Source organism: Stegostoma tigrinum, chromosome 8 (genome assembly GCF_030684315.1).
Source record: "Stegostoma tigrinum isolate sSteTig4 chromosome 8, sSteTig4.hap1, whole genome shotgun sequence".
Taxonomy (NCBI): Eukaryota; Metazoa; Chordata; class Chondrichthyes; order Orectolobiformes; family Stegostomatidae; genus Stegostoma; species Stegostoma tigrinum.
This window is the reverse complement of record NC_081361.1, coordinates 46,042,886-46,331,243: the sequence shown is the minus strand read 5'-3', so window position 1 is coordinate 46,331,243 and position 288,358 is coordinate 46,042,886. Positions and strand designations below refer to the sequence as shown.

Here is a 288,358-nt window from a genome sequence, read left to right as displayed (position 1 = left end):
TGCATGTGCTTTCATAGGTACTGGGATGATGTTGGTCATTTTGAAGCAGGTGGGGACTTAAGCTTGTAAGAGAGAGACATTGAAGATGTCTGTGAACACCTCCGCCCATTGGTCCGCACAGGATCTAAGTGCTCAGCTAAGGGCTCCATCCAGGCCGGTTACTCTCCTGGGGTTGACTCCCAGGAAGATCAATCTGACATCTGCAGCAGTGACAGTGGGCACTGTGTGCCCGGGGCTGTGGGGTCAGGTGACACCATGCCACTGGCACCCTGCTCGAACCGAGCATAGAAAGCATTGAGCGCATCAAGGATGCATGTTTTACAGGCTATACAGCCAGATCATACCATACAAAGTGCATCAGGGTAGCAGAAGAGAGTACAGAATAACATGTAACCGGTGCAGAAAAAGTGCAGAGAGAGAGATCAGAATTAGCATTTGAGTGACCCATTTAAAAGCCCCAGAAAGCAGGGAAGATGCCGCTCTTGAATCTGCTTGTTTATGTATTCAAGCTTTTATATCATTTGCCCAACAGAAGAGTGTGTGTATAACCAGGGTGAGAGCGGCTTTGATTATATTGGCTGCTTTCCCAAAGCAGTGGGAAGCTTTTATGGAGTCAATGGCTGGGAGACTGGTTTGCATGATGGATTGGGCTGTGTTCATGACTCTCTGTAGTTTCTTATGGTCTTGGCTACAGCAGCTGCCATACTATACAGTGGTGCATCCAGATAGGAAGCTTTCTTCGGTGCAACTATAAAATTGGTAAAAGTCCTTGTGGACATCCTGACTATCCTTAATCATCTGAGGAAATACAGTCGTTGTTGTGTTTTCTTGACCATCACGTTGACATAGGTGGACCAGGACAGATTGTTGGTGACTACCACTCCCAGGAAAGTGATGCTTTCGACCATCTGCACCTCAGTACCATTGATGCAGACAAAGGTGTGTCCTCCACTCCACTTCCTGAAGTCAATGGCCAGCTCCTTCATTTTGCTAGTGTTGATGGAGAGATTGTTGTCTTTACACCATACCGCCAAGCACTCAATCTCTTTCCTGTACTCTGTCTCGTTATTGATTAAGGTCCAACCATTGATGGTGGTGTTGTCAGCAAACTTGTAAATGGAGTTGGCACGGTATTTGGGCGCACAGTCACAAGAGTATAAGGAGTATAGTAGGGAGGGGAAGTATGCAGTTTTGTGGGGCACCATTGTTGAGCACTATGGAGGAGGAGTTGTTGTCACCTATTCTTAGTGGTTGCAGTCCATGGATAGGGAAGTCAAGGATGCAGTTACATAGTGAGGAGCTAAGACCTAGTTCTCAGAGTTTAGAGATGAGTTTGTTTAGAATTGTGCTGTTGAAGATGAAACTGTAGTCAATAATAGGGGTTTGTGTTATCCGGATGTTCCAGGGATGAATGTAGGGCCAGAGAGATGGCATCATCTGTGGGTCAGTTGCATCACTAGTCATTAAGGCATGCTGCATAGTTTTTCTTTGGCACCAGAATGATGGTGGTCTTCTTGAAGCAAGTGGGGACTTCAGATCAAAGTAAGGAGTGGTTAAAGATGGCTGCAAATACTCCCACTAGCTGGTCTGCATAGAATCTGAGTGCACAACAGGGGTCTCCATCCAGGAGAGTTGCTTTCGATGGGTTCACTCTCAAAAAGACCAATCTAATATCTGTGGCAGTGACTGTGAGTACATGTGCATCTGAAGTTGTTGGGATAGGTGGTCATCTTCTGTTCAAAGTGAGTGTAGAATGAATTGAGCTTGTTGGGTAGGGACGTACTGTTGCCCATGATTCTGCTTGATTCCAATTTGTAGCTCGTTATGTCGTGCAAGCTTAGTCACAAACAATAGATGCCCATGTGGTTCTTCTGGGTCTCAAGCTTAGTTATTGCCTCTTGGCGTCTCTGATGTCCTTTCAAAAGTCATACCTGGAATTCCTGTATAGAGCAGAGTTGCCTGGCATGTGCACCTCAGACCTGGACTTCAGAAGGGAGTGGGTCTCCTGGTTCACCCATGGATCCTGAAGAAGGGTCACTGAACCTGAAACAGTGACTTTGCTTTCACTCCACAGATGTTGCCAGACCTGCTGCCTTCCTCCAGCTATTTCTGTTTTAATTTCAGATTTCCAACAATATCGGTTCTTGTTTTTTTTTTACATTCCCAATCCTTATTTGAGACCACATGGGATTATTTGATTCCAATTGCCAACAGCTGACCATCCCCCAGTCCAAAAGCTGGAGACAGTTGGCACTGGTAGCATTCTGATTGGCTACTACCAGTTGGAACTGACTGACATTAGGTGGTTAGCTATTAACCACATCAAGCATGTAAGGTCAAATAAAGAAAAGGCACTGTACTGAAACCCTTAGGATTTTTATTTATTTATTTTTTTCCAATATGATTTTAAGCTTTATGTGATAGTGATAAAGTCACCCCATGAAAAGGGAAATGTGCCAGATATGCCCTGAGTGAATAAGGCCTGTACAGCAGGCATGAGATTATGGACCATTTTGAAAAACTTAAAGGAATGAAGGAAGCATTTAGTTCAGTTTCAAACTTTTATTCAGGAAATAACAAGCATTTGAATGAACATCTTAAAATGTGAACATATAAATTAAAGAATACATTATTGCAGACAAAAAAGAACATATGTTAGCTCCATACAAATAAATGCTTGTGCACTAAAATTTACTTCTAATTCACTGCATCACCAGGAACCATTGTTTCTTGTTGAGACCTTCTGTTCATGCTACAGGCACAGCTTTTTCTTTAACAAGACAGAGATTGCTGGAAAAGCTCAGTAGGTCTGGCAGCAGCTGTGGAGAGAAATCAGAGTTAACATGTCGGGTTGAGTGGCCCTTCCTCAGAACTAATGGTAGCTAGAAAAACTTCAGTTTATATGCAGAAGATAGGGTGGATGATGGGGATACAGCCCAAAGAGAGAGGAGAACGGTTGGACAGACCAAGGAGTGGATAACAATCCAACTAGGAGGGTGAATAACTCGTAACAAGGACTGCTAATGGCTAACAATGGTAGTGTGTAATAGCAGACAGTGACAACAAGGCGTGGTGTGTGGGATTTGGAGTAAGGACATGGGACAGTTCAAGCCCTAAAGTTGTTGAAATTGATACTGAGTCCAGAAGGCTGCAGGGTCCCCAACTGGAAAATGAGATGCTCTTCTTCCAGCTTGAACTGGACCACTGCACCAAGCCTGAGACAGCGATGTCGGCCAGGGAACAAGGTGGTGTGTTGAAGTGGCAGGCAACTGGAGACTCAGGTTCTTTTTGCAGACATAGGTGTGCTGTGAAGCAGTCACCCAATCAATGCTTCATTTCGCCAATGTAGAGGAGACAACATTGTGAGCAGCGAATGCAGTAGACTAGATTGAGTGAACTGCAGGTAAAGTGTTCCTTCACCTAGAAAGTGTGTTTGGGCCCTTGGATACTGAAAAGGGCGGGAGGAAATGGATAGGTGTTACACCTTCTGCAGTTGCAGGTTTTTCTTTGCGGCTTTTGTCATATTCTCGGCACACAATCCTGTGTGCTGAGATGATGGGTGAAACATGTTGGTAGATAAAGGGAAGTTTGGAATTGAGCAAGGTTTCACCGAATTTATCCAGCAAAGCAAAAACGCTGTTCCAGTCGAATTACAAAGCAATCTCAATTAAGCATTCAAAATTCAATAAAGCCATCACAAACCTAAATTAACCACTATCATTCTGAAGCAAAACAAAATGCTGTAGATGTTGAAAGTGAAAATAAAATCAGCAATTGCTAGGACAAATCAACAGGTCTGGTAGCATCTTTGCAGTGAGAAACACACAGATCTTTTCATGGATGCTGTCAAATTGGTTATGTGTCTCCAATCTCTTTCAATTTTTTTATATATTATAGCCCCACACTCCATTTTTCTCCACAAAGGAAATGAAAGTAAGTTTCCAGTCATGTCCGAGAATTGGCCTTATTCTGCTTGCTTGCATGCCAGTGAATGTGTTTGGCTTGGAAATTGGGATGGATTTTATCTTCTCCATAATTTTTATGCTTATTTCTGAGGAATTTTAAAGTAAAATCACCTCCTTAACTTTGATTACTTCAAGAGGTCTGCTTAGCTTATTTCCTTGTAGCTTTGATGCATGTTCAAATGCTTACCAAATTGTAAATAAATATATCAATTTTAAAATAAAACTCTGTTATACCAACTTTGAGTGGGAAGGAGAGGACTTTAATCATCCCTCTGGACTTGGTGGTGACAAACTTCTTTCACTATTTTATCTCAATATGAAACTGATAGATTGTCAAAGAACCCAGTGTTAGATTTGTATGAATCAGGAGCTGAAGTAGGCTATTCAACCTGCTTTGCAATTGTTACAATTGTGGCTGATCTGATTTTGACCTCAACAAGGTATGCTAAGGTAGTATCTGTAAACTGCTCTCAACTGTTGGCGTGCCAGAAATTTACTATTTAAAACCATCATTATAGTATAGTTAGAAGATAGACTTCAGGAAAAGATAAGAAGTCGGCTTTGCCAACCTATTCTATTTAGGTCTCCATTCAGAAAATTCTTGTTGCAAGTTCTTAGTTTCTCTTTCTGATTCAACATTCACCAAAAGGGTATGTAAGTGAAATAGAACCACTCTAAGTTGGTGAATCATTTCCTGGTGCATTCCAAAACAAAAATGGTTTTCAATAAATCTCCACCCTCTTTAGAGTACATTAGATGTGACAGTCCCAAAAAAGGAGACAAAGACAGCCAGCTCTCCCAAAATTTAAAATTAGTTGAACCAGGTAAGTGAAAGGGCATGAGTGATAAAGTGGATTTTGGATGCCATCATTGTTAAACCAATTCTCTGTACTGCAAAGGTGACCTTGATTACAACTAAAAACAAAGAGATAAATTAGGGTAACACAACCAATGTCTCTTTTGCATCAGTCCAGGCTCTGTAAAGATGTATACTGCATCCACTGTACCCGGTGTGGCTTCCTCTACATTGGGGAAACCAAGCGGAGGCTTGGAGACCGCTTTGCAGAACGCCTCCGCTCAGTTCGCAACAAACAACTGCAACTCCCAGTCGCAAACCATTTCAACTCCCCCTCCCATTCTTTAGATGACATGCCCATCATGGGCCTCCTGCAGTGCCACAATGATGCCACCCGAAGGTTGCAGGAACAGCAACTCATATTCCGCCTGGGAACCCTGCAGCCTAATGGTATCAATGTGGACTTCACCAGTTTCTAAATCTCCCCTTCCCCAACTGCATCCCTAAACCAGCCCAGTTCGTCCCCTCCCCCCACTGCACCACACAACCAGCCCAGCTCTTCCCCTCCACCCACTGCATCCCAAAACCAGTCCAACCTGTCTCTGCCTCCCGAACCTGTTCTCCCTCTCACCCATCCCTTCCTCCCACCCCAAGCCGCACCCCCATCTACCTACTAACCTCATCCCACCTCCTTGACCTGTTCGTCTTCCCTGGACTGACCTATCCCCTCCCTACCTCTCCACTTATACTCTCTCCACCTATCTTCTTTTCTCTCCATCTTCGGTCTGCCTCCCCCTCTCTCCCTATTTATTCCAGAACCCTCACCCCATCCCCCTCTCTGATGAAGGGTCTAGGCCCGAAACGTCAGCTTTTGTGCTCCTGAGATGCTGCTGGGCCTGCTGTGTTCATCCAGCCTCACATTTTATTATCTTGGATTCTCCAGCATCTGCAGTTCCCATTATCTCTGTAAAGAGGAATTGGCTTACTCACCTTCCAAGTCAGGCAATGTGCTGTGAGCTTGATGAAAGTTGTTTTTAGTGCTGCAAAGTCTCTTTTTTCGTATTTTCATTGACAACTGAAATAGGAAGAAGAACTCATTTAAAAGCCTGAGATTGCGGATGGATTTCTGCTCATTTGAAAAGCAAGTAGTATGATCGTTTTTGTATTAGTACTAGTTAATACAAATGAGTAGATTGTAATTGCAGATAAACAATTGTGAACTGTCAACATATGACGCAACTAGTTACAACAGTAACCCACTCATAAATCTCCTCATCCACACACACGTACAGACTACCACAAAAGTAAAAGATAGGTGTTATGGGCAGAGGAAAAGTCTGGGGAGGAATTTCAGTTGTTTACACAGCTTTTTGTTCAAGCAATAGGCAGGGCTTAGTTACAGATGAACTAGAGACAAGGGGTGTTTATTGTTGGAGCTTCAGACCAGCAACATGTTTCTGATTGGTCTATGGGCAAACAATTAGATATCCATGACAAAAAAAGCCTGCCAACAACGATGTGATTGGCTCCCACATAGTCAAATTGCTTGGCGTGTATACTAAGGGCAAGCGCCATCAATTCTCTAGAAAGAAAGGAACTGTTTTGCTTTTTTAAAAAGCTTATCAAACCTGAAGATACACTATTTATTTCTGCTCATCCGTTGTTGTAAGCTGTGACTTTTAATGAATAAGTCAGAGACCATTAAAAGTGTGAAGCAGTGACCGGTGCCTTCAGCAAAGAAGTGAAGCAAGATTCAGAAGCAGAGTCCTGAACAGCAATAGGATCATCTCAGCAAACCCTGTGGACAGGGACCATTGAAATGGCTCCCCAGACATGTCCTCCACCCATAACACCTATCTTTTAATTTTGTGGTAGTCTGTACGTGTGTGTGGATGAGGAGATTTATGAGTGGATTAGTGTTGTAACTAGTTGCGTCATATGTTGACAGTTCATAATTGTTTATCTGCAATTACAATCTACACATTTGTATTAACTAGTACTTACTAAATCTGGTCCATGCTTTCTGTTAATGTTGATCTAAAAGTCAGGTAAATTGGAGAATTCTGCGTACTTTTTAAATTCTTTAACTTCTGTAGCAGGAATTGTAGGTCTTGATTTCCAGCGTGCTACCCCATTGAGCAGTAATAGTTTCCTGAATGATAATTTGACTGAGATCTACATTGGATGCCATGTTGTAGTAATACATAATAACACTACTGTGTAATGAGTCTCGACATAATGATATCCTAGTGTCTTGCTCTGGATATATACCTGTGCTATATTTTATGCAAAACATCTGCAACAGTGCCAGTTACCTTCTAGTTTGTGCAACACTTGAACTATTGTAAGTTAAAATTTGAATAGAACAAATAATGACACTGGCAAGTGTATAAGATTATAGAATTCTTGAGCTAAATATATTGAAAAATGTTTCTAAATCATAACTTCAACTCAATTGTGCCCTTATTTTACAAATACTGAGCAAAACCTGAATCTCTCCAGTCAAATTCATGTATCACCTTTAAAACTGCAGGGCAAGGAACCTCTTTTGAACAGCTTCCTGTTTTATTTAAACTGAGATCAAAGATTTCCAAATCCAAATGTCTGAAGTATACCAAAAAAGCTGAACCTTCACAAAGCTCTAAGCCATGCCCCACAGTCTGTCTAATTTAACATCAAAAGGAAATGCTAGTCTCTTTCAAGCAGATCTTCTGTCTGTAATTCAACTAAACAAAACTAGAATTTTGCCATTAATTCTCTCATTTACCTCAAACAAGATTCTGAAGGTTACATTTTCCCTGAACAGTACAATATCATAGTGCCTGTTCACAATTAGAATACCAGTTAGGATCTTTGGGATATAATCTGTGGTGTGTTGGTTTACAGCAGGTTGCACAGTGAGCAACATAGTCAAGGTTCAGAGATAATGGGAACTGCATGTACTGGAGAATCTGAGATAACAAAGTGTGGAGCTGGATGAACACAACAGGCCAAGCAGCATCTTAGGAGCACAAAAGCTGATGTTTCGGTCCTAGACCCTTCATCAGGAAAGGGGGAGGTGGAGAGGGTTCTGAAATAAATAGGGAGAGAGAGGGAGGCGGATTGAAAATGGATAGAGGAGAACATGGGTGGAGAGGAGACAGACAAGGTAAAGGGGTGGGGATGGAGCCTGTAGAGGTGAGTGTAGGTGGAGAGGTAGGGAGGGAATAGGTCAGCCCAGGGAGGACGGACAAATCAAAGCGGCGGGATGCGGTTAGTAGGTAGGAAATGGGGGTGCGGCTTGAGGTGGCAGGAGGGGATAGGTGAGTGGAAGAACAGGTTAGGGAGGCAGGGACGAGCTGGGCTGGTTTTGGGATGCAGTGGTGGGGAGGGAGATTTTGAAACTTGTGAAATCCACATTGATACTATTGGGCTTCAGGGTTCCCAAGCGGAATAGGAGTTCCTGTTCCTGCTACCTTCGGGTGGCATCATTGTGGCACTGCAGGAGGCCCAGGGTGGACATGTCATCTAAGGAAGGGGAGGGGAAGTTCCACCTCCCTGTCTCTCCCTATTTATTTCAGAACCTCTCCCCCTCCCCCTTTTCTGATGAAGGGTCTAGGCCCGAAACGTTAGCTTTTGTGCTCCTAAGATGCTGCTTGGCCTGCTGTGTTCATCGAGCACTTTGTTATCATAGTTAAGGTACACCTTATTATATCCATCTACATGTGTTCAAAATCTGTGCTGATCAGATTGATTGCGCCCTGCCTGTTTGCTCCGTGAGACAATGTCACTCCTCATAGACAGAGTTCCCATAGTTTCAATGATCAGCTTCAAAATGCCCCTTTATGATTGTAGCAAACGTCCCAAAATTTCAAATGGTTGTGTCACATGATAGATTCTTCACACGGTTTCAAGACCTCCCGCCCACATATTTCTCTAACCACAATGAAATCATAAAGAGATTTTAAGTTCTCTTAATGAGATTCTTTCTGTGGGTGTCTCGAAAATCACAGGTGTTGTAACATGTTTCCTGATCCTTATAATTACAGGATCCTTGGTCATTCTAATGCCTGATTCCTCTTTAAGGCATTCCTTTTCTGTTTAAATCCTATTTGCAAAGTTAAATTGGCCATTCCCATTTTGACTCATTTAACCCATATGTTGCCAAAATGGTAAATTCAATGGGGCTAAATTTGACTTAATACATTACGTTTTCTGTACTTTCATGCGATAAAACAGATTTAACTATAGACGTACAGTGACAAAACCACCAGTTACATTATGGACTGCAATGGTTCAAGAAAGCTGTTCACCACCACCTTCTCAAGGGCAATTAGGGAGGGGCAATAAATGCTGGCCCAGCCGGTGACACCCACATCTCACAAGTGATGAAAATTTCAGTCCATATTACAATTGATAATTGCTAAAAATACAAATAGTTTTAAAAATAGAGGAAAGCAAGCATGAAACTTATTATTTTCTGGTAGCAGGAAAAATAACATCTTATTTTTCCCCATATCCAGTTTGGTAAATTTGCATTTCACTTGCTCATTTCTTTTTCACTTCCTTCCACATATACTTCACAGTCTAACAAAGCCAGCACCATTATCAACGCCGTAATTCTAGGACAATATAATCTGTAAATTGCCTGGCTCTTTCTTTCCCTCGTCTCAGGAGGCTGGGGCCAACAGCTAAAGCAACTCTTCTGAATGGTCATTCCGTTTACTTCACCATATGAAGTAGCTTTAGAAAGATGCTTGAGTAGAATATGAACAGCATCATGTTTTGGCTCAGGTAATGCCCTGATTAGTTCTGTCATACCATAATACTGTGCTTGAAGTGTGGATCATTGAATGTATTGAAAAAGTTATAAAAGAGTTGATAAATGAGGAAACATTCTGATAATTCTCTGCAAATACCTGGGAGTCACAGTGGTGGCATTGATAATTTTCCACTTATTGATATTCATGTCTAGTTGTTCATAGTTGTCTGCAAAATGAAGCTTTTGTATAACACCTAACCTGCCACTATATTGAACATTATTCTTCCTCTTTTTCTTCACATGTACAGCATATACATTTTTAGTTAGTTAGATAAGTTAGTCACTCCTCTGTCCATACAAATATATCACCCCCTAGACTATTAGCATATAAAGTAACCCAATTTTTTATGTTGCACCCAATAAAATGCCCTTTGGAAATCCAAATATATAGGTTCCCCTTTATCCACTCTGCTTGGTGCATCATCAAAGAACTCAAAGTCAATTTGTTAAAACAAAGTTACCTCGAACTGCTTGTTTAAAATATATTTGTTCATGTGATTCAGGAGTAACTAACCAGTTGAGCATTTTTATCCATTCCCGATTGCTGTAATGAAGCTGATGGTGAGTTGGCGTTTTGATCCAATGCAGGTCTTAGAGATACTGTAAGGAAGGGAGTGCCATGATTTTGATACAATGACAATGAAGGAAAGTATCAGAATAATGTGTTGGAGGGGAAGATTCCTGTATGCCTGTGAATCATTTGTCCTTGTCCTTCTAGTTGATAGCGGATGCAGGTTTGCTGTTGGAGGAGCTTTGAACAGTTTGCAATGCTCCTTATAGATAGTACACATGGATGCCACTCAGTGTAGGTGGTGAAGGGAATGAATGTTGAAAGTGGAGAATGAGGTGCCAATCAGCAGACAGTTTCATAATAGCATCAAGCTTTTTGAGTGTTGCTAGAGTTGCAATCACCCAGGCAACTGAAGAGTAATCTATCACACTCCTGGTTTTGCCTTGTAGATGGTGGACAAGCATCGGGAGGATAGGAGTTCAATTACCCATTGTAGAATTCCTAATTTATGACCTGCTGGAACAGCCACAATATTTAAGTCTGGTCGAGTTCATTTTCTGCTTAATGGTAATCCCCAAGATGTTCAGATCGGGGGCTTCAGTGATGGTAAATGGACTATGTTTTAAATGGTAAAAAATTGCAGTACAATGCTGTGCAGAGGGACTTGGGTGTCCTTGTGCATGAATCGCTAAAAATACGATTGCAAGTGCAGCAGGTAATTAAAAAGGCAAATGGAATTTTGTCTGTCATTGCTAGAGGGATGAAGTTTAAAAACAGGGAGGCTATGCTGCAGCTGTATAGGGTCCTGGTGAGGCCACACCTGGAGTACTGTGTGCAGTTTTGGTCTCCTTACTTGAGAAGAGATATACTAGCACTGGAGGGGGTACAGAGGAGATTCACTCGGTTGATTCCAGGGTTGAGAGGGTTGGATTATGAGGAGAGACTGAGTAGACTGGGATTATACTTGTTGGAATTCAGAAGAATGGGGGGACATCTTACAGAAACATATAAGCTTATGAAGGGAATAGATAAGGTGGAGGCAGGGAGGTTGTTTTCACTTGCAGGTGAAACTAGGACTAGAGGGCATCGCCTCAAAATAGAGGGAAGCAGGTGTAGGACTGAGGTCAGGAGGAATTTCTTTACCCAAAGGGTTGTGAATCTGTGGAATTCCCTGCCCAATGAAGCGGTTGAAGCTACCTCGCTGAATGTGTTTAAGGCAAGGCTAGATGAATTTTTGCACAGTAAAGGAATTAAGGGTTATGGTCAGTGGGTGTGTAAGTGGAGCTGCGTCTCAAAAAGATCAGCCATGATCTTATTAAATGGCAGGGCAGGCTCGAGGGGCCAGATGGTCTACTCCTGCTCCTTGTTCTTATGTTCTTATAACTCCATTGAGCTGAACAATTTTAATTTGAGTAGTTTCTAACCTATATTGATGAGGCATGTTTGCTTTGAAATTGTTACACATTTTCATGTGAATTCATTAATAGTTTGTTCATTTTTGTGGTTCACCCTCAATTTCACAATGCAACTATGACTGTAGTTGTGTTAATATTATATCTGGCGTTTCTAGGGAAAGGAAGCTGGTTCATCCATCAGGGCAGCATGGTGGGTCAATGGTTTGCACTGCTGCCTCACAGCACCAGGAACTTGGGCTCAATTCCACCTTTGGGCGGCTGTCTGTGTGACAGTGTGCACGTTTTTTCTGTGTCTGCATGGATTTCCTCCCACAATCCAAAGATATGCAGACTAGGTGGAATGCCCATTGTGTGTTCAGGGGTGTGTAGGTTAGTTGGGTCATAGGGGGAATGGGTCTGGGCAGCATACTCTGAGGGTCAGCGTGGACTTGTTGGGTTGAAGGGCCTGTTTCCACATTTAGGGATTCTATGAATACAGTGCAGCTAAAACAGCTGACTTCCCTCAATGTAATACACAATAAGTCAAGGCAATAATTTATATTTAGTGTCATCAAGTTATTGGCAAATCCTCCCAATAGGCAGCATCAATTGATTTTTCTCTCAGCAGGGACAAATTGATAGATTTGTTCTGGATGTCATTCTGCCTATTTTCTTTATTATAGCCATGTGTGATTCAGCAAAGTAGGGTCAGGTTTCAATACGGTCTGAAGCCCTTGACTGATGTCAAAGTCGAGTTGAAAAAGATGTGTTTCTGTAATAATGCTGACGTGCTGTTTCATTTTATCAATGATTTCCACCACAAAAGAAAATATTTATATATTTGGAACCCAAATAGGTGGATTGATCTCATCATTGGATAGGCAGGAGAAAGCAAAGTCAGGTGACTTTCCAGCCTTGGCTATTTAGAGTTCAATTACGGTGTGTGCAACTGTTAATTACACCACTGTTTGGAAGACCACATTGCATAAGGAGTACAGCAAATTTGAATTATACATTACAATTCAAATAGTAATGAAATAATCTGCTTTCAAGCATGACTTGGTACATAAATATGTTTGTAACGCCAGCAATGAACTGACTTGCAGTAAAACTCAATTCAAGAATGAAAGTACATATTGGAGTTATGTCATATTTCTAGTATGCAGGCAATATCTTTTTCAAGTCTGAACAAATCATGATATCAATCTCCTGTCAAAATTCTTTTAGAAAGTTTAAGGCATGGTTCTATTATTAAAGTTAATTACATATTGCTACATAATTAATGTGATTAATACAGTAATCCAGAAATAATTCCCTAGTTGGGTGGAGATTTGGTATGAACTCTGGTGTTTAGTTTCAATCTTGAGCCCAAGTTCCTGGTGCTGTGAGACAGCAGTGCAAACCATTGACCCACCATGCTGCCCTGATGGATAAACCAGCTTCCTTTCCCTAGAAACGCCAGATATAATATTAACACAACTACAGTCATAGTTGCATTGTGAAATTGAGGGTGAACCACAAAAATGAACAAACTATTAATGAATTCACATGAAAATGTGTAACAATTTCAAAGCAAACATGCCTCATCAATCTATGTTACCTCTAATGAGAGAACTGCAAGAACTGTTGATGTTGGAGTCAGAGATAACAGAGTGGAGCTGGAGGAACACAGCAGGCCAAGCAGCATCAGAAGAGCAGGAAAGCTGATGTTTTGGGCCGGGACCCTTCTTTCAGATTCCTGAAGAATGAGCTTGACCCAGAAGATCAGCTTTCCCGCGTCAGTGTTCCTCCAGCTCCACCCTGTGTCCCTCCTAATGAGTTATTCTTGAAGGGAAGAATTGTGTCTTTCAAATGTTGAATGATGCACCAGTAATGTTGCTGAGTTTGATTGAAACTCAAGAGACTTATAGGTCTATACCTAACATTGCTTTTCTTCTAACTTCAAACTCCACCTTAATTGGTCTTCTTTTAACTCACTCTTCATGTCAACTCCCTCTATCTCACACTCAACCTTCCAATCTCTTAAAAGGGCTACATCCACTGAAGACAATGTCATTCTTCTTTCATCCCTGGACTGCCGAGAAAACCCATTTCTCAGACCTCCCTCTCCCTAAGGTGACCAGGCCCTCCTCGCCCAATGCTCCTCACTTACCTGTGTCTTAGGTTTCAAATGTCCTTCATGCTGAGATTGGTTGCAGCACCATCAATGTCCATCAGCGTTGGCCATCAGCTCTTAGGAATCGGAGTTCCTGCTACTGAAGGGCAGAAGTCACATTCTTCAACAATTATGGCCATCTGCAGTGTGTTATAGCTATGTTTTACAGTCTTGCATGCTTTCTCTAAGTCTGCTGGTCAGCTAGCTTCCAATTTCCCTGCCAGGCATGGCAATGGAAGCTGTCCATATCATCTCTCCACCCACCCCATGCTCCTGGGGAGTTCTAAATTCCAGTCTTTACACATTCCTTCCCTGGATATTTGAAGAATGGAGGCAGAAAACAGTTGCTCTGAATCAATCTGTGCAGACTGGGACAGAGGGGAGGGATGGCTATTCTGATAGCTCAAGTTGGGGATGGTACAAATTTTATAATATTTTCAATTCCACAGTCCACTAACTCACAGCTCCAGTTTAAACAAAGGCAATTTGACAAAAAAGTTCCCAGGATAAAAGTTAGTTTAAAATCGTTTCAAACTACTTACAGAACACTCATCAGTCTTTGGAGTTGAAGACTGACATCATTAGGCACGTTTTCAGCTCATGGTGCAATTGTAGCATGCCTTAACCAGGAAGGTGCTGTGCTACAAGGTCTCTCCACTTTCAATTTACAGCCAACAGTCAAAATTCTTACAGCAACCAACAAACTCGACAAGTTGGCATTTCCCAGCACCATCAGCTGAGGATGTCATGTCTTCACATTGGCCACCAAACAAAGGCCAATTTATTTACACTGAGAAGGGCTGGTGATGACGAATGTGGGGTCATTAAAAAAAAATTACACTAATGTCATATTTTTAAGGCCATGTTGTATGATCTTGAATGAAGCATATGAAGCATGTCATCATGGAATGTGTTTAAAACATTAAAGGGTGCAAAAGAAAAATCAACAAAACATTCCTCCAAATTTAAAAGGGAGCATAGGATAGTTTAAGTTGTAGGAAAAATTAATGAACTATTAGAGATTTTAATAATGAAGAAGGATGATTTGGTTTCCTTTTTATTCCACTCTTGGTTGGTTGGTCATTACAAAAATTTTACATCTTTTTAGCAAACAGCTATAATCACTCATCAAGATGAAATGGTTGTTTACGTGGTCTTCTTCAGTGAAAGTAAAAAGGAATTTTATTACCTACCAACCTCAAAAACAAAATAAAATTATGACATCAAAAACACCCACAAAAACGGGTAATCGTTTTAAAGTGGAGAAACAGAAAGAATTAAGGGTCACAGTTTCAGAAGTCCTTACAATCTTTGAGGTGATATATTTTTAACCTGATACTACAGTTGTTTTGCAGTTCACTTGTTCACTCAGCTACGGTGAAGCATTGTTTCAGTAAATGGTTGTTTCCCCAGTTCCCTTTCTAATCATGTATTCTGAGAGACTGATTGAAACAGAGCAAGAAAGAGACTTCTGGTCCTTTTACAAATTCATTTTTCCTTATCTCTGCCCTGCAGTTCAAAAACAACTATTGAAATATATTTGAGATAACAAGGTGTAGAGCTGGATGAACACAGCAGGCCAAGCAGCATCAGAGGAGCAGGAAGGCTGATGTTTTGGGCATAGACTCGAAGGTTCTAGGCCTAAAACGTCAACTTTCCTGCTCCTATGATGCTACTTGGCCTGCTTTGTTCATCCAGCTCTACACCTTGTGATCTCAGACTCTCCAGCATCTGCAGTTCCTACTATCACCGAAATAGATTTGTATATTTGTGGATTCCAAAGTTTGGCACCATTTCCTTTCAAAGGTAAAAATCTTTAATGTCAAGTGTGTGCACTTAGTATGTAATTGTGCATTCATACAAAAGATGACAACTTCTTGGTGATGACTCAGTCATCTCTTTTAATGTTTTTTAGCTGAAATGGTAATTTTACTGCACTGGTTTCATTTATTCCACTTTGGGCTCCCAGACCTGCCTTAACCTGTGGTCAGATAATCACAGAAGCCATTTTGGGTTAGTATTTATCCTTTTAAAAATTTTAGTCAATGTAAAATCTCAGATGTAACAGTCAGACAATTTAAGTTCAAATTTATTCATCCATATTTATCACTATCATAACAAAAGTGATAAGTAATGTGCCAAATAGACAAGTGTTTCACTATGCTACAACTCTTTTATTTTATAATAGGTAAACGTAATTTTAATATCATTTAAAAACTTACCAAATGCCAGTGTTGAAAAATTAAGAGTTATTGAAATAAGTATAGGTTAAAATGAAGTAATGGCTAGAATAAAACAGTAATAGGATTGATCTTTGGTGATAGAGGACCATATTTTAAGCATAGGCTTTTAGCCCTGAATAGAGGCATCTTAATACAAAGAACTAAGAAAATTACAGCACAGGAACAGGCCCTTCGGCCCTCCAAGCCTGCGCCGATTGAGATCCTCTGTCTAAACCTGTCATCTATTTTCTAAGGGTCTGTGTCCATTTGCTCCCTGCCCATCCATGTACCTGTCCAAATATATCTTAAAAGACGCTAACATGCCCACGTCTACCACTTCCGCTGGCAACACGTTCCAAGCACCCACCACCCTCTGCATAAAGAACTTTCTACACATATCTCCCTCAAACTTTCCTCATGACCCCTAGTAATTGAGTCCTCCACTCTGGGAAAAAGCTTCTTGCTATCCATCCTGTCTATACCCCTCATGATTTTGTAGACCTCAATCAGGTCCACCCTCAATCTCCGTCTTTCTAATGAAAATAATCCTAATCTACTCAACCTCTCTTCATAGCTAGCACCCTCCATACCAGGTAACATCCTAGTGAACCTCTTCTGCACCCTCTCCAAAGCATCCACATCCTTTTGGTAATGTGGCGAACAGAACTGTGCACTGTACTCCAAATGTGGTCGAACCAAAGTCTTATACAACTGTATCATAGAGTTATCTTTTGTTTTATTCATTCACAGATCAAGGCATCACTGGGTATTTATTGCCCATCTCTAATTGCCCAGAGGGCAGTTAAGAGTCAACCACATTGGTGTGGGCCTGGAGGCACATGTAGGCCAGACCAGGTAAGGATGGCAGTTTCCTTCCCTAAAGGGCATTAGTGAACCAGAGGGGTTTTTCTTGAAAATCAACAATGGATTCATGGTCCTCATTAGATTCCTAATTCCAGATAGTTATTGAATTCAAATTCCACCATGTGCCATGGCAGGATTTCAACCCGGTCCCCAGAATGTAATCTGGTTGTCTGAATTAACAATCCAGCAATAATACCACTAGGCCATCGCCTCCGTCCTTTTGTGGTATAGAAGATAGCAGAAGGAATAATATTGTGAATCTCGCATTTTCCATCAAATCAATGATAATAATAGTCTAAGAGATTCTCCTTGACCCTTCATCCATATGGGTTGGCATTGGAAAATGACTATTTTACCTCATTGCCTTTCTTGCTTTCAGACCTGCTCAGGGTAAAGTGGGCACATTAATCACAATAGAAAAGGCTCAACCAAAACTGGGAAAGTTGAAAGATTATTGGAGCTGCAAGGACAAAAATACAAAAGGGAACATGAAGGATGGTAGTGGATTTGTAAGCCACAAGTGAAAATAGCAAATTACTCACGCTAACACATGATTGAACCTTGTTATGTCAGATTGAAAGCCGAATGGACAATAACTACACAAAATGGCTGCGACACTGTGAAAAGTGAATTGGGTAAGTGACTGATTCTTACTTCAGGAGAGCAGAAAAAAACATTTTGAATTTGTGGCCCCAGGGGCAATTGCAGTAATCATGCTTTTGTTGATTTGTAATGCCACTTACTGGTTTCAATTTGCAGGTCATTCCTTGTCCAAGACTGTAAATTTAAAGTTGTAACCATAAGCATTACATCATAAGAGAACAAAGTGTGGAGCTGGATGAACACAGCAGGCCAAGCAGCATCTCAGGAGCACAAAAGTTGACATTTCGGGCCTAGACCCTTCAGCCCGAAACGTCAGTTTTTGTGCTCCTGAGATGCTGCTTGGCCTGCTGTGTTCATCCAGCTCCACACTTTGCTAACTTGGATTCTCCAGCATCTGCAGTTCCCATTATCTCTGATCAGCATTACATCATATTCACTAATTGTCTTTTTATCATGAAAGCTAAATAAATGTCCTGGGAACAAGGAACTGAAAAATGGTATCTGAAGTTCCTACCTGTCAACAAATTCCACGGCAAGTCCTAGAAGACAACACTTTGCGGCTACCAGACTGGCACAATGAACTGTAAGTGTGCAAGACTGTGATGTGGAAGGGAGCTTTTTCTTTGCTGAAGAAATAGTGGCTTCATGATGCCTTACTGGCAGAACACTATGCCCAATGTACCATTAAAAATTTGTTTTTTCCACAGTACAATTAGATAAGGTCACAAAAATCACAACGACATCATTGGACAATAGTCAACACTTTGAAATCTCTATCCACTATGGAGGGGCTAGTTTGCCTTTCCTTTGAGGTATTTTCAGACTCAAAAACAACAGTTTGAAAGGGAGGCTTGCAGTGCCTGACATGGTACCTAGCTGTGCTTTAAACATGCTGGCAGAGCTAATGTAAGCTGGAAGGTTATGCCAGTGATGAAGACTTCCATCTCATACACCACAAGATTCCCTGAGAAAGGGTCCAATATCTTGTTTGCATAATTTGTTTCATTCATTCATTCATGGGATGTGGGCATTACTGGGTACGTCAGCATTTATCGCCAACCCCTATTTGCCCAGAGGGAAGTTTAGAATCATGTGGGTCTGGAATCACATGCAAGCCAGATCAGGTAAGAACATCAGGTTTCCTTAGCAAAAGCTAAGGTTTTTTCCTGATAATCAACAATGGTCATTGTTGGACTCTTAATTCCAAATATTTTGAAAAGAATTGAAGTCAAATGCCATCATTTGCAAAAGCCAGATTTGAACACAGGTCCCCAGGACATGGCCCAGGCCCTCTGGGTTAATAACTGAGTGATAGTTCCACTATACCACATGAATGGTAGAAGATGAGAAAACTCACCTTGGATTTCTGCAGACCAGAAACTGTGAAACTCACTTGCCATCACACTTTGACAGCGAATGAAAAAATTCAGCTCTAATACTTAATTACATTTTGCTGTTTAGTTTACATTCTGTTAGTATTCAAACATACAACAATTAAGAAACAGGGAAGGGTCCAGTAGTCCATTCAGCCAACAAGCATATCACAGGACACGCATTTCCTTACCTAAAGCCAAATTGTCTGGGACAGGAGAAAGTAAATATTAAAAACATCGTAATTAAGAAGCAAAGTCAAGGAAGTTCTCTCTGTGCTCTTTAGTTAATCAAATTTCAGTTCAGGAGACAAGTCTGGGCCTCATTATCACACAATATTTATCTTTAATATGAGGGGAACACCCCATTCCAGCCAGAAACAGGTTTTGTTTTCCCATAAAGGAATTTAAGCCAAAAATGATTGCTTCTGGAAGACAAGCTGTTAGTCCGAGCAAGCCATCTCTTTTGTAATTCCCATATGGCATATTCAGTTATTAAGCAAATATTTACTTCAATATATAAAATTCACTTCCTATCAAACATGGGCCATACATTTTTGTGCCTGGGTGCTCAAAAAACAGTGGAGGGTCAATATTTAGTGCACACACCCCATCAATTAGCTTAAGCAACCTAGTTCATTTTCACTTTCTGGCTTGTCTTGTTTTCAGGGGAAAAGATGTTTTCAGAGAGTTGTTCTTAGTCCCAAAATAAGACACCAAGTTCTGGTCATATCAGTTAGGAATACCAAACTAAACTTTATCAGTGTCCATAGAAACAATGCAGTACATATCGGCCATGAACAACAAGTGTGGGTATTGTGATAGGAAATTGACTCAAATCATTCCTTTTGTTGCAGACAGCATGCAAACTTCCAGCTGTATGTTGATTTATAAAATAGTGATCATTAAACACACTGGCTCAGTGGTTAGCACCACTGCCTCATGGCGTCAGGAACCAGAGTTTGATTCCACACTCAGGTGACTGTCTGTGTGGAGTTGTATTTTCTTCCTGTGTCCATGTGGGTTTCCAAAGATGTGCAGGCTATGTGGGAAATGAAAGGTTATATAGGGATGGGGTGCTCCTTGGAGGGAGTGTGCACTGAATAGGCCAAATGGCCTGCTTCCATGCTGAAGGCCTTCTTTGAATGCCAAATGCCTTAGCAGGATCCAAAGTTTGACTGAGGTTAGGGCCATTTAAAGTGACATTGTGCAATGAAAAATCAGCCTGCAACTCTTAAAGGGGAAGTGCATTCTCTTTATAGTATGTGCTAACGATTAGGAAAGAATTGTCGGACCTGCATGAAGAGAGAAGATAGAGCCACGGGATAGAGAACATATTGCAAGGCTCTCTAATGCAATAGGAGAGGCATTGCAAAAGGTGGAGAGGAAAAGAAAGTTCCTCTGTACACAGATGTTCAACAGGCTTCCACAAAATCTATGTAAAGGCAATGAGAAAAGTTAGATATTATTGTCAATGCCAATTGTAGACCTTAAACCAAGGATAAAGCACACAAACCTAAACAAGTGATTACAATCAGTAAATCAATCTTCAAGTGATGTTTCCTTAAAATTGAATCATTTAAATTGTAGGATTACATTTAACAAATACAGTATGATATGGGTAAGTGTGACATTTCCCACTTTCCTAGGAAAAACAGAATTGCAAAGTATGATTTAAATGGTGATAAATTAGGAAGTGTTGATGTACAAAGGAATCAGGATGCCTTGTACCTCTGTTCACTTCACTTGGCCCATTCGCTCCAGGAGATCAAAAAGAACATTCAAAAGATGCACAAGGTGCAAATTTGTTGGGCCAAGCAAGCCATAAAATTTCAAGTCTATTCTTGGCAGCATAAGGTGAGGAATTCTATAGAGTCCAGTAAACTGTGTATGTTCCTCTGTCCCACCATGGCTGACCTGTTTTCAGTGCTGTCAGGGAGTGTCTCCTGATTGAACTGGGCAATTATCAAAGTGTACTTGGCTGAGCACTTTAGGGTTGTACCTGATTGCTCATTGATAGTAAATTGGGTAGTTATAGACAAGGTTCCAGACAGACCCCATGTGAATACTTGGGCAGAAACACCCCCTCCTGGAGAGGTTAAGACAGCAGTAAGATCCCGACTCTCAAGAAAAGCTGCAGCCTCAGATGGGATCTTAGGAAAAGTTTACATATTTAGAGTCCCCAGCTAACTGTCAAACTTGATTATAATACAGATTGTCAGACCAACACCATTCCTCAAGGACATAGTCTGAGAATTGGGCCTAGACCATTCAAGGAAGATGTCAGGAAGCACTTCTACAGACAAAGGGTGGTACAGATTAGGAATACTCTTCCACAAATGGCAGGTAATGCTAGATAAGTCATTAATTTTGAATCTGAAATTGGTACCTTTATATTAAGCAAAGCTATTAAGTGAAATGGGCCAAAGGGAAATATCTGAAATTACTGTACAATTCACATCATGTTCTCATTGAATAGCAGAACAGTCTCGAGGGACTGAATAGCCTACTCCTGTTGCAATGTTCCCATGTTGAAGGATACCACAACTGTACACTAGTACAAAGGAAAAGGATAAATATCTGTGTGATATTCAAAGCAATCATAATCTTTGTGATAGCTGGTAAGATTCCGGTAAACATTTTGTTCAGACTGGTAGTCCTTTTGCAGAAAGCTGGAGAGTCAAAACGTTGTGCAGGGAAGGTAGACTTCTGACATGATCTTCACTCTTAGACAAATACAAGGCAAATGCTGTGAGAAATATATTGGATTCCACTACGCCTTTGTTGATGTGACAAAGGTCTTTGATACAGTAAATAGAAAGACCTTGTGTAAAATCTCAGCAGTTTAATGATGGAATGACAGCAGGGTCATTGACAGTTGTGAATACATGATCTCATTTGTCATTGCGAGTGGTGTGTAGCTAAAGTGCGTCATGCCCTCCATATTCTTCAGGATATTCTTTGTTGCCACGATTTCTGGGGCATTCAATGGAAGTTTTGCTGGAATATGCATCCAATGTAATCATTTTAGTATAAAACAACTGAAATGCTCCATTAATGTAATGATGAGGGAATTGAAGTTTGCCAATGACTGTGCTCCTCTGTCGTACTGTGACCCAAATGTTCAAAAGTTTATGGGGTATTTTTCAGAAGCAGTTGATGACTATGAACCAACTATCAGCTTGAAGAGGATAGAAATATTCCACCAACACCACTAAATTTAGAATATACCCCAATTACATGTTCTTCATGAGCTGCATTCTGAACATCAAATAGGAAGCGCCTACCACTGAAGGACTAGTTCAAAGAGCTGAAATGGGAAGAACTGAAGTGCTCAGACCCCAGTTCAGAAGAGGTGGATATGTGGTGGGCCTGACAATAAAGTCCCTAAGGAATTAACCACAATTTATAGTTGAAAGCTGCCTTCCTGGTCGAACACAATTAAAATTCCAGGAATCTTTAAAGGCAATGCTCAGGAAATGTATAATTTCCACCACAAGACTGGGAGAAAAAACAATAGTGTGACCTCCCTTAAAAGCCAGCTCAGAAGCAGAGGGAAAACGCAAGGGAAGGAAACTTTGAACCAGCAACCTATTTATAAATGCAATCTTTGCATTTTCTGTCCAATTTGCAACTGATTGGATGCAGATTGGCTTTAATAGACACCAACGTGCCCATTTGAACCAGACCAAACACGACAAATATATGTAGATATCTTTGCACCAAAGAATGACTTAAAAAGCAAGGATTTAGATGTTTCAGTAAGAACAGAGAAGATGGTAAAAGGGGCGAACGTGTGGCATTGTTGGTCAAGGACAGTATTACAGTTGCAGAAAGGATGTTTGGGGACTCGTCAACTGAGGTAGTATGGGCTGAGGTTAGAAATAGGAAAGGAGAGGTCACCCTGTTGGGAGTTTTCTATAGGCCTCCGAATAGTTCCAGGGATGTAGAGGAAAGGATAGCAAAGATGATTCTCGATAGGAGTGAGAGAGACAAGGTAGTTGTCATGGGGGACTTCAACTTTCTAATTATTGACTGAGAACACTACAGTTCGAGTACTATAGATGGGTCAGTTTTTGTCCAGTGTGTGCAGGAGGGCTTCCTGACACAGTATGTAGACAGGCCAACTAGGGGCGAAGCCACATTAGATTTGGTACTGGGTAATGAGCGTGGCCAGGTGTTAGATTTGGAAGTAGGTGAGCACTTTGGTGATAGCGATCACAATTCTGTTATGTTTACTTTAGTGATGGAAAGGGATAGGTGTATACCACTGGGCAAGAGTTATAGCTGGGGGAAAGGCAATTACGATGAGATTAGGCAAGATTTAGGGCGCATAGGATGGGGAAGGAAACTGCAGGGGATGGGCACATTAGAAATGTGGAGCTTATTCAAGGAAAAGCTCCTGTGTCCCCTAGATAAGTATGTACCTGTCAGGCAGGGAGGAAGCTGTAGAGTGCAGGAGCCATGGTTTACGAAGGAGGTGGAATCTCTGGTCAAGAGGAAGAAGAAGGCTTATGTTAGGATGAGATGTAAAGGCTCAGTTAGGGCACTTGAGAGCTACGAGTTAGCCAGGAAAGACCTAAAGAGAGCTCAGAAGAGCCAGGAGAAGACATGAGAAGTTGTTGGCAGATAGGATCAGGGTAAACCCTAAGGCTTTCTATAGGTATTTAAGGAATAAAAAAATGGCGAAAGTAAGATTAGGCCCAATCAAGGATAGTAGTGGTAAGTTTGGTGTGGAGTCAGATGAGATAGCGGAAGCGCTAAATGAATATTTTTCAACAGTATTCATTCTAGAAAATGACAATGTTGTCGAGGCGAATACTGAGATACAGGCTATTGGACTAGGTGGGATTGAGGTTCACAAGGAAGAGGTATTAGAAATCCTTCAGATGGTGAAGATAGATAAGTCCCCTGGGCCGGATGGGACTTATCCTCGGATCCTCTGGGAAGCCAGGGAGGAGATTGCCGAGCCTTTGGCATTGATCTTTAACTCGTCATTGTCTACAGGAATAGTGCCAGATGACTGGAGGATAGCAAATGTGGTTCCCCTGCTCAAGAAGGGGAGTAGAGACAATCCTGGTAATTATAGACCAGTGAGCCTTACCTCAGTTGTTGGTAAAGTGTTGGAAAAGGTCATAAGGGATAGGATTTATAATCATCTAGAAAAGAATAAATTGATTAGGGATAGTCAGCATGGTTTTGTGAAGGGAAGGTCGTGCCTCACAAACCTTATTGAGTTCTTTGAGAAGGTGACCAAACAGGTAGATGAGAGTAAACCGGTTGATGTGGTGTATATGGATTTCAGCAAGGCGTTCGATAAGGTTCCCCACAATAGGCTATTGTACAAAATGCGGAGGAATGGAATTGTGGGAGATATAGCAGTTTGGATCGGAAATTGGCTTGCTGAAAGAAGACAGTGGGTGGTAGTTGATGGGAAATGTTCATCCTGGAGACCAGTTACTAGTGGTGTACCGCAAGAGTCGGTGTTGGGTCCACTGCTGTTTGTCATTTTTATAAATGACCTGGACGAGGGTGTAGAAGGAAGGGTTAGTAAATTTGCAGGCGACACTAAGGTCGGTGGCGTTGTGAATAGTGACAAAGGATGCTGTAGGTTGTAGAGAGACATAGATAAGCTGCAGAGCTGGGCTGAGAGGTGGCAAATGGAGTTTAATGCAGACAAGTGCGAGGTGATGCACTTTGGTAGGAGTAACTGGAAGGCAAAGTACAGGGCTAATAGTAAGATTCTTAGCAGTGTAGATGAGCAGAGAGATCTCGGTGGCCATGTACACAGATCCTTGAAAGTTGCCACCCAGGTTGGCAGGGCTGTTAAGAAGGCATACAGTATTTTAGCTTTTATTAATAGAGGGATCGAGTTCCAGAACCAAGAGGTTATGGTGAAGCTGTACAAAACTCTGGTGTGGCCGCACTTGGAGTATTGTGTCCAGTTCTGGTCACCGCATTATAAGAAGGATGTGGAAGCTTTGGAAAGGGTGCAGAGGAGATTTACTAGGATGTTGCCTGGTATGGAGGGAAGGTCTTATGAGGAAAGGCTGAGGGACTTGAGGCTGTTTTCATTAGAGAAAAGAAGGTTGAGAGGTGACTTAATTGAGACATATAAAATAATCAGAGGGTTAGATAGGGTGGATAGGGAGAGCCTTTTTCCTAGAATGGTGACGGCGAGCACGAGGGAGCATAGCTTTAAATTGAGGGGTGAAAGATAAAGGAGAGATGTCAGAGGTAGTTTCTTTACTCAGAGAGTAGTAAGGGAATGGAACGCTTTGCCTGCAACGGTAGTAGATTCGCCAACTTTAGGTACATTTAAGTCGTCATTGGATAAGCATATGGACGTACATGGAATAGTGTAGGTTAGATGGGCTTGAGATCGGTATGACAGGTCGGCACAACATCGAGGGCTGAAGGGCCTGTACTGTTCTGTAATGTTCTTTGTAAATCTATGTAAAAAATTTAGGTGCTTGGCAGTCAAAGTGTGTGCAGTAGGTGGCCACATGAACTTGGGGGAGGGGAATGCCTGTTATCCTGGCTAAAAAGCAAGTCAAATTTTACAGCTGTAGGCATACAAACAGGTAAGGCCATGGCACTATAGAGTATGCGCAGTGATCAACAAAGACAATCAATTTAGATATTCATATTAACAGGGTGGGAACAAATAACAGCTTGTTCTGTTACTCATTCATTGTTCCTGCTTAAGTAAGTAACATGATAAATTCAGCTTATTGTTTGATATTCCTCATCACCACCCACCCATCCATCCTCATTAAATTTGAAACTCATAGCCAACCCACCTAACCAGGCTACACCCTTATTACAATAGTTCCAGATACTATCAAAAGAACACTTGCACTCAAGTGCTAAATTGTCAGTGACTCAGTATTTCATGCGATAGTGACATTTATCATTTTGTTTATTTGTGGTCAGATTTGAATATTAATTTCATGGACTATTAGCAAGCTGCAGGAAAAGAGAAATTTAATTGGAAACTTGGTAAGAAAGATAATGCTTTTAAAAAAGGCGGGTTTGCTTGCTGAGTCATGCTGCAAAACTAGTCAGAGATAAAACCAGAAATGTTGTATATCTTAAGTAAAAACAGAAAAGATTGGAAATGCACAGCAGAGGCATCATGCATTAATGATTTGGGAATGACCATGTATAATAACACTGATTTTTATTTAATTTGGAAAAGATAGTTTAGTGCCATTGAGACACGTTGTAGTGAAAACCTAAGCCTAATTTACCTTTCAGAAAATAGAGCAATGAAATTCATTTAAAGCTTGATGGTGAGGGTGTTCCTGCAGACATCACTTTTTAAAACACCATTAACAGTTCTAAATTTAGCTCCGATTGACTTCTGGACCAAAGTATTCTGCACCCTTGTGACAGGTGCAATATTGGTTTGCAAGTGTTGGATTGCAGACATATTATCTACTGTACTCTAACATCGTTTGCAATGTCAATAACGGGGATGGATATAGTAAAGAGACCTATGATTATCTTTTTATTCCTTTTAGATCTGTCGAGTTTAAGCCATTTGTCATCTGTTGCAAATAAACAGTTACAAACATAGGCTCAGAAAAGAGCAGGAATTGCATCTGCTAATATTTGTAGTACACATAGAATTGAAGTGGGTATGTACAGTCATGGCTTGTGTTGCCATTATTTAGAGCAGGAGCTTAAAAATTTGTAAATAAGCAATCTGTGATGCTACTTTTATACACAAATGTTTATGAGTTCAGTACTGCATAAACATGAGAATTTTCATTTAAAGGGTCACAATGATTCAAGGGATTTTACACTGCCCTTGTACTAACTGTAGTACATTGGGTCTCATGTCTGATTAGCCATCAGTAAAATAGGAAATAAGTAGATTCACTGTTTGTTTAATTTAAACCAAATTTAGCGAGGAAAAGAATATTTGTAAATCAGGCATACAGAACAACAAGACAAAGTTCTATTTCTGGTTCAATGTATGGCAGTTTTGCAACTCGATAAATCGAAGTTATTTGCAAGGGTTAAGCAATATATCAAAACTAGTTCTAAAAAAACCACAATATTGCTGTTAACTTTTTTAAACTTTGTAGTTACAGCAACGAAATAAACTGAGCTTTTGATGTTGTAACATCACAATTGAAGTTAAAAGTCTCAATTATATTGATTGGTTCTCATCCTGTTCCTCCACTTATTTCTGTAGTACCCCAATGATTTATCCTTGATTTTGTCTTATTTCTCATTGACATGCCACGCCTTAATGATACCATCTGAAGCATTCTTTTTCACATGTACACTGACAACACCTAGCTTTCCTGCGCCTCCAGTTTTTTCCATCCCTTCGCTATTGCTACATTATTAGACTGCTTATCGGATAACTAGCATCGGATGAGCATTCATTTTCTCCTAAGAAATATTCGGAAAACTGAAGCCATTGATTTTGTTCCCCGTTCTAAATTCTGTTTAGATTAGATTAGATTAGATTCCCTACAGTGCGGAAACAGGCCCTTCGGCCCAACAAGTCCACACCGCCCCTTGAAGTAATCCACCCAGACTCATCCCCCTTTAACCCACACACCCCTGAACACTACGGGCCATTTAGCATGGCCAATTCACCTAGCCTGCACGCCTTTGAACTGTGGGAGGAAACCGGAGCACCCAGAGGAAACCCACGCAGACACAGGGAGAATGTGCAAACTCCACGTGCACTCACTCCGTCCCTTCTCCTGGCAACTGTCTGGGATTGGTGTCAGATTTGATCCAGAAGGGAACTTCCAAACTCGTATTCCTGCTATCACTAAGACTGTGACAACTAATCCTGTAAAATTGTGCTGATTCACATTATCTCAGTTTACTTGCTGCTGAAAATCTTCTCCATGACATTGTAACCTCTAGGTTAATTTAATGCAGTCCTGGCTGATTTCCTGCATTCTATCACTTGTACTTCAGTTTATCCAAAATTCTGGAGACCATGTCTTAAGACAAAGAAGTCACAATCTCGTTTTACTCCTGTGCTCATGATTCAATATTGGATTCCAGTTAAGCAATGTCTTGATTTTGAAATTAGCGCAATTGTTTTCACATCTCTCCAAGGTCTTGCCCCTTCCCACCTCTTGTTTGCTCTGGTTACACATTGGTCAAAGATACCCGCAGTCCACTAACTCTGGCCCCTTGTGCCCTCTCAATTAGTCTCCTCCCTATGCATCTCTCCACCTCACCTCCCTCTTTTAAGGCACTTCTTAAAAGCTATCTCATTGACCTATCTAGGAGAGGTTTAGTATCCACCTAGTATATCTTTACATGGCTCAATGTCTTGTTGCATAATGCTTTTGTGAGGTTTTGAGATATTTCATTATTTTAAAGGTGCTCTATTAATAGAAGTTCTGGTTCCTGTCATTACTGGTTAGTTTTATGGTAGGATAAGGAAAGTAATTTTGATAACAGTGCAGGATGCCAGTATTACACTAGCTTCCTGCTGCTATCTGAACTAAACAAGGATCAAAGAACAAAGAACAAAGAAAATTACATCACAGGAACAGGCCCTTCGGCCCTCCAAGCCTGCGCCGATCAAGATCCTCTGTCTAACCTGTCATCTACTTTCTAACGGTCTGTGTCCATTTGCTCCCTGCCCATCCATGTACCTGTCCAAATATATCTTAAAAGATGCTAACATGTCTGTGTCTACCACCTCCGTTGGCAACACGTTCCAGGCACCCACCACCCTCTGTGTAAAGAACTTTCCACGCATATCTCCCTTAAAGTTTCCTCCTCTCACTTTGAACTCATGACCCCTAGTAATTGAGTCCCCCACTCTGGGAAAAAGCTTTTTGCTATTCACCCTGTCTATACCCCTCATGATTTTGTAGACCTCAATCAGGTCCCCCCTCAATCTCCATCTTTCTAATGAAAATAATCCTGATCTACTCAACCTCTCTTCATAGCTAGCACCCTCCATACCAGGCAACATCCTGGTGAACCTCCTCTGCACCCTCTCCAAAGCATCCACATCCTTTTTGTAATGTGGTGACCAGAACTGTACATAGTACTCCAAATGTGGACGAACCAAGGTCCTACACAACTGCAACTTGACCTGCCAACTCTTGTACTCAATATCCCATCCAATGAAAGAAAGCATGCCATATGCCTTCTTGACCACCCTGTTGACCTGCATTGTCACCTTCTGGGAACAATGGACCTGAACACCCAGATCTCTCTGAACATCAATTTTCCCTAGGACTTTTCCATTGACTGTATAGTTCGCCCTTGAATTTGATCATCCAAAATGCATCACCTCGCATTTGCCTGGATTGAACTCCATCTGCCATTTATCTGCCCAATTCGTCAGTCTATCTATATTCTGCTGTAACCTCTGACACTCCCCTTCACTATCTGCTACTCCACCAATCTGAGTGTCATCTGCTAACTTGCTGATCAGACCACCTACACCTTCTTCCAAATCATTTACGTATATCACAAACAACAGTGGTCCCAGCACAGATCCCAGCGGAACACCACTGGTCACAGGTCTCCAATTTGAGAAACTCCCTTCTACTACTATTCTCTGTCTCCTGTTGCCTAGCCAGTTTGTTATCCATCTAGCTAGCACACCCTGGACCCCATGTGACTTCACTTTCTCCATCAGCCTGCCATGGGGAACCTTATCAAACGCCTTACTGAAGTCCATGTATATGACATCTATAGGCTTTCCCCCATCAACCAACTTTGTCACATCCTCAAAGAATTCTATTAAGTTGGTAAGACATGACCTTCCCTGCACAAAACCATGATGCCTATCACTGATAAGCCCATTTTCTTCCAAATGGGAATAGATCCTATCCCTCAGTATCTTCTCCAGTAGCTTCTCTACCACTGACGTCAGGCTCACCGGTTGATAATTACCTGGATTATCCTTGCTGCCCTTTTTAAACAAGGGGGCAACATTAGCAAGTCTCCAGTCCTCCGGGACCTCGCCCGTGTCTAAGGATGCTGCAAAGATATCTGTTAAAGCCCTCGCTATTTCCTCTCTCGCTTCCCTCAGTACCGTGGGATAGATCCCATCTGGACCTGGGGACTTGTCCACCTTAATGTCTTCCAGGATACCCAACACTTCCTCCTTCCTTCTGTCAACTTGACCTAGAGTAAGCAAACATCTATCCCTAACCTCAACATCTGTCATGTCCCTCTCCTTGGTGAATACCAATGCAAAGTACTCGTTAAGAATGTCACCCATTTTCTCTGACTCAGTGCATAACTTTCCTTCTTTGTCCTTAAGTGGGACAATCCTTTCTCTAGTTACCCTCTCGCTCTTTATACATGAATAAAAGGCTTTGGGATTTTCCTTAACCATGTTTGCCAGCAATATCTCATGTCCTCTCTTTGCCCTCTTAATCTGTCATTTCAGATTCGCTCTACATTCCCGATATTCTTGCAAAGCTTCGTCTGTCTTCAGTCGCCTAGACCTCATGTGTGCTTCCTTTCTTCTCTTGGCTAGTCTCACAATTTCACCTGTCATCCATGGTTCCTTAATCTTGCCATTTCTATTCCTCATTTTCACAGGAACATGTCTCTCCTGCACGCTAATCAACCTCTCCTTAAAAACCTCCCACATATCAAATGTGGATTTACCTTCAAACAGTTTCTCCCAATCTACATTCCTCAGATCCTGCCGAATCTTGGTATAGTCGGCCTTCCCCCAGTTTAGTACTCTTCCTTTAGGGCCACTCCCATCCTTGTCCATGAGTATTGTAAAACCTATGGAATTGTGGTCGCTATTTCCAAAGTAGTCCCCTACTGTAATATCAACCACCTGGCCAGGTTCATTCCCCAACACCAGGTCCAGTATGGCCCCTTCCCGAGTTGGACTACATACGTACTCCTCTAGAAAACCCTCCTGGACACACCTTACAAATTCTGCTCCATCTTGACCCCTAACACTGAGTGAATCCCAGTCAAAGTTGGGAAAATTAAAATCTCCCATCACCACCACCCTGTTTCTCCTACACCTTTCCATTATCTGTTCACATATTTGTACCTCTATCTCACGCTCGCTGTTGAGAGGCCTGTAGTACAGCCCCAACATTGTTACTGTATCCTTCCTGTTTCTGAGTTCTACCCATATTGCCTCACTGCTTGAGTCCTCCATGGGGCCCTCCTTCAGTACGGCTGTGATATCGTCTTTGACCAGTAATGCAACTCCTCCACCCCTTTTACCTCCCTCTCTATCCCGCCTGAAGCATCGATATCCTGGGACAACTAATTGCCAATCATGGTAATCTCATTGAATTAACATTTCAGTTGAAGCCAAAGTATTTCTTCTATGAATGAGTAATGTATGGTCGTGTGTTTAATCCTTCCCCTTTGCCACATCTTGGACACTCAGCAGTATATCATGGTATTTGTTCTGTATTCACTTTGTGATATTATTTTATTTATTGAAAATCTCCAGGTTGGGCTTATTCTTTTAAAAGCTGAAAGTACTGCAATGTTTACACATCTTTAAAAAGGAATCTTGGAGAAGTGCACATTTTATTCCTGTTTTGTAACGCTTGAATAACAAAAATGGTTCATAGCCCCTCAGGAATTTGATTGGGTATGTGCAGGAATAATTGCACCATGCTCAGAAATCATTATGTTCCAGGAATCACAATATGGTTTTATTTCTTTTGAATATATATAAATCTACATTGCATTCTGCCTGTCTTAATCACAATTTTTCCAGGACTTGATGTACGTAAAGAAAGTGCACAAAATTCACCACGGTGCACATCATGCAGTATCACTTGAAAATATCTGCCCTGACTTTCTCTTTCATACAAAAAATCAACATGCCCTGGAACTTTGCTGCCATGTGCGATCATCTGAGCACATTTGTTACTCAGAACAAAAAAAATGATCTGTAAAGTTCTGGATAAATGCAATCCCATGGACTAGTTAAAACATATTCTTGCTGTTGTACTTCACTGTTAAATACTTTCTTTTAAAAAATCAGTGAAGTAAATGTTTGTGTTTATCAGGTTAGTTTGTAAACTTAGGATGTTACTTGAGAGACTTAAAGTCCAACTTTTGAATATGCTCTCACCGTTATAGTATAATAATTCTAGCCGTTACTTCAATTCATATTGGATGTGGAAAATATTGGATAGCTTGTTTGTATTAAGTGATATTTTGTTGACTTGTAACTTCTTATCCCTGTTTTGAAATCTCTCCATGACATCATCCTTCTGTATCTCAATAATTTCCTTCAACCCATCGACCCCCAAGAGGACTGATCCTACAAATTCCGGCCTTGAAGTACACATCCTACATTTTCATTTCTCCATCATTGATGGCTGTATATTCAACTGTGTCAGCCGTAAGCCCTTGGATTCTCTTCCTAATCCTCCCCATTTCTTCCAAAATCATAATAGCATGGTGCTAAAAATTCAAAATAGAAAATGGAAATGCTGGAAGAACTCAGCGGGGCTGGCAGCATCCATGAAGAAAGGGACAGTGATCATTTTAGGTCAAGATCCTCTCATCAAACTTTTTCTCGTTGGTTATTCTTAATACTTCATGTGTCTGAATATCTCAATACTTGGGATATTGTACTAACTTAAAAGTTACCTCATAACTGCAAATAGCTGTTTTAGTAATTGTAAAATCATTTCTCGATTGAACTGGGGTTCACATTGTATTGGTGCAAAAGTGAATTCAATTGTGGGTTTGCACCAGAAAGATGAGCATGAAAGACACCCATCTAATCCGCTTTCCAATGATTCCAATTCACATTATGTAACTGATTTTTAGTATCCTCAAAAACTAGGGATCAAAAATAAACATGGCTTTGACATGTCATTTACCTCCCACAAGTTCCCAATGCCAAAATTATTTTGATTTTTATGTTTTGCAAACCTCCATGAGTATAACTCAAATTTCCAGAACAAAGGTATGCTCATTTTCCATAAAATGTGGAGCAGATATTGCCCTTTGAAGCTGCACTTTAACGAAGAACAATCCAGCCCATCTCATGTTGTTCAAAGTAATTTGAAGTTAGTCACTGCCATGATCAGGCTTGTGGGGACCAGCAGCAGCATCAGCAGCTGGTTGTGTAACACTGGTCTGAGTAGTTCCTCCAGTGTCAATTATGGATTAGTTTAAAGATTTAGGATTTGGATTCCACCCCGCTCTAAATTAATCTTTTGAGATTTTGCCACCAAATGGTCGGAGGCCACGTTGGCTCATCAACATGGATCACTGTCCAAATGCTTCTGATTTCGGTAAGGACTCCACTTGAAACAAGAGTAAGAAGCAAGCAATTTGACAGCTTCCCTGCATATAAAGATGATAAGATATAGTTAGGCTTCAATCCATTGGGTCTGTCCCACCAACATGGTTTTGTTGGTTCAAAGCCAGCCAATGAAAAGTTTAGTGCTGTCTCAGTAACTCCATGTTTGTCTTAATAAAATTATCCTTCTCAGATATTCACTTGAAGAAAAAATGCTAAGCCTTGTGCAATTAGGATCTTATTGATAAATAAGCATGGTGGCTATTTACTGGACGCAATGCAGCCACACAAATAATATTTCAGTATATAAAACTTTAAGACAGCATAGCAATAGTACTAATGAAGGCTATATAAATCATTCTGAGTCAAATTAACATTTTTTTCTCACAGTCAGGTATGTTTTCTTGTTAAACATTGTACAAACATGTGCTTTAACAAGAGTTAGTGGTGTACTGCGTAAGATCAATGAACATGCATATGTGCAAGATTCAAACCTTTCCACAGTTGCAATACATTTTCATTTAAGAGGCTTTTTTGGCACTAGCCTTTGGTTCAGTGACTGTTTTTGTCCAGAATAGACTTTTTTTTCTCACTGAAATTGCAAAATATTGCTTTAGGTTCCCAGGAATTGTGCCACATATGAAAACCTGCCAAGTGTGGTTGAAACATGTTGGCAAGATTCCATTTTAGAAATCTTTGAAAACATCAGTTGAAAATAGTTTGTGACATGAATGTCACAAGACCAACAGTTATTGCACATCCCTTATAGAACCTGAGAAAGTAGCAGTGAACTGCCTTCTTGAGCCACTTGAGGGAACGTCCAGGATTTTGACCTAGTGACTGCAATTTAGTTCCAAGTCTGGATGGTGTGTAGCTTGCAAGAGATGGAATTCCATGTATCTGATGCCTTTGTCCTTCTAGTATTAGAGATCATAGGTTTGGAAGATACTATTGAAAAAACCATGATTAGTACATCTTATCAGTATTACAGACTTTTACCACTAGGTAACGATGACAGGAAAGTGGTGAAGGTGATGGATAGATTGATGGTTAAGTGGGCTGCTATGTTGAGCTTCGTGTTGTTGGAGCTGCAGTGAGAAGAAAGTAGAGTATATTCCTGGCATGTACTTTGTAAATGATAGACAATCTGTGGAGAGTCAGGTGTTGAGTTACTTGTCATACAATTTCCAGCCTGTGACCTGATGTTGTAGTCGTTATTTATATGGCTGATCCAGTTCAGTTTCTGATCACTGGTAATCCCCAGATGTTAAAGTTAGGGGGAGTTCAGCAATGGCAATATCATTGAATTTCAAAATGACAGATTCTCCCTATTGGTCACAGTCATTGCTTGGCAAGTTTATGGGGTGAATATTCCTTGTCTCTAATCAGAATGCATGTTGTCCAGACCTTGCTATGCGCTGTCATGGATTGCTTGGTATCAGAGGAGTTGCACCTGGTATTAAACATGTGGTATTATGGTATTAAACAATGTGGAATCACTATACTTGTGACTTTATGATGAAGAAGCAGTAGCATCCAGGATACTAACCAGAGGAAGTCCTGCAGAGGTGTCTTGGAGATGAAATATTTGGCCTCCAACACACAACTATCTCTTTTTTAAAGTATGATTTTAGTCAGTGCATGATTTGACTTTTGATTCTCACTGTCTTCAATTTTGCTGGGGTTCAAATGTTGACTTGACATCAATGACAGTCACTTCTACATCTCTTTTGGAGTTCAGTACTCCAGGTTTGGGCTAAGGCAATTATGAGCTGAGCATCAGTGAGCAGGTTATTGCTGTGTAAATATTGTCTGATAGCACTGTACACTGTTCACCACTGTGCTGCAGAAAGAATAAATAGATGGGATGGTGTTTGCATGGATTGAAGTTGCCCTGCTTTTTGTAGACATTAGATATGTGGGAAATGATTCCACCTTGTTGGGCAGATGTTATTGTTCTAGCTGTACTGGAACAGCTTTGTTAGAGGTAAGATGTGTTCTGGGTTTGAAGCATGAGTATAATTCCAGCATGCTGCCAGGGTTCATCGCCTTTCCAATATCCAATGTTTGTAGTCACTTCTTGACTTCAACTGGAGCCAATCAAATTGGCTAAAGATAGGTATCTGCTGGGCACCTCAAGAAGACGCAAGTATGGGTCATTGGCTCAGCACTCTCAAGGGAAATATTTGCAAATAATTAAGTTTGTCATTTGCACTCTGTGCTGGGCTACCCCTTATTGAGGGTGAGGATGTTTGTGATATCTTATGTGGGTTAGTGGCTTAATTTTTAACTACCATTCATGACTGGATTTGACAAGACTTCAGAACATTGATCTGATCCATTTCTGTCTATGCTTCAATGTTTAGCGTATGAGTAAGCCTGTTTTTACCTTCACCAGGTTGTTGTCTCATTTTTGGATGTGCCTGGTGCTGCTCCTGGCATGACCATCTGCTCTCAGTGTGATGGTAACATTGGGAATATAGTTTGCCATGAGTCTGCAGACTGTGATTGAATACAATTCTGTTGCAGCTCAAGTTCTGCAATCAAAACAGGAGTAGCAGGAGATTAATCAGCCCACCAAGCATGTTCTACATTAATCAGGAGAAATGACTGAGCTTTTACCGCCTACTGGTAGAGAATTCAAAAGGTTGACAACCTTCTGAGGAAAAAAGAATTCTTGTCATCTAGTTCCCAAGGAGATTCGCCCTTATTTCAAAATTTTGGATCCCCCCAATGCATGGAAATGTCTTAGCTATATCCACCCTGTCTGTCCCTTTCAGGATTTTGAAGGTTTCAATAAGATCACACCTCATTTTTCAAAACTCTAGAGAAAATAGTGTGGAGCTGGAGGAACACGGCAGACCAGGCAGTATCACAGGAGCAGGAAAGTTGACATTTCTTGTTGACAGGAAAGTTAATCCTTCTCCAGAAGGGTCCTGACCTGAAACATTAACTTTCCTGGTCCTCTGATCCTCATGCCCTGCTGTATTTCTCCAGCTCCATGCTGTGTTATTTCTGATTCCAGCATCTGCAGTTCTTGCTGTGTCTTGAGAAGATAGGCCCACTTTGCCCAATCTCTCTTTGTAGGGCAAACCTGCCATCCCAGAAAAACGTCTGGTGAATATTTGTTGTTTTTCATCAAAGCCAATGATATTCTTCTGAAAGTTAATGGACAAAAACTGCACACAGTACTCCAGATGTCCAGATATCTTCTAACCAAAGTTCAACACAGTTGAAACAAGAGTTCACTACTCCTGCACTCCAATCCTCTTGCAGTAAAGTATGATATACTATTAACCTTTCTAATTACTTGTTGCAACTGCATGATTGCATATAGTGATTTATTGATGAGGATATTCAAGCCATTTTGTACACCAAAACTTTCTAACCTCTTATTATTAAATACTTTAGAGACTATCCATTGCTTAATTACCATCATGCCTTTTAATGCATTGTCCCAATCCACTTCAGCAATTTGCTCCCCACACTTTCATGATCTCCTTTATTCTAATTTAACCCCCCAGCTTCAGATTAAACCACCTCATTTTTGAATATCATGTAAAATTTTGTTATATTCTGGTCACTCACCCCCAAAGGTCCTTTTGCTAGTAGTTTATTAATTAGCTTCATGGATGCTCAGTTTGAGCTGCTGCATCTGTTCTAAATGTATTCTATTTAGCATAGTGATAGTGTCAGACAAAATGATGAGAGTTTGAAAATGGTACCCTGCCCTTGCAAAGATCCTGGGGTACTCAAACGTCTCAATAGGATCATGCTCTGATACATCCGCTACAGATAACTGGGTGAGGATGAGAACAAGTAGGATTTTGCCTTCAGTTTGGTTCTCCCACCACATGCCCCAGTAGTAAGCCAGCAGATACCGACTCAGCCAGCCTGGTCAGCTATGGTGTTACTAAACCACCCCGTGTGATGGAAAGTGAAGTCCATCAACCTTCAGTGTTTCTTTTGAGTGAGGTTCACTGTGAACATATGACGATTCATCAGCGGAGGAAAGGTGGCCAGCGGTATTCAGCAGGACATTTCCTTGCTGGTGCTCGACCTGATGTCGTTAGATTGAGTGAACATTGAGAACCCTCAGAACTGCTCCCTCCTGATTGTACCACCACCTCTCGTGGATCTGTTCTGCCGGTGGGTCAGGACATACACAGGAATGTTCACTGGGGAGTCTGGGATATTGGCTGCATGATATAATTTGGTGAATATGGCTCCATCAGGCAGCTCTGTGGGACAGCTTTCTCAAGTTTGGTATTGTTACAGTATTTAAACACAACAAACTTGCTATTATATAATCATTATTCTTTGATACATATTCTTTCCTCAGATGTTGTGTCTTGGTGTTCAGTATAATTTGGTTTCTCCATTTAAAGAAATCATGGCTTTCAATTCTCTCTTTTACAGGAGTCCTTTCCAGTTTAAATGGACAATTAATCCACAATGCGAGCACTTAGTGCTGTACGACATGAAAGTTACTGCACAAATTCAACTGATTTTTGGTTGCTTCCAATCTTTCATTATGTCTGGCCGTTTGCTAATTTTGAAATATTTATATTCATCCAAATATTTCCAGATTTAATTGAAACTCAGATTTATGTGTCTAGCTGAAACAGTGGCAAATCCTGACAACCTAAAGGATTTCTACAGAAGCAGAGCATCTCCAACAACTGTTTCTTGCCTCAACCTTGTCATCACAGGTTGGATAAATAGGTTGGACCTCCAAGTATTTATCCCTTTTCCTTATCTCAATAATTTCAATGTTGCCCTTTCGGAAGATCCTCCAGAGGTGAGCTCAGCCTATGTAAACCAATGGCAGCTTGTTTGCCTCACCATCACTGCCCTTGACAATGGACTCTTTAAGCTGTCAAACTGCTGTCTAACATTCAGTCCTAGATGATCATGACTGAGTATAATTCAATTAGGAAGAGATCAACATCTTTGTGTTCATGCACTTGCACTGACTTCATCCTCCTCCTTAGACACGATACCACCATCAACCAGATTAAAAATAATCTTGACCTCCTTGTTAGTGTTGGATTGAATATTCTCTCCTTATTTAAAGTTAATGGCTTCTAGGTTTTAAAGATTGGCTACCTCCACTTCAACACCTTCAGCAGTGAACCTTCACTCATCCCTTGATCATCTCCAGGCTCAACTATTTCAACAGACTCCTTGACAGTATCTTAACCCCATCTTTCCTAAAATCCCACTTGCCCAAAAGCTATAATGTAGATGAGCTGCGCTTCATCAAGGGCTAGGCTATTAGGTGCTGCTGGAAATGGCGAAAGACAGACACTTATGCTGATTCCTCTGATCTCCTTTCCTGGATCTGGGCCTGGGCTGGACTGGGCAGTGGTTGGTTGCAGGGCTATCTGTCTGCACACCAACTAGCTGAGAAGGTCAAGGTCAATGAAGCCTTATTGAAGGAGACCAAATGGAATTTTCCTGGCAGCCTTGAGGTTCCCCAAAAGCAGCATGGACCAGTTAGTTGACTGGAGCAGCCTCCTGGCAACAAATGTTTTGGAGGGGTTTCATCACCTGTTTATGCACAATAGCAGCCAAAGCTAATCTACTGACAGTGCTGGCCTAGTGGAAATTTTTAGGATGAAGGTAGCTGTACAATAAAGTGGCCTGTCCATCACATACCTGTTGTAGTATCCTGCTGCTGCTTTCAAGTTGGGAGGACTCTGATTGGTCTCTCTGTGAAAGCCCACCACCATCCACTGTGCCTGAGGAATAAAACACACATTGCCTGAATACTTGCCACACAGGGGACAATCTGCAGAGTTCAGAAAAATGTTACCCTAATTTCACTCAACGATCACGATGATCTTTGTTAACATACAGTGTCCAATGTCATTCTTCTTTGTGGATCCTTCTGTGGTCTCACTCCCAACGCGTTCTGAAAGTTTTCACCAGCACGGCACCCAACCTAAACACAAATGGTCTGACTTGAATCTGAGCTGCAGCCTCCCCTCCATTTGCCTCACTTGATTCTTTAACCACCTGAATTATAATCTGGAAATCCTTCTCTGAATCTTACCTGCAGGATGTGAATTTCTTTCTCAGGAAAAGTTCAATCAGAGCCAGCAAATGTTTGGATCAGCTCCTACTGCCCAAACAATTTACTCTTGCTTTAAGTTCACAAGTTACATCAGATTGTACCAGAATAATAATTCTGTTTTCACGCCTTCTCTTTTCATCTAGAATAGATGTAGCTTATCGAGAGCCCATTAATGATCAATTGCAACACTTAAAACTGGATGAATACTACACTGGGTTAAGAATGGCTCAAAAATATTTCACTTACAATCCGTTGTAGAAGGGCACAAGTTCCAGAGTGTTGTACCATCTTTGAGCAGACAGATTTAATTACATATACAAAGTCTGCTCTGATATTCATCGGACCCTTCTTCCCTGGCCCAGTTATTAATTCGCATGACAAATATTAAATCTTAGGGAAAGAATCACTTCCAGTCCCATTTTTGGTCTAGAATTTAGTGCTATACTGCCTCATATGGTCACAGATTTTAGTTCAAAATCAGCTTGCGTGAAGCACCCTCTGCTTTGAAAGGTTGTGGTTTTGTGATTATGCGTGGAAATAACTGATGTTATATATTAACAAACTTAAACTACACTTTACTATTAGTCAGATGTTTAATAAGTATAAGGCAGAATGATAATGTTTAGAATACAGAGCGATAATTCCCATTTATATTTGGTGAAATAGTAAGTTAGCGTAAGAAAAGAATAAACAGGATGTGGTTTAAAAATGTCATAGTTCATTTTTTTAATTTTAACCTTTTAAGAATAGCACAAAAGAATGCTTAAAGTTTATGAATCACATATTCTTTTGGGCTTCCTGTTGCCCTTGTTTGGATTTTCACAAAAATTTGTTTTAAATGTGCAAGGAAGTACTTTGTGACCTGAAGCTACACCATAAGTCATTAGGTTATTCACAATATATGATTTGGCAAAGGTAGAATTCACTTGGAACACATCTACCTAAGAAGGATAATATCATCTGAAGGATCCATGCCCAGTCTCAAAACACTGTAAAGATGCCAAATACAAACACCTAGGATTTAACCAACACAACATACCTCAAAATATAACATATACTGTTCGCTGTGCCCTGAGCTTCCATCTCCTCTGCACCCCAAGGATAAAGACCTCAAATCACTGTGCAATTATAGGGTATCTGAAATTTATCTTGAATGTTACTTTTTTATCTTAGAGAAATCTTCAATATGACTGGTCATTGAAGTCATAGCCGTTTTGTGGATCTTGTTGTGTTTGCCTTAAAGTGAACTTCAAAAATAATTAATCAATTGAATACTTTTGTAATATCATATAGATTTTTTAAAAATGTATTCTCATAAGTTTTTTTTTAAATACGTCAGCTCCCGGCAAGGAGGTTGAAATTCAATTTTGATAGTGATGCAAAGTGGACAGGAGTAAATTGGATCCAAGCTGCACATCCTCCTTGTTTCCCTCCTCTCCATTAACTGCTCCAACAGTGGTAATGTGGCCACTCCAGTTAAGTTTCTGGTTAATAGTGATTCCCAAGCTGCTAATCCTGGAGGACCTTCGCGATGGCAATCCATTTTTGCATCCTTTTAAATCTGTACAACATTCTGAGATATTTACTCTTCTTCAATGTTTGTCTGTTTCCCATAACCAGTTTTAATCACTCCACATTGATGCCTATTAGTTACCTTGACTCTAGCTAGCAAATTTCCCCCCTAAGACTCTTCACCTCTCTACCTTTCTCCCCTCCCTTTTGATTACCCTTAAAATCAGCCTCTTTAATTCAATGATTGCTTTCTGTTCCTTATCTCATTTGGGTTCACTTTCTCAATTTTAAAGCTCCTTTGAAAAGCCTTGGGACATTTTACTGTGTAAATGAAAGTTGTTGTTGTCATGTCATTAAATGTCAGAGAGTGGTGACACGGTTCTTCGATGTTGAAGGTTGTCATTGTCTGTGTGGCTAGATGTTAGTTGCCATCTAACAACCTTAGCCTAGAAGATTCCTGAGCCTTGGTGCGTGATCCTTGTTTTAGTATGATTGTAAAACAAAGGGAGAAGAAGCGGATATTGAAAATGATCAACATCAGGGCAAACTTGACAGGAGACAGTAGCAAAGCTGTGACGTACTTCACGGTGGGAAAAGGTCCATTTTGTATGAGCTGGTAACCAGTAGCATACTGTTGCTAGATTGGGTCGTGTACCTGTGGGTTGGGAGGCAGGAAGTTAGAAGTTAGAATTTGGTGTTTATAAAATATTGGTGTTTGTAAAATGCTAGGGAGGTAAGCAGTATGTGGTCCCTTTAACAGTTGATGTGCTCCTTCTATGCATAGAGATTCAAAAACAACTTCTGGGGACAGCAAGTTGTGGGTTTTCAGGTATACAGACAGCATATCATTTGTATCATTTGTATCAAAAGGCTGTACAGCTAGCAGTCCAAGCAGCAGTTTTGTTTGTATACCAAGATAACAAGGCACTTAGATGCGCAAAAAAAATTAAATTTAACTCTAGTGGTTTTGATTTCACAGGACCAATCCTATTGTAAGAAATTGACATGCCAAAGGTATTAAAGAAGGGTAGTTGGGCAATGGCAGGAGACCGAACTGTTATCTGATAGAGATAATGGCTCTTAGCTCTTAGGGAAAGCACCATTTGGTATGATGGCACTCCTAGTTAAGATTCCTGACAGAAGAATTCACAGAGAAAGCATTCCTGACAGAAATTTTGACGGAGAAAGAACAGAGCATTTCGGAAGACATGTAACCTGTCTGTAATTTTGAGAGACTAATTTTTTAGATTTTATTTTATACAAGTGGGACTTGTATTTATTAGAATAGCATACTATTTGAATCTTGCTTTAATTAAAAATAGTTAGTAGTTAGAAGGCATTTAGTTTAGTTAAGTTGTTCACTGTTACAGTTAGATAATAAAATTGTTACTTGTTGATTGTACAGTGAGCATTTGGGATTTGTTTTATTTAACTGCTAGAAATTGCTGAAAGGCAGGACACACCACTTTTCACACTTCTTATACAAATTATAGGGCAAGATGCTCCTCTTTGAGTGTTTTAGTTTTAGTTTACAGAGTGGGGTGTGTCAATCTCCCCTTTATAACAATACTGGTAATGTTAAATTCTGGTTCAGGCACAATGCATTGCTCTATTCAATAAATTAAACATTTCTGGTAAATGCCTTCATTTTTCTAATTAAAAAGAAAATCATTTATCACAGAAACATGTTATTTGGCCCAAGTACAGGTGTTTGTGTTTCACTTGAGCTTCCACTTCTTACTACTAGTACAACCCTTTATTCCCTTTGTCTCTTGTTGTGTATCTAATTCCCTTCTTCAATATATCTATACTATTCCCCTTGACTTATCATTATGGTAATTAATTCCAAGTTATCACTGTTCTCTTGGGAAAGAGATTTCTTCTGAATTCTCTGTTGATGCTTTGGTGATGACCTGATGTTGATGACTGCAAGTTGTCTTTTCCCATAAGTGGAAATGGCCCGGGTCTACTAAATCAAAATCAATTCCAATTTTTTAAAAAATCATTAGAATGCCTCATTGGCTCCTCTTTAGAGAGGAAAGAGTACCAGTTGTTCATTTTCTCCAGATAGGCATCACCTTGAAATTTTGACAACATGTTTGTAAATACTTTTGTGCTTTCTCCATTATCTTTATGTCCTTATTGTGATGTGGTATAGAGAACTACACCTAGCTCTAGCGTTAACCTGCTCAAAATTCAATGCAAATTTACTATATCTTCTCTTCTAGGATGGTTATCTCTAGAAATAAATCATAATGCAAGTTTTATTTTCTTAATGTCTTATTAACTTATTTTCTTACTTTTAATCATGTGAGTCCTCACACTTCCAGACCCCTTTGCTCCTCAATTGATACCAGTCACCTTAAAGTCACGACTATGATTTTGAGGTGACTGATATCAGTTGAGGAGCAAAGGGATCTGGGCGTATGAGTACACACATTATTAAAAGTTGCATTCATGTCCTTATTTTCCAGCCGGTGTGACCTCTTCATTTATCTCACCATACTATAATATCTCACAATTATGTTTTGAAATTCATTTTCCTATAATATTCCTATTCTGCAGGTTTATGAATGACATGTAATTTGTTGAAGCCTTTCTCTATATTAAGCATACCACTTAATTTGGTGTCACCCACAAACTTCAAATTTGAGTTTTTGATTCCAAGGTCCAATTGATTAATGTAAGTGGTAAATGCTAGCAATCCCAGTACGAATTCTATAAAGATGCACTTCCCACTCTCTACCATTGTGAATGGCTAGACTTTTCTCCTACTCTCTGTTTTCCGTCTTGAAACCAGAAATATATTCATTCCACTAGAGGTCATATTCAACCCAAAGCATTTGCTCAGTTTTTCTCTCCATAGGTGTTTCCAGGCCTGTGGAGCATTTCAGCATTTTTTAAAATATTCATTTTGCTGCTTGTTCACTGACTCCATGTGCTACAAACTATATTCCAGTTCATTGAATCTGACTGAAGGCAGAGGCTGCTCCTGTGGATGTTGGAATCACTGTGTATGAGCAGTTCCCACACATTGCTTGCCCTACAATATCTAGTCAGTTTTATGTGTATATATATAGTAAAAATATATAAAATATATATGAGGAGTGACTTTATAGAGATTTATAAAATCACCAGAAGGTAAAGTAAGGTGAATGACATGGATCTTTTCCCTCGATTTGGGGATTTCAACACCAAGGGGCATATTTTTAAGGTGAGAGGGAAAAGAGCAGCAATTTTATTATATAGGGGGTGGTTCATGTGTGGACTCAACTTTCAGAGGAAATGGTGGAAGCAGGCACAGTTACAATGTTTAAAAGACATTTGGATAAGTACATGAATAGGAAATGTTTGGAGAAATGTAGGCCAAGTGCAGGCATGTTGGATTAGTTTAGTTTGGGATTATGGTCAGCATGGACTGGTTGAGCTGAAGGGTCTGTTTCCATGCTGTATGACTCTATGACTCTACAGGATACAATACAAATATATTTATTGTATAAAATTTGTAAAGGAAACAAAATTGAATAAGTAGTTTCCTGCAATTTTGTACAATGAACTCTCTCTGCCTGAGAGAGGCTTAGGAAAGATATGGATCAGGATAGATTAAATAAACTTCCTAAGCTAATCTCTTATAAGAAAATTTTACTGGAATTCAAACTTGTCGAAGGAATTATCATTCTGTCCTTGACCTACTGGCTGACCTAACAAGGGCTGAGCATAAGAGATAATGGGAACTGCAGATGCTGGAGAATCCAAGATAACAAAGTGTGTAGCTGGATGAACACAGCAGGCCAAGCAGCTTCTCAGGAGCACAAAAGCTGACGTTTCGGGCCCCGACCTTTCATCAGAGCCTCTGATGAAGGGTGTAGGCCCGAAACGTCAGCTTTTGTGCTCCTGAGATGCTGCTTGGCCTGTTGTGTTCATCCAGCTACACACTTTGTTATCAAGGGCTGAGTGTAAATTACGTATAATCCAAAACAAATATTCTTACCTTTTAAAGAATACAATAAAACTGAATACAATTGAATTTCTCTTGTCGTATTGGCTGATAGCTTAATGGAACTGAAATTTATGTTTCTGCAAAGTAAGAACTCAGCGAAGGCAGAATTGTTGATATTAAACGGGATCACAGAATTTTATAGCTTTCCATTTGTGGCCTAAAGATCATGCATATCTTATATAATACCTTAATATTGGTGAATGGTGTTTGTATTCATGATAACTAGAGATGGCTTTAATTATGTAAACAAGTGCACTGAGTATTTTAAAATCTCCCAGAGGGCAAAAATCTACCCTTTTTGACAGTTCTAGCAAAATCAAGTAAATATACATTCATAACTAGATTTTGCTTCCACCTCCACTTTAACTAAAACTATAAGTAGGAATTTGACCACTGTCATGGATTGTAATTGTGCCAACAGTCTCTAAATGTTTAAGGAAGAAATATTTTACTGCTCGGAAGTTTGCAGAGATCTATAGATTTGTGAATTAAATGGAACTTACCGCAACGTAACCCATGTGGATCAAACCCACTCTATCTTGCTGAGATAACAAATAAAGATTTCATTGAAATATAGGGGCAGCTGCATTGATCGTGTTTGATCTTGCCCTCAAGGATTGATCCTGGAATTCTCAATGTGGTTAACCCAACCTGGTTGCAGGTATGTACTTCCTTTCACTCTCTGCCTTCATTTCACAAATTAATTCATTATGGTTTATGTTAGTATCTAACTAGATGAGTCAGTAGGAATGGAAAAGGAGCTAATATACACCCGAAGGGTCAATATTTGGCTCTCCCAGAATGCTGGGTTATACATTTGGGTGTTTTCTGTGCTGATTCATAGGGTACAATTTTCCAGCTCCAGAGCTGCCAGGCCTCAGGCTGGAAGTGAACTTAATTAGGTAGGTGGACCAGAATGCTGTCACTTTCCTTACCTTGCCAGAACTCTGTTCTGGGTGGGGATGCCCATGCTCCACCTAATCAGTCAATTATGCCCCAAAAGACCTCAGTCTCCCTTGCCACAGTAATTGCAGCTCCAGGAGTGATGACAAAGAGTTGGTTTAACCAATGGCTTAACGAGGATAGGCAGGCTGACTGCTGGCCAATGAGGATTTTCGATCAGTGCAATCCACAGACTGAACTAGGGTAGCGGAGATGGCAGCTGAGATCCACAAACTGTACATGCTTCTTTGTCTTCTTTTCCTACAATCCCCACATTTATTTAAATTTAACTTCATCTGCCACTCCTTGGTCCAATGACCTATCTGGTCAATGTCCCATTGTACTCGGAGGTAACCTTCTTCATTGTCCGAAACTCCACCAATTTGGTGTCATCTGCAAACTTACTAACCATTCCTCCTATATTCACATCCAAATCATTTATGTAAATGATAAAAGGCAGTGGCTCTAGCACTGCCTCCAGTCCAGAAACAACCACGAATCACCCTCTGTTTCCTATCTTCAAGTCAATCTTTAATCGAATTGCTAGGACCCCTGGATTCTATGTGAGCTAACCTTGCTAGCCAGTCAACCAAGTGGAACCTTGTTGAAAGCCTTACTAACATTTATACAGACAATATCTACCACACTGCCTTCACCAATCTTCTGATTGTTTGATTGATTTATTGTCACATGTACTGAAATACAGTGAAAAGCTTTGTTTACAAGCAGTACAGGCAGATCACAGCAAGAAAAGGATGTACAGATCAAAAAGACTTAGCAGCATACAAGTTATATTGGAGGTTACATTATTTGAGGCTGGAGTGCATTCAACAATCTGATAACAGCCAGGAAGAAGCTGTTCCCGAACCCGCTTGTGCAAGTGTTCAGGCTTCTGTATCTCCTGCTTGACAGAAGAGGTTGTAGAAGGTCATTACCGGGGTGTGATGGGTCTTTGATGATGTCAGCCACCTTTCTGAGGCAGCAAGCCATATAAATAGAGTAAATGGATGGCAGAGATAATGGGAACTGCAGATCCTGGAGAATCCAAGATAATAAAGTGTGAAGCTGGATGAACACAGCAGGCCAAGCAGCATCTCAGGAGCACAAAAGCTGACATTTCGGGCCTAGACCCTTCATCAGAGATGCTGAGATGCTGCTTGGCCTGCTGTGTTCATCCGGCTTCACACTTTATTATCAATGGATGGCAGGTTTTTTTCCGCAATGGTCTGGGCTGTGTACACCACCCGCTGTAACTTCTGGGCAGGGCAGTTGGATACCAGGCTGTTATGCAACCAGATAGTATGCTTTCAATGGTGTATCCATATTGAAGTTGGTGAAGGACCTTACGGACATGCCAAATTTCCTGAGCCGCCTGAGGAAGTAAAAGTATTATTGTACCTTCTTGACTGTCGCATTTGCATGGGAAGTCCAGGACAGGTTGTCGGTTGTTGTCACTCCGAGGAACTTGATGCTCTTCACCCTCTCAACTTCAGTTCCATTGATGTAGATGGAGGCGTGTTCTCCTCCTTTCTTTCTGAAATCGATGATCAGTTCTTTCGGTTTGCTGATGTTAAGAGATGGATTGCTTTCATTTGCACCACGTCACCAAGCCCTCTATCCCCCTTCTATATTTTGGCTCATTGTTGTTAGGTGTCCATCCCAGTACGGTGATGTTGTCAGCAAACTTGTAGATGGTGTTCATTCGGAAATTGGCAACACAGTTGTATGAGTACATGGAGTACAGTAGGGGGCTGAGGACACGTCTTGGGTTGGGGGGGGCGGTGCTCCAGTGTTGAGTGTTATTGTGGAGGAGGTGCAGTTACCTATCCTCACTGTAGCCTATGTGGATGTAAGCTTTCTGACCCAGTTGCAGAGGGCACAGCCAAGACCAAGGTCTGACAGTTTTGAGATCAGTCTGGAGGGAATAATGGTATTGAAGGCGGAGCTGTAGTCAACGAGCAGGAGTCTGATGTAGGTGTCTTTGTTGTCCAGATATTCCAAGGATAGGTACAGGGCTACGGATATGACCTCCTCTGTGGACCTGTTATGTCAGTAGGCAAATGTAGGGGACTGAGGCAGGCTGAGAAAGTGGGGCTGATGTGGGCCATGCCCAGCCTCTTGAAGCACCTCATGGTCATTGAAGTCGGAGCTATTGGGCAGTAGTCATTAAGCAACACTGCATGTGTTTTCTTGGGTACCTGAATGATGGTGGTCTTCTTGAAGTAGGTGGGGACTTCAGCTTGAAGGAGGGAGAGGTTGAAGACGTCAGTGAATACCTCTGTCCATTGGTCCGCAGAGGATCTGACTGTTCAGATGGGGACACTGTCCAGCCTGTCGCTTTCCAAAGCTAACTCCCAGGAAGACTGATCTGACTTCTGAAGCGGTGACCGAGGGATCAGGTGCATCCAACGCTATAGGGATAGGTGTTGCCATGTTGATGGTATTCTGCTCAAACTGAGCGTAAAAAGCATTGAGCGCATCAGGGAGGGATGTGTCTTTGTCCGCTAACTTACCCTGTTTCATTTTGTATCCCGTAATGTTATTTAGGCCATAGTCGACATCTGAGTCTGTTTGGTAGGTCTAGGCCTCTAACTTGGCCCACTACTGCCTCTTGGCCTCCCTGATGACTTTTGGAGGACACATCTGGACTTTCTGTATTGGTCTGGGTCACCTGACTTGAATGCTACCTGCCTGCTCTTCAGTGGGGAGTGAGTTTCCTGGTTCAACCCAGTAGTCCCTGTGTTTTACATCCACGATTGCTCATTTAAACTTCTCTCAAATGCCATGTTGGGGGTTTTAGTTGTGGTGGGCAGCATGTCAGTGGAGACTTGGAGGGCCAAAAGGCCTGTTCCTGTGTTGTAATTTTCTTTGCTCTTTATTCTTTATTTAGATTTGGGGAACTCTTGGAACGAGTATGGTTCTTTGGTACGCAGTCCTTCATGCATTTGTTAATGAAGCTGGTGATGGTGGTGGCTTCTTCAAAAATTTCAATCAATTTTTAAAATTTTTAATTCCAAAATGAGTTTTGTTTTAGAAAGCAGATTGCTACAGACAAAAAAAAAGGATTGAAGATGCAATGTCAATGCTGCCGAGCAAAATCCTGTGCAGAGTGATTGGAATATTATACCTGTAAGACATCAGAGAAATACAAAAACGCAAAGAGAAACAGCACAATAAGAGAAAAGGATAAGGCTGGCTATCTGAGTTTGAGTTTGACCTGCCCCCTTTCAGCAAAAAACTACATCTTGCAGACATTTTTTTTGAATTTTGCAAATCTAGGAATGTACAGAAAAAGAAGTTAAGGACTGATTGCAACCTAGCTCTGTGTGTTCTAGTGGAAGAAGGGGTGTGAGTAAAAGAAAGTGCGCTAGTTAACCGAGTTGCCCATGTATACCAGCCTGGGTTCAAGCAATAACCCGCTGTGAAATTCATAGTCAAAGTATCACCTACTAGTCACCCCTGTGTTACAGGTAAAAGGCATTCCTTGCTCTGATTCCTGGAAACAACTAGCCAGCAAGCCAATCAGAAATGAAACAAGCCAAGAAGGATACTTTCAAATTGTGTGCTGCCAGCGAGCCACTTCAAATAAGAAACAGGATAAAAAGGATTTCAACCAACCGCCAAAAGAGGAAATCCGCAATCAATTTTTCAAATATCAATGGTCCACTATTTACTCTTCACAACCCACCCAGAGAGGCTGACCCATTTTTCCTTTAACTTACATTTACCTTTAGGACTCATATCTTATCCTTAATCAATGTGCATGTGTTACACTGTTAATTCTGTTTGCATTTAATGACTAATATATTCACTCTTTTGTTAACTGAAGAAAGCCTGGTATGATTGATTCCTTTGAAACATGAATTTGATTGTTCTGGGAGAACATCCACAAAGGAGTTAACAAAGTGTGGAGCTGGATGAACACAGCAGGCCAAGCAGCATCTTAGGAGCACAAAAGCTTTTGTGCTCCTAAGATGCTGCTTGGCCTGCTGTGTTCATCCAGCTTCACACCTTGTTATCTCAGACTCTCCAGTATCTGCAGTTCCCATTATCTCTCATCCACAAAGAAGAGATCCTTTTTAAATTAACTCCATTGTTACCAACACAGGGGTGCATGAATAAAGACGGGGAGCTAGTTCCACCCCTCACCTGGCAGCTTAGTTGAATTATGAATTTCACAGCGGGTTATTGCTTGAACCCAGGCTGGTATACATGGGCAACTCGGTTAACTAGCGCACTTTCTTTTACTCACACCCCTTCTTCCACTAGAACACACAGAGCTAGGTTGCAATCCCCCTCTCTGTTGGGGGATCTGGGACAATAATAATTTGGGGAATCTCACTCAGGGCCTGATCTTAATAAGTGGTAATTGGCAGGGTTAGATTTGTAATAAGGATATGCTTCAGCAATTTTCCACATTTCCAGGTAGGTGCCAATATTGTAAATGTACTGGAACAACTTGATTATGGACTCACCTAGTTTTGAAGTCTTCAATTATTGTTGTGGGAGTATTGGCAGAGCCCATAGCCTTTTCCATTCAGCTATAATGCATATCACATGGAGCAAATTGAATTGACTGAATACTGGAATCTACAATATTGGGAACATCTGGATAAGGCCAAGATGAATCACCCACTAAGCACTTTTGGCTGAAGAAGGAAACAAATGCTTCAGCCTTATCTTTTGCTGGGATCCCCCATTGACGAAGAAGGAGACATTTGTGTAGCCTCATGCTCCAGTGAATTACTTAATTTTCCATCACCTTTCACGACTGGATGTGGCGAGGACTGCAGAACTTAGACCTGATCCTTTGCAGGATCTTTTCGCTCCATCTGTCACGTGCTGCTTATGTTTCATGGCATGGAAGTGACTTCTTGTTGTGGCTTCACCACGTTCACATCTTAGTTTTGATCTGGTGCTGTGTGTGGCAAGCCCTCCTGCACTTTTGAGTAGAGCAGAGTTGATCACTGACTTGGCCATAATAGTAGAATAGGGGTTATCCTGGGCCTTGAAGTCGAAGATTGTTGTTCAATATTATTTTGCTGCTGCCGATGGCTCATAGGACCTCAGAATTATTATTGCAAAATAGGAAGTAGGAAGTCTTCAAAAGGAATTCACATTAGTGAGATATTATAAATTATGGGTAATATTTTAGCTGTATCTAATATCAGAACAACAAGTATCTGAATGGCAACAAGGTTTAGAATGCGCTCCGTAATATTTCGTATATCAGCAGGTGCCCATTTTTCCACCAGCTTGATGAATATACATATTGACTGCTGTTCTTCTGCAGTCTTGTCGTTGCTCCTGTTTTGACTATTCCCACAATTTTGATTCTTCCTTTCCTTTAAACCATTGATAATGATATTCGTTATGTTTGCACCCATTGTTGCTTCATGTACTATTATTAATTGTTAATTTCCTTTAATTTCAGTTACAAAGTATATCCACTATTTGCATATTCTGTGGTATGTTAAACTAAGCAGCTAATTTGCATGCAACAATCTCCCACAAACAGTGATGTAACGAAAAGATCATTTATTTTGTTTTCTTGGATTAACATTGGCCCTGAGAGAAAGCATACGTCCTCAGCTCTTCTGTGAAAAGCAGCCACAGAGTCTGAATCTTTATAGCAGAGAAGGATTTATCACGACAAATTTTCTAAAAAACTGCACCTTCAACGCCGCAGCACACCTTCAATGTTGTAATAGATCATCAGGCTTGCAGTAGCGCTCAAACCTCTGCAATGGAAATTGGACACACAATCTTCAGATGCAAGGGGCAATAGTCACCACATTGCTGTTATCCTGTATATTGTCAAAATCGCTTGTGACTTTATGCCAAGTATGAATCATATATAGGTTTGTACAAGTGGAGACAAGCATTTTGTAAGTCCGAGAGTAACCTTTCTTTTCCCAAACTGGTTTCATTATTAACAGCAGCAAATGTGTGCTTCCTTCTCTTTATCAGAGAGCAACAACTTTTAGCTGAGTTATGGTTTCTACTTCCCAGTTTATTGGGGTTTTTTGTGTGAGTGCACAGAATGATTTTCTATTCCTGGTAGCCTGTTATGAGCATGTGTATACTGTAAAGATAGTTCCTTTATTATCTTTCTTTATGAAATGTCACCCTGAGGGAACTTTATATCGTAACTTTTTTTGCAGCAATTGATGTGACTCAGATTAACCTCACCTTGAGTTGCAAGCTTGCCTTAACCTAAACACTGAATCTGCAACTGCAGTCTTTTGTTATTTTTGTGCTTCTGAAGCTCAAACACTTCAAAGAAATGCATAACAACTGTCTGGCATAATTGATGAATCTCAGTAAAAGCCTGATGATGGTTAGAAATTATGTCTTATCGCACTGATGAAGGGTGTAGGCCCGAAACGTCAGCTTTTGTGCTCCTGAGATGCTGCTTGGCCTGCTGTGTTCATCCAGCTCCACACTTTGTTATCTCGGACTCTCCAGCATCTGCAGTTCCCATTATCTCTGATGTCTTATTGCTTGTTCATTTTATGAGCACTTGGGGGAGCTGTTCTTCTTAACCAGTGATCCTGCAAGACCCTAAGATAATAAAATGTGAGGCTGGATGAACACAGCAGGCCAAGCAGCATCCCAGGAGCACAAAAGCTGACGTTTCGGGCCTAGACCCTTCATCAGAGAGGCACCCTGACTAGTATCAACATCGTTTCGATTCTGGTGTGAGCAAATTTTACTACATCAAAGGGCTTTCTCAAAATAAGAAAACTGCTCCACCAGGGTCACCTCCAGTCTTTATATAATCTTATTGTCCTGTCTTGTATCATTATCAAAGAAACACTGGAAGGAGGCTGACATTATCTCCAGTAACAAGAGAATGGAAAAAACACAAATTCTTCTAATTCCCATCTCACACATAAGAACACACATTCATGTTATAAGTGATTCCAGCTCCTTAGTGTTGAAAGAACTGTAGATAACAATGTGCACACATACACACACACACACACACACACACACACACAAAAACCTTATGTATAAATAGATGTTTATGTGGCAAGTGGAGCTGTAGTTGAACAAACCAAACTTCAAACACAATCTGTGTATGGTTTGATTTCTACAGGGTAGGTAATGGCTGTACATTTCAAGAGAGTGCGTGCATAGCAGCAAACACGTTGATCTCTCTGTAGTATTGCGATCAACAGCTTGCACAATCAGATCAATAAAGTCCCAGCATCCATTTAACCCTTTACTCAAATAAACAAATTCTTAACTAAGAAATATTTCAGCCTGGTTCGCAATTTATTTTCTTGTTAACAGCTTTCAAAGCATGTGCTTGCAAACATGGTATAGACTGTAATGCTGGTCAAACCACTGTTTAGCCACAATCAGCTTTTCCAGCAGAGATAGTAGGAATTTCCATTGCTGGAGAATCTGAGATAACACGGTGTGAAGCTGGATGAACACAGCAAGCCAAGCAGCATCAGACAAGCAGGAAAGTTTGACATTTCAGGTCGAGATTCTTCTTCAGAAAAGAAAATTTTCTGAAGAAGGGTCTTGACCTGAAACATCAAACTTTCCTGCTTCTCTGATGCTGCTTGGCTTGCTGTGTTCATCCAGCTTCACACCGTGTTATCTCAGATTCTCCAGCAATTTTATTTTTGACCATGCGGCGTAGAACGCCTATAAACATGCTTTGGCTGAAAACAGACTCAATTTTGATTACCTCATAAATGGGTTTATTACATTTTACTTATTAACTAACTGCATTATATCTGACATACACGAATCAGACTCAACTTGAGAGTAATTAGCCACTATTACTTTAGCTACAATAAGTTAACACCAAGAACAATTATTAAAGCACTAAATATATCTCTACGAACTCAAGCAGAATCGAGAAGGCACTGATTAGCTCCTTCCCGGACCATCCCTTTATTATCTAATTGGAACAGTTTATTAGTTACCTTTTCAATTACTAAAACCAAAATTACTAACTGTTCCTACAATTTCTTTCCCAAAGTTGTTTCTTGTTATTAAATTATTTACACACTGTTTAAAATAAGTAAAGTAGATTTATCACCACTTCATCTCCCTGAACTCTTTTGGTTTTACACTCACTGATGACCTAGTGGGTTGAAATTCTGCTATTTGAGGATAAATTCATAGTGCAGCTCATTGGTAGGCTAGAAACTTTGTGGACATTTGATTTTCCAATTGTCCTTGCATTGATATGCCTGAGGAGGATACTTCATTTAAACTGTGTCAGAAAAAATTGTTGTGTTTTTTAAAAGAAGTAAACTTCTCCTCCCGACATTGTAACAATTGTGTCAGAGATAATGGGAACTGCAGATGCTGGAGAATCCGAGATAACAAACTATGGAGCTGAATGAACACAGCAGGCCAAGCAGCATCTCAGGAGCACAAAAACTGACCTGATGAAGGGTCTGGGCCCAAAACGTCGGCTTTTGTGCTCCTAAGATGCTGCTTGGCCTGCTGTGTTCATCCAGCTCCACACTTTTTTATCATTGTAACAAGTGTGATCATGCATGAACAGTCCATTCCTAATGGTGAATACAGTTATAATTTTATTGGGTTCAATCATTAACAGTAAAGCTGACCTAATTCTTTTCGTTTTGCTTCTGCTAAGCAGCTGAATTGGCAGTGAGAAGACCCCATAATCTAACCCCTGATATTTGTGGTGTCTATGATATCAGATGATCAGATTTTGAAGATTTCTCTGCAGTTGGAAGATAATTCCTCAGACTGTGAAATCAGCAGTCTCTGCTGATCTTTTAGGATTGTAGGTGGGTACATTGGTAAAATGGCAGGGTGCTAGGTCAGCTGGGTGGTAGCTAGGTAGGGTGATAAGTTGGGTCAGGCCAATTCTCGGGGGGTGGGGTTGTAGACGGGAGACCAGTTAGCCCAGTTAGCTGAATGGCTGGGATGGGGTAGTTATTCTCCAGTTTTGTTAGAGTGGTTATAGCCCAAGAAGCAGAGAATCACTGGGAAGTTTGAACATTGGAGCTTGGGACCGTTAGGGAAAATGAGTGTGTCCAAGGATATTGGAGGATCATCAGGGAGATGAAGGTTTGGGGTAGGGAGTCAGAAAGTCAAAGTGTTGGGATGTCAAATGGTCGTGTGTTCAGTGAGGAATTGAGAGGTTGGTTGCACAGTGATCCCGGAATTAGACACATTTCTGGGTATGTATTCAAGTAAGTACCCATATCTCTCCCAGGTATCTGACTCTAATTCTGAATCAGACATTTGCACAGTGCCCTGGGGATATGGAGAATGGTTTATCTGAAATGTAAACATCCCAGGATATTACCATGGAGTCAGTTCGTATGGACTTGTAAGGTATCCTGACCTGTATCTTTAGTGATGCATTCAGTCTCTGCCTATCCAGAGACCGGATGATCTGGACCTTTGTGACTGCAATCTCATTCATTATCACTTTTACTGAGTATCTGTGTCCTTGAGAAAGCTCCTACCTGTGTATACAAGGAGGGAAGGGCCTCTTTGATGTTGATTGGTGTGATATCGATAAAGTTAACATGAAGAAACATCTGTTCTGTTAACAACCATTGTACACAGAAAGCCAAGAATGATACCACTCCTTAACAAAGACTAGCTCTAGTTTGCTGCAAATACTTTTGATTAAAATAACAATTTTTTTAAAGAATGAAATACCTTTCCCTTTTCTCCCTATCTCTTCTTTGTCCGTTGCAAGAAGTATTTGGGGGTTTGTGTGTGAAGAGGGTACTTCAAACATTCTGAGTGTTGTGGTATTCAGAAATAAATGGCAGACAGGTTTTTAATATCACGTCATGAATATCAGAAAGAAATATCATGTTTATTCACGAGAAAAGGCCCTGGCATGCAAATAAAACAAACATCATCTTACACAGACATAAGGGCAGAAGGTACATAAGAACATAACAAGGTCTTGGCCTGAAATGTCAGCTTTCCTGCTCCTCTGATACTGCTTAGCCTGCTGTGTTCAGCCAGCTCTACACCGTGTTATAAAAGAACATAAGAGGTAGGAGCAGGAGTAGGCCATCTGGCTCCTCGAGCCTGCCCCACCATTTAATAAGATCATGGCTGATCTTTTTGAGACTCAGCTCCACTTACCTGCCCACTCACCATAACCCTTAATTCCTTTACTGTTCAAAAAATTACCTAGCCTTGCCTTAAACACATTCAGCAAGGTAGCTTCAACCGCTTCACTGGGCAGGGAATTCCACAGATTCACAACCCTTTGGGTGAAGGAGTTCCTCCTGACCTCAGTCCTACAGCTGCTTCCCTTTATTTTGAGGCAATGCCCCCTAGTCCCAGATTGAAACAATCTCCCTGCCTCCACCTTATCTATTCCCATCATAATCTTATACGTTTCTATAAGATCTCCCCTCATTCTTCTGAATTCCAATGAGTATAATCCCAGTCTACTCAGTCTATCCATCTATCCTCATAATCCAACCTCTCAACTCTGGAATCAACCGAGTGAATCTCCTCTGTACCCCCTCCAGTGCTAGTATATCCCTTCTCAAGTAAGGAGACCAAAACTGCATACAGTACTCCAGGTGTGGCCTCACCAGGATCCTATACAGCTGCAGCATAGCCTCTCTGTTTTTAAACTCCATCCCTCGAGTAATGGCAGACAAAATTCCATTTGCCTTTTTATCACCTGCTGCAACTGTAATCCTAATTTTAGCGATTCATGCTCAAGGACACCCAAGTCTCTCTGCACAGCAGTATGTTGCATATTTTTTAACCATTTAAAACATAGTCCATTTTGCTGTTATTTTTACCAAAATGGATGACCTCACACTTATCAACATTGTACTCCACCTGCCAGACCTTTGCCCACTCACTTAGACTATCTATATCCCTCTGCAGACTTTCAGTGTCTTCTGCACACTTTGCTCTTCCACTCACCTTAGTTTCATCTGCAAATTTTGACACACCACACTTAATCCCCAACTCCAAATCATCATCTATGTAAATTTTAAACAATTGAGGTCCGAACACTGATTCCTGAGGCACACCACTAGCCACTGACCAGCAACCAGAAAAACACCCGTTTACCCCCACTCTTTGCTTTCTACTGGTCAACCAATCCTCTATCCATGCCAATACATTTCCTATAATGCTGTGCAACTTGATCTTATGTAGCAGCCTTTGGTGTGGCACCTTGACAAATGCCTTTTGGAAATTCAGATACACCATATCCACAGGTTCCCCATTGTCTACCATGCAAGTAATATTTTAGCATGGATTCCTGATTTTGGACGAACAAGTGTGGAAAATGATGAACCTGACTGGCCTGCAACTGGGGCTTCTCAGAGCCTCACCTTCCAGGATGAATGGAGTAACAGTGATGAAGAAAACGGAAGTACAGTTTATTGTCTTGGAGCAATAAATGGCTCTGAATGTATGTGTACAGGTGTAGAATAGATCACATCTGTTCAAATGTCGAATGACAACCTGCATTCCATGGAATTTACAGCTAGATGAATTAGTGGGTAAATCTTTTGTGGTACAAAGCCATAGAAACCTAGATTGATCACAGGACTGATCTGAAGTAACTGACCCCAGTGCTACAATAGTGCTACTTCAGGTCCTTCTCCCTGATATTGGAAGAGGGAATAAATATTAGTGTTGGTTCCTGCTATTGGCTGATGTCCAATTTCCCCCGCTGAAAATACTTTTATTTGGATCGTACTTGGATAATGTACTGAAAGTCACTACCCGGATTCATTTATAAGAGGTAAGAGAAAGATATTCGAAAGCTTTCAGCCCTGTGGGGGCAAAAAAAGCACTGTGTGGAACTGATTCCTACAGGATACAAAAGACAAAAATATAATTAGTTATGAAGATTTAAAACACGAGTTACTGTAAATATTTAGAATATTACATTGAATGGTTTCCCGTGCTTACCCTTTTAATAATTGAACAGTTGTCTTTTCCAAAAACTAACATTGCTTACTTTTAGGTTGAATGATTCTTGAAATGAATTAAATGGTAGGTGATAGATTTTTACCAGAAAATCAAATCATGTTCACATAGAATCCTTTCAGTTGTACATGGTGTAGGCTTGGCTGAATTTCCTTTTCTGGTTCTTTGAAGGAGAATGGGAAGTGGAATTCTCTGGATTTCCAGACAAAACTGTGACTGAATTCCTGAAGAGGCAAATCTTTTCAGGAGCAAGGAAGATTATGCTAAATTATACTGTCATTTAGGAACTTGGGTACCAATGTGGACAGAAGCATGACCAGTTTTAACAAACGCAATGATGGAAAAATGAAGTTAAAACTGTGCTTCAGTGCCTGATGATTTGCAAAGGATGCTAAATGTTGTGGATCATTAATGAACATCCCCATTTTTGATTTTATTATAGGGTCACAGTCATTGCAGAAGCAGCTTAAGATGATTGAACCTAGGACACTACCCAAAGGAAGTTCTGAAATGATATCCTGTGACTGAGATGATTGACCTCCAAACCCTGAAACTTTTGTGTTCAGCCTGATTCCAACCAGTGGAGAGTTTTCCCCCGATTATCATGGACTCCAGTTTGTGAGGGCTCCTCAATGCCATTCAGTTAAGGCTACTTGATATTAAGGGCAGTTACTGGCATCTCACCTCAGTAGTTCAGCTCTTTTGTCCATATTTAGCTGTGATGATGTAGGAGCCGAGTGACTTTAGAGAAACACAAGTTGAGCATCAGAGAGCAGGTTATTCCTTTGCAAGTGCTGCTTGGTAGTAATGTCAACATCCTCAGCAATCGCTTTGCTGATGATTGCAAGTAGACTAATAGGATGTAATTGACCAGGTTGGATTTGTCTTTTTTTTATGCACGTACCTGGGCAAATTTTGTATAGTTGCCAACATTGTAGCTAGGCTGGAACAGTTTGGTGAAAGGTTTGACTAGTTCTGGATTACAAGTCTTCAGCACTATTATCAGAATGCTGCCAGAGCCCATAGCCTTTACAGTACCCAGAGCCATCAGCCATTTCTCTGTCATGTAGAGTGAATACAATTATTTGAAAATTGTGAAGTTGTTGGTGAGATGGTACTTTATTTATGATATTTTCAAGAAGACCATTTCAGCTGTTCTTTTGTATTTTTCCCTGCTTGGTGTAATAAACTTTGTTCTTTTGTTTTTGGCACCCTCTTGTGAATATATTCAGTGAATGACTATCATGGTAGACAAATTGCAAAATTAAATTTTTCGACTATCAGGACAGTAGAAACTGCAGATGCTGGAGAATCTGAGATAACAAGGTATACAGCTGGATGAACACAGCAGGCTAAGCAGCATCAGAAGAGCAGGAAAGGCTGACGTTTCGGGCCTTTCTGAAGAAGGGTCTAGGCCCGAAACGTCAGCCTTCCTGCTCCTCTGATGCTGCTTGGCCTGCTGTTTGCATCCAGCTCTACACCTTGTTTTCTCGCCTATCAAGATAGGTTTGCATGATGAAGAGGAATCAGTTCCTCTTGTGTTGCGTTTAAGAAGCATCTGGACAAGCACTAAAAATGTCGGGGCATTGGAGGCAATGGACCAAGTGTAGGTAAATGGGATTAGTATAGTTCTGTGTTTTAGTAACCAGCATAGACATGGTAGGCCAATGGGCCTTTTTCCATGCTGTATGACTCTATCACTGTCTGAGGTGACTGGCAGTTAGACAGTTTTCTACCTTTTGATTGAAGAGATGTTCCCTATTCCTGATGGTTTCCAGAATGACGGATTCATCGAATGTAGTCAGGTTTGATCACATGAGCAATACTTTTAATGTCCATAAGTTTGGTGTAGTTAGAAACTAATGCTATACAATTGAATGGATGCTGGCCTTTCACACCTGCTTATAGTTTGATTGGTTTCTTTACATCTGTCATTGTTAACTTTAAATCTCCAGGGCAGGAGATCTAGAAATCCATTTTGAGTTATAGGTAAGTCCAGAAATAATTGAAGGTTTTCATTTCACAGATAGGTTTTTCGTTGGTATGTTCATTCAAACCAGGACACAGTCACTTACATTTTAAGAAAATTTTGGAAATGTTCAGACGTGAGTTCATTATTTGCACACAAATCACAGAAGGTCAAATAACTATCACTGGCCATTTTAGATCAACTTAAAAATACCATGTTGTTCTTTTCTTAAAGTAATATATTTCTGGCATTTTCTTATATTATGGGCACACGATGCAAGTATGACAGGAGGGATTAGAAGTAAGGGACTAAGTTTAAAACTTGAGTTCTCACATTTAAGATGGAAATAAGGTGGAATCCGTACTCTCAGTGGGTCATCAGACTGTGGAATTCTCTTCCCCAGAGAGCAGTAGAATGCTGAATATTTTTAACGCTAAATAGCATAAATACGTGTTTGACAAGGGGGTCAAACAGAGGATAAACAGGAAAATAGGTCTAAAACCACAACTAGTTCCTCCATGACCATCTCAAATGGCAGAACTAGTTTGAGTGGCCAAGTGGTGTCCTCCTGCCCATCTTAGTACCTAGAACAGTACAGCACAGTACAGGCCCTTTGGCCCACATTGTTGTCCCAAACTTTTACCCTAAAGCTAAGATCTAGCTAACCTCCACGGCTACCTTATACTATCATCCATATGCCTATCTAATAGCTGCTTAAATGCCCCTAATGAGGCCAACTCCACTACCCTCTCCGGCAATGCATTCCACGCCCCAAGCAGACTCTGAGTAAAGAACCTACCTCTGACGTCTCCGCTGTATCTACCTCCTTTCACTTTAAAACTATGCCCCCTCATAAAAGCTATCTCCACCCTAGGAAAAAGTCTCTGGCTGTCTACTCTAACTATACCTCTGATCATTTTGTACACTTCTATCAAGTCACCTCTCATCCTTCATCGTTCTAAACAGAAAAGCCCCAGCTCTCTCAACCTTTCCTCGTAGGACCTTCCCTCCATTCCAGGCAACATCCTGGTAAATCTCCTCTGCACCTTTTCCAACACCTCCACATCTATCCTGTAAATGAGGCGACCAGAACTGGACACAACACTCCAGATGTGGCCAAGCTAGGCTGGAGCATAACTTCACGACTCTGGAACTCAATCCCTCTATTAATGAAAGCTAACACACCATACGCCTTCTTAACGACTCTATTCACCTGGATGGCAGCTCTCAGGGAACTGTGAACATGAACTGCAAGATCCCTCTGCTCCTCCACACTGCCAAGAATCTTTCCGTTAACCCTGTGTTCTGCTTTCAAGTTTGTCCTTCCAAAATGAATCACCTCACACTTTTTAGGGTTAAATTCCATCTGCCACTTCTTAGCCCAGCTCTGCATCCTATCAATGTCCCTCTGTAGCCTAGAACAGCCCTCCACACTGTCCACAATGTGACCCAACTTCGTATCCTCTGCGAACTTGCTGATCCACCCTTCCACTCCTTCATCCAAATCATTTACAAAAATCACAAATAAACGAGGACCCAGAACAGATCCTTGTGGTACACCACTCGTAACTGAGCACCACGTTGAATATTTTCCATCCACTACCACCCTTTGTCTTCTAAGGGTCAGCCAATTCTGAATCCAATCTGCCACATTTCCCCCTGTCCCATGCCTCCTTACCTTCTGCATGAGCCTACCATGGGGAAACATATCAAAGCCTTACTTAAATCCATGTATACCATGTCCACTGCTCTACCTTCAGCCACGTGTTTGGTCACCTCTTCAAAGAATTCGGTAAAGTTTGTGAGGCATGATCTATCCTTCACAAATCCATGCTGACTATCACAAATCAAACTGTGCCTTTCCAAGTGATCATAAATCCTACCTCTCAGTGCCGTTTCCAATAATTTGCCCACCATTGATGCCGGACTAACTGGCCTGTAATTTACGGAGTTATCCCTGTTCTGTTTTTTGAAAAGGGAATTACATTTGCCTTTTTCCAATCTTCCGGCACTATACCCGTGGACAGTGAGGATGAAAAGATCATCACCAAAGGCCCTGCGATTTCGTCCCTCACTTCCAATAGAATCCTTGGATAAATCCCATCAGGCCTGGGGGACTTATGTATCTTCAACTTTCTCAGAATTCCTAGCACATCTTCTTTACTAACGTCAACCTTCTCTAGCCTACCTGCCTGTTTCACAACATCCTCCCCTACAACTAGGTCCCTCTCAGTTGTGAATACTGAAGAAAAGTATTCATTATGGACCCCTCTTATCTCTTTAGGCTGTGTGCACAAATTCCCTTTACAATCCTTGATCGACCCTATCCTTTCTCTGGTCATACTCTTATTCCTCACATACATGTAAAAAGCCTTTGGGTTTTCCTTGATCCTATCCACCAAGGTTTTCTCATACCCCCTTATAGCTCTCCTAAGCCCTTTCTTCAGCTCGTTCCTGGATAACTTGTATCTGTCTAGAGCCTTTTCCATTCCTCTTTTTCTAAACCTTACATAAGCCTCCTTCTTCCTCTTAACCAGTTGTCTGACCTCGCTCGAGAACTGTGGCTCCCTCACTCGATCGCATCTTCTCTGCCTGCTAGGGACAAACATATCGAGCACATGCAGTATGCATCCCTCAAACAATCTCCACATTTCTGTTGTGCTCTTCCCGGACAGCTTCTGTTCCCACTTTATATTACACAGTTCTTGCCTCACTGAATTGTAATTACCCTTCCCCCAATTGTAAACTCTATCCTGCCGTATGTACCTATCCTTATCCATGATTATCGTGAAAGAAACAGAGTTATGATTGCTAGATAACAAAGTGCGGAGATGGATGAACACAGCAGGCCAAGCAGCATCTCAGGAACACAAAAGCTGACATTTCAGGCCTAGACCCTTTATCAGAGTTAAAAACCTGCAAGAAAATGAACAGTAGAGTACAAATGAGAAGACGGTAGCAATCATAACGCTGTGATAATGGGAACTGCAGATGCTGGAGAATCCAAGAAAGCGAAGTGCGGAGCTGGATGAACACAGCAGGCCAAGCAGCATCTCAGGACCACAAAAGCTGACATTTCGGGCCTAGACCCTTCATCCTCTCTGATAAAGGGTCTAGGCCTGAAACGTCAGCTTTTGTGCTCCTGAGATGCTGCTTGGCCTGCTGTGTTCATCCAGCTTCACACTTTGTTATCTTGGATTCTCCAGCATCTGCAGTTCCCATTATCACAGCGTTAAGATTGCTACCGTCTTCTCATTTGTACTCTACTGTTCATTTTCTTGCAGGTTTTTAACTCTGATAAAGGGTCTAGGCCTGAAATGTCAGCTTTTGTGTTCCTGAGATGCTGCTTGGCCTGCTGTGTTCATCCAGCTCCACACTTTGCTTTCTTGGATTCTCCAGCATCTGCAGTTCCCATTATCACAGCGTTATGATTGCTACCATCTTCTCATTTGTACTCTACTGTTCATTTTCTTGCAGGTTTTTAACTGTGTGTTTGACACTAAAATTGTGATTGCATGTAGGATGGAATTGGGCTCATGAAGACAGTGCTGGTAAGCTGGGTTAATAACTGCACCTGTGATGTTTACTATTTCTAACACAAAATTGATGTTTAGTGGATATTTATTTCAACTATGCTCTTTTCCAGCTCTATGATGTGACAAATGGCATGAAACAATAATCACATTGCTGCAAATTATTGCATTTATTTTTAAAACTTTGATCGTGGCACATGTGTGTTGGTGGCTGAGCCAGAATTTATTGCCTACGACGACAAAAAATGTAACTGAAATGGTTATTGTAGTTATAGTTACAATAACATGTAAAATTATTAATATTTTTGCTCCTTTAAGATGTTCCGATGTCAATTAAGCAGCATTGTGTTTGCACAATATCTATCATTTCAAGCACCCAACATCATCAAGCACAGACCATTTATAGTATATTTGCGTGCAGAATAAAAGACTTGCATTGATATGGCACCTAATTGTGTTTATTAGAAATGTATCACAGCACATTGCTTATCATGGATTACTTTACATTGACTTCCTAATCTAGGTAAATGTAGCAGCTGTTTTATGGACAACTGTTTCGTGTCAATATATTAGTTCAGAGAAAACCTGATCAGTTCACCAGGGAAGCCCTTATTTTTAAGTATGTGACTGAGCCATTAATGTCCAACTGTGAAAGTGTGTACCACAAACTTTGTCATTAGAAAGTTCACATTGGGCCAGATTTTGTAGAAAGGAGTGAAGGAATGGCATTGCAGCTCATTACATTGACAGAACCCTTGGACTTCTCACAGACTTTGAAGCAAATGTAAAAAGAAGGGTGAGCATCAATGTCCCTTTATCTAATCAGATTCAATAGATTCCAACGAAACATGCAGATTTTAAAATGGAATCAAGCAAGATGTTTTTCACGTTGTGTGTATTGCATTGTAATTTTTACAATCATTTAAGTCATGTACACAAAGTGGAATAAATAGAGAGACTGAAAAAAAAATAAATAGAGAAAAGTAAGACATAGAAAGGAAAAAAGAAGTTTCACCATTGATTGAATACTGAAGGAATGAAAGTCCACATTTGTGAAATGAAATTTTCAGGGTGATGAAAGATTTTCTGCAATAATTTAAACTTACCACACCATTGAAGATTCACTTGCAACTGAACGCACCAGACCTAATTACTTGTTCAGCATGAGTAAGTGTTTGTATGTTTTAATGCTGAGTCTTTTGACGAGACATCAAGATAACAAAGGAGCACAGCAAATCTAACAGCATCATTCAAATCTCTGTACTTAACTGTGAATGTACTGATGCCAGAAGTTGCTGCACAATTTACCCCATTATCACATTGAGTCCTGAAAGTCCCAATTATTCCCGATACAAAAACCAGACTGATGTGTCTGGTGCATTTCCTATGTATACTTATATCTTAACATCTTGGGGATTTTGTTTTATAGTTTGCTTGCTCGATGACATCTCTAAGTAAACCGCACGCAGGAGTGCCAATTGTATTATGTACTTAAATCGTCCAATGGGTCTGCAAATTCATTTCTTCTGACTCGAGACAAACGCTCCACCAATTGAGTCAAACTAATCATTTCTTTGTCATCAATCTGACATTTGCTATTTCCTATATCGGCCATTCTGTGGCCTGTTTGCGTGAGATTGTCAATTTAGTAACAAGCTATTGTGGCTTGGGAATAAAATTGAAACTGTTACCTTTTCCATCTAGCACTTTGATAGATAAGAGAGAAACTTTTATCTAACCATTCTGGGTTGATTCCAGTTTATTCCTCTGAAGTGAAAGTACAACATACAAAGCCTAGTGCATCATGGATCAGCTTTTTTAATGTGCATTAATCTCCACGGAAAGGATTATTGATGAATCATGTAAAGGTTACTATACCTTGAGAAATTTCTATAATGATGTCCTGGCATTGTGATGCTTGGTTTCATAGAACATAGGACAGTACAGCACAGTACAGGCCCTTCAGCCCACAATGTTGTGCCGACCTATTATCTTACTAAGATCAAACTGCCCTGCATACCATACATTTTACCGTCCTCCATGTGCCTATCCAAGAGTCGCTTTAAAGTCTCTAAAATATCTGACTCCCCTACCACTGCCGACAGTGCATTCCACACACCCACCACTCTCTGTGCAAAGAACCAATCTCTGACATCTCCCCTATACCATCCTCCAATCACCTTAAAATTATGCCCCCTCGTAACAGTCATTTCTGCCCTGGGAAAAAGCCTCTGCCTATCCACTCTATCTATGCCTCTCATCATCTTGTACACAATCATTTCGAATAATAATTTTTCTAATGGTAAACTATAACCATGAGAGGGTTTTCTTTTGATCCTTATTGACTAAAGTTTTGTTGGTAATGCCCAATCAACAAATCTGTTTAGCTGTGTTACGAACATGAAATGGAACAGTTTGGACTTGAACCTGCCATGATGCTGATAATGTTGCTCTGGCTATCTCTTCATCTCTGGATTTCAGATCCTATGTCTACTTAATCCAGGGAACAATCTCATCTGAAGTTAAATATTCCTGTTGAACTCAAATTGAGATTGTAGATTAATAAATTTCAATTGTTGGCATTGTTGAAGATTCTGCCTATGATCTTATCGATTTTCCTTATTCATTTCCTGCTGAGAACTCACTTCCTCCATTTTCTCATCCCTGCTTGTCTTCAGTTTGTTTATTCTCCAGAACATGCTGTGTTCTAAAGATCATGTCTATCGGGGAGCAACGTATTTGTGCAGAAATCTAGAAGTCAACACAAACACCATCACCACCTACTATGCAACTCCTTGTAGGCATTGACAACTCGATATAGAAAGCATCAAACATGTAGAATTGTAACAGAGGGAAGCCATCAAACAACAGCCAGTAAGTACCTGGTGCTCCCTCTAAATGATAACTGATGTGGGGTCCCACGATGGCTAAGCATACAATCATCTATTTGAGGTTAAGAGAATGTATTGTCTGGGGTGCAGAGCTCCAAACCAGTATTGTTGGTCTCACATTGGTGTTACATGCTAATTGACATCATGATCTGCTTTTGTTCACATTATTACCCTCACTAATATCGCATCTGTGCAATTTTCCTGACAAGTGGTGCAGGCAATTTTTTTATTTCAAAAAATATACTTTATTCATAGAAATACAAAAAAAAACACATTTACATGGTCTTGCTGGCCGTTCCAGGTTACCCTGGAATTACATACACAAACCAAAATAAAATCTGGCGTTTGTCTCTCCCCACAGTCACATTTGACCTCCTGACCATTGGAGGAGGCAGCAGCTGGCCCTGGTTACTGAATGGGCCCCCTGTTACATTCTGGCCCAGAGGCCTTACACAGCGGTCTTTCCTCACTGTGCCTCGGCAGCAGCTGCCCCAAGATTTAGTGCATCCCTCAGCACGTAGTCCTGGACCTTGGAATGTGCCAGTCTACAAAACTCAGTCAGAGTTAACTCTTTCAGCTGGAAGACCAGGGCTGACCAAAGGGCTTCTTTCACCACATTGATGGCCCTCCAGGCACAGGTGATGTTGGCCATGGCGTGTATCCCAGAAACAGCCCGTAGACCACAGAGTCCCATGTCACGGAGCTGCTTGGGACAAACCTCGACAAAAACCACTGCATTCCCCTCCAGACCTCCTTTGCTTTGGCACATTCCAGAAGGAGGTGATTGACAGACTCATCCCCTCCGCACCACTTTGAGGGCAGCGCGCGGTGGCGCAAAGAGTCCGGGTGTGCATAAAGGATCACACTGGCACAGCCCTTCTCACCACCAGCCAAGCAATGTCCTGGTGCTTGTTCGAAAGCGCTGGTGATGAAGCACTCTGCCAAACGACTTTGGCAGTCTGCGTAGGGAACCACCCGACAGGATCCACCCTTTCCTTTTCCTGAAGCGTCCCAAAGATGCTACGTGCTGACCACTGTCTGAAGGCCTTGTGGTCAAAGGTGTTTCTCTTCACAAATTTCTCCACAAAGGACAGGTGGTATGGAATGGCCCAACTGCTTGGAGCGTTCCACAGCAGCAAGGCCAAGCCCATCCTTTGCAACACTGGGGACAGGTAGAACCTCAGTAAGTAGTGACATTTGGTGTTAGCGTACTGAGGATCTACGCACTGCTTGATACAGCCACATGCAAAGGTAGCCATCAGGGTAAGGGTAGCATTCGGTATGCTTTTCCCCCCTTTATCAACGTCTTTATACATGATGTCCCTGCAGACCTGGTCCATCCTCGACCTCCAAATGAAGTGGAAGATGGCTCAGGTGACCGCAGCGGCACAGGTTCGGGAAATAGGCCAGGCCTGCGCCAAGTACAACAATACCGAAGGCCCGTCACACCTGATGAGCAGGTTTTTACCCGCAGTGGAGAGGGAACAAGTGGTGCAGGCATTGCAGACACAATTTTGGTGCAGCGGTAGGCCCCTAAAAAATGGTTGCAAACAATTCGAATTTGTCACCACATGCTTTCAGGCTTACAGTCAGGATTTTATCTCTGCTTTTAGCTTTTACAGTGGCAATGTTTCTTAATGTAACAACTAATGAATCAAGTTGTGGTGCAGTGGTAGTCAAAAGGCCTGGGTTAAAGTCCCACTTCCTCCAGTATTGTTCATAACACATCTGAAGAGTTATGTTGATTGAATACTATCATCAATGATGGTTAGGATTTGAAGAGGTGGGGCAATTAGCTGACAATTTTTATCTAAGACATTTAGAAAGTTGTCTCTTGTATTCACATACTTGGTTCCACCAGAATTAAGGATAAAAGTTACTTTGCCTATTAATTGCTTCAAGATTGATCATATTGATTGGATGTAGAAGAATGAAAGAGTATTGATCCAATCAGCTATTTTTAGAATCAGCTTCGTTCTATCTGCAGCCTACTGAATTAGGTGTTTAGAAAGCAGAGGCATCACCGCTTCATTAGTTTGTGATCTTACCCAAACCCATACCTGCTCTAGCTCGCACAACCTTCTGTGCCCCTACATTCACCTAGAGTTGGACTCTTGGCTTGATGATTGTGAAAACATGAGGAAAATGTCAGGCCATTTTCGGTCAAGTCAAGTTTGTCCCCACAACAGCTATGCGGCGGTCATTTTTTTTCCTACTGTCAGGGACACACACATCTGTAACAGGTAAATTGTGCAGGATGATATTGAAGATGAGCAAGCTACTTTTTGCTTCAATTCCCTCATCACTTAATGCAGGCCCAGCCTGACAGCCATGTTTGGTTTGCAGTGGTAGTCTGGAGCATTTCTGATGGTTGAAATTAAATAGTATCACCTACAATACTTTCCTCACTCTTATTTTCCTCAAAGCTTCCTGAAAGTGATTGTCAACAGAGTGGAATACCCATTTTTCACCACATAGCTGTTGTGGAGACAAACTTGACTTGACCGTAAGCACATCTTCCCTTTAGCAATGTGAAACCAAAACAGAACAGATGAAGAACAATAGACTAATACTGGCTATCCGAGAGGGGCTGTGGGGCATCAGTAACCTTTTGACCCAACATTTTCCTCATGGTTTCCTAATCATTAAGCCAAGAGTCCCACTCTGGATGAAGCATGATAGCTTAATCATGATAGTCCTTATCAGTAATGTTGTTGTTGACAACTCATCATTTGTTGTAAAGCCCTTCTGGTTGGGGGAAGGAAATCTGTCATCCTTAGGTGGGTCTGCTCCACAGCAATGTAGTCACCTATTAACTGTTCTCTGGAATAGTCTACCGCTTAGCTCAAGGGTAATTAGGCAAAACAAATACTAGCATTGCCAGCATCGCTCACATCCCATGACACTATAAAAGGCTATGAACAACAGGTTTCCTTGTTTGCTTGTGGCTTAGTGAGTCACTACAAGGTTATCAAGCTTCGAACACATGCTGCGGGATTGGAATTATGTGTAGGCCAGATAGGGTGGAGATGGTATGCTTCCTTCCCTGAAAGTACTTAAGGCAATGAGTTTACAATAAACTGAACTTTTTAAATTTCCTTTTACTGCTTTTGGAATACAATGTACCAAATATAACAAGCTAAATTTTACTTTGATAAAGAAATATTTGCATTATATCATGTTGTTCACAAACTTCGGATGTCTCAAAGTGCTTTAAAGCAATGACTGACTTTTTGCAGCGTAGTCATTTTTATAATGCAGAAATGATTGATGATATTTGAGCCCATGGCTTTTGATTTGATAGTCTAGTATTTACCAATAAATTTTTAGATTTTCTTTGTCTGTAATCAGTGTTCTGCCCAACAATTAAAGGACAAAAATTCCCAAGCAATGGTTTATGACTATTAGTAGAATTTTTGAGTGCACAGTAATGGCTTGTATAATACAAGCAGAAAGTGCTGGAGAAACTCTTCAATGACAGGTTATATTACACTCAAAGCATTATCTCTCCAGAGATGCTGCGAGACATGCTGAGTTTCTTCAGCCCTTTCTGTTTTTTTTTAATTTCAGATTTTCAGTATCACAGTATTTTGCTTTTGTTGAGGTGGTAAGCGCTACAAAGGTGTAAGATATATTTGTTGGTACAGATCTTTAAAGTTCACAGCTGTGTTCCAATTTTCCAGTTATATAAAACCAGCAGACTCAAATCAACTAACCTGGATGGGAGATTTAGGCAGTATAGTGCTGGAAAAACCCGCTGTAATCAATTTCTACATCAGCTATTAATATTAATTATTATAATTTTATAATTCATTTTAAGTATTTATAATTAAAGTAGACCTTATTTTTGCTGATTTTTTAACACTGGTAAACCATGAATGTTTTCATCTAATAAGTGGAGCTCCAGGGCAAAAATCTTAAAATTCCATCCATAAACGGCAAAATAATTTTTTTTTGTAAAAGCAATCCCTGTTTCCATAGACAATCTGCAACATGGAACAAGTGGTCTTTCGTGTAAAGGCAACAACCTCATTAACTCCCAAAATGTTTTATAGCTATTGGAGTATTTTTGAAATGTATTCGCTATTGTAGCATTTTTGTTCATTTTTTAAGTGAGTACTCGCAAAGACCCAATTCTACAGGTGATAGTGGAGTTGGGTGAAACAGACAAAAGGCATTGCGTGATCACTTCTTATGACAGAGTACAATTCCATTATGGAGGTTAACATCCACAGCATTTTGAGGCTGATTGTCGACTCAGGAATTTATCATGGCAAAAGTTGACCCAGATGTATGTCAAAGAAAAAGTACCAGAAAGTTAGTTTTTATGGGCATCAAATGTGTGGAGCTGTAATTTACTGGATTCTCTGTCCATTACAGATAGGACATGTGCTTTCCAGTGATGATGTGTTGTGTTAACCCTTGTGCAACAAGCAAATTAGTCACCAACAGCTTTGAGTTTCATATTGTAACTACATTTCGGTAAATGGTTTCACATACTGACTCCTAAAATGCATAACTGCAGAAGATCAGCACATAAATTGCTCACCTTACACAGGCTTATAGAATCCCTACAGTGTGGAATCAGGCCATTCAGCCCAACAAGTCCACACTGACTTTCCGAAGAGCATCTCACCCAGATTCACTCCCCTTTTCTTATAACCCTTATGTAATGGCCCATCCACATAACCTGCACATCCCTGGACACTATGGACAGTTTAGCATGGCCAATCCATCTAACCCGCACATCTTCTTCCTGCAGAAGGAAACCAGAGCACCCTGGAAAAAGCCCATGGTCACCGAGAAAATGTGCAAACTCCACACAGATAGTCGCCAGAGACTGGAATTATACTCGGGTACTTGACGCTGAGACAGCAGTGCTAATCACTGAGTCACTGTGCTCTCCTTACTTAAAGTTGTGGTTGTGTTCTTGAAAATAACAACTGTAAAAGTAAAATTGTCTCTTGTAGGAACTCATATAAAAACTGTAGTTAGGTTTTGTAAAACCTTACTTGTTAGTTTTTAAAAATATCTTAAAACATTATACCCTCCGCGTTTAAACATTTGCATTGCCAAATTCTATTGATAAATGTAAGCTTCAGATCGAATCTGCATCTTGTACAGGAAGGAGTCCGACAGAAAGAAGTAGTATATATGAGCAGGTAGTTGTGGACAGTGAAGCGAAAAGGTCTGCAGAAACGGTGGGAGAAGTCGATGGCAGGAAAAGAAACCAAAGAGATGTCAAGAAGGAAACCACCAATCAGGTCACGCTGGGAATTATGTTAATCTGAATCTCGTGGTTCTCAAAACTAGCCCAAGTCCCGTCTACTCATCAACGCTAAAGCAATGTTAGGACAGCTTTAAGCAAGGCCTTAATACAATGCAGTTTTGATATTGCATTCAGACAACTCGCAAGCGACTCTGCATTAATGTTGCAAATGGGGTACAAGACTATTTCAATTTCACCCTTGTGGCCAGTAAGAAATAAGTTTTCAATTGTTGCTCGGCCCTATGCCCAACTCGTAAGTAGTTAACCCGAGGAAACAGCTAATTTATTTACATTAAATTTAAAATAAGTAGTATGTTTACAAGTGTTGTCTGACCAGACGCGATCTTCAGCTGGCAATATATTTCAGGATTGCTGCCTCTGCATGGCTGGGACAAACTATTATACCAAAGCATTGGTCTAATGTCAGTGGAAGAAAAGAATATCTGCACCATTCACTGTGAAGCAATCTACAAGACTATTTTAAAAACACAGAGAAACTTCGAACATGTGCACTCTCCCTTTCTCAGGTCAAATCTGGACGCAGTGTCGATAACGCTACCTTTTTGGTGCAAAAACAGATCAGTTAACACTTTTAGGCAGTTTATTCTTTCATGATTAGATGAAAGATGTTGGATCATGATTGATGAGTACCTTAACTCCATTTTCCCCAATTGCTTCCATATCCTTCTATTGACAATCTATTAATCTGACTTAAATGTTAATAGATCCAGTCTTTAGGAGAGTGAAATGTCCTTTCTTTCACTGCCCATTGTGATGGTGAGAATAGGATCAGGATCTATTGCATTTGAACTGATGGATGAGGAACTGGTTGAATCAGAAGCCATGTCCTGCAGTGGCCGTGGAAAAGTTGCCCATTTATCAGAGTTAAATAAAGCAAAGAACTATGGATGGTGGAGATCAGAAACAAAAACAATTGTTGACAAAACTCAGCAGGTCTGGGAACGTCAGTGGGGAGAGAGCAAAGTTAACATTTCAAGTCCAGTGACCTTTATCAGAACTGCTAATAAAAAGAACGAACAGTTGTGGACACAATGATCTGATATTCCGTGGTGGGATCATGGTCTAGTGGGAGATAGGAGGAGGTGTGTGAGAGCTGACACTCAGCCTCTGTAATGTAGAGGTCATTTTGGCAGACAACAGCACCACCCTTGTCAGCAGGCTTGATTACAAAGGCAGGGTTGGGTCAGAGGGCACAGAGTGCAGTCAGTTCAGAGGTTAAAATGGGTGAGGGGGCAGAGAGATTAAGGCAACCAACGTCTCAACAACAGCTTTTAATGAACAGGTTGAGTGCAGGTAAAAGAGTAGACAGAGGGGTGCAGATAGAAGGAGAGTGTTGGAGGCACATGGAGTCTGGGCATAGGTAGGGGCTCCTGCCCAAAGAAATGGAGCTAGAAGTGACGGAAGAAGAGTTCAAAGTCATGTCATGCTCGAAATTCATTGAGTTGGGATGCTGAGAGATAAAACTAAGACCTTTGCCAAGTACAGAACATTCAACATCAGAAAGCGGTAGGTCAGAACTGGTTCTGACGAAGGGTCACCAGGCACAAGCTAGTTTGTCAGCTTTCTCCGCACAGATGCTGCCAGACTTGCTGAGTTTCACTAGCAATCTCTGATTTTCTTCCATTTATAAGTTAATGTTACACTACATCATCAAAAACATAGAAACTAGGAGCAGGAGTCAGCCATTCAGCCCTTCAACCCTGCCCCACCATTTAATATGATCATAGCTGGTCACCCAACTCAGTATCCTGTTCCCAGTTTTTTTTTCCCATACCCTTTGATCCCTTTTACCTGAAAAGCTATATCTGACTCCTTCTTGAAAACCTTCAATATCTTGGTCTCAACCACTTTCTGTGGTAGAAATTCCAAAGGCTTTCCATTTCCTTGGTGAAGAAATTTCTCCTCATCCCAGTCCTAAATGGCCTATTTCATATCCAACCTCTGGATCAGTGCTGTCCTGATGTATCAAATCCTTTGGGACTTAGATCTGATGGAAGAAGGTACTAGCAAAGACTTGATTACTATGAATCTGTGTATAAGGTTAATAAATGTTAATAATTTACACCAACATTGTACTAAGTTTTTATCTATCCCAAGCTCGCAGAAACTACAAGCTATATTCTTACAATTATGACTCAGGGTATTCAAGGGAAGACATGTAAATGAACTGGAGCTACCAAAGCATGTTACTCATTTTGTTACATACATTGAGTAAGATGAAACTTTTGCTGCAGTCTTATTAAATGTGTCTGCTTATGATGTGGCCCAACAAAGTTTGGAAGTAAATCATATTAGCCCATCAAAATTAGGCAATTACAGACTTGTTTAAATAAATTGAAGACGTATTTGTAAGGATAATATTGTTCTTCACCATCAAATTAGACCAAATATGCCACATTAAATTACTGTCAAGTTCGTTGGCTTTGTTAAAACACGGTGAATGAACATGTACTAAACAAAATAATATTTTGACTTGGAAATTTAACATTTTGTCAAAAAATGCTTGTCTCTGCTCTGACATTGAGAGTTGTTTACTAGATCAGACAGTGTTGAACAATTTGTTTATGCCTAATCATGTCTTTATGACTACCTTCATATCTTATCATTTACTCCCTCTCTGAGCTTGCAGCCAGTTGAATGAGTTCATTTTTGTTTGTGTACATTCATCCATCAAGTGGGGTACTGAGTGTAATCTATCAAATGGTAGGCCTTAAAATGAACTTAGTGCGCTAGTTAGCAGAAGTCAACTCGATAAGTGGAATTCAAGAATTATCATATTCTTTAGTGACTAAATATTCAAAAGAAGTTAATTAAAGAGTAGGAAACTGCACAAGAACATCAAGCACACATGAATCTGATCTGTTCTAGTGTATGCTCCATAATCTTTTTCTCTTTATGCTAAACCTTCAAAACTGATCTCTTCTTCCAAGTTAAGAAAAAGCCGGTCACAAAGATTCAGTGTGATACAATGGAGTCTGTCTGAGCAGCCAGGATTGCAGAAGGATTGGAAGTACTTTCTTCCAAACCCTGATATTGGGAAAACTGTCTCCAATTTAGTTGAGCCAAAACAGGAATCTGCTCTCTGGCAGCAGGATCTAAGTTTGCCCCTCTGATAGACACATGCAAGCCAATTATCACAAGATTTCACTATTTTCTTGCTTTATCCCCTCTTCATTTAAGCCTATCATTCCATTTGCACACCCTCTGCCTGACCAATGGCTTGCTGTACCTGCAGCTAGTATCTTGTGATTCATGCACAAGAAAGCCCAGCTCCCTCTCACCCATGGCATTCTGCTGTCTTTTAAAATAAAATGATACTTTGTGAATATTTTGAGTCAGTAATAATTGGTCAGTGGGACAATGTGATATAGAAGCCAGAGAGAAGGTCTAAGATATAATTAGAGACATGAGCATGATAGAGAGGAGGTTCTGATTGATCAGGCAGGCTTAAAGGTAGATAAATCTCAAGGGCCAGATGAACTGTGTCCCAGGTTGTTGAAAAGGGAGTGAGGGACAAACCAGGAAGCTACAGACCTGTCACTCAGCCAAACTTCAGGGGAGAACACAACCCATGAACCCCAACCGCGTGCTGCCTTTTAACACAGGCACTGGCATCTGCATTCCTGGGAGCCATTGCCAGCATCCTGGCATCTATGCAAAGTTATGTATTGCAATCCCACACTTGTGTAGTGGGACACACCAGTGCCCAGCAATACAGAGCTGCATGGGGTACAGTAGTCACACAAGGGAGGGACAACCAGTCAGTTCTGTGGATTAGGTTGCCCACCAGGTCTGTTTGTTTGCTCTCTCAATCTAACTCCTTCTTGGAAACATTCAATGTCTTCATCTCAACCACTTTCTGTGCTAGAGAATTCCAGAGGCTTTCCACTTCCTTGGTGAAGAAATTTCTCCTCATCTCAGTCCTAAATGGGCTACTTCATATCCAACCTCTGGATCAGTGCTGTCCTAATGTATCAAATCCTTTGGGACTTAGACCTGGTAGACAAAGGTACTGGCGAAGACTTGATTATGATGAATCACTTAGTGCCTATTGACATGCCTGCTGTTTGCAAGCCTTGGCCTGCCTGCCTGTGCTGTGCAGTAGCAATTGTCATTGTTGCACAAGCAGATAGGTTGCTGTTCAGAGCATGTCACATATTCTGATACATCAGTGAGCAATGTGTGACTACCACATGGCAACAGGATTTGCACCAAACTCAATGCATTGGCAGCTTTCAGTGAAACATGACAGAGAGTCTTCAGGGTGTGATCTGCATCAAAAACCATGAAGTACACACCAGTCGGGGGGTCTGAATAGTTCGTCAAGGCCTCCCATAAAAGTGCCGGGCACCAGCCAGGCAGAAGGCTGGTAAGGTTGGTATTTCACAGCGCTCAGGGTCAGTCCTGTATCTCCACTGAGGCCAAGCTGGTGGGTTTTCTTTTAGATTAGATTAGATTCACTACAATGTGGAAACAGGCCTTTCGGCCCAACAAGTCCACACCGCCCATTGAAGCATCCCACTCAGACCCATCCCCCTATAACCCACATACCCCTGAACACTATGGGCAATTTACCATGGCCGATCCACCTAGCCTGCATATCTTTGGGAGGAAACCTGAGCACCCGGAGAAAACCCATGCAGACATGAGGAGAATGTGTAAACTCCGCACAGACAGTTACCCGAGGCTGGAATCGAACCCGGGTCCCTGCCGCTATGAGGCTACAGTGCTAACCACTGAGCCACCGTGCCGCCCTGGTGGCTGAGGGGTGGGAAGCCTGCCACAGTAGGAGCTATGTGTGGCCACCATTCTGGGGTCTGTAACAAAGGTTAGCCTGTCAGTCACCCGAGGTGTTGGCCACGCCATGACCTCTGTTCGTTGATGTTAAGCAAAAATGAGTGTGGCATATGTGATGGCTGGTGTGGATTGGAGGGTGGGAAGTAGACGATGAGGCAAATGTAGGCACATGTACCTGTTTGGGAGATGACATGGGAAATGTGAAGCCTGTGGAGTTAATGAAATGGCCACCTATCTCACCACCTTTCTGAATGCACCCTCAAGCAAGAGCGCCAATCTAAGATCACAGTTGGTGAATTTCGCATCTTTGAGATTTCTATCTATCTCAAAGCAATTACTAAAGGTTTGTAATCCATCTCAGTCTGGAACTTCATGAGGTTACCAACAAGTATTCAGGTTTCTATGTAAAACTGTACACAGTTCTCCGGGTGCAGACTCACAAACACTCTGCACAGTTGCCACAAGACTTCTGTATTTTTAAACTCCAACCTAGCAATAACGGACTTCATAATTGTTTGCTGTACCTGTATGCTAAATTTTTGTGTTCCATGCACAAGAACACCCAGGTCCCTAGGCACTGTATATTTTTGGAATCTCCCTCCATTTCAGCCTTGATTTCTACCAGCTTAGTTAATTGGATTACTGGTTCTAATGATAAATCCTCCTTGGATTAAAGAAGGTTGGACAACACCTCATCCCTCTCATGAAATATTATTTTGTTTCTACTTAATTCATCCTTCAAAGCTTTGTACATACCATATCCTGCTGGAGTGTACAAATCAGTTATACAGACTCCTTCAATTGATGCGGCTGCATGTTAGTATTGTTGGATAATAAAATGTGAGGCTGGACGAACACAGCAGGCCCAGGAGCACAAAAGCTGACGTTTCGGGCCTGGACCCTTCATCAGAGAGGGGGATGGGGAGAGGGAACTGGAATAAATAGGGAGAGAGGGGGAGGCGGACCGAAGATGGAGAGTAAAAAAGATAGGTGGAGAGAGTATAGGTGGGGAGGTAGGGAGGGGATAGGTCAGTCCAGGGAAGATGGACAGGTCAAGGAGGTGGGATGAGGTTAGTAGGTAGATGGGGGGGGGCTTGGGGTGGGAGGAAGGGATGGGTGAGAGGAAGAACCGTTTAGGGAGGCAGAGACAGGTTGGACTGGTTTTGGGATGCAGTGGGTGGGGGGGGAAGAGCTGGGCTGGTTGTGTGGTGCAGTGGGGGGAGGGGACGAACTGGGCTGGTTTAGGGATTCAGTAGGGGAAGGGGAGATTTTGAAACTGGTGAAGTCCACATTGATACCATTAGGCTGCAGGGTTCCCAGGCGGAATATGAGTTGCTGTTCCTGCAACCTTCGGGTGGCATCATTGTGGCAGTGCAGGAGGCCCATGATGGACATGTCATCTAGAGAATGGGACGGGGAGTGGAAATGGTTTGCGACTGGGAGGTGCAGTTGTTTGTTGCGAACTGAGCGGAGGTGTTCTGCAAAGCGGTCTCCAAGCCTCCGCTTGGTTTCCCCAATGTAGAGGAAGCCACACCGGGTACAGTGGATGCAATATACCACATTGGTAGATGTGCAGGTGAACCTCTGCTTAATGTGGAATGTCATCTTGGGGCCTGGGATAGGGGTGAGGGAGGAGGTGTGGGGGCAAGTGTAGCATTTCCTGCGGTTGCAGGGGAAGGTGCCGGGTGTGGTGGGGTTGGAGGGCAGTGTGGAGCGAACAAGGGAGTCATGGAGAGAGTGGTCTCTCCGGAAAGCAGACAGGGGAGGGGATGGAAAAATGTCTTGGGTGGTGGGGTCGGACTGTAAATGGCGAAAGTGTCGGAGGATGATGCGTTGTATCCGGAGGTTGGTAGGGCGGTGTGTGAGAACGAGGGGCATCCTCTTAGGGCGGTTCTATAAATAGAAAGTGGGACATAACACCAGCGCTTCGTCGGAGGCTCACTGGTGATGTTACCTAGAATGGTGACGAAACGTCTGAAAACGAACATTCCAGCTCAGCGAGCGAACTCACATCCAGCGATATTAGGAAGTATTACTGCATGAAAAGGTTAAAAATCACATGACACCTGGTTATAGTTCACCAGTTTATTTGAAAACATTGCTTTCGGAGCAGTACTCCTTCATCAAGTGTTGTGAACGAGGCATAAAGACACAGTTTTATAAGTAAAAGATCAAAAGATCATACAACTGATTCAAATGTATTGAATAAACCTAAAATGGCTAGCTGAGTCACTCCTGTTAAATCTTTAATCAGTTATAAAGGAGATGCAGGTTTTCATTGATTAAAAAGCAAATCCCTGAATTTCTTTCAAATTACTGCCCTACGATAAGTAACGGTTTTATCAATGTATACAAGAGATAACATCTCAGGTCAGGCAATGCATTTTAGGTGTGAGGCCTCTTTTAGAATCTATCTGTGCTTTAACCTGGAGTCAGACTGCTTTCGTTTCCAAAGCATGAATTTATAGAATTCCCCATTGACTGACTGTGTCTATAAATTGTGTGCTTTTTGAACAAATTAAATGTATCTACAAATACAAATTCACCCCATAGTTTTATACGTATGCATGTACATATGTGTGTGGCATTCAGAGAGGGAGAGAGAGAGAGTGTGTATGTATGTGTGTGTGCATGTGCATGTGTGCGCAAATGTGTGTGTGTGAGAGAGTGTGTGTACAAGTGTGTTTGTGTGTACACACATGTCTGTGTGTATGCATGTGTGTGTGTGTGTGTGTGTGTGTGTGTGTTTGAGAAAGAGAGTATATTGTGGTGGGGTCACCTGTAGTGTGACATTAACCCAAGATCCTGGTTGAGGCCTTTCTCATTGGTACCGATCTTGGCTATCAGCCTCTGTTCAGTGACTCTGTGTCGTTGTGTATCCCTGCTGCTTTGGAGGACATTTACTTGAAAATCCGAGGCTGAATGTCCTTGAACGCTGAAGTATTTCCCAATCTGGTGATTGTTACGCAGTGTCCATTCATCTGCAGCATATGAGATAGACAACGCTGGCCGAGTCACATGAATGTCTGCCGTACATATTCTGGCTCAGTCAATGGGGATTTCTATAAATTCTTGCCTTGGAAATAAAACCACTCTGACCTCTGACTCCAAGTTGAAACACTGACAGATTCTAAATGAGGCATCATATCTAAAATGTATTGCCTGATCTGAGATGTCACCTCTGGTACACGGATAAAACCTTTAGCTACCTTGGGGCAGTGACTTGAAAGAAATTTGAAGATTTGCATTTTAATCAATCAAAACCTGCACCTCCTTCCTAACCAATTAAAGATTTAACAGGTAGAAATCAGCTCACCATTTTAGGTTTATTCAATTCATTTGCATCAGTTGTATGATCTTTTGTTTTTTTTTCCTTATAAGTTCTATGTCTTGATGCCTCTCACTGCACCTGATGAAGGAGCAACACTCCAAAAGCTGGTGTTTTCATATAAACCTGTTGGACTATAAGCTGGTTTCGTGTGATTTTCGACTTCGTCCAACCCAGTCCAACACCAGCACCGTCACATCATGGTTACATGAAAAATTCTGTGGAGGTTTAGAACTCTTCTGTAAATGGTGGTTGATGCGAATTCAATTGTTATGCTTAAATCTGAAATAGACATTTTTTTATTAAGTAAGGGTAACAAGGGAGAAGAGCCCAAGACAGGCATATGGAGTTACGCTGGAGATCAGCCATGATCTTATTGAGTGGCAGAGTGGATTTGAGGAGCCGATTGGCCTATTTCTGTTCCTGTGTTTTTGGTACAAGTAAGATTCTGTTCCTCCTGAATGTTCCTTCCAAAGGGAAGTCTGTGTGATTCAGTGTATTGCCCTTTTTCTTGTTATGCTGTATTAGGGAAGACCTTTGAATTTACACACAGCTAATGTTTAGCCAATTGATCCATAAACCCATCTGACAATCTTTTGTTCCTATTTAGTAGCTACAATAAGTAGCCAATTGATACAAAACCACTTAATGATTAAACATTTTGGATCCGTATCCAGGAATAAAATAGATGCCAATTCCATCATACCAACTGAAAGTTTATTCATTAATGTAGCACTTGGCACTAAGCCAGACCAGCGCTCAGTCTGATTTATAGGACTAACGTAGTTCTTCCTGAAAAAATCCTCTGATTGATGACTGACATAAAAAGGAAATAGTTTATGATACATTTCGATATTAACTAAACTTTCTCCTTAATTTGAAGTTGACAATGGACTGAAACCACCACTGTCTGCTGACTAATACCATGATTTATTATTAAAAATTAAGTGAATTGTTTGCGTACATTACAACTGAACTCAAAAATACAAAAAGAAGTTTTTCCCGACGCAGTCATGCTGCCGAATGATGCTATGACGAAAGCCACAATGTGAATTTTCCTGGCCCAGGACTTGGAAGTAGCTGTTTCCCATTAGCAGCATTCACAACAAAGAAAATCATAAACACAGTGAAAAAGCTAAATGACAGAGCCATGTTCAGACCAGAATATCCGGGAGAAAGTTTAGAGCCTAATTCTGACCCATACATGATACTTAGAGACCCAAGATGAAGAGATGGAATGGAAATGGGAGTGGCAACTGGGCATAGGCAAGTTAAGGCAACTTTTCTCATGGAACTGAATAGTCATTTAATCTTGATTTGGCTGAGTAGATTGTATAATCCATTGTGAAGGTGCACTAAATTGGAGAATACTCATTGACTGCTGTTGAAATGTGAAGTGTTTGGAGCCCTGTGTAATGGTTGACAGGAAATGAAAAGACAAGTTTTACATTGCCCGTGGCTGCCTGGGAAACTGTGAAGGGAAAACAATGACAATTTTGTTTTTTGCCGAAGAACATGTGCTCACACTAAAACATCCGTTTATGAAACCCAAAATGTAATGTAGTTTCTTAACTGAACAAAATCCAATTACTGCCCTGCGCATTGAATGGACCTTCACATAGTTGGTTAAATCTAAAAATATTTGCTGGGAATGTGGGGTTCTAAATATTTCAACAAATGGGTGTTAGTTATTTTCTGTTAAACAAATATTTGTTGGGAGTACATCTGATACAGTCCGTTGAATTTGTACTCCTTATCTCTTGCCATTGTGCAGTAATCATTTTTCTGGGTGTACCCACAATTTCCTTAAACAATTTTCCATAAGGTCACTGACTGCACCTTACATCATGTTTTCTTTTCTTCATTGACATGGGTTGTAAATATAATCGGTTGCTGAGTCTCCCAACTGCACATTGATGTCACTCCTGAAGTTAATTTTTCATCCAGTTGTTTGTCTTTCTCCAGTAGCTGCTCACATTATTTTCTGGTCTTCTTTATTTATTATCTCAATGTTATTCTGAGGACAACCGTGTGAAGTTTCCTCAACTTTGTTGTAAATTCAAATGCCTATTCACTGTTCCTTCTCCCTATACCTCCGGTATGATGGAACTAAGAACACACTCTATACCTCACTAATTTATAAATCCCCATATTTTGAAATATCTTTCTTTCCAAAGTCTTGCCATTTTAAGAAAACCTTTAGGCATTCAAAACTCAAGCATAGTACAATCTATCATTTAGTTTTTACTGGTACTCTTCTCCAACTGCAGGAAATTGATTGGATCTTTAATGTTCATCTAGAAATATCAGTAAAATAAGAAAACGAAAACTCGCAATTTACTTGGTGTGATTGATTTTATTCCAGCTCCATTTCACAGGATCACAGAATTGTAACAGCAACAGAAGGGAGCTAGTCAGGAACGGGGTGACATGGTGCCTTACAGTGCCAGAGACCTGCGCCCAATTCCACTCTTGGGTGACTGTCTGTGTGGAATTTGCATGTTCTCCCTGTATCTGCATGGGGTTTCCTCCCACAGCCCAAAGATATGTAGGCTAGGTGGATTGGCCATGCTAAATTGCCCATAGTATTCAGGGATGTGTAGCTGAAGTGATTTATAGGGGGATGGGTCTGGGTGGGATGCTCTGAGAGTAAGTGTGGACTTGTTGGGCCAAAGGGTCTGTTTCCGCAGTGTAGGGATTTTATGATCTATGTTCCTTTTCAAAGAACTGCCTGGTGTGTCTACCTTTTGAATGCCTGAATTGAATCTGTTTCCAGCACATTTTTTGGCAGTGCATTTCAGCCCCCAGGCACTTATTGTGTGAAGAATGTCACTTTTGTCTCCATTACCAATAACTTGAAGTTTGTGCCCTCTCGTTTTTAATCTTGTCAAGAGTGGGCACATTTCCTCCACATCTACTTTGTCCAGATCTCTCTTAATTTAGAACACTTCTATCATTTCGCCTCTCAGCTCTTTCTTCTCTAACGTATAAAGGCTCAAACAATGAAATTGGAAAAGGCCAGATGGACCACTAATCTGGATTGTACAACTGATCAGAAACATTCTGTCCTTAATTGGACTTAATTCCAATTCTTTATTCTCCCAAAAGAATGTACTATTTAAAGGTTTTACAATTGTCAAAACTCTGAGAGAACTGTCTATCCAGCTGTACCTTATCTGGCTGCTGTTTTAAAACCTGTTCCTACCTTGGTGGAACTGACATCATGAAACTAGTCTACTCTTGAACAGAGATAGTAGGAACTGCAGATGCTGGATAATCTGAGATAACAAGGTGTAGAGCTGGATGAACACAGCAGGCCAAGCAGCATAACAAAGTATGAAACTGGATGAAGAGGAGCAGGAAGGCTGACATTTTGGGCCTAGACCCTTCTTCAGAAATCTTTCTTTTCTTTCAGAATTCCTTTCTGAAGAAGGGTCTAGGCCCGAAACTTCAGCTTTCCTGCTCCTCTGATGCAGCTTGTCCTGCTGTGTTCATCCAGCTCTCCTCTTGAACATTTTACTTCAGTCTATATGTAACAAAAAGAAGAACAAATATTCTTCTAACCAAGATATTTGTCCACCTCAGCCCTTGTTTTCCAGCTGACAATGGGAATGTGGTGTTTTCTTCAGCATCAATTGCTGGGCTTCAATGCATGGGCTGGAATCTTTTGAGATGGTGGTATCCCATGACTAGAGATTTAGTGAGAGACCCAAGGATGAAGGTAGCTGGAAGAAGAGCTCCCCTATTCCATGAGATCTTCAAAAGCTACCTGAGACTTCACTTGAAAAAATGGCATAGCTCCTAGTACAGCACTGGTATATCCACCAGAATTAAGATTTAAATAACGAAGGGCTAGTGATGCAGTGGTAGTGGTATGGGACCAGTTATACAGCAATAGGAGTTAATGGCCTGAGACCTCTGGATTTGAATCTCATGACAGTAGACTATTAATATCATTGATTTACTTGGAACTATAAAGCTTACCCCAATACAGATGACCATGACAACCACTCTTGTCAAAAATCCCTTCTGGCTCGGTGATGTTCTTTAGGAAGGAAGTCTGCCATCTGTGCCCAGTCTAGTTTACATGTGACTCCTAGCCTGAAGCAGTGACTCTTACAGTCCTCTGGCCTAACAAGCAGGTCAGTTAAAGTCCAGTCACAGTCCAGTGGTGGCCGCATCTCATAAAATAATAAAGAAAATAAAATGAGTCAGTAATGACATCTGAATATAGCTTTTAGACAGCATTAGTGTAAAGAACAAAATAGTTTAATTTGTGCAGATGATTTAAAATCTAGAATCGATTTATGTCTCCACCTTTTCCTGTTCTCTGTTACATCGACTTCTGTTGATACCCATGGTAAGTGATTACATTAATGCTATGACAGATACAAAGTAAGAACCAACAAAGATTACACGACTGTAACTTCTGCACTGTCACTCAATAGTTGGGTTTGAGTAAGATCTCAAATCACCATCTGTCATTCCTCTTGATAAAACGTGCAGAAGAGCATAGATTCATTTATGCGTGGAATCAGGCACCCACTGAGACACAGAACACTGTTTCCATATGTCCATGTGGTTAAATAAGAGTTAAATTTGGGTCAAATGAACGAATATGCACTAACCACAGCAAACTGCATAAGTTGCATTACTCAGATGCAACGTCTGTTAAATTACTACCTTTGAGATGTTTTGTTAGCCAGATCAGGAGGTTCTGTGCAATGGCTGTAAAGAAAGACAGAAAGTTTTCATATCTGAATCACTAAACTGGATCATCATTCGTTGAGCTACCAAGAAACAATTGTTTTTCCCCAACTTCAATGCTGTTATGTTTATTTGAATTTTAAATTGTCTAATTTTGTTGCGTATCTTCGATTTGTATTTTTTTAATGCGCTTTATCTTTTTCATCGCTAACTCGATCTGGTTTTAGCCAGTAAAAACGATGAATGCTTTTCCACTTCCTCAAGATAGAAGAAGATATTGATATATATTTAGATCTGCACATTCAGCAACAATGTTCAATGAGTTCTTGATATGAAAACACTTGACTGAGGCCCCATAGCCATGGTGGAAACCTAGATTTCAAACAAATTGGACAACTTCTATCATGCAACAATCCAATCCCTCTTGCTTACTGCATCCAACTATTCCTCACTTATATTGTGGCTCTAAATATTGGAAAGGAGTAGTGCACAAATGGATATTTATTGGGTGAGATGCTTTTCTATCTGTATTTTTGTCTCAGATTTCAAGGGACTAGGAAGTAAAGATAAAAATCATAAAATGGGGAACTGCCATGGTATTGAAAAACACATTACTGATTACAATCTGAATTAACTATTTTTACATGACCTTAGGGATGTGTCAGCAAACAACCTTTTTTCAATTTGTCAGAAATGCTAAACGATATACGCAGCGATGAAATTTGTGGCAGAAATGTGGGAGAAGTCTGACAAGGCCTACCTTGATGCCACGAGCAGCTCCCCTGGTGGTTGACCGTTTAGCTGAGTGGTGAGATGGATTTCTTACCAGGCAGCGGTAAGTTAACCACCAAGGAGAAGTAGAGCTTGTTAAATACCCTGTTAACACTGCAATTTACCTCATTAATATTCAGCTTCCTATCTCAGCAAGTGTTGGTTGAATTCTTGACAGGGTACCTGACGACTTCACCACTGGCTCTTAGTGGTCTCCATATTGTTCAGCACAAAACAGGATCTCGGAACACAATCCATGGGCACCAACCACGTGAACCCTTCGTCCGTGGATATAGGCATCTGACATTTTCCATCCCTCAAAACTGCCAGGGCATCTCATTGATCAACTAGCAAGCTGCTTAGAAAGCAAAGATTTGGGTGGCAGGGTGCACAGGCAATACTGAAAAGCTGTAGCAGGGACACTGTGCATAGGCTTATATGCCTAGCTCATGGATTGGACCAGGCTGTGTCTCAGGGCTCCCTAGTTGCTCTTTCAATCCTCATTAGCTAAGTTTCTGTCTGCTTGCTCACTCCTTCCAGGCCTTGCCTTGCTCTGTCATGCTAGTTGGTGTGTTGAAGGCCCAGCCTGAGCTAAATGCTATCAGTATTGTTGTATTGATGAGTTCTTTTGAGTAGACACACAAACAGGCTGCTTGTTATGCTTCTCGGTAGGGATTTGTCTGGGACAGAGAAGAGGGGCACATCTTGCTGCACGGCACATAGACAACAAGCTAAAACCTATAGTGTATGCGGCTGATGGATGGCAAATATACTGCATGCACATTCAACCAATTAACCATTTTGGAAACTGGATAGGGCTGAGTTCTCAGTCAAGTCAAGAGCAAGATGCCTTTATTTTGGGGGACACAGGCAATGGAGAGGGTAGCGAGAGAATCAACAAGAGAGAAAAACTTATTTGACCCCATCCTAATTGCATATGCCCATGGTAGAAGTGATCACCGCATAATCCTTATGGAACCTTAAGCCCTAGCTTCAATTGAGGATACACTCTTTTGTGTTGTGAGGCTCAGAAACTGTGCTAAATGGCATAGATTTTGAACAGATCTAGAATCTCAAAGCTGAGGTATGTAGGCTGTTAGCAGCAGCAGTACAACGGTATTCAACCACATTCTGAAAGCTATAGCCTGGAATAACCCTATGCTAGGATTGCCAAGCCAGGGATCAATGTGGTTTGTAAACTTTTTTTAGTGGGGGGTTGGGGGTACGTCAGGAGCAGCACCAGGAGCGTCTAAAAATAAGGTGTCAATCTAGTGAAACTTTAATGCAGCATACAGTGCAAACAGCATGCAGCAGCTATGTGAGCCCACAACTATTGGATTTAATCTCAGCTCTGTTTCCTGCAACATGCAATAATGAATAGTGATGGACAATTCAACATCTCACTGAAGCAGGAGGCTCCACAAATATCCCCATCCTCAACAATGTGGGCTGAAAATTTGCATCCATCTTCAGCCAGAAGCAGCAAGTAGATATCCATCTTGGTCTCTTCCTGAGGTCCACAGCATACCCTCACAAAAAGGTTCTGGTTGTTAGCAGTCACTAATCACAGCTCTAGGACATCACTGCTGAACTTCCTCAGAGTAGCTTCCTAACCCCAACCTTCTTCATTGATAAAAACTGAAAGAACTGCAGATGCTGCAAATCGGGAAGGGTCACCGGACCCAATGCATTAACTCTGATTCTTTTCTTCACAGATGCTGCCAGACCTGCTGAGCTTTTCCAGAAATTTCTGCTTTTGTCCAAACTATCTTCATCTGCCTAACCATAACCCTAACCCTAAACCTCTACAGCACTATTTGCAACTCTGCAAATACTGAAGCAATCTGCTCAATATTGGACAACATACAGGCTTTGGCCAATAAGTGGCAAATTACAATTGCACAACACAAGTGCCAGATCATGACTATTGCCTAGAAGAGAGAACCTAGCCATGACCCCTTGATACACAATGGCATTACCAACACCGAATCTCTCACCGTAAATATCGTATAGGTTACAGTTGATCAGAAACTCAACTGGACGTGCTATATGAATAATGTGGCTACAGGAGGAGGTCAGAAGATCAGGGTTCTTGGTGGGCAATTCACCTCCTGACTCCGCAAAGCCTGTCCACCATCTACAAGGCACAAGTTGGAAGTGTGATAGAAAACTTTCCATTTACCTGGATGGGTGCAGCTCCAATTCAAAAGCTTGACACCATCCAGGGCAACAACAGGCTGCTCGATTGGCACCAACCATGTCCGCCATCTTTGACATTCACTTTATCTGCTATTATTTAGAAGGAAATGGTCAACAGCAGTAGATGCACAGCAGCACCACTACCTACAAGTTTTCTCCAATCAACACACCATCCTGATTTGAAACTGGATCACAATTTCTTCACTGTTACGGGTCAAAATCCTGGAAGGTCCTTCCTAACAACAGTGTGGGTTTACCTATCCTGTTGGATTGCAGTGGCTCAAAAAGGCAGCTCACCGTGACGTTTACAAGAGTACACATGATGGGCAATAAACCTTTGCCCAGTCAGTTGATACCCACATTGCATCCTGAATAAAATAAATGTCACAAGAAATGGAAAAACAGAACAGAGACACATCTATGGATTTTTACACAACACTTTTTTACTAATGTTCTTCACATACCTGCAGAGAAGAGGAATTTGTGAAATATCTCCAACATTGTACAATTTAGCACAACCCATAAAGAAATACATAGTTGAATTTGTATCCTTAATATATTAGATGCTGATATCTGCGGCCACTTGCACTTTTATATCCTTCATGATCAATGGGGTGATAGTGGCAGCAGAGCAGGCAGTGCCAGGGTCCTGTGCCCAGGGCTCATCCACTCTGTCCTCATTTCTTTTTTCCCTCTTTTTTTCCTTTCTCGCACCTTTTCTCCCTTCTTTTTCCTTTTTTTTGGCAGAAGGCGACAGGTATCTTCCTTCCTCAGATCAGGGAGCAGCGACAAGACTGTTCCTTGGGGTAGCTTCTGTGGGGTCCTGCAGCCCAGTGTAAATGGCTTGCTTTGGCGGTAGCTTACAGCCTGGTATTCCAGTGGCTTGGAATGGCAGTCTTGCAGCGGTCCTGTCTTTCATGAGCACAGGAGCCAAGAATTGAACTAAGATGAGCTTTGCCTTGATTTTTTTTTCTTTATCTATATCTTCTGTTGCTAATATAGGTGCCATGATATAGTGACTTTAAAACATTTCCTGTACTTGTAAAAAATACGATAAATGACGATTCTATTCTATTTCACTAAATGGTGTGTCTTTCATTTTTATTACAACTCCTTCAAATCACTGTACAGCTTTGAGACTTAAATAAAGCACTGTTTTACGTATTCAAAACTGTGAATGGCTTCTAGCATTTCACAAACCCTTCAGCTGCTACAAAGCAAGCAAGAGTCGAGCTGTGTTTGATGATTTCATTTACTTCGTGGACTTTTTGCTCCATTTGTCAGCCTTCTTCTCCAACTTCTCCACAGCTTTCTTTCTGATATCTCCAACTGAATAACTTTAGGCACAAACAATGTGTTTTCTGGTAGAGTTGAACTTTTCTCATTGGCAAATGTGACATACAAGGAGGGCAATCAAATTTGAGATGAATCTGAATGAGTCAGTCCACTCATTTTGAAACTTATGACTTTTATCTTCAAATTTTTCTCTACTTGATAGTCATTTCAACCTTTTTAATGTTTGCAACTTTTTTGTCAAATTGAATGCAGATGTTAATCAACCTAGCTAAAATGTTTATTCACCACAAAATTTTACACAACCTTCTGATTTCTATTTTGCAAATAGCACCTTTTTCTGTAAATAACACCTTTTTATCGCAATGCAGCCTCAAAATAAGGGCTTTAATTAGTTCCTTTCTTAATGTTTACACCTATGGCTGTGAGAAAATTATATGTACAGCTAACAGGCCATGATGGTACATGATATAACTTTGTTTATTCATACAGTGTAACTGTAATTTCTTATGATTTTTAATCCAAGCACAATTTGTTCAAACTTCATATATACTTGATCACAATTTCTAGTTGTTAACTGTTAAAATGGCCACCACCAAAGAGATTTTGGGATATCTAATACTCTTATTAAATTCAAAATATTAAAAGATAATCATGAAAAAAGTGGATTTGATCAGTCAAGCTTGGGAGCCACATGAATCCTTAATGATTACAAGCAGTTGTGTAGGCTACTGACCTCAGTGTTAAAGCTTGTATTAAAATGGACCAGGGGCTGCAGTTAACACAGGCATTGATATTGGAAGTGCACAGTCATAGAGTTGTACAGAGCAGAAACAGACTTCTCAGCCCAACTAGTCCATGCCAACCAGATGTCCTAAATTAATCTTGTCCAATTCACCAGCATTTGGCCCATATCCCTTTAACCCCTTCCTCTTCATGTACCTATCCAGATGCCTTTTAAATGCTGTAATTGTATCTGCCTGCACCACTGATTCTGACAGCTCATTCCATATCTGCACCACCCTCTGTGTGAAAAAGCTGCCCCTATGTTTGTTGTCCATATGTCCCAATGACCAGCAGATGTGTATCAACTGCATATCCCTTTGGCTGTTCACAACAAGCAAGGTACTGACTGTACAAAACTCAAAACACAGTGTCCAACATTAGATATGTATCCACAACTAAGTAATTCAGGGTGTGAAAAGCATTACATTGACAACCAATTTAGAATTGTTAGTTGGACTTTCAGTTTCATGCATTCCAGTGTACTACAGGTTAATTATATTAATACACAAGCACATATACCTTACTGACAGAAAGAACATGTACATATATTGCACCTATATTTTAATTCAACAAATTAGATGAAAGCCATTCTCCCGTTCATTTCCCAGGACAATGTCTTGATTGGTGAGTGATGCATCCATGACCTCATCACCTCAGGGCACCTCCCACCCACAGCCTCCAACCTTATTGTTCTCCAACCCCGCACGGCCCGTTTCTATCTCCTTCCCAAAATCCACCAACTCCCCTGCCCTAGTCGACCTATTGTCTCATCCTGTTCCTGCCCCATCGAGCTCATTTCCACCTATCTGGACTCCATTCTCTCCACTTTGGCCCAGGAACTCTCCACCTACGCCCGTGACACCACCCACGCCCTCCACCTCCTCCAGAACTTCCAATTCCCTGGCCCCCAACACCTCATTTTCACCATGGACGTCCAGTCCCTATACACCTGTATTCCTCATGCAGATGGCCTCAAGGCCCTCCGCTTCTTCCTGTCCCGCAGGCCCAACCAGTCCCCCTCCACCGACACACTCATCCGCCTAGCTGAACCCGTCCTCACCCTCAACAACTTCTCTTTCGATTCCTCCCACTTCATACAGACAAAGGGGGTGGCCATGGGTACATGCATTGTCCAAGCCTATGCCTGCCTCTTTGTAGGTTATGTGGAACAGTCCGTCTTCTGCACCTACACAGACCCCAAACCACACCTCTTCCTCCATTACATTGATGACTGTATGTCACCTCTTGCTCCCCAGAGGAGCTTGAACAGTTCATCCACTTCACCAACACCTTCCACCCCAACCTCAAGTTCACCTGGCCATCTCCAACACATCCCTCACCTTCCTGGACCTTTCAGTCTCCATCTCAGGTAACCAGCTAGAAACTGATGTCTATTTCAAGCCCACCAACTCCCACAGCTACCTAGAATACACCTCCTCCCACCCACCCTCCTGCAAAAATTCCATCCCCTATTCCCAATTCCTCCACCTCTGCCGCATCTGCTCCCAGGATGAGGCATTCCACTCCCACACATCTCAGATGTCCACGTTCTTCAAGGACCGCAACTTTCCCCCCGCAGTGGGTGAGAACAACCTTGACCACGTCTCCCACACTTCTCACAACATATCCCTCACACCCTGCCCCCACCAGAACCGGCCCAAGAGGATCCCCCTCATTCTCACATACCACCCCACCAACCTCCGGATACAACGCATCATACTCTGACACTTCTGCCATCTGCAATCCGACCCCACCACCCAAGACATTTTTCCACCCCTGTCTGCCTTCCGGAGAGACCACTCTCTCCATGACTCCCTTGTCCGCTCCACACTCCCCTCCAACCCCACCACACCCAGCACCTTCCCCTGCAACCGCAGGAAATGCTACACTTGCCCCCACACCACCTCCCTCACCCCTATCCCAGGCCCCAAGATGACTTTCCATATTAAGCAGATGTTCACCTGCACGTTTGCCAATGTAGTATACTGTATCCACTGCACCCGTGTGGCTTCCTCTACATTGGGGAAACCAAGTGGAGGCTTGGGGGCCGCTTTGCAGAATACCTCCGCTCGGTTCGCAATAAACTACTGCACCTCCCAGTCGCGAACCATTTTAAATCCCCCTCCCATTCCTTAGACGACTCGTCCATCATGGGCCTCCTGCAGTGCCACAATGATGCCACCTGAAGGTTGCAGGAACAGCACCTCATATTCTGCTTGTGAACCCTGCAGCCCAATGGTATCAATGTGGATTTCACAAGCTTCAAAATCTCCCCTTCCCCCACTGCATCCCAAAACCAGCCTAGCTTGTCCCCACCACCCTAACCTGTTCTTCCACTCACCTATCCCTCCTTCCCACCTCAAGCCGCACCTCCATTTCCTACCTACTAACCTCATCCCGCCTTCATGACCTGTCTGTCTTCCCCGGACTGACCTATCCCCTCCCTACCTCCTCACCTATACTCTCCTCTCCACCGATCTTCTTTTCTCTTCATCTTCAGTCCGCCTCCCCCTCTCTCCCTAATTATTCCAGAACCCTCACCCCATCCCCCTCTTTGATGAAAGGTCTAGGCCCGAAATGTCAGCTTTTGTGCTCCTCAGATGCTGCTTGGCCTGCTGTGTTCATCCAGCTCCACACTTTGTTAGCTAGCTCTAGAGCTAGGTTTTGTCAATGTACATGCAGAGGTCAACCTGTGCTTTCAGATCTTGTCGCTAAGGGACAGAGTGTAGGTGAGAAATAATCTTGATCCATGGGAGTTCACCAGAGTTAATGGTGTGGGAGCAGGAATAGAGGACATTGCAGTTCATACTCTGGCATGTTTAGGTTAATGAAAATGGAAGCAGCTCACTGCAAATCCACTCTCCTGGATGAGGTCGGAGGCTTTTGACGAGAACTGTGCAGCCAACTGTGTTACAAGATGCAGACAGGTCAAAGGATGAGGCAGGAAAGTTTGCATTGTTCGTGTCCTTGATAAGAGCTGTTTCAGTAATGTGGCAGATAAACAATAACAGAATTCTGGGAAAACTGGACTCAGACTTAAGGGATGGCAAGGCTCTAGACTGGATGGAGAGGTTGGTAATGGGCCAATAGTTTGCAAGGACTGTGCGGTGAAGGTTTAGCTTATTGAGGAGTGTGGTAATTAGACATGCAAAGAAGAGAGAAACAACAGCAAAACTGAGAGAACCATTAACAAAAGCAGTTACTACAGGGATCAAGAAGGGAAATAGGTTGTTTGACAGCAGTTTCGTGGTATTTTGTTGAAGTAGCACAAAGTGGGTCTCATGTGTGAGTTCAGAGAGTTCATGGGGGAAGATAGCAGAAAAGCTTAAAAAAATTGAAAGTTCAGGGCTAGGACATATAAAGGAGCTTTAGAGGAAATTTGAAAAAGGAAATCTAAATATAGTTTTCTCTGAAAGTGTAACTTTGCAAACATTCAAGTATATTTTGTGAAACTAACACTTCTTGATTGCAAGTATTTTTCTTAAAATGTGAAGTACATTAGATTATTTTTACTTTTACAATAGAATTCAATGTAACACTACTTGTTGTGCATTTCTGTACTTAATTATAATGCTAACTGTAAATGAACTCTGAGATAACACGGTGAGAAGCTGGATGAACACAGTAGGCCAAGCAGCATCAGAAGAGCAGGAAAGTTGACGTTTCATTTTCATTTCTGAAGAAGAGTCTCGACCCGAAACATCAACATTCCTGCTCCTCTGATGCTGCTTGGCCTGCTGTGTTCATTCAGCTTCACACCATGTTATCTCAGATTTTCCAGCATCAGCAGTTCTTACTCTCTCTCTAAATAAACTCTTATTTTTAGCTTAAAAAGAAAGACCCAAACCTCTTGATGTGAATTTTACCTGGCCTAATTCCCACAAATGAAAGCACTTATTTATTCATTTATTTTCTCTAATTTTAAAATAGATCAAATACTTCAGCACAGCTGCTTATGTGAAGTCTGACTATAACTAGCATTTATTGCCCATCCCTAATTGCCCAGAGAACAGTGGATCAAAATGGAGTTGCTGCACGTCATGTCAATTTTTGAGAAGGACTCAGACCGAGTCCTCATTACTCAGCTTTTATGCACCAACATTATTATTACTGCACCAACTGGCTCCAACATTGTAATGTTAAACACAGAGATTGAAATGGCTTATCAGTTTTTGGGAGACAAGGGTCCCAACCTGAAACTAAGATAACAAAGTGTGGAGCTGGGTGAACACAGCAGGCCAAGCAGCATCTCAGGAGCACAAAAGCTGACGTTTCGGTCCTAGACCCTTCATCAGAGAGCGGGATGGGGTGAGGGTTCTGGAATAAATAGGGAGAGAGGGGGAGGCGGACCGAAGATGGAGAGAAAAGATAGGTGGAGAGGAGAGTATAGCTGGGGAGGTAGGGAGGGGATAGGTCAGTCCAGGGAAGACGGACAGGTCAAGGAGGTGGGATGAGGTTAGCAGGTAGGAAATGGAGGTGCGGCTTGAGGTGGGAGGAAGGGATGGGTGAGAGGAAGAACAGGTTAGGGAGGCGGAGACAAGCTGGGCTGGTTTTGGGATGCAGTGGGGGGAGGGGACGAGCTGGGCTGGTTTTGGCAGTTCCCATTATTCCCAACCTGAAATGTCAGTTTTACTGCTCCTTTGATGCTGCCTGACCTGCTATGTTCCTCCAGGTCCACACTGTGTCATCTCTGACTCCAGCATCAGCAGTTCTTACAATCTCTTTTAAACAAATTACTGCGTTTCCTTTAGTCACACTGTGACAAATTACTTCATTTTAAAAATCTTATAATATCATTTTCAATCATTGCAATTAGCATTTCCTTTGCAGTACTTCAAAAAGTTAGGCTGAAAATAATGCAGAACTGTTGAAACTCTGGCTCAAATTTCCTTTCTGATATCACTAAAGACATTATTGTGTTATCTCATTGGTAAAGTTGTGGTATTTGCCTGTCCAGATGCTGAATGAATTTCCAAATAATAAAATGTACATTTGTCCTCAGCTGCCTGCTGCTTCTCGCTTATAAAATTTATTATAGATATTTCATTTCCAAAGGTTTCACTCTATTGGCTGGAGGGCCTGGTATGGTGCAAAGGTTGTTCCTGCTCTGCTGCTATTGTACTAAGTTACATTTGTGTGTTCAGAGTTGTAGCAGTTTAGACACTTAGGAGTGCGAATTTGTCTGGTTAAATTTTAGAGCCCAGAGTCCATGCTGTAGAGGGAAGAGTGCACCTAACTAGGAGGCGTGAGACCAGCTTGAAATTGGGTATTGAATCTTATTAACTTCATTTTCATTCACTGGCATGGATGGAGGATTCACAGATTGGCAAAAGGCAGAGAGTAGGATAAAGGAGTCTTTTCCAGAATGGCAGCTAGTAACTAGTGGATTTCCCCAGGGGTCAGTGTTGGGATCACAACTATTCATATTATACATTAACGATCTGGATGAAGGAACTGAGGGCATTGTTGCTATGTTTGCAGTTGACAGAAAGATAGGTAGAGGGACAGGTAGCGTCAAGGAAATGAGCAGGCTGCAGAAGGACTAGGACAGGTTAGGAGAGTGGACAAAGAAGTCGTAGATAGAATACAATATTGGGAAGTGTGAGGTAATGTACTTTTGTAGGAACAGCAGAGGCATAAACTATTTTCCAAATGAAGAAAGGCTTCGGAAATCTGAAGCACAAAGAGACTAAAGAGTTCTAGTTCAGGATTCTCTTCAGGTTAACATGCAGGTTCAGTTGGCAGTTCGGAAGGCAAATACAACTTTGGCATATGTTTCAAGATGGCTAGAATACAAGAGGAGGGATGTACTGCTGAAGCTGCATCAGGCTCTAGTCAGACCACATTGGAATACTGAGACAAGTTTTGGGTCCCGTATCTCAGGAAGGATGTGTTGACCTTGGCGGTGGTCCAAAGAAGATTCACAGGAATGTGCCCGTGAGGGAAGGGATTATTGTGTGTGGAATGGTTGAGGACTCTGTGTCTGTACTCAATGGAGTTTAGAAGGACAAAATCTCATTGAAACTTTGAATATACAGACAGGCCTGGATACAGTGAAAGAGGAGAATACATTTCCACTAGTAGGAGAGACCAGGACCTGAGGGGATAGCCTCAGAGTGAATGGACAACTCTTTCAAATTGAGATAAGGAGGAATTTCTTCAGTTAGAGAGCGGTGAACCAGTGAAACTTGTTGCCTCAGAAGGCTGAGGAGGCCAAGTTATTTAGTATATTTAAGACACAGAGATAGATAGGTTCTTGAATAGTAAGATGATCAAGGGCTATGGGGAGCAGACAAGACACTGGAGTTGGGAAACATATCAGTCATAACTGAATGGTGAAGTAGACTCGATGGGCCAAAGGGCCTACACATACTCTGCTATTTTATTTTCATTCCTATTGTGACAGAATAGAAGAGATTTAAAACACAGATTGGCATCTGGTTCGGTCCTTGGGACTGGGAAGCGCCGTGGATCAAAGGGACATTGGGGTGCATCTCCACTGCTCCTTTGAGCTCTCAGGACAGGTAAAGTGGCTCAGAAGACATATGGGTACCTGCCTTGATGAGCCAAGCTACAGTGTTTAAGAGCAGGGAGGTTGTGCTGGAACTGCACAAAAGGTTGATTAGGCCGCAGTTAGAGTATTGTGTGCAATTCTGCAATCCACATTATAGGAAAGATGTGATAGCACCGGAGAGGATACAGAGGAGATTTAACAGGATGTTGCCTGGGCTGTAGAGTTTTAGTTATGAAGGACGATTGAACAGAATTTTTTGTCCTTGGAGCAAAGGAGACTGGGGGACATTTTTGAGATGCACAAACTTGTAAGGTGCGTAGACAGGGTAGACAACTTCACATATTTCAGCATTGCTTCATTCAGCCTAATACCATTTTCAACATTATTATAGACTGCATACTCAAGAAGAACATCCACCAACATCTAATGGAGACACAGCAATAAATACAGCCTTTTACAGTTTTACATCAATTGACGTAAAGAAGTTGATATGACAATGTTCACATTTGTCTTTAGTAAGCTTGTTGCATGTTGTATACCACAATTTATGGTCAACATACACCACAGTGATAACATCTGAGTAAGGAAACAATTTTCATCGGGTATTTACCTTCTTATTTTCATTATCTCCCATTTCTGTGTAAAATATCACAGTGTCATTGCAGAACGTGAGAACACGCACCTTGTGGGGTCACATATATCTGTGGTGAGCTCGTGGTGAATGTCTTTGTGCATGGGACGATGATTCAGCAGAAAATATAGAACAATACAAAGATGTTGCAAATCATTTTGAGTGAAAAGGAGGAGGAAGTCCAACTGGAGTACAGTTTAAAAAGCATTTTGTGGGAGTTTATTGGAGATATATCACTGGGGGACTAACTGCATAAAAGTGCTTGCAGATCTGGTCCATGCTTTTAAGTTTTAATTGTGATTATCTAATTGCAAGGCTAGGATCTTAGAAAATACCTAAACAGGTTTGGAATATAAGAGTGGGGAAATCCTACTGCAGCTGTACAAGGAGCTGATGGAATCACATCTGGAGTGCTGTAAGCAGTTTTGCTCGCTTTTATAAGGAAAGACATTGTTTCATTGGAGGCAGTTAAAGAAAGTTCACTAGAATGAACCTTGTTATGGAGGGACTGTATTATGAGCAAAGGTTAAACAGGTTGTGATTCTGCTTACTGGAGTTTAGAAGAATGAGAGGTGATCTCTTTGAAACATACAGGACTGTTAACGGCCTTGACAGGGTAAATGCAGAGAGGATATTTCCCCTCATGGAAGAGTCTAGGACCAGAGGGCATGATCTCAGATTAAAGAGATGCCCATTTAAGACTGAGGCGAGGAGGAATTTCTTCTCTCACAGGATTGCGAGCCTTCGGAACTCCTTGCCATAGAGAGCTGTGGGGTCAGAATCCATGTGTATATTTAAGGCTGAGATAGATAGATCTTTGGTCATAGAGGAATCAAGCATGATGGGGAAAATGCCAGAAAGTGGACATGAGGAATATCTAAGCAGCCAGGATCCAACTGAATGGTGGAGCAGGCTGAAGAGGGAAAATGGCCTGCTGCTGTTCCTATTTCTTGTGGTCCTATGTTTGTAAAGAAATTAACTGAGGGCCACAATACACACTTTACCCCTTCTCTCCACTCATTTGTATCCATCACCACAAACCCCTACCCCCCAACTCCCATGCCCACCACTGGCACACAGCTGTCTATATAGATACTTTGCAATCTCCAAATGCAATCTTTGACCACGCTCGTGGAAATCCACAAGGTGCTGCTGTCAGTAATGCAAACACGGCAGTGAATTTTAGACCAGTGGCAGCCATAGCAGCAGTTGTCAATTGAAGCCGAATAACATGCAACCTGACCCAAAGGTCCTGCGTGTGTTTTCCAAGTTCTCCGGCCAATTTTTGCAACAGTTGAGAAAATTATGCTGAGAAATGGAGTACTGAGTGCTGCAAAGGAAAGATCTACAATATATAACTAAACACATTTGAATCACAATGTTGGGTAGCTTACGGCAAATTCTGGATTCGAAATGTTAGCAGGCAATTGATCTCGTAACACACACTGATAAACAGTCTTGTTGGGTGATTCTGTCCCACAGAAAGTGCTTTCAGAAGCATTGAATGAGATTTCTAATACAGTGCAGTTTATCCATTTTAATGTGGATTTCACATTTCCTGAGCACACTGGGGAGGCGATGGCCTAGTGGCATCATTGCTGGACTTTTAACCCAGGGCCCCGGATAATGTTTTGGAGAAGCATGTTTGAATCCTGCCACGGCACATGGTGGAATTTGAATTCAATAAAATATCTGAAATTAAGAATTTAATGAATCCATTGCTGATTGCCAGAAAAACGCATCTGGTTCACTAATCCCTTTTAGGGAAGGAAACTGCCATCCCTACCTGGTCTGGCCTCCAGCCCTATAGCAAGGTGATTGAATCTTAACTGCCTTTTTTAATTGCCCTTGCAATTAAGGGATGGGCAATAAATGTTGCCTAGCCAGCGATGCCCTCATCCTGTAAATGAATAACGGTTAAAGCCTGCTGTATGTCTGCAATAAGAAGGTGCAGAGCTGGATGAACACAGCAGGCCAAGCAGCATCAGAGGAGCAGGAAGGCTGACATTTTGGGCCTAGACCCTTCTACTGTGTGTCTGCAGTTGTGATATTGCTCCATTTTCAAATCTTACTGTCCAGTTCATCCCCTGGAAATTCAACTTTCTAACCATTCATCTGACAAAGATGCTGTCGCAATTTAAGAAAGGCACTCCTGTGTTTACTTTGAAATGGTGTTTTCAATAAGTGAGTCAGAAGATCTTGTGTAGAATGTACAGGGATCTGGGTGGTGTGGCAAATGATGAGAAGGCTGATGAGGCCTATTTTAAATGACATCAGGAGCAACTCACTGCATGTTTTATGCATTTGCCGAGCAGCAACAGGATTTTCTCACTGGTCATTGGCAAATTGCCAGCTAAGACAGACTCCAGCTGGTAAAAACCAATAATGCCATAACTCAACTCACCAATACTCAACTTCCTACTTGAACAAGCTAGACACTGGGAATTCTCGGCTTGGAAGTCAGAGTGGGTACCTGGTGACCTCAGCCCTCTGCTGGTGACCAGCTCGCCCAAAAAGCATTTCAGGGCATGATCCATGGGCATCACCTGCATGTAGCATTCATGCATGGATACAGGCATCTGATAGTCACGATCCCCTCACAACCAGCATTCATTCTCATTTGTCCCTGTCCACAGAGTGGTGTGCCAATTTCTCCCCATTTTCCACTTCCAAAAGAAGTATAATGAATGCTTCTAGCTAACTCTGGCCTCTCTGTGCTTGTCCAGGAGTGCAAAAGCCTTGGAAAGATGGTGTAGGTGCCAAACATGCCAGTCTCTTCTGGGATATCCTAGTGGTGCGAAGCGACAAGAGAGGCACTATAGAGTTGTTGTGGGTAATTGATGAAGCAGACTTGGGACAATAGCGTGAGAAAGTTTGTTCGGACTCATAGAGAAACCGTCTATCAAACTCTTTAAAATTGGGATTTAGTGAAAAAAATTATAACACTCAGCCCATAGTATCTTAAGCAGAGGAGAAGGGGAGAAAGTGAGATACATATTTTGAAATAGCTTGCAGAATTTGGTAATTACACTGTCTATTGGAAAGTAAGCCTGATGGTGAAGATCCTTCTTTAAATGTTATCTGTTATCCCTGATGTCCATCTAAATTCCAAGAATGTTCCACCGTGTGGGAAGCAGGAATCCTTTAACTGCTGCCAAAAACGATCTATTTGCTAAATAAACCAACATATGGACAAAGACCTCGAGGTCAACCAAAATACCCAGCTACAAATCTTCTTACTAGAAGCATAAACATCAAGCCAAATGTCTGTGTAGGAACTGTTATTTGAGAATTGAATGTTTTGAATGAAATAAACACAGACGGGTAATCTGTTCCATCAGTTTAACTCATTGCAGTGCAGACTAAACAGAAAACTTTAGATTCTAAAGGTTTGCCTTAGACCAGGCCATCATGGAACATTTAATTTTGACCTCACAGTATAGATGTGGAGGTACTGGGGTGGAAAAGGTTAGGAATCACATGACACTGTTGTAGCCCAATGAATTTGTTTGAAAACGCAAGCTTTGGGAGCCACGTTCCTTCTTCAAGTGTTAGTGAGAGAGGTGGCATCAGACACAGAATTTTTAAGCAAAAGATCAAAGGGTCACACCACTGATGAGGATGTACTAAACAAACCTAAGATGCTCTTAAATCTTTAATCAGTTAGAAAGTTTTAACTGATTAATAGATATATGTAAATGCCCAAATTCTTCTGAAGTCACTGCCCTGAGAGAACTAAGGGTTTTATCAATGAAAAGAAGAGGTGACATTTTAGATCAGACAATGCATGTTAGGTGTGAGGCCTTGTTTAGAATCCATTTGTGTTTGGTTGGGAGTCGGACTGGTTTTATTTCTTAAGTAGGAATTTAGAAAACTCCACATTGACTGACTGTCTATAAACTGAGTTATTTATGAACCAAATGGAAAATATCTGCAACACAATGTGAGCACAGCGGATAGTGGGAGACAGAGAGAGTAAGTATATGTGTGTGGGAGAAAGAGTGTATATGTGGGAGAGAGTGGATGTGTGTTTGTGGGAGAGACAGAAAGAGTCTGTGTGCGTGTGTGAATGCATTTGTGTCTGTGTCTGTGTGTGTGTGGGTGTGAGTATGAGTGTGTGTGTGTGTGTGTGTGTGTGTGTGTGTGTGTGTGTGTGTGTGTGTGTGTGTGTGTGTGTGAGACAGTGTATATTGTGGTGGGGTCACCTGTAGTGTGACATGAACCCAAGATTCCGGGTGAAGCCGCCCTCATGGGAACCAAACTTGGCTGTCAGCCTCTGATCAGCAACTCTGTGTTATTGTATATCCCTGCTGCCTTGGAGGACGTTTACCTGAAGATCCAAGACTGAATGTCCTTGAATGCTGACGTGTTTCCCAACTGGGAGGAAACATTCCTTTCTGGTGATTGTTACACAGGTGTCCATTCATCTGTTATCGTAGCGTCTGCATGGTTTCTCACAATGGCTTCGCAGCCTTTAACACATTATTGAGAATGATGAGGACCTCGTCAAGACCTTCCCCATGCCTCCGCGCAACTACCAAACCTTAAACAAGCCATTGTTTGCAATAAACCACCCAGCTTTCAGGACAACATCAACGACCACGCTACTCAGCCCCATCATGGCAACCTCTGCAAGACATGTCAGGTCATCGACATGGACATTACCATCACACATGGGAACACCACCCACTATGTACACAGCAGATACTCATGTGACTCGGCCAAATTTGTCTATCTCATTTGCTGCAGGCAATGATGCCCCGAGGCATGGTATATTAGTAAAACCATGCAGACGCTACAACAACGGACACTGCGCAACAATTGCCTGACAGGGATGTTCCCTCCCAGTGGAGGAATACTTCAGTGGTCAAGGGCATTTGGCCTCCAATCTTTGGGTGAGCGCTCTCCAAGGTGAACTTTCAGATGCACAACAACACAAGAGTCACCAAGCAGAGGCTGATACCCATGATTGATATCCATGATGATGGCCTCAACCAGGATCTTGGGTTCATGTTGCAATACAGGTGACCCCAGCACATTATACACTCTCTCTCTTTCTCTCACACACACACACACACACACACACACACACACACACACACATACAGACAGACATAGACACACTCATACTCACACTCACACGCACACACACACAGACACAAATGCATTCACACATGCACGCAGACTCTTTCTGTCTCTCCCACAAACACACATCCACTCTCTCCCACATATACACTCTTTCTCCCACACACATATACTTACTCTCTCTCTCTCCCACTACCCCGCTGCACTCACACACACACAAACACACACACGCTCTCTAGAACATAGGACATAGAACAGTACAGAACAGTACAGGCCCTTCAACCCACGATGTTGTGCTAACCAATGGTCAATCTACCCTGCAATCCCTACATTTTACTATCCTCCATGTGCCTATTCAAGAGTCACTTAAAAGTCTCTAAAGTATCTGACTCCACTACCACTGCCAACGGTGCATTTCACCTGACCACCTCTCTCTGTGTGAAGACCCTACCTCTGACATCTCCCCTGTACCTTCCTCCAACCACCTTAAAATTATGTCCCCTCATAATAGTCATTTCACCCTGGAAAAATGTCTCTGACTTTCCACTCTATCTATGCCTCTCATCATCTTCTACATCTCTATCAAGTCACCTCTCATCCTTCTTTCATCCAATGAGAAAAGCCCTAACTTCCTCAACCTTTCCTCATATGACCTGCCCTCCAGTCCAGGCTGCATCCTGGTAAATCTCTTCTGCATCCTCTCTAAAGCTTCCACATCCTTTCTCTAATGAGGTGACCAGAACTGAACACAATGTTCCAGATGTTGTCTAACAGACCTTTAGACAGCTGCAGCATAACCTCGTGACTCTTAATCTCAATTCCTCTGCCAGTGAAACCCAAAACACCAAACGCCTTCTTTACAACCCTATCAACTTAGGTAGCAACTTTGAAGGATCTATGGACACAGGCCCCAAGATGCCTCTGTTCCTCCACACTGCTGAGAATCCTGCCATTAACCTTGTATTCTGCATTCAAATTTACCCTTCCAAAATGAATCACTTCATACTTTTCTGGGTTGAATTTCATCTGCCACTTCTTTGCCCAGTTCTGTATCCTGACAATGTCCCGTTGCAACCTATAATAACCCTCCACACTATCCACAACTCCACCAACCTTCGTGTCATCGGCAAACTCACTCACCCACGCTTCCACTTCCTCATCCAAGTCATTTATAAAGATCACTCCCTCAGACACTCTCACGCACGCACACTCTCACTCGCTCTCACACATGCACATGAACATGCACACACTCTCTCTCACACTCACAGACATACACACAGTCTTACACACATTCATACACACACACATTCAAACTCAGACACACACTCTAACACATACGCTCTGTCTCACACACACACACACTCACACACACTCTCTCCTACACACACACACTCTTATACACACATTTTCACATACACTGTCACACACTCTGTAACACACACTTGTACACACACTCACACTCTCTCTCTCTCTCCATCTCCCTTACTCTCTCACACACACACTCTGTGTGTGTCTCCCTCACACATACACTCTCACTCTCTCCCTCACACACACACACACTCATGCCCCCCCCCCCACACACACACATAGACTCTCTCTCTCCCACACACACTCTCCTTTCTCCCCTCCTCTCACACAACACACACGCACACACACACGCACACAAAGACACACAGTCACATGCACACGCATCACTCTCCCTCCCTCTCTCTCCCATCTCCCACACAGACATGCACACACACACATGGACACATACACTCCCTCTCCCCCACACACACACACACACACACACACACAAACACTTGCACACACATATATACACTTTCACACACATACTCTCTCCCCCCTCACGCACACACGTACACACACTCTCTCTCAGTCTCTCCCTCTCACACCACACACACTCACTATCTCCAACCCCCCAACACACACACACACACACACACAGACTCATGTAAATCTATGGGGTGAGTTTATATTTGCAGATATAGTCCATTTTGTTCAAAAAGCACGCAATTTATAAACAGTTGTCAATGTGGCATTTTATAACTTCCTACTTTAGAAATGAAACCAGTCTGACTCCAAATCAAAACACAAGCAGATTCTAAACAAGGCCTCGCACCTAACATGTATTATTTGATCTAAAATGTCATCCCTCCTTTACACTGATAAAACTTTTCGTAGTCTCAGGGCAGTGACTTGAAATAAATTTTGGTATTTACATAAACCTATTAATCAATTAAAACCTTCTAACTGATTAAAGATTTAACAGCATCTTAGGTTTGTTTAATACATCCTCATCAGTGGTGTGACCCTTTGATCTTTTGCTGATAAACTCTGTGTCTGATACTAACTCACTCACTAACACCTGAAGAAAGAACAAGGCCCTGAAAGCTTGTGTTTTCAAATAAACATGCTGGGCTAGAAACTGGTGTCATGTGCTTTCTGACCTTTGTTGTTTAGAGTGCAAGTAGCATATGGATGTTCCAAACAGTTACCAGGCAGGAGAAATTGAATATACCTGAGAGCGTTTATGTAATGATCTGCAACCAATGGTAGCAGCTGTAGCTTTTGAGTTGTCTCAGTTCCCAAGCAATGGTAAGTTTCGTAAATTATGCTGCCTTTACCTGTCTTACGGATCAAATGTTGAAAATGACCACATCGGAAATGATTATATTGTAAATTTACGTAAGATGTCCAGTGAAATGGTAGATCATATCAAAAACTAAGGATTTTGCAACCTACAGTTTAACTGGTTTGCCTTGTGAGATTGAGACTGACCCTGGCCAGATTTTCTTGTTGTGTCTGTGCTTGTTGGATATTTAGAAAAATGCAGGACTGAGGATGATTTCACATCAGGAATACAATCTATTTATCTTCCAGTCAGTTAATATTTCTAGAAAATTGTTCAGGATCTTGTACAGATGTGCAATCCTCTGGAACAATTTTCTGCATAGGCCAGTGGAAGGAATGCAATAACAGGAAGATGGTTGCGGTTGTTGGAGGTCTGTCATCTAAGCCCCAGAATATCTCTGTAGGAATTCCTCAGGCTTGTGCCCCAGGCCCCAACCACCTTCAGTTGCTTCATCAATGACCTTCCTCATCAAGAGGTCAGAAGTGGAAAAGTGCACTGACAGTTACATAGTGTTCAGTGCTATTTGCAATTCCCCAAGTGAAAGAGCGGATTGTGAACATTATCAAGACATGGATAATATTCAGGCTTGGGTTAAAAAATCACAGGTGACATAAATACCAAACAAATTAGCTAATGATCTTGTCCAACAAGAGAGAATTTTACCAATTTTGTTTTGTAAAAGCATAATTCTCCACCATTCACATCCTGGGGGTCACCATTGGCCAGACACTTAATTGGACCAATCAGTTAAATGTGGTACCTTCAAAATCACATCAAATGTTGGATATTAGGCGATGAAGTGTTTTGCAGAAAACTCTTCAGTTGCCGGATAAGTGCCACTCCAACACTCGTCAAGAAGTTCAACACCACCCAGAACAAAACAGCACTGGTAATTAACAGCCCACCCACCACAACCAATGGTCACTTCCTACCAAAGCACAGTGGCACTGGAGTGTACCATTCATCAGATGCATGCAACATCTCACCAAGTCTACTATGCCAGCACATCCAAAACCTGGGACCTCTACTACCTGGAGAGGCAAGGGTAGTAGATGCATGGAAAAACCAACTTCTCCAAGTTCCCCTCCGAGCCACACACTACCCTGATTTGGACATATGTTACATCACTATCACTGGATGCTGCTCTTAGCTGCTTCTTCTGGAACACTCCCAGAGCTCCCCATTCTGTCTGGAGGTTTTGCAGAGGAGAAAGACACTGCTGATATGGAAAGGAAACCTTGATGTAATCACAACCAGTTGTGACAGGCAGTTATTACTGCCTCTAACTAACATCCCATTACAGAGCTGTGTCACTGAGCACATATGCTTACTGCTTCACTTGGTCGTGCTCTTCACAAAGTATGCAACCTAACAAGATTTCTACACAGTCTTTGTAAAGCAGAAAAAAAAATTCATCTTTGATAAATGTCTGTAGTAACTTGCTCTTTTACCGTTGCTTGAGGGAATGTTTTATTTTAATGGTATGAGTCTTTTTAAAAATTTATTCATTCTTGTAATTTGTGCTCCTGGGCTTTAAAACATTATTTATCAATTCTTATTCATTTGTGGAATATGAACTGGGTAGATTGGCATTAATTGCTCATCCCTAGTCACACTGGGGAAGATGTAGGCAAACTGCCTTCTTGAACTGTTGCATGCCATGAAGTGTAGCTACACCCATATTAATGTTAGGGAGGGAACGCCAGGATTTTGACCCATTGACAGTGAAGGAGCGGTGATGTAGTTTCAAAATTTTCACAAGATTTAGGGCTGTTTGACTGGGTAAGATTTACTGCCTCTCCTTACCTTGTGTTAAAAAAGTGGTGGGTGAGTCATTACTTTAAACAGTAGCAGTTTTGTGGTTTGCCTGGTTTTATTCTTATTCAGCTTTATATAACAGCTTGATATGGTTAAGTCACATACTAATGAGGCCATTTCACAGAGCAGTTAAGGGTGAACCACATTTCATTGGATCTGGAATCATATGGAAGATAGACCAACTAAAGGACATTAAAGGACAAACAGTTGGACTGTTTACAACAATCTAATACCTTTAATGTCGTCTTCACCGATACTGGCTTTACATTCCAGATTTACTTAATAAACAGAATTCAAAATTCACCAACTGCCAAAGGATTTAAATTCTCATCTCCAGATTACTATTTTAGGCCTTATGTGATGATGCTGAGGCTTTAACATGATAAGTCAACTTGTCAAGCATCATGACCATTATTGCAGATCAACCAGTCAAGCAAATTAACCACTATGCTAACAGCCATCTCGGAATGCTGTTCAGATACTGATGATCAGAATCTTTGTCAACTTTTGTAGTCTGTGAGGTCTAAGTATTCCCACAGTGCTATCAGGGATTAAGCAACATATAGGAATGCAGTTACCATATAACTGGCTAGAAAAATGAAGATTGAACATAAATGGAAATATTCGTTTGAAGTATGGGCTTTCATCACTTTGATGTACATGGATATAACCAGACCGGTGATTAATGCAAACCATTGGTGCCTTAACAAAAGTGTTTACTCAGTATTTCTGAAGTTCATGTTTAACGTATTTTAGACATTACTCCAACATTTGATTGCTTCCTGTTTTTTGGGCACTTTTTAAAATTTTTTGTTCAAAAGCAAAGCTGGAGCTCTGCAATAAAAATGTTTCTTATTTGTTGTTGCCACCATCTATGTGTTCAATTTGTTATGCATTCCTATTCTACAAAAGTATTTAAGGACCAATTTATGCTCAGATAGAGTATGAAGCTGAAAAGCATAGCGGTGCAGGTTTTGATCATCCAGTCATTAAAGTGAATTTCAAAACTATCCCCATGAGCGCTAGTCCCTGCTGAAGGCTCCGAACCAGGCTTCTATGTTAAAAGATTACTATACTTCTCTTAGATTTCTAAATGCTGTCATATCTCTCATACAAACCATGTGATTTTGCACATGAGCCCTGCACATTCTATAAACAAAAGAAGAAAGGAAGGGAAGACTTATATTTGACAAGTTTGACAACAACTCCAGTTTTCTCAAAATATAATACAACAAATCAAGTTGTAAATAGAGTTGGAAATGAAGGAAGTGTCCACAAATAGTGATCAAATAAATGATCAAATCATCTGTCTTAGTTGTTTTTGAAGAGAGAAATGATGACAGGGGAAACTCCCACATTTTTATTTGACTATTGCCTGAGCTTTTATGTATCCATCTAAGAAGGTGGATCAGGCCTCAGCCTTTTAATAAGCATCTGTACACATGCCAATAGGATTACCAACTCCTCCCATCAGAAAGCTCAACCAGTCTTTATAATTCCAAGAACATAATTGTAGACTTTCATCCTGCTGCTACGAGGCCTAAATGTTAGTATAATTACATTCTGCATTGCTTCCTGCTGATGAAAGCAGCACAAGACCATGCTCTTAAGGTGTTTAAGACAGCTGGTCCTTCACATTCCTCTTATGAATTCCTGTAATGATTTCCTGAGACTGAAATGACAGACTTCTAATAACCAGGTATCTTTGTACAGGCTATAAATATAATCAATGAAGAGATTTCTCCCCGATTCCTATTTCCTTCAATTCTGTTAAGTATCTGTTGTGCCAAACTTTGCCTTGAGGTCAAGGGCAGTCATCCTCAGCTCACCTCTGAAATTCTGTTCTTCTCTCCATGTTTGGACCAAGAATGTAATGAGGTGAAAAGCTGAATGGCTTTGGTAGTACTGAAAGTGAGCAATAGTGAGCAAGTTTTTGCTGATAAAGTACTGTCTGTTAGCATTCTCTCTCTCTTTGTTGATACTTAAGAATGGATTGATGGGACAAAATTTCTTAGATGGGGTTTTACCTTTTTTTTAGTTATTTTTGATAAACCTGCTCAGGGATATTATTACACACCTCTGGAGCAGGTGAGACTTGAATCCAGGCCTCCTGGCTTGACCTGGTTTATTTAAATGGACAAGACATATCTGGGCAAGCCTTCATGTTAATGCAGATTTGTTAGAGGTCATTATAAGATCTATGCATTTAACAAACATCTTACATCATTCAGAGAGAAGCTTGTAATTTCTGTCTATCATTAGTAGTTCAAAAATCAGACATGAATGTATTGTTCATAGAACATTTTCATGGAATTATAAACTGCATTTTATATCTGGGAGGAATGCAGTTGTTAATGATACTGTTTCTTCATCAAAGCATTATGAGGATGTTGAGTCCTTCAACAAGACACTTTTGTGCCTTGCACTCTAACTAGAATTCAGTTGAATGCTTCTCGCTGTTCATCACATTGGAACTGCTGGTTATTGCAACAGCCATATATCTTAGGGGAGGTCATATGAGTGCCAAAGAATGGAGGTGCTATGGTATGTTGAAGAGGGTGGGAGGAGGTGTGTGTGTGTGTGTGTGTGTTATATAAACAGTGGCACAGACCGGTTTGGCTGTACATGTTAGGACTTCTACTGGGCTTAGCCTTACATCCTCTGCTGGCAGGCAGAGATTATCAGGATTGATCAAGGTGACCATTATGATGGTTCACTTCTCCATGCTATTATACTGGTATTTCGTTAGCACATACCCCTTTCACCTATACACCACATCCCTTTGAAAGATAAGCGATAAGAAGTTGTCAAGGAGGTAAAGCAAGCATATCAGTCCAAAAATAATAAGGTGTGAGGTGATCCTAGTTCATTGTTTCTGTTTACCAAAATTCTCTACTAAGTAGCAATGGGTTGTAAAGTATTTGTCTGGCAAAGAAACAAAATTGCAAGATCATATCCAAGCAGAAAGGAAGAAATTGCAAATATTTGGAAATGTTCATGGTTCCAGTATGTCCTTGTATGCTTCCTGAGCGATAAATTCACTTTGAATTGTTTTACTTGCAGGTGCCCAGAAAGCAGGTGTGGTTATTTTATTAAACATCTGCACTATGACAAGAAGGGTTAGCTGTGCTGATAGTTTTAACGCTACCTTTGTTAGTGACTAACTTGGCTTTAATAGAAAGAAGGAAAATTTATTTAAAACATCTCAATCAGATGCTAGCAGCCAGTTCAGCACCAAATCTGTCTAGGTGAGGCAATAGCAAACAATTTTGCATGGCTGTGACCTAAGTAAATGTTCTCTGTAAATTGTGGGTCACACTCTCGTGGCTCCATGATGTCTGGCTGGAAAATATGAATCCTTTGATAGCTCACTAATTGTCCATGTATGCTACTCACCACAGCCTTACTCTTCCGATGTTACACACCCATTATAAACATTTTCGATGAAAAGTCGTGTCACAAAAATTGATTTGACCTTAACAATGTTTTAATAAGCAGCAACTAGCAAATATTAGTCCATTTTTAACTGCATGTATTAACCGCGACAACCATCTATAAATGTTCTATGTCTCTCTGAGATCCTGTCTAATTTGTACAAAGTCCAGCAAACATGGGCCCAATCTAATCAATCTCTTCTCATAGGACAGTTCTCACATCAAGGAATTTTGTTCCACTACCTTTAAAGAAATTATATCCTTCCTTTCCTCAGGAGTCCAAATGTTTACATGGAATCCAGTTGTGGTCTCTCAATGTCACGTATAATTCTAATCACAGATCACATCTCTGTGATAGTAACTATGTGACTTTATCAATTCTAGTTCTACCTAATGTGCCTTCACACAATTGCCCATGCCACTGGCCCACGACTTGGCTCCTCTGTCATCCAGCTCATTGGTTCCACTTTTCCATTAATTTTCTGAAGTCCTCCAGTGTCTTAATATATTTAGTTCTCTTATCACCCTATTTCTCTACTCTTCTTTAACCTTACAACATTGAGATTTGTACGTCACCTGATGTCCTAATGTTGGGAGCAATGCCTTCAGCTGCCAAGATTCTGAGTTCCAGAATTCCTTCTTCAAGCAACAGCACTTCTGTGCCTCCTTTTCCTCATTTAAGATATTTCTTAGAAAATAATTCTTTCACGAAGGTATTAATTCTTGACTTCTATAGTTGAATGCCAATTGTTACCTAATTACGCTTCTGTGAAGTAAATTAAAATATTTTCTACATTCGATAAATGCAAGTTGTTTCTGTTGGATGAACCCATTGGTGTAAATATTTTCCTTCTTTTAATTGCATTACAGAGATTAACCAAGTCATTCAGCCGAGACAGTTTGCTCTGGTGTTTATATGCCACGTGTGGCGTTCTTCAATGTATCTGCTTCATTTCATTTTTTAGCCTATTTCTCTATTCTCTTTTCTCATCTACTTTCAATTTAAATTCATCTAAGTTTTCCATCTTAATCACCTTTAGTATTAGTGAGCTCAACATTCTGAGTATTCTCTTGAGTAAAGATGTTTACCCTTGTTATTTAGAAGCACCACAGCTATTCCCATCACCACAAAATGGGAATATTCTGTCTTCATCTACCATGCCCAACTTATTTATGATTTAAGGATTTCTATCAGGTCTGCTTCAAGTCTTAGGAACATACAAACAAGGAACAGTAAGCCAGCTATCCCTCGAGCCTAGTCTGCCATTCAATAAGATCCTGGCTGATCTGATTGTAACCCAAGAAAAACACCCTTGCCTACCACCAATAACCTTTCACCCGCTTGTTTCTTAAGATCATATCAACCCCTGTCTTAAAAATATTGAAAATCTCTACTTGCACCACTTTTTCAGGAAGAGTGTTCCAAAGACTCTCAACCCTCAGTGAGAAAAAAAATTCTTCTTGTCTGTTTAAAATGGTGACTCCTTATATTTAAGGAGCAGATTCCCCTATGAGAGGAAACATCTCACTCACATCTATTCTGAGAAGACCCCTCACAATCTTAAATATTTCAACCAAGTCAACTCTCAATCTTCTAAACTCCAACAGATACATTCCTAGCCTGTACAACCTTGCCTTCTATGACAAACTGCCCATTCAACTGGTAAACCTTCTCTGAACTGCTTCTAATGCACTTACATTATTCCTTAAATTATACCTTACAGTATTTCAGATACATCCTTACCAGTACCCTGTTTAACTGAAGCATCTCCTTCTTAGATTTGTATTCAATTCCCTCACAGGATGTAATATTGTCCTATAGCTTTCCTAATTACTTGCTGAACCTGTATACTAGCCTTTGCATTTCATGCACTAGGATACTCAGAGCCTTCTGTACGTCACTGCTCTGTAATTACGCACAATTTAGAAAATATGCTTCTTTTTTCATTCTTCCTGTTCCATTTGCTACATCTTTGTTCACTTACTTTACCCATGTATGTCTTTTTGTAGTCACTTTATGCCCTTTTCACGAGTAAGTTTCTAACCTATCTCAATGTCATCAGCAAATTTGGCAACCATTCTTTCTGATCCTTCATTGAAGTTCTTATTAAACGTTAATAACAGTTAAGGTCCCAGCACCACTCCATATGGCACATCATTTGCTATATCTTGCCAACCTGTGAAAAATCTAGTGATTCCTACACTATGTTTCCTATCAACCAACCAATCTTTTAACTGTGCCAAATTAGTTAACCTCTACATCAAGAGCTTTTATTTTCCTCAGTAATCTTTGATATGCCACTATACCAAATGCCTTCTGGAATTCTTAGTACAGTAAAACTACCAGTTCCCCATATCCACATTACTTCCTCAATGTGTTGTTTCTGTCTGATTGCCCTAAACTTATCTAAATCACCTACTGTACTACTTTAATAATAACTTCTAATAATTTTCTTTACAAAATATGTTAAGCTGACTAGTCTGAAACTTCCTGCTTTCTGCCTACTTCCCTTTTTGAATAAAAGATTATTCTAATCTAATGGAACCTCCCTGAATCTAGAGAGTTCTGGAAAATTTAAACCAATGCAAAAACTATCTCATTAGCCACTTCTTTTAAGACCCTAAAATGAAATCCATCAGGACCTGGGCACTTGTCAGCCTGCAGACCCCATATGTTACACTTTCACCAGTTCTTGCTGAGCCCCATCAGTTGATACCATAAAATGTTGTTTTTGAGTTATTTATTCCTAAATTCAAATCTTGAGTATAAATTTTGAATAACAGTCCTCCAAATACTGATTCTTGTGGAACAGTGTTTTCTTCCTTCCTCCAAACTGATTAATTACTATTTTACTCTAGTCTCTTCTTTCTGTTTCTCACAGGTAATTTACTGTTCACTCAGCTATTCATTCTGATTCAACATGCCTTAACATTATCATGAGTCCACTCTGAGGTACCTTATCATGGACCTTTTAAAAACCAAAGCATGTGACATCAATTCATTTACTCCTGTCTATGACATCTATGACTTCACAAAGAATGCTACCTGCTTGGTTCAGGAAGACCCAACCTTTCATAATTCGCTTTATTTGTTAATTTCTATCTCATATTCTTCCTTCATTTCTTTTCATGTAGATTCCTTGCTACCAATGATGTTAAAATTGTTTTTCTGTAGTTTCCAGGTATGATCTGACCTCCCTTTTCTATAGGAACAGCATTTGTTGCATGTCAGATCTCTGCCACTAGCTCCTCTTCTATTGAAATGCAATAGGATAGTTGCCTTGCTGAGTGCATCCCACTTCAATGTAACAACCATGTTTCAACGAGTCTTCCTTATCACTTGCTGGTGCCATTCATCAGATAAAACCATGCTGCACCTTCTTTTCTCCTGGATAAAGTCAAGCAAACTTGAAAGCAATGGATGGAGCTGCTCTGAGATTGAAATAATTTTAAAGCACATTGAAACCATGTCATTGTTTTAATTATTTTTTATTTGACATTCACCTCATTTACAAAAGAAAACACATATTTAAAAAGTGCAGTCTGTCAATAGGATTTTTGTTTTACAGAACATATTGTAACAATTGGAAGTGTTCTAACATGTAACAGTAATGCTTTACAGTAGCTTGCAATAATCAAATCAGTTGGCAGAGCAAACAGTACATCATTCTCAGAATCAAGGTCTGAACAATTTATCTTGTTGGTAACAATCATTCATTTATTTTCCAATTCTGTTGCTGCTTCTAAGAATGGATTATTATGTAAACAAGAGAAATATTGTTGTTGTGTGGTACTATGATGTATTTTCTGGTTAGAAAATTACTGCACAGCAGTGAACATTTTACCTAAATAGATGTACATATTTCTTACAATCTAGGCACATTGACCATACTGTGCCTTATAAATTAAACAAGGTCAAAAATCAATATACAATATAAGACTCACCCGAGCAAAATAAAACTCGACCAGTCAGAAAATGCAGTTTTAGCCTTTCCAAGGCGAAAACATTCAAGTTGGAATTTCTATTGTGCAAATTCTAATCACTATAATAGTATATAAACTTAGAAGGCAAGAAGAGTTCCTGAGTTTTGTATCAAAAATAAATAATTACAGTTCAGATAATAATTACTAATGTTAGATAATAAATATTAAGTTTAAAATAAATAATAAATACAGGAAGTTGTTTAAGCCACTGAAGAATAATCAGACTTCCATTTTCATCCATTTTACGTTGAGGTTGCTGAGTCATGCCAAAGCAGAGTTCCACAGGAGTCAGTGGACCCAGGTATAAGCTTAAATGGTGAATGTTGTGAGATATCTAACAATAAAGGACAATTATGTCCAAAGTTGATGCCATTCTCACTGGATATGCACACATGTGCACTTTAAATAAATGTCACTGAGTAGTTTGTGGACAACGTCAACTACAGTTTGTAAGCCTAATATTGAACAATGATATTTGGGATATTTACAATGCTGTTCTATCTAGTTGCAACTAGAGACTCGCAGGAAAGGGAAATCCAAAATATGTGTTAGAACCAGACCTGAAGGCTAAGTGGAGAATTAAATGGCAAGGTGATCAAATAGTCCAATATGCATGTGGTTGCTATGCTGAAGAGTGTTCAGCTTCAGTAGTGAAGATAAGGGAATGTAGAACTATTTGCCATTTTGCTTTTTTGTCCCTTTAAAATCAGAATATTTACTTAAAACATTTCTTCAGGTCACACTAAATAAGGTGTCCTTTGAAGTGATCCAATTTGCTTCTCAGGGCAACTAAAAGACAGGAACCAACATTACTTTTCCACCATCACCCAAGTATTGGCTTTACATCAATCATTCTGTGAAAAAATTTCAGAATAGGATTAATAGGCCACATGGTAAATTTATCCATGGTTTGCTAGATGGGTGAGATGAAAAAAAATTTGAAGCCTACTATCTTTTGGTAGTTTCTTCCATCTTTCATGAGGCTCGGCTATCATCTAGTGTTGCACCATTGCACCAGTTTTCTGAGCAATGGTCGGATGACCCGAGACATTGACTCCAATTTCTCTCAACAAATGCTACCAGATGTGGTAAGCTTTTCCAGCAGTTGTTTTTGTTGCACCATTGTGGTCACTATTTAATCAGGGAATGTCAACACTGCACATTGGTGAGTTACTTTTTGGGTAGGGGTGTGGGGTTAGTGGGAATTTCATAGTCAAATCTGATCCTGCTGTCATCAATATCTGCACACGGGCATTCTAGCTGGGGGCTCTAGATTGTGAGCAGGGATACGAACTCTAATTGATTTTAGCCCTCCCTCATCTAAGCCAATTGCAGCACCTCTACTATTACTCTGGTGTCTTTTACAGTAGATTAATCCGACAAAAAAAATTTAAAGTTCTGTTGACTGCTCTTTCAACAGGGCATGCCCCTGTGGATTAACATTGTCCAAATTGGAACTGGAAGATTCGGAGCTGGCAGACCCATGTTTGTTTGATATAGATTCAGGAACACTGAACGAAACCATGGGGCATGGCCCTTTCAAGTTGTTGCAGACCAACCTGCTGAGCGTCGCAGTGTTCACAATGTCAAAACCAACTTTCCCACCGAAAGTGCTGGGTTTCCAGTATTCAGGGGAGCAAATGATGTTTCCCATTAAACCTTTCAAAGAGAAAGGGGCGCCCATCTCGACCATTGATTCTCCGAATATTGCCCCAGGCCTTGGTTTTTCTATCATCAGGCCAGGATACATCTCGACGGCATCAATATCCCCATAAAGTTCTCTCAGCTCAGCTGCCATCTCATTCTCTCCTGTAACACAAAGAAGGTATTATGATGTAACTGTTATAAAATAATTAAAAAGGTACCATACATTCTCAGTATCAGGTGGTAATCCTCAATTTGGTAGCTTTGGATCTGGTTCCACAACTCAGGTGAGCACTGTTGGATCTTTAATATCATCAGCAAGTTGTGAGTGATGAATATTACCAACTTGATAATGCATCCTACACCTTAAATAAATGAAACATTCCAATCCCTAAGGTGATGAGCTCGAAATCAAAAAATTTACAAGAGGAAGGCTGAAGGGTCTAGGCCTGAAATGTCAGCTTTCCTGCTTCTAAGACGCTGCTTGGCCTGCTGTGTTCATCCAGCTCTAACCTTTGTCATCTCGGATTCTCCAGCATCTGCAGTTCCTATTATCTCTTAAGTACTCAGTCTTGTATTTACCCACAAATAAATCATTGGTAAAGTGAATGGTTCACTCCCACCTGCATTTTGTTCCAGTATCAGTGTTGTACCGCACCACTTCAATGTATCTGGTTCCTATACTATTCATCCTGAAGTAATCTGCAAGTGCTAATTAATGCTGTATGATAGTCACATATATTAAAGGCTAAGTTTGTTTGGAAATGGGCAATGGCACTGCATGTAGAAAGGTATCAGAAGAGAAGCTTTCAAGCTCAATCTAGCCCAAGAATAAAAGTAAAAGAGAAAAGAATAGCCTGCTGACTGACCCCACCTTTTTCACTTACACTTAATTTATATTAAATATTAATTAATTACTAATTTTAGATGAAAACTGTACCTGTAAGCTCTTCAAAAGACTCATAGGGTTTCATCAAGAACCGTTTCCTATATTCATTCAGAGACTTGTATCGCATCTGCCGTGTGTGTTCAATGGTAGAGATAGCCACTTTAATCAATGCTGCATTTATATTTCTGCCTCCAGCAACCTGTAGGAAAACCAGGATCATTGGCTTAAAAGCTCCTCATGAATCTAAATTCTACTGCCGAATAAACAGTGAATAATCGGAGTTGTACTAAATAAAGTTTCTTTAGTTGCTGAATTCGAGAATTGGTAGGTGAACAAAGCCACCATCACATTGCAATACAAGGATTATGACATGGAGTGATTTTGACACAGCAGTTCAAGTGTTGAAATTGCCTCCATTATTACAGTTGAAATGACTTCCTGGTTTTGCACCAAGATGTAACATCCTGAACATGAGCTGATACTTACCCTGCCAGCAATCTGCCTGGTGAATGAAGCTACCATGTTGGAGATGCCATGTTCGAGCAGCACAGAGTTATTGAAGAGGAATTCACGGTAACTGTATTCTTTGTCTTCGATGTTGAAGGTATCGGGCATCAGGGGATGCCAGTGATAGAGGGTATTGAACTCCGATGCAATCCGGTTACTGTATTGGAATTGTTGGTTAAAGAGCAGCTCTGGATCAAATTTCAGCTTGAAGTGATAACCACTCAGATGTTGCACATAATCTTCAATTACAATTTTGATTGTCTCCCCTATTAAAATTAATAAGATAGTTTAAATATTTATTTAAATGCAGAGAATTTTAATGCCAAAGTGTTTATTTAAACTCAACTTTAAACCTGTAAAGTTCTACGAATTCAGTGTTTTTGTATTTCATGCCAGCATGCTGCTCTGCATCTCAAAATGCCCAAAGGATCAGGAGCCATTTTAGAAGGCAGCTGAATATGTTAGATCCACTCACCTATTAATATTAGCCTGGTTGTCTGAAAAAGCCTTTCATCATCCCAGTCAGGGTGCACCGCTTTCAACACATCACAAACTCGGTTGTGTTCCCGCAGCCAGATTGTTGCATACATCATCAACCCTGGAACCAGTCCAAAGAATTCTTGGCCCACAGCAAACCGCAAGTGATCTGGGATATGAGGAGGGTAAGTCATCTCTACCCCTGCATCTTTAACAGTGGGAGGATAAACCTCTCCATTTAAAACCTACAAGAAATATTTGTGAATTAGATCATTTCATGAAGGCTTCGTACAGACACTGCCAAACAAATCAAAGGCATTTGGACATTGAACATGCAAATGTTGCTACCTTTCTAAATACATGATAACAAATTCTGTTTAAACATCTACCTGATATTTAAGTTTTCCATCTGTAAATAGTCTTAGTTTGTGCTGTCGATCCAAAGTTTCTCCATAGATGTGGCTCAGGTCAACCTGCAAAATACAAAGCATATAAAATACAAGTTCACAGTAATTTTAAGCATAGCGTTGGGATTATATATATTTTTGATATGAATTGATTTATGACAAGCAAGTATAACAATTTTTTTAATGTTCAATATTTGTGAATTATTGTTGAAACCATAGAAATGATTTATACTTACACCATGTCCTAAACCCAATGTAAATGCAGGGCCTCGGCTCTGGTCAGTCTTAAAAAACTGGTGTGTGAAATGCTGAGCAAAAAAGGCAAACATCATATTGGTCTTTTGGGGATCAGGAACAAATTTCTTCCTCATCAGGAATCTTTCTGCTAAATACTTAGGATCAGGCAGTGTTTGCTTTCCTGCGAGAGAAGAGAGAGAGAGATCTTTAAAACATAACCTAATTCTGTTAAAGTGGTGCCATTCCACCCCAATCCTGAGCAATAAAACAATCCTTTTCATGGATTGTCTGTTACAGCAATAACATTACAGTATTTTGCTCATTAGAAAAAACATGGATGGAAATAGCACCATCCTGGACAACATTTTTCACCCATAAGGGACACGAATTCGATACAAGGCTCAGGAAGCGCATCTCAGATGGGAACAGGAGTAGACTGGACATCTCCTTTAGTAGGGCAGCAAAGTTTTCTTGTTCTGGTAACTCACCAACTACTCCCATTGGTGTTGGACAATCTTCAGGAGTTGGGGGAAGGCTTCTGGTGTAGTAGGAGATATTGGCGTAGGCATCCCAGCTCTTGTATGAGTACTTCGCATTGTAGGTAGGAGGACTGTCAATCAAATGAGATCTGGCTGGTTGTGGAGAAAAGAAGTACATTCATAATCAGATTCCACATGCCCCATCCAATGTCTAACAGTAGATATGATGTCATTAATAATATAGAACTAATAAATTCCCACGATCTAATGAACCACGAGGTAAAAATTCCTCTACTCACTTTGCATAGCAATCCATGTAATCCGATCATTTCCCATCCCCTAGCCATCTCTCACAGAATCATATGTAATTTTACTTCGTGAGCAATAAATAAATATCCCAACGTTCATAAATGCATTTACCATGCTTTCAGTACCTAGTGCCCAATGATAACCTCATTGAAAGCTATTCCATGACTGCCTTTTGAAATTTTGCAGAACTGACCCTCTGACCCCCAACCTAACCCCAGACCCTCAAGAACCGCAAAGTTCACTCCCACCTGCACAACAGCATTAAGAGACGGACAAAATGCTGACTTAGTCATTAATGCCCACGTCCCTTAAATGACACTTTTTCTAACGAAAAGCCTAATTTGCATCTGCTCTCCACATTTGGTACTGCCACTGTTGACTTAAAAGTGACAGCAAATAATCCAAATAAAAGTAACCGTCTGCTACTTTAAGTCACTTACACGTTAAGACGTAACGCATAATCCTGTCCCTTAAGAAAGGGATCTGGTTGACTAGATTCCAAATTCCTGGGTAGTGGGTTAGGATGTGATGGACTGTGTTAGGAGTCGGTTTCAGGCTCAGTTTCACCCAGGTCCAGAACTCGGCTGTTGGGAGAGGACAGGTATTCAGGTGAGGGTTCGGATTATCCGAAAGGCGAACAGTGAACGCGCAGAAAAAAAGAACCTGTCAGTCAATCCCAGCACTTACGTGAGGTGCAGTTTTCGCCGTAAAATCCAGTGCGAGTGCAGTCACATTCATAGTTGTCGGAGTCGACCGCGGTGCAAACTCCCCGGTTTTGGCAGGGATTGGAGCAGCAAGGGTTAGCTGTGAGGAAAACACACATAAAAGTCAAGCTCGCAGGTATTTTATGCCTTGTATTTCTCACAGCCTCGCCTCACCTTGATTCAAATTTAAAGGTAGCACGGTTAAAATCCCTCCCAGCCAGGGAGACTAGTTTATATTCCGAATCACTCGAGTTGGAGGCAAGTAACCAGGACAACTACTGCGCCTTATTGTAGAGCCAGCTCTTGTTCAGTAATCACCTCATGCAGATCAGAAACCAGAATCCTATCCAGAGCAGGAAACTGCAGCCTGCTTCATGTTTTCTGAAGCACACTGTGCTGAAACCCTACGCTGCGGGCAGTATAACCGCTCCCCGCAGTCAGTGCCCAGCCTGTCGCTTCCTATCCTGGCCCAGAGGCGGACAGAGTGAGTCAGTTTTCTCCTTACCTGCCTGGTGAAGAGGGAGAATCGCGGCAACAAGTAACAATAGCATTGCTCGTGAGCTCATTGCGCCGGCTTCTCCAAGCGTCGTCACTTTCATTCGAAGCCTGTTGTGAATCTGCTCCCTAGCGCTTCCCCTTGGCTTATTAAAGACTGGCTCTTCCTCAACAATGAGTCACGCCGTGACGTCTTCCAACTATTCATCGTCTGCTCCTTACCCATTCATCTCAGCCCCCGTCTGTTTCCCCCCATAGCAATTCTAATTCTATCGTCCAGTATTTCCCCAATGTTTGTTTGTAAAGTTATTATTAAATTTCTTGGCACCACTCTCTGTCAAGAAAACTTTTCCCCTCACGTGCTCCCTTCCCAGTCTTGAGCCCGATCCGGCAGTTATCAAACACTAGAAGCAATTTCTCCTGCATTCACTCTAGAAACCTAGTATGATTTTGAATAAGTCTAAACCCCCTTAACTCTCCCAAGAAATAATTCCAGTTTCTCCATTCCCCCACATTACTGAAGCCCCTTATCCCGCTGCCATTGTAATAAATCTCTTCTGGGCTATCTCTAACGTGCTTCTTAATGAGTGGTCTCCAACTCTGACCTACTGCTCCTGCTGAGGTGTAATTCATGTTTTACATCGTTTCAGAACGAATTCCTTCCTTTTCCACTCTTAACCTATTCATAAAAACAAGACACCCCAATACATTATCTAAATTGGGAAACATACAAGAGATCATCAGAATTTGGACAGAGAAGAATTTCAGTTTGAACCCCTTTACAATTTTTTTCTTGTTTTTGTTTCCGATTCCTCACACTCAGTTACGTTTTACTTCTTATGTACAATTACTTGTTGTCGTTACTTGATAATGGTCAGAGAGAATCTAAACAGCATTGTGCTGTTCACTTCATTTATGTTGAGAAGATAAATATTTGTGTAAATTGTGATACAATTGTAAGCAAAAAATGTGAGGTTCCTGAAATCTATGATACCTAGTTTGTCATTTTGATCATCAATGAACATCTTTTGCTCAACCGTTTTGATTTTGTTGACAATAAACTGAAGATATCTGCTATGAAATTGACATTGAAATTTGAAAGAAAGAAACCACAGTACCATCAAGTCATCTTTTACAATGTGAAGGTTACCAAGGAAATAATTCAGGGAAATTTCACTTCCCCTGTTTCACCAACCATCCCCATCCGCCTTCTGTCCCTTCCCCTCAATCCTGTCTCCATTTTTTAATCTCCCAAAATCACATATTTTCTGCAGCCAAGGTAGTTGGCAAACCTGTTAAAAGATCTTTGTCAGTACTGCTCTTGGTTAAATGCTGGAGGGTGTTTAATTTCCTTTGCATCGCAACTTCTCTTAACACACTCTAATTAATTTCTGGACTGTGCCATCCTATTTCCCCGCCTACCATAACCATAACTGAGATTATCTAGTCCTCTGACTCTGACAGCCACAGTATCACACAATACACTTCAACCCCATTGCCCTGTCACACGTTAACTGCTTTAACAGGAGCAATAATATTAGGTGTGAAGTGGTAACCATTCCAAATGTTAAAGGATGAGTTGGTGTTACTTTTTTTTAGAGCTCACTCAAAGAAACAGAGAGTGACATTGCTGAAGAGAGAATATAAACTGTATCACAATTCCAAAATGACGGTAGTTGTGTTAATTTCTTTATTCTAACTTCAAGATGATGGCACTGGCAAGGTACACAGCATTTGGGCTCCTGGGGCCATCACCTCCAGAAGGCCACTTCTTCACTTCTTTCCTTAACCCCTTCTGTCTTATCTCTTTTTCCTTTTCTTCACCTCATTTCCTGTTGTCAGCAGTGGAGAAGGTAATGTCACAGAGGGAAGTGGGGCTGTTGATGAGGTAACAGCCCGGCCTGGCAGCAGAGCCAGGAACCTGGTTGTGCTGGGCCCAGAGCAGGGAGTACATGCATCAGTGAGGCAGTGGTTTCAGCGGAGCCAGGAATTCCTGGTTGTGGTGGGCCCGGAGATGCGGGTTCCTGTGTTATTGGTGAGGTGGCAGCAGCAGGTACTGGTCACTGCAGGCCCAAAGCTGGGGGCTTCTGAGTTACTGGTGAGGTGGCAGCAGTGGATAATGGTTGTGGTAGGCCCGGAGCTGGGGTGGGGGTGGGGGGAGGGGGCTTCTGGTTATCAGTGAGGCGGCAGCAGTGGCAGTGAAGCCAAGGATCCCCGGTTGTGGTGTGATTTTGGGTAGCCAAGTTGGGCCCAGCAATGAAGAGATGGCACCTGAAGAGTGGCAACTCTGTTGGTGGGTCTGGCACAGGTGGTGAAGGGCTGACAGCACAAGTGTGGTTGGTCACCCGGCTCAGCAGTCATGGTGGAGGTGGTGCTACAATGATAGACTTTTTATTCCTAAGATATTCAAATGGTGCTGGATTGTGGCAACAGTTGGAGCTTTTCGCACTATTTTACATTGCTGTTCGTTGACAGTTGTACTCTACAATAAATCACCATTCATTCTCTCCCTTGGTCTGCTAAAGATGTCTACTCTCTCACTGGGGCATACCAATAGTTTGAACATGATCTTATTTTTCATCTATCTGTGCTTATACTTGGAGGCAGTGTCATCTCGGTCAATTTGTCCTACCCTACAGGTAACATCACGGCAGTCTTAAGCAGGATTGCTTGGAGTGGCAATAAGGCAGTGAATGGGTCTTCCCTGTCTCTCAGGGCTCTCTTGACTGTCTGTCTTCCACAAGACTGTGTCCATTGCGATGAGGCTACGATTTCAAAGCCCGACTGTTCAGAAAGTTCCCTAAACTCTCTACAGGTGGATTCAAAGTTATTCTTTTGAAATGTCTTATTCAGTGAACAGAACTCAATGTTGAAGTGATGTAGCACTTTTAACAGGGTGAAGATTTCCGGTTTTGTGTGAAGTGTTTGGATGCGCTGGTGAGTTGAGTTACTCTGTAAATCACTGCGATACACGAGAGGTTAAACAGGATCGTTTCTAGGCTGAGCATTTGAGTCAGTCGTGAATATTTAGCACAAGGGTTTGGCCACTGAGATAGCTCCCCTTGGTCATTAAGGGGAGTGGACAGGAAAGCGGGCATGAAGAGCGTCGGACCAACCGTGATACTATTGAATGGTGGAGCAGGTTCGAGGGGCCGAACGGCCTAGTCCTGTTCCTGTTTCTGTGGACGGCCCTAGCAATTGAACTGATTGGACGTTTGAAATTCCCGGGTAAATGGGAGCCCCGCTGAATCCTGATAAACAACATCTTCAGTCCAATCAGGCGCTATTGTTGACACGGGAGCATCTGGCACATTGTTTCGGGCTGCAAGAAGTCTCGACTGTCATGTGCTGTTACTTTTTCCAATTAATAGATACTAGCAGGGGGTGCCCTGTGATGTGAAGTGAAAATCATTTTTTATTTTTAAATGCTGCAAACACACAGCAGTTAAAGTCTAAACGGAAAAGTAAAGGCAATCCAGACTTGGATCGATCCGCGGGTCTACTACTCGAAATGTTGGCTTCCCTCAAACATTCCTGAAAATCTGTTGTGTATTTGTAACAAGTGTCATCTGGAATGGTCCGTTTTTTGTAATGAGGCATGGAAATTGCCCGGATTTCAAGCAGAAGGATGCAGACCCATTCTGTTGTGGTCGCAGCTGCAGCTCTCATTCGCAGTGTGTAGCGTTTTTTTGGGCTGCGATCCCAGTCCGCTTTTACGCAATTTTGTTAATCCTCACTCCCTTGAGGCCGAGCTGCGTGTTTTGCGTGGCCAGCGATCGGGTCATCCTACGTGAAAGAGGCGGTCGTCTGTACGTGAGCCAGAACTCCTGTGTCGGAGGAGGGATCCGGAAGCTCTGAGTCAGGTGAAAAAAACCCACTGTTCCCATTGGGAATGTGTGTGTGTGAGGCACCCATCGTGAGGCTCCGTGACGAGGGCAGAACCGGGTGGATTTGCAGTTCGGACTCCATCTCCCCGCCCTGCAGGAAGGGATCCCTGGGAGCTGGCCTCCGTGATTTCCTAATTACAGCTGAAGCTTGCCCTTATGCCCCGAACACTGTTAGGGTTCTGATTTTTTTAAAAAAGGAAATACACAAAACAAAAATAAAGACACAATGACTTTGGAAACTAACCTACTATATCTTAACTCCCACAGGCCTCCATACCCCCATCCAATAATCCCATATTGTCCCTTGCAATCCCAATGCGAATAGATAGTCTCATTCAAATGAAAACAACTTTGTCACCTGACGAAGGGCAGTGGATAAAAAGCTTGTGATTTCAAATAAACCTGTTGGACTATAACCTGGTGTCATGTGACTTCTGACTTCGTTCAAATAGCCCTGTATAGCCCCTGTGCCAATTTATGCCTCTGACTTCACTCATTGTCCTTACTCTGCTGTCCAACCAACTCACTTAGTGTTCACTGTGGGCAAACCAGGAACACCGCTGAAATCAAGTTGTTTCTCCATTGATGAGGTTACTGTTTAAAACAAGACAAATTTCTTCAAGTAATCTCTTATGAAGTTGAACAGTTCACTTAATCCCTTCCCCTCAAGCAAACTGACAGTTCCATTTAGTCCCTTGGAGTTGTTCAGACTGATCACTCAGCAATTTTCTTTACTCCCACTGCCCTGAAAATGGTAGGTGCTGGGTTTTAAGTGAGACTTTCACATTCAGGCCTCTGCCAGCATTTTCAACACAAGTGTAGAGAGTGCCCATCTGCGTGAAGATTCAGGCCAATGTGTGGAGTGAATGTGTGTGTGTGTGTGTGTGTGTGTGTGTGTGACTGTGTGTGTGAGAGAGAGTATGTGTGTGTGTGTGTGTGTGTGAGAGAGAATGTGTGCGTGTGTGAGAGTGAGTTTGTGTGTGTGTGTGTGTTCATATATGAGGGAACCTGGGCCTATATTGCCTGGAGTTTAGAAGAATGGTAGGTGATTTACATTTAAGGGGATTTGACGGGGTTAGAGTTAGGTTCATTGTTGAGAAAACGTTTCCCTTACTGGGGCATAGAGGCATAGCATGTAGACAAGCAGCTGACCGTCCAAGATGAGATGAGGAGAAATTTCTTCACCCAGGACTGCGAATTTGTGGAATTCCACACCCTAGAGAGTGGTGACTTCTTGATCGCTGAAAACATTTAAGGCTGAAATAGACATATGTGGTCTGATTAAATGAACGGGTGGAAAAGTGCAGTTGAAGCTCAATATCAACTTGATTGACTTGACTGTACTCAATGAGTCATAGAGCCCAATCTAGCTACTACCTGTTGTATGTTCTTGTATGTCTGTGTACGTGAGAATGCACATTTCTGACAGTGCAAGCTTGAATCAGTAATCTTCAATGAAATAATTAAAATTTTCTAAGAGAATTATCACCCTGAAAAACCATTAGAAAATGTTTGTCTGTTTTCATTCATGATTCAAGAGCCTTCAACCTCCATTTTAGGACTGGAAACAGAAATAATTCCATATTGAGACCGACTTACAGTTCATTGTGAGTGTGATGCCCAGACTAGTGATACTGATTGACATTCTATAACCGTAACCTTCATAAAATGAGTTAGTTTAATCACATTTAGCCTTCATTCCTGCAGCAGGCCTGGCCAGAAGTTACCTTGGGATTTTATTTTGTACTGTTTTGAATATTAACAAATGTTGTTATTGCTGTCTGCCTTGACAGAAATAACTGACTATCTCATTACTAACTGGAAGGCAGAATCACAACTGGAGGCTACATTGCATTCTCACTCACCAAATCTGTGTAGATATCTGAGAAAATAGATAACATTTGTCACCATCATTACAAAATCCTTTCTGACTTGAGAACTATTATTCACTCGGACTGAGAGTCTCCCACACTGTCTGACCCAAAAAAGTGACCTATTTTAGTCTCTATCATACAAAAACCACTACATCCTTGTTATTGTTTCTGATCATTACAGCAATTGAGAATATCTTTTTGAACCTGATAGCACTTTCGAGAGAATGCTCCCACCTCCTTCATCAATACCTTTTTCCTGTCTTTCATAGGACAAGTAATCTGTATTAATCAAATGCACAGTTTTTACACAGAACTGTTTTTCTGGCCGCATGCAGGACAATGGGTAGTATTATTCTGCTTTCAATCTCAATCCATCAGAATCTCTATTACTGCAGTCCATGTGGTGTTCTGTTCTTGAAGATCTCCACTGAATGCACTTCGCCAGGTTTTCTTTGTCAGGCCCATACTTCTTTTCCTATCTGGTAGCGTCTATCCCACTACCACTCTGGCAGGGCTATATGTCTGGGAGACAAGATTCACATCCTCCCAGCCCCAGTCATCTCTCTGTTACAACTTCTGTCAGTGCCTCTGACCCGTCCTCTCTAACACTTCTTCATTTGTCACCTTTTCTCTTCTAGTACTGGTAACACTGTTGAGAGACATCCCACACATGTGGCACCTTTCTCTTCCATGCCATAGTGACATAGGCTGCAGCTGGTATTCCAATGGACTTAGAGAGTCACAGCTTTGAGGCAGCTTTGTTGTTTCTGGATGACACCCTGTGGAGTCACTGGGAGATTAATACTTCTTGGCTGAACCTTGTATTTGTATCAATCTGTACATTATCCTCCCTGAGGAGGTTACTTCCAAGGAGGGGAAGTGAGTGACACCCTCAGGTTTCTGTTACCGATTGGTAATGCAGTGAGGGGGATGTGCCTTGTTACCATCCAATCATCCTCACCTTGGTCTTCTCACAGCAGGTGAGGAGACCAGCCTTGACATTGCTCATGATCTGGGATTGTGTTTTGCTGCGCACATGATTCTGCAACAGCAAAGCCATTTTGTCTGTCAAACCCAGGTCTCTCCATTGCCGTGGGATGCCAACATCAGCACCGGCTATTGTTTTCTTCATGATGAAATCAAAAACCAATACAGTATGCTGATGCTGCCTGGCCTGCTGTGTTCCTCCAGCTCCACACTGTGTTATCTCTGACTCCAGCATCGGCAGCTCTTGCTATTTCAGAGTATGTGGTCTTGCTGTATTCCGATGATGGTGTTAAAGTGATGATGTGCATAGTGCCACTGCTGGCCTCGATGCAGCAGCTGGATTCATGGTATAAGGCTTTGAAGGTGTTAATGGAGTGCTCCAGAATTGAACACTGCCTTGTGACGTACCAGAGTGATACCAATGGATACTATCAAAAGGCTTCTTGAAATCATTAAATTTATGAACAAGTGGCTCTTCTGCATGATGTTTCTCAGCATAAAGACCTGCTCACAGCACAACCTACCCCTCCAGAAAGCTGCCTATTCTTCAGGAATGGAACCATCTACTTTGGCTTCCAATGTGTGGAGTAGCAGAGTGATGAAGACCGTGCCGGGTGCTGAGAGCAGGGCTACGCCTCTCCAGTTGCTGAAGTTGCTGAGGTTTCCTGACTTAGGCAGATTAGTGATTACTCCCCACCTCTGATCATCCAGAACATTCTCTGGAGGCCAGCTGTTGTTGAACAGGTCTGTAATCTCTGTTAGTACAGTGTTGTCACCTTGTTTCACATTTCTGCCAGTGTCTTGTTGTTCTTCAGGCCTCTCCTCCTGCTCATTAATCAGTAGTGTTCTTGTCTAAACGCTTGACTGGTACAGTGGTATTGTCTCTTGTATCAGCCCGCTAAGTCAAAAAGCAGCAGGTGAGGACTGAACAGTATGACTGGGCCCTATGTCTCAGCAAGCAGCCTCAATGGAAATGGTGAACTGGCCTGTTGTAATACCAGTGGACTCAGGATTGGGAATACCTCCTGCAGACTAGAACATATGCACAAAAGAGGCATGGATGTCTCCAGATAGCTTCGCCCTGAATGAGACTGGCTATGCATGTTTCAGTAGTAGTGGAGGATATCCCAAGAAAATGGTGTTTATGGAAGATCAGGTCCAGCTGAAGCTGTAAGAGATAAGGGCCACAGTTTACAATGGACCAACTGAAGAGACTTTTCAGCCTGTCCAACAGATTCCAAGTGTGAGTGAGGTCAGGCAATATTGAAGAGCAGTGAGGAATCTTCAAAAGCGATTAAGGAAAATGGAGAGGAACCAACACAGCATGATAGATCATAGACTCATCCTAGGAATTGATGGGTGGAAACGGTTGTCAAGGAACAAGGAGGATCGAAAAAAAAGCAAAAGCGAGAAGCGAGTGAATAATACAGAAAACTGGGCGAAGCTTCCACTGCGAGCCTCAGGAGAGTCCGACACAGGATAAGAGGCGATGTCGATAGAGTTAAGGGACAGATGTCGAACACGAAGTAGCAGCAAGTCAGAACAATTCCAAGACGCTGAACAAGATCACACAGGAATGGAGTGGAACAAGAGTCCACACCACTCGCTGTACCAATCAGGACTCTGGAAATCTGCAAAAAGTGAAATGCTGAGAATGAGTTAGTGGCGTGTGCTCGGAATGCAGCGTGGGAAGTCTGTGGGATGACACTGCGCCTATCAGATATCCAACAGATCCGAAACCACCTGCAATCCACCATGTCCAACTCCTAAAATAGACAAAACGCTCCTAACAAAGTAAATGCTACTTGTTTTAATATTGGTGTTGTGATTTCCCACAAGATTTCTGTTTACAAACCATTTTACAGACATGTGTCCCTTACTTGAATCGGTGCAGAGTTTCGAGGCGCATTACTCGTGAAAAGGGAGAATTGGATCAACTATTTGCTGTTCGACATTCTCCCCAGTCCTATCGCGCTCAATGTGAGATGTTGTGAAATAAGACTGTGAAAGTTGAAAGGACAGAAGCTTCGGGACAGTGAAAGAACTCGCTGCTGGTTTGTAGCTGATGGCTGTACCGCAGGAGATTGGGGACTGTGGAGCTTCACGCAATCACACTTGTGCTCAGCAACTTGTAGGGAACACTGCCACCTTGTGTTACATTGCAGCAACGTACGCTTGGCAAGACTCAAGTTTGGCTTTCTGCCCCTTCATTAATGGAGAGTACGAACTGACAGCATCTGACAAATCAATCCAGCTGATCATTCATCCAAACATTCTCTTATTGCCCTCTGAACGACGTTCCCAGTGCTTGATAGCGAAATCTGCCCTGCTGTTCATTTGAATTGCTTACTTTCCTGGAAGATAGAAACACTGCTGTTCACATAGCACCTTACATGACCACCAACATATTTTACAGTCAATTATACGTTTGAAATGTCGTCGATGTTGTACAGTAGGAAATGCTACAAATTCCCACAGTCGATAATGAGATGATGACCAGAAATTCTTTCTGTCATGGTGTTGATTGAAAGATAGATATTGGCCAGTACCCCAGAGATAACAGCCCTGTTATTCTTCAAAAATAGTGCCTTGGGGTCTTTTTTCAATTCTAACAACAGACCTGAACAGCTCACCCAGACAGTGGCTCTCAAACAGCACAGTATTCTCTGGAGAATTTGCCTTGGGTTTTTATACTGGAGTTCTGTACTTTCTCCAGAAGAAAACAACCTTGCCATCAGTCTGTCAGACCCGAGTCAGGCCATAATGTCCTCAAGGCTTTGCAGGAAAAGGATCCTGTTTTATGGTTTCCTGTACAAACTGTCAGTCATTTCGCAGAATACCTCATCAGCAAAATCTATAATCAAGCGCTGACATGCGGCTTGGTTGGTGGTGAGAAGGGCATTTTCTGTTAGTTTCTTTATGCATGCCCAGATGCTCTGTGCCACCACACATTGCCTTCAAGGTATCTGTCGTGGGGAAAGGACCAATGTCTACATCCTTATGAAATGAGATTTTTCAAAGAAGGTCTGGACAGGTGGGGCGGCACGGTGGTTAGCACTGCAGCCTCACAGCGCCACGGACCCAGGTTCGATTCCAGCCTCGGGCGACCGTCTGTGTGGAGTTTGCACATTCTACCTGTGTCTGCGTGGGTTTTCTCCGGGTGGTCCGGTTTCCTCCCACAGTCCAAAGATGTGCAGGCTAGGTGGATTGGCCATGCTAAATTGCCCGTAGAGTTCAGGGGTGTTTAGGTTATAGGGGGGTGGGTCTGGGTGGGATGTTTCAAGGGGCGGTGTGGACTTGTTGGGCCAAAGGGCCTGTTTCCACACTATGTAGGGAATCTAATCTAAGTCATTTTTGTTGAAGTTCATTGTAACATCATTCCCTGTGCTGTCCATGCTTTTGCCAGGGCCACATGCTGAGAGAAACAGAAACTGCACCTGAGGACAATAAACACAGTGAAAAACAGGTCTGTCCAAAACGTGCTGATCAAACACTGCATGGAGTGGCAACTATGTGCTGCAGAATGGTACATTCTAAGGTCCAGCACTAAGTGCTAAGGGACGCACTGAAGCTTGGGGAAGCTACTGCAAAGGCCTTGTGGTAAAAGACCAATATCAAAGGCCTTTGAACCATATTGTACTGAAGGGCTGGGAACTTTCAGGACTCCTCAAGCATTAAACTGGTTACTGAATACCTATAGAAAATGTCACATAGATTGCCATTGGATTGAGGCACCATACAACCATTGTCATCAACAAACTCTCACTCACAAGTACAATTGTCCACCTAGAATATTCTATACAGTATAACATGTTCAAAAGAGGAAAGTTGCATTTTATTACAATTTCTGTAATATTCAAATGTTTTGTGATATACTTTAGATATTTTATGAAGAAAGTATATTATTGCAACAAAAAAGTTTACCCTTAACCTTCCAATTCAGAGGCAAGAGTGCTAAGCCAAAACTAGTGTCTAATTTTCCTTTGCATGTAAAAGCGCTCTTTCGTTTAGATGCAGTAAGAGTAGGGCTTCTTTCTCCAACTAAGGCTCTGCAAATATTGTACAATCCTAAATAGGTGACTTGTAACTTTGGTAAAGAGATATGGGGCAATAACCAGGCTCTGTCAAATATGTGAGGATATTCCATGTAGAAATCAGTTTTGGCTGTGAACTCTCTCTATCTAATGGTATTTTTAAAATAGCAGGTAGAAAAATAAAGCAAAGGTTTTAACTGACTACTTCTCTTTCTTATTCCTAATTTTGTTTTCCTCTTCTGAAAATATTGATTGCTCTGTCCTGGTGCTGCAAGGGTAGGAACATTTGAATAACTCAAACTCGTGAACCTTAATGTTTAAGTCACTGTCTGTGGTAGTTAACAGTGAAGAGCGTCATAGATGAGCTCAGTGCCACTCTCATACAATATCTATGGGAACAGATAATTTTACAGCAAAGACAGACGCTACTTGGCCCGTTTTACTTCTGCTAGAAAAGAACAATCCAACTAGAATGCATTTTCTAGCTATTTCAGTACAGTACTTTTTTTAAAAACAATGAATAGTCAGCTCATTCACTTTTGAAAGGAAACAGGCTGCTGTAGTAATTGTGGAGGGAACAAGGCGTAGGTCATGGGGAAGCGAGAGTTGGGGAGGAAAGATGTGGGGTTAGTAAAGACATTGTAGGGTTTGTGCAGCTGGTATTGGGCAGGAGTGGATACAGCAAGGGGAGAGTGCAGATCAGTGGGGATCAGAGGAACATTTAGGCGTCAGTGATTACCAAATGGTTAGTGATTATGAGAGGTGTGTGGGTCAATGGTCGCAGAAGGAGGAACGATTAGAGAGCTCATGGTAGAGTTGGAAGAGTGGGCTGATTGGGTGGTGTTATATTGAGTTAGTTTGTTAGGCCTGGAGAAAACATTTCTGTGCTTCCTTGTCCACAAGCAGTGCTGTAAAGTCACCTACGTAAATAGATCCAACCCTTCTCACTTGCATGTTTCTTGAGGTCTGAGAAACGTGGTCAACATGTGTTAAAGTAGGATCCTGACTGAAATAGAGACGCAGTTTTTTTTGATGTGACGGCCTCGTAAGTGCAGATTGATTACCTTCCATTCTTTAAAAAGGGAAAGTTGCCACAGCCCCACTCTCTCATTAGACAGAGAAAACCAGTGGTGAGTTTCACCAGAGGGTCACCACACCTCAGGCAAAAGGGGAGAGGTTGAGAAGGAGAATCCTTCATAATAACTTCAGCCAGTGTGGGAAATTAACCATATAATTGACATAATTCTGTTGTGCAAACCAGCTACCTAATCAACTGAGCGAAACAACCACTCATTCCACCGCCACTAAATTAGAAGTTGGCAAGCATGAGGCAGTTGGGTTTGCGCCCAACATGTTAAAATTTTAAGTTTTCCCCACGTGGACTGGTTTCCATATGACTCCAGGATCGCAGCAATGTAGTTGACTCTCAACTGACCCTCTGAAATGGTCTAGCAAGTTACTCAGTCGTAACAATCACTATGAAATTCAACAGTAAACGAAACCAGTCAGACCACCTGGCATCGACTGAGAGACCAGAAAAGACAACGGCGGAAACGGCCCTGTCAACCCTGCAAAGTCCTTCTTACTAACATCTGGTGCTAGGACCAAAGCTGGGAGAGTTGTTTCACAGACTGGTCAAACATTAGGCAGCACTGTGGCTCAGTGGTTCTCACTGCTGCCTCACAGTGTCAGGGACCCAGGTTCAGTTCTGGCCTCGAGTGACTGTCTGTGTGGAGCTTACACATTCTCCTTGTGTCTATGTCCGTTTCCTCCCACAGTCCAAAGATGTGCAGGCTAGGTGGATTGGCCATGCTAAATTGCCTGTAGTGTGCAGCATAGTGGTGGGTCTGGCTGGGATGCTCATTGGAGGGTTAGGGTGGGCTCGATGGGCTGAATGGCCTGCTTCCACACTGTCGGGATTCTATGATCTATGAAAAATGGCCTGACATAGGCATAGTCATACTCACTGAATCATGCCTGACAGGCAATGCCCCGGACACCATCATCACCATCCCAGGATATGTCCTGTCACACTGGCAGGACAGACCCAGCAGAGGTGGCAGCACAGTGGTATACAATCAGGAGGGAGTTGCCCTGGGAGACATCAGCATTGACTCCAGACCTCATGAGGTCTCATGGTTTCAGGTTAAACATGGGCAAGAAAGCCTCCTGCTGATTACCACGTACCATACAGCCTCCCATGACTGATGAATCGGTCCTCCTCCATGTTGAGTAACATTTGGAGCAAGCACTGAGGGTGGCACAGGTGCAAAATGTACTCTGGGTGGGGGTTTTCAATGTCCACCGCCAAGAGTGGCTCAGCAGCAGTACTACTGATCGAGCTGGTCGGGTCCTAAAGGATGTAGCTGCTAGACAGGGTCTGCGGCAGATGGTAAGAGAATCAACAAGAAGGAAAAACACACTTGACCTCATCCTTACCAATCTGCCAGCTGCATTTGCATCTGTCCACGACAGTATCGGTAAGAGTGATCATTGCACAGTCCTTGTGGAGACGAAGTCCCGCCTTCACATTGAGAATAATCTCCATCGTATTGTGTGGCTCTGTCACTGTGCTAAATAGGACAGACTTTGCTCAGATCTAGCAACTCAAAGTTGGGCCTCCATGAGGCGCAGTGGGCCATCAACAACAGCAGAGTTGTACTCCAACAAAATCTGCAAACCCATGCCCTCTAGTTAACCAATACTGTGAAGCCTGGGATTTACCCTGGTTCAATGGAGAGTGCAGGAGGATACACCAGGAGCAGCACCAGGCGTACCTGAAGATGAGCTGTCAACCTGGTGAAGCCACCAAACTGAACTACTTGCACACCAAATGGCGAAAGCAGCAAGTGTAAACAGAGCTAAGTGATTCCACAACCAATGGATCAGATCTAAGCTCGGCAGTGCTGCCGTATCCTGTCGTGAATGGTGATGGACTTTTAAAAAACTCACTGGAGGAAGCGTTTCCGTAAATATCCCCATTCTCTCTGATGGAAGAGCTCACCACATAAACACAATAGACAAGGCTGAAGCATTCACAGCAATCTTCAGTGAGAAGTGCTCAGTGGATGATCCATCACAGCCTCCTCAATTGATCTTCAGCATCACAGACACCTGTTTTCAGCCAATTTGATTCACTCCACGTGATACAGAGAAATGGTTGGAGCCACTGGAAAATGCAGAGACTATGGGGCCTGACAACATTCTGGCAACAGTACTGAAGACTTGTGCTCCAGAACATGCCACTCCCTTAGCCAAGCTGTTCCAGTATAGCTACGACACCAGCATCTACCCAACAATGTGAAAGATTGACCAGGTGTGTCTTGTGCACAAAAAGCAGGACCAACCTGGCCGATTACCACCCCATCAGTCTACTCTCGATCATCAATCAAGGGATGGAAGGTGTCAACAACAGTACTATCAAGCAGCACCTGCTCAGAGACGCCCAGTTTGGGTTCCATCAGGGCCACTCAGCTCCTGACCTCATTACAGCCTTGGTTCAAACATGGACAAAAGCGCTGAATTCCAGAGGTGAGGTGAGAATGACAGCCCTTGATATCAAAGCTGGATTTGACTGAATGTGGCATCAAAGAGTCCAAGCAAAACTGGAATCAATGGGTATTGGGGGCAAACGCCCCGGTGGCTAGAGTCATACCTGACACATAGAAAGATGGTCATGGTTGTTGGGGGTCAATCATCTCAGGTCCAGGACATCTCTGCAGGGGTTCCTCAGGGTAGTGTCCTCAGTCCAACCATCTTCAGCTGCTTCATTGATGACCTTCTCTCCATCATAAAGCCAGAAGTGGGGACGTTTGCCAATGATTGCATAATGTTCAGCACCATTCACAACTTCTCAGATACTGAAGCAGTACATTAACAAATGCAACAAGATCTGGACAATATCTAAGCTTGGACTGACAATTGGCAAATAATATTTGCACTACAAATTACCATCTCCAATAAGAAATAATCTAATCGCTGCCCCTTGGCATTCAGTGGTGTTACCATCACTGAATCCTCCATTATAAACATCCTGAGGGTTACTATTGACCAACAACTGAACTGGACCTGCTACATTAACAGAGTAGCTACAAGAGCAGATCAGAGTCTAGGAATACTCACGATTTCCCCAAAGCCTGTCCATGGTCAAAAAGGCACAAGTCAGGAGTGTGGTGAAATACTCCCCACTTGTCTGGACGGTGCAACTCTAACAACACTCGAGAAACTTGACACTGTGCAGGACAAAGCAGCCCACTTGATTGGTACTGCATCCACAAGTGTCCACTCCCCCCACCACCAATGCTCAGGAGCAGCAGTGTGTGCTATCTACAAGATGCACTGCAGAAATTCACCAAAGATCCACAGACAACTCCTTCCAAACCCATGACTACTTCATCTAGAAGAACAGGGACAGCAGATACGTGGGAATACTGCCACCTGCAAATTCCCCTCTAAGCTACTCTTCATCCTCACTTGGAAATATATTGTCATTCCTTCATTGTCACTGGGTAAAACCCTGGAATTCCCTCACTGACAATATTGTGGGTCAGCCTACAACATGTGCACTGCAGCAGTTGAAGCCAACAGCTCATCACCACCTTCTGAAGAGCAACTGGGGACAGATAATATATGCTGACTGGCCAGCAATATCCACATCCTACAGGTGAATTAAAATAAAATTGATCTAAAATACTCCAAAACTAACCACATTTAAATTACCCTTATGGGTAAGAACTTCGCCATTTTTACAATCTGAACTTTATCTTTCAGCTGCTCCCATTCACATGTAAAATGTTCTGCATCCACTAAGTGATACATTGAACCACATAACCAGAAGGAGATCACGCACACGTGTGTGTGTGTGTGTGTGTGTGTGTGTGTGTGTGCGCGTGCGTGCATGCGTGCGTGCGTGTGTGTGTGTGTGTGTATTGGTATGGGGGTATTGTTGCTGGCCAAGTCATCCCCATGACCACCACCACCCCCCCATCACCATCCAGGTAACACTCTGATTCTTGAATCACATCACAGCACGTGGTGGAATTTCCATTTAAAAGCAAAAATCTGGAATTAGAATTCTAGTGATGACCATGAAACCATTGTCAATTGTCATAAATTCCCTTGTCATTCATTGATATCTTTTTTGGGAAGGAAAACTGTCTTCCTTACCTAGTCTGGCCTTCAAGTGACTCCACACCTAAATAGTTGACTCTAAACTGCCGTCTGAAAAGGGCCTCATAAGACAGACAGACAGACAGTTGAATCAAACCATTACATGAATGTGACAAAAAAAACTGCGGATGCTGGAATCCAAGGTCAACAAACAGGAGGCTGGAAAAACGCAGCAGGCCAGGCAGCATCAGGAGGAAAGGAGAAGTCAATGCTTCAGGTATTACCCTTCTTCAGGACTGGATTTGGGGTAGGGGGAGCTGCAGATAGAGGGGTGGAGGTGGGTAGCAGAATAGTAGTGATAGGTGGACACTGGTAGTAGGTATGAACTGGTTGGTTAGTGGGACGGATGAATCCGGTTGGTGGCTGGAAGGGAGGGTCAGAAGGTGGAATGGAAGAGAGGAGTTAGGGCTGGAAAGGGAGCTGGGGAATGCGTGGGAAGGTTCTTAGAAATTGGAGAACTCAATGTTGAGAATGCAAATTTGCAGAACAACACCTTAGCTTCGGCCTGGGTACCCTACAGTCCAGAGGACTCAAGAGGACAAACACCATCCCTGGATATATCCTGTCTCACTGGCAGCACTGGTCCAAAGATGGTGGTGCAGTGAATTGATAGGATTGTATTGCCCTGGGAGTCATCAACATTAACTCACCAATGAGGTGTCCTGGCAGCAGATCAAACATGGGCATGGAAACCTCCTGCTGGTTACCAGGTAATTCAACCCCATCCCACAACCAGCTGAAGAATATTGAACACCAGTTGGAGGAATTGCTGTGGTAGAAGGAACACAGAATTTCCTCTGAGTGACCACAGTGTCTGCTACCAAGAGTGGCTTGGCAGGACCACAATTGTTTGAGTTGCTCAGGCCCTAAAGGGGTCTGCTGCAGCTAGTTAAGGAACCAACAAGAAAAACAAACTTGACTTCATCCTTACCAATATACCAGCTGCAGATACATCTATCCATGACAGTAATTATAAGAGTGGCCACCACACAGTCCTTGGAAATGAAGTCCCCATATCCTTCAACTTGTTGTGTGGCACAGCTATGAGGTAGGTTGCAAATAGATCTAGCAGCTGAAGACTGGGCATTTATGAAGTGCTGAGACCATTGGTAACAACAGAATTGTATTCTACACAACCTGCAAACTCATGGCCCAGTCTGCCAATATCATCAAGCAAGGGTATCAATCCCCATTCAGTAAAGAGTATAAGAGAGCTTGCTGGGAACAGCATCAGTGATGCATAAAAACAAGTGTCATTCTGGTGATGATACACAGAACTACTTATCTGCCAAATAGCATAAGCTACGTGGTAGAACTAAGTGATTTCACAGCCAATAGATCAGACCTAAGCTCTGTAGCCTTGTCGTATCCTGTTGTGAATGGTGACAGCCAACTAATAACTCACTGGAGGTGGAGGCTCCACAGATCTCCCCATCCTCAATGGTACACATTACATCTAGATCAGTGCAAATGAAAAAGCTGAAGCCTTTGCAACAATCTTCATCTGGAGCTACCAAGTGGATGATCCATCTCTACCCCCTCTAGAAGTTCCCAGTATCTCAGATACCAGTCCTCAGCCAATTCACTTCACTACACATGATCTCAAGAAATGGTCGGAGGAACTCTATTGGATAATGCAAAGGTTATAGGTCCTGACAACATTCTGGAAATAGTACTGAAGACTTGTACTCCAGAACATGCTGAGGGCACCAGCCAAGATATTCCAGTACACTGGCATCTATCCAACAATGTAGAAAATTGACCAGATATGTCTTGTATGAAGAAAACAGGACAAATTCATCCCAGCAGATTACCTATCATCAGTAAAGTGCTGAAAGGGGTAAGGTAAAATATTGCCAAGCACCGCTTGCTTATCCATGATCCGCATGTGTTTTTCCCAGCAAATTCCGAAGTATCAAGTGGAGAAAGAAAGCCAACTTGATTTATCTTTGCCTGCTCTATTACTCCCTAGCACTGAGACAATAATAATGCTTCCACCACCATCCAATCTGATATCAACTAACAAATGTGAATTTTGCAGATGGTCTGTTCAGCATAGATCCACACTGACTTTATTATACCTATTCACGTTTAAAGAAATATTTTATTTTAATGTATAGCTACTTTTTTAAGTACCGATAGTATGGGGGCTTTGCTTCAAATTTGTAATTAGTTTGAGGAAATCATCTTTAATGTGAGTTTCTTTTTAAGGAGGATTGGTTATTCCACAATTCCATTTATTTATAACTGGGGTCACTAGTTTACATTGACTTGAATAATCAAGTCAGCACTTTTTAAAACCCATGCTACCCAATCTTTTCTAGTGCTTAACAATGCATGATTTAAATCGCAACCCAGTCACCCTGAAAAGAAACAATAATGAATGACATTTAAAGGGAGATCCTAGCCACATGTACAGTGGCAATTTTGAAAATACTGTAAGTATTAAGGATGCACTTTCACAAAGGTCTGACTCATTTCTCTGTAGTTAGTTTTGTACCTCTGCATTCATGAAGTATCAGCTTCTGGCAAGCACTCCTTTTTGAGCAACAGCCCATCTTTTGAATGGCAGTGAACTTTTAACATCTTTGTTTCATTTGCTTGAATTGACAGACCTGTCTTTGCAGCACAGATACTTATTGTTTAACTCTTTGTTTTACTGGAAGCAGCATAGGTCTAGCTGGACCAGCAGAATGTGCTCTATGCTGGTAGGATGAGAGTTAAATACCTGCAGTATTCTTTGTCTTTTAACAACCAGTGCTTAAGTCCTCTGTAGGCTTAGCTAAAAGGAGTGTTCTTCAGAGAGGAACAGTATGTATTTCATATCAACTTTACGAATACTGCAGAAGTAGTTTTAAATTATATATTTGTGCATCGACTGTTCTGAACCAAGCGAATGAATAACAAGCTGTTCTCACATTTTCATTCTCCTATTTTACTTTCTCAGTGATCACTTGCACTCTGACCACACGCTGCCAGACAAACACAATGCTGATGTGGGTGATTTCAACTGTAATGTTTACCGCCTAATCAGGAATTGGAAGTTCTATCTTTTCATGTCAGAAACCTAAATTTCAAGTTGTTTTTAAGTTATCAGCATTTTTGTTTGAAACTTGGCCTTTTTTTTTACTAGTTTCTTTTAATGTTATCTGTGCTGCCATTCCTGGTTGGTCTTAACACCTGAAATGTGTCCCTTTATTCTGGGATCCCTGTGCTGGGATGGGGCTATTTCTGGCCTTTGATCACCCCAATGTTGATTTCTATCTATAGGACTACACATCAACTCCATGTTTATGCACAATATTCCGCTGCCATGATAAGTAGAAAGAAAAATAAAACTAGACTGCGCACGAAATGTGCTTTCATTGTCAGTAAATAGGAAAAACATACTCATGGAAACTTATCTCGCATTTCCATCTTCTGGACTGGAAATTGAAAGGTAAGGAGATCACTTTGTTGGGTGGGTAATGAGAATTTTGGATGTAAAGAGGCAACAGATAATTTAGGCAATAGGAGGATGTCAATGGGTGTGAATATCTGCACACTGCATCACGATATTAATGTTTTTCTTGATAGTAAGCCAGTTAAGGAATTCCTGAGGTCATTGAAAGGCATTATATCAAGAGATCTTTCATCTCTCTTTTACTAAATGTTGTAAAAACTCGTCAAATAATAAAAAAAACAAACGCTTGAAATCAAAGATAGAAAAGACTGGAAATACCCAGCAGGTTAGGCAGCTTTTGAGAGACACCGACAAAGTTAACATTTCAGGTCAGCGATCTTCCCTAAAAGATCACCTCAGTGATACAATGAAAGGACAAAATGGTGAATGGTGCAAAGCATAAGAATGGTATGAGGTGTGAAATAAAAACAGATAATGCCGGAATTATAGCAGATCGGCCAATTCTTAAATGGGCCAAGTAAACACGTAGACATCCTGGTGCAGAACCCAATGCCACAGCTGTTACTTGAAAAAAAATCCCCACACAAGTGCCATATGCTGTTGCATTGCTCACGTATCACAGAAAACACTGTGACAACCTTCCACAAACAAACCTGCCCAACAAACTAACTTGTGTTGAGTTCCTTAGTTAGCCTGATGGAAACATAGCAGATTGGTTCGATAAGGTTTAAAATGCTGGTCTGTTGGAAATGAATGACTTTAAAATGTCACTTACTAATTCTACAGATTATTTTTTAGGTGAAAAAGCTTTTTTACTGTGAAGAATAATTTCATAGAGCAGTTCTTAAAAGTTTCAAAGAACATTCATATTGGATTCAAAACTTTAACTCAAGGCTTAATTTTAGCCTGGTGTGTCAACTCTGGGGAGTTTCATGATTTCTCTCCATGAGCCCTAATGGGCTGTTTGATATAATCCTCTGCTGCTCACCTCATTATATATGTACCATGCCCCTGTCAGGCCGTATTGTATTGATCAATGGTACAGGTACTTGCCACTGCTGGCATTCTCTGGGATTCCTGTTGCTGGTACACATTTAAAACCCAGATATGCACTACATCAACCTCTACCAGTCAGCAATAGCCCTGCACAATACACATGTTGGGAGGGAAATGGAAAAGAAAAATTCCTCAAGGCACATAGGTAGCACATTGACACTTCACAGCAAATACAAGCTCACATCAGTAAATCTATTTTTTTATTACATAAGATCAACTGTAATAGTAACTGCAGCTTCAAAAATGAAGCAACCCAGGTTACCTGTCATTAGTGTCATACTCTGCTTGAAGTCCCTGTCTAAGGGAGTGCTACACTTACCCCAATGCCCAGCAGAGCCTAACATCTTGTTCAGGGCTGATGGCGGTCCATGTCTCAGGGTTTAATTGTATGGAAGACCTAACTTTGAATGCCGATTGTCCATACGCAAGCCCCTGGACAGATATCAAAAGGTGCCTTTGATTTACCATGTTGGTGTGCCCTGACTGACAATTGTACCTTCAGACTTGACTGAGGATTATTCCCCTGAGACTTTCAGACATGGCCATTTAGTTGAAGCACAGACGGTGAATTTGCTGCACTAAGTTGTTGGCACATGCTGTAGGTGTGAGACTGACATAGCACAGCTCCACGTCCAGCCCCTTGACTGATCGCTGCTGGCAACCAGGACAAGCTGCCTGGTTTTGTAGCTGCTTTTATAGGCAAGCCAAGGCGGCCACAAGGTGAGTCTGTAAATTTTGAATGTTGCGGCAATGCTCAAAAAGTTAAGGCAGACTCCTGGAAGCATCCAGGGTTAGACACAGAGTGAGGGAGCACTAAAAGAGGAGTGAGATGATCACTGTTCTAATCCATGGCACAGAGACCTGTCCCTGCATGCAAGGTGGACTGGTGGCAGCTTTAAAATGCAAGGTGTCAATATAGTCCAAAGTACAGCTTTAAAGTGAATGACTGTATTCTAAAAGGGAGTCAGAGATGTGCCATGATGATGCAATGAAGCTGGAGCATGTCTGTTGCCTGCTTACACAGATGGTGGTGGATTCGGGCAGTCACTGCCCATGGAGTGTCCTGAGATTTTGGGGAATACCGGCCAAATAGAGGCAAGGAGGAGCAAGCAGAGAGCTGAAGTCTCTAGGTATATGCTTTGACTTTCATGTGGGGAATAGGTGCAATTTAGTTTTTCTCTTTCATGTGGGAGAATAGTAAACCACAGATAAATGAGGTGTGAATAGATGACAAAGAGATGTTAAGGTGCAGAGATTGATGAACAAAGCGGGCCAAGCAGCATCAGAGGAGCAGAAAAGCTGATGTTTCGGGTCTAGACTCTTCTTCAGAAAGAAGGGTCTAGGCCTGAAACATCAGCTTTCCTGCACCTCTGATGCTGCTTGGCCTGCTGTGTTCATCCAGCTCTATACCTGGTTATCTCAGATTCTCCAGCATCTGCAGTTCCTACTAAAGATAACTATCTCTGCAGTTCCTACTATTCTCTCAAAGAGATGTTAATGTCTAGAAACAGTCTCGCAGCATGAAACAGAAATTCTTGTCTTGTTGTTCAAACCTGGAGTGGAAAATCAGACACCTTTTTCCTTGACGTTGAGAGTCTAATTTTTCAGATATCGCTATATGTTCCCACCCAACCCACCATGGCCATGTCGCTCAGGAGCAGGGAACTCTCAGCCTGCTGTCTCTCTTTCTCTCTCTCTGTACAGATGATGCCAGAGCAGGTGAATTTCTCCAGCATTTTCGGTTTTAATTCATATCAGCATTTTAGTAGCATTGTCTCCTTCCCTTCAAAGCTGATGGGGTGATGCAGTGGCTCGGTGGTAAGCACAGGCCGCCTCACAGTGACAGGGACCAAGGTTTGATTCCACCCTTGGGTACCTGTCTGTGTGGAGTTTGCACATTTTCCTCGTGCCTGTCTGGGTTTCCTCCCTCAGTTCAGAGATGTGCAGGCTAGATAGATTGGCTGTGCTAAATTGCCTATAGTGTCCGGGGATGTGTAGATTAGGTGGGTTATGGGGGGAATGGGTCTGGGTGAGATGTCTGAGATTGGTGTGGACTTGTTGGGCCGAAGAACCTGTTGCCACACTGTAGGCATTCTATGACTCTAACCCCTTGCAAAATTGTGCTTCCAGTGGATTGCCTGCGCTTGGGGTTGCTTTCCTGCCAAAATCCCTCCTGGCGGAAATAAACTATTAGCACACTGCTGCCATGGCTAAATGTGATGGGGTCGCCAAGGTCAGCTTACCTCTCTTATCTGCAATGAGTAACCCACTTAATGCCAGCCCATTGGCTGACATTCAGATCTCTTGCTTACAATGACTTTCTAGCTATGAAATTCTCCAAGGGATTAACACCCTTGCAATACATTGGTGTTGTGTGCACCAGTGAGCATAGGAGATGACAGGTGGAGTTAGGTCCATTTTTCAGAGACCGTCACGGACTTGATGCAAGAGCAAGACACTGACCTGGCTACAAAAACACAACCCTTTTTTATTAAGCAAGTACAAGCTGCGGAGGATTGCTGTACGCAACCCGGCACAGAGTGCTGAGTATCGTGAGCGATTCTCCCCAAGCAGGGGACAGTCCCTGCTTTTACACCCTTGGAATTGGCAGATACGTAAAACAGTTACTACATCTGAGAGCAGGATACAGCTTTGATCGTCACAAAGTGTATGATAACGACAGGATGAGATTTCAAGTAGTGACAACTGCCCGGCTTGATCAAAGGTCACTGACCCGGCCATTTCAGCAGAAACGGGGTAGGCAGCAGTGTGGGTACATCCATAAAGATTACACACCTTAATGCTATTTGTTTTTACAAATGTTTCACACCCCTACAGATGTTTCACACCCAATCCTATTCGGGCAGCAAGTTGAGACAGTGTTCACATACCCATGTATGAGGAGCATAAAAATTCATTGGATGTTAACCCATTAGCATCTCAGTTGGAAAAAAAATGTACAAATATCAAACTTCAGCTGGTATTTCAACTCCAAGTTGTTCCTTACAATGTGCAATCTCACATACAACCCCCTTAACTATATTGACTACATCAAGATAATTTGGAAAATAGGGCTCAAAGTCTCATATGATATCCTAAGTGTGTCATCGTTAGAGATCACAAGTTCAGAATCGTGATTTTAGAATTGAGAATTAGCATTAGCTTTATTGTCACATGTACGCAAAGAGTACAGGGAAAAGTCTACAAGTTGCCACTTACAGCACCATCTTAGGTACAAAGGTTCCTATGCAAAGCTTTTTCAGTTACAGCTCTTGGAAAGATAGAGGGTGGCACAGTGGGTCAGTAGGCGGCACGGTGGCTCAACGGTTAGCACTGCTGCCGCACAGCACCAGGGGCCTGGGTTCAATTCCCTGTTGGGCAACTGTCTGTGTGGAGATTGCACATTCTCCCTGTGTCTACGTGAGTTTCCCCCAGGTGCTCTGGTTTCCTCCCACAGCCCAAAGATGTGCAGGCTAGGTGGATGGGTGATTCTAGATTGCCCACAGTGACCAGGGATGTGTAGATTAGGTGAAGAAGGGTCTAGGCTCAAAACGTCAGTTTTCCTGCTCCTCTGATGCTGCTTGGCCTACTGTGTTCATCCAGCTGTACACCTTGTTATCTCTTATTGTAGATTGGGTGGGTTTGGCGAATGGACCTGGGTGGGATATTCTGAGGGTCAGTGTGGACTTGTTGGGCCGAAGGGGCCTGTTTCCACACTGTAGGGAATCTATAAAAAGTCCAGCGCTGCAGATTTAGAAATAAATTATAAAGTGGAGAAAAAAAACTTCAGAACAACAGTCTTCTGATCCAGTCCATGTTGGTACCTCGCCTTCAGTCCACTGTGGGCCTTGACTGTAGGCCTCACCCCTGGGAGATCATTCTGGAATCACCTAGAGACTGGAAGCCCACTCTGTTTGGACATACAGCCCAAAGCTTTAAGATCTAAGTTAATATTTAATATCTAATTTAAAATCCAGTTTAATGTTTGGTTAACTTTGTTCATAGCAGTTTCACGTCGACAGTAAATTTTCAGTGAATAAGCAAACATTGCACCTGAAATCTTTTGCCTTCCCCATTTCTGCAAAGTCAAAAATAGCCAATTACTATAGTATCTTTCATTATTTAGTATATAATGAGAGACATAGATAGAGTTGATAGCCAGAGACTATTTCCCAGGGCAGAAATGGCTAACACGAGGGGTCATAGTTTTAAGCTGGTTGGAGGAAAGTATAGAGGGGATGTCAGAGGCGGGTTCTTTACACACAGAGTTGTGAGAGCATGGAATGCGTTGCCAGCAGCAGTTGTGGAAGCAAGGTCATTGGGGACATTTAAGAGACTGCTGGACATGCATATGGTCACAGAAATTTGAGGGTGCATACATGAGGATCAATGGTCGGCTCAACATCGTGGGCTGAAGGGCCTGTTCTGTACTGCACTGTTCTATGTTCTATGTACTAGGTAAACATTAATCTGATAGTACTTTGATAAACTGAAGTATTCCAATTGGTGGGGCATGGTGACGCAGTTAGAGTTTGCATGTTTAAGATCTAAAACACATAATAGGATGGATTAGTCAAAGCAGGCTAGAGGTGACACATTGAACCACAGCAAAAAACAAGTTTAACATAGAAAAAGACCAAAGCTGTAATAATTAGTTCTTTAAAAGACTAAGCAGGATTATTGAAATTATGTTGTCACATAAAATGGATTTATACTATTTGTAAATAATGTAGTTTCCATTTGGTTGATGCATTTTTAAAGTTAATTTGTGGAATGTGTGTGATGCATGTTGGATCAGCATTTCTTGCCCATCCCTAATTGTCCTTGAGAAGCTAGTGGTGAGCCGCCTTCTTAAACACAATAGTCCATGTGCTGTAGGTTGACTCACAATGCCCTTAAGGAGGGAATTCTAGGATTTTGACGCAGTGACCATGAAGGAACAGTGATATATTCCCAAGTCAGGATGGTGAGTTGCTTGGAGGGGATCTTGCAGGTGGTGATGTTTCCATGTGTCTGCTGTGCTTCTCCTCAGAGGTGGATGTGCTCATAGGTTTGGAAGATGCTGTTGAATGGATGATGGTGACTTTCTGCTGTGCATCTTGTAGATGGTACACATTGCTGCTTTTGAGTGTTGATGGCAGAGAGATTGACCATTTGTAAATGTAGTACCTTTCAGGCTGCTTTTTGACTGCTGTAGGAGCTGCAATTATCCAGGCTGAACATTGCAGAATCATAGACAAACATGCCCATCTCAGACTGAAGATGGAGGGAGGGTAATTGATGAAGCAGCTGAAAATGGTTGGATCTACAGCATTACCTGAAGGAACACCTACAGAAATGTCCTGCGCCTGAGAAGACTGACCTCTAACCATGGCAACCATTTTCCTTTATGCTGGGTATGGCTCCAAAACAGAAGAGAGTTTTTCACCCAATTCTAGAAAATCTGGTTTTGCTGAGGCTCCTTAATGTCACATTCAGTTAAATGTAGCCTTGGTATCATGGGCAATCACTCTCACCTTACGTCAGAACCACAGCTCTTTTGTCCTTGCTTTAACTAAGCCTATGATGAGGTCAAAAGATGAGTGGCCCAAACTAAGTCTTCGGGCTGGGAAGAAGTATCTGCTCAGTATTGTTGACACCTTCCACCACCTCACAGTTGGACAGCCAATTGGGTGGTAATTGGCTGAGTTGGATTTGTCCTGCTTTTTTGTACTGGGTTCACTGGGCAATTTTCCACATTATTGGTTACACGCCAGTGTGTAGTTGCACTGAAATATCTTGACTAGGGTCACGGCAGATTCTGGAGTACACTTCTTCAGAATAATCGCTGGAATGTTATCACGGCCCATAGCCTTACAGTATCTAATGCCTCTAGCAGTTTCTTGATGCTACATGGAATGAATCAAAATTTGCTTAATACGGAGATGGCAAGGTGCAGAGCTGGATGAACACAGCAGACCAAGCAGCATCATAGGAGCAAAAAAGCTGATGTTTTGGGCCTAGAGCCTGAAACATCAGCTTTCCTGCTCCTATGATGCTGCTTGGCCTGCTGTGTTCATCCAGCTCTACACCGTGTTATCTCAAATACTCCAGCATCTGCAGTTCCTACTATCGCTTTCTTAAGACTTACGTGTGAGGCTGAGGACCTCATGAGGAAGCCAAGACTGATCATACATTCAACACTTGTGGCTAAAGATTGTTGCAAATATTTTAGTCTTTTTTATATCATGTGCTAAGCTCCCCCTTTGAGTGTTGGGGATATTTGTAAAGCCTCCTCCTCCAGTGAGCTTTTTAATCATAAATCACCATTCAAGACTGGATATGGGAGGACTGCAGAGCTTAGTTTGATCTGTTGGTTATGGAATCATTTAATTCTCTGTATCACTTGCAGCTTAGGCTGTTTAATACACAAGTAGCCTTGTGTTGTAGCTTCATCTTTAAGTATGCCTGGTGCTACTCCTGGCATGCCCTCCTACAGTCCATTGCACCAGGGTTGATTCCCTGGCTTGATGGTAATGGCAGAGTGAAGGATATGCCAGGCCATGAGATTGCAGATGCGCAGGAGTAGAATTCAGCTGCTGTCTATGTCTACGGTGTCTTGTGATGCCCAGTCTTGAGACATTACATCCATTCAAAGTCTATACAATTTAGCATGGTGAAAATGGCACACAGCATGACAATTGTTGATTGTTATAGTGGCTCTTGACTTGAAGTACGAAGTTAAGAAATATTTTCTAAACAGTTTAGTATATTTCTACACAATGGCCATGATATTAAACACAGTATCACCAAGCACTTGGTTAATCAACAAGCAAGGGCTCAAGTCTCCCTTTAGTTTTTGTTTCTTGTATTAAGTGGAAAACATTATGAATAAGATTTTTATTATGATTTACGAATAAAATCTACAGGGTGTGCCCTGCAGCTGGAGCATTTCTCAACACTTCATTTTACAGACCTGCTTTCAGCTTTGTTTTGCAGTGGACCATCGTCTAAGAACAGCTGATGCATTGGTTGAGGTCCATGACTTCCAATGTGACTGCACCTGCTGCTTGGATTGCTACCCACTGCTGTAAGACATTTTGTATTTCTGTAGGTCAGCTCTACATCAATGCTAAGGATTCATTTGTAGTGGAGGAAGGATTCGTGCTGCTGTCACAAGATGTAGGAGCAGAATTAGATCATTTGGCCAATCAAATTTGCGCCATCATTTGATTATGGCTGATACATTTCTCAAACCCACTTTCTGGCCTTCTCTCCATAACCCTTGATCCCTTTACAAATCAAGAAGGTATTGCTGTCTTAAATATACTCAACGGCTTGGCCTGCACAGCATTCTACGTCAATTAGTATAACACATTCACCACCAGTTGGCTAAAGGGATTCTTCTTTGTCTCAGTTCTAAAGGGTTAACTCTTCACTAAACTCCATTGCATACATAACCAGAGTCCTCAACTGCTCCTCATATGACAAGTCCTTCACCCCTTGGATCACTTTTGTAAATATCCTCTGGGCCCTCTGCAAGAGTCAACACAGCCCTCCTTAGATACTGGGCCAAAAACTGCTCGCAAATATTTTGATTGCAGTCTGACCAGAGCCCTATACAACCTTAGTAGTACATCTCTGCTCTTGTATTTGAGCCCTCTTCAAATGAATGCTAACATTGCATTTGCCTTTATTACCTACCTCCCAGTCCATTTGTATCCTTTTGTGCTTCAGATTTCTGAAGCCTTCCCCCACTTGGAAAATAGTATACACCTCTATTCCTCCCACCAAAGTGCATAATCTCACGCTTCTCCATGTTGTATTTCATCTGACACTTCTTTGCCCACTATACTAACATGTCCAAGACCTTCTGCATCTTCCGCAGCTCTTCAATGCTACCTGCCCTTTCACCTGTCTGTGTCTCATCAGCAAACTTAGCAACAATGCCCTCAGTTCATTGTCCAGATCGTTAATGTATGATGTAAATAGTTGTGGTCCCAACACTGACACCTGTGGAACCCACTAGTCACCAGCTGCCATCCTGAAAAACACCCCTTTATCCCCACTCTTTGCCTTCTGCCAGTCAGTCAATCCTCTACCTATGCCACTAATTTGCTCCTAATACCATGGTCTCTTATCATGTTTAGCAACCTCCTGTGCAGCATGTTGTCAAAGGCCTTTTGGAAATCCAAATAAATTATGTCCACTGGCTCTCCTTTGTCTAACTTGTGAGTTACTACTCGATTCTAATGGAGTTGTCAGACTTAACCTCCTGTTGATGAAGCTGTGCTGCCTCAGCCCTATTTTGCCGTACACTTCCAAGTACTCCGCAATCCCGTCCTTAATAATGGACCAGAATCTTACTAACAACTGAGGTCAGGCTTACTGACCCGTAGTTTCCTGTCTTCTGCCTCCCTCCCTTTTTGAACAGGGGTATTACACTTGCCATTTTTCAGCCCTCTGGGATCCTCCCTGACTCCAGTGATTCCTGAAAGATCACTACCAATAACTTTTACAATCTTCTCAGTTGCCTTCTTCAGAATTATGGAGTTTAGTCTATCTGATCCTTCAGACCTTTCACCTTCATCAGTATCTTCTCCTTAATGATCGCCGCTACACTCACCTCCGCCCCTGACTCTTGAAGTTCTGGTGTACTACTGGGATCTTCCAGTGTTAAAATTGTTGCAGAAAACACACTCAGTTACTCTGCCATTCCGCTGTTCCTCAATACAGCTTCTGCAGCTTTACTTTCCAGCAGTCCAATGGCTACTCTCGCCTCTCTTACCTTTGGGGTACCAAGATTAAAAAAAAGACTCTTGCAACCTTCTTTCATATTTCTGGATAGCTCAATCTCGTATTTCATTTCCTTCCCCATTATTGCTTTTTTAGTTATGCTGTGCTGGTTTATAAAGGCTTCCCGCTAATCTTCACCACATTGTGTGCTTTGTCTTTTGCTTTTGTGCTGTCCCTGAGTTACCTCGTCAGCAATGGCTGCCTCATCCTCACCTCAGTGTCTTTCTTCTTGCTTGGGATGAATTTCTGTTGTGCTTCCCAAATTACCACCAGAAAATCCTGCCATTGCAGCTGCACTGTCTCCCCTCCTAGCATCCACCCCCCCACTTCCTCCCCCTCCCCCCCCCCACCCCATTCCTCTCCACCCCCACCCCCACTTTCCAATCAGCTCTGGCCAGCTCCTCACCTATGTCTTTCTAGTTACCTTTACTCAATTGTAATATGTTACATCTGATTCCAGCTTCTCCCCCTCAAACTGCATAAATTCTATTAGATTATGATCACTGCCTTCTAGGGGTTCTTTCACCTTCAGGTCCACAATCAAGTCTGCCTCACTACACATCAAATCCAGAATTTCCTGATGCCTAGTGAGCTCTACCACATGCTACTCCAAAACAAAAAACATCTTGTAGACATTCCACAAATTCTTTTTTTGAGAGATCGCTGTCAACTGGAGTTTCTGAGTTATTGAAATCTCCATGATTATTGTAATAATGTCTCTTCTATCTGCTGATTTATTTTCTTCTCCACATCCTGGCTACTGCTAGGAAGGCTGTACACAACTCTCATCAGGGTATTTTTTCCTTTGTGGTTACTTGGTTGTACCCACACAGATTCTCCACCTTCTGACTTGATAATCACATCTTGTTGTTGATTTAATTCTTATCAACAAGGCAACCCCATCCCCCCTGCTCATTTGCCTGTCCTTTCAATAGGACATGTATCCTTGGATATTTTAGTTCCCAGCCCTGATCCACTTGCAACCGTGTCTCTGATAACCCACAGCATCATACCTGCCAATTTCAGTCTACATTATGAGCTCATTTACTTTGTTTAAGTACCATGCATTTGAGAACAGCACCCTCAATCCTGCATTGACTGACCCCCCTCAACTTCTGTCCCTTCATTTACTGTACCTTAAGTTTGGTTCCTGATCCTTTCCATACTTTCTGTATGATCAATTATACTTGAATTTTTAATAATCTCTGTTAAGACCTCCCCCTGCTTCAACTTTTTCCATTATTTTCAATGCAACTGAGCCTAACCTCCCCCAAATCCCCAACCCAAAAATTTAGTTTGGAGCCATTCCACAGCCCTAGTTATACATCTCGCCGGGTCTCAGCATGATTCAGGTAGAGCCCATCCCATTACAGCGTCCTCCTTCCCTCGTACTGGTGGCAATGTCCCATGAATTCAAACCTGTTTCTCCCCTACCAATTTTTGAGTCACACGTTGATCTCTTTAGTCTTCTTGATCCTGTGTGAATTTGTTCATGACTCAGATAGTAACCCAGAAATTATCACCTTTTCGATCCGTTTTTTAAAATTTAGTCCCTAGCTGTTCATATTTCCTAAGCCGAAATTCTTTCCTGTTTGTGCCTATAATTGCTGATACATAAGTGGACCACAATAACTGGGTCTCTGCTCTCCCATTCCAAGTTCCTCTGTAGCCCAGATGAGATAGCCTGAACCTGGGCACTAGGTAGACAACATAGCCTCCAGGATTCTCAATCCTGTCCACAGAGAACAGTGTTCTCCTGTCAATATTATCTCCAATTACAAACTACATTCCTTTGTTCCCTCCTCTCAAATGCCTTACTGTACCCACAGTGCTGTGGTCAGTTTGCTCATCTTCCCCATAGTCACCACTCTTATCTACGCAGGGATGAAGAACCTCAAGCTCAATGGCTGAGGCTCCTTCAGCACTATCTCCTGGACCCCTCTGCCTGCCTCACTCAGAATCACATCCTCCTGTCCCTGACCACTGACTGAATAAGTGGGACTGCCAACTGAAACACAGCATCCAGATTAGTCTCCCCCTCCCTAATGTGTCACAATGTTGAAAGCTCAGACTCTGAGCTGGGGCTCCGCAGCAACCACCGCTTGCTATAAATGTGGTCACTATTAAACACAATAGGGGCCACCATGTCCGACATCTTGCAAATACAACATATCAACTGGCCCAGCATCTATATTTTCACTGTTTAGTTTTTAATTTTTTTTTAATTGTCACATGTAGCATGTAAACATTTCCACTGTTTACCATCAAGCTGGAGGTCAAATTAGTAGCTATCGCCAGCCAGTTAATTTATGGTTTATTCTTGTACTGTGCCCCTGATCCTGGGCATTAATTTGTCCTGCATAAAAATGAACTTTACAAGCAATGAGCCAAAAAAATGCAAGCAAAAAAGCATTTCTCCCCTCTGCACCAAATTCCCACACTGCCTGCAAATTAGTGAATCAAAATACTCACTCAGGTGATGCCTCACTGCAGATATGGTCTCTCCTCCTGACTGTGCGAAACTGACTGATCATACGCTTTCAACAGGCCTGGGTTTTTTTTGTAATTGACCTCTTTTTTTCTAATCAACCTGTTCAGAGATGTTATTACACAGCACTGGAGAACATGGGACTTGAACCCCGTCCAGCGGTAACAGGCTGTTTCATAAATAAAGCAAAGGTGACTCATTCAAGTCAAGCTTCAATAATAATTAGCACCACTTAAGGCCCAATTCAGGAAACCAAAAGAAAACTACTGATGCCACAAATCATAAACAAAAACAGAAATTGCTGGAAACGCTCAGCAGGTCTGGCAGCATCTGTGGAGAGAAATCAGAGTTAACATTTTGTGTCAAGTGACGCTTCCTCAGAACATCTGAGGATATGCCAGAATCTCAGGACAGCTCTCAGGAAGAGTCACTCAACCAGAAATGTTAACTCTGATTTCTTTCCACAGATGCTGCTCGATCTGCAGAACTTTTCTGGAATTTTCAGTTTTTGTGTTAGGTTTCAGGTGTTTGATTGATAACTGCCCCTCAGTCAGCTGGGCCAACTATCTTATTAACCTTTCCACTAGACTATCGAGTTTTAAACTTTCAAAAGGGTGAAAAGAATGAAAGATTAACACGTTCTATTCTGTCACTGCCTCCGATTTCCTCAAACAATATAGTCATTTGGGTTTTGCCTTACTCTGGCTGTGATCTCTCCTGACTGTGCGAAACTTACTGATCAAAGTATACCTCTCATACTTTGTTTTGGTTGTGCATTAAGATTCCAAGTTGAAGGGTCTGGGAACTTATTTTTCTTAATGGATGTTAATAATCTCCCAGGAACAGCTGAAGTCATGCATAGGGAAAGACCCAGAACATTTCGTGAGCTTAAACCAGTAGTGTTACATAAAAGAAATCAGCCAAGCCTTAGAATCTACCATCAGAAACACAAATACACTCTCATTTTACATCACAAACCTACTAAAACAATGCAAACAAATTCAGGGCTAGTTTATTTTTGTCACATTTTTATTCTTTGCAATTTGACCTATTCCCTCATCCTAAAGCAGTCGTTTTTCCTTTCCTCACCTTAATCCTATTTTTGTAAAAGTCATTTTACTTTTAACTATTAGCTATTTTTCATTTCATTTTGGTTTTTCTACTTCCCATTTTCATTTTGCTGCTATGCTTTTTCATCCTTCATAATTTTGTTTAACTTTCCTAATGCCAAAATCTGACCCTGTTAAGTTTCAGTTTAGTGTAATTGTTTCTATCAATGGAACTTCATTCTTGGATTGCTCTTCCATTTTTGCCATTTTAAAAGCTTTTGTAGTCAATCCTCTATAAATTTGAACATTTCTTAATGCCAATCTTTTAAACTAATATTTGATAAACATCCTAACTAGTCCAGCACCCCCCTCTAACCCCAATTAGATTCTGCCTAATCAGAACATTGCCTATTGTTTGTTTCAAATGTCATAACAGCCAGACTTGATAAAACACCTTAAATGGTGTTATCTCATGGGATTTAGGATAACCTAATTTCTATAATTCTAATTACATTTACATAATTCTGATTTGGTGAGACTGGAAGATAGCCTTTTCAACAGATGTTCGATATTTTCACTCTTCTGAAATGATTCATATTGAAGAAATATTCACAAATTCCTTTGCTGTGATGCTGAAGTCAAGAAAATCTGAAACAAACATTTCTATCATTGGAACCTAATTGTTCTGAGCAGGCAAAGCCTCTGCAGTTACGATGAAACATTAACTAGATAATTGCTAATGCAAAACCTCTGTTCAAAGGAGCAAGACAGAAAGCAGGAAGTTATAGAGAGTTAACGTAACATCTGTCACAGGGAAAATGCTAGAATCCATTATTAAAGAGGCTGAAGCAGAACATTTAAACAATAATAACCTGATCAGGCAGAGTCTGCATAGTTTTGTGAAAGGAAAATCATGGTTCACTAATGTGTTGCCGTTTTGATAGAAGTTATAGGATTTAGATTTAGATTTTTATTGTCACATGTACTCAATTGCAAGAATACAGGGGGACAGCAAAGAGTACAAAGTCACCATTCTCCAATGCCATCTTAGTATACAAAAGTGATTATTAGAAACAGAAATAGAAATAAAAGAAACAGCCAAAAGAAAAGGGAACATTCAGGTCACTCCTTGCCTCTGCCGTGAGTCTGAACCGCCAGAAAAACAAAGCCACAAAGTCCACCATACATAAAGGCAACCCTGTAAATGTGGTGTACTCAGATTTCCAAAAGGCATTCAATAACATGCCACATTAAAGGTTATCATGTAAAATAAGAGTTTATCACAGAGGGGAGAACATGGTTACATGGGAAGAGGATTGGGCATGTAACAGGAAACAGAGAACAAGGATAACAAGGGCTTGACAGATTATGACTAGTGAAATTCCAGAGGGATCAGTTCTGGGGCTTCAACTATTTTCAATCTATATCAATGAATTGGTTGGAAGAATCATATGTGTTCAGCTAAATTTGCAAAAGATTCAAAGACAGGTCAGAAAGTATATTTTCAAGAAAGCGTGTAGGATCTAAGAGGGATGTTGATATGTCAACTGAATGGGCAAACATTCAGCAGCTATGAGTATATGTAACCTTTCTAAGAATAGAAAAGCAGAATGTAAATGAAATGGAAAGAGAATGCAGAACTCTGCAGTAAAAGAGGATCTGGGTGTTCTAGTACATGAATCACAAAAAGATTAGTGTGCAGGTGCAGCAAGTGGTTAGGTAGGCAAATGGAATATTGATAATTGCTGCAAAATGGATAGAATAAAAAAGTGAGGAAAAGGTTTTGCTACAGATATACAGGATGTTTGTGAGGCCACATCTAGAATAATATGTACAGATTTAGTTTCCTTACTTAAGAAAGGATATAATTGAATTTGAAGCAGTTCAGAGAAGCCTCTATCATCTGACTCTTGCAATAAGAGGATTTTTTGAAGAGGAAACATGGAAGACTTTGAGCTCTGCTTATATTGAAGTTTAGAAGAATGAGTAGTAATCCCACTGAAATGTATAAGATCCTGAAGGAACTTGACAGGGTGGATGCTGGGCGAATGTTGCCACTTGTGCATGAGACAAGAGCTAGGGGACACAGTTTAAGAATAAATGGACTCCTGAAGATGGGAAAGAAGGTTAAGAAAATTAAAAGGGAGGATGCAAAGGAAGGAGCAATGTGGGAATAACAATGATAGATCCCAACTAAATATAAACTGTTCAGCGGTGACATTGATGGAATCATAGAATAGAAGAATCATCTACAGTTTGAAAGCAGGCCTTTCAGCCCATTGAATCCACACTGACCCTCCTAAAAGCACACCACCCAGACTCACTCCATCCCTGTAACACTGCCTTTCCTGTGGCAAATTCATTTAGCCTGCATATCCATGAACACTATGGACAATTTAGCGCAGCCAATCAACCTAATCTGTGGGAGGGAACTGGAACACCCAGAGAAAACCCACGCAGACATGGGGAGAATGTGCAGACTCCACACAGACAGCCCCTGAGGGTGGAATCAATCCTGGTTCCCTCGTGCTGTGAGGCAGCAGTGCTAACCACTGAGCCACTGGGCCGCCCGAAGGGAATAGTACCGAGCGAATGTGTTGGGGACCAGGACTCTTTATAATAGGGAAGGGGCACCTAGCCTCCACTCCAGCACCCATCACACCAGTCACCCTTGAACCCAAGTGTAGTGAAACACAACATCAAGGGAGCAGAATGAGTGTTAGAAAAAATAGGGAAATCCATCACCTTAGTACAAACCATTACTGTATCCATAACTCAATGAACGTATTGAGGTCCTTGAAAGAATTATTCACTGTTTCAGTCTTTTTCCCTTCACCACAGCAAGCTCAGTAGTGGAGGTATTTAATCAGACAGTAAGGTGTCAGGCAGGGAACCCATCTAGGACACTAAATTGAGCTCACCTACAGCTACCTGAATGTTCTCTTTATAGGAAACTACTGCAAAGAAAGAGGTTTACTCTCTATTTTTTGTCGTGACCTGGGAACTACTATTCCTTCTAAGCTACTGTCTCCAAAACCTGAAATACCCTTCCTTACAGCACAGTAGGAGAGAAAGAAGGGAAAGAGTTAAATTGGGTAACAATATGCCTGTCAGTCTAACATTGGTATGGGGGAAATCCTTGGAAATAATAATCTGGAACAAAATTAATTGCCACCTGAAAAATATAGGAGAACCAATGAAACATAATAGATTTTTAGAAGATTTACTGTGCTTGACTAACTTTAACTGGGTTTTTTGATAAACTAATGGAAAATAGTGATAAGGATAGTGTGGTTGATGTTGTCAATGTAGAATTTAAACAGATGCCTGATAAAGTTCCACATAATAGACTGGTTGGCAAAATGAAAGCATACATGATCAAAAGAATGAATACAAAATTGGTTAAAGTTCAAAAGTAGGTTTTGGGGGGGTGAACGATGGATTTTCAGACTGAAGATAGGAGCAGGAATAGCCCATTCAGCCTCTTAGTACTGATCTACCATTCAACTAGATCGTGATTGACTATCTCAATGCCATTTTCCCAAGCTATCCCCACATTCTTCCGTCCTCCACCTTGCACCAGGAGCACCTCCCCACTCCACTGAAGCTGTCAAACAAGTGAAATCTGTCACTTTCCAAGGCCTATTTGAATGCATGTTGCATAATTGCTTCCTTTTAATTCAACTGTCACATTTGCATTCTGTAATCCCACACATATATGGCTGAGCAACATTAAAATTCTAATTAATTGCACATTTTCAAAGAATATCTAGACTAGAAGTTCAAATCTTGAAAACTGTAGGCCTTACAAGACTCAGCGAGAGCATGAAACAGTGCACACATGTAATGCAGGAAATGCCAGGAAGATATGATTAAGATTGACATCCTGCATGAGAAAATTGACATAGGGTGGTTGTCTTCATGTAAATACTCAACAACAACCTTAGTTTGTGTTGAAATTTTGATTTCACATTGAAATCCCAGAATTCAGCAGCATGTTCAAATTTGAGGCTGAACACAATGATCATTAACTTTCAGTTTGTGAGGCGGAAATGTGTAAAATTGTGAAAGGTGATCCCCAAAACATTAAGGAAATACCCACACAGAGTTTTCAATATTAATTATATGCTGGAAACCCAATGTTTGAAAATTACAATTACTTATCATTGTCAGATGCGAATGTTTTTACATTTTGATTTGATGTCTAGTGAACTTCCACTGGCATGTATACAGTGTTAATGTATGGTTATTAAATGAGTTCTGAATGGGAATTGGGTCCATCTCGAGTTTTCCAAATGAAGAATGATCACTTTGATCGGCATATCACCATCAGTATCAGGGAAGAATACAGAACAGATTAGAATGTCTCTTCCATTCAGTTGTTGCCTCCATGCTCTCGTCTACACAGTGAATTCAGCAGGCTGTGTATTATCTGCATGAACAGGAAAAACAGTTCAGATGAAGGGTCACTGGCCCAAAGTTTAACTCTGCTTTTTGTCCATAGATGCTGCCAGACCAGCTGAGTTTCTCCAGCAATTTCTGTTTTTGTTTCTAACATCCGTTTGGACTCTGAATTCTATCACAGCGCATAGGCCGCTACATTGGAGACAGGAGCAAGAGTAGCTCATATGGCCTGCTCCCTAAGACCATTGTACCATCAAACCTGATCATGACTGATCATGGACCTCAACATGGCTTCTCCATTCATTCCCTATTCCTTGATTTGTGAAGACTGACAATCTTCCTAATTAAACCTTAGTTATTTCAACGATAGAGCATCTACAGCCTTTGGGTTAGATAACTCCAAAGATTTATAACCAAACAGCACTTCAGCTAACTCAAAGTCAGTCACAGTTGTTATAAACCAGAACTGTGACAGCTCTTAGAAAGAAATTCACTGTTTAATGTACCTAACTCTGAGATATATCTCCATTAGCTTGAATTGTGGATGCAGTATTATTTCTATTTTGTCAGAATTGACCAACATTCCGCAAGTGTCCTCACCTTCAGTAAAACTAAACGCAGTGATACTTCTGGTACTAGTCATGCAATTTAGCATGCTTCCATGTATCAGCGTGTGAAACAGGGTGAGAGCATAAATTGAAATAAACACGCAACAGAATCTGCTTTGTTGGTTTCTGTGGAATTATGCAGAATTATATATGAATATAATAAATCAGTCCTGTGAGATGGTTGTGACCTGATTAGCGAGGTAGAGCGTGGTAACTTGCAGGAAGTTCGTGCAAGTTTAAAAAAAACACAAAAAAGTCCATAAAGAATCCCAAGGTGTTCCATGTGATATTGTATGAACACTTTGCCAGAACAGTGTGTACGAGAATGGAAGATTCGTCACCCCAAAACCAAGAAAGTTGGCCTTTAGGCTGAATTCCTTTCAATACACAGATCACTGCTAATAGTAGCTCAATATTGGGCAAGGCTTTCAGTACTCCACGTTTTGTATAGAAGCGCCGCCTTCCTTCACGCTGTGTAATATCCGCCTGAGTTTTCTCTACTTTGTTCTTTTTCTGTTTCAAAACGCTCCGGAGGAATTACCAGAGGACAGGGGAAGACAGTCAGTGGAAGCAGACACCGTGAGAGGTAAAACAGACCCTCGGAGTTTACTCCACAGATTCGGTAGTTTAGGGGAGAGTTGGAGATGTGGTGTCGTTCACAATGTCTGATATAATCAGAAAATACGTGCTCAGTTTTGTATCAAAGTTTGCAGGGACGGCTCTACTTGTTCAGGAGAGAAAAAAAGAGATAGGATATGAAGACAATCGCCTTGTAAAGGTGTCATCTTGAGTTTGTGTAGCTGAAATGTAGATTGAGTTCATTGACAGCGGATTTCTTTGATGGGGAAGGATAAGCACCGACTTCGTGCCATCACCCCGGGGGCTGCCTGCTCCATGCTGGAATTGCAGCTTTCTGCATGTGACCTGCTGCTGCTTCTGGGAAATGTCTTCGCCCAGTGTACCTCTACTCGGCGTCTGTGGAAAACGGGAAGAGTTTCAAAAGGCCGAAAGAGAGGGAAGCGGTGATCTGAATGTGTACCATAACCGAAACACATTAGAAATATAGAGTTTGTTCACCAAATTACACGCTGCACAGCGAACAATCAGGGAGACAGGGGTAGAGTGAGGGCTGGAACTTTGCATTCAGTGAAAGTATCCGGAAAGCGAAAAGCAAAGAGGTTGTTTTAATGAGCACTTTATTTTGAAAACCTAATTCTATTTGCACTCTATGCTCTCAATTAGCATCAAGATACCCATTCACTGTGTGAATGTAAAGACTTTTTGAAAACGAGTATTAAATGTCACTGTTAAGTACATTCTCATTTTACAATGATCCTTTTTAAAGGGGAACTGGATGCTGCTGTGTATTCCACGTCATACTGCTCACCAAAATAGTTTCTTATCCTCCAGCTAACAATGCTACCTACAATGATCCAGCTGCGGCTTCTCCTTCCCCCAGTACGGACTATATTTTCCTTTTCCCCATGCAGTGACAGTGTTGCTAGCCAGGCCAGTAATTTGCTACCCATCTCTTATCACACTTTAGAAAGTAATGGTGAACTGCTGCAGTTTGTATGGTGTGAGTACACTCACTGTGCTTAGGGAGCTCCAGGATTTTGACCCATTATTTTCTGTTCAAAAATGTACTTTGTACATATATAGAAATCTTTATGAATAATCACTAAAGCAGTTCAGTTCTGTACTGTCTTTGCATACGCAGAACAAACAAATATTGTAATTTGGCTTTCCCAATTAGTTCCAACAAACAAATCCAAGGTGTTTCTTACTTATGCAGGGTACTATTTACATATACTTGAGGCACTGAGAAGGTCCAATAACTGAATGAACTCCCATTTTACGTTGGCCAAAAGACCTTTGACTGTTGTCTTTCCCCAGTGTGCCTTGCAGCAGCTTGCCCCAAGCTTTTGACTGGATTTTGGTTCATTGATAATGAAGGAATGGCTGAAGGCTGTTATCTATCACACTAGAGATGACAAGAAGAAGCCAAGACACACCATCCACTTAGCACTTTTGGATGATGCTGGTTCCAAATGCTTCAGCCTAATCTCATGCACTGAATGTACTGGAGTCCCTAATCTTTGATGCTGGAGATATTTGTGGAGTTGTTAACTCTGGTTAATTGTTTAATTGCCCACTGCCATTCACAATTGGACATGATTGGACTGCAGAACATCGATCTGACCCTTCAATTGTGTGAGCACTTCGCACTCTCTATCACATACAGTTTCCACATTATGAAAGCTCTGTAGTCCTCCAGTAATGTTGTCCATGAAACCACCTTGAATTATTTTGAATGCGTCAAAGTCCTGCAAAGTAACATGTAACCTAGCTGGAGTGAGTGAGCAGTTCACACTGAAGCCATTGTAGCCGGATGTAACACTGAATGGAGCATTTGACCTTTTGCCCGTGTGTGACAGAAGTTTTTAAGATCGTGAATGAAACTGATAAATTAGTTTATGTTGTGGAGTCAAAGACTTAAGACCAACTTCCCTTTAATGAGTATTTCAAAAATAACGAAAGAAAAGGGTGAGAGGAGTCTTGTGTGAAGCATAAACTTTGGTATGGTGCAGTTAGCCTGCATTGCTGATTCTGTACTGAAATGAATTCGGTATTACATAGGTTTCATTGATTTTACCAAGCTGAGGGTAAATAGAATTGCCTGAAAGTTAGCAAGCCAAAGACAGTGATAGAGATATGGGTACAAATTCTGCATGATTACTCTTTTGGGAGGAGGGAGTGCATTTGTGAAGAAACATTTAGTGAATTGAGGTCTTAAATCTCATTAGGTTGGATTGTGTAAGGCATATGGTTAAGTTTGATAAATAGTTCTTTTCTCTTCAGCATTTTTAAAGTTCCTAACTGTAAAAATGCAGATTGCTATCAGAAGATTGTAAAGATATTCATAGTGGTGACTTTTGACTACCAGAAGAGCAGCATGGTGGTTAGCTCTAATGCCTCATAGCACTTGTACCCAGGTTTGAGTCCAGTCTTGGATGACTAACTGTGTGGAGTTTGCACATCCTCCCTGTGTCTGCATCAGTTTCTTCAGGCTTCTCCGGTTTCCTCCCACAATCCAAAGATGTGCAGATTATGTGGATTGGCCACGCTAAATTGCCCATAGTGTCCAGGGATGTGCTCGTTGGTAGGCTAGTTGGATTAGCCAGCTAGCGGGATTCCAGGGATAGGGTAGGGTGATATGCTCTTCAGCGGGTTAGTGTGGACCTGATGCCAAGAGCCTGCTTCCGTATTGTAGGGATTCTGTGATTCTCGGAAGTGTCGATTTTAGGTACTTTGGTTGGCCAGTGACCTTTTGATATTTGTTTTGATTTTCTTTTAAGTCAGCAAAAAATGTGCGATGAGTTGGTCACGTCAAAAACAGCCAAGGCTCATAGCTACTTCCTATGAATTTTATAGTTACTGATATCTTAGTAAATATTGTTATCAGATGTTTAAAGCGTGCTTTTAAAATGTAATGCATGCAAAGTGTCTGGTTGTACCTTCCACCAACCGAAGGCCATCTTTTGGAGGAAAACTGTAAGGCAAATAATATATCATCATTTGCTATTTTGTGATCACTTTGTTGCTAGTGTATTGGACATCTCACAAAATGAAGACATTTCGAACAAATTTGTCACTTGATAAATGCATGAGTTGCTGTGAAGATGGAGTCTTTGTTTCAGGATAGCGTGACAACATAATTAGAGTCATAGAGTCATACAGCACGGAAACAGACCTTTTTCTCCAACCAGTCTATACCGACCATGTTCCCAAACTAAACCAGTCCCACCTCCCGGCACTTGTTCCATATCCTTCCAAACCTTTCCCATTCATGAACATAACCAAACGTCTTTTCAATGTTGTAACTGTACCTGTGTACAGCACTGTCTCTGGCAGTTCATTCCACGCATAAGAAAAAAAGAATGCCCCTCATGACCTTTTAAAATCTTTCTCCTCTCACCCCTAGCTTTGAACTGCCCCCATCCTCGGGAAAGACCTAGTGAAACTGATTTGCTTGGAGAGCTGAGCAGAATGCAGAGCATGCATGAGAATTGTGAAATTTAGTTTAATAATTTACAAACTGTAAAATTGGTATACCCCAAATTTCATTTTCTTTGTTAATATTGGATGCATTGTCTTTAAACGACTGTGGGTTTTCTTTGCACCCTTGTTGGGACCAACAGGTGGAATCAGTATATCCAGCCTGATTAGCACTTGATTTGCCGGGACCTCCTATAAAAGAGTAATCTGGGCTCTCACTGGCTCCCCATATGAGCAAATTCCCTATGAGAAATGCAATTCTATATGTTTGATTTTTTTCACGAAAAAGAACACTGTCTGAAATGTTCAAGTCAGAAAGCCATAAATGTTCATTTGCTGTGTGGTAGTGGTTGTAGAATTAATTTGGTGTGTTTTTTTTTAAACTCTTAACATTGACATCCCTTTTGAAAGCTGATATATATAAAACAAATCAGTAGATTGTTGCTACTTCTAATTGTCCTCTGGCTGTGGCATACAGCACTCTACAATTCTGACCTTTTTCAATATTTGAGGAACTCTTTTTTTCAAAAATGATAGTGCTGAAAATAATTCTAACGTACCAGTTCAAATGAACCTGTCGGAGTGCAACATGAGAGGGGCCAATAGATGTGGTGGAACCAGGCTGAAGTTACACGTTCAAATGGGGAAAAGGAGAATTTGGGCCTACTGTCTAGAAGGTTTTTGGGGTGATCAGCTCATGAAATGTACTTCCTGATAAACGGACAGAGATGAAACGTTTACAATTATTTAAGAAATGGCTAAGTATTCAATAAACCTTGACTGGGGCTTGGATGGTGAAATATTTGTCAAATGTGCTTAAGGAAATTTTCTTTATCAATATGTGGATGATCTGGAGAAGGAGCAAAACTAGACCTTTTATCAGGCAATAAGGCAGGGCAGGTGACTGAGATAAAAGTGGGGGAACACTTTGGGTCGAGTGATCATAATTCTATTAGTTTCAAAACAATTATGGAAAAGTTAGTGTTTTCAATTGGAGTAAGGCAAATTTAAATAGTATGAGACAAGAACTTTTGAAAGTTGACTGAGTACACTGTCCACAGGTAAAAGGACACCTGACAAGTGGGAGGCTTTCAAGCGTATAATGACGAGAGTTCAGAGGCATTTTGTTTCTGTTAGAGTGATGGGTGAGGCTGGTAAGATTAAGGAACAATGGATGAATAAAGATATTGAGGTTCCAGTCAAGTTTAAAAGAGAATCTTATTTTAGATTTGGACATCTTGATGCAATTGAATCTGTTAATCAATACAAAGAACGTAGTGGCGTTCTTAAGAAAGAAATCAAGAAGGCAAAGAGAGGATATGAAATGGCATTGGCAGATAAAGTTGAGGTTAATCCAAAGAAATTCTACAAATGCATTGAGAGCAAGAGGGTAACTAGAGATTGGGCGGTGCCTCTTAAAGATCGAGGAGATTGTTTTTGTCTTTGTGTTGAACACCAGGAGATGGGAGAGATAATAAATGAATATTTTGTGTCAGCTTTTAATGTGAAGAGAGAAATGGAGTTTAGAGAATGCAGAAAAATAAACATTGATGGTTTAAAAACAGTTCACATTACAGAAGAGGAAGTTTGGGAGGTCTTAGAGAATATAAAGGTGGATAAATCACCAGGACCTGATCTAATTTAGCACAGATTATTGTGAGAAGTAAGGCAGGAAATTGAGACCTGTTGAAGAAATTCTTGCATCATCTATAACTATGAGGTGAAGTGCCTGATAACTGGATGGTGGCTAATGTACCTTTATTTAAGAAAGGTCGTAAGAAGAAACCAGGGAAATATAGACCTGTGAGTCTGACTTCGGTTGTGGATAAATTGTTGGAGGTGATGATAAAAGATAGGATTTATGGACATTTAGAGAGGCAAAAATAGCAGAGCAATAGACATCATTTAATTGGATTTTAGTAAAGTCTTTGACAAGATTCTGCATGATAGATTAATTAGCAAAGTTAGGTCACATGGAATTCAGTGTGAACTTGCCAATCGGATATATAGTTGGCTTAATGGCAGGACTGAGAGAGTAACAGTGGAGGGTTGCTTTTCGGATTGGAGGTCTGTGACCGGGAGCATTATTTCTGGATCCTCTTTTGTTTGTCATTTTTATAAATGATTTGGATGAGAATGTAGAAGGCACAGTAAGTAGGTTTGCCAACGACACCAAAATTGGTGGCATTATAGACAGCGAAGAAAGGTTTTCTAAGATTACAAAAGAACCGTGATCAAATGCATCAATGGGCTGAAAAATGTCAGATGGAGTTCAATCTAGATAAATGCGAGGTATTCCATTTTGGCACAACAAACAAGGGTAGGGTTTAAATTGTTAATGGTAGGGCCTTGAGTAGTCTTATAGAACAGAGGGACTTATGGGTGCAGGTACATAATTCTTTGAAGTTTGTGCCACATACAGGGCAGTTAAAAAGATGTTTAGCATGCTTGACTTCATTGCTGAGTGCTTTGAGAATTGAAGTTAGGAAGCCATGTTGAGATTGTACAGGACATTGATGACACCACTTCTAGACTACTGTGTCCAGTGTTGGTCATCCAGTTATTGGAAGGATATTTCAAACAGGAGAGGGTTCAGGTGAGATTTACCTGGATGTTGCTGCATATGGAAAGTTTGAGTTATAAAGAAAGGCTGAATTGACCGGGACTTTTTTCACTGGAACTTAGAAGGTTAAGAGGCATCTTGATACAAGTTTTATAAAATAATGAGAGCTATAGATAGAGTTAATGGTAGTTGTCTTTTCTCTAGGATGGAGGATTTCAAGATTAGTGCCACATTTTTAACATGAGAGGAGAGATTTAAAAACGACATGAGGGTGAGATGTTTTACACGGAGGGTGGTTTGCGTGTAGAATGAACTTACTGAGGATGTGATGAATGTGGGTTAATTACAACATTTAATAGACATTTGGATAAATATACAAATAGGAAAGGTTTGGAAGGATATCGGCCAGGAGGAAGGACATGGGACTAGTTTAGTTTGGGATTATTTTCAGCATGGACTGGCTGGACTGAAGAGTCTGTTTCTGTGCTGTGTGATTCCATGACTCTATGGAGCGAACTGTAAGTTCTCCTAGATGATGAAGCTCCCTGGGCTATCTTGCCCATTTCTACCTAGTATGCATAGTTATTAAAATTGATTTTAATAAGTGTTTTTTTCTATTCTTCAGGAATGGAAATAGACATTTTCTGAAAACTATCTATTTTTTCATCTGCAAAGAGGAATCTGCAAGGTCTTGTTTAATCAGAGTTTGTTGAACCAATAACCTGTAAAGATACATCAAGATCTGTTCATCTGCAGTTGAGAATGGCTTCTATAGATCCGTATTCTCACATAATAGTAAGTACAAATCTCCATTGTTGACACAATGTAATAAATTGATTAGGTTTTCCATTTAGTAACTGCAGTGTATATTTTAAATGTTGTGCATGTTCATACTGGGGAATAATGGTACCCTGCAAAACCTTGAGAATGATCGTGCAACATTTATCATGAAACCAGGCTATAGCTTGTTCCTTCCTCCTCTGATAAAGTCTTTTTACAAACATCTCACTTTGTGCCAGCTTTTCTTTCCTTTGAAGCCCTTCTACCACTTCATAAAGTGTCACTTAGACTTCTCTGAGTCATCCTTTCTTCTTTCCTTCCTATATCTCAGTGCTAGATTACACCCCATCTCTGATTTTGATCTTCACCTTGATATTCCTTGCCCTTGCTATTTCCTGTGGACTTTTTACTTCCACGTACTGGTCACAGCCTGGGCTTCTCCCACTTGCTGTATCTCTCACCGCTCGTACGTCCTTTGTGTCTTTCAACCTATACTCCATTGGCATCCACAGTTGATTAAAAGCTTTCTTCAAAGTCACTTAAAATTCACTTTCACACCACAAAATACTTAACCACGAGCCCCGTCAGTCACCAACATCATTCTCCACTTGCTAATTTGCTTGGGCATCCTCCTTTCTTTACTCTAGCCCCGAATCACGACTCCCTGATTCTGGTCTTTCCTCCTGAAGTTGCATGGACAGGGACTTGACAAATGCTGAGCCATAACTGGTTTAACCATCCCAGAGTCTTAGTGAACCATGGCAGCTGCCATCAGATCACAGTCTCTTTGGCTAAAATGACTCAAGACCTGAACAAGATAAGACAGCCTTGGTTTCTATTCCACACAACTAACCATTTCCTTAAACTTGTCATCATATTTCCATCTCCAAATTAGATTTCCACCTCCCCCACATTCTGCATTTGAATCGTTGCAGTTGGATGCCCACCCTGTGGCAACACTGAAATGACCTGTTCAAAGACGTGGATGACATTCTCTATGACTGTGACTGCAGTATATTATCCTCAATCTCTCAGCACCATTCAACGATATATGTGCCTGTCCTCAGTTTTTTTGTTTAGCTTTTAGTTAACTCATTATGCACGCCGAAGACCACTAGGATTGCAGCTTAGAACTGGATGACTTGACCTTTCCACTTCTCATCTCCTCCCAGCTGAAAGTGCTTGCACCTCTTGGAAGGCCAGCATTCTCTTTGATTGACACTCGGGCTCCACACAATCTAGTCTCAGCACAATCTTCTTTGTAGTCTCAGCCTTTATTCAAAATATGGCCATTGTCTGTCCACCATTACCACTGTGCTTCCTATTATAACATCTCTTATCCAGTCTGTGTAAGGAATTTCTTCTCCTCTTGTACTGTGTAACTTTATGTGTCTGCTACCTGTGACATTACATCCTCCTGGTCTTTGGTATGTTGAACATCTTGCCATCCTGTCCCCAAGTAGAGATAGAGTGTGCTTCAATGAACTTATCATTGTATACCTTGAGAGCAGTGAGAATTGAACCAGATTGCTTGGCTGAGAAACAGAGCAGCTATCAGCTTATGAACTCTCCATTCCCTAGACTTTGCGCTACAATTTCTCTTGTGAAGTGTTGAGAAGACCAAAGACATTATCACTGGCCCTCGTCATAAACTTTGAAACTTTCCCCCTTGTCAGCCAGCTACTAAGTCTGAATCAGATTGTTTGCAATCTTGGCTCATGTTCCTGGGTAATGTTCCCAAACCATGCTCAATAAAGCTCAGCTTATCCGAACTGCTGCAGCCTGCATCAAGTCCGACATCAAATCCCACTGCTCATCATCATTCTCATTTTCAAATATACTCATGGCCAATCGCAATAATCATTGTCAGCTCTACAACTCCCACACTTTTATATTCTCCAAATTGGGCGTCTTATGAATGCCGTGCTCTGTTTGCCTCACTATTCGCTGCTGTCCCTTTTGTTTGGGCTGTGCACTCTCTCAGCCCCACTTCCACCTCCTGCTTTGAGAACTCTTTCATAATGAAGTGGAGGAATTGTTCAACTTGCTTCCTATCTCTTCATTTTTGGATTCCTTTTATACATCTGTGAAGCTCCTCGGGGTGTTTTGTTCTGTTTGAGGCTCTGTATAACTACAAATTATTTCAAGTTTGTCTCAGGCATTTTGATTCTTTCCTGTGGGCTGTCTTCTCTCTCACTTGTTGATGTTGCTCTGCTTTGTGAGCAACACGTGATAAAACATTGGGAGGAGCCTATGACCACTGCTTCAATATAGGCCAAGAACCAGAACCATATTCAGCCCTTAAATGTGAAAGTTAGATGCACTCAGCCTTGTCCCCTTGTGATAAATTTGAGGTTTCTTGGTCGAGCGCCCTTCTGTAAACTTGCCACTCATTCTCTGTGAACCTCACTGACCTGAGAGATGTGAAAGAGTAAGTAGACATAAGTAAGCATTTGCTATAAAACAAATTATTTACATGGGATGAAGAGTACCGTGTGAAAAGGTACTGGGACACACCTATTTGTTGTGATGCTTAGGCAGTTGTCTGTAGGATTATAACTGGTTTGAATTTTTGGATTTAGAGGAGAGCTTCAAAACTGAGGGCAATTACAAAATGCTAAATATTCTGCCTCAAAATATTGATGTGGTGCAAAAATGCCTTCCTTTATGGGGTTAACGAAGCAAACATCGAAGGATAAATGAAATAGAGTCATAAAAAACAGAGAACATGATAAATAAATAATTTTCCTAGATAATTGGTATTTATGCCAAAGTACTGAGACAAGAGGATTTGTGAGGCATTCTCGGTCACTGAGATGGAGAAACTGGTTGCTGAGAGTTCATAATGTGGACACAATGGATATAAACAACTCATTTGTTTTACTTTTTTTTCGTAAATCAATTTAGGTGAATCAATTAAAAACAATTTTGAGGATTATTTAGACAATGATAACCTGACAGGTGTCATGCATTTAGATAAAGAACATGCAATCTAATTCTGATGGCTTTGAGGAAGTGACCGCTGTAGTGGACAGTGATAGATCTATAGTGTAATGTCTGTTAACTTCAGAAAGGCATCTGATAACATATCCCAAGGAGAGCTATTGGTTAAGCTTGGCGATATTGGGGTTTATGGAAAAAGCGTGGTAAGAAATTAACTGAAGGATAAAAAACATTGACTGCTTGCTCAGAGTTATAGCACAGTGGAAAATTAAAGCACCAACCTGAATTTGCCCTGTTCTGCAGAGACTAGTTTGGGAGCAATATTGTGAGCAAACTTGGAGAATGTTGAGTCTGGGCAGTTCTCCAAACAAACACTGTATCTGAGTGATTGTGCTAGAGACATGGCCTGACTGGGACCGGCTAACTGCCTGCAGGAGGAGGTAGCGGTAGACTGGTATTATCGCTGGACTCGTAATCCAGAGGCCCGTGCAAATGCTCTGGGGATGGATTCAGACAATGAGCGTCCCAATGGTAGTCAAGCCCACAACTGAGGGTGAAGCCTAACTGTTGCCTCCAGGCAGCCACTCGGCAGGTAAAAAAAATCCTTTAAATTGCTATCTCTTCTCCCCAAGAAGAGCTGTGGGTGACAGAAGGCAACTCTCCTCCCTTTTAAAATAATGGCCTGGCAATGTTGCAACGTTTATTTTTCAATGTTATGATTTTTGAGAGGGTGCCTAATCTTGAAGTGCCCTGATATCTTCCTGCTTACATTGGCACTGCCCACTCACTCATGTGCGGATCCTTAATTGGCAAGGTTACGAAACAACCTTTATGATTGGCTGTGATCAGAGATAATTGGAACTGCAGATGCTGGATAATCCGAGATAACAAGGTGTGCGGCTGGATGAACACAGCAGGCCAAGCCGCTTCTTAGGAGCACAAAAGCTGACGTTTCGGACCTAGACCCTTCATCAGAAAAATGATTTTTGATTGGCTGTGTTCTTATTCTGACTAAACCTGAGCTGATGTCATAGACTCAATGACCTCAGCAAAATTTGAGGTGGGGAAACCCCAGAAAGGAGTTGAGACTACAACTGTTTCTATTTTTGCAGAAACTTGGTGAAATTTTGCAAATTACATTAAAATACAAGGGGTTCTTGTTTTGAAGGATACAGCTTGGAAATTACAGGAGGAGGTTTTGAAAAAAAATCTGAGTGGAAAGGATAAAAATGACAGCCTTGTATAGGTCATGAACACCAACACACATCAGTTTAGTTAAATAACTTTCTGTCCTGCAAATTCAATGAAGAAATTTACTTGCAAAAAACATGAAGTACTGCAAACATTGCAAAAAAAAAGCTGCATGTTCATTGAATGACAAAGTAGCCAAGTGGAGGAAATTTTAAAATCTTTAAATTTAATTCTCAATATGAATGCTTCAAAGAAGCAATCAACTAAGCCAATGGAATGAAAACCAATTCTCATCAAATTGGAACATGTTATGCTAAAACTATTCTGAGCTATTACATTCAATTCTAATCACAAAGACGCAAGAATGATATTCCAGCAGTATGAAGGCTGGTCATGAGGCCAATCCTTTATACTGCAAGGTAAAACTCGAGGCTGAGTTGAGAGTTTCTGCAACACTTCAAAGTAAATAAGCCAGCTTGCTGTTTTCCCACAGTTTAACTATTGAATCTCATTTTCAACTGATTACTTAAAAATTTTGGGGTAAGGGAAGCCATGTGAAAATGTATGTTTGCTTATGTGAGAATTAGAATGAGGGGACATAGCTTAAAAATAAGATATCTCCCTTTTGAAACGGAGATGAGAATTTTCTTTTCTCTGGGTTGGTTATTGGTCTGTGAAAGTCTTTTCTTTTCCCCACGAGGGAATGGAGGCTTGGTTATTAAAGTTATTTGAGCCTTAATGAGTTACATGGAACAAGAGATCTGAAGGCTACAGGAGACAAACAGGGCAGTGAGTTGACACCACAACCAGATCAGCTTGGATCTTATTGAATGATGGAGAAGGTCCAAAAATGGCAAAATGGCCTATTCATCTATGTCTCAATGCATCGTTTTGTCTGCAGATCTGTCGCTTGGTCTTTGTTCTATTGTTCACCAAACAGATTTTCACATTTTAATTTTCCCCATTCTGTCAATATAACCGACCTCTTTTGTCAATTCTGCTAGGCTATAGAAGTTAGTTTCCTTCTAGAAATGTTATTTGCACTAACAAGTGTTTTTGTTTCACTTTCCACATCATGATTTATTTCCTCTAATTTGATTTTAATAACCCTGCCGCAAACCTTCCAACATTTTCTACGCGTGAAAAGCTATGCTAGTACTTGTACTGAACAGCTATTCCCAGGGTAAAGGAATCTGAGAAAGACTTGCATTCATATGGGAGGGCCTCATGAATTTTAAACATCCCAACATGCTTTATAATCAATGCCCCCATTTAGCCAGTCCAGGTGACTATGAAAGAACAATAACAGGGACTGTAGTGTGGCCAATATTCCTTCTCTAACCAGTCCTGTCTGTGCTGATCACTCATCTCGTTGCTCATTATGAGAGTTTATATTGTGGAAAGAGGCTAGACATTTGTCTAATTGAACAAGCTGTCAGCCTAATTAATTGTGATTGAAGCTTTAATGGGTGAACTAATAGGGTACATGTAGAAGAAAGCAGTTTTTTTGTCTATGGAATTACATTGTATAATGTTAAATAACAATTAAACATAACGTTTGATGGGACACTCTTAACAGGCTAAAAGATGCAGCCAATATAATTATAATGGGCTTTTCAGTTCCCTGCAATTTCTCTTTGCCAGGAACCCCCTTGTAGAAAAATTCTTAACAAATGTTTGTTGTAGTTATTGATACTTTTCGTTGCAATAACAGGCTACTGCACCCCTCCCCTTGCCTCCTGAAGTTATTTATTAATGATGAGAGACAGTTTAGTGGAGGGCGCTGCACAATGTATCTGATTCCGTTTTTGTTACACATTGCACATTTGCCAACAAACGTTGCTGGCTGGTGATCAAAAGTGAGAAGTTTGGCTGATGTTCTTTTTCTGATTTCTACCCCAAGAGGGTGTGGAGTTTGAAGGGCAGAGCTCAGTTCTGTGGTTTCTGATGATCAGCTGTAATCAAAGTTCATTTGTAATTCTTTGCCATTTTTATTTCTTGAGGCCTGTTCTATGTCTGTTGCTCAAAGAAATTGCTTATCAGTTGTTACCCAAGTACGAATGAGGACTGAGATAACTAGGTGTAGAGCTGGATGAATGCAGCAGGCCAAGCATCATCAGAGGAGCAGGAAAGCTGACGTTTTGGACCTACACCCTTCTTCAGAATGAGGACTGCTTATTTTCTGAGCATGGACTGGTTTCATCATATAGTCTTGTTCAATTTCTGATTGACTTGCTCAGGTGATGTAACTTACAGGCAAAATACAACTGAGAAGCGCAGTGCTCTTTGTCTGGCTTGTATTGTATGGCACCCTTTGCAAGTGTAGAGGCGTCAAAAGCACCTTCTGAAGTATGGGGGTGTTAAATGTATCAGTTTGCTTGTGATCACCATGTGCAGCTGGCTATTGTATATCTTGCCTTTAAGATAATTCACCTTAAGGACTCCATGTGTGTATACAATGTTATGACTCTTGTCTGGCAGTTAATCAGCTTTGTGCCTGCAAACTACAGATCCACAAATGATTTCATCGGCTGTGATGTCTGCTTCGTGACTTATAATGTATTTTACTGTTTCAAAAAAAGTTACCCACCAAATTAATCAATCCCTGGTGCATGATTCATTGTTATGTCATTATTGTTAACTTAATTCTCCCCCACATATAGGCTCTTGTGACCTCTGTCTGGTTAGATGTGGTAGCCAAGGCAAAGCATAATTAATCTATGACTTTTGAGTCATTGTGGCTTGCTTGACACGTCAGCCAGTATGGAGCTAATCTATACAGACGGCAGAGTTTTGAGAATGAGCTTTCGAGACAGATGACTATAACTGGTAACATGAGGGGAACAGTACAAATGATCACATTACAGCCTGAGACAGGGAATGGAAAACCCAGTGCAGTTTCTGATTGTGATTTGATCATCTCAGCAGGAGTGTATTCATGTGAAAATGGGGATTCGGCTCAGCTGGAACACTCTGACAGTGGACAGTCACCCTAATGTCAGAATTTATTAAGGTCTCTTTCTGAATGCAGTGGTCACAATTTGCAATCTGCATGCCCATTCCCATTTAAGCAGGCAGCTCTCAATCTTAGTACTACCTACACATTTGAACAATTGCAACGTTGGTCCAAGCAGGGCCACAATGCTGGATGGCTGCATGTTCATTTGCTGCTGAGCAGTGAGGGCCAATAACAAAGGGTGCAACTGTCCTGCTGCTCTTAAAGGCAGCCTGCTCCTGTGAAAGGAAGCTGCATTAATCACTTAAGGGATACTGGAATCAATTAGAGAGAGTCAAATTGCCCCTTGAGATAGATGCAGATCTTCTGATAGTCAGACATTAAGCTCCTTTATAATATGAAATGACTTTTCCTGTCTGCACTTAATCAGTTCAGTTTGCAAATGCCACCTCTTAATGCCACTCAGGCCCACAACTTCCCTCACAGATCACCTTGGAGAAAGCTGCTATTTGTCAAAATGAGATTTTCAGAGCCTTAGTAATGGATAGATTTTCAAATGGACGATTAACTAGGCAGTGACCACAATACAAGACTGGATGGGCTCACATCATATAAGATTAAATATTTTAGGAACATAGACACGCCACTATCTCATGGATGTTTCTCACATGCAGAATTGAATTGCATCTAGATATTTTATACACTGATGTGGTATCACCACTGTGCCCCAACTCCTCCACCCCCCCAAAAAATACCTATTTCACTGGCTTCTACTCCAACCGTCAGTTCTTTCCATTCAGTGGTCAGGGTTTGATACTTCTCTGAGAGTGAATGCTGAATCACATGGTGAGGTCAGGTCAATCCAGTTGCTTTGCTCACTTTGCAGTTTCCCTTGTGCAGACTTGGTGTTATTAATTGTGATCTCTCTTCTTCCCACTTTCAGATGCCCTTTTGGCCAGTTATGCTGCACCCTAGTCTTTCTGGGTCCACTTGCTTTCCAATACTGTGAGGAAATATAAGAAAGTGGGAGCAGGAGTTGGTATACAAATGGAACTAGGAAGCCACAATGACCAATAGTTCAAGAGGGAACTGGTAGTGAAAGTATTTGAGATGACATTCCTGAAGTTCTGTACCTGAAATGTTGATTCTGGTTTCTGTTCACAGATGCTACTAGACCTGCTGAGTTTCTCCAGCAATTTGTTTTTGTTTTTATTTCTGATTTCCAGCATCCACAGTTCTTTCAGTTTTTTTGAGATGACATTTCCTGCCCTGGTGCTGTTCAGTGTTGTACCATGGTTTAATGTGTTCCTGTGTTATCTGAAATTAAATAACTTTACTGGAAGATAGAATTTGGTCATATTTTCCACTCCATGTTACTGCCATTTTAACACAATGTTCATGGAGCTAAGAGACAAGTTTCACCTAAATGGATCTTGTAAAGTCTGACAATGTTATGAAGTTCCTGTTTTTGTTACTGCTACACTGAATTGAACCTCTTGCCACATTTCTTGTTCTCAGAGTGAAGTCTATTTCAATAGAAATGTAGAATAATCTTCAAATTAGAAGTCAGGCATGTGAATAATTGGCCATTTGAGCACAGATGGCCCATCTTTCAATTTCCTGACACGCATCATTTGCCGCATTCTCTTCCCTCAGATTTGGTTGAACAATTCAGAAACTGTCCAGAAAATTTATCTTAGGGCAGTGACTTAAAAAAAAAAGCTTCAAACCCGCATCTCCTCTCATTCAGTCCATTTTTCTGTCTGCCTCTGCTGAATTCGGATTGGGATCTGTTGCTGGCAAGTTTCTTCATTCTATCCAAGTGGCCATTCTGCACACAAGAACTTAAGGCTGTTTCTTGGCAGAGATATGATAAACAGTAGTTTCTTGACTTTGAAACATTGGCAGAAAATAGGAGCAAGAGAAGGCCATTCAGCCCATCGAGCCTGTTCTACCATACATCCATCACTAAAAACAGAGAGAACTGCGAATACTGTAAACACAGACAAACACAGAAATTCCTGGAAAATCTCAGCAGATCTGGCAGCATCTGTGGAGAGAAATCAGCGTTGATGTTTCAGATCGTGTGACCCTTCTTCAGTTCTCAGGAAGGGTCACTCGACCCGAAATGTTAACTCTGACTTCTCTCTGCTGATGCTGCTAGACTTGCTGAGATTTTCCAGGAATTTTTATTTTTGATCATCTTGTCAGTAGCCTGTTCCCATTTTGTCTGCGTACCTTTGATTCCTTTCACGCTAAGAACTAATCTAACTCCTTCTTGAAAACATTGAATGTTTTGGATTCAGCCACTTACCATGGCAAAGAATTCCACAAGCTGCCCATTCTCTGGGTGATGAAACATCTCCTCATCACAGTCCTAAATGGCCTACCCATACTCTTAGACTATAACCTCTGGTTCCAGATTACCCAGTCATCGGGAGCATTATTCCTGCCTTTATCCTGTCCAGTCCTGTTAGAATTTTAGAGCTTTGAATGAGATCACAACTGTTTGCTTTTTTTTGTAGTTGTTTTTGTATTTAATGGTTTGGGTGGGAAATCCTGATCTGCAACATTGCTAGAGATCGTGTTTTAAAAAAATGCCAGAAGCCCTCCAAGTGGGGGATACTCTGGTCACCTCCAGTGCAACCCATATCATGCCCCATGCTGCCAAAGGTATTCTGAATGGGTACCCAGTTGGGTCAGAAGCCTTTAAACTGCTGATGCCATGACAACTCATTCTTTCCAGCTGATCTGTGAATCCTGACCAAGGGTCTATTGAATATCACTCACCACTTGCATTCAGCTGTGAGTGGGGTCCATACCAGTGATTGATTTATTTCTGGTGAGGCTCTGGTAAGAATAAACTTTGGTTTTACCAAGGTCTCTGGAAGTGTTCTTCTGGAAGTGCTTTGGTGAGCTCCTTGAATTGGCAGGATGTGTTGCCGTACCTTTGAAGGGACAGGAAGAACATGTTGTGCCCTGCCTACAGAGAAGTTGCAACAACACTATACTCAACAACACTAGCTCAACACTGTACCCTCTGCCAAGGGGTAGTCAGACTCATTAGTGTTCCTTGGTAGTGACAGTCTGACAGGCCTGCCAAAGCACCCAATAGGTCAGCGTGCATCTTTATCTTACAGCATTCTGCTGTAGACAGCCCCATTGAGATTTTAATCTGAGCCCCCGACAGCAGAACCCATCAATGACTTCACCCTGTGGTAAGTTGGCACTAAAACTACCCTGTTCCTTGATTTCAGTGCAGTCCACTTCTACCCAAAGACTTACCATGGGTTGGTTTCAACTCTCCATTTCCTTCTGAGATCCATGCATGACCAGTTTCCGCGTTGATGTCTGTGAGGGTTGGATAAAGTGACAGTGCCTCTTCTTTCAGTTCTGTGCTTTTGATGTTCTCTCTCAGGCTGCTGTATTTGGGTATTCAGCAATTGTTGGCTGTCTGACAGCGAGAACTCAGAATGGGAGATTGGTGTGTGTGGGGAATATGATAAGATGGAATGCAAGAGGCCCATGGACCATACTGCTTGTAACTTGCTCATAAGGCCAGGCAGTAGGATGAGGCTGTGTACAACATAGGCCTGTATTGTAAAATGTCAGCTATTGTGATGCCACGTGCCTGGCATAGTTAGTGAGGGTGAGTGAGGTAGACCTATCTGGATGTGGATGAATGTCAGGAACTTCTAATGGGTGAAAAACAGGAAAGAGGGACAGACTGCCTCTAGAAGCAGAGAGGCTGTCCCACATACTGTTAGCACACAAGTCAAGTTCCTTTATTGAGTTTAAGTAGTCAGAACCTAAGGCCCTACTTGATCCAATGCTATAATTAGGTAAATGAGGTTGCAGCAAACATTGATGCCAACAGGCCTGAGCAAGTCAGTAGTTGTAACTGCCACACAAAATCAGCACGGATTAATTTATAGCCCCTTCTGGCTACAGGTTTTACATGATCCAGAAGCTATCCTAATCACTGATCCTTGAGCACCCAGTATATTGCTTAGATTGTACATCAGTGTCTGAGTGTTTTTCCTCAGCAGCCTCTGTCTGTCTCAGTCTCATTTGCTTGCTGTGGATAGAACAAATCATGAGGTTGCAAGGCAAGATCACATGACATTGCTTCATTTTCTGTGATTGTAAATTGTTTTGTAAATATAATACTCGGTCAGATTTGACCCCTTATTCTACAAGAACCACAGGAACTTGAACCAACCTGAGAGATTGTGCTCCTGAGATGCTGCTTGGCCTGCTGTGTTCATCCAGCCTCACATTTTATTATCTTGGAATCTCCAGCATCTGCAGTTCCCATTATCTCTGATTTGCCCTCCATCCACCTTCATCAACCATTTTTGAAGGTCTCTTAGGTATGGCTGCCCTTCAAATAAAAATTATTCTTCCATTTTCAAGTGCTAAAGGATTGAACTGCTGTTTTCAGATGCTTAGGACGTGTGTGTGCATGCATTAAAAAATTCAAAGTGAAATGCTGCGAATAGTTGGTGTATTATCCACTGGCCAGTGTACAGGGACACAGCATACTGCGTAAGTAGTCCTTCCCAACTATGTTTCGATGGAGGGGCTAACTATATTTATACAACTTCCTGAAGTATTCAGGGACCCAAAAGCTTGCTTACTTATTATTTTCAGGATAGTTTGCCTCCCTGCTCTTTTCTTCCTGGGTCTGTCAGTGCTTATGGGTTGAATCTTAGTTTCAGAGGTGACTTTTCACCATGAGTCCAAACAAGAAATCTCATCAATATCACTTCATTTACTACATACTCCAAGCCTATGGTACCTCTGTCGCCAGATTCTGACCTTTCTTACCACTTGCCGTTCCTGGGACAGTTCACCACTCGGTGGGTATCCACTGAAAGACAGGCACCCACGTCATCTTTGAAAGGTTGCTGTGCAGCTGGACTAGCATTGGCAATCCAGTATTGCCCCTTATTAGCAATTAATGACACAGCAGTCATAAAGCTGCGTAATTTAGGCACACAGCTGATATGGTGACATTTCCTTTCTACATACAACTTGATTCACTTTTATGCTAAATGATGTTGGCATTTAACTGCCAGCCGAATAGTTTAGCCATCCTTAACTGCATTGTGTCCAAATGCCCTTCCTGAATCCCCGCTAACTTGACCCAGTACCCGCTGCAACATATCATGGTTCAGTTCAGAAGATCACATACGGACAAGCAATTGGACAGATCCGAACATGAGCTTTTATTCTCAGCAATGAGAGTCAATGCAAATACAATGAATAGAGGCTGCAATTTGCCCCAACAACGCTAACCAATTCTGGCATGATGACCGATGACTATTTTATAATTTATAATGTCCTACAGCACACGGTTCCCATCTATTGGAACCAGGTGTCAATCACGTTCTATTGGCTTGTAGTACCCAACTGGCTCCTCAGCATCCAGGCCATCACCTTGCTGCCCTGATCCAGTTGTGCAGAGCACAGCACATCAGAATGCTGCAGTACACTCTGTGTGGGTTGCACTGCAGAGCCCCTTCAGGGGGGTCTAAGCAGTGGAAGTGCATCTTTAGCAGCCTTACCGTCTGCACTCTACAACAGTCGGAGGCTTGGGCAGTGGTGTCATGAGCTGTGGACATGGTGGGTAACACTTGTACCCAGTAACCAGTCTTGGAAGGCAGATGTACTCGAAATTGCCAGCTATCAAATCCAGTCTTACTGCCCAGGCTGCAGCATTGACCCTCATTGATGAGCAACAAAACAAACCAGTGTAACCTCTGATGGCATCAATCACTGACCTGGTGCATTTGTAGATGTATGACGGAGAGATCCCACAAGTCCTGGCGCTGCCTGAAAGGAGCTGGTCACATAGACATTCAGAATGGCTGTCACCTTCACAGCGCACACCATCCCCCTCCTCCCCCAATTCCAGGAGTGGATGGCCTCTTGTTCTTGCAGCCCTCTGATCCCGTTGGTATCCTGCACAGTTCCATCTCAGTGCCCCAGGAAGTACAGAGAGTGTGTTGACACTACATCTTGTTCCATCCCCAGCAAATGGAATTCAGGGTGAAAACCTCTGGTCCTGTTGTGAATCCCCCATGGATCCTGCGATTGTGACCTCTCCCTGAGCTGGGAGTTCCTTGGCATGTTGCTGCCCTGGTCTTCCCATTGCCATTGCTCCTCGTGCATCTGCCCTTCACCTCAGGAAGGTAACCACAGTGGTCAAAACCCCACCAGCAGCCGGATGCATGACTCTTGCTGGCGATGACAGGCTGGATACATTAAACAAAGCTCTCAGCTCTGAGAATAGTCAGTGATGGCATACCCTGCAGATGAGGGCTGCGCAAGTCTTCCACACTGTGAGACAAGCAGCACTGGATAACTAGCGCCATGTCTGTAGAGTTCATTGAGCATCGCCCTCACTCATTGCCCGACACCGACCTGGTGAAGATGCTACACTCGCTGAGTGACCACTGCTTGAGTTTTAAAAGGGAGTGCCTGTTATGCTACAACTCACTTCCCATTCCAGACCCTCATTAACCATGAAATTGTCATCGTATTGAGTAGAGAGCATTGTAATACTTAATTGACAGATCATGAAATGATGGGCTGCCCCCCACCCCTGCACAATGCTGCAAGATCCACAAGCGACATGTCGCTTTTGGCCCACATTTGCTGGTTTTTAGTCATTTCTGTGAACATCTGCATCATCAAGAGGCCACTGTTCAATTTGCAAAGATAAAGGCCTGGTGAAAATCACTTTTGAACAGTATTTGAACATTTCCATCGCTCCATCAATGACTGGACTGAGGTTAGTCTCACCCACTTTCCATCATGGCCATTTGTTTGAATAAATGCATCGCGTGTTTGCTGCAGAGACTGCTGGGAGATGATGTATGTGTTAGATTGGTGTCTCTGTGTGCCATACAGCTCTGGATCTCCTCCACCCCAACTTCACCCTCAGACAGATTGAACACAATGAGCAGCCAGTATGTCTATGCAAAACAGCTCAATGTGACAGTACTGATAGCTGCCCACGCGGGTGTCAATGCATGAACAAGCATTGCAAGGAAGGGATACTGCCAGTATGCAGGTAAGTGCTAGCTGAGAGAGTAGATGCTGAGGGAACAAGGACGCAGCTCTGAGGGGCAGCCTGGTCTAGCCTCTGAGCTGGGTACCAGCCGCTGTGTGTAAGGTGTGCCTGCAGCAGTGTTTGTGTTATTGTGGGTGCACCTTATAATGCAAGGCTCTGCATCCTGAGCATCATGAAAAGCATAAAAAATGAAGCAAGGCGACTTGACATCAAGGCAAGCCTTGCTACATGTGTCACCTGATTCTGCCTCACATCTCGCCTTAGCCCATGTTGCTCAGATTCTGCCTGTTATTTCCTGTCTGTTACTATTTCACTTTTCTGGTACTTCCTTTTCTTACTACAGCTTCTCCTTCTTGGTTCAGTCCATTCATTTTCTTCCATTGATCTCTTTGTTCCCCTCCCGATTCAGTGGACAAGTTTCATGAGCTGCAAATATTTGTACTGCTTCCTGCTGCAATGAGAGAAGGGATAGAGAGGAACTAATTTGAACATCAAATCGGTCAGTTAGTTGTTTGCATTCAATAAGAAGCAAAGACTGAAAAGAAAAGAAAATGGCAAATCACAAAGTACAGTGCAGCATTTTGGGAATACAGTAGAGATCCACCTACATCTGGATAGTGAACAGTTAACAGAATTTGTATCAGTTGAACCATTTATTAATTGCAGTTGTTAGTGGACTTACTGCCTGCTTCTAGTATTTTCTTTTCCTTGTTATTTCCAGCTTTCTAAGTTGATATTCACAGATACTTAGTTTGAAGTGTTCAAACCTATATGACATAATGCCCTTAATTGAATAAATGGGAAAGCTTTCAAATCCATTGAATTTACGCCCAAGTTCCACTGGTGATAAACTAGTCTCTTACTTATCTGTTTTTGCACCCATTTTTTACCATTTCAACAAAGTTTTAAGTGAAATAACCACTTCCCTTATAATTAAGTCTTTAAAAACTTTGTGAATCTACAGATATGCTCAATTACCCAGGTACAATTGAGAATTACTTAAATAGATCCTGCAATTTGTATTGAAACAAACCATGGTGGCTCTTTGCAGAATGTTTTCCTTTCACGTTTTCTCTAGGCAGCTGTTTGCATGTAGCTGTTCTTCTTGTATGTTTCTGGCTCGTGTTGTCAGGCAATGAAAGTGAGATAAACCAGCTGGTGTCCCATATATGAACTTGCCAGTAGTGGTTACAAGATGGTGACGAGAAAAGCAAATTAAAGCAAATACTGCAGCTACTGGAAATCCAAAACAAACACAGAATGCTGGAGAAACTCAGCGGGTCTAGAAGCATCTGCGGAAGGAGAAACGTGTCTAGCATGAGTCTCCTTTAGCATAGTAAAGACCATTTCAGCCTCTCATGTCTGTACTGGCATTTTGGAAACCGTGACCCATTATAGCTACATCCCTTCTCCTTCTCCATAACCCTGAACACTTCACTGGTTTAATTTTGTATTCAACTCCCCTTCAAAGGTTACTAGAGAATCTCCTTCCATCCTTCCCTTTCCAGGAAGTAAAGCCTTTAAGTAAAACAACCACTTGTTTTTAGACCGATTTATTTACCTCATATCATCTATAAATATGGAGTGCCTCTGTAAAATGCAATTTCTTGAGGCAGATCAATCTACCCATTCGCAATTGTGAAACCTCAAGAGCAATCGGGAAGTACCACAGATCCTGTGATGTTTACTCCCACCGTTACTATTTTAGGAGGCAGCAGTTCTGAGCCTGTTAACTGCAGCCACAGACTGGTTTTACTTGTGACGCAGGGGAAGAGGCCTCTGAAAGATAAGTTTAAAATTAGTTTTGGACCGGCAGACCCTGAAGAGCAGGCTACTGCTATCCTGGCTTCATTCCCCATTCCACAATTGCACAGCAGCCCCAGACTTGTTCTTCCATTGAGCGCTAGCCTGATATTTCACTGGCTTGAATCCTGAAAGCTGTTACTTGTGCCTGCTTGTGGAAGCTGTGCACAGGTTCTTATTAAACACTACCATTGCCAAGCCAAAGAAGCCACTTGATGTCCCACACATCCACAGCTCCATTGCCCTGTTGACAGTAGCACAGAAGATCCTGAAGTGCTGCCTGCTGGCAGACTGAGTCTCAGCTGGAAAATGGCAATACATTCTTTGAACAGGCAGGCTTTTATACAGGCTGCACCACTCTGTGTAGGTCCTCGTATACTGAGGTCATTTTCCCACTAAGCCCTGCAGAGAGGAACTACCTACATTGACTTAGAGCCTATGACACAGTGTTGCATGTGCGACATGCTGCTAAAACTCTCCAAAGTTATTTGTTGTGTGAAAACCCAACTACTAATCAACTCTGTTATCAGCAACCTACACTTCTATACATACCATGGAGATCGAAACAGCCATCCATATATAATCAGCAACAAACTCTCACAGTGATCAATCCTCACACCAGCTTGTACTACCTTGTACCAGTAGGCTCCCACACAGAGTTAGGCATAATTTCGTATACTGATGATTTGGCCCTGAGGTGCTAGGCTAATGAGACTCAGGACAATGTTCTCTGGAAGCCTGTTTTGGAAAATGGAAATTTCACCCTAACACTGCCAAGTCTGTGGTTTCAGCCTTTCATTCAAGCAACCTGAAGTCCAGGGAAGAACTTTACATCGAGTTAGGCCCATTAACTCACTATAAGCCAATGCTAAAGTACCTTGCCTAGTCTTCTTACTGCCAACAGCTCCAGAGCACTGGAGCCAAGATCAAAACCAGAATGACAATGGTGTGGAAACTGGCAGGTGCCATGTTGGACAGCTCAACCAACACGCTAAGTATTGTTTCCCTTGAGCGAGATTACCAATAACAGAATGTGGCTGCTCAACCTGCGCAGGAACCTCAGTGCACCACCTCCATGAAGTCATCAGGACTATTACTTGGATTTTCAGATTGTTGTAATTCATGGGAAGCACCTGTGCTGGTTTATGCTGAAATCCCAGATCATAGAATCCCTACAGCGTGGAAGCAGTTCATTCACTTTACATCAACCCTCTGAAAAACATCCCGCCCAGACTCACCCCATCCCTGTAACCCTGCAACCCTGCATTTCTCATGTCAATCCACCTTTAGCCTGTGGGAGGACACCCGTGCAGACACAGGGGGAATGCGTAAACTCCACACAGGCAGTCACCCGATGCTGGGATTGAACCCAGGTCCCTGGCGAAGCAGCAGTGCTAACTACTGAGCCACCATGCCGTGATCATCACAGGAAGAACACCACTGGCTGTTACCCAGTGAAGCGCACACATTGACATGGAATCTCTGAAAGCACTAATCTGAAATCCCGAAATCTCTACTGGAAAACACTCCCTCTCCGACAAACTAATGACAGTCCTGTGTCGCGATGGTACAATTCCTGGTTGACTGCAGTTGCCGACTGCAACTGGCAAGTGACACCAGCAGTGAAATTCCACAGAAAATCCTTACGATCCCCCTAGTTGTTTGATGATGGCCCATTGCTCCACATGAGGAACAGCATAAACTGTGTCAGTGGCTGTCTAAGTCAACCCATTACCCACAGACTGAAATCCTGCTCTAAAAGATCCATTCAAAACCATTTGCCCTGTGCCAGCTGAAATCATACAAGGGATTGTAAACCTTGACATTGAACAATAAATGCTTCCCTAGTGTGAAAAAGTAAACCTGCAGAATAGTTGGGTCTGTTTTTGTGACAGAAACCTGATGAAACTAAAAGCAGCAGTACTGAGGCCACTGGTTATTTGAGAGGAGAGTTGAGATGGCACTGGGGAGCCAGAGGAGCAGCACCAATGAGAGAAAGGGTTTGGGGAGCTCCTCCTCCATCAGGAGACCACTACATCAGACAGCGGGGCTACCTTTATGTTCAATATCAGCTCTGTCAACCTAAGGGTACTGTAGGAAACCTGGCTGGCATAAGAACCAGGCCGAGTTCCCTCTGAGCCTGTGACGTCCCATCAGTTATCATTCTGATGTGTTGCCTGGCACCAGCAGAATGGGCACGAGATGCCACTGAGGTACACAGCTGCCAAGGACACAGAGATTCACAGTCTCCTTCAGTCCTGGTTCTCAGTCCAGGTCTCCTGTTGCTCCTGTGCTCAAAACCCCGTCTTCTCCTCCTACTTCTCCTCATGGTCATTGCCCGTTTTGTCTGGCCTTCGGCTGCCCATGTTCCTGTTCCCTCAATTTCTGACGGAGGAGCACCCATTGTTGGCTGTGCCCTCAGTGGTGCTTGAGCAGAGTTCAAAAACCTGTGACCATTGTGCGAATGCCCACGTTGCAAGCCAGTAAAAATTAAGACTTCATGGAGTTAAAGAGTACAGAATGTGCAAAGTTCAGAATTTGGACTCCTCCCCTGACCTGTAATGCATCTAGCAACCACGTGTACTAGCTCTCTAAAACTCTTCCCACCCCTTTGATGTTTCCTGACCTCCATTCAGCTAGTCTGACACCAGACATCTGTCGATCCCTGGCTTCATCTTTGAAAATGGGGGCTACGTGCTTGAATAATTTCTGACTGAATTTCTCAGACTTCTGCAAACAATCCCAAGCTACTCATTAAATCTGGGGAGGCTCACTTGTGAACACTGTGTGTAATCAACAGCCCCTTTATAAATAACCGGGTTACTTAGATCCAGAGAGGAACTGGTATTCGGGTATATAACCTGTATACGGATAGTAGGAAATCTTTCATGTACAGTAGGAAATTTTTGATGTGGCTTAATGACTAGGTTTGAGTAATCATCTTCACATGGATGTACAAAATGTCTTGTTCAACTGCCTTAATTAGTATCTCTATAGTGTGGAGGGCTGGCGTCATCAATACAGGAAACAATAAGAAGGACACTTCCTCTGGTTATGAAGCGCATTTGTTTATTGAAATAAAACCCTGCCACATAAGCTTGTGAAGCCTGAACTTATTGGGATCAGTAGGCCATGCCAGTTACTTGTTTTCCAGAAACAGCAAGTGACACACGACCATCGGGTTGGTACAGATAAGACATGCCACTGAAATTTGACAGGATCAGATTCTAAGAAATCCTGGAGAAATACAAGAAATCTTTGAAAAATGTATTCTGGAAGTATGCAGTGTCTGAAATCAGTAAAAAAGGGAGGTTGAACTGTTTGAAGAACTGGTAATAGGCAAACCACTCATCAAAAACAGGAAAAGTTTTCTGATGAAGGGTCTGGGCCCGAAACATCAGCTTTTGTGTTCCTAAGATGCTGCTTGGCCTGCTGTGTTCATCCAGCTCCACACCTTGTTATCTTGGATTCTCCAGCATCTGCAGTTCCATTATCTCTCATCAAAAAAAAGAATAAGGCCAACAACATGTTAAACTTGCAATAAAATATACTGACTCTGATGACAAGGAACAGTCATTTAAAAAATTCTGCAAAGCCACTTTTAAAATCTGGGCCAAGGCGACATATGATACAATCCTGTCCCTGAATGAATGAAGCAGATTACTTTGTATGAACTTTCTTTCTATCTCTGTTTTACTGCGAAGGTGTTAACAGTGCACACAAACCATCCACTAAATTCTCAATTATGTATTTCAAATTTAATGAGGCCAATTCGGATGGCAGTTTATTATATGGTAACATTTTTCTCACTTACACAGTTGTTTGTGCTGAATATTTCCAGAATTTTCTATTTTTAGTTTTAAAACCTTTCCTAATCTTACATTTGGGATTAAAGGAACAGTATATTGTTACTGTTTCAGAGATAGTAGGAACTGCAAATGCTGGAGAATCTGAGATAACAAGGTGTAGAGCTGGATGAACACAGCAGGCCAAGCAGCATCAGAGGAGCAGGAAAGCTATAATGTCATTAGGCCCTTAAGGCTGACCACAGTTCAGTGAGATTGTGGCTGATATGGCTTGCAACTCTAATGACATGGCTCAATTCCAAAATCATGAATATCCCTACCTAACTGTCTGTCAGTATCCATTTTGAAGAGGTACTTCTATCTAACTTAAAGCATAGTTTCTAACTCCTATATTATTTTGAGTTATCTTTGAACTCATCAAATGTTGCACTTGTAAGTGAAATGTTTGCCTCTTCTGTCAACTTGCTAACTCTTATTTAAGACTTCTCGCATATAACTTACCAAATTTCCCACACTGCTTGCCTATTCCATTTCTTCTAATTCTGGCCACAATTTGATAATTAGCCTTGATAAAGACCAGAACAAATGTCCACAGTATTTCATGAATTAGTAACCAAGAAACCTAGATACCCAGATACCCAAGAAAGATAAACACAAAACAAATAACCAGGATGCAAAATCAACACAAAAAGCTATTACCATAATACAAAGTATAAAAACATACAAAGTTTTTCTAGGAATAAAGGAGGTGCAAGGGTTTTGATTGAATGGGGATAAGCGGCCGCAATAGTGAAAGCGCAAAATAGGCAAGAAGATTAGAAAGCGACTTTGCAGAATATTGGCAGCAGAACATCAGTGATATGCAAAGCAATCACAAAGCAGACAGTGACATTTCTCAGCTTGTAAAAGAAGTAAGCATTTGAAGAAAATGACATATTAAACTCATCACCAATACAAACATGAAATCATAGGCATTCTAAAGGTGCAGAGTGCATAAGTACCTGTATAGTAATAGTTGGTTAGGTTTAGATTAGATTCCCTACAGCATGGAAACAGGCCCTTCGGCCCAACGAATCCACACCGCCCCTTGAAGCATCCCACCCAGACGCATCCCCCTATAACCCACACACCCCTGAATGCTACAGGCAATTTAGCATAGCCGATCCACCTAGCCTGCACATCTTTGGACTGTGGGAGGAAACGGAAGCACCTGACAGAAACCCACGCAGACACTGGGAGAATGTGCAAACTCCACACAGACAGTCGCCCGAGGTTGGAATCAAACCCGGTGCTGTGAGGCTGCAGTGCTAACCACTGAGCCATTATTGGGAGTTTGTCCTTCTGGAGGAAATATGAAACTGTCTAATATTAAAGGTCTCACAATAACACACCTTGTAGTCTAAAAGTTCTCCCTGTTCCCAGGTTAATATCATTCTCCCAAATATTGCATCCAAAGTAGACTAATTAGGTCACTCATTCCACTCTTGTCTTTGGGACGTTGATCAGAACCCAGTCCGAATTTCTGCCACATTGGAACACAGCTATTCAGTCAGTAATGGTTGCAGATTGGCCGTATGAGAACCCAAAAAGTGAGCCCTGTCAATATTCCTTTTCGGCTCCCAGCAGGGGGGAAGGGTTAGGAAGGCTGGGGGTGGGGTCTGTCAGTCGAAATCCCTCCAGACTGGAGATGGTTCTTAGGGTTTGTGTTACACCTCAGGAGGAGGAAGAAGGAGAACTTTGTAATCCTATCACTGCCTGGGAGTCTATGCTGGGAGTCCAGTTTCCATGAAATCTCATTGCTACACCACAGTTGCCATGGACTAGAACAATTTCCTTAGACTGAATACAGACATGGAAAATAAGAGCAGAAATCTTAAAATGAAAGCTGCCACTAGCAAACCATCTCGAAACAAATTTATCCAACAACACTTTGGAAAATACATACAAAACTGAATTACTCCCCCTTGTGCATTCCTGTAGTGCCTATTTTGTGGGTGCATTTTATCTATTCTGGTGCTTTAGTCCAGTGCTACCCTCGTGGCTGCAGCTTTCACTGTGAGAAACTGCTGATGGCCTTGGAAGATCATGTCAAGCAGTTCTGCGGTACACCATTAGTAATTGGTCTCCAGGATGAACATTTTCCATCAACTACCACCCTCTGTCTTCTTTCAGCAAGCCAATTTCCGATCCAAACTGCTATATCTCCCACAATTCCATTCCTCCGCATTTTGTGCAATAGCCTATTCTGGGGAACCTTATCGAACACCTTGCTGAAATGGGGAACCTTATCGAACGCCTTGCTGAAATAGTCAGAGCTTAGCACAGGAGAAGTTGCTGGTGACTGATATAATTTGATTATATTGATGAGAACACCCTGGTGGATAAGAAGGGTGTACCGCAAGGGTCGGGGTTGGGTCCACTGCTGTTTGTCATTTTTATAAATGGCCTGGACGAGGGCGTAGAAGGATGGGTTAGTAAATTTGCAGACGACACTAAGGTCGGTGGAGTTGTGAATAGTGACGATGGATGCTGTAGGTTGCAGAGAGACATAGATAAGCTGCAGAGCTGGGCTGAGAGGTGGCAAATAGAGTTTAATGCAGACAAGTGCGAGGTGATTCACTTTGGTAGGAGTAACCAGAAGGCAAAGTACAGGGCTAATGGTAAGATTCTTGGTAGTGTAGATGAGCAGAGAAATCTCGGTGTCCATGTACACAGATCGTTGAAAGTTGCCACCCAGGTTGACAGGGCTGTTAAGAAGGCATACAGTGTTTTAGCTTTTATTAATAGAGGGATCGAGTTCCAGAACCAAGAGGTTATGGTGAAGCTGTACAAAACTCTGGTGCGGCCGCACTTGGAGTATTGTGTACAGTTCTGGTCACCGCATTATAAGAAGGATGTGGAAGCTTTGGAAAGGGTGCAGAGGAGATTTACTAGGATGTTGCCTGGTATGGAGGGAAGGCCTTATGAGGAAAGGCTGAGGGACTTGAGGCTGTTTTCATTAGAGAGAAGAAGGTTGAGAGGTGACTTAATTGAAACATATAAAATAATCAGAGGGTTAAATAGGGTGGATTGGGAGAGCCCTTTTTTCTAGGATGGTGATGGCGAGCATGAGGGGGCATAGCTTTAAATTGAGGGGTGAAAGATATAGGACAGATGTCAGAGGTAGTTTCTTTACTCAGAGAGTAGTAAGGGAATGGAACGCTTTGCCTGCAACGGTAGTAGATTTGCCAACTTTAGGTACATTTAAGTCGTCATTGGATAAGCATATGGACGTACATGGAATAGTGGCTTGAGATCGGTATGACAGGTCGGCACAACATCGAGGGCTGAAGGGCCTGTACTGTGCTGTAATGTTCTATGTTCTATGTTCTATTTAATGCTCCAAAACAAAATGCCTCTTCCTACTTGGATCCAAGACTCTCCCATCCAGTGCTGCAAAAGTACTTCCATCACAGGAGGGGGACCAGAACCCTGCTCTGTTGTGTTCTCAAGATCCTAACCTCCATTAAAACTGGGCTCAGGTTCTTACAGCTTATACCACAAGATTCCAGTACAGCTCCCATCGCAAATGCATTCGAGTGCCTGACAGTGTAACTTCATAGAAGTGTGGTTATAAAGACTGAGACATGTTAGGGGTGAGTAAAGCTGTACAGAAGAAGTGAATTCAGAGCATAGGTTGTGACAGTAACTCATGAAAAATAAATCAGTGGTGATATCAGGATGAATTCTTTCTCAAAATAAGGTGATCAACACTTGGAATAGACATTCAATTTGAGTTGAAAGCAATGCAGTTGCTGAAGAGCTCTGTGGATAGGACAGTGGAAATATCTTGTTGGATGAATCAGCTAAGATTGATCAAATGCTTTCCTAGATTGCAGTTATTTTGTGGTCATGTGTGAAACCAGCCGTAATTTTGCATAATCTAATAAAAAGTGAAACCATTAAAGGTTGTGAGTGTTATGAAATCATCACTGCTTTTAAAATGCTTATTGCACAGTACATATAGGTAGCCGATCTTACAGCCAAACATATGAACCTTTTGATACAAAATATTTGTCCTATTCAAAATACACACCATACATTTGTTTCTTAAACATAAATTATAATGCAGCATTGAGGCCGGATGTGAATGGGTCAAAAGACTCTTTGGATGCTATTCCTCAGGCTTTGCCTTTGGTTTCTATTTGATTCTTTTTAATTGTTTTTTATTTTTGAATTTGAAGAATTTTTAAAAATAGGTTATGAATCTGATCATATTGTGTTTAATGTTTGAGATCAATTGGTTATAGATGGCTCGCTGAAATATTGTTGGATGGACGGGGTGGAGGCCAGGGATTCTGTCCTGAAATAGCTGGAGAGTCTTGAGCTGTTTCAAAATATGGACTGGCAGCTGAAGACTGACTGAAGATATGCCCTAAGCACATTCCAATCACAGACAAATGTTTGTTGAGCCTTAGATCCTGAGAGGAAGAGAACATTTCTTCAACAAACTTCTTTTAGTCCAAAATCAAGGCACCATCCGTCTTTTAGATATATAGTACAAGCTCATGTAACACTGCGCTGAGTGCAAGTAACTCTAATAACTCTGCCTTATTGAAGGAAAGCATAGGGATAAATGAGTGCTATTCTGGCTGGCAATCAGTGACTCGTGTGCCTCAGGGATCGGTGTTGGGATCGCAATTATTTACGATTTAGATAGATGTTTTGGAGTTGGGGACCATGTGTAGGGTGTCAAAGTTTGCAGATGACACTAAGATGAGTGGCAGAGCAAAGTGTGCAGAGGACTGTGAAACTTTGCAGAGGAACATAGATACATTGAGTGGGCAAAGATCTGGCAGATGGAATTCAATGTAAATAAATGTGAAGTCATACATTTTGGTAGGAGTAATAGTAAAAGGGGTCATTACTCGAATGGTCAAATGTTGCAGCATGTTGCTATGCAGAGGGACCTGGGTATCCTTGCCCATGAATCACAGAAGGTTGGTCTGCAGGTACAACAAGTAATTAGGAAGGCAAATGGAATTTTGTCCTTCATTGCTAAATGGATTGAGTTTAAAAGCAGAGAGGTTATGTTGCAGCTGTACAAGGTGCTAGTGAGGCCATACCTGGAGTACTGTGTGCAGTGTTGGTCTCCTTACTTGAGGAGGGATGTACTGGCACTGGAGGGGGTGCAGAGGAGGTTCACTAGGTTGATTCCGGAGTTGAGGGGGTTGGTTTATGAGGAGAGACAGTGTAGATTGGGATTATATTCATTGAAATTCAGAAAACTAAGGGGGCATCTTATAGAAACATGTTAAATAATGAAGAGAATAGATAAGATAGAAGTAGAGAGGATGTTCCTACTGGCAGGTGAAGCTAGGACAAGAGGGCATAGCCTCAAGATTGGAGGGAGCAGATTTAGGGCTGAAGTGAGAAGGAACTTCTTCACCCAGAGGGTTGCTAATCTATGGGATTCCTTGCCCAGTGAAGTAGTTGACGCTACTTCAGTAAACGTTTTTAAAGCTAAGGTAGATTTTTTTTTGAACAATGAGGGAATTAAGGGATACTGTGAGAGCGTGGATAAGTGGACCTGAGTCCACCAAAGGATCAGCCATGATCTTATTGAATGGCGGAGCAGGCTCAAAGGGTCGAATGGCCTACTCTTGCTCCTAGTTCTTATTTTTTTAAAGTGTTTAGAAGAGACATTGAACAACGATCTGTTTTCACTTCTTTTAATAAAGTGATCACTGAAAAAACCATGTTCTATTGAAAACTTAATGTTCACCAAGAAAATATCCATCTTTGGGCTTACTAGGAAAGTTAAAGAAAAAGAGTTGCTGTGGAGAATAGTAGTCAGCCTGAGGACTCGGAGTGCTTTAGAAACTAGCAAATGGCATTCCAAAGGTTGATTATAAAGGAGAAAAGTAGAATTAGAGTTACGCGAAAAAAGTTACTAAACTAAATTTTGGTCCCTTAGAGACACATTCAGGAGAAATGATTATGAGGAAACGGATGCGGGGATAAAAGGAATGTTTTCAAGTTGACAACTGTATCTTGTGGATGCTGCAGTGATCAGTGCTAAAGCCTCACCACTATACAGTCTGTACTTGGTTGAACTTGAATCTAAGTTTGCTCATGATACAAGGATTGATGAATATGTGTGTAAACTGTATAGAGGATATAAAGATGCTGCAAAGAAGTAGAGGCAGGTTACATGGTTTACTATGATGTGACCGATGAAGTGCAGTATAAGGAAATATGACCGTATTCACTTTGACAGTAAGAATAGAAAGTTAATCTTGTGAATGCTGATGGTCAAACAGATGAGGGTGTACTGATTCAGGGATTGTGGAAAGTTCACGTGCAGGTAAAGCAAGCAGCTAGGAAGATCAATAACATGTTGTCTCGTCTTGCAAGGGGGCTGGAGTACAATGCTAAGGATGTCTTGCCAGCCCTGTTATGGGGCTTGGTGAGATCACACTGAGAGGTGCTTCCACTGGCTGGAGAACCTTAAACATGGGGGCATAGTATCAAGAAGAGGATTGTTCAATTATGACTGGGAAAAGGAGAAATTTCCTCATTCCGACAGTTGTCAATCTCATTGAATATATTCAAGGCTGAGATGGATTGATAATTGGTCTTTTTGGGAATTGCAGGATATTGGAGATAGGCAGGAAAGTGTAATTGAGGCAGAAGGTCAGCTAGGTTTGTATCGAATAGTACAGCAGGTTCAAGGGACTGAATAGTTTACTCCCTCTATTCCTAATCCTGCTCCTCCTACAGCAATGTTCAACTGCTGATTAGTACTAATTTTTCAACTGCTAATTTTTGCTAGCCCCGTGCTCAATGATTGACAGTCTCTAAGTCAAACCTAGGTCCTTTGTGCTATCTGTTTGACAGGAGGATCTGGTTGAGCTCTCACTGTTTAACTCCTCTCCTCCTTAATTTTCCCATTAAAACTATGAAAGGAGATTGAACCAAGCCTCTCAGAACACCTTATCTTCAAATTACTGTTCAGTATTGCCCACTGGAATGGAAGCACTATCATAATACTATCGAGGGGTGATCTGTATGACATGATGAACAGCTCTCTATTAGATCTTGCAAGACTAAGACATTCAGTACCTTTATTTAAGGTGAGAATTTCTGTTATTCTAATCATTTAACCTTGCTGTCTTTTAGACAGTCTCCAGTGCCTCTCCAGTAAAGCAATTTATGTTAACCAAATATAAGATTTGGTTAGGTATTCTTTCTTTCTTTCCCTGTAAAAGATTTAGAATTTTATGTGTTTTACTGTGGTTTATCCAAAATTTTCAACAACCTTCATTGCTCCATATTTGAAGTCTGGAATAGGCTAGACATACTAATACTCTGCAATATTAAACAGATCACAATGTTCTTTAAACTGAAATTTCTAGACACTGTCAAAAATCAACTCTAGCTATATTTTGGTGTGAGACGCGAGAGAATGATTACTGCTGTGAATGTGGAAAGTCATTTCTTGTTCTCTGTATTTAGGTCTAGGTTGTTAATTACCATTTCCAAGGCAATTCAGGTCTTCAGAACTCTATACCTTTCCATTTCAATGCTTTTTGGTTGCTGCAACCTGTAACTTGGAAGCTGTCTGAATGATAAGGACATTATAAACTGTGTTTCGAGTGTAATGAGATATAGATGTCACGCAGCTACAATCTGCTTCTGAAGTGGGGGAGATGTAGCTTTGAATTATCGTGAGGACTGTTTGTAAAAGCTGTCTGGAATTGGAGCAATGTTCCATTCTTGTGAATTTTGCTCTGCTTCTTTGTAAAGTTAAACAATCACTTCAACAGTTCTGGTGTAGCGAAGGAAAAATTCATTGCTTGTGTTTTAAAATGGTGAAAAATGTGCTTTCAAATGTTGGAGCAAAACGTAACTGGTTCTCAAATCTGCAGTTTTAACATATTACCCTTTGATAGGTATCTGAAAAATATTGACACTGTTTGAACACAAGGCAGTCGTTTAGGACTGCTCCTGTCCTATGGACATCAGTGAAAGATGGCATTGGGTACCAACTGCTATTCTGCAGCTCCTCTGTGTTTGAGGTTCGATATTGTGGGGGAATAATGCCCATTTGCTGACCTCTGAATTTCCAATGCAAACATTCATCCTTTATTTATATTAAACAGTAGATCCAAAAAAATTAAGAATCTCTGATCCCTCTCTCAGGATGAGGCTGTCCACGTTTTTTGATGTAACTGGATTGGTTGGTGGGTCACTGAGCGGGTCACTCAGTCAAGTTCTGAACTATGGAGCCACTAAATATAAAAGAGCCTATTCCCTATCAATCTACCTTATACCTTGACAAACTTAAAGGACAGGCAAGCACCTAACTCTGATAACTGCGAAAACTAAGGCATGAATTATATGTGGATCCAATTTCCTAATATTGAAACAAACTGAAAATACAGAACCTGATGAGAGGGGCTCTACATGATTTTAAACTGTTAATTTCCAATCTGTTTTTAGGTTGAACATCAAGTTTCCCACAGATTAACTGTGTCCGTGCTAAGAGCTGAAAAAGTAACAAAGGGAACTTTTGGAGATCTACGTAAGTACTTTATAGAGAGTTTTGTTTATTCATTGTCGGCTTTGGCTGATTTATTCTTTCACATGCAACTTACTTCATAAATCAGGGTGTAGTACATAATCCAGATGAGTACTTTCATGTACTAAGTAAGACATTAAACTGAAACCTAGTCTGCCTCTGAACCCGTGACTCAGGTGGATATTAAAATTCTCACGATGCTATTTAAAGATCAGGGAATTTTCTCAGTGCTCCCAGCAACATTACTCCCTCAATCAACAGAAAAAAGCAGATTAACTGATCATTCATCTCAATTCTGAAATGTTGCTCATGCTGAATGGTTGATGCATTTGTTAGCATGAAAGCAGTGACTGCAGGTTATAAGTAATTAATTGTGCCTTTTCAGACTGTTAATTTAACAAAGTGCTGTATAGAATAGTACAGCACAGGAACAGGCCCTTCAGCCCATGATGCTGAACATGATGTCAAATTAAACTAATCCCTTCTGCCTGTCCTGGGTCTATATCCCTCCGTTCCTTGCATGTACATGCACCTATCTAAAATTGTAAGAAATTTGAAAACTTACAGGATTGTGATCCCTGGTAACAAAGTGTGGAGCTGGATGAACACGGCAGGCCAAGCAACATCTTAGGAGCACAGATGCTGATGTTTCGGGCCTAGACCCTTCATCAGAAAAGATTTTTCTGATGTAGAGTCCAGGCCCAAAACGTCAGCTTTTGTGCTCCTAAGATGCTGCTCAGCCTGCTGCGTTCATCCAGCTCTGTACTTTGTTATCTCAGGTTCTCCAGCATCTGCAGTTCCCATTATCCCAGCATTGTGATCACTTTTTGGAGAAAGGGAGACAATCTATTTTTAGGGCACCTTCGTTAGCCCCTTTCCCATTTGAGGTGAGGGGATGGTATGCTGAGGAGGACTGCTCAGTCACAGATGTTACCTCTGTCCCAATGCAGTTATCCAACAGCCATCACACACTTTTCACGTATGGCTCACAACTCCCACATTCCTAGTCCTGTACCCATTGCCAGTTCTCCATCATTACAGGTCTTGGTATGTAGACAATGGCAGAAGCCTGCCTGTGGCTTTATTTAAACTGGGGACCTAAGCATACCACCCATTGCCCACGTGTACTTGATGGGTTCGTGATATATTTTGTCAATGTGATTGCAACCCCATTGCTGCTGCAGCTGTCTTCCACCTTCATAGGTGGTGAGATACATAGTGTTTCTTCACCTGTTCTGCCATTGAAGAATATTTGTTCCTTCATCTGTTTTGCCATTGAAAAATATTTGGATTGTACTTGGTCTGGCATTTCCCCTTGATCTTGCTGCCATGGGAGGTCCTGCAGGAGGTAAGGATGTCCTGGCAGCATTTCCAATACATTGTGACCTCCCCGATATTTTTCTGACCTCCTCCAGTAGTTATACAATAGTCTGTGCTGTCTGGTGTGTTTTGATTAGTCATTGACAACGCCAAACTATGATGCAACGCTTAACGGTAAGTAAACATCAAAAATAAAACTGTGAGATAGTAGGAACTGCCAGTGCTGGAGTCTGAGATAACAAGGTGTAGAGCTCTACACCAGCCCAATTGTATCAATGTGGATTTCACCAGCTTCTAAATCTCCCCTCCCCCCGCTGCATCCCAAAACCAGCCCAGCTCGTCCCCACCTCCCTAACCTGTTCTTCCTCTCACCTATCTCCTCCTCCCACCTCAAGCTGCATCTCCATTTCCTCCATACTAACCTCATCCCTCCCCCTTGACCTGTCCGTCCTCCCCGGACTGACCTATCCCCTCCCTACCTCCCCACCCATACTCTCCTCTGCACCTATCTCCTCGTCTATCTATCTTCAGTGCGCCTCTCCCTATTTATTTCAGAACCCTCTCCCCATCCCCCTTTTCTGACAAAGGGTCTAGGCCTGAAACGTCAGCTCTTGTGCTCCTGAGATGCTGCTTGGCCTGCTGTGTTCATCCAGCCCCAGACTTTGTTATCTTGGATTCTCCAGCATCTGCAGTTCCCATTATCTCTGCTCATTCATCTGTATTTATAAATATTTATGAATTTGCTTGTTTTAATAAGGCACACTCCAGCATTGTCTTGGAAGAAACACTAGCAATCTCTGCGTCTGATTAATTTTAACCCTGGCAGAGGAGATCTTATAGGTTGGTGTGCAGGGATGTAAAGCTATTTGCATTAGGTATGAATGTGTTGAATGTGGCTGTGAAATTATCTGATTCGTCTTTGACATTATGCTTGTCCAGGATTGGGGTCTTGTGCTCCATGCAAGGAGCGGCATTTATTGAATGATGTTATGAATGATCTATGGTTGTCAGTGGTCATGAGTATGGTCAACAGATTTGGATCACAATCATGAGGAGGCAGGCGAGAATCAGAAAGACTCAAATAATAAATGTAAAATCACTTTGACTGTATGCAGAGTAGATGTGCTTTTTTAAACTTGGAGAACTCTTGTGAAGTTTGAAATGGAAATGGGATGTACACAATAGAAACTTGTGCAAAACTTCCATCACAGTGTTTGATATCAATATTCACAATCAGCTATTTGAAAATATCCAAGATATCTTTATCCAAATTTATTCAAGCTTCCAGTTGGTATGAACATGGAACAGTGATAGATTCTCTGGCAACAGGTCCTGGTCTACTATTTTGTAGTTTTCCAGAAACATTTGGAACACTTGCAGAATAAAGCATTTCTAGCATTCAAATTCAATCTTGTGCTTCCACCAGTTTCTGTTGTGTGAGAGTTTGGGCTATCAAAGCTCCTGTGATGTGAAAGCTTCTTCAGAAGCTAAAGGTTAGGTTGGAGGTCTGGGTACCTAGAAGATTGGTGGCTCAGAAGGTGGCCTTTATGCCCATTGTGCCAGTTATTACAAAGGACTTTGGGACTCTATTCTTGGGTGAAAATGAGTCCTGTGTTCACATATGCTTGCAGCATGACTGGCTTACCATTTTTACCGCAGCTGGCCTCCTTTTTGGTTGGCTGAGAGTCTGCCATTTAAAGTAAGAGCGCTGGTCAGACTCAGCTGCTTGTCCATTTAGAGGAGAAGTGGATGCTGCTGAGGAAGCTCTGGGGAGCACCTCAAGGTGGAGATGCTATCGTAGAGATGAGCTCAATTTTAAATGCAGAATGCCTTAGGCCAGAAGGACCTGCCAGACACAGTTGTCATGAGGGATCACTGGGGTCCCTGGGGCTGTCTGTTTTGCCTGCAGCGTCCTGTGTGAGACTTGGAGCCTCAGTTCCCAGTAAGTCCCTGAATTCCATCACGAGGCAGCCTCCACGAAGTTGGTGGCCACTCTGCATACCAGTAGCCTGGCAACAGTAAAATAGCATTTGCCCTGTAAAATGGGACTTAACAGGTCCTTCAATGAGCAAACTTGGCTGGGCAGTTGGTTAAACCAGGCAGCAGACTCTGGGGAAAGTCAGCGGGTCAACATAGGGAATCATGTTGATGTGGCTCTTGGCTATTTTTCCAGTCCACTTCCTTCTTTCCACAATACCTGGAGAGCCAGTAAAATTCTGTCCATTGTGTCTGTGCTGGCCAATGCATGAACTGTTCAGCCCTAACTAAATCTACATAGGCCCATTGCAAAGACCCATAACTGATCTGCCAAAATGTATTTTCCAGACCTCAGAGAGGCCTCTTCAGCTTTCATCGGTTTCGATGGAAAAATATATGCTGAAAATGTCTGCACAAAGGAAGCAGTTCTTATAGTTCCATTTTTTTATGGTTGGTATTTTACTCTGGCACTGAGTGACTGAGTTGCCTATTTAAAATAATCAGGAAATCATGCCCACACCCAATGATGTGTAGTGTGTGTCTCAGAATAGTTACAATTCTTTATATTACATATCAAAACTCCGGTACTTCTGCTATTTGTATTCTTAAACGTTCGGTGGTAAATTGGCCAAAATCCGAGTGTTGTGGTAGGAAAGAATGGCACTTTGTAACAGTGCAAAGCATCAAGTTACAACTTGCGATAAGTTTGATATCTGAGCATTAGCACATGTGAGCACAGTTCCCTGTTGTGGAATTGGGTTGCAAAACAGTAAGTTAGCACTTTTGGTGTAGGCCTTTCATTGGAAGTGGAAAAAGTCGCTGATGGTCAAGATTCCAATTCGAATTGAAGGGCGAATACACGCACACATCATGTAAAATTTCTCCCAGTTCTGAAGAACTGAAATTCTAACTTATTTGTTCCCTTTGCAGATGTGAACTGACCTTTTCACATTAAAAGTGGTTCATCATAGGCAACTGGAAACAACTTGATCATATACATTTGATTAAAGATTTTCTGCAATTGACAAAACATAAATGAATGTGTAGCGATTAACGAGGTCAGCCAGATGGACCTCATAGAATATGAGTTCCTTGATTAGGGCTGTCAATCAGGGAGCCCTGGCTGACAGATTATAAATAGGAGTGTCACAGGTTCTGCTCACTCTGAGAACTGGCTCTGAGGAGGCTGGACCAATGTCAAGTACTACACATGTGTAAGTAAAGGATGATTTGATGGTGGGATACCAGCCTCTGTGCAGTTATTTCAGAATGAATTAGGAATGGGTAATGAATGCTGATTTTGCAAGTTATACGCATGTCCTACAACAGCTTGCACTTGTACAACTTAATAAACAAAGAAGCTTCATAGAAGCATTGTAAAAGAAAATGTGATCCTGAGCCAGATGTGGAGATAATAGGGAGCTGAGCACAAGCTGAGTCAAACGGTTGGGGGTTTCAGAACTATTTTGGAATGACAGAACCTTGGAATGGTGGGTGGGGCCTTAAATAAACATTTTCCTGGCTGGATGGGGGTACAGAGGGAAGTATTGGAAGAAGCTGATCGCAGTCTTGGTGACAAAAAAAACCCATGAGCTCCTCACCACATCTCATTTGACTTTGAGTCGATATCAATCTACATTTCTGACTGTAAGTCTTTACCTCAGTACTGTGCAGTAGTGTCAGCTTAGCTTACACATTCCAAGCTTGATCGCTTGAGAATTCTGTCAACTCTCCCACAATAACCTCTCAGATGTATTTCACAATTACTATGGAAATGGTTGATTGACGCCTCATTTCTGAGTCAAAATATTTACGTGTAACTTCTGGTCTTGATCATGTGGCTGACAGGACAATGCAGTGAGGAAACTGAGTTGCTGGGGGCTCTTACTCCCTACCTGGGGAACATCACAGTCTCCAGTGCCCACTTCTACTCCAATGCCCATATAGGCCTTGGGGTTGTGCATGATATAAGCAGTTGTTTATTCTTGTGTTGTATATTTGTTCTTGGCCTTCTCAAAACTCTGTATGTGTCCCTTGTAAAGAATCTATCAACATCCAGAACTGCAGACTACAGTCTGATGAACATGGCCACATCACTAAGTCCAGTTTAAATTAGATGTATCAGTGTCAGATAGAGGGGGAGAGATGTTGGTTCGCTTCCGTTAATCAGGAAGGGAAGAAAGCTGTGGGAGTGCAGAGTTACTTAACTCCTTTCACTATCTCTCTGCTAAGATAGCACTGCTCTTACTTTGCTGATAAAACTGTTCTTTTTGTTTGTAATTGTTCATTTATGCACTGTTGTTAATATATCTGCAACGAATGTGTGAATGTACAATGGAATTTGAAATGAATTGAGTTTTGGGCTTTTTGTTTTTTAAAGGAATCTGTATAACCTGTAATTGAGTTGATATTTCAGACAATCGTTTCAAAGAAACTGATTTGAGGGAAAGAATTTTCAGATGTCAGATATCTGTCTACTGCATCTTATACCGTAATCTCAACTTATTTTCCATCTGTGTTGTTTGTATTCACTGGCAACAAATTAATCGCTAGATAATTAATTATTCTTTGTTTTATGTAGATACAGCGACTGGTTTATAACTACTGTCAGTAAAGATAACTTAAAGCAGTAAATCACTTGAGAACAGACTATAGACAAATGAACACTTTGGCTGTTTTATTTAAAAGCTTTGGCAGCTGATAAAGAATTATATGTAGAATAAACTCAAGATGAAAAATCGAAGGGAAACAATAGTGGAAAACTGGTCGGCATGCCTGAGATACTGCAGGGCTGTTTTCTAGTTGTTGCCTATCTTCTTAGGGATGTAATAGTAAATAGAGTGCACAAGTCAGGTTTACCTAGAACTTGGCCACCAGACTGACAAACAATACATCCTTTTGTAGTTCCATCCTTTTTAATGCAGTATCATTGAGCATCTGATGTCCTTTGGAAGCATGGTATAAAGTTAAAGGACCTTGTTTAGACAAATGCTCAGTTTGTTACAGCTTACACCCCTGCTTCTCCGTCATTACTTGAAAATGAATTCCAGCAGAGATGTGAAAGCTTTGTTTTATGTACATGACCTTAATAACTATTCTGGCATGCTAATGTGCTGAAAAAATCTACACAACATAATTTGGTCCTGAGCTCATATGTGGTGCTGATACTAGATCTTGAGGAGATCAAGTGGCTGACCTGAAGCAGTTTGCAAACAATTCAGGCGTTGACTTAAGCTGGATATACTTTTAGATCCTAATATATTTGCCATTCCTAAACCAGGGCTAAATGTCAGTGTTTAAAGTATTTTGAAATATGTGGACTGCAACACATGTTCCAATAAATATCCATCCATATACACATTTTCAGACATGTTTTATGTCACCAGGCCTTGACCTTCTCCTTGCTTGAAGTCCTTTCTATAAATATAAAGATTATGCATTGGCTTTAGAAACAACATTGGTGTTTTAGGTTGGGAGATTTGGTATGATTGCTGTGACAGAACAAACTTTAGGGCACAACCCTACGACTCATTATTTATTTTTGGAATATATTCAAATCCACATGCATACAAATTTGATATATGCAAAATCTTGGCTAAGGCCTTGTTCTCTGTAAGTAGATTTGCTCAAGCATTAATTTAACCCATAGTGGTCAGACTGGCTCAAATCTTTAACTCTGAATCAGAATCTTTGGAGTTTAAAGCTTGGACCAGGACTTCACTATTTAATATAGGCTGTTACAGGCTGGGAGGATAGAGGAGATTGATGTTAGTAAGGAAGATGTACTTGAATTTTGACAAAGTTGAAGATAGGTAAGTCCCCTGGGTCTGCTAGGATTTGTCCAAGGATTCAATGGGAAGCAAGGGAAGAGATCACAGGGCCTTTGGCAATGATCTTTTCGTCCTCACTGTCCACGGATATAGTGCCGGAAGATTGGAAAGAGGCAAACGTCATTCCCTTGTTCAAAAATGGGAATAGGGATAACTCTGGAAATTACAGGCCAGTTAGTCTTACATCAGTGGTAGGCAAATTATTGGAAAGGGCTCTGAGAGGTAGGATTTATGAACACTTGGAAAGGCACAGTTTGATTCGTGATATTTAGCATGGATTTGTGAGGGGTAGATCATGCCTCACAAACTTATTGAATTCTTTGAAGAGGTGACCGAACATGTGGATGAAGGTAGAGCAGTGGATGTGCTATTTAAGTAAGGCATTTGATAAGGTTCCCCATGGTAGGCTCATGCAGAAGGTAAGGAGGCATGGGATGGGGGAAATGTGGCAGATTGGATTCAGAATTGGCTGACCCTTAGAAGACAAAGGGTGGTAGTGGATGGAAATATTCAACATGGTGTTTACTTACAAGTGGTGTACCACAAGGATCTGTTCTAGGTCCTCTTCTATTTGTGATTTTTGTAAATGATTTGGATGAAGGAGTGGAAGGATGGATGAGTAAGTTTTCAGACAATACAAAGTTGGGTCATGTTATGGACAGTGCAGAGGGCTGTTCTCAGTTACAAAGGGACATTGATAGAATGCAGAGCTGGACTGAGAAGTGGCAGATGGAGTTTAACCCTGAAAAGTGTGAGCTGATTCATTTTGGAAGGACAAACTTGAAAGCAGAATATAGGGTTAACAGAAAGATTCTTGGCAGTGTGGAGGAGCAGTGGGATCTTGGGGTTCCTGTCCACAGTTCCCAGAAAGCTGCCACCGAGGTGGATAGATTTGTTAAGAAGGCATATGATGTGTTAGCTTTCATTAATAGAGGGATTGAGTTCAAGAGCCATGAAGTTACGCTCCAGCTATAAGAAATCCTGGTTCAGCCACATCTGGGGTATTGTGTCCAGTTCTGGTCACCTCATTACAAGAAAGATGTGAAAGTGTTGGAAAAGGAGCAGAGGAAATTTACCAGGATGTTGCCTGGAATGGAGGGAAGGTCTTACGAGGAAAGTTTGAGAGAGCTAGGGCTTTTCTCTTTAGAACCACAAAAGATGAGAGGTGACTTGAGAGAGGTGTACGAAATAATTAGAGGTATAGATAGACAGCCAGAAACTTTTTCCTAGGGTGGAGGTAGCGATTACAAGGGGGCATAGTTTTAAAGTGAGTGGAGGTAGATATAGGGGAGATGTCAGATGTACGTTCTTTACTCAGAGAGTGGTAAGAGCATGGAATCCATTGCCGGAGAGGGTAGTGGAGTCAGCCTCTTCAGGGGCATTTAAGCAGCTATTAGATAGGCATATGGATGATAGTACAAGGTCAGGGTGGAGGTTAGATAGACCTGAGGATGAGGGTAAAAGTTTGGCATAACATTGTGGCCGAAGGGCCTGTACTGTGCTGTACTTTTCTACGTTACCTCAATGCAATCCTGACAAAATATGATGTTTTTGGATGTCACACCAGGATGAGCTGTTATACTGAATGCTGGTAACTCTGGCTGACTTCAAAGATCTCATGGTGTTATTTGAAGCGCTGGGAGTTGACTTTGTTTAAGGCGTTTAATGGCTACCACAAACTAACATGAAAGATAGCAATATCAAAGGTAAATTTCACATAACAACAGCAAGCCAGTTAATACATTATGTACAATTGCCATTCTTCAAACATTCCCCTTTTCATTTAAAACAATGTTGCACTAACCAATTACAGGTACAGGTTATGTAACGTTTTAAAACAGAAAGTTATATTTTAGGTTAGCAATGATTCCAGTGTGTTTTATTTTCATCAGTCACTGCATATGCATTTCATCCATTATCTGTAAAGTGTTCAGGTCTTTTAATGTTGTGCACCAGATGTTGTCTTTCAACAGTCTTCTGAAGGAGGGGCATTGGAGCCAAAATGTTAGTTCTGCTGTCACTCCACAGATGCTGCCAGATGTGGGCTTTTCCTGCAATTTCTGTTTATTGTTTCTGATTCCCAGCTGCTAACTTTCAATTTCAATGTCTAATTTGGATATTTCTAGAACATGTTGATCTGTAATTGCTAGTTTTTTTTTGAATTGAGTGAAAACTGTGTCTTCGTTCTGTGCCCCAACATCACTGCACAGTCTTAGCAATGAGCTTGCATAGAGGTTCACCCTCTGATGACAAATTAGGCAAGCACTTTGATAAATATTTCACAAATGCAGCAGGAAAGAAAATTTCCATTTGGAGGTTCAAACATCTGTGGGTAACTAAAAAAATGTTTAAGATAGTATCAAACTTAAAGAAAGAGCATGCAAATATATGCGCCTGAGATGCTGCTCGGCCTGCTGTGTTCATCCAGCCTCACATTTTATTATCCAGCAAATATGTAAAGATGGGTTTCAGATGGAAAGATTGGGCAGAATATAAAAATAGAGCAAAGAATTATAATAAGAATAAACAGAATACAAATTCAGTGAAAGATTAATAGGGAACGATAAATTAAATAGCAAAAGATAGCTAGCTAGAAATATAATGACAGGAAAAGTTGCTCAAGCTATTTAAAACAGAAGAGAGCTAACAAAATGATTATTTGTCTTGTAGAGAGTCTGGGTGTTAATAATGGAAAATAAGATTATGCAAATGAATTCGACAGGTAATAGCTGGAAAGGGCAAATTGTCTTGAGGACAAGTCACACAGGCTAATCTTGTATCCATTGGAATTTAGAATAATAAGAGACAATTTAATTGAAATGTAAAATTCTGAGGTGTTTTGACAGGATGGATGTGGGAAAAAATGTGTGAATGCCTAGAATTAGGGGCCACTATTTAAAAATAAGGCATCATCCATTAAAGACAGAGATGAGGGGAATTTGTTTTCTTTTCAGAGGAAAAATAGACCCCACTCCTGTAGCCACAACAGCACAAGAAAGCCACAAAGAGCTTTAGTAAACAGGAAAGGCTTTCTCTCCAGGCATGCTGAGCTGGTCTTTGAAAACCACAGCAGGGCTGTGTCAGTCTGAGTCATATTTGGCGATCCTTAATTGATGACTCATCGATTTTCCCCTTATTCCGCACATACTTTTTCTCCCCTCCTGAAATATCTGAGAATGAATGAATGAATGAATGATTGATTTATTGTCATGTGTATTTTGCAGCGCAAAAACAGTAAAATACAGGGATAAAGTTTTCTAATGTCACCACTGTCTGGCTCCATTTTGAATAGTTTAAAAATAGGGAAAGAAAGTAGAAAAATAGAGCCTAAAGAGAGTCCATCAGTCCTGAGCCAGCTCATCATCAGTGATGCCTGTGCTACTAACCCTCCTCCGTTGCCTCGCTGCCACATATGCCAGACCCAACCAACATCAAAGTCACCAATTCTCAAGCATCACCCATCGCCCCACAGCCTACCTTACCGATGTCATTCCTGCCGATGTAGCAGCCTCCAATTCCGATGCCAGGCCCCATGCTCAGCCCAGAAAAGAAAGTACAGGCTCACCGGAATCCATGCTGGGCCCACTTACTGCTGCAATGAGGCCCATACAGGAATCCCTCAATGCTGCCAATTCTGTCCAAGCTCAGGACAGGAGGTGAGAGATAAGAAAAAAACAAGAATTTTTTTTTAAAAAAAGGGAAGGAAAAGCAGTCAGAGCTGACGAGCCCCAGCCCATAAGCTGTATTCTGCTGCCTTCTTGATGACAAAGGACTTTATCATTGCATATATAGCAAATAACAATCTTTACAATCCCATTGTGATTGAGCGGCTCAGGTATAACTGCCTTGAGAACCACCAGGGAAAGCATTAATCCCACTTTTGGATAATGAAGCAAAGTTGATTGATTTTGTAGCTTAGTCCTGGTGGCCAACCATCTTGAAAAATAAACACTTGAAAGCCAATCAGCTAGAGGAACTCAGTCAACAGTTCGAAGTAACAAGATTGTTTGTCTTATGTTTTGTAATATAGTATTTGCTTATTGCTGAAAAAAGATGCATTTTCTCGAGGCTCCCCATCTTACAGTCATCAGGGCATCTCAGAAGAAGCTAATTCAGGGGCTAAACCAACATTCATTCTACATGAAAAAAGAGAATGCTGACTTAGTGGCAAGTAGACTTCTTGTCAGTAGACGTTTTGCCAGGGAGAATTCACCCAGGTTCACACGAGACTTGGTTTACATTTTAAATGGAGCAAATTGATTCTAACTGATCAGGACATTCCCTTGAGTAATGAGCCAGCATGCAAGTTAGCTGACAGTCATTCACTCAGGGTAATGCGCTGACCAATCAGCATCAATTCACCTGGTTTAAAAACTTAAAGCCTAGCTGTTAACTGTCAGTCATCATTAATGGGTGCATTCTCCTTGACAATGTCTTTTCTATTCAGAGCCCACCAGCAAACAAATTCACAGTTTCCTCTCACACAAAATAAATGTGGGTTTCCCTCTTGAATGATTATACTTGGGAAATGTTCTGGTAAGTTTAAAATGAAAAACTATGAAGAAATGGGTCTTTGTTTTTCAGCAATACTTATCATAAGAGAACACTATTACAGCCTTGCAATAGAGCTCTGAAACAAGGGGCAAAGATGCACATTAAACTATCAACTGCCATCCTAGGTAGAAATGAGCAAAATATATAGATTCAGCAGCCTTGTAACCACTAAGAAAAATTGATCCACATACTTTACCTATCATTGAATTGACGCTCTCTTCTGACTAATTGAACATTGTAAGCCTCTTCATTGTAGGATTCTGGTCAACACAGGTACAAACTTTGACTGACAGTGCTGAATGAATAGTGAAGCAAGCAATGCACAGATGTTGCTGTGTTCAAGCAAGAAATAAATCTGCGAAAGGGCAAGTTCCATTAAATATAAATTGCGCATTTGCTTTTTAATTCTCAATGCGTGAGACAATGCGTGTACTTCATTGAAAAAAATCAATGTAGGCAATGCACAGTGGTTCTGGCATCATCTGTAAAAACAAGTTTCACCTGAAAAACCTTCAATCTGATTATCACCTTCTAATAATAACTGAACTCTGTATATTCAACATTATCTGGTATCAATTTGGCTTTGGAATCCTTGCATTACTTATTTTACTGAGGTTTGGCTTGTGCTAAGATTTCAATTTAAAAAGCATCATCTGTTAAAAGTTTGATTTTGTTAAGTCTACCAGATGTTTAAATTAAGTAGCTGAAAGAATCTAAAGAATGAAAGCCTGCCTGTAACAACATGTGGTGTTGCATAGTGCTTGGCAAATGATTCATTTAACATTAGTCTCTAGCCAAAATCTTTGGTTAAGAATACAAAGAGGAAAATAGTCACAGAGGACTGGAGGGAGAATCCAAATTGGTTTTTAAAAACTGCAACCTCAATCAATTCATGTGTTAAACAGAGAAGTATAATTTTAAATGTCAGCCAAACATTTCTTTATTTTAAAACACATGCACAAAATTACACATTAATTCCATGCTCTGAGCACTTTGATGTGAAGTTTTCAATGTGCAAAAGATTTTCAAGCACTTCTTTTTCCTTTCGTAGTTAAAACAATGTTTGCCAGACACTTTAAGAAAATATCCCTTCAAGTATTTTTGTCTTAAACCAGATCTGCATTTATTGTGTCAATATTCATTTCTAGTATTTAATTCAGCATTCAGTAATATAGTAATGGCTAATTATATTACTCTTACTCTACTTACTTGTGATCTGAAGACTTACAAAATAATTATTATTGAATTAAGCATTTTTCAGTGACTGAGCTCAAATTAACATCAACACCCAGTTCTCCTCAGAATTTTGTCTTGTTCCTTTTTACAATTGCTTTCATTAAAATAATAATGTGATCCAAATCATTTTGAATAGCCCTCTAATGCCACATTACTTAAGAAAAGGCTAACATGCTTTAATAACTGAAGAAGGGTCCTGCCCCGAAACGTCAACTTTCCTGCTCCTCTGATGCTGCCTGGCCTGCTGTGTTCCTCGAGCTCCAAACTTCAGTGGTGTGGATTCTTGGAATTCTTTTGCAGAATCATATTTTATTGAATACATTAGCACTTGAGGTAATACAAGCAAAGATAAATACTGTATGTAAGTCACAAATCTGCAGTGGCATTGCACAGAGTAAAATTGAAATTGACCTATGTCAGAAGTGAAAAATGGGCTCTGGAAGTGAATGATAAAGTACTAGGGCAAGGTACAAGCTGGGCTGTTGACCTTCTATGACCTATTTGGTGCTATTGGTATAGTCCAACTGGTGAGGTGGTAGACTATTTCTGCAGACATTTTGAAGCCATTAACGAGGTGTGCATCATTCTGCTTTGAGGGAAGTAGTGCCCCTTTAAGGCCACGATGTTTAATTGTTATTGAGTGAACATTGGACAAAACCTAATTATTGTCACAGCTTATCATCACCACCTTGACAATGTGATTGTAATTTTATGATGACTTTGCAAAACATTCTGGCTTCTGTATCAAATTTGTGCCAAATGAATGTGTTTCAATATTCTAGCATGCCTTGTTATGTGTGACACACATATTTGAATGTTGTAATGTGACCGACAGGAAATGCATGCTCGTTATAAAAATTTCCATTATGTAAACAAATTATCTGTGGCACAGGTAAAAGTAAGATAGAGGATGCACTACACATTAAATCATTACACCATGTAAAATGTAGTCTTTTATTCTATTATGTCCAGTTCTTAAGTAAACATTGGGTGAGCTCATTGGTCAATTCAGATTCTTCTACTATTAAGTAAACAAGAAGTATGTTTTTAGCAAAGTCAGACTTACAACATGCAATCTCATGCCTTTAACTTTATTAACTGGTAAATTTTGCATCAAATATACAACTCTGAAATGAGCCATTTGGTCCAAGCAGCCCATACTCCATGCACCATAATTCTGCAAAATCTTTCTTTATGAAAATCCATCACCATAATCCTCGATTACCTTCATCCTCACTTTCCTATCTAGCTTCCTCCTAAATGTTTCTGTACTACTCACTTCAGTCACTCATTGTGATACTGAGTTCCTGGATTTCTCAGGTAACTAACTGATATTGATGGCCTCTAGTTATCCAGTAGTCTATAAAAGGAAACACTTCTCGATATCCACTCCAGCAAATGTCTTTATTGTTTTAAAGACTTCCATCAAGTCACCCTGTAACTGTTTTCTTTCTTGCAAAGTGAATTGTTCAGCCACAGTTTTCATATGCATTCAAAACAGCAACCTTCATTCTTTTACATTGAAAAAAAATGGAATTTTGCACTGGACTGTGTTGTGTTGAACGTACATGGCGACTTTGAAGATAGCAGCATCCTTCATCCCTGACATCATTCTTGTAAACCTCCTCTGGACCCCTCCAACAACTGTACATCCTGGATGTGAGTTTGCTCGCTGAGCTGGAAGGTTAGTTTTCAGACGTTTCGTCACCATTCTAGGTAACATCATCAGTGAGCCTCCGACGAAGCGCTGGTGTTATGTCCCGCTTTCTATTTACCTGGTTAGGTTTCCTTGTGTTGGTGATGTCATTTCCTGTTCTTTTTCTCAGGGGATGGTAGATTGGCTCCAAATCAATGTGTTTCGTCGGAGGCTCACTGATGATGTTACCTAGAATGGTGACGAAACATCTGAAAACTAACCTTCCAGTTCAGCGAGCAAACTCACATCCAGAACCTCAACCTGAGCTACAAATCTTCTCAAAACTCGCTAACTGTACATCCTTCCTTAACACGGTGCCCAAAACTGCTCATAATATTCCAAATGTGGTCTGACCAGAGCCTTAAACACACACACACACACACACACACACACACACACACACACACACACACACACACACACACACACGAGTACATCTCTGCAAGTGTATTCTAGCCCTCCTGAAATGAATGCTAACATTGCATTTGCGATCCTAACCACTAACTGAACCTTCAGGTTAACCTTAAGAGAATCCTGAACCGGGGCTGCCAGGTCCCTTAGACGTCAGATTTCTGAAGCCCTTCCACATTTAGAAAATAGTCTCTGCCTCTTCTTTCAAGCAAAGCGCATAACCTCACACTGTCCCATATTATATTCCATCTGCATTGGTGGTCACCATCATGATTGTGTAGACGCTGGAACAGTCCCTGCAAATTGCAGGGTCATTCCAATATTCAAAAAGGGAGGTAGAGAGAAAACAGGAATTGTAGACCAGTAAGCCTAACATCGGTAGTAAAGAAAATTCTTAAACACATTGTCAAAGTCTTTGTAGAAGACCATTTAGAAAGCAGTGGCAGGATCAGACAAAGTAAGCATACATTTATGAAGGAGAAATCATGCTTGACAAAAATCTGTTGGAATTCTATGACAGTGTAACTAGTAGAGTTGACAAGGGGAGCCCATTGATGTGGTATATTTGGACTTTCAGAAAGCATTTGACGAAGTCCCGCATAAGAGATTTTTGTGCAAAATTCTTAGAAAGGGACTGGGGGAAGTATACCGAGATGATTAGAAAACTAGTTGCTAGAGAGGAAACAAAGAGTAGGAAATCAATGCCTCCTTTTCAGATTGGCAGGCATTAACTAGCAGGGTGCCACAGAGATTTGGTGCTGGAAACCCAGCCATTCACAGTGAAAATGAATGATTTAGATGAGGGAATAAAATACAACATCTCAAAGTTTGCAGATGATACTAAGTTGGATGGCAGTGTGAACAATGGCGAGGATGCATGATCCAGACAGGTTAGGTGAGTGGGCAAATCAATGGCACATGCAGTATAATTTGGATAAATGTGAGGTTACTCACTTTGGAAGCAAAAACAAGAAGATAGTTTGCTAACTGAATGGCTGTAAATTGGGAAAGGGGAGTGTGCAGTGGGATCTGGGTGTCCTTGTGCATGAGTTGATAATGGAAAGTATGCAGGTGCAACAGGCAGTAAAGAAGACAAATGGTACGTTGGCCTCCATTGCGAGAGATGTCAAGTACTGGAGCAGGGATGAGTTGTTGCAGTTATACAGGCCCATGGTGAGGCCACACCTGGAATATTGCATGCAGTTTTGGTCTCCTTTTTTGATGAAGGATGCTCTTGCTCTCGAGGGACTGCAGTGAAAGTTTACCAGGCTGATTACAGGGATGGCGGGAGCGACATATTGAGAGAGATTGACTATGGATTGGAATCTCTGGACTGCAGATGAAAGAGGGGATGGAATTTCACGGAGACTTATAAAATTTTTACAGGACGAAAGACGATAGATTCAGGAAGGATATTTCTGATGGTGGGTGTGTCCAGAAGCAGGGTTCACAGTCTGCGGAATCAGGGTAGACCATTTAGAATGGAGATGAGGAGATATTTCTTCACCCAAAGAGTTGTGACCCTGTGGAGTTCATTGCCACAGGAAGTAGTTGATAACAAAACATTGCATATATTCAAGAGGCGGCCGGATGGCATTTGGGATGAATGAGATCAAAAGTTATGGGGAGAAAGCAGGATTAGGTTATTGAGTTGGACAATCATGATCATGAAGAATGGCAGAGCAGGCTCGAAGGGCCAAATGACCTCTCCCTGCTCCTATCTTCTATGTTTCTTTGTCCACTTTCCTAGCCTGTCGAAGTCCATCTGTGATCCCCCCCCACTTCCTGAACACTCGTTGTCCCCTGCCCATTTTTGTGTCATCTGAAAACTTAGCAGCAATGCCCTCTGTTTCTTCCTGCTGAACTCCACTAGTCACCCGCTGTCATCCAGAAAAAAAACCCTTTAACCCCTTCTGCCAGTCAGCCATGCCAGTAGCTTGCCCCTAACAGTATGGCCCCTAATTTTATTTAGCGGCCTGCTATGCAGCACATTGCTTCTCTGATTTGAGGCCTGTTTTTCTGCCCTCTCTATCTCCTCCCATCACTGGTATAATCCTCTACGTCTTATCATTAAAGCTATTTTCCCTAATCTCTTCTAGCTTCCTCCTATTACATACTCCCAACTGTTGGAACAGAGTTGAGGAAGTAAGTGAGAACTTGTTTGTTTCCTCCTAAAAATGAATAATGCTGCCGGCATTGATGCTGTTCCATCCTGCACGACTGGCATCATCTGGACATGAATTAGAAATATACAATAAAAAGGATAAATGAAAAACCAACACGGGAAGTGGAACAACTTAAAATGGCATTATAAAAGCTTTCTTTTGATCTTTGAGGCACTGTGCATGTTTAAGATGGGATAAAATAGCCTCTTCATCAGAAAAGTTGCGAATGACCATTGAACACCTATGATTAATACAGAAATGAGAAATGTCCTGTTCCCTAGCGTTAAACGCCACAATTCGGTGTGGTCAAAATTCTAAAGTAGGAAGAGTGAAAGAGAAAGTATTCCATTCACTACCGTCACAATTTGGCAGCCTGAAACTAAATATCTATTAAGTTAATTTATCCAAATTAAAAATTCTCAATGGTGCACTCTGGAAAATGCAGTTGATTTTCTATATTTTCCAATGAGGTGGAATGATGGAATTAGGAATCAAAGATATACCATTTTGGAGGTAAGAATCTTTGTGCAGTGACTTTTTTTATGTTCTATTTAGTTGACACTCCTGACCCTTATGTCGAATTGTTCATTGCCACGGCGCCAGAGGGCCGCAAACGGACCAAGTACCTTAACAACATTGTCAACCCAGAATGGAATGAGACATTTGAATTTCTTCTTGACCCAAATGAGAAGAATATTATGGAGGTAAAACTTCACCATCCAGATAATTGGATTTGGATGTTCAGTTTCACTCGTATAGATGATTGATTATCATTGATGTACATTAACGATTTAATATGTTGTATGTAAATGCCATAATCATCTGTGAACTGTTACATCTTATGCAATCTCAAAATTGTCAGAGCATTTCAATTTGTTGACTCTACTGATTAAAAAGGACAACACTTCCATGAAATAAGGCACTGTTAGCGATACAACTCTGAAGAAACTGGGCTTGAAATATGAACTGTTTTTCTCTCCAGTTACATCTGCTGAATTTCTCCAGTACTTTGTTTTTTGTATTATCAAATACTACCTTTATATAGCTCTACCAGTTAAAATATCCTTTCTGAAATTCCACACAGAGACATACAGACAAAATGCATTGGTTTTATGTGTAGAGGGAAACAAAAACTGGGAAAGTACTCAATGGCCCCAGTTCCACAGAATTCTCTGAGATGTCCCTTTTGCTTGTCAGGACTTGGAGTTCTTCAGTCTGTTTTTGCCAGGTCCTTTTCACCTCTCCAGGCAGCTACTGGCGATTAGCACATTAACTGCCAAGTCTCTTATTTGCTATTAGTAAGGCCGTTCCCAGAATTTTGATCCAAAGTCTGAGGAGGAACAATATTAAGTCAGGATGGTGTGTGGATGGTGGGGAACTTTCAGGTGGTGGTGTTCCACACATGTTTTGCTTTTGACCCTTAGGGTGATAGAGGTCCTGGTGCTCTCACAGGTGTCTTGGTGAGTTGCTGCAGTGTGTTACCTAGATGGTGCAATCTGCTGCCACTGTATCAGTGTTGCATTGAGTGAATTCTGAGGCTGCTAGATGGGAACATTTTAGTTATGGCAATGCTCTTATGAACTTCCTTAAAATTGTGCAATCAAATTTGCCCAGTCCTGGAGACTTGAAACTCATGAGCACCATTATTTTCTCTATTACTGTTACTTTGCCTATGTTAATTTTCGTGAATCCTTATTCCTCATTCACTATTATTCTTTGGGATACGTGGTAAGCTGACCTATTCCTCAATTATAATTATCAACAAGAAATTATTCAACGTATCTACTGTTTCCACGTATCCATTCTTTAGGATATGTGGTAAGCTGACCTCCTTCTCAATTGTGAATGTTGACAAGAAATTATTCAGCATATCTACTGTTTCCTTATACCCATTGCCGATATCATCATAATCAGCTTGGAGGGGGCCCAGATTGCTCTTGAATACCATTTTTTTCCTAAAGCAATGAGATTTTTTTGTTATCACCTTTCATATTCCTTGTAAATTTATTTCTGTACTCACTACACCATCTGTTTTGTTCACTCTTTGCCACTCTATATCTTTCTCATTTGCTAGGATTTGCTATTTCCTTGCATTTCTGTACCTTTTCTTACAAAACTATGTTGTCACTTAAGTTGTGCAAATTGTCCCCTTTCATGTTAACTTTTTTTGATCAGCTGACACTGATCTTTTATCAGTAAATTATGACAATCACCATCTCAAAGCATTGAAGCCGTGCGTACCTGGTACTAGAATCTCAGAAACTGTTTTGCATTTCTCCCTTTTAAACACTACATAGTACACTCAACTGTATCATGATCACAAACTATTAGCCTGTTAACAGTTGATTCTCAGTTTTCTGCAAAGAAATATCTATGTCAGAAGCATACACAAAATTCATTATCTTTTGGGTCATGTATCCCGATTTATATAAAAGCTTATCCAAATAGATATGAAAGTTTAAATTTCTTCCTTTTCTAAGTAATTGTCCAATCTCTGTACTTATACAATCTACCGTTTCCAAGGGGTTATAAGGTGGCCAATATACAGTTCCCACAACAACCATAAATCCTTACCTATCCTTTCACTCTACTTGTCAAGTCTCCATGACTGACCTACCTCTTATTATATACACTCAAAGCTTTGAGGTGGTTTAATCTTTAATACTTAAGGTGACTCTGCTCCCCCCTCATCCTCCTTGTCTTTAAAGTAGACCTTATGACCTGTTCTATTTTGTTCCTAGTTTTGCATGGCTCACAGCACTACTTCAGTAATGTCCACCAAGTCATACCACCTAAGTTGAATTTGCACCCGCAACTTGTTGCATTTGGTGCTTGTATTCCATGCTTCTGTATAACAAGTGTTTATTGGGCTAAACTCACTAAGTTGTTTGTCCACTGAAGTGTTTTGCGTGCATATTTCTTATTTCTTTCTCACAGACGTTTAGTGACTTTTATTTTACCTTTTAGCCAGTTTTAGGAGCAAAACTTCTCCCCTCAAGGCCCTTGCCATTGGGGAAGGACTTGGGGTATTGGCCACTGAAGTGGCCAACTGGAGTTTAACTTGGTTGGAGAATAAAAACTGCAGCTGCTGGAACCCAAGCTAGACAAACAGGAGGCTGGAAGAATACAGCAGGCCAGGCAGCATCTGGAGAAAAGGAGCAGTCAACATTTTGGGTAATTACCCTTCTTCAGGACCAAGAAGGATAAGACCCAAAACATTGACTGCTCCTTTCCTGCGGATGCTGCCTGGCCTGCTGTGTTCTTCCAGCCTCCTGTTTGTCTAGCTTGGCATGTAACTTGGCAGGTCATCCCAAAAGTAAGCACTGAGAGCTTTCACTGGCTCTCCAAAAAACTGGTGAGGCTCCAATCACTTGTGTTTAAAAACGACACAGTGGAGAGGGAGGTGGGTTCATTCTGTTATTGTGTCCGACATGGTGACATGTATATCCTGCTCGAGTGTTCTGGGTTAATAATGTACTCTAATTTTAAACATTTTAACTTAATCTTTTATATTTTTGGACATAATCTATAACATACTGAGATAGAATCCAATTTTTCCCACATTGGATTACAATGGGAAATAATTATTTTGAATTTCTGTTCTTGATTATCCAGTGACTCTTTGTGCAATGTGTAGATGTCAGATATGACAGAACAGGATTGATCTAATAGTTGAATAACCTAACTGCCACATTAAGGGACATAAATAAAGAGACAGTTCCCTTTCACAGGGAGTGCTTTCAAGAGCAGCACAATTTACATTAAAGAAATGAATGGACAATGAAGGAACTTCTGTGCTTGGTTCAGGTCCTGCAGAAAAGCTTCTAAAGTTCTTATGGTCAGCTGCTTGCATTTGGCTGATGTTATGAAGTGGATACGTGACTTGATTAATTTGATCTATTTTCTTCATAGATAACTTTAATGGATGCAAATTATGTGATGGATGAAACCTTGGGCAGTACCTCATTCAATATTGGAGAGAACATCAAAGTAGGAGAAAAGAAGGAGTTTTCATTCATCTTCAATAATGTAAGCTTTTTTTAATGAATCGTGTGCAAGGATATCATACCAAACAAACATTACATAATCTTCAGAGATAGTAGAAACTGCAGATGCTGGAGAGTCTGAGATAACAAGGTGTAGAGCTGGATGAACACAGCAGGCCAAGCAGCTTCATAGGAGCAGGAGAGCTGACGTTTCGGGCCTAGACCCTTTTTCAGAAAAAAAAATTTCTGTAGAAAGGTCTAGGCCCGAAATATCAGCTCTCCTGCTCCTATGGTGCTGCTTGGCCTGCTGTTTTCATCCAGCTCTACACCTTGTTATCTTCAGTGTATGGCAACTTACTTTGCTCCTACTTCTTCCAATTTGAATAATTGGTTATTTACTATTTTAAAAGGTGATAAAATGTGTATCTTTAAATTGTAGCATTGCTCATTATGTGGGTCTTCACTGCTTGTTTTAATTGTTATTGTTGCATTAATTATGTTGTTAAGGCATGCAAATGAAGTGGCACTGTTTTACTTGAGTACTTCGAGCACATTATAAGGAGAGACTGCTGGGATCCTGGGTTGGTACATTGGAAGCAAACATATGTACTCCTAGATTCCCTAAAGCAAAGCCTATTATCCAAAAAAAAGTTTGTAATTTCATACTTCAAACAGCTTGGCCCAAAAAAAATTAGTTTGCAACTTCATAAATTCAAACGCTTGCTAACAATAGAACATTAAAACGTATTTTAACAATAACTCTTTCCTGGGATATAAGCATCACTGAAAAGGCAGTATTTCATGCTCAACCCTAATTGCCATTGACTTGAGATAACACAGTGTGGAACCGGATAAACACAGCAGGCCAGGCAGCATCAGAGGAGCAAGAAAGTTGATGTTTCAGGTCGGGACTCTCCTTCAGAAATTTTGCCACACAGTGTTGACTCTGGCTCCAGCATATGCAGTTCTTGCTATCTCTGCTATTGACTTGAGTAGCTTGCTAGCCTATTTTAGAGGGCAGTTAACCAACACTGGTGTGGGTCTAGATTCATACTTTCTTTTATTTCAAATATATAGTTCATTCATAAAAATATCTTTATATACATTGATAGTCCCAAAAGCAGTTTTGTTCTGTACAGTAACATATGACGACACAAACAAACGTCTGAGTTTGACTCTATCAAGCAACAATCCAAAGGTATCTCTTACTTGTACAAGACTGTATGTACACATACAAAAACAAAGTTGCTGGAAAAGCTCAGCAGGTCTGGCAGCATCTGTGAAGGAGAAAACAAAGTTAACATTTCGGGTCCGGTGACCCTTCCTCAGAACACTTGTACGTGCGTATATTTGAGGCAACAGGAGGATCCAATAACTGAACGGACCCCCATTTAACTTCACAAGGAAGCCCTTAGATGGCAGTCTTTCCCCACTGTGCTTTGGCAGCAGCTGCCCCAAGCTATACTGTGCCCCGCAGCATGCAGTTTCGAACTTTGAAATGTGCCAGTGTGCAACACTCAGTTGAAATCAATTCCTTGTGTGGAAGACCAAAGGGTGTAACTGAGTTGATGGTCCCCCAGGCACGGTTGATGTTTGTTTCGTTGTGCGTTTCAGGGAATAGACCACATAAGCACAGAGTTCTGTGTCACAGCGCTGCGCAGGATGAACCTTGACAAAAATCACTGCATCTCTCTCCAGACTTCCTTTTGCAAAGGCACATTCCAGCAGGAGATGTGCAACAGTTTCTAAACCTCCCCATCCCCCACAGCTGCTTTGAGGGCAGTGTGCAGTGGCACAGTCACACCCAGTTACAACAGCAGATTTCCTTCCTTAGAGAACATTAGGGAACTATATGGGATTTTACAAGAGCCAATGATCATTTCATGGTCACTATGACTAATGTAGTAGCTTTCAATTCTACACTTATTAGTTATTGAGTTTAAATTCTACCAACTGTTATAATGGGATTTGACCCCATTTTCCCAGAATATTAGCCTGGGCCCCCAACTTGATAACCAGTGACATTACCACCAAAGTACCATCTCCTCATTGGTTGATAGCTGGCTGGTATTTGGTTTTACAACTAATGGCATTAATCATTCATTTTGTTCTAAAGCTGGTTACTCCAGATTCTTCAGGTGCTGAAAAGCATCTGAAGTGGCCAGATGGAGGCTTGAGCTGAAATGTCAGGTTAGCCATAAGACGCCATCTTTGTAAAGGAGTTGAAACCTGTCAAATTAGGGAATCGCTCCAAACATCACGAAGACCCCGATTGCCAATCAAATTGTGCACTAATGTTGATTAAAGAGACGGTACCATGTTTAGGTGGGTAGTGCTTCAATTAATTACCATTTCTCGTAAAAGTCAAGTATGACAATTCTGAGCAGATTGATTGCCAGAATCAAATCAGGACTGAGGATTTCCAGTACTTGAGTATTAAACCTATTGCTGCTTTGGTCGTTTTCATTTTAAATATAATAGTGATTAGCTAACTCCAAAACTGCAGGCTAAAATTAAGTTTTTAAACAGGTATGTCTTATTAGTACAGTAGCCACTCTCCCTGTTTCCATCTTTTCCCTAAACTATGTCTTAAATATAAAGTAGCCACAGTAAATAGTGTAGGAGACATAATGGGAATTGCAGATGCTGGAGAATTCCAAGATAATAAAATGTGAGGCTGAATGAACACAGCAGGCCAAGCAGCATCTCAGGAGCACAAAAGCTGACGTTTTGGGCCTAGACCCTTCATCAGAGAGGGGGATGGGGAGAGGGAACTGGAATAAATAGGGAGAGAGGGGGAGGCGGACCGAAGATGGAGAGTAAAGAAGATAGGTGGAGAGAGTATAGGTAGGGAGGTAGGGAGGGGATAGGTCAGTCCAGGGAAGACGGACAGGTGAAGGAGGTGGGATGAGGTTAGTAGGTAGATGGGGGTGCGGCTTGGGGTGGGAGGAAGGGATGGGTGAGAGGAAGAACCGGTTAGGGAGGCAGAGACAGGTTGGACTGGTTTTGGGATGCAGTGGGTGGGGGGGAAGAGCTGGGCTGGTTGTGTGGTGCAGTGGGGGGAGGGGGCAAACTGGGCTGGTTTAGGGATGCAGTAGGGGAAGGGGAGATTTTGAAACTGGTGAAGTCCACATTGATACCATATGGCTGCAGGGTTCCCAGGCGGAATATGAGTTGCTGTTCCTGCAGGAACAGGTTGCAGGAACAGCAACTCATATTCCGCCTGGGAACCCTGCAGCCATATGGTATCAATGTGGACTTCACCAGTTTCAAAATCTCCCCTTCCCCTACTGCATCCCTAAACCAGCCCAGTTCGTCCCCTCCCCCCACTGCACCACACAACCAGCCCAGCTCTTCCCCCCCCACCCACTGCATCCCAAAGCCAGTCCAACCTGTCTCTGCCTCCCTAACCGGTTCTTCCTCTCACCCATCCCTTCCTCCCACCCCAAGCCGCACCCCCATCTACCTACTAACCTCATCCCACCGCCTTGACCTGTCCGTCTTCCCTGGACTGACCTATCCCCTCCCTACCTCCCCACCTATACTCTCTCCACCTATCTTCTTTACTCTCCATCTTCGGTCCGCCTCCCCCTCTCTCCCTATTTATTCCAGTTCCCTCTCCCCATCCCCCTCTCTGATGAAGGGTCTAGGCCCGAAACGTCAGCTTTTGTACTCCTGAGATGCTGCTTGGCCTGCTGTGTTCATCCAGCCTCACATTTTATTATTTACAGTAAATAGTGTAACTGTGTTGAGGAGAAGAGGAATTGTATTCCTCTTAGGCATTGTAGAAGTTACAGCAGTACACAATGCATGTGTTAGTGTGTATTCAGTCATTTGTTCAGTTGGTGGGAACAATGGAAAGGTGAAGCAGCATGTTGTGTATCAGTGTTTGTGGAGGATGCCCAACTGAGCAACAGGCTTTCTCAGTGAAGTTAGCTCTGAGGCTCAGTTCAGGTTGGGAGCCTGATCAGTAGAGGAGGTTTCTTTGTTGCTGGGATGTGGCAGAAACTCTCCATCTTACAAGGCAGCAACATGGGAATGTTACAGAGAAGGCAGCAGAGCCTGATCAGAATGTTCTGAAGAGTTTGGAGATTGATGTATTGGTGATTTGCTAACTGGCAAGATTTAATAAACAGATGTGTGTCACTGGAGACAGTAGCATAGTGATATTGTCACTGGTTTAAGCCAAAGGCTAATGTGCTGGGGAAAGCAGATGAAATCTGACATCGTTGATGGTGAAGTTTGAATTCAATAAAAAAAAGGAATTAAAATCTAGTCTAATTGATGACTATATAACTATTGTTGATTATCTTAGACAAAAACCCATCAAATTCACCAATGTCCTTCGGGAAAGTAAACTTGCCATCTGAGCCTGATCTGGCCTACATGTGATGTCAGACCCACTATAATGTGATTTCACACTCAACTGCCCTTTGAAATGGCCCAGCAAGCCAAGCAATTGTATCAAAATTGTTGCAAAGTCTAATGTAAAAAGTTAAACCAGACAGATCACCAGACTTTGATCAAGACACACTGGAAAGCACAACAGCACACTTGACCTTATTGACTCTGCTGACAAATGTTTAAGGGTGTTTGCCAAAAATGGGAGATCCGTAGAACAGGCCGGTCAAACAGCAGTTTGACATAGTTACACCATGGAATCAGGCCGAATGATAATGTCCCAGATGCAACCATTGTTGACTCTGGCTATCTCCAGTCCCATTGGTGTTGCAAGCTCTTATCTGCCTAAGCACCCTGTTATCTGTATGTCCTTGTTTGCTATGATCTTCCTGTACTGCTCGCAAAACAAAACTCTTCACTGTACTTAGGTACATGTGATGGCAATAAATCAAATCAAATAAATAGACTCAGCGGAGGTTTCAGCACAGTGGTGTCTAGACCTCATGAAGTCACATGCATCAGCATTAACATAGGCGAAGAAACCTCCTGCTGGTTACCGTCTGCTGTGCCCCTCAGCTGATAAATCACTATTCTTCCATAGTGAACACCACTTGGAAGAAAGACTGAGGGTGGCAAGGATGTAGAATGTACCTTGGGTGGAAGAATCCAGTGTCCAATATTGAAACTCTTAGCTCTAACATTCTAATTGGGAGGGCCATAGTTTCAAGTTAAAAAGAGGGAGGTTAGAAAGGGGGAATAGGAACTAAAAGTAAATGAGCATGGAACAGAAAACATGAAGTCAAATAAAATATCACTTGGAGGTAGCAAAAACTGCAATGGTGGAGAAATAACGCAGCGTGGAGCTGGAGGAACACAGCAGGTCAGGCAGCATCAGAGCTGTTCCTGAAAAAGGGTCCCGACCCAAAATGTCAACTTTCCTGATGCTCTGATGTTGCCTGGCTTGTTGTGTTCCTCCAGCTCCAGACTGTGTTACCTATAAAATAAAATGTGACTTCATTCTAGTTCAGATTGGGGGATTCAGAAATGAGTAAAATGATGAATCTGAGGAAGATACAGGATAAATTGGATTGAAGATATGGGTGAAAAGTTGCGTCAGTTTAAATGTTATAAATTAATTTTGCCAAAAGAATTTCACCATGTCTTCTCAGCAATTAATTTAGTGCATGCAAAATAATTTGTATTGTGGGAAGAGAATATATTGGCCTAAATATGTTTTCTCCAAACTATTTTTATTCCAGTAACCCATTAACCTTTAAAAACTAAACTTGACATTCCTTAATCCTTGTTTGTATAAATATCTTGCCTGCTCAGTAGTTTTCAACTTCATTGGAGGCCTTCACCTATGACCATAGCCCTTTACTCAACAAAATAGATGGGTAATGTTGGAGGAGAAGACCCATCTTCAAGGGAACACTAACTTGCCATTCAGTATTATTTCTTGGGAACAGAATAGAAGGACATGCACTGAGGCTGTATTGTGTAATGCCTTGAATAGTCAAATCATCAGCTGGAAGATGATTTCAATAAAAATGGTGATAATCTTCAAGGTGACCCTGTTGATGAATGCCTGGCTGCAACACGCTTTCATCTCCAGGAAGATCAGATCTGGTTATTTTTCCTCAGAAGATGCTATTTCTGAAACCACAAGCAATTCTCGTCACCTACAAATACTGATTGACACACATTCTCCAGTCATGTATTATCCATGACAAAACAATTTTTTCATTTGTTTTCATCTTCTACTATGTTTTCTTTTAAGGAAAAGTTAGAAATTACAAATAAGAAAGGAAAGATCACTTTGATGGAATTGTACTTTCGGACCCCTAATAGTAAGAGAGAAATTGAGAAACAAATGTAGGGAGGACTCAGATATATGTAAGCATAATAAGATTGTAATAGTGGAGGATTTTAATTTTACAAACATTGACAGGGACTATCATAATGCTAAAGGTTTGGATGGTGAGGAATTTGTCACATGCTCAAAAATAATTTCGTTGTCATTGTGTGGATGCTCCTACTTAAAAAGAAGTAAAACTAAACCTTCTTTCGGGCAGTAAGGCAGGGCAGGTGACTGAAGTAAAAGTGGGGGAACACTTTGGGGATGGCAACCATAATTCTACTAGTTTCAACATGTTTATGGACAATGATAAGTCTTCCATAAAAGTTAAACCTTTTAATTGGATTTGACAAATTTTAATGGTATGAGACAAGAACCTTCAAAAGTTGATAGGAGTAGACTGTTCGCAGATAAAAGGACATCTAACAATCGAGAGGTATTCAAGGGTCTGATGACAAGATTTCAGGGGTATTTTGTTCCTGTTGGAGAGAAGGGTAAGGCTGATAAGATTAAGGAACAGTAGATGGATAAAGATATTGAGGAGGTTCTAGTCAAGAGTAAAATCATTTTTTTTTAGATATAGACGGTTTGGTTCAATTGAATCTTAATCAATATGAAGAGTTGAGGGGCATTCTTGAGAGAAATCAGGAAGGCAAAGGGGAATATGAGATAGCATTGACAGATAAGATTAAGATAAGGTTAGTGGGGCGGCACAGTGGCTCAGTGGTTAACACTGCAGCCTCACAGCACAAGGGACCCGGGTTCAATTCCAGCCTCGGGCGACTGTCTGTGTGTGGAGTTTGTACATTCTCCCCGTGTCAGCATGGGTTTCCTCCCACAATCCAAAGATGTGCAAACTAGGTGGATTGGCTGTGCTAAATCGCCCATAGTGTTCAGGAGTATGTGGGTTATAGGCATATGGGTCTGGGGGGGGTGGTGGGGTGGATGCTCCAAGGATCGGTGTGGACTTGTTGGGCTGCTGGGCCTGTTTCCACACTGTCGGGATTCAAAGAATAATCTATTTAAACAAATTGATAGCAGGGATGAAAACCCCTAATTATGAAGCAAAACTCGGAATAATTGAGCAATTTCCATTGGAACAGAAGTGGCTGGTGTATGTAATTAGATGCTTTTAAAATGACAAAGGGCTCTCCAAGAAAAGAGGGAAAGGAGTGTTATCTAATCATGAAGTCAATGATGACAGGCCATTGATTGAAACTGGCATTAGTAATGAAAGATAAGAGGTTAGTAGCTATTTCTTCCTTCAGAATTGTTGCTCGTAGGAATGCTTTGCTCCAGGACTTGTTCAGGCAAGCAGCTTTTCTATTTTTTAGAAAAAACAAACACCACATAAATATCTACAGTAGTGAAAAAGAATGAGGTATTGAGAATAAATTTGAATTTCCCCAGGGGCATAAAATGACTCGAGTAAAGAGCCAAATCACATTCTTCTGTTATGCAAATATATTTGATTCGTAGCCAAAACTCTGCTATCTTTCAGGGTCCATCAGCAGTTAGCATCTAAGGCCAAAGCCAGGATTATTTCTGCTGCTGGGACATGTTGTTGAGTAGCTCAGGCTAATTCACTTCTTTTTCTGCGTCCCTGACTCTGTTTCCTCCTCTCTTCCCACATTTTTGGAAACAGCTGGCCCTACCCCTCACTCCCTGGATATTTCCAGTCAGATTGAAAAATAAAAACTTGCAAGTTTTACAACTTTCATTGGCAGATTTCATCTACCCTCCGAGGTTCAGCCCATGCAGAGATTTTCAGTCCATCATTTCATTACTGTATCATTACTATAATTGGATTGATTCACAGTTATAGAATGAGATGCAATTGCACAGCATTCTTGATCCAGTTAGGAAAATAATGTCAGGTCACTTGAATCTTTTTCTGCCTTATAAAAGGCAGTGTTTGCTGACATTGTCAATGGTGGGTAACTATACATTTTCACTTATTCGGGACTATGCAGGTGCTAGGTTCCAACACTAAATGCCACCACACAGACTTTATATGTAAAGTAACATGTAGCGTCATGCGTGAATGCAGTGCTGTGCATGCATGTTGAACTGGGGTTCAATCGTGGAGCCGCAAGACCGGGGATAGTTTCCCAGGATGAGGAGGGAAGACAGCCTAGGACCAAGGCAAGTTGTGGTAGGTGGGCAACAAAGAGGGCCCAGGAATTGGGAGACCCTTTCCCACTTCTGCCTCCCTCCTTCTGCACTTCCCCGGTTCTCTCCCAGATCCCAATACAATCCCACACTGCTCCTGATCTCGCTCCTCCTCCAGCCATATCCCCCAGATAACCTGCACAGATGTGATTCAAAGTGGCACATTACACACATGCTGGTGGCAGCTAACACAGCCACTGTAGAAAAGGCTGTAGAAAAACCAATCCCCGCACTTCCTTTCTCGTTGAAGCTGTAGCAGTCAGTACTGTCATGGAATTGTTTTATCCTGATGTGTATGTATGAAGAAAATTTGATTTTATGCAGGTCCCTCTTTTAAAAACCGGTCCTGATGTCCACAGGTGTATTTTCTGGCAGGTACCCCAGGCTTTCAAACAGCCGCAAGAATTTTGCTCAATAACTGTAAATAAAAGCAATTAATTAGAATCATAGAGTTATACCGCATTGAAACAGAACCATTGCCCATGCTGACCAGATATCCTAAACTAATCTAGTCCCATTTGCCAGCATTTAGCCCATATCCCTCTAAACTCTTCCTATTCATGTACTGATTCAGATGCCTTTTCAATGTTGTCATTGCACCCGAATCCATCACTTCCTCTAGCAACTCATTCCATACATGCCCCACCCTCTGTGTGCAAAAGTTGCCCCTTAGGTCCCTTCTGTATCTTTCCCGTCTCACCTTAAACCTATGATTTCTAGGTTTGTCCCCCACCTCCTCCCCCACCCCCCCCCCCCCCCCCCCCCCCATCCGACCCTGGGAAAAGACCTTTCTATTCCCATCATGATTTTATAAATCTCTACAAGGTCACCCTCAACCTCTAATGCTCCGGGGAGAAAAGCCCCAACCTATTCAGCTTCTCCCTATGACTCAAAACTTCTTGTAAACATTCTTGTAAATCTTTTCTGAACCCTTTCAAGATTGTCAACACCTTTCCTATAGCAGGGGGAATAGAATTACAGGCAGTATTCCAAAACTAGCCTAACCAATGTCCTGTACAGCCGCAACATGATGTCTCAATTCCTATACTCTGCACTGATCAAAGAAGGCAAGCATACCAAATGCTTTCTTCATGACCCTGCCCACCTCTGACTCCTCTTTCAAGGAAATGTGCACTTGCACCTTTGTTCGGCATCGCTCCCCAGGACCCTGCCGTTAAATGTATAAGTCCTGCCATGGTTTGCCTTACCAAAATGCAACACCTCACATTTATCTAAATCTAAATGTAAGTTTGCCACTCCTCAGCCTCTTGGCCCATCTGATCAATGTCCCATTGTACTCAGAGATAACCTTCCTCACTGTCCATTACACCACCAATTTTGGTGTCATCTGAAAACTTACTAACCTTACCTCCCATTATTCACATCCAAATCATTTATTCTTCAGTTTTGTTTCATAGTTTCCACACATTAGTCCAGACCTGTGGAACTGATTAATTATTTCTTGTCTCAGATTAATCTGCATCCAGGCTACAGCTCTTGATGGATCTACATTCAGAGATGGAGTTGTTTGTGGGGGACCAGTGACCTGGGAGGACTTTCCCAAATAATGGAGTCAAATAGAGAGTTAACAATGTTGTAGCTTGTAAGATCAATTCCTATTCTGTTGAACTTTCAGATTTCAAATCAAGTAGCAGTAAAGGGCTGATCTCTGGGTGTAAAATATGCCTCCAATCTCAATTACCTGTGAGTGAATCCTGCTACAAAATCCCTCTGTGAGAGTGTGGAGTGTTGAGAATGCTTCTGATGCATTCTAGGGTAGAATAGCTTGCTGTCCCAGTTTATGCACCAGTTTGGAAACAATGGCTTTCAGAATATGTGCTGCCCATTTTAAAACGGTTATGATTTTGTTCATTTTAGTGTAACAGTTTGGAGTCCAGTTTTTGACCAAGCTCAGTTGTGATAGGTGATTGTGAGGCTGTGTCACTGACTTCATACTAATGATTTCATTTCATCTTTTCCAGGTGACTACCGTTTTTTTGGACATGTATTTAGAAGTTTGGTAGGTATCCTGATGAAGCTGAAGGCTGTGATTTTCATGATAGATCTCTTCTGTCAGGCTGTAACTGGAGGAAAAGGGCAGCAGAGACTCTAAGGAAATAACAGAAGCAAACACACCAGCTGTTTCTCGGGGGTTTCTGCTGAAATTACAGCAGGAAATCAAGAAAACCATGTGGAACTTCCAACTTGTGCTCAATGAAGGAGGCAAATGTTTTAAAAGAATGGGGGGATGTTTCAAGGTGTAATGAACTTGTCTTTTTAGATTGATTTCAATGCATTGCATTTACCTACTTGCCATGTGAAATCACCTCCTGACAGTCCCTGCACAGGGCTGCATGAGAAATGTTAGGGTGAGCATGCTAAAAATCAAAAGGCAATTTTGTGGACTGAGACTGTGTCCTTTTGAGAGGCAGCTCAGCACCTTGGGACAATACATACAATTGATCTCCTCCAAGACGAGTGCAAGTGTGTTCATGGGGTGGAGTCGGGTAGAGTTAAACAATGTGGCCGGACTTAATTCAGCCTTAAGCATAAAGTCCTACACTTAGTCTTTATTTTGAGATTTCCCATGTCTAGCGAATAAGCATTCTCATGGAGACTGCCGGTGTGGAGGTGTTTTGCATGAGGTGGGAGATGTGGTGGAGGGATGGGTGTTAGGGAACAGGGTATTAGGGAGGGTGATAAGAAGGTGAGGAAAAATAATAGGTGGAGGAGATTGAGAAAGGGAGGAGGAAGTCAGGATATAGCAAGAGATGCTGGGAATTAAAGAAGGGGGTGACTTAGAGAAACTGGCTGTGGGGTGAGCAGGAAAGCGAGCATGAGAAAGGGAGGAAGATGGGGTGTGATGTTGTGACCACGTGAATCAGATTATAGAGATACACTCCTCCATTTAAAATGCAGGAGGTAAGGAGAGAAAATCATCAAAATGGAAGAAGTAAGAGCTTAGTTTTGTTTAGCAATATGTTATTTTTGGTAGGAACAGTTAAGTCCCAGTTGCTTAAATTTAAACTGCTTCATGGACAACAAAGAATGAATTGAAGAAAACATAACCTGTTCCTGGAATTTTAAATACCTGGCTATGCTCCACTAGTACCATTTCAGTGGAAGAGACTGTACTGGGAATTGCTGTGAGGGATCAGTCTCTGAGATTCATGCTACAGTCAGCCTTTGACCAAATTGTGTTGCTACACTGGGATGTTTACACAGGAAAAGCCCACAGGGAGAATAATTGGATCAGGCCCAAAACAGGCACAGGGATTGTGACAAGCAATTAAACCACCACTGTTCCTGCCAATACAGCCAGCACCCCAACCTCATGCAGCCTGGTTCTGTTGATTTTGCAGAAAATCTTAGAAAGGGGCGAGTGCCCCCTAAAATTAGCTCACTGGCTGCAGTAGATAGTGGAAGTGCATAGAAAAGACATTCAAAGCAGAAATAAATGTCAATATGTGCAACAGGACAAACAGCATATCCTGAGTTTGTCACTCACAGCATTGGAGGGTCTGGGGATCCAGGAGATGAAAACAGGAGAAAAATTCTCTATCTACAGAGAGTCAGGAGACCCTCTGGAAAACCATTGTGAAGACAATGGGAGCACATTGTCCTCACTGTTGAAGCCAGCAGTTTTTTCCCAAGGAGCTGGGTGTAATAAAGGAAGGAATGCACTGACTGCAAATGGTTGATCAATGCCATGAGTGCACATACAAATGCCATAACTTCCAACTGCAATACTAGCCTAAAAAACTGCTGTGTTTCTCACATTCCCTCTACTTACTTACCAATAACTTCAATCAGTTTTGACTCATACTTCACATTCCATGCCTCAGTTCACCCCTCAGTGATGTCGCAAGCCAGACACGATTTGCGCACGTTGCCAGTTCGACAATGGTAACAAGCAAATTGCCCAAACACATTTCAGCACATTAGCTGGCGCATTTCCCTCTCTCCTGTAAGACAAGAAAGCACAAAGTAAAGTGGATAGAGGAGAGGCACAAATACAAGTCCTCACACCCTTAAAGAAGACAGTGTTCCCACTTCATTGGATTGGCTGTGACTGAGGCTGGTACCAGAAGTGTGTGGCTGAAACCATTGAGGATGACGCTATGTTCCAAACTCATTCAGTTTCTCAGAGACTGCCTAGTCATCATGTAATAGGTGAATTAGCAAGGAGCTCATGCCTATAATGTCTTATCATGTCGTAAAGTGTCGATGCCATTGTGCAGTCAGTGGTCCCCTGCAGCAATGGAAAGCCCACTGTGCTGCCACAGGCACAGGCACACTGTTAGTTGAGTCTACCCAGAGAGAATCAGTGACTGTACTCCCCTCTCCTGACCTAAAGACCGTCCCTCACTTTCTTTGTGCCACATTGGATAGAAAACTGGGAGATGAGAGAAATGGGCTTCAGCTGGAAGGATGTAAATAATTCATGTCGTGGTTACCCTCACAGCCGCTGGCATTGTTGTTCTTCTCTGTGGCTGAGCTAAGAGAAATCCTTTTTGAAGACTCTGAGTGAATATGGTCTCTTGCTGACAGCCCTGTTCCACCAGCACCCTGCTCGCACTCCCTGTATGAGCAGCTTGTCCTAATCTCTTTGTTGCTGCTACTTAATCTCCCTTCCTTTTTGCAGGTATTGGGGCCGGGTGGGGGTAGGGGTCCATTGCGGGAAAGGGGGGTGGGGAGCTTGGCGCAGTGGGAGTGGTCAGCACAGTCTTAATAAATGGGAGTAAAGGCTTTGATCAGAAACCTTGAAGAACCCAAGACTTCACTATTTGCCACCATTTGCTCTTGACTTTATAAATTTTAAAAAAGTAGGAAATGCACAGCACTTTCACAAACCCTGACAGAATCAAAAGAAATCAATTAGCAACTAACCTGAAAGTAGATGTGGCCCTTCCTGCTACCTGAAGCATATTCCATTTAAAAAGAATGCTTTGGTTGGAGTATCAAGGTTGAAAATGGCACTGTTATGATCAAATCAGTGTTCCACACTAACTGTAGCAAGCTGCATGGCTGGCTTGTGATGCAGAGTGGCACCGACAGCGCAGGCTCCTTCACAGTGTAAGCTGCTTTCAGTGCATTTTCTTAGTGATCCTGTTTTGAAGAAAATGAATTTTTCTCTTACTAAAATCTAACATTTAGTGTCACATTCTTGGGTGTGTATCAATTTGGAAATTTTTTTGATGTTCATTAGTTTCCTCATGTAAGCTTTGCAGCACTGGGTAAGTTTTGAAAATTTTGTTTTGTTTTGTGTTTGGTCAAAACCCATCATTTTTATACTGCTGGTAAAATATCACTACATTTGCAACAGAGCATACAATATGTCACTTTATATTATTATTCATTCATGGGTTGTGAGTGTCACCAGCTAGACCAGTATTTACTGTCCATTCCTATTTGCCATTGAGAAGGTGCTGCCTTCTTGAACCACTATAGTTTCTTAATTGCACCTACAGTATTGTTTGGGAGACAATTCCAGGATTTTGACCAACTGATAGTCCAAGAATAATGATGTAGTTCTGTGTTCGGATGATGTGTGGCTTAGAAGAGAACTTGCAAGTAATTGTATTCCAGTATATTTGCTGCCCTTCTCCTTCTAGATGGCAGAGGCCAAGGGTTTGGAAGGTGCTATTGAAGGAGCCATAGTGAGTTTTTGCATCATGTAGATGGTACATACCGCTACCATCATGTATAAATATTAGAGGGAGCAAATGTCGAAAATGTTTAATGGAATGCTGATCAAGCAGGCTGCTTTGTCCTGAATGGTGTTGAGCTTCGGGAATGTTACCCAGAAATGCACTGATCTAAGCAAGTTTTTCATTGAACTTGTAGATGGTAGACAGGTTTTGGGAGTCAGAAGATGAATTTTTCACTGCAGGATTGTTAGCCTCAGACCTGATTTTGTAGCCAATGTATTTATATCACTGGACCATTTGAGTTTCTGACCTATGATAACCCTCAGGATGTTGATTGTTAGATATTCAGCAATGGAAATGCAGTTGAGTTCAAGAGTGATGATTGGATTCTTTCCTGTAGGAGATTGCTATTGCTTTGCACTTGTATGATGCAAGATGCTTCTCACTTATTAGCCCAAGTCTGAATGTTACGCAGGTCTTGCTGCATTTACATATGGGCTGCTTCAATGTCTGAGGAATTGTAACTGGTGCTGTGACTGAACTTTGGGAACAATCACTACAAAACATCCCCACTCTGACCTTACGATGGAGAGAAGGTAAAGATAAAGCAGCTGAAGATTGTTTGATCAAGGATGCTACCTTAAGGAGTTCCTGCAAAAATGTCCTGGAGCTGAGATGACGGATCTTCAACAACTGACCCGAAACTGTCACCGGACCTGAAACGTTAACTGTTCCTTCCTTCACAGATGCTGCCAGACCTGCTGAGCTTTTCCAGCAACTTTGTTTTTGTCCCTGATTTACAGCATCCACAGTTCTTTCAGTTATTAGTAGAGAGCTTTCCCAGTTGCCTATGAATACAGTTTTGTTGGAGCTCCTTGATGCCACATTTGTTAAACCCTGCCTTGATATCAAGGTAATTTAGCCTCACTTTCTCTCTCAAGTTCTGCTCTTTTGTCCATATTTGAGGTCAGGAGCTGAGCAGTACTGACAAAACCAAATCTGAGTGTCAGCGAGCAGGTTATTGTTGAGAAAGTGTCACTTGATATCAATAACACCTTCCATCACTTTACCAACGATTGAGAGTAGACTGATAGGGCATTAAATGATTGAGTTGGTTTTGTCCTTCTTAATAGACAGGACATAACTGAGCAATTTTCCATATTGCTGAGTAGAGGTAGGTGTTGTAAGTGTACTGCAATAGTTAGCCCACAGGCATGGCTAGTTCTGGAGTATATCTTTGGTGCCATTGCTGGGATGTTGTCAAGACCCATAGTCTTTGCAGTTCCTAGGGCCTTCACCCCTTTATTGACATCATGTGGAGTGAATTGAATTGGCGAAAGGCTGGCATCTGTAATGCTAGGGACCTCAGGAGGAGGACACAATGGATTATTTGCTTGGCACTTTTGGATGAAGATTAATACAAATGCCTTGTCTTTTGTGCTGCAGTTGCTGGTCCTCAATATTTATGGTCAAAACTTCTGAAAAACTCAATTCTTTTCCCATGACTTGAATATACCAAGTGACATTCATTCCTCAATTGTATTTTAATATTTTTTCATTTTGGATAGCACAATGCTTGACATTGAGCCAGTGCTGGCAGTCTGCTCTGAGACAACTGCTCGTGCAAATCTTGAAATGGCTGCATGGAGATGTGTGATCATTGTCTGGGCACTAGCCAGGCCCTTAGTTCTTCTTCAAGCCTGCAGGGGAATTGAGTGCTCAGTGTGCACATCTCACACTTTTTTGGCTATATTTGTGTATATATATATGTAAAGATTCCAAACACTTTGCTATCAATAATGTTAAGCTAACTGCCTCTTGTTTTGAATATTGAAATAATGTGAGCTGTTTCACCATTCCTCCAGCACTTTCCCTTTTCTAATGATATCATTGCCTCCTCTATATTGTCCTTAGCTTCCATCAGTACACAGAAGTATGATCCGTCAAGAATCAAGGATTTATTCCCCATGCAGATTGTCCAGTTTATCAATCCTCCAGTTTTAAATCCCTTGATATTCGTTTGATCTTCAACATCATGCCTACCTTGTTTGGCTTCTTGTAAAAACTGAGGCAGTAACTATTCAATATTTCAGCCATTTCATTGTAATTATCTGGAGGCTTATCCTGTGACTCCCTTAGTGGATCATTTGACTTCATTTCCCTTTTGTTATTTATGTGTCTGTGGAATGCTTTCCATCTATTTTCATCTTGTTAATTATTTTTCAAATATCATCTATGTTTTTTAAATGATTTATTTTCTTCACTAACGTGTGCTTTCTACAATGGATATGTCAGTATTACTGTAGCCGGCCCTTTATCAATGAGTGACCTGACATAGTGATCACTTAGTCGTTTGATGTTTGATGTAACTTGATGATCTAGGTATACTGGATATAGGTATACTTTGCTTTTAGAATGCTGCTATGCTTTTGGAACAATGAGACAAGTCAGCATTTTTAACAATTGTTTGGGAATTAATTTCCTTTCACAAAATAGTTTGGTTTTGAAAGTGCACAAATGAAGCTGCTGTTGTAGTCAGTTGAGCACCCAGTAGGGTCTAAAGACAACATAAACCATTCACCCTTCTCCCTTGTAGTTTTGATGGAATGTAAAAGCTTGTATTGCAACTCTTTCAGTCTTCAATACCTCTTTGCAATCAAAACTCATTGTAATCACTTCACTTTGTTTCCAGTTCTTCAGCTGATCTGAGATTCAGTATGGCACTGTGCGATGAGGAGAAGTCGTTCAGGCAGTCCAGAAGAGAAAAAGCCATGCAAGGAATTAAGAAGCTCTTAGGACCAACACATTCTATGAATGCACCACAATCAATACGGGAGGTAAAGCTTCAGGATGTGATAGAATCTGTTTATTTCTGGAGGATGTGCCTGCATTGATGACAGCTAGGCTGGCAATTCGTATTCATTACTACAGAATTACAGGACTGTAACGGTGCAGAAGAAGGCCATTCAGCCCATCCTGCCTGCACCAGTTTTGTTTTTTAGTGCCAATGTATTCCAGCATACCATTTTTATCCAAATAACCATCCAACCTCCTCTTGAATGTCTTGACTGAGCCTGCCTCCATCACATATCCAAGCGATGCAGTCCATGCGTAACTACTCACTGTGTGAAACTGTTCTTTTTCTCACATCAACTCAACTTCATTTACAGATCGCTTGAAATCTGTGCTCTTTTGTTCTTTTCTCTTTTAAAAGAGGGAACAGCTTCTTCCTGTCTACTCTGTCTAACCCACTCTTGGCTTTGAAAACTCGAACAAATCTGCTCTGAGGCTTCTCTCCAAGGAAAACATGTCCCAACTTCTTCAATCCATCCTCATTACTGAGGCTTTTCATTTCTGGACCCCGTTCTTGTAAATCGTTTCTGCACTCTCTCCAGTGCACTCACATCTTTCTCACAACTATACACAGTACTCCAGGTGAGGTCTAACAGGCATCTTGTAAACATTTGACATCACCTTCCTGCTGTTGTACTCCATACCCTTACTAATAAAGCTGAGAATACTGTAACGGCACTGTCCACCGGTCCTGCCACCACCAATGATCTGTGCACATTTACAGCCAAGTTCCTCTGCTCCTAAGCCCTCTTTAAATTTGTACCCTGTCATATGTATTGTCTTCCAATGTTCCAATATCCCAACACCAACCCCTGGCAAGCTCCACTACAAACCTTCCTGCAGCCCCAAAAATATCCAGTAACCATTACTGACTGTTTCCTGTTGCTAAACCAATTTTATATCCGTGTTGCTATGCCCCTTTTATACCACGAGCTATAACTTTTCTCACAAGTCTATTGTGTGGAAAGTACGGTTGGATTATTAAACTGCTGATGGGAGGGTACATTTTATTACCTGTACAATTCTGTATTCCAGGAACCTTCACATTGCCTGAAGCCTGTCATTAGCCTCCTATCCCAGGCTTCTGGTCAGTGAGATTTCCTAAAAGAAAGACTTTTTATAAAGACTACGAGCCTTTTCAAAGTGAAACACAGCCAATTAAACATTTTTAAAGCCTAGTCACTCTCGGACTGTAAGAAAAGCACACTTGAGGTACTTTCTTTTTAAACAAACCAGTTGAACCTGTTTGAAACTTCACAGTGGTCATTTTTCTCAAATACTTAAGGATTAGAGACGACAAGGGAAAATATGAAGTTAGAATAGATAATAATGCCGACTGACATAGCATCGCTGTCTTCAGTTGACCAGCACATGGACAACAACCTCACACAAACAGCAACAAAATAAATGACCAAGTAATGTTTCTTAGTTACCTTTGTTGAGGGATAAATATTGATTGAAATGCCCTTCTTTGAACATGCTATTGGATTGTATGGATCCATCTGAATTGGCAGAAAGGGCCTCTCTTTAGTGTTTCATCCAAAGATCAACTCCTTGAACAGTGCAGTCTTCTTTCAAAACTGCACTGAATTATCAAACAGAGTGGTATGTTCTACAGTGGGGGGTAAGATTTGAACTTCTGAGTGCTGATGCCACTGTCCATCTATAATACATGGCAGACACTAAATGCAATGCCTTAACTCCCACAGACCTAAGTTGTATCTACTCCTCCAGCAGCTCCTTACTTAAATCAGCTATATACAAATATCACAAAAATAAACATTAAATCACAAGTAAAATGAGCAGTATTTAAATTCAGACTAAAACCCAGCGAGTCACTGATGGACAGTTGTTTCATCACGCAGTTAGGGTATGCTTAGTTCTGCAAGATAACAACCTAGAATTTTACTTCATGTGGCCTCTGGAGTGTAAAGTTTTTCTGTTGTATTTCAGGTGCCAACAATAGCTATTCTGGGTTCTGGAGGAGGCTTTAGAGCGATGGTTGGGTTTGCTGGTGTTATTAAAGCTTTGATGGAATCTGGAGTTTTTGATTGTGCAACCTATATTGCGGGACTCTCTGGTTCCACTTGGTAAGTTCCATCGACAAGGTTTCTTTCTCAGATATTGCCAAATGGATAAAGTTTTGTTGTGTAAGCTGTCAGAAACTTCAAGTCCATCCCTGTCACTGAGGCACAAAATCAGCACTCAGTGTGATTTTAAGATGTATAGATAGATGGGAAGTTATGAGCTGGAGTTTAATATTAGGGGTGGGAGATTTCCCAGCTCAGCATGCCTATCTCAGGAAAAGTTGTCCGGCAAGGTGTGAATTACATTGTTAGGGACAGTTGCATGCCGACACTGAGCCGGCTGTCACAGGCAAACTTAGTGAGACTTTACTGAGAGTCCAGCTATCCATTATTCTATTGAACAAGTGCACATAAGGAAAGCAAAGCTTGATTGAGAACCTTTTCCTTTGGATCTGTTTGTTGTTAGCTCAATATTTAGTTACACAAGATGAAGAAATGTATAGTGTTATAGGTTTTGCTATTGATACTTCAAAGGTCTGGTTGATTGACACCTTTATAGGAGTGTAGGAACAATAGGCTTTCAGAGAGTTGGAATTTTTTCCAGCTTTTCCACACATGCCCTTGTTACTATAGCACTCATTCAATCTGTCAGTAGGTATAATGGATGAATGCCCTATGAAGGTAATATGCTATGGATTGTTAATGAGGGTATGAAGGGTCATTAAATTATAACGGGGACGGGCAAGATAAGTGATCTAACATGTTATCTTTGAAAAGATTCCCACGTCCTGACTATGGGTCATGTCACCTCTGAGGAACTGTGAACCATGAGCCCATGAGAAGTTTGCCCATCTCCAGGAGAAATGCACAGCTTAGGGAATGCTTATTCCTCTACTGAACCTGGCATTGGAATGGGCTGGAGTTCCCAAATTTGGGTCCTGTCCATCATTTTTAAAAGTCTGTGTAATCTCCCTGACTTCATGAAGATCCACCTCTACAGCTTTGATTCCTTCTCAATATTGCTGAAGCTGATGTCAGAAGGGCCATTGATAGAAACCAGTATTGTTAGCTTTATAGTAGTTCTGTAAATCAGGAGGTTGAAGGAAGAGGGAACATGAAGGAATCATAATCAGTAGGGAAACATTACTGAACACACTGATGGAGTTGTGAGCTGATAAGTCAATTGGTCCTAATGAACTTCATCCTAGGGCCTCAAGGGGAGGAGGCAAACTTCATCCTAGGGCCTCAAGGGGAGGAGGCACTGGCCTAGTGGTACTGTCGCTAGACTGTTAATCAAGAGAACCAGATAATGTTCTGGAGACCAGGTTCAAATCTCATCGCAGCAGATGGTGGAATTTGAGATCAATAAAAAAAACCCAGAATTAAGAATCTAATGATGACCATGAATCCATTGTTGATTGTCAGGAAAAACCCATCTGGTTCACTAATGTCCTTTAGGGAAGGAAACTGCCATCCTTACCTGGTCTGGTCTACATGTGACTCGAGACCCATAGCAACATGGTTGACTCTGCATTGCCCTCTGGGCAGTTAAGGATGGGCAATAAATGCTGCCTATCCAGTGACACCCTCATCCCATGAATGAATAAAGGGAGAGGTGGATAATGAGGTAAAAAATGTGTTGGAGCCAATTTTACAAACGTTTTTCAATTCTGGAAACATTCCGACAAGTTGTAAAGCAGCAGATACAACCTCTGTATTCAAGAAGGGACAGAGACATAAGGAACCATCACCCAATTAGCATAATGTCTGTCAATGTGGGAAATGTAATAGAATCAATCATTGGTGAGGTGATTACTAGGCACTTGGAAAAATATCAAGGTAATTGGGAAAGTTAGCACAGTTTTGGGAAAGGAAAATTGTGTTTAACCATTTTATTGGAATTATTTAAAGGAGTAGCATGTGCTACAGATAAAGGGAAGTCCATTGATTTTGATTTCCAAAAAGCATTTGATAAGGCATCACATCAAAGGTTACTGGCCAAAGTCTAAGTTCAAGTGTAGGGTGTGACATAGTAGCAGATGTAGAATAGCAAATGCAAAAGCACAAGCAAGGCATTGTGGATGCTGGAAATCTGAAATAAAAACAGAAAGCTCTGGAGAAACTCAGCAGGTTTGGTAGCAGCTGTGGAGAGAGAAACCAAGTGAATGTTTCTAGTCCAGTTTCTAGTTTTTTCAGAAAAGCGTCATTTTAGACTAGAAACAACTCTCTCTCTCTCTCTCTCTCTCTCTCTCCATCTCCCTCTCTCTCTCTCTCTCCCCCCCCCCTCCCTCTCTCTCCGTCCCCCTTTGTCTTCACAGATGTCAGCAGACCTAATAAGTTTCTTCAGCACTGTCTGTTTTCATACAATAGATAGGAGATTACCGGCAGAAAACTAACTATGTATAAGTAGTTCTTTTCAGATTGACAGGATGTGATGAGTGGGGTCCTACAGGGGCCTGTGCTGGACTTACACCTTTTCACGATTTACTTCAATCACTTGGTTGAGTAGATCAAAGTCATGGTGGCTAAATTTGCAGTTGAGACAAAGATAGGTAGGAAGTATGTTGATGAGTGTCACAAGTCGAAACACCTTTTAACACTCAGCATTTAAGATCATTCATGAAGATTAGCCGCTGGGCAAAATATTAAGGAGATGCTGGACCCAGTGAATCATTTTGAGCGATACAGGCCAAGTATTCTGGTGTCCAGAGTACTTCTTAAAATTTGGCTATGGCTACAAGTACTTCTAGTGTTCTCAAAGTGCAAGTTTTCAGCCTGGATAAGTAGCATCTGAGAGGTGATCTTAAAAATCTTTATAAAATATTAAGGCAAAGGTTCCAAAACTGTTGTTGCTGTACCTGCCTTTGAGGAATCACATCCGATGCACAACAAAGTTGGATATTTCATGCTAGAGCCAGTATAGCTGGGAGCTAAGAACATTGATTTTTGAAGCTTTAGCTGTTCCAGTCTTTGAATGTTCCTACCACTTTATTAGAACTGACTGACAAGCAAATGAGTTTGCTTCACTCCATGATCCTCAAGTCCAGTGACCCAGGAATACGTCAAGGCACGCTGTCATATCATGTCAGATATTTATGAAAGAAGGGTTGGCGATCTCTTTCGATTTGCTTTATTTGGGATAGATGGGGACAGAGAAGTTGTTGCCTCTGGTGCCAGTGGTGAATGGATGAGAACTTGGTAACATAGAAAGGCCTTTGTGTTATCACTGTGTTTACATATCCTTCTCATCCGTCCTTCTCAATCAGGTACATGTCAACATTGTATTCTCACCCTGACTTCCCAAAAAAAGGACCTGGTGAAATCAACAAAGAGCTGATGGAAAGTGTCAGTTATAGTCCAATGTATCTGCTGACCCCTTTGAGGATCAGACGTTACATTGAGGCACTGTGGAAGAAGAAGAGGTCAGGGCAACCTGTCACCTTTACTGATGTGTTTGGGATGCTCATTGGCGAAACGCTAATTCAAGATGTAAGTTGAGAATATTTCCTCTTCCACGATATCAAACCACGCAGCTGGAATGCATGTTGATGATTGCTGCATATTACTGGAAGGAAACAGAAGTTTTAATAGGATCAATTTTTATTTTAGTTTAGTCAGTACACTGGTGTTGTGAGAGACCTGAATGAAAGATTGAACACTGTAGAAAACATAAGTTGTTCTGCTAATGAGGATGCCAATTCTAAGGTCTTTCCCAAAACTTAATAAAAATCATGTTCAGAGTTACTGATCAGATTCCTCATCTATTAAATCTAAACTTTATGTATTGAAACAAGAAGAATTAAGTTTTAAGTCTTTGTGTATTGCATCTGCGAATCATAGTAAAACAAATATACACACTCATATGCGCTGAATGAGAAGTGTCATGCATTTCTGTAAATTATAAAATTATTCAACAGGGCTTTTGGGTGATAATGGTGTGCAAGGATAGGAGAAAAAGGCAGGAGATTGGCACCAGATAATAGACCGTATTGACCTCATTCTGCACCATAATTATTCTGTGATTCTGTGGCGCTCAAGACCTAGCCCTACCTCCCACAAGCTGTTCCAGTAAGTCACTGGCATTTACCCCACAATTTAGAGAACTGTCCAAGGAATCCAGTTTGGCCAGTTACAACCTGATTAGTCTGCGCTTAATCACCAGCAATACAATGTAAACTCATCAAGCAACAATCTGCTCATCAGCATTCAGCTTGGGTTCTGCTAGAGCTACTAAACTGCAGAGTTCTGCAGCATTGATTCAAACATGGACAAACAAGCTCAATTCCAGAGGTGAAGGGTCAGTGACTGCCCCTGATATCAAGGCAGTGTTTGCCCAAGTGTAGCATCAAACGTGCTTGGCAAAATCGGTGTCAATGAGAATCATGGGAGGATGTTCCACAGGTTGCATTTCATACCAAGCATAAAGGAAGATGGGTATGGTTATGTAAGGCCAGTCATCTTAGCCCCAGAACATCACTGCGGCAGGGTCCTCAGGATAACGTCTCAGTCGCCACCCATTTTCGGTTGCTTCATGATCAGTACTGGCTTTGGCAGCCTAACTTCTAGTATGCAGTCCTGTTATCTTTTACATTTAATTCTGTTAGGCTGACCGAGTGAAGAAAGATGCAGCTAGGTAAGCACCTGCTGCTCTCTCCTTCACCTCTCACAGTGACAAACTTTGCTGCACTTTGCACTCCAGCCTCTGAGTCCATAAGCATCAGAGATCTGACCTGTATGTATCATGTATGTGGGCGCACATCAGGATGCTTTCTTTCTGAAACTCTGCTGACTGCTGCCTACGTCCAGCCTTCTTCCTGCATCTGCCCCAACAGTTGAGCAGCAAACATAACTCCAAGTAAATTTAATACTTAACTCAAACTCACGACACATGCCCACTGCTGACCCAGAATAGTAGTCTCATGATCTTTACCATGAACAAAGCTTAATTTAACAGCAGCATTGTCCTTCATGGGGGAGAATCATTTAAATAATCAAACAAGGGCAAAGAAGCCCAGGACAATAAATTGGGCTGAATTTATACAGTGAAATAGCATTATCATATGATATTAGACCCATGCCCTTTCATCAGTAAATCTGTAGTAATGGAATTTAGTGAGGAATCAGAGCTTACTAAAGCTAATCAAAGCTAATTTTATGCAGTCAGATTTACACAATTACCAAAAACCATTTGTCAAACTAAGATTATCACGACAGGTCTGTGTAATTTTGAAATACGCACATAAGATCTGAGCCATCCAAGAGGCTAAAGATAAATGGAGATTGGTCATTTTTAATGTTGCGTGCAGTTTGTATCTTATCATCATGAGAAGTTTAATACGTGATATATTATATTACAAATGCATTCCTGAGAGATAACCTCAATTGTAATAGGAAAAATGGTCTGCTTCACCAACAGTCCTCCTGTCAATCCATTGAGCCAGAGCCAGTCCACATCCGTTTACAGTGTATCCTCCTCTTCAGCTCAAGTCAACCTGTAAAAACTGGGCACTGACAGCTGGAACTTCTCTCCCTACCAGAAACAAACACTTTGTATTCCTTTAGCAGGAATCCTGTATCCTTGTTCACAAACTGGCTTTGTTGCAGTGACTGATATTCATTTCCACTGCTTGTAATGGCATTTATGATGAAAGTCAATCAGCTATGTTATTTGCACCATGGAACACAACAAGGATTCCTGTTACCGGAATGGTGCTGCCACGTCATGTTGTACTAAGGTGCAGGTTTACTTCAGTTCTTCACTGTGCTGAACTCATTGTCGCAGCCTTTCTGTAAAAATGAGACAGAAGTGACGTGGGAACCAGTCGATGATCGGTGCAGTCTGATCGCAGTGGTTTGTAGGAGGAAAAACACCGAGCCCAAATAGAACCCAATGCAGTCAGGAGAAGAACTTCCTAATAACAATGGCTGCGAAAAAATGCAACTTGATCAAAATATTAACATCAGCCAGCGGGGTGGTGGATTGCACTGTGCTGGGGATAGCATCTGTTCACAAATTAGCTCAAGAGTCACGTTGCAACTCCTAATCTGGCCTGAATTTTCATCTGTAAGTCTGATCGTGTAGGACCAGAGTCTCGGATTGCCCCAAACAAGGCCATTGATGCTGGAAGTTAGTAATCCTGTATCACCTACTCCCAGTGGGCTGGCAAAGTGGTAGCAGCCAGAGGTCCCACTAACAGCAAATGAGTTGGCTACACAGTTAGTCTGCCTTGATGGTTTTGGTTAAGGGAAAGAAGGAAGCATATGTTTGCCCAGTACTTGTCATGGCCTCAAGTGCTTTACAGCCAATGCAGTTCTTCTGAAATGTATTAATTGTTTTAATGGATAAAGGTTGACCATCGGATTTGGAGAACTCTCTGCTCTTCTTTAGATTATACCATGGAACATCTGTCTTTTAGTTACCTATTCATCTTTCCGATTTTAAATCTTTAGTTCCCTTGCTCAGTTGTCAGTGCTTTAATTTGTGGTGAAATACCTTCTCTGAAGTGCTTTCTATACATCTAAAAGAGGTCCTCCAGCAATCGTTTACTTGATTAGTTAGTTTACAAGAACATTATTGTTTGTGGTTTACTGCTTCCAGGAGGGGATTAAGTTAATCTGGCCTCTGCATTTAGTGTTCTTTGTGTACTGTTTCATGGGCTAATTCAAAATAAGGTTTATTGGCGATTTGTGGCTCCTGGACCTGAATAACACTGCTTCGTAGTCTCCAGTACACTCGATTTCTATTTGTTGTTATATTTCTTTTTCAATCACTTACCTTTTTAAAATGTGTAGAGCTTGAATAGTCACAATGCTAGATTAATCCCTAAAAGTTTAGAGAGATATAGTTGACATCAGTAAACGGAGACATGCACCAATTAATAGCAACATGTTGCACAGTTAAACAGAGTGTACTTTTTTACTTCGCTGTGTGGTTTCCTGTACCTCCCCCCACCTTCCCTGCCAACCAACCAGAATGCAAAGGTTATCTTGAAATTTACAATCCTACTTCTCAGTGTTTGATTTTACTTAAAAATTAAAATATTTATCCCGGAAGTACACAGTTGAAGTACAACATCCTGTTTCAGAGCAGGTGCAATGTAAAGTCCAGTCCATGCAGTTAAGTACTTTAGCCTGCTCTTCGGCAGCACACAGAAACAGATTAGTTTTATTTTCTTAATTTCTCCCTTTCTTTGTTTCTGTCTTCCTTCCTGAAGACTCTCAATCATTAGCTGTTGCATGTGTACCAACCTGCACTTCTCTTAGTAATCAATCATCATAATCAAGTCAAAACAGTAACAATTCGCACTCAACTCAACTCTGGGGAAAAGAAAGTGTCTCAGCATTTGGCATCAAGCACATCTGCATTCCCTGCGAGACTGAAATAGCTGTGGTTTCTTCGTATATGTCACTCAGGGTAAGCAGTAGCACAATGGCAATAAGCCTAGGCTAATTCTCTGGGACATTGATACAAATTCTTTCCTGATGGAATTTTAATCAATTAAAAAATATGGAATTAAAAGCCTAATCTTGGTAATGGTGATCCTAAAACCACTGGTAACTATCATTAAAAAGAATCTGGTGCCTGAGGGAGAGAAATCTGCCATCCTACATGTGACTACAGACACGCAGCAATAGTGTTAACTCCTAACAGTCCCCTGAATTAACTAAATAAGCCTTTTAGTTGTACTGGGCTGCCACAAATTCGAAAAGAAATTCAAATGGATCAAACTCTGTAACATTGACCTAGATACTAGAAACAATAATGGCAAATCTAGTTCCAGAGACCTTGCAGAGATTTCCTTATTACTGTTTGGGGACTAGTGACAATGTTGGGAGCGCTGTCTCACAGACTAGTCAAGCAACAGCCTGACTTTGTGCATAAGCTATGATTTTGTGATTATGACAGTGTTCCATCACCATCACTGGGAATAACCTGTCCCACTGACAGGACAGACCCGGCAGAGGTAGCAGCACAGTGCAGATAGTCAGGAGGCTAGGAGCAGCAAGGCACATCCAAAAATGAGGTGTCAACCCAATGAAGTTACAATGCAGAACTGCTTTCATGTCAAATAGTTGAAGCAGCATGCAAAAGACAGAGCTAAGCAATCCTATAATCAATTTGTACAAAAAAGTGCAATTGCAGTGGAGAGGTGAGAGTGACTACCCTTGACATCAAGATTGCATTTGACTGATTGTAACATCAAAACTGGGTATTGGGAGCAAACTCTCTGCTGTTGGAGTCATTCCTAGCACATAGGAAGATGGTCATGGTTGTTTGAGCTCAGTCATCTCAGTCCAGGACATCTCTGCAGGAGCTCATAACCATCTGCAGGTGCTTCAGCAGTGACCTTCCCTCCATCATAAGGTCAGAGGGGGGATGTTCACCGATGGTTGCACAGTGTTCAGCAGCATTCATGACTCCTCAGATACTGAAGCAGTCCATATTCAAATGCGGCAAGGTCTGGACAATATCCAAGCTTGGGCTGACCAGAGGCAAGTATCACTTGTGCCACACAAATGCCAGACAATGACCATCACCAATAACAGGCAATCAAACCACAGATTATCAACATTCTAGGGGTGCTTACCATTGACCAGAAACTGAAGCTGGACTAGCCATGTAAATACTGTGGCTATAAGAGCAGGTCACGCCTTCAGAATCCAGCATGGAGTAACTTATCTCCTGACTCTGCAAAGCCCGTCTACCAATATAAAGCCCAAGTTAGGAGTGTGAGGGAATACTCCCCACTTGTCTATATGGGTGCAGTTCTAAAATCTCTTTGAGAAGCTCAGCACCATTCAGAACAAATCAGCTGGCTTGATCAGTACCCAGTCCACCACCCTAAACATTCATGCCCTCCATCACTAATACAGTACCATCTAGAAGATGCACTGCAGCAACTTATCAATACTCCTTTAACAGCACCATCCAGACTTGAGCCCTACCACCTAAGTTTGGGGCAGTAGATGCATGTGAACACCACCAGCTGCAAGTTCCTCTCAAAGTCACATATCATCATGATGGAACTATATCTGCCATTCCTGTCTCAAAATCCTGGAACTCCCTTCCTAACAGCACTGTAACTACACCACATGGACTGCAGCAGTTGAAGAAGACAGCTCACCAACAGCAAATAGGGAAGATCAATAAATATTGGCCTAGTCAGCAGTGCCCACATCTTATGAATGAATAAATCTTTTAAAATCCATACCAATCAGATGGAAGATGCAGGAACTGAGACACATTGTTTGTTTTGACTGAGACTAGAAGTTACAGAAACTAAGAGAAGGACAGAAAGTTAGATTCACAAGAGGAGAAACCTAAATTGATGAACCCAGGTTACTGCTCAGTTTATTGAACTGAAGAGCTGAATGTAACATTCAAAGCATTGGGGAAGAGGGAATTCATTTTTAACCATGAAATCTCTTGATTGCAATAAATGTTTATAAAATGTGTTCTTTGGGTTGTTCCGTTGCAGAGAATGAACTCTAAAATGAGTGAGATGAAAGATAAAATAAATGATGGTTTTTGTCCCATGCCCTTGTTCACCTGTCTTCATGTAAAACCAGATGTGTCTGAACTCATGTTTGCAGGTAAGCTGTTCTTTCCTAAATGTAACGGAGATAATCCAACAATTAGAATTAGGAGGTCAAAAAAGAGATGCGTTTTAGAATTAAACAGCAATCCACCCCAAAACGTGATTTTCAAGAGTGGATTCCAGTCTGTACTTGTCATTGGAGAGAGACAATGTCCCTGTTCGTCTACTATAGTCAGCTTTTCTGTTTATTTGCATTTTCTGGCCACTGGAAAGCAAATTGAGGTGGCAACACAGGAACAGGAGTAGGCCATTCAGTCTGTCAAGCATAGAACATAGAACAATACAGCGCAGAACAGGCCCTTTGGCCCACAATGTTGCGCCGACCTGTGAACTAATCTAAGCCCCTCCCCCTACACTATCGCATCATCATCCATATGCTTATCCAAGGACTGTTTAAATGCCCCTAATGTGGCTGAGTTAACTACATTGGCAGGCAGGGCGTTCCACGCCCTTAACACTCTCTGGGTAAAGAACCTGCCTCTGACATCTGTCTTAAATCTATCACCGTTCAATTTGCAGCTATGCTCCCTCGAAAAGCCGACATCATCATCCTCGGAAAAAGACTCTCACTGTCCACCCTATCTAATCCTCTGATCATCTCATACATCTCTATTAAATGCCAAATTAGCCTTCTTCTCTCCAATGAGAACAGACCCAAGTCCCTCAGCCTTTCTTCATAGGGCCTGCACTCCAGACCAGGCAACATCCTGGTAAATCTTCTCTGTACCTTTTCCAATGCTTCCACATCCTTCCTGTAATGGGGCGACCAGAACTGTACGCAATATTCCAGGTGAGGCCGCACTAGCGTTTTGTACAGTTGCAGCATGATATCACGGCTCTGGAACTCAATCCCTCTACCATTAAAACCTAACACAGCGTAAGCCTTCTTAACAGCACTATCAACCTGGGTGGCAACTTTCAGGGATCTATGTATATGCACACCAAGATCCCTCTGCACTTCCACACTACCAAGAGTCTTTCCATTGACCCAGTACTCTGCCTTCCTATTATTCTTCCCACAGTGAATCACTTCACATTTATCTGCATTGAACTCGATTTGCATGTTCTGCCATTCAATGAGATTAGTGTCACCTTTGTTTTAATTTGCTTCATCATTAATCATGCATTACATCAGCATGATTAGAAAGTTTATCAATTTTATTGTGACTCATAAACATCTGTTCAAAGGAGTGAAAGATGCAGAGCAAATTTCAGTTAGGGTAAATATTTAGTAAAAAGGGTTCATACAGTCTCATTTGAAAGAACAGACAAATGACTTGAATTCCCACCACTTCCTGATTTAATGGCTGTAAGTGATCAATGTGGCTTGGTCCTATTATGATTAAATCAGTAATTTTCAAACTTTTAAACCGCGTTCTTGGTTTGCATCTGAATGATGGGATGGTTTGGGAACAGTTGCTGTAATTTGATGTGTTTTATCATTGTAAGCCAAGCCCTGACTTTATTGAGTGAACGTGATGTTGTATTTTTAGGTACGTAAATAAATCTTGGTTCTCTGCCTAAGTGAAACATGGGGCAGAATTTTACTGGGTGCCCCACCAGTGGCGGTAACATCAACCTGTCCTCCATTTTGCAAGGGGCAGGTGAGTCTGCAGTGGCCCTCCTCTCAATCATTCCAGTAGAGGCTCCTCAGGCCATCTCATACCTGGACCTTGGGGGAGAGCTGTGGGTAATATCCTGACTGGGATTGTCCCGACCTAGGATTCTCCAACAAAACTCCCAAACCAACCCACCCCCACCCATTTCCATCTCCCACATAGAGGCTTTCTGTCTCATCCTTGATGCAATACCCCTGGCACTTCCCTACATCCTGGCTCTGGGCCTTCGACTTATGGAGACTGCTTGTAGTACCAGCAGTGGCCAACACAGCCAGCCAATCAGTGCAGTTGGTTGCCCTCTGAGAGAGGACGCCCTCCTTAGTTAGGAGGGCAGGTCCCAGGCCTTTAGATAATGGATGGTCCTCACAGTGTTAACTACCAGAGAGGCAGTTCGGATCAGTGAAGATATGTCATGCCAAATAGTTTGAAAATCTGGATGCTAACCAATTATATAGTTTAACAGATGGAGGAACTTTGTGCAGCCCAGTACAAATGCAACATGAGAGGTTCAAATGACTTTAAATCCAGCAGACCAAGATTTGTGAATTATAGGTAACCCTCAATACCTGGGAAGCCAGTTGCTGAAGCTGTAGCCATTTCTAGGTTTGAGCTTCAATTTGTAATTTGTTCATTTTGATGTATTCAGTCTACATGTTTTGCAAAGAGCTCCGTTGAAAATTAAATCCACACTCAGAACATGAGCTTGGTTAGTGTCAAAGACTAGAGATACATGTAAACTCATGGGAACCTGACTGTTAATTTGATCCGTGACCCTGAGTTTCCAAGTAACATACCAGTGTGTTCACAAAGATAGTACACCCTGACATCAAACATCTTCTCCCATGCGTCAGTGAAAGATTTGTAGTTGGCTTGGAGTATAATGTTGACTCTACATGGAGTGCTTGTAATTGATGAATTGGTGATATTCTCTTGTACAAACAGACAATCATTCACACTGACTCTGCTTTCATTCCTTGACTTTATCTTTATCGTTCACAGATTGGGTGGAGTTCAGTCCATACGAGATTGGAATGGCAAAGTATGGGACGTTCATGCACCCTGCCATCTTTGGCAGCAAATTCTTCATGGGAACAGTGGTGAAGAAATATGAAGAGAATCCACTTCATTTCTTAATGGGTATGTTTGATTATGAAACTCAGAGTTAAACTGGCCCTTCTGTGTCACTTTCTGTTCAGATTTAAAAGGATAGGATTTGAAAGCCTCTCTGGTGGCAAATTTGGAGCTGAGAAGGGCATCTAATTAGGCAAGGCGATGGTGTCCCTGAATGCCATTGCCTTTGTGCCTCTGCCAGAATTGAGTCAGAGAAGGAAGGACAGTGGTCAGACTTAACAGCCCATTCCAGTGAAGCCCTTTAACTGGTCAATTAGCTGCTACTCAAGGACGTCATCTTGCTGCTGTTGCTGAACTGTAGGCAGCTGGGCCTGCCAACATGCAGTATGCACAACAGATAAAGTTACATGGCCTGCTGTGACCTTAACCGGGCCTGACTGAGGGACGTAACATGGGGAAGTGGTAGCCTGCTGAAAGCCAGCTACATGCACCCCCATACTTAGATATGCACACCCCCATACACAAACACAGACACTCAGTCCTCATACCACACACACACACACACACACACACACACACACACACACTTGCATCTCACACACATTCACACACCATAACAGGCTGAGGACACTTATAACACATACTCAGAGAGTAGTAAGGGCGTGGAATGTCCTGCCTGCCAATGTAGTTAACTCAGCCACATTAGGGGCATTTAAACAGTCCTTGGATAAGCAGATGGACAATGATGGGTTAGTGTAGGGGGAGGGGATTAGATTAGTTCACAGGTCGGCGCAATATCGAGGGCCAAAGGGCCTGTTCTGCGCTGTAATGTTCTATGTTCTATGACTGACTTATCTGAGTAATTACTCAGGAAACTTTGCACAAAAAAATCCATGTGTATCTCCTGGGTAACAAGAGGGCTAGTCAAATTGACTCTCCCCTCAAATCTTGATACTGTCCCTAAACCCTCAAGCTTCCACCTCACTGCCCTGATCTACCCAGCTGCCAATCTCACCTCTTTCCCTACCCCACACTACCCCCTCAACTGATTACTTCACTCCCTCACTCAACTATACATTCAGCTTTTAACTCATATATGCTCACTAACACATGGAGAAACTTTGGTAAGTTTAAACTCTTATGTACCAAAACATACATTCACTTTCATCTTTTCTCTCTCTTGCATTGGTAGGTGTTTGGGGCAGTGCTTTTTCAATATTATTCAACCGAGTACTTGGAGTTACCAGTTCCAACAATCAAAGCTCTACCACAATGGAAGAAGAGCTCGGTATTGTATCTTTCTATGTTGTTCAATCATTAATATCAGGCTTTCAAGTTATGCGATTGTATGGCTTTGAGGGTATGTCTCTGTGGAAGCTCCCTCCAAATATTGATACACATCTAGGCTTTCAATTTAATTGCCTTCAACATTTCAAAATTACCTGTCTTTATTTTAACTAAAATTAAATGTGTTAGTAGATGCATGATGCTATTTTATGTTAATTATGTTAGTATTTAATATTGTTCATAAGGAATTAATTGGCCGTTCTCATTTCATATGATAAAATTGTGCCAGTTAATTTAGGGAAATAAGCAACTAAATCTCAGCTGTTCTACTGGAAATTGTAAATATATAATCAAATTCTTAGGTTTTATGGACATTTCTATTGGGATGATTTTATGAAATTGGTTGAACTTAGTGTAAACTCTCCCTCTAGTTCAGCCATTACAGCCACGCTTTCTCTGTCTGAATGTAGGTCTTTGGTTCATTGTCTGTTGATGTTTCACCCTGCACCATTCTCTTGACAGTTTCTATTAGTAGTGGTTTGCCAGTGATTTACACCTCCAGGAGCAGAGCTCAGTGACAGCTCTTGAGTCTTCCCCAAACAGAGTCTGAATTGAACTCAGGAGATTGGCGTTATTCTGAACCACGCACTCTCCACCTGAGCGAGTCACATCCACCTCATGTTGTATTAGTGCAATGAAGTGTCATCAATGATTTTTGTTATCCTAGAAGAAGGGCAATGTTGTTAGCTCAACATGAATGGGCTTGGGGTTTGGGGTTAGTGGGGCTAGGAAAAGAGGGCAATGGTTGGCCACATCTTGTTAAATTGAGGGCATTTACTGATAAATAAGGAAAAAGACAAGTGCAAGAAGGGGAAAGAGAAAATAATCAACTAAATTCAGCAGCCGAAGATTTGAAACAGGAGCCCTCCCTGATTTGTAGAACTCGGCTACTCAATGAAATGTTTCACTGGGGACTGGACAGGGTAAATGCACGGAGGACGTTCCCGATAGTGGCTGTGTCCAGAACCAGGGGTCACTGTATGAGGATTCGGGGTAGATGATTTAGGACGGAGATGAGGAGACATTTCTTCACCCAAAGAGTGTTGAGTCTGCGAAATTCATTACCTCAGGAAGTAGTTGATGCCAAAACACTGAATAAATTCAAAGGGTGACTAGGTATAGCATTTAGGGTGAGTGGGATCAAAGATTATGGGGAGAAAGCAACATTAGGTTATTGAGTTAGACAATCAGCCATGATCATGACCAAGGGCAGAGCGGCCTCAAAGGGCCAAATAACCTTCTCCTGCTCCTATCTTCTATGCTTCTATGTTTCAATATTATTCTGAAATGCAAATTCAAGGCCTTAGTTTAAAGCAACTGACAGCCATTTGCCAGTAACGAACAAAATACTGAGAACTAATGACAGGAACCAATCACCTCTTGGACTTCTTGAAATTGCTTTGTAGGCCCATTGGGGTCAGGTCTGGAAACCTTTCTACAAAGCAAAGAACTGTAGATGGTGGAGTTCTGAAACAAACATAAACAGAAAGCGCTGCAGAAACTCAGCATCTGTGGAGACAAAAACAGAGTTAACATTTCAAGTCCATTGACCCCTTCAACAGAACAGAACACAGTTAGGAAACGGTGGTCTTTATGCAGAGGATGGTGGTGAGGCTGTGGGAGGAGTGAGACAGCTAGATAGACAGGAAGAAAGAAAGCAGATAAAGGGATTGTTGCTGGGAAGCCAGGGAAGAGGAGGGGCTGAGGAGGTGATACTGGAGACTGTGGTTGGTGAAAATGGATTGACTGCGCTGAGAGCACCAAATACAGGACAGGACCTGGGGGCGTGGGGGTGGGAAGTGAACATGGAGTGAGTTGTTCACCTTCTGAAATGGTTCTGCTCAATGTTGAGTCCTGAAGGCTGTAGCTACCGAGGTTGAAGATGAGGTTTCATTCTTTCATTTTGCAATGAGCCTCATTGGAACATTGCAGCAAGCCTGAGACCAGAATGTTGGCATGGGGACGAGGTTGTGCATTTAAGTTGCAGGCACTAGAACCTTGGATAGAGCGGAGATGTTCAACAGAGCAGTTGCCCAGTCTGTGGTACAGCTCCCTACTATAGAAAAGAATACATTGTGAGTACAGGAGACTAGATAGAATAAATTGTGATTTTGTCTGGAAGGTTTGTCTGGGGCTCTTGCTAGTGAGGGGGGAGGAGGGAAATGGGCAAGTGTTACACCTCCTGCAATTGCAGGGAAGGGACTTTGGAGTATGAGAGGCATTGGGAATGGAGAAGAAGAGTGTGAGAGTGTCCTGGAGAGAATGGCCTCTGGAATACTGATGAATAAAGGAAGGGAGTGGGATATCTGCCTTGTGATGGCATCCAGCTGGAGGTGGTAGCAGCTTATGATCCTTTTGATGCAGAGGGTAGAAGGTGATAACTAGGAGCACGCTATTGTACCTGTGGGAGAGAATGGAATGAGTGAGGGCAGAAGTGTGAGCAATAGGTCAGAAACCATTGACCATGGTAGCAGGAAATCCTTGATTGAGGAACATGTTGGACATAACGTTGGACATTTTCTGAAGAACGGTCTAGACCCGAAATGTCAGCTTTCCTGCTCCTATGATGTTGCTTGGCCTGCTGTGTTCATCCAGCTCCGAACCTTGTTATCACATATCTGAGGCCCTTTTGTGGAAGTTGGCATCATCAGTACAGGATCAGCAGGGAGGGAGAAACTGGGCAAATGGGATAGAGTCCTTATAGGAAGCAGGGTGTGAGGCTATATAGCCCAGGTAACCGTGGGAGTCGAATGCATTTGTACTGGATATCCCCAGAAATGGAAACAGCAATGTCGAGGAAAGGAAGGGAGGAGTCAGAAAAGGACCAGCTGATAGTGAGATTGTGGAAGTTGGATGTGAAATTGATTAATTTTTCCAATTCTGGGCGAGAGAAGCAAGCAGTACCAATTGATGCCATCGAAGTACTGGAGAAAGATTTGTGGGTACAAGGTACCAGAGTACAACTAGAACAAGGAATGTTCCACATATCCCACAAAGAGACAGGCACAGTTGGAGCCCATGTGGGTACCCATGGCCTTTCCTTTGACCCAAAGAAAGTGAAAGGAGTTAAAAGAGAAGTTGAACTTGACCAGGTGGAGCAGGGTGGTGGTGGATGGGAACAGTTCAGGCCTACTTTCCAGCAGACCACCCTGACGGGGGATAGATATGTAAAGGGTTTGCATGTCGATGGTAAAGAGGAGGCAGCTGGATCCTGCAAACTGAAAATTCTGAAACTGACAAAGAGTCAGAAAAATCATGAATGTAAGTGGGGAAGGACTGAGCTAGATTGGTCTGCTTGTTTCACATCTTACAAATTAGAATAGCATACTTCCGACAATAAATATTAACTGGTTAACTTGGTTCATTTGCTTGATTTTAGTGCAGCAGGATGTTGCAAAATGGAGACCTGTCATTTGTAATGTGAGTTATCCCATCACACAGGACTTCCCAGTAGCTTCACACATGATGCAATGTGCTTGAAATGTAGTCACTTCTGTTATGTAGCTGAGGTAATGAAAACCCTGTGTTGTTTCTAATCTAGAGCCTTATAAACAGTGACGCACATCGTTTATCTGCATCAGAGATAGCAGTCATTAATTTATAATGTCAATTTATGGATAGTTTGCTGTCTTGAGAATCAAGTTTAATCAGCTCAGCATGTGAAATTACACAGGGTGCTCCAACAAGGATACATCCAAATTCTGAAATTGAAAGTAAGTTTTCATACTTCCTGCAATTTTATAACATTGCAGTTTACAAAAAAAAGACAACATTGAGAGGGTCTAGGCCCGAAACGTCAGCTTTTGTGCTCCTGCGATGCTGCTGGGCCTGCTGTGTTCATCCAGCCTCACATTTATTATCTTGGATTCTCCAGCATCTGCAGTTCCCATTATCACTCACACAACATTGAGATTTTCATATTTTCACATTGAGTAAATGAATTACCTTGTGTGATACTGAAACACCCATTCTCTGAGGTTTGAGTTCCAGTCGGGAGTCTGTGTTGAGTTTGAGAATCTCAACTCAAGATTGCGAAAGGGGTGCTAGAAAGGACCCTCAGTACCCCTGGGATGAAAAGGAAAAAATCAGTCTTTTTTTGTGACATTTAGTGATTCCTGTTGAAAAGTACATTTCATGTAGAGGTCCAATGAGGACAGTTGACTGACTAGCCAGGAGTTAAAAGAGATCAGAATAGTATGTGGCGCTGTTGGCATTTTTGAATTTTTTGGTCTCCATTGTAGCATCTGTCCTAATTATTTTTGTGAGCTTACCAAATAAGGCATTCATCCCCATTTACCAAGTGAGATCAATTGACCAAGCACTGAACAGCTTTCTGTTGAAGTTTTAGTTCTGTTCGTATTCGATGTGTTAGCTCAAGATATCACCATTGGACATTATTTTATGTCAGGTTCTTGTGTCAGCTGTGCTCACTATTTTCCACCCCACAGGCTATGTTTCTGTGACTGCTTCCTAGTATTACTGTGTGGGATATTTGGTAGGCTGAATGACCTGCTTCCACACCATAGGAATTCTATGAAGGTAGTCTATCCTGGGCTGCCCTTAATCTGACCCCTTAGTGTTTAGTGACTCTCCTTTACAATGTATTCTTTGATCTGCTGAAGTAAGTAGGTTTTACAGCCTTTGAGGGGGTCGCTGAACGATTATATACAACAATAGCTGTAATTGCCAAAGCAATTTATTCTGATTTAGCTAAACAAGCATGAGTGACCTTCTGAACTGCCACTTATTTGCAGTTTTCTGGCAATTCCCAAAGCCCTTCATTTTAATTAACTTACTACCCTAGCTGTTAATGATTTCATGTTTCTTCAAATGCATTCATTCCATTTTCTTCTGTTAAATTCTTAAACTTCTAAAACTGAAACTTAATCCAATAGCACCTGAACCACAACTAGGCATTCACAATACTGGCCAGTGGAAGAAGTTATTATTGACTTCAGCAAGCCAGGAAGGACATATAGAACATAGAACTGTACAGCACAATACAGGCCATTCTGCCCACAATGTTGTGCCGACATTTATACATGCTTGCTTTACAGTTAAAACAGAAACCAACGTAGGACTGACAATTTGGATCCAGTCAAATGTCTCACTTTTTAATCATCTTATTAATATAGTGATGTCTACCTCTTTGTCACTTCAACCTATGTGATTACATTAGCCGCTACGCATCAGTTGTTAGCTCCATTTTCTGTGCGTCATTTAATGACTCCACCAAGGTATATCATTCTTTCCTTTATCCTTCAGGAAGCTAATCAATCTAGACCCAATCAGTCTGCCAAAATGGTAACTGCTTCTATACCATTTGTAATATGGAACTGCCAGATACAATGTGTGATTACAAAAAGACAACTACTGTGAGTCATGAGATAATGGGAACTGCAGATGCTGGAGATTCCAAGATAATAAAATGTGAGGCTGGATGAACACAGCAGGCCAAGCAGCATCTCAGGAGCACAAAAGCTGACGTTTCGGGCCTAGACCCTTCATCAGAGAGGGGGATGGGGGGAGGGAACTGGAATAAATAGGGAGAGAGGGGGAGGCGGACCGAAGATGGAGAGTAAAGAAGATAGGTGGAGAGGGTGTAGGTGGGGAGGTAGGGAGGGGATAGGTCAGTCCAGGGAAGACGGACAGGTCAAGGAGGTGGGATGAGGTTAGTAGGTAGCTGGGGGTGCGGCTTGGGGTGGGAGGAAGGGATGGGTGAGAGGAAGAACCGGTTAGGGAGGCAGAGACAGGTTGGACTGGTTTTGGGATGCAGTGGGTGGGGGGGAAGAGCTGGGCTGGTTGTGTGGTGCAGTGGGGGGAGGGGATGAACTGGGCTGGTTGAGGGATGCAGTGGGGGAAGGGGAGATTTTGAAACTGGTGAAGTCCACATTGATACCATATGGCTGCAGGGTTCCCAGGCGGAATATGAGTTGCTGTTCCTGCAACCTTCGGGTGGCATCATTGTGGCAGTGCAGGAGGCCCATGATGGACATGTCATCAAGAGAATGGGAGGGGGAGTGGAAATGGTTTGCGACTGGGAGGTGCAGTTGTTTGTTGCGAACTGAGCGGAGGTGTTCTGCAAAGCGGTCCCCAAGCCTCCGCTTGGTTTCCCCAATGTTTGAACACAACCAGCCCAGCTCTTCCCCCCCACCCACTGCATCCCAAAACCAGTCCAACCTGTCTCTGCCTCCCTAACCGGTTCTTCCTCTCACCCATCCCTTCCTCCCACCCCAAGCCGCACCCCCAGCTACCTACTAACCTCATCCCACCTCCTTGACCTGTCCGTCTTCCCTGGACTGACCTATCCCCTCCCTACCTCCCCACCTACACCCTCTCCACCTATCTTCTTTACTCTCCATCTTCGGTCCGCCTCCCCCTCTCTCCCTATTTATTCCAGTTCCCTCCCCCCATCCCCCTCTCTGATGAAGGGTCTAGGCCCGAAACGTCAGCTTTTGTGCTCCTGAGATGCTGCTTGGCCTGCTGTGTTCATCCAGCCTCACATTTTATTACTGTGAGTCATGCTTTGCAATAAAGTAACACTTAAATTACTGAAGAGCTGGAATGATGAAATGTCAGCACAAATTCCAGGGGATTGATTTTTGTATATGTTTGGATTTGTTTTCTGAAGTATCAACTTCCCTGATCAGGGCTTGGCCGACCTTGCGTCAGTCTGCACTGTGAAATGTTGAAGTTGCTAGTATTTTTAACTAGCTTGTCTGCAATGCGTGTATATGGGCTGGAGGCAACCCTTTGGCCTTGCAACATCAAAAGAAGTCTTTTTACCTGACTGGATGAAGTCCAGTCTACAATCAAGCAGTGACGAATCAAGTTAAATGAAGCATGGTTCCATACATGTGTGCAAGTGGTTTAATGTAAATGGTTATGGCAGCCTTTGAAGTAAAGCAAGCAACTATAACAGCAACTCAGATAACAAGGTGTAGAGCTGGATGAACACAGCAGGCCAAGCAGCATCAGAGGAGCAGGAAGGCTGACATTTCAGGTCTAGACCCTTCTTCAGAAAAGCATTTCTTTCTGAAGAAGGCTCTAGGCCCGAAACGTCAGCCTTCGTGCTCCTAAGATGCTGCTTGGCCTGCTGTGTTCATCCAGCTCTACACCTTGTTATTTCAGACTCTCCAGCATCTGCAGTTCCTGCTCTCTCTATAACAGCAACTTATTGTTTAAACTTCATGTGGTTGGTTTCCAGTTGTAGATGCCTGTTATAGTGTTTCACACTTGTGCATGAAATGGCTCATCACCTGTTTCTCCCCATCAGTGGGATCTCATGTCCCCTATAATCAGTAGTTTACCTCTTTTATTCAGCTTTTAATCTAATGACAGTATGACGCAGGAGACTGAAATGATGAAACCCTTGTCAAATCAGCTAGATATTCGTCAATCATCTGAAATGTAGACAGATTTTCTTCTCAGTTAGTGAGAAGAAATGTAAATCAAAAAATCATTCATTGTTAAGCAACTTATCTGGTATCTTGGCTAATTTCATGTCACTCCAAATACAAGGAGCAGTGTCAAAACAAGTCGCACTTCTGTGCAGAAGGCAAAGAGAACTCTCCTGGCTAGCTGTTTATCCTGTTCACATTCAGTTACTTTTTGACAGATATTTGTACCATTCTTGCAGCCTCCCTCCACGTCTGTTCTAAAACAGAACCAGAACAGCAGTTGGACCTCTGACAGACTCAACATTCGCTGCCCAAGGGAGTCAACAGGCGATTGCTCTCTGGGTGTAATCTCTAGAAACTACTCACTTCTTCTTATTGGAAAGTTTATGGCATTAACTAATTTGTCCAGGTTATGACGGACAATCAAGAGAAACCTCCACAGAAATTTATTCCGATATGTATTCTTTTGCAACAAAAAACAAAGTTGCTGGAAAAGCTCAGCAGGTCTGGCAGCAACTGTGAAGGGAAAGAAACAAAGTTAACGTTTCGGGCCTGGTGACCCAAAGGCCCTCCCTACACCTTGGTGGCGCCTACTGTTCCCTTGCTATTGGCCAGCAGCCTCCTCCTGCCTAAAATGTCATCCCCACCCACTGGCATGGCTGCTGCCTAAGCAGAGTTTAAAATCACCCAAACTGCTTCCAACATCAGGGTACCCAGAAGATTGGTGTTTGCCGTTTTTGGGGACAGGGGTCTAGGGGATTGACCAGGTGGAGAATTACATGACTTTTTTGGGGGGGGAAGATTGGATTATAATTCTCATCAGGTCAGGATGCAGTGCGCTGACTTGATGAGTGAAATAGCTAGGCAACATTCCATCTTACTAAAATGCCCCTGTCTCCAGACTCCCCTCAGAGGACACCTCTGTTCCAGAATGCCAAGCTTCATCAGGTTGTACAAATGGGTCAAAATGCAGATGTGTTTGAGATGGGGAGAGGCCCTTTTGGCCTATATATTGATCTCTATGATCAATATTTCAATTAACCCAATATTCATAACCTTTTGTGGGAGACAATCCCAAATTTCCACTGTGAACAAATCCATCCTAATTTTCCTCCTGAATAGCTCAGCTATTACTCCCTCATGATTTGGATTCTGAGCAAAGGACAAAATTTCTGTGTCTGTAGTGTATTGAATCCTTTTATTTTTCCAAACATGTCAGTTAGATCAACCTTCTAAACTCAAGCTTGATACAAGCCCAAACCCAGTAGCATCCTGTCCTCATGGTTTAACATCATAAAACCTGTAAAACATTGTAAGACAATGAACCTGGAGAATTGCTGACAAGAACAAGGCACGCATAGCGCTACATTGCACCTCACTGCTGTAGATGGGTCATGACCAATGCTCTTATAACTGAAGCATCGCTTCCCAATTTTAAATTCCAAGCTGTTGACATAAAAAAAAAATCCATCAGCCATTTTTATCTTTTTTTAAAATATGTCCAGTAGGGAGTAGTGGAGAAATAAATATGCTGGAAACACGGCTGTCATTTTATTTAGAATCTGTCAAAGTTGAGGCAGGACAATGTGGCTAAATGCAAAGCTACACACTGATGTGCAAAACTAGAAAAATAGATTATTATTTAAGTGTTGATTGATTGGGACGTGTGGATGCACAAAGGGATCTGGGTGTCCTTGCAGACCAGTCACTCAAAGTAAGCAAGTCAATAAGCAAGTGTTATATTGGACCCCATTGCAAGAGAATTTGAGTTCAGGGGTTGCTGCAGTTATACAGGACCTTGGTGAGACCACATCTGGAGTATCACATGCAGTTTTGGGCTAGCTACCCAAGAAAGGATGTACTTGCCGCAGAGCAAGTGTATCTAACGTACATTTGGCTAATATCCAGGACGACAGGACTGGGCCTGTTATTCCCTTGAGTTTAGAAAGATGAGAGGGGCTCTGACTGAAAGCATATACAATCCTAACGGGCAGATGCAGGGAGGATGTTTTCCCTGGTTGAGTAGTCTAGAACCGGAGGAAACAGTTCTTCACTCGAGGTTAGTGAATCTGTGGTAGTCTCTACCACAAAATTGAGGAGGCCAAGTCAATAAATATATCCTGGAAAGAGAGAGTTTATTTTTCAGAATTTAAAGATAGCAAGCAATATGGGGACATGGCATTGAAATAGAGGACCAGCCATGATCCTCTTGAAAGGCACTGCGGATTCAATGGGCCAAACAGCCTACTCGTAATCCTAGATTCTTTGTTTCTGTGGCATCTCATTGCCTTGTGCTTTAAGGCAGTATTGCTGCGTATGCATTAAGATTGCAAGATGACAAAGTGTGAAGCTGGATGAACACAGAGGCCAAGCAGCATCTCAGGAGCACAAAAGCTGACGTTTTGGGCCTAGGCCCTTCACCAGAGCTGATGAAGGGTCTAGGCCCGAAACGTCAGCTTTTATGCTCCTGAGATGCTGCTTGGCCTGCTGTGTTCATCCAGCTACACACTTTGCTATCTTAGATTCTCCAGCATCTGCAGTTCCCATTATCTTTGATCAGCATTAAGAGTGCAGTTTGGATTGCCTTAGGCAGATTGGCATCTGCACATTAATTGGCCCTGAAGCTGACGTCTTCTCATCACTAAGTCTTTTTTAATTCATTCATGAGTTGAGGGCACCTGTGACTATGTCAGCATTTATTGCCCATCTGTAATTGCCCAGAGGGCAGTTTAACAGTCAACCATCTTGCTCTGGGTCTGAAGTCACACATAAGCCAGACCTGGTAATGATGTCAATTTCCTTCTCTAAAGGACATTAGTGAACCAGGTGAGTTTTTCTGACAATTGACAATGGATTCATGGTCATCATCAGACTCTTAATTCCAGATTTTAAAATTGGAAATCAATCCAATTTCCACCATCTGCCATAGCAGATTTGAACCCAGGTCCCCAGGATATTACCTGGGTCTCCAGATTAATAGTCTAACAATAATGCCACCAGTTCATTGTCTCCCCCTAAAGTAAGGGTCATCAAATCTTTTTGTACTATAGGATGCTTTATTTACAGCTGTACATAGGTTATCAAATCCAGCTCTCTACTGTAGGGTCTGAGGCTTCTCTTTTCACATGTTCAATCTAGACTGGTATCATTTCTCTTACTGATGTCAGGGTCATGTGATTGATACAAATCTCATCATTCCACAGACATGACCATTCCAAACAGAAAAGAAGCCAAATTTTGAGGGAATCTCAAAGCCTACTTTGGAGGCACCACTCTTATTAAATATAAATGAACTAGCCTGAGTGTTGGCAGAAATCCAGAATATTCCTACAATCTGACTGAAATCATCTCGTTACTGACTAGCTTTATCTCTTTTTTGTGTTTAATTGAAATTCACCACAATGAGCTTTTGTGTTTGAAAACTCATTTCACAAAGTTAGTATTTTCTGTTTAAGATGTAAAAGTTAGATTTTACTGTAAGGGTTTGACCCAAATGGAGTCTGAAAATTAACAAGCAAGGTTTCTTCTGAGGCCAAGGATTCTGTCTCAGGCCTATGTTAGAAACACCTTGGAGTTCAGGATTGCTGGAGCTGTGAACAATCACCTTGGAGCTAGGTTTAACTGGTTGTCACGAAATGCCTAATGCCATGCACAGCAGGAATGCATGACCAATTGTTTCCTCAATCATTTTAACTGTGCCACCATAAAGACTGAAAACTTATATGGACTTGGCGTAGGTTTTGTTCAGTGTAAGACAATGCTGCTGGTGCAACCTTATAATAGCAGTATTCACATGAGATTGGTAGCAGTTTTGTGAAAACCACTTTGAGGTAGCAACAGAGTGAATTTGTTACCAAGGGAATAGAGTTGGAAGTTATTCACAAAAAAAATTGTAAAACGGGAAGTTTCATTCATAATGATGCAGAGCGTGAAGGAGGGCCTGACAATGAGTTGAGGAGGGGCAAAAAAATGTTGATAAAAGCTGGAGACATTTGTGTGACTCAAAAAGAAGTGTTGCAATCTCCCTAATCACGAGAAGCAATCTAATTCAAACAGGAAGCTTGGCCAATGTAAATCTGATTTTAACATCAGTGCATATGACCGTTCATGCACCACGTCTGAATCAGCTTCTACTTTGCCTACAGAGCAAAAAAAAATTGCACCTTCTGTGTTGCTTATTCATTTCTTCCACGTTTCAGTGCTGCCATTGCATCAAATGTTTAACGGATAATCTACAACGTAAACTGCTTCCCACTCAGGTCTGTCCTTCAAACTGCCTCTCTCTTATTGGCTTAATTTACATTAAATTACATTGCTGCTCTCACTAATTCACTATGCTGAGTCATTGCCATACACAGCAGTCATCCTGTGAATTTCAATTGAAAAGCCCTGTCTTTGGATTTGCAAAGCACGTAAGTTGTTTATCATTGTATTAAAATGATAACAGCATCTTCTCATTTCAAGCAATGGGCATCAGTATCAAGCGTTCAGGTACATGTGTGGTTATGTCTAAAGCAGAGCTCCATTCTAATCTACCCAGCAACTTACCTCAGCACAAATTTCAATCTAGTATGACTGAGCAGAGCACTATTTTCTTCCTGCAAATAAAAACAGTTTTATTAATGTTATGATCTTAGGCCCCATCCACCAAATGTGTGCCGGAAACTGATCATAAAAACAAGTCAAATTTCAATAGAATAAAAACATAATTCCACCAATTTGGTCAACATTGGTAGAATATTATATGGCTAAAGTCCTAAGTGCCAGTTCCTCTACGGAAAGAATTGTCACTTTTCCTTTCCTGGTGGTGAAGACTCTAGTAGCATGGAATTATTGATCTTATTGCTAACCTATTTCAAATGGGGTAAGTAACTTTACATACACAAGTTTTTCCAGCCGTCTGTCTGTGATCAAAGCTATTTAATTTTGGGCAATCTCAAAATGACATGGCTTCTCTGTCATTCATGGAGAACACGAACAGTGTTGTGAGTTCAGTTTGATGCTGCAATTCATAATATTACTGAAGGGTTTCTCAGAACATAAAACCGTAAGAGTTGATCGAGATCAGGTTGTACAGTTCCTCGAGGTTCTACACAATCATTGCTAATTCCAATTCCTTTTCCTAACTGTTCTCACATTCCTTATTTTTCTGAGCACCTAAAAATCTGTCCATTCCAGCCTTAATGATAGAGCTTCCATAACTCTCTCAAAGTTTCACAGTTCTGGAAATGTTCTGCTCATTTCATGCTAAATGATCAACTCTTTGCGTTAGAACTGTAGCATGTGGCACCATCACGTCAGATTGCGCTGATTGAAACGGCTAATTTTCACATCAGTATCATTCTTTATTCACCCTCAGTTTTTCTTAAAATAGCTGAATTATGCACTCAATATCGTCAATGTCACACCCAGGTGACTATCTTTTTATTTCAAAAATATGCTTTATTCATAAAAACTCATCTCTAAGTTCATGCAGTGGTACACAGTCAGTTCTTGCCGAGAATAAAACAACCAAACGTTGGAATTTTGACACTTCTCGCTGCTTCTGTGCAGTTGAAAGAAATATACATTACACAGGAAATTATTTATAATCATTCTAGGGAACAAGAGTGTCCGTTATTAATGTGTAGAGTGAATTGGGGCCTTTATCTCCAGCAGGATAGTTGATCCTGTGGCTTCCCTTAAAGTCCAGGTTTCTGCGAGAGGCACAGCTGAAACCAACTAATCTGAAACCTGGAATTAGCACAGGTCAGTTGCATTTGGGCTGAAGGATTGAAAGTCACAGGGGTTCATAGAATCAGAGAATCCCTCCCTATAGTGTGGAAGCCGGCCATTTGGTATGGACTTGATGGGCTGATCCTCCAAGGAGAATCCCATCCTGTCATTCTCATCATAACCAGTTAATGGGTAACATTTGAAAAGCAAAGCCAGATGTGGGAAGGAACGCAGAGGAAGATATAGGGCAGACATTGAGAAATTTTAGACTTCACTGCTAGCTAGAAGATAAACAAATAGACAGAAAGACAATAAAACTAAACTCTAGTAATAGTCTGCCAACCCTAATTCTAATCTTCCCATGTGGAGTTATTCTTTTCCGAGGGAAGCTGGAGCACAGCAATAATGTCACTGGACTGGTAATCCAGAACCCCAGGTTGATGTTCTCAGAATGTGAGTTCACTTCCCACCAGGGCAGATGGTGAAATTTAATCCAATAGAAAATCTGGAACAAAAAGCTACCCCAATGGTGACCATGTCAATTATCTTAGAAAAAGCATCTAGTTCACTGGTAGCCCTCAAGGAAGAAAATTTGTCATCCTTATCTGGTCTGGCTTACATGTGACTCCAGACCCACAGCAATGTGGTTGACTTTGAAGTTTTATTAGGTGATAGTGGATAGGCAGTAAATGTTAACCCAGCCAACAACACCCACATCCTGTGAAGAACATTTTAGGAATTATTACTGCCAGACCCTTGATTCTGCCACCAAGTGCCAAGCATTGTTTGTCCTAACTAGATATCATATTTTGTGAATTTAGCATGATATTTTACATCAGTGAATGAGTAAATCGTATACTCTGCAAAATTGTTAAATGTAAAGGGTGGCTCAGTGGTTAGCACTGCAGCCTCACAGCGCCAGGGACCCATGTTCAATCCCATCCTTGGGCGACTGTCTGTGTGGAGTTTGTAGTTCTCCCCGTGTCGGTGTGGGTTTCCTCTCGATGCTCCAGTTTCATCCCACAGTCCAAAGATGTGCATGTAATGAGGATTGGCCATGTTAAGTCGTCATAGTGTCCAGGGATATGCAGGCTAGGTGGGTTAGTCATGAGAAATACAGGATCACAGGCATGGGTGAGATGTTCTTCAGAGGGTCGGTGTGGACTCGATGAGCCGAATGTTCTGCTTCCACACTTTAGGAATTGTGTAAAGTAGCTCTTTATATGCATGGAGCATAATGGGGTGAAATGGGCTCTTACTGGTGCTGTGTTTACCAAAATGCTATCTGTAATTTCTCATTGATACTCGAGTATGCAAGGCTACAAAGTGGAGCAGAATGTGGATTGTTGGGCACTAAACCATTAGCCTGCATGGGATATTTTAGAAATTAGTTCTTCAACTTGCGGCAAAGGTGCAACATTAAATAGTGTTCCTCACAGTCTGTAGATTAATAAATAAACAAAATGTTCCGCCCTTGGGCAGAATTGTAAAAGCTTATGAACAGTGTTTTTAAACTGAGACGTAATCCTGTTACCTTCACATAATTGAGGTAATAACCCCAGAATTATTGAAATCATTCTAAAGTTAAGCTTTTATTCTTGAACAGAATTCATGTATGAACCAGGGACCTTAGACAGTCATTATGAAATAATCCAGATGAGTCATCTGTCTCGAGCTGTAGTTTACTTCTCTTAACCACTGAGGTGTCTTTTTTTTCTGTTTATATTACAGCACAAATTCAAGCCAAGCACTTAATTGGAAATGACAGCTCTGACAGTGATGATGAATCCCACCCCAAAGGTAAGAGTTAAAGTGTGTAGTCACCCTACTGTTGTATCCGGCATGTATTTAAAGGAAAAGGCCCATTCCAGACAAAAAGATATTCTTCTCCTGCGAGACGTGGATGTGCTACTTCATGCAAGCAAGATCCTTGCTCATATGGATTGGATACTGGGAATTTTGATGGGTTGGGAAACACTGGTGGGAGGCAGGCTGCACAGAATTTGTATGACGCTGCACTGGGAGAAAATTGAAAGGATACAAAGACACTGAGTGATGAGGGCTAGAGTATTTAGGGAGGTGAAGGATGTTATCATTTATAATGTCGGTATGAAGGAGAAAAACAGCCCTTGCTAAAATGCTTACAAAATGAGGCAGTAGGATTTCTGGACTTGCAAAACACTTGCCTGTTTGCTAAATGACTGGTGAACTGGTGAATGTATCTCTGAGGATCACACTGAACAGTGATCCTTTTGCTTAATCAATCCGTTTGGACATGTCATGACTCACCCCTGTTGCAGCTGAGACCTGAGACGAGACCTGCTGACCCATAGGTAGGGACATTATCACTGCACCACAACAGCCCTATATGATAATTCTTTGTATACTGAGACTGGGAGAGTGAATAATAAAAATTATTAAATATACGTTATCTTGAGTTGTTACTAGCAAAGGTGCTACTCAGATACCATGCCAGTAATAACAGGAATGCACTGACATCAGGAAGCAGAAAAGTACTAACCACAATAATCAATTTACTGGGCTCCACTTACCTCGATTCCACTAGTAGCAACAGTTGTTAAATTGATTTTCAATTCCCAAGTTTTGTAAATTCTAGAATTCACTAGAAATGCCTTCTGTTGACCATTGCATGTGCATCACTGAAAGTATAGGTTAGCTAGGGATTTCTGTTCCCAATGGCAGCCTAATAGTCTTTGCTGGAAATCTGCAAATACAGCTCAGTGAGACACAGTCATGCCCAATTCTATTACCATTTGTGAAGATACTAACCAACACTCAAGCTGGAGCTTTGGAGATACTGAGCCCACAATATGATGGATTATGTTACATTTTGAGAACTGGTTTCAGATTGTTTAAATGCCAAAAGTAGGAGAGGGCCAGAGCTGATCTCTGAGATAGCAAGAACTGCAGATGCTGGAGTCCAAATCGATACAGTGTGGAGCTGGAGGAACACAGCAGGTCAGGCAGCATCAGAGGAGCAGGAATGTCAATGATTCAGATCAGTACTGGAGAGGGGGAAGGGAGCTTGGAAATAAATAGAGGGAGGGGGTGGGGCTGGGGAGAAGGTGGGTGGGATGGTGATAGGTGGATGCAGGCAGGGATTGTGGAGATTGGTCAATGGGAAGGGTGGAGCAGATAGGTAGGAAAGAAGATGGGCAAGTTGTGTCAGGTCAAGGAGGCAGGGATGGGAGGGAGAGCTGGACATGGGATGAGGCTGGGGTGGGGAGATTCTGAAGCTGGTAAATTCTATGTTGAGGCCATTGGGCTGTAAGTTCCTGAGACAGAATATAAGGTGTTGTTCCTCCAGTTTACGTGTGGCCTCATTTTGACACTGGAAGAGGCCCAGGATGGACAATCATCGAGGGAGTGACAAGTGGTGTTGAGTGGAGTATACAGAGCGGAGATGCTATGCTAATCAGTCACTTGGTCTCTCCAGTGTAGAGGGGATCACATCAAGAACAATGGATGCAGTAAACCAGGTTAGAAGACATACAAGTGAATCCTATCAGATACGGGATGGTTGTTTGGGGCCTTGGACAGAGGTGAGAGGGGAGGTGTAGGGGCAAGTGTCGCACCTCGTGTGGTTGCAGGGAAAGGTACCAGGTGTGGTGGGGTTGATAGGGAGTGTGGAGTGGATGGTGGAGTCGCGGAGAGAACGGTCCCAACAAAAGGCAGATAGGCATATGGAGGGAAATATCTCTTTGGCAGTGGGGTCGGATTGTAGGCAGTGGAAGTGGCAAGAAGGTGATGTGCTGAATGTGGAGGTCAGTAGAGTGGTATGCGATGACCAAGGAGGCTCTACCCTTATTTTTGTTGGTGGGAGGGGTTTTGAGGGCAGAAGTGTGAGAAATGCAAGAGATCTGGTTGAGAACATTATGAATCATTGGAGAGGGGAAATTACAGTTCTTGAAGTAGGATGACATCTAGGATGCCGGGAGTGGAACGCTCCATTTTGGAAGCAGATGCGGTGGAAGCGGAGGATTTGTGAGTAAGAGATCACATTCTTGCAGGAGGGTGGGTGGGACGAGCTGTAACCAAGGTAGCTATGGGAGTCGGTGGGTTTGAAGTAGATGTTGGTGCTGAGGCAGTTATCAGAGATGGAGACGGAGAGGTCCAGGAAGGGGAGGGAAGTATTGGAGACGGTCCAAGTGAATTTGAGATTGGGGTGAAAGGTGTTGATGAAGTGACTGAATTGTTTGAGCTCCTCATGGGAGCTTGAGGCAGCACTGGTCATCAATGTTGTGGAGGAGAAGATGAGGAATGGTGTCGGTGTAACAGCAGAAGAGGGGACTGTTCCAAGTGTTCTGCAAAGAGGCAGGTGTAGCTCAGAGCCATAGAGGTGCCTGTAGCCACCCTTTTAGTTTGTAGGAAGTGGGAAGAGTTAGACGAAAAGTTGTTGAGGGTAAGGACAAGTTCCGTTAAGCAGATGAGGGTGTTGGTGAATGGGGACTGGTTGGGAGCAGGAGAGAAAGAAGTGGAGGACTTTTCAGCCATCCGCATGGGGAATGCAAGTATACAGGGATTGGACGTCCACACTGAAGATGAGGTGCTGGGGGCCATGAAATTGAAAGTCATGGAGGAGGTGGAAGGCCTCGGTGGTGTCCCAGACTTAGGTGGGGGGTTCCTGGACTAGTGGGGGAGAAAACAGAGCCAAGGTAAGCGGTGATGAGTTGACTGGGGCAGGAGCAGACAGAGACAGTGGGTCAGCTGGGACAGTCAGGTTTGTGGGTATTGGAAAGGAAATAGAACCAGCTGGTGTGGGGTTGAGGAACATGAGGTTGGAGGTTGTGGGTGGGAGGTCATCTGAGGTGATGAGGTTGTTGATGATCTGGGAGATGACGATTTGGTGATCAGGGGTGGAGTCATGATCGAGGGGAGGATAGGAGGAGGTGTTGGAGAGTTGGTGCCTGGCCTCAGCGATGTAGAGATGAGTGCGCCATGCTACCGTTGCACCCCACCCTAATCGGGTTTGATGGTGAGGTTGGGGTTGGAGTGGATGGAGCGGAGGGCTGTGTGTTCTGTGGGGGAGAGGTTGGAGTGAGTGAGTGAGAGCAGTGGAGAGATTGAGGCGATCGATGTCGCAACAGCAGTTGGAGATGAGGAGGGTGAGAGAGGGTAGGAAGTCGTGGGGTGGTGTCCAGGAGGATGAGGTTTGTTGGAGGTGGGAGAAGGTGTCGGCAGAGAGTGGGTTAGATTCACGGTCAGAAAAATAGGCGTGGAGGTGGAGGCGGTGGAAATAAAGATTGACATCGAGGTGTGTATGGAATTCATCGATGTGTGTGTGTGTAGGGAAGTGAAGGTACTTTGCTGAGGACTGACTGTTCATCTTCAGTGAAGGGAGAGGTCTGGGGGAATGGTGAATACCCAGCAGGACTTGGGGCTGGGGTTAGGTGTAGAGCTGTAGCTGGGGGAGGAGATGGAGACTGTTTCAGGAGTGGGTATGTTAATGGGAATGGTCAAGTGGGTGGAAACAGAAGTAGCAATGTGGTCAGCAAAAATGACTGGTGTTGTCAGCAGAAGCACCAAGATGACCATGTGGTTAATGGTGCCAGGTGGATTCAGGAGAAGGTCAGGGATAGGGTTGGGATCTAGGGTGGTGGAGGAGGCCTGTGTTTGAAGGTAAGTACAAGCAAGTTGGTGTACTTACCATCTTTGATGTCTGTTAGGGTGGAGAAAAAGAGTTTGTTGAGGGTGTGGATCCTACGTAGAATACATAACAGTTAGTGGTCTTTTGCAGATCTGGGGAAGAGCTGACTGTAGTGAGAGAAGATGTCGGTGCTTGGCTGTGAGCATGGAGCTGAGGATCTTAGGGAGAACCATTTCTGGAGGTTCTAGATATATTGTAGATAATGGTTATTGCAGTTTGGTGCAAATTGGAATGGTCTGATGTTATTTGGCGTCCATGAGTGATGACCTGGCTGTGTAGGCAGGTACTGAGAAAGGAGACATGGCTGCAGTAACAGGTGGTAGTCAAAGCAATGTTCAGGATGTGGTCAAAGAGCTTCAGGGTGGAGGAGATCACCAGTGGGTTGCAGTGGGAGAGAAATCCACTGAGATCTTTTTGGAGGGAGGAGGACAATTTCTTCAAGGTGGACATCCTTGGAAGAGGCTTTACAGTACGGTTTTCAATGACTAGGAGATAACAAGAACTGAAGATGCTGGAAGTCAGAGTCGATACAGTGTGAATCTGGAGGAGCACAGCAGGTCAGTCAGCATCAGATGAGCAGTAAAGTCGATGTTACATGTTGGGACCCTTCATCAGGACTGGGGAGGGGAAAGGGAGCTCAGGAATAAATAGAAGGAAGGGGTGGAGCTGGAGGAAGTAAATGGGATGGTGATAGATGGATGCAGGTAGGACGTTGTGGAGATTGATCAGTGGGAAGGCGAGTGTGGAAAGCTGAAAAGGAAGATGGACAAGTTGTGTCAGGTCAAGGAGTTGGGAATGAGAGGGAGGGCTGGACATGAGATGAGGCCAGGGTGGGGAGATTTTGAAACTGGTGAACTCTATATTAAAATCATTGGGCTGTGTAAGTGAATTCTATGTTGAGGCCACTGGGCTGATCTCTGCTTACCAGCTTCCTAATAAATAGTAATAATGTGCACGAACAGGCCAGACATTTCTCTAAGTGGAAAGAGATTTTTTTAAAGCTCCAAATCCATTTTTGCACCAATTAGTTATACATTGGCAGGTATCAGGCTGAAGTTGAACCACACCGACTGCTGTTAATGATCCATCTCCAACTTCAGGTCAAGGGACTTCAGATTTTTATTTACTGGTCCTGGTTCTATCAATGCAACGTTCAAACCCTTTGTGTAGCGATAATATTGGAACACTGATTGTTTTCAGAATCAACGGAGTAAAGAAGTTTAATAGTATGAAGACGAAACTTACTCAAGTTCAAATTGCATTGTTGATAATGAACAGAAGTATGCTTTCTCTGTGACAGAGGACAGAATCGGCAGTGAAGCAGCTGATATGGAAGAGGAAATCCAGAGAAATAACCAGGACAGCTGGGTACAGAGGATGTTAAAGACTCTGTTCAGTGACACTGCACTCTTCAACACTCGAGAAGGCCGTGCAGGCAAGGTGCATAATTTCATGCTGGGTCTCAACCTGAACACGTCATATCCACTCTCGCCTCTCTGTGACTTTGTAACACAAGAGGAAGAGGATGAAGAAGTTGTCACAGGTTAGTGATTAGACCAATGGCTTTTTCAGGACAGCCTGCTTTGTGTTTAGTGATCAAACCCTGCCACCGTCAATAACATGTTTCTTATTTTGGATTGAACTTCTGTATAAATCATGACCTAGAGAAATGAAACATTCAACAATATAGATCCCAAACTGTTGTTGATATCCAGCATGGCTATGTAAAGCCTAGCACCCAACCTAACAATCATAACATACTAACATAACATGGACCACTATGCAGATTAACATAGTATCCATTTTACTATGGTTAATACAGTGTTATGATCCTAGCTGATGTTATTGCTGGACAAGTCAGGTCTGAGTGAAAAACGTTTTTATAAACTTTTATTTTTGCAGTTTAGTTACTGTGGTCATTCATTGAACATAGCCACATGAAAATGCAAACGTACTTTTAACAACAGAACATGAGTTTATTGGACAAAAAAAAGCCAAATATACCCACCCAAGAAAAATGCTCCAAAACACAATGCAATTTGATATGATCTTATCATAAATAGCAAAAAAGGCCATTTCCTTTACACTTATACCCTATGAAGTATAATTCCTGTTTTCACTCTTTAAATTCATCTGATGTATTCACATGAGTTTCGTAGAACCCCTCCAATGTGGAGACAGGCCCTTTGCCCTTGACAAGTCCACACTGAGCCTCAGAGCATCCCACCCAGATCCACCTCCTGTAACATACCTAATCTACTCATCCCTGAGCACTGTGGGCAATTTAGCATGGCCAATCCACCTAACCTACACATCTTTGGACTTTGGACCTTTCCTAGTCATGTACCTATCCAAATATCTTTTAAATCTTCTAATTGTTCCTGCATCTACCACTTCCTCTGGCAGTTCATTTCACATATAAGCCACCCACTGTGTGAAAATGTTACCCCTCAGGTCCCTTTTAAACCTTGCTTCTCTCACCTTAAAATAATGCCCCCTAGTTTTGAACTCCACCACCCTTGGGAATGAGCTTTGCTATTCACCTTATCTATAATCCTCATGATTTTATATATCCCTGTAAGATCACCCCTCAACCTCCTGTGAAAAAAGTCTCTGCCAATCCGGCCTATTCCTATTACTCATACCTTCCATTCCTTACAACCTGGTAAATCTATTTTGAACTCTTTCCAACTTAATAATATCCTCCCTGTAGTAGGGTGACTAGAACTGCGCACAGTACTCCAGAAGGGGCCTCACCAACATTCTGTACAACCTCAACGTTATGTCCTAACTCCTAAACAAAGATGTGCGCGCGTGCACACACACACTTTCTGACGTTGACTATTTTAAGGCTACTAAGCCACACATCTGCTAGTATGGATGCTTTCTTCTGACCCGAACTTACATCTAGATCCTCTCTGATGAAAGGTCTAGGCCCAAAACGTCAGCTTTTGTGCTCCTGAGATGCTGCTTGACCTGCTGTGTTCATCCAGCTCCACATTTGATTATCTTGGATTCTCCAGCATCTGCAGTTCACATTATCTCTGATCTAGATCCTGGCCCCACTTTCTTTAGTTTGTAAAAACTCAACTTTGTACATACTTCATCAATTACCTCAGTAGGGGGTACTATCCAGTAACTTAGCTTAAGTATTTATGATTTCTTGGAAAAGCTGTTTTAACTCAAAGCTTCACAGAATTAAAAAAACACACACCATTCACCTTACTTTAGGACCAGATTTCCCAAATAATAACATAAATCTTTATCATGACAGTCTAATGCACAGAGCACGAGCACAGACTGCTCCAAATGTTACAACAAATTCCAGCTGCCAAGTAAAAGCTCCGCACTCGATCTTTACCCCTTATCATTCTAGTAGGCGCTTTCCTTCTGCTTTTTTTTGTGGTTACAGAGCACTGGAGCTACAATATATTGTTACCAAGCACAGCCAAAATTCAGCCTATTAACAAATCGATAATGCAAAACTGCTTTAAATTAACAGTCTACTTCATAAATGGCTATTTATGTAAAAATCGTACAAGAGTTAGAGTTGCAACGTTTGTCCCTTGACAAGGCAAGGATCTCGAACTTTCATTTTACTGCAACTTCTGATGCTTGTTGATAAATTCAGTCTTACGAGACTAGCAGTCTTACAATCACAGACAAAGTCCCACCTGCTGCAGAGGTGTGTCATGACATCCTTGAACAAATTGATGTAAAAAAGCATGTATAGACAGGAGTGAGGTCTGTCATGGCACAGTAATAGTGTCCTACCTGTGAACCGGGAGGCCACTGTTCAAGTCTGGAAAATATCTACAGACAGGAGTGTCAAGATTAGTGAGGAACTACGCAAGAATAGCGACTGCAGTATTCACTCCAAGATTGCAGTGTAAAGAGATGTTTGGATTTTAAGGTGTTAACTTGAATGTTAGAATTTAGCTTAAAATTAATATTTATGCTCGTGTTAACATTCCCTGGTTTGTGGACAAAATACTTTGCTGACTGTTCTGTGATAGTTAGTGGTTATCTTGATAACAGTGCACAGTTTCTTGCTTCCTGTTCCAACTCAATAAATATTTTCTTTCCCTTTCCCTTCGCAAACTGATAAAAATGGCAAAATGTGTTTCTTATGATATAGGAATAAAACCTGAGTAATTGGACTGAAGGTCAGGAGGCCATTCAGTCCTTCAAATTCATTCCAAAATTCAATTAAATCAAGACTGTAGCATGCCTCTCTATCTTTCCATCTTGGATCCACAATCCCTGATGCTCTTGTTAAGGAAAATCTATCGGTGCCTGTCTTAATATATTCAACTGGCCTAGCCTCAACAAACTTTGAGGAAAGAGCTGCAGGTTTCCCCTAATTTACATTGCTTTACTTGCCCTGGCATGGATAGCTAAAGTGATGTTTACACTTCATCAGATACTTGTCAGTGCTGCCAGGAATGACTGAAAGACTGCCAGTTAGCCCGCAAACTCAGTAAAGCCTGACTTTCCTGCCAGTCAGCTTTACTCAATGCTAGCGATATTCAATTTGAATTGCAAGTATCTACTAAACACCACATGCCTCTGATGGCTGGTGGTACTGAGAGGCATTTAACACAGTACTAATCTAGTTTAAGGCACATAAGATGATGTAGTACATGCAGATGAAGAAATTTTGCTTGACAGCAGGGCAGTGCAGGGAAGCTGGTTTCTTCACTCCCCTGTTTCTAATTCTCTATGACATATCATATGAACTGGGAGAGAGGTACATGATTTTAAAATTGACTTTCTTGTTCTGCTAACTCAAGTATATTCATGTCAAATGATTTTGTAATGTTGCTGAAAAATAATTAGTGACTGCACACCCTGATCTATTTCCTGCTTCAAACCCTGGTCTATTTTGCACTCAGGGTGCAAAGTCACCCCTTGTGAAAGGTTAAATTCCATAGGCTAGGAAGGACATAATCCCTGTGTGATGAAGGATGTACTAATTTATATTATTGTAATGTTATTTTTGGAAAGTGGATATTCACAAAGAGGCAAATGAATGTGACTTATTTCTGTGAAGAATTTATTTAAAATAAAATCAAGGTCACAGCCCTTGTGAAATGGTGATCTGAATCCAGCATTGCTCAGAAAGCAAGTGGCTGTTGACTCCTGTGTAATGTTAATGGAAAAATTATTTATACTGTGATGATTTATGACAGTGAAGTAAAATTTAAAGGCTATGAACTCGGTTTCAGTTTAGACTAATAATGAATTGAATTTAGATTATAAAACCCAGAGATTGAATGGTTTTAGGGCCATTCAGAGGAATCATGACTGGGGTCAGAATCAAGTTCAATTTCAGGACAGTTCAGGGAAAATGCAGTCACTTCAGAACACTGTCTTTTCTGTAGTTTTCAAGGTAAGAGGCTTTTAGGATTATTAGAAACTAAGAAAGTATAAACCTCAGTTTTATGACTATTTATGAATGAAGTCTCTGTACTTTGTAGTGATAATTGCAGAGAATCAGATAAGCAGTACTTAAATCTTTGATTTGGGGAGAAAATTCTCTGAATTTGATGCTCTGTAAATTGATAGTGTTGGAAAACACGTTGAAAACTTTGTTTTGTTGTGAATTTCCAGTTGAGTTTTTTCCTAAATTGTCTTCAGTATCAAGATAGTTATTTTGTTTTAGTCCTTAGTGTGTTATGTTTCTATTCTGTTGTCAAAGAAACTTTGTAGTTCATGTGACTATGTTTCAATTGCTGACCACCATGTATTTAAACTTAAAAAAGACTTTGATCTATCAAGCCAGGGTTCATTCTAAGATCTTACTAGTTTAGTAGTTACTTTCAGCTGGGATCATAATGTCTGGTTAATCCTGAATTATCTGATACCATCACCCCGGGTTTAGGAAGGATGTGGAGAAGTTAGAAAAAGAAAATTGTGACTGTTCCCATCCTCATCACATATCTGTAAACTCTGTTTGATTGTATGTTGGGGGGCATGGTATCTAGGTTCCCAGTGGATTGACTGGTATGGCGAAGGAAGGGATAGCAACCAGCACCCATGGAACTGGCACTGAGGGAGAGAGGATAGAAAAGAGAAACATTGGTCCAGTCCTAATGCCACATGGTGTCACTAGAGTTTTCAAAAGTGTTTTCTTCTTGCATAAACGCTTATGACTACACAAATCCTCTTTCAAACTTAATTTGTTAATCTTTCTTTCTGACATCTTGTGAATAAACCTTCATTATTTAAGAAAGGGAAAAGACAAAGCAAGGAGCTATACATCTGCTGGTTTAACATCTGTTTGGAGAAGTTATTGGAATTTGGAATTAAGGACAGAGCAGCTGTACATTAAAGATGTTTGTGTCGGTTAGAGGGTGGATTAATGGAAGGTCACTTGTGGAGGCTAGATCACTAAGAGTACTTAACAAGGAGCTTGATGCATTTTTGAAATATTGGGAAGTTGTGAGGAGCTGCCAGGAAAGAGGAGTTGAGGTAGTTGAGCCAAGATCTTTTTGAATTGTGGGGCAGGCTTGAGAGACTACATAGCATCCTCCAGCTCCTATTTTTAATGTTCTTATGTTGTCATGTGAAGGAATAGAACCCTGTAATTCAAGCCAGACAATTCAGAGTAGATTTAGGAAATACATCCTCAAATAATGAGTTTTGGAATTTCGAACCCCGTTCCATAAAAGTGGTAAATGCTAGCTCAAATTAATGATTTTAAATCTATAACTGGTAAGCTTTAGCTAACTAAGAATATTGAGGAGTATGGAGCCTGCTGAATGGATGGAGTGGGTCATTAGTCTGAGGGCTATCTCAGTGAATGGTGGAACAGGCTCAAGAGCTCAGGAGCCTAATTCCTATTGCAACAATCTATCATATTTGTACCTTTCAACTCATTTTACTATGGCAAGAACTTAGCATTGTTTGAGACAGTTATTAAAATCATTCCCTCCTGCAATCCAGCAATGTAATCGATAAACGGGAAAAAACAGGAAAAACAGCTTCAGAGCAGTTTTTTTCTCTGCAATATCTGAATTTATATTTCTGTCTCCAATGTTCCTGCAGACCCAGATGAATTTGAAAGGATTTATGAACCACTTGATGTGAAAAGTAAGAAAATTCATGTGGTGGACAGTGGACTCACTTTCAACCTCCCCTACCCGTTAATACTGAGGCCCCAACGTGCAATTGATCTCATCATCTCCTTCGATTTTTCTGCCAGGCCAAGTGACTCCAGTCCACCTTTTAAGGTAAAAATGTAGCTGACGTTTCTTGAAATGCAGGACTTTATTTGAGTCAATTTCTAAGAATAGTTTTGTCAACACTGTCTGCAAAGAAGTTACTTGAAAGAACTTTCAAAAGTGTCCTAGTGCAAAATTTTAAGAACAGTTCTTCAAATTAGCTTTAACTTTTGAGTCAAGTAGTTTTTCAACAACTTTGGCTTGATTTATTTAGAATGTTAAGGGTGTAAAATGAGTAAGAATGCTAATGCGTGGTTTTATAAGGTCCCGTGATGACGCAATATCCTTGGCTAACAATTCTTTGATGGAATAAAGGTGTTGTTTTCAATACCGCAGATGCTTGCAAGTTGTTCCGCTCTAACCTGATAACAAATACCCAGTATTTTATCTTATAGATATAGTGTCCTTCAACCTTTACAATGATACTTTTACCTGTAACTTGTTCCATTCTCTGTACAATGCGTTAAACCTTACTTTTTTTGCCAAGACTAAGTTGTGTCCAGTTACTTGGTGGAAATTCTTCTAAGAGGCCTAGTGGGTTTTCCCTCTATATGTTACCAAACTCGCCTCACTAATACTTGCACCTCTCCTTTTGTCCGTTACATTCAATTCTGGCCATATCAGATCACCCACTATTCCTGAATAGCTCACCACATGATAACCCAAGAATTCATTGGTATCCTTTGCTCCAGAACCATTTTAAAAACCCGTTGTGCCCCCCCAACCGCCACCTCCACAAGCACCAACTTGTTTGGAGTTATCTAGCACAGTTCCTGACATTCTCCCCCAGATGTGACAGAGCGGAGAGAATTGGCAACCATCTGTGTGGGCAGAGAGCTGGAACTCTGGCTAGATAGGGTGAACCCAAAAGGTGCTCTTCATCCAGGACCAGCTGTGGAGGCCACAACACCAGACCACGCCGACCTGGTCCCAGGTTACCACCGAATTAAAACGGTCTTAGCTGTTTTGGAGGAATGCCCAGCAGTGTAGGAAAACATTCCGCAACCTTCTCCGCTCCACCAGCATTGAATTCAAGATGGCGGCAAAGTAACAGGGCTGAGCTCGGAGCTCGTCCACTCCCATCTGCTCTCATTCTTTTCCTCTTTTCTATTTGCTCTTTTCCTCTTCTCACTTTTGCTTCTTCTTTTTTTCTTTTCTCTTCATTTTCTTTTCCTTAAAGCCTAGAGACTGGTGGATGAAGGAAGAGGTCCCTGATGATAGCGGCAGCGGTCAGCCGAGCTGCCAACAAGGTATTTAATGAGAAGCGATCACCTTCATTGGCAACTTTTCATTGCCCATCAAGAAACTCACTATGCCATTTGTGGAGAGTGTAAAAGTTGGTGTACGGTTCCCTTGATGTTGAGACCTGCCTTGGCCAACTCCTCGTCCATTTCTCCCTCACATCTTGCCACAGCCCACGTTGCTCAGACCCTTACAAGATTCCAACCCCGTCCTCCTCCTGATCTGGTACAACTTGGAGCTTTTTGATTGTGTCTGTTTCATCCTGCTTTCTCTTTACTGCAGTGAAAATTGCGTCAGTCAATGAGATAGAAGCAGGATAAAAGTAAAACTCCATTAAGTCTCCTGCTTAAACATTGTAAGTCCTGCTTGACATGCTGTGTGGTCTACTTATTAATTTCAAGTGAATATTAAATTCATTATGACAGTCAAAGCGTTGGTTGAGACAGTATCTGTCTTAATTTACAAGACTCTACAACATTATGACTGGCCTGTCCAGCAAACAGACATTGGGTTACAAGAAGATTATTTCTCCGGCAAAGTGCGGTTTGGCAGCTAGTTGCATGTTCCAAGTGATTTTGGGACTGGATTCGGGATTAGCACCTTAATATTAGGATGAAATGCAATTCCCAATTCTTGACCTTTTTGGGAATAGTCACTTGCAGTGATTTACGCTAGATTGGCCAGAAAGCATGCTCACTGTTCAGTTAAGGGCTTCAGACAGACTGTCAAGTTTGGTAGTCAATAGGAAGACCTGTAGCAATGCACTTCAGCAGCTCCACTGGCCCAAAGTGGCAACAACTGTCGCTGTCTGCAACAGAAAAGGGATCAGGTTTAAAAAAGGCTTTCTTTTTAAGAAGCTACAACTACTTGGCACTAATATGGAGGGATGGTCTTTAAATTGGTAAAACTGAAAGATTAGCTTGAGAGATTTAGCAGCCTCATTTATCACACTTTGCTGACGGGAAACCTCAGCTTCAATCTGTGTAATTTGACAGGAGCTCCTGCTTGCAGAGAAATGGGCAAGAATGAACAAGCTGCCGTTTCCTAAGATTGACACCAAGGTTTTTGACCGAGAAGGATTAAAAGAGTGTTACATCTTCAAGCCTAAAAACCCAATGATAGAGAAAGACTGTCCAACCATCATCCACTTTGTACTGGCAAACATCAATTTTAGGCATTATAAGGCACCAGGTAAGAAATTTCATCAAAGCTTGACAGAGAATTACTTGCCTGAACTGTCTGCATCCAAGTCTATACTGAAATCAATTATTTCCTTCAATTTTCTGATCTCTTGGCCGTGGGTCTTCGTTTGAAGCCCAGACGTTGATTATCATATTTCTTATCATACCATTAGAGGATAAGCTTGCAAAACCTTAGCTTTCTCTTACTCAATGGCCACGTGCATACTAACTAAAACAAGGCATAATGGAGGAAATTCCCATCGCACCATCGTACTTCCTCTAAATCCACACTGCCTCTGACTCACTACAAGGACTGAGTGATGGGTTTTCTACTCTGGTTACTCTTGTCTTTAGGCACTTACAAATGAAGCTGGAAAAGGGAGTTTATCACACTTTTAATGGTGAGCATTGAGCATGATACTTGTGGGCCTTTTGCTTTTGTCATGACCCTTAGTTTAACTCAAACCAGATAATATGCAGATGCTGATTGAGATCCATTTCCACTGTATCGCTTAACTTAAAGCTTAGTCCAATAGTTTCTTGATGTCAATAACCTACATTAAAATTTAATTACAAATAATTTAGTCAGGCTACCCACATCTGACTTCTTTACCAGGCTGGTTGATTTGGGAATACAGATTGGAGCTCTACACCAACTTTATTTAGCCCTATGCAAGTTTGCTGTAAAGTTTCATTTGTTTATTTGATTCCTGTCAAGGACTTTCCCCTATGCTAGGCATGGGCCTATTAATGCCAGCAATGCAGTAATTATACAATTAGCCAGAGCATGCAGATGGACATAATAACCTATCCAAGCTGAGAATCAAATTTCCCACTAAAACAAGTCATTGTAGTCTAAATGTTATTAATTGGTAAAAGATTTAGAAATTTTGTTTTGTGATATAGAAATATATACATTCAAGTCTTGTTGTTATTATGTGGCCTCTGCCATTCATTCAGGTCTATTGCCTATGGCCATTTGCTTCTACCTAGCAATATACCTTCGTACAGAGACTGTTTCATAAAGTGATGTTCTCTGTCTCCAGGCGTGTGTATACTATCTGATTTAAAACACAGCACTTTCTCAGTTGCTTACTGATATTGAACACAATAAATCTGTCATCTTGCAGATGGTGATAACTAAGAAAATAATACTGTTACTTAGAAATGTAAATTTTCATTTCTGTTTACTTGAATCCTAGCTCTAACCTTTAACAAATTTAAAGGCTAGAAATTGCTGTCATTGTGGCATAAGCAAAAAAAATGACCATTTCTAAAGTTTGTGCATTGGCTCAGCCTTGAGGATTCTGAAGAAAGGAGAGAGCATGCAGTCAGCCTAACTCGATGATCTTTCCCTCTGTCTAAAAGCAGACAAGCTGGGGCTTGCTGGTTTGATCACCCATTAACAGTATGAGTCAAGAACTTTGAAAAATGTTAAAGTCATGCAGGAACCAAAATTTAATCTGTTCAGAGTGAAGTATTAAGAAGCTTAGTCAATGAACAACTCTGCGTGATCCTGAGATCAGGAAAGCCACAGTTTCAGTCTCTAGTCCTGTTAAAAGAGCAGATATCAATTAGGGCAGCAATAGGGAAATGTCAGCTCTTGTTCCACCTATACTTCACTGCCCTGTTACCTTCCTCTGGAAGGTGCTTGAGTGAGGACATCAGGTAAGTATGATATTCCCAATTACTGGAGCGTGCAGAGGCAAGGACGTAGGATAGGCCATTTAAAATTACAATGAGGAGAAATTTCTTCATCTGGAGAGTGGTGAGGCCAAAACATTGAATGTTTCCAAGAAGAAGTTTGCCATAATTTTCAGGGCTAAAGAGATTAAAGGGTTTGGGGAGAAAGTAGGAAAAGGGTACTGGGTTGGAGATTAACCATAATCTTTTTGAATGGCAGCACAGCCTTGAAGGGGCCGAATGGCCTACTCCTGCTTCTAATTTCATTTCCATTAGCAAATATTGTGAGGTCATTCATACACCAAAGAACGGTTGAAATATAAGCAGAAAATATTGTAAATTCTCAGCAGGTCAGGCAGTATGTGTAGAGATCTCACCCTGGCATGAATTAATGCCTTGGAAAAAGAGGATTGATGAAAATAGATCATGGAAAGTAAGTGCTAAAACTGACTTTTGTACTGAAACACATCTTCTCTTTGCCAAAGGTGTGAAACGAGAGAGTGAGAAAGAAATGGAGAATGTGGACTTCGACATCTTTGATGATGCTGATTCCCCATATTCTACTTTCAACTTCCAGTATTCCAATAAGGCATTTACACTGCTTCATGACTTAATGGAGTTCAACACACTTAATAATATTGAGGTATGTTTGAAACCACATATTTGGCCAAAGGAATGGCAAAATTAAATTTTGCGTAGGACTTCTTTGTTGTAGAGATAAATAATTTGTGTGCATTAAGCTCTGAAGCCCTGTTTCACATAAGGCATTATAAAAACACAGGATATTTCATAATAAATGGCAAAGATGTCCAGGATTTTTCAAAACCATTTCTGTTAATCTCAATATATTTTATGCTTTTATTACCAATGTAGAAATTGCAGTAAATACAACGGAAACTAAAGTCAGGAATGCCAGATATCAGGACTTGAAATTAATGAAAAAGATTCGATAAGAGACTGTGTACTAATTTGAAGGAAGATTATTAAAGCAGAAATACAAATGGGTTCAAGAAATAATGAGTCGTAATTCTGAAGAGAGAAATGATGAGAGAGAAGCAGAGGGTGAATCAGAAATGATCTGTCACACTTTACCTTCATAGCCTTTTCCTGACCGACAGATGTTTTTATTTTGGACTGATGAGTTATTCGTTGGTGTTGAAAGAACATGTGACATTGAATATTGATAAACCAGGTAGCAATGAAATTGAGAAACAAATTTCTGAGCCACCTATGGGTCAGAGGATATAGCTGTATATCTAAGTAGAATAGGATATATTAAAACAGCATTTAATGGCACAGAAGACGAGTTCAAAAATCATGACAGCACAAAATAAGGTTTTGTGAATAGGACTTGTTTAAATTTTTAATAATGTCTAGATCAATATTGGGCCCTGGAAAAAAAGGCACAAAGATAGAATTGTCAGGCTATCGGTTCTTTTACTTCCCAACTTTCACCTGCCTAATCATAAAAGGTGTTCTGAGCCACCATTCTGGTGCAAAGAGTACTAATGGAAATATTCAGTGTGTGTGTGGATGTTCGCAGTGCAGGAGATAGGACACCACCGTTAAACCTGGCCACTCTGATCCATTTGCACAAGTGCAGATGCACCTGCAGCACAGTCACAGGAAAAGACATTGGAACAGTACAAGTGTGCCAAAACTGTGTCATGCTTTCCGTAAGGAGGTAAATACATGGTCAAGTGTGCCTTGTTTTTTTATGCTGAAATACAATGGGACTGTATTTTGGATGCCCGCATGTTTAATGCTCAGTGAAAGCCTTTGTTATTAATAAATAGCTACCACAGCTGTTACAGAACAACCTTTCTCATCTCGGAACTTATCTGAATGAGCAGATTTCCTGTTGACTGGTTCCCTATAACTGTGAAAGGTATTCACTTAATTTTACTACAAACCTATGATTAGGTGACTCATTTGATAAACATGTTTTGCCTCTGGATAAGAATTTATTGCTACACTCCAGTTTTACACATAAGTGCACACTGCTTTATCAAGTGGTGGTAATGGCCATAAATACAGCCTTAATTATCAGCTGTTCATACTCAGCATCGGAATTCTTGAGCCTGCGATTAAGACTGTGGTAAAGCAATATTCATGTCTGGCCCCAACACTTTCCCCTCACTCCAGGCATGTCCATTTTAATGATCAAGTGAAAGCTGACTCCTTAATTAGATCTGTTTCATTTCGATATCCAATCAATTATGTGCTTTTGCCAAGTGTTTAACAGTCTGAAGTATTTATCTCCTTTTCTGAACAGTTGATTAAAGATGCCATCATCGAGAGCATTAAGTACCGGCGACAGAACCCATCTCGCTGCTCTGTATCCCTCAGTGATGTGGAATACAGAAGACTGAAAAAGTCACTTAGCTTTGATGGGCTGCAGTCCAGAAGGAAGCGACATGCTGCTGAGGAACAACATAAACCAATGTAGCAACAACTACCTTCTGCAGCATTACCACAGGAGGAGAATGGCATTTCCAGATACTGGCAGTCAAATCTTATCTACCCAAGCTGTCAATATTCACTCCTTGGCGTGGACTACACTTTGGATCTTACGTAATATTCTGACTGCAAACAGCATATCCAAATAATAACAAAACGAAAGAGCAGAATCCTACTTAAAAACAACAGTGATGGTAATAACATGATGGACAAGCTGTGAAAGATAGAGTACACAAACTGAAGATTCTATTGTCGTGATTAAAACCCATTTCCTTTTCACTTATTTTTTTCTTTGTTTTCCTAGCCATCTATGGAAGGGGTGTCATACCTTGGCTCTCAACTAATGCTGGTCTGAATTGATAAAAGTGGACTAAGCAGAACATGGTGATGATAATATTGCTGGTTCCTTCTCTTCCCAGTCCACTTTATACCTTAAGCTCCAACAATTAAATGCCTGTGATCAGGAAGTCAGAAATAGTTACAATTATAAATTAAATCTTGTGATATGTTGCACATTGCTGAGGAATTGAATTTAAAGTTTAACATTCAAAACATGTTTCTTTTTGGGATCTGTAACTCAAAAGTCTGAATAATAACAGTCCTTTTGCATTCTGATTTTACTTAAAAATAGTAGTGTCATCAATAAGTCTGGTACAACCTCAGATATCACACCTGATCTTTCACGCCTTAAGGACAGAGATACTGTTTGCAAACGCAAGACTTGCTGGTTATACACTGAGAATGTCTCATTAGCATGTCTTCATTCAGATCTTTCATTAATACATCTGGCTCATGGATAAATGGATTCTGTCATTACTAAGACAGATACCCAAAGCAGTTTCTGATCCCTACTATGTGTTAAATTGACTGGCCTCATTTGGGGTAGTACTGAAACACTCAAATTGAATTCAGTGTTCCCTGACACCAATTAAAAGAGATGATGGTTCCCTATGTCACATCTGGATCAGATTTACTGCAAGTATCCAGCATGCTCCATTATCACTTCTTTTCCACATTACCAGTAAATGCGTTGGTTTGGTTCCAACATTCCACTTCACATTTGTGACATCGCATGAAGTCAGTTGAATGCTACCCTGCCCCAACAAAGCACCATAAGTTAACTTTGCTTTTGTATTATATGTATCATTTCTTGATTACCCAAAGTAAAATTGGTAAACAAATTCTTCAGAAAATTGTATTTAAGGCTGAGACTTTGGAAAATGGCCAAACATACAACTTCCCGATCAGGTGAAATTATTGTCTATGTGGATCTCTTTATTTCTACAATTTCCCTCTCCTGAGTCTTCTACTATCAGTCCCTTCAGACTGAGCTGTGTATTTTTACTTTGTCAGTGCTCAGGAAGCATGGGAATCGATTGAATTTGGGAACGCATCAGTGGTTTCCTTCCTATCACAAAGGGAAACAATCTGTTTTGGCCAGATATTCCACCTAGTGGCAATCAGCAAGAACAAGGGAAAAACTAAATGTAGCCAAACAAGAGAGATGTATTCATGGGGTTTGAGGTATAACCATCAGAATCATCAAAATCGTAAGCTTCCTTACCAAAACACTCTGCTGCATAATTTGGTGGTAACCCTTGTATAAATGACTCTTAGGGTAAAACTATAATCTATTGCCACACTTATTTCTGAAAATCCAAAAAAGCAATGTTTTGAGAGCCAGTTTCTGCTTTATAGCTATTGGAGACAACACCATTCTCAGTTTATAATCCATTCTAAATGACGTGACTTTTGTTAATGTGCATTGTATACATTTGGAGGATTAAAAGCCCAATTGCCTGTCTCTTTCTCATCTGGTGCACCTGCCCAAAGGCCACATCACTGAACTATTTTCAGGTTTATGCCATAGTTAAATTTATAAGTGGGCTGTGGCTGACAAATGGGCAGTCCCTGTATTTACCAATTTGGTGTGGCAGGGAATTAGTTTGCAATGATCTGTCCCTTATGTGAGGTGTGCTTGAAAAGAACTCAGAGCTGGGGATGGAAACAGTGTCAGGGCTGGTCAGCAACTCTACCTGATTGAACAAAAATCTTTTTAAAGCAATAACTTAACTTTTCCAAGTAGGCAAGCAACAAGAAATGTTTCATTTTATTCCACATATTTCTCCAACAAAATCGTAATTGAACTTCTCCAACTACCATAGGGTCTGATCTGAATATTTCAAACAGTTCCTGTTTTGGGTAAGAGTTCCTGCTCCTTAAAAAGTCTGATTTCTAAAAACGGTCCAAAATTTTCCTTCCCCAGTATGATATAGGGAGAGACTAGAGATACAGACAGACATATGGCAGGTAATGAGAGGCACTATCAAGTAAATGTGGCGTGATTCTAAAGGGTTGTGGGAAAAGAGAGGCTTTGGGAATTTTGCATAAAAATCTTTCAAGGTAGGAAGGCAAATTCCAAAATGATAAATGGGATCCTTAGCTTTATTAATCAAAAGCAAGGCGATTACACTTAAACTCTAAATAACACCAATTTGACCTTGGCTGGGTGTGCTGTATTCAACTCTGGGCCTGCAAGAAAGCTCTGAGGAGACTTATTTCAATTATATGGAGAAACTGGGCTGCCTTCCTTAAAGCAAACATCATTAAGAGAAATAAAAACAGAAGAATCTGGAAACACTTAGCATCTCAGGCAGGATTTGTGGAGAGAAGCAGAGTTAACGTTTCAGGTCAATTAATTTTTATCAGGACTGGGATACAGTTCCGATGAAAAGCCATGACCTGAAATGTGTCTCTGCACAAGAGCTGCCTGACTTGCTCTGTGCTTTTGGCATCCTCAGTTTTTATTTTAGACTATCAGAATCTTCAGTTATTTTGCTTTCAGATTAAAAAGAAATTGATAAAGTTCTTCAATGTCATGAAGGACCTTATTAGGCAATTATTTATATTGGGTTTCACTCACTTGTAGCACAATAATACTGACAGCCTCTGACATGCCAATAAAGTTTTATCAACTGCTCCCAGTCCTTCATCTCTGCTACATCAGATGCCTCTGTTGTTCCAAATGCAGGAAAGGTATTTCTTTCACTTGCATTGATTACAATATATGCTTTTAGTCTCTGAGAGAATTCAGGCACTTTGTTATGGGTGAGAGTGGGGCACGGTATACTTTCACTTGTCTTAATTCCACCAAATGTCAGTGTAGGGAGTGGGAATTGTAGCCACTTCTTAGTTCTTCACTAGCTGATTGGTACTCTGCTGGTGGACTGAATGTATGCCCTGCAGATCTGCTACATTTCATCCAAACTACCCAAACTCCTTTACGATGGCTGCTTACCGGGAAGGATCATTGCTCCATAAACTGCATTCTGTTATTTCCTGGGTTAGCTTAGGAAGCTGAGAATCTTCCATAAAGTAGTGTTATCTTCTATAGAATTAATGTTAAAAGTTGAAACTTTTTAAAGTTTCAATTATGGAACACTTGCAAAGGCTAGATGATGTGCTACTTTGAAGAGGTGATTGCAAAAGTTCAAATACATGTAATTTCCACTATATTCTTCAGTGGTGATTGCGTATGGCGCATTATGATTGGAGCACACAAGACCAGAACACACTCACTCTAACACAGACCTTTTGAAAGGATGATAAATAAATCATCCTGTATTTATATAACAGTTATGATTTTTATGTTTTATTTCTTAATTGAATGTTGATTCTGCTTTGATTAATAATAAAAATGAATTGATCAGATCAAATGTGATAAAAAAATCAGGGCAAAATTGCACCTGAAGATCAATACTCTTCCAACTAGCTGAAAACGCTAACTCTTGGGTAAAAACATATTTGAAGACCAATGCCCAGTATTCTGTACAATAAAACGATGCTTTGAGTGTTACATGTGAAAGGTAAAGGCAATACCTAACCACTGCTGAGTTTCATCTACAAACCAGAACAACCCAATATATCATCCCCAGCCTGTGCTGATTGGATTAAGTTTAACTATCGCAGTGGTAGGCTGGGCAGCTTCAAGTGACCCTCATTTACCTTGGTTAGGAAAGGGAGTTTTGCTTCGTGTTCCTGAGTGTATCCAGCAAATCCTGCTGGAAAATGCATGCAAATGTGAATGTTAGTTCTAATACTTTCTGCAATTCAATAGTTTGCCACCTTTCAGTATCAAGGCTGATGATGAAAAACTCGGTGAGATGCCATGAGGGCAGCAAACAACCATCAATTCATCCAGCATCAATCAGCACCTTTAAACGAAGTGGACCTGTTAAAGAAGTGGGGAAGAGGGAAAAACAGAAAAACACGTATAAATGTTTGTGCTATATATTTGTAAACCTATTTAATTTAATCTCATAAATAGATTCTAAAAATATTTGAGAATTCCAAACATATTGATAAACATAGCTGGAATATTATTTTAGTCATATGGTATGTTAGGTTTTAACAAGTTATATGAATAAATATGTGTCATTTTGTAATTGCTATGTACTTAAAGAATAAATGGTGTTGCTATGGGAAATTCTTTATATTTAACAATTTTTAAAAACATTCCATGTGGTTATTTAAATAAATGATTAAATAAATGCATGTGCTTGCTTTGATTTATATTTTTAGAAGTGTTCTGTCATAATTTCATCTGGTAACATGATGGCTTGCATGTTTAAACAGGTAATTATTCACTTATTGAAACATTATCTTTGCTGATATGTACCCATTTTTGTAACTCACTCAGCCTCCACCCTTTCCTTGAGCATTGATTAACCTGCAATTAAACATGATCTATCTATCCCTGGTTTGCCATTGTTATTAGTACCACTGTACGTCTGAACTTAACTCTCTTGCTCCTTCTCAGTTCCAGATGTCCTATCTTCTTCCAGCTTCCCCTTTACTGTCAACTGGAATTGAAGAGTCATCTCACTGTCTTCTACATTCTCATTCTTAATAGAATCCAGAATTACTGCATTAAAGTCCCTTGGCTTTTCCCCCCTAATCTTGCTCAGATATTGCTCACCAGATGCTTATTCAACATCCATTTGAAAGCTACAATTGGATCTGCTTCCACAAGTCACTCAGCACTGCGTATCTACAAGGATAGCTGTAGACTCAATGACAGGTTAAAAGTCAGTGCAACTTGGCAGTTTCTGGGAGCCCCTGCTGGATTTTATGCCCATCAAAAACTTGTTGGGACACCCATCCCTTTAAAGGATAAGATCCTACCTTCAAGAACTGACAGCAAATCAGATAGTCAGGAGCACCAGCCTCAAAATAAGTATATTGGAGTCAAGGTTGCCAGGCTAGTGAGGCAGATCCCAGAGAGAAATTTACTGGCAGTTGGTGAGGACAGAGACAGTTTTGCCATGTGGCTGACTATTGCTGTGGTTCTCAGGGTACCTGATCAAGAAGATCCCAAAACCAGATTGCAGGATAATCACCAGAGTTCATGTGCAATGTCCCCACATGCCAAAAAGCCCACTCATCACTGGTAAAATGCCAGAAGCAGCAGAAGTAACTTCTAATTATCCATCACCTTCTCCCCCATTGGCAAAATGTCATGGCAGCTGGAAGGTGGTAAATATTGCAGTGCCGCCCTCAATATTTTCATGTGTACCAAACAGCACAAGCAGTAAGTTGGGCACAGGGCCGAAGGATTCCACTACTAATGATCAGATATAAGTTATGTAGTCCTGCCACATTCAGTCATGAATGATTTTGGACAACTATATAGCTCACTGGAGGAGGAGAAAGCTCCACAAATATTCCCATCCTTATTGATGAGGAGCCCTGTACCCCATTGCAAAGGATAGGGTAGAATTTGCAATCAACTTCAACCAGAAGTACTAAGTTAATGATTAATTTTTGCCTCCTCTGGAGGACACCAACATTAGAGATGCCAATCTAAAGCAAATTTGATTCACTCCACATGATATCAAGAAACGGCTGGAGATTACAATGTAGGACCCTGGTAATATTCCAGCAACAGTACTGAAGTCTTGTGCTCCAGAAATTGCTGAGCACCTAGCTAACCTGTTCCCGTACAGCTTCAACATTGGCAACCAGGCAATGTGAGGTAATTGCCCAGGTATGTCCTGCGAATGAAGAAAGAAAATGAGGTTAACCAATAGGTTAATAGAGACGTACCAGCATGGATTTAAAGGGATATTTTAAAATACATAAATAAACATATTCTGAAGAGAAAGTACAATTCCAAGGGGATGACCTACCACTCATGCATAACTAAAAAAAATTAGTTAACATCAAACTTAAAGAAAATCACATGATTATGCAAAGGTGGGTATTAGGTCACAAGTTTAGACAGAGCATTTAAAAAAAAGGAAAGAATCACTAAAGTATGAGTAAGGAGGGAGAAATTAGAGAATGAGAAAACGGTCCTAGGTTTATATAAAATGAATATTGAGGATGTCTATTAATATTTTTAAAAGAAGAAGAATTAGAAGAGTTAACAAAGTAAGTGTTGGATTATAGAGATAATGGGAACTGCAGATGCTGGAGAATCCGAGATAACAAAGTGTGGAGCTGGATGAACACAGCAGGCCAAGCAGCATCTCAGGAGCACAAAAGCTGACGTTTTGGGCCTAGACCCCGAAACGTCAGCTGTTGGACCTATAGAAAGGGTGTTTGGAGAACCAGCAATGCTAAATTGGAAAATGCAAGGGTGAAAGGAACACAACAGCATTACAGTCACCAAGAAACTGGTACAAAACAAATGCTGACAGGTCCCTGGGTCTGACCAGTGGGATAATTGATGATTTGATTTTAATTTTCCAATACTCCCTAGATTCAGGGAAGGTTCCATTAGTTTGGAAAATAGTGAATGTGATGTATGATTCAAAAACAGTGACAGAAAGCAAGAAATTGTAGGTCAGTTGAGAAATTGTCAAATTTGGCAGCAAATATAAAAATGAAACACATTATCTAAATAGTGTGAGGCTGGAAAGTTTGAAGATCTCGCTATCCTCAGGGTGAATAACAGAATGTTAGTATGCAGGTCCAGCATGTAATTAGGAAGAATAATAAAAGATAATTGTTGATTGGAATTGTGAATTGGAATTCTGTGTAAACAAAAGTAGGGAGGTTGTGCTTCATTTATACGTGCTTCAGTATGATCACATTTGGAGTACTGTATCTGGTATTGCTCTTATTTAAGGAATAATGTAAATACTTTGGAAGCAGTTCAGAGAAGTTTAACCAGACTAGTACCTGCGATGGTCAGGTTGTTTTGTGAGGAAAACTTGTACTCGCTGGAGTTGCAAAGAGCAAGAGACAACTTGATTGAAACATATAAGATCTTAAGGAGTCTTGACAGGGTGAAAATCGAAAGAATGTTTCCTCTTGTGAGAGAACCTGGAACTTGGGGGTGGGGTTCCAGTTTAAAAATAAGATGTTCCCCATTTATGACCAAGATAAAAGGAATCTTTTCTCAGAGTCATGAGTCTTTGGGACTGAAAAGGCAGTGGAAACAGAATAGAAATATTCTTAAGGCAGACCTAGACAGATTCGTGGGAAGCAAGAAGTTGAACGGTTCTACAAGGTAGACAAAAATGTGGAGTAACCAGATCAGCCATGATCTTGTTCAATGCTGGGGCAGGCTTGAAGGGCTGAACAGCCTCTCTGGCTCCTAATGTACATGAATGTATATTATTGCAAACCAAAGTATTCAGGTGTACCTTTGGCCAAAGCTGTACAGTGTGGTGTGGTGAGCTGCATATTTGACTAGAAGGTGTACACAGCAACGTTGTACGAGATAATTAATCTCAACTAGTGCAAAAAGCCTTTGATCAATGATTGAAAATAGTCAAACCCACTCCTGATTGCATCTAGTGACACTAAACAGAAAAATAAGAGGGCAGGAATAAGGACAATTCTGGTCAAACTGTGATTCTGAACAGCCTCGCAACATTTACAGATAAAATAGCTGTGTCATAACAATCCCAAAGTTGATCATTTTTGCTATGTTTACCTCAATGAAGTACTGTCAATCAGGAGAAAGTTCTTTGGTCATAAACCATCTGGCTTCTGCAGAAGAGATACCAGAGGAAAGACATGAGAATGTTGTGATTTATTCCATCTGTATTTTTCATCATGACAAGGCATTCGGTTTTTTCTAACAAAGGATTTATTGTCTTGCGTAGATTCGAAAACAGGCGGGCTCTGCATGACATCATACACATGACACTCCTGTGTAATGATCCTTACTTTCCATCATTCTCTGCTTAGTTCAATGGAATCAGTGTGACATGTTCAGTCAGTTATGTATGTGTAATGTAACAGTGGTAGCTAATAAGCATAGAACCCAGGCTGTGTGAGTCTGAGATGTCATAACAATCTACATAGTTAGTGAGGTTAATAAGTATAATGATGTATGTCTCTACAACGTCCCAGTGTTTGTGGTATATGTTATGTGAGTAATATAGCTATAGCTAGTAAAGAGTGTCACTCAGATCAGATCATACGGGCAGTGCTGTTTGACCCAAGAAACCATGCCAGGCTTATTACAAAATATTAACTGGCCTTTTCTTAGTATAAATGCTGATAGAATTGCTGTTTGCTTCCAATATTAGCTGATTTTCAGCACAGACATATTTAGGAGTGAGGGAATTTATTTTTCAAAGACTAGTGTGTAGTGTGTCTAAGCCCAAAGAAAACAAATGCAGTCTTTGAGTCATTAGCCTTTCTCATTGCTGTGAGAGATGCAGTAAATGACCTTGGGTGAGATCATCTCTGATTGCTGTGTAATTAAGTATGAAATAAAATAGCAATTGTTACACCTTTCATAAATTCAGGTTTTGGAAAGCAATTTGTAGATAATTTAAAACTCTTAGACACTGTCAAGACATTGAAAGATGCAATATTCAATTTTCCACCAACACTCTCACATACACCAATAAACAGAGAGAAATAAATGATCAATGAGAGAATATTAATCACCTCACTCAAGAGCTAACTGGTAATCAGGACACCATCCTGCTCTCAGAATCATGGCATTTTGAACCAAACTCCGAGTTCAGGTGGGCTTGGTTTCACATTTTGTCATATCACAGCAGTTTCAACACATTATATTAAAATATCAGATATAACAAGGCATATAGCTGGATGAGCACAGCAGGCCAAGCAGCATCAGAGGAGCAGGGAAGCTGATGTTTCTGAAGAAGGGTCTAGGCCCAAACGTCAGCCTCCCTGCTCCTCTGATGCTGCTTAGCCAGCTGTGTTCATCCAGCTCTACACCTTGTTATCTCAGATTCTCCAACATCTGCAGCTCCAACTATCTCTGAAACTACATTAAAATAGCAGTCAGGATTATGGGTTATGCTCTGGA

At 41.5% G+C, this 288,358-nt stretch overlaps 2 protein-coding genes and 1 pseudogene across 3 annotated transcripts; 1 reads left to right on the top strand and 2 right to left on the bottom strand.

Moving 5' to 3' along the window:
- Positions 1–112,606: 112,606 nt before the first annotated feature.
- On the bottom strand, positions 112,607–119,364 carry ptgs2b (prostaglandin-endoperoxide synthase 2b). Its single transcript, XM_048539201.2, has 10 exons — positions 119,241–119,364; positions 118,719–118,835; positions 118,472–118,615; positions 117,732–117,875; positions 117,243–117,424; positions 116,989–117,072; positions 116,598–116,844; positions 116,102–116,388; positions 115,667–115,814; positions 112,607–114,891 (listed from the first exon to the last, which is right to left on the bottom strand). Exons 1-10 carry the CDS (start codon positions 119,332–119,334, stop codon positions 114,473–114,475), a joined length of 1,866 nt encoding a protein of 621 aa, XP_048395158.1. The 5' UTR covers positions 119,335–119,364; the 3' UTR covers positions 112,607–114,472.
- A 38,065-nt stretch (positions 119,365–157,429) lies between these two features.
- On the top strand, positions 157,430–283,781 carry LOC125456152 (cytosolic phospholipase A2). 2 transcript variants are annotated; one of them, XM_048538937.2, is made up of 18 exons: positions 157,430–157,550; positions 164,212–164,381; positions 192,631–192,712; positions 210,454–210,602; positions 213,811–213,927; positions 224,298–224,335; positions 230,659–230,803; positions 232,773–232,909; positions 236,113–236,335; positions 242,326–242,440; positions 245,064–245,201; positions 246,328–246,423; positions 261,329–261,397; positions 266,566–266,808; positions 272,316–272,500; positions 274,729–274,924; positions 277,083–277,240; positions 278,873–283,781. In XM_048538937.2, exons 2-18 carry the CDS (start codon positions 164,349–164,351, stop codon positions 279,044–279,046), a joined length of 2,298 nt encoding a protein of 765 aa, XP_048394894.2. In that variant the 5' UTR covers positions 157,430–157,550; positions 164,212–164,348; the 3' UTR covers positions 279,047–283,781. The 2 variants fall into 2 exon arrangements, with proteins under 2 accessions (XP_048394894.2, XP_048394895.2); XM_048538938.2 differs by lacking the exons at positions 274,729–274,924; positions 277,083–277,240; positions 278,873–283,781 and adding an exon at positions 273,672–274,685.
- Positions 165,494–165,806, bottom strand: LOC125456153 (large ribosomal subunit protein eL42-like; annotated as a pseudogene).
- Positions 283,782–288,358: the final 4,577 nt, after the last annotated feature.

What these genes read in the sequence shown, in the direction of transcription:
- ptgs2b (XM_048539201.2), bottom strand. Translation starts at nt 119,334, where the DNA reads ATGAAAGTGACGACGCTTGGAGAAGCCGGCGCAATGAGCTCACGAGCA. An exon ending in ATGGAAAACTTAAATATCAG is followed by an intron (nt 116,845 to 116,988) that starts GTAGATGTTTAA and finishes TATTTCTTGTAG; the next exon opens with GTTTTAAATGGAGAGGTTTA. An exon ending in AACCAGGCTAATATTAATAG is followed by an intron (nt 116,389 to 116,597) that starts GTGAGTGGATCT and finishes TAATTTTAATAG; the next exon opens with GGGAGACAATCAAAATTGTA.
- LOC125456152 (XM_048538937.2), top strand. Translation starts at nt 164,349, where the DNA reads ATGGCTTCTATAGATCCGTATTCTCACATAATA. An exon ending in ATGAGAAGAATATTATGGAG is followed by an intron (nt 210,603 to 213,810) that starts GTAAAACTTCAC and finishes TTTTCTTCATAG; the next exon opens with ATAACTTTAATGGATGCAAA. An exon ending in TGATGAATCCCACCCCAAAG is followed by an intron (nt 261,398 to 266,565) that starts GTAAGAGTTAAA and finishes TCTCTGTGACAG; the next exon opens with AGGACAGAATCGGCAGTGAA.